Here is a 230,895-nt window from a genome sequence, read left to right as displayed (position 1 = left end):
GTTATCGACCACTTAGTCACGTAACTTTGGAACTAACATTTTTCGGGCAACAATATAAAGTTGTCATACCTAACATTACAGAAAATAAATAGTGAAGCTTTAACGCATATGAAAGAGACAAAAAAGTTTATACCCAAAAACTGTAACCTGTAAATAGGTATGCTTTATTAGAGTTATACAGTTAAGAGAAATTCCGTAGTCCCTTACTACAGAGGAAATAAAGTTCATACGAACTTCAACAACTAACATTTATTCGTCATCATCATCATTATTAGTTTTCTACTATGTTAGTAGCAGTGCCAGTTCGAGAACATTTTCCCGCACATACGATATACAATGTGGCGCCCTTCTTCCCCTCACCCCTGGGGCGTGCTTTTACTCATGCCAGTTTTCGCTGCTAATTAAGTTGCACCCCGTACAGAAATTTTTCATGTAGGCGCCTCTGATTCCCTTCTCAGCTTGGCACGCCAAGTGGCTGCCTGTGTTGCTTGAGGCTTAAACTAGCCCTGGTTAGCAGCCTCTTTGATTCTCTCTTTACTGACAGCCCATCACTTCCTTCTTAATGCTGCTATATGTTCTGCCTTCCAGGACATCGTTCAGAATCTGAAATCTCTTCTTTCCCAACCGTCATGCTATATATCCTTCTAAGACTGTTTTTACAAGACACACTCTCTCTCCTTTATTAATAAATACTCTATAGAGTTTATTCTAATTACAATTAATAGTTATCTCTGCTCTACTATTCTTCTCAATACCTCCCTACTATGCAGCCAACTTCTTTTTCTCCATTCTTAAAATAATTACTAACAGTTCTTATTGTTCCCTTTAGAATCTCTTGGTAAACTAAAGAAAAAAATATTTGTTTTCAAAATCGAACACTTTATAAAAGAAAACGAGATTTAGGAAGCTTGCGTAAGGAACCTCATATTACTGCCACTTGTAACAGAGCATGGTGGGACTGTCCTACTTGTTTGCATACCACCTCTGACATCAATATTGGTTTTTCCCTTGTTTGATCTCTTTTTGTTAATAACAAGTCCGCAATAGTTACTTGTAATATCTAATTTCTTGTTCAAATAGTAAGTCACAACACTTGATTATTCACTGTGTAATTTTCCAAATACAAAAGAAAGTAGTAGGCTTATAGATGGTTCACATAGAAATGTTTTACTTAAAGAAATACTCACAGGTTACTACATATGCAAACAAAAAGAATGTGAAATTTTCAATGAGCAAAGAGCTGCATCTTTACAATTTTTCAGACATTCCCAGTGACTCATTGTCATCTCATACAATCGGGTATGCTGTCAGTGGTCCTCATCTTCCCAGTATGATATTTTGACATCGTAACTTGGTGTCTTTCTCAGGTATTCCCAGACACTGATCTCTCTGCTTCTTTTTTTTCATACTCTGTTCTGAGGAGGGGACAGAGTGGGCTGTTGTTTACCCTTTTCAGCCCATGGATTTTTAGAATTTATTTTTATTGCATTTATTTACTTTTTCTTGCAATATAGAGCATAATGCATTTAGAGACTATTATAAATTTACAATATAATTAATTGAGACTATATTATAATTTTTGATGCAATTTATTAAGGGATTACTAGAAAAATTTTACGAATATCACATTTTTATTTTGCACTTTCTTTATTTTCTGAATGTAGTTAACTGAAATATTTTTGATGTACATTACTTACAATATATTGACAGTAGTATAGTGCTTATGGAGAGTGATGTGAGGAGAAAGGAAGAGTTAGGACATTTCAAATGTGTATGGAGTTCAGGTAAAGTGTTTGTACAGAGGTGAGGTGTATGAACTACTACTTACATAGGTCAGAGTTGATTGACTGTGATTGGTCCTTGAGTCGTCCTTGGCAATGTCTTGAGATTGTTGTGGCCATGGTGCTCTGTGTGTACGTGTGTGTGTGTGTTTTTCAGTCACCTGTTCTCTCATGTAGATGTGTGGGAGGGAGAGGGGTGGTGGGTTGTAGTGTTTGCAGTGAGAGGTTCCAGGATGGTGTGGGTACATTGTAGCAGTGTTCTGGGCTAGTGTGAGGGATAGGATGACGTACTTGAATACAGGCTTTTGTTGCGTTCTTTGGTTGGTGGCAATGTGGCCTTCTATGTTGGGCCTTTTGTTTAATATATGTTTTCCATACCTTGTGCTGAATCTGGCCAACCTGACTTGGAGGGGTTCTACACTGTTTTTTGGTAGACCTCAGTGCTGGGTATGATTTGGGAGAGTGTTGCAACGCTGTGAAGGAATCTCCTTTCTGTGCTGTAAGGTCTATTTCCTATTGATGCATGTATGCCTCCCAGGGGGGCTGCAGTATATGCCAGGATTGGGTGCATGAAAGTCTCATAGGCACGCAGTGCGTTTTGTGTGTTGCAGCCACTGAAGTGACCTTACACTTGTCAGAATCTTGCACTTGTTGGAGTCTAGCTTTGTTTAGGAGGCGACTTAGGTGAGTCTTCCATTCCAGGTGTTTGTCAAGATGGATCGCAGACCATCTGGCAGCATCGTTTTGGCTTAAGGGGTTTTCCCATAGTGTTAGGTGAATGTCGTCTTCTTTTTATTGTCTTGTTTTGGTTAGGTGTCTGTGTGTGAAAAGGACTATCCGTGTTTTTGTGAGATTAGGTAGTTTCCTCCATTTGATCATCCACTTGCCTAGGCAGAGAAAGAACAAGTATGTCTTACATTGTATTGTTGTTATCTGTAATTCAGTGCAAGAACAGACTGTATCGCCTGTGTAGAGACCTATTGTTTCGTATTCTGTTTTCATGGTAGGTATGCCAGCAGTGTGTAGGATGTGCTAGACTGGGGACCAGATGCAACTCTGAGGGACACCAGCTTGTGGGGTGAAAGCTTCAGAATTATGGGTGGCGACATGCACCCTGCAGGTCAGTTCTGTGATGTACGCTTTGATTACTCTGATGGCTTTAGCTGGTATACCCATGTTAACACAGGAGCACTGCAAGTGTGCAGTGTCCCTGGTCGAATACTTTGGTTATGCTATCGATCAGTTCGGAAAGTGGGTCGTTAGATGAGTGGTTGTGTCTGAACACCGCTCTTTGCTGAGCGGGTCCCATATTTATACCTGGGAGGTGCTGGTGTTCACTACACCTTCCGGCCCACTGTGGCTGTTACTTGCGGTCGTCAACGTCTTCAGGCGCTCGCTCTTCTGTCTGCATCTGTTACAGCTGTCTTCTACAGTGGTGGCCATCCCATGGAGCTCTGTGTTAGGTTCGCGCCCGTCATGAGCACTGCCGTAGCACTGCAGACGTTCCTTATGCTGCTCGCGACCGCTGCAGCTTTCTCTCTTGGCCATGTGTTCTTCCTGGCATTCTGAATTCAGTACGTGCTTATGTGGCATGAGGCTGGTGTTGGAGCTGCATATTATGTCTGCGAACACTGCAGCAATCCCTTGTGGGAGTAGCTGCTGTGGTGTTCTGTATTATGTCTTTTCCCAGGTTGAACGGTGCCTGAGGTTTCAGATGGCTGATGTTCTCCATCTCCTTCATGACTACTTTAGCTGTCTCTAGAGGAGTCAGTTGCCACCTGGTGCTCTGTACGACGTCAGATCCTGTTAATTACGTCCCTGGTCGTCTGAGATTCTTTACCAGAGAAAGAAAATTTTTGTGTGTTTCTGTAGTAGTTCCAAATCCGGATTCCACGCCATACTGAGCTGATATCCTGTTTCCCAGTTGATCAGGTTCTCTTCCATCTTGATTTCAATAGACTCAGTGATGACACTATCCCAGAATATGTGGGCCTGAGGCAGGATTCTAGTTTTGTCATAATTCGTTGTGCATTCAAGACCAAGGCAATGTTCTGCTACAGCTGTTTCAGTGACCTGTCGTAGCCTCATATGTCTTTGGTGTTCCTTACATCGTATGTCCACTGTTCTGGTGGTTCAACCAGTGTAAGACGTACCATATTCACAAGGTATAAGGTAAATACCACATTTTCTTAATCCAGATTGTCCTTGACCGTTCCAATAAGCGCCCTGATCTTGCTGGGTGGGCAGAACACACTTCTGATTTCATGTTTCTTCAGGGTGCTGCTGATCTTAGCCAAGACAGGCCCTGATGGTAGAAAGGCTACCTTCCTAGTCTCTTCTTCTTGTTCCTCTTCTGTATTAGGTCGTCTGGTGGCATGTAATGCTTTGCAGATATCTCTCATTGAATATCTGTTGTCCATGAGCACACATTGAAGATGTTGTAGCTCTGTTGTGAAGCTGCCTGCTGCCTGTGTCAGACACTGTCTTGGCTCGGTGTACAATCGTTCCGAGCTCCCTGTTCTTCTACGTTGAATGGTTGCAGCAGTCAACCTGTAGATACACGCCATTGTGAGTTGGTTTCCTATACTCATTGTGGCTGAATTTCCCCCATGCGTTCCTCCTCCCAATGACATCCAGGAACAGGAGTTGACCATTATTCGCTATTTCTATGGTGAACATAATGTTGGGATGTCTTGAGTTCAGTCTTTTCCATCCATGTGGTCAGACGACGAATGTATCATTAACACATCTGACGAAACACATCGACTGGTAGTTAGCGATTGTAAGAGCTTCATCCTCGAATTTCTCCATAAAGAGATCAGCCACTACTGGAGATAAGGGCCGACCCATCGCTACTCCTCGAGTCTGCTCATAGATTTAGCCTTCACATAGGAAGTAAGTTAACGTTAAAGTATACTTGGAAAGATCCAGCAGAGCTCCATCAAATCTCTCACTGATCAAATCGTGTGTTCTGAAGTGGTACCCTGGTGAATAGAGACATAACGTCAAAGCTAACCATGATGTCTGTGTTCGAGATTCGTAGGCTTTTGAGACATTCTGAGAAGTCTGAGGAGTTGCGGATGTGGTGGACACTCTTTCCCCACATATGCTACAAACATCTTCTTTACGAAGGGTAGGTGACTGCACCAATATTACTCACAATCGGATGAAGTGGTACACACACGTTATGGATCTTTAATAACTCCCTGCAGGAGACGTCCAGTCTAGGCCGAATGTCACGGATCCTTTCCCTTACCAGAGCATTACTAGCACGATGCTTGATCCTGTTAGCTGCCTTAGATATATGTGATGTTGGCAAATAGAGGCACCATGTCTCCTTCTCTGCATGTGAGTAGGAAATTATGCAAGCTCACCATCCTCTCTTTGCATTGTCATAACTTGTCCAAGAGCTTCATCTTCATGCACATTTCCTCCCCTTAGGGTCTTGCAAAATAATTTCTTAGACTTTTCTCGCAATTCGTTGTCATCTCGTAGGAATGGGTGTACTACCAGTACCCAGCACGCTATTTCGATGTAGTAACTGAGACTGGCCGCTTTGCTATCCTGTATTGATGCCTGGGCAGTGCCTGGTGTTCACTGTGCCGTGAGCGTCCACTATGACTGTTACTTGCGGTCGTATCCATCTCCAGACGTTCGCTCTTGCCTCACCTGGCGTTCCATATTAGATCTGCGCCCTCCATGGGCGTTCCTCACTATCATGAAGCTGTAGGCGTTCCTTGTGCTGTTCGCGACTGCTGCAGCTTTCTCTCTTGGTCATGTCATCCTCCTGGCGTTCTGAATTCTTGTAGCATCAGACTGCTGTTGGGGTTGCATGTTACCCACTGTTTGGTGTTCAGAAATGACAAGTGTGTTCTTCCCACCCAGCGAGATCAGGGCGCTTCTCGCAATGGCCAATTATGATCTCAGATTAAGAAAATCTGGTATTTACAATATACCATGTGAATGAGGTGTGTCTTACATTGATCAAACCACCAGAACTGTGGCTGGAAGATGTAAGGAACAGCAAAGACATATGACACTACGACAGGCTACTAAATCAGCAATAGCAGAACATTGCCTTAATCTTGAATACACCCGGAATTATAACGAAACCAGGACCCTGGCTCAAACCCCCTGACTGGCCGTCCGCAGTGGCCGAGCGGTTCTAGGCGCTTCAGTCTGGAACCGGGCGACCGCTACGGTCGCAGGTTCGAATCCTGCCTCAGGCATGGATGTGTGTCATGTCCTAAGGTTAGTTAGATTTGAGTAGTTCTAAGTTCTAGGGGACTGATGACCTCAGAAGTTAAGACCCATAGTGCTCAGAGCCATTTGAACCAAACCCCCTGATTCTAGGGTACTGTCATCAATGAATCTATTGAAATCGAGATGGTTGAGAACCTGATCAGTTGGAAATCAGAATACTAGATCAGTGCGGAGTGGAATCCGGCTTTGTAATTACTACAGAAACAATGGATGGAAGTTCCCTTCTTTGGTAAGGAATCTCAGGTGAATGGTAGTGTAATTAACAGGATCAAACCTCATATGAAGCACCAGGCAGCAACTACTTCCTTGGGAGACAGCCGCAGTAGCCATGGACGAGATGGGGAACATCAACCACTTGAAACCTCAGGCATCGCACAAACTGGGAGCATGCATAATACGGAACACTAGACTGCGGTTACCCCCAAAAGGGATTGCTACAGCGATAGTTGACATAATATGTAACTCCAACATCAGCCTGATACCGCAGAAAGCGCATTTCGCAGTCGCGTACCAAATTCAGACTGCCAGGAGGATGACATGGCCATGAGAGAAAGCTGCAGTGCTCGCGAAAGCATAAGGAACATCTGCAGAGTCAACGTAGTGCTAGGAATGCGCCTGGCGGGTGTAAACCTGATCCGAAACGCCATGGGACGGTCACCATCGCGGAATACAGCTGCAATGGACACGGACGGAAGAGCGAACGCCTGGAGACGTTGACGACTGAAAGAAACAGCCGCAGGGGTCGCAGATGGCGTAGTGAACGCCAGGCACCACCCAGGAATAAATATGGTTCCAGTCAGCAAAGGGACAATTCAGCCTAAGTCAGCAAGGCATTGTGTCTGCACTGCGCTATGCTAGCAAGGCTGACAAAGAGCTGTGACAGAGTGTTTGTGCTGTGGTGAGCGTGAGGAGCAGATTGTCTGGTGTAGTTTTCACGACACAAAGAAAATCTGTTGTGTTTTGTACCACAGCATTGTCGGACGAGGTGAACAGAATAAAGCTGATTGAGCAGTTGAGCCTTCAGTCGTGCAGCTCATCGAGATTGGCGATCGACAGACAACAGATGACGATATCATACTTGTCCCTCGTCTATACATCAAATGCAATGTGTAGTGTAACGACGTGAGTTTTGTTTAAATGATTTTGTTTTGACATATGACCATGTGCAGACTTCGTCACCTATGTCAGTTACAAAACAGTTCAAAATTATTTAAATTCTTTTAAAGTTGTCTCTGAATGGTTCTTGAACGAAACTGTAATTAAAACATCATCATTTGAGTCATATGTGTAGAATTACGTCACTCAGTCCAATTGGTTTGCGCAAACTTTATTCAATTTAGATGTCGTTTGTTTCTTCTCAGAAATTATATTAATGCAAGTTATCTGCTTTAATAAATATTAAAACCACATTGAATAAACTTTTAAGACTCAAACTCGCGATGAACATTGTCAAAAATTAACAATCTTATCAAATAAATCAGTAATACTTCTTCCTTAATATAATTCTTCATAAATAAATTTTCGGAACATGTATTTAAACTTTTGTAGTATACACTAGTTTATTATCTTCATATATACTACATATAGACGTGAACATGAGCCTTGACAAGATAGGACTGAACATTTACAACATGATTAAACTTTCTATGACGTCATTGTTGTAGAAACATGACAAATTCTTATTTTTTGAGTTTTTAGAAGCACAAAGCAAAAACTCGGTTTCAGGATCTTCTGTTGCTCTTTGGCTGTCGACCCGCGACGTATAGTGGCCAGCAATTTTCTCTCTGGTCCCGGCAGTGAAGATGCTGTCTCCGTTCGTTGCGTCGCCCTCTCCGTACATGAAACATAAAAATAAATACAAAAGTTTAGATAATTCACAAACATTACAAATATTAGAAAATACATAAACAAAACACTAAATTAAACTTATATTCACCTGCAAACTGGGCTGACACTGGTGGATGGGTGACTCTTCGATTTCGCGTCCCACTACAAATTGTGCAATGGACAGAAGTGTACGATGAGGTAGCCATCTGCTGCAAATACGAGGTCAGTATCGGGTCTGTGGACTCTGATGCCACAATCGCGCTGCGAGCGGCGAGCATGGCCGATCACAGTGCACTCAAGAGTGCTATGGGCGCCCACATCTCGAAAGTGCCTGATGAGAAGAAGAAGATGCCATCAAAGACGCGCGAAAAGACGACCAAGATGCTCCTCTGCAGATGGTCCTGGATATGTGACGAGGCGGCAGCCAAGAAATGACTGTTGCGTGCTGGTCTCAAGAATAGCAGTCAAGCTGTACAACCGGAAAAAACTGGCGGAAACCGCCCCTGTTTGTAGTGGCAACACAAATGGCAGAATACATCTTTGCGCTGCAGAAGCTCCTAGACGCCCGGATACAAGTGGAAGCTCCGTCTCCTGGCCTTGACCGTAAGCCCCAGTGCTTCAGGCACCAGGGAGAACGCAATGTGACTAAGTTTTGCTGCAATGCCCTGTGGTGCTTGATGTGTTCGAGAGGGCATGACAGCCGCGCATTGTGACAGAAAAAAAAGAAGAAATGGCGACAAATGATCGCTGTGTCGGGCCACACGTCGCCAAATTCCAGTGCAGCCCAGATTAAACCGGCAGAAGCCGGTCAAACCAAGCGTAAATTCCACCAAAGAGGAAGAAGACTCGGAAAACTCGTTACTTCGCCCCTGGTGGTGAGCTGTGGTGAGCCAGCAGCGGCCTCCCACGTGCACAGCAGCCGCCTCCATCAGAGAGAGAAGAGGAGGAGGAAGCCGACCGCCAAGTGCAGAGTCCAGGCAGTCAGCGTTGGCCTATAGCAAGGGGCAAGACATCGCGGTAGCAGCTGGCAGCACATCAACCATCAGGCAGGAAGACGACCGGCGCAGTAGCGTCGACGCCGACCTAGTAGAGACTGAGTCCAACTTTAGGATGGCGCTCTGTGTAGAGATGTGGGCTGCCTGCCTCCTACTGAGGGAGGCAAACCACCGTTCTCAGCCAACAGAGTCATGAGTGTACCAAACCGGCGCTCATCAACTTCGTCTCATCGTCCTCCCAAATAGGGGGCTACCTTCAACACCGTGAGACACAAACAACATCAGATATCCATGACAAACATCCAGAATGTTGACCACAGCAGTGTACACGTTCGAGGTGCCCAGCAGAGGCAACGTTCTGAGAAGCCCTCAAGAGTTGGAGGAATTCAACCAACAAGACCAGTATCATCGCTGAAAACAAGAGAAATACCATAGGAGTCAATCCCAGCATAACACATAAAGTGTCAACACCAGCAGTTCTAGCTAGGATTTTCAGAGGTTTCTCCTCAGCCGTAAGGCAAACGCTAGAGCTATCCCCCTAATGCCCTCTGCAAAATTCTGCCTAATGACAACAAATCGCCAGGAAAGTCTAAGGAATTGTATTGCAAGACTCTATGGAGAGGAAATGTGCATGAAGATGAAGGTATTGGACAATCTCCTACAGTGCAAAGAGAGGATAGCGAGCTGATTTAACTTCTTGCTCAGATACAGAGAAGGATGTGTGATGCCTGCATTTGACAAAATTAAACATCACATACATCTAAGGCGGCTAACAGGATTGCTCTGGTAAGGGAAAGGATCTGTGAAATGCGCATGCACTGGACGACACCTCTAGAGAGCTACTACATCTACATCTGTGCTCGGGAAACCACTTAGCACCAGAGGACTGGGACAGGATGGACGGTACATCATGGTCACTTGTGGCATGCATCGAACACAGTGCTATAGCTCGATAACTGGCGAAATTTGATTGCTTGAAAAACAATATGCAACAAATACATTAACCCACAAGGTGGTAAATCTGAGTGGTCGCACATTAGACGACGCCACCTTAAAGGTACTTGGAAGGAGTCTCAAGTTTGCAGTCATTTGTAGGGAACTGGTAGATACCTACCGGTTTGTGGCTTCATCACCTCTGTGGAGCAAGTGGTCAACACTCTACCATCAAGTGTTGCACAAGAGATTCGGAGAGAGACACGTGGAGCGCTAACCAGGGCCATGCCACCCAAATCGAAAATCTTAAGAGACAAGAAGATGGTACTTAAGAATTTGTGAGAAGATGAAAACTTAGTGTTGTTACCAGTGGACAAGGGGATTTCTGCCTTCAAACTGCAGACGACCAACTCTGACCTGAAGATCTGTCGACTTCTAGAGAACCCTGCTTACAATCCACAAGAGAACGACCCCATCGAAAGAGTGAACAAGTAGCCAAGGCTGTTCTTAGGAAAACAAGGTGGCCTGAAAAAGTTGTCAAGCAACTGAAAGCTAGGGCACCAGTTTCATCCAGATTACATGGATTATTCAAGATCCATAAAGAGGGTGTACTGCTTCGTCTGATCGTGGGCAATATCGGTGCACCATCTACCCTACAGCCACATACCATAAAAAGATATTTAGCGCCATATGTGGGAAAGTGCGTTCACCACATCCGCAACACGACGGACTTCGTGGAACATCTCAAAGACCTACGAATCTCCAACACAGGCATGACGTTCAGTTTTCACACTGTGTCTCTGTGCACCAGGGTACCACTTCATTCGATCAGTGAGAGATTTGACAGAGCTCTGCTGGACCTTTTCAAGCATATTTTAACATTCCGTTCCATTGTTCCGTTTCCAAAAAAACGAATTTATACTAAAACAACTTGTTACTTCGTTAATTATTCCAATTAAAATATTTCATTTACTCGAAACATTTGTCGGACTTTGGGAATCCCCATGTTCATTTAAATCACCATATATATGTTATCGTAGTGGCCAGAGATAATAATCATGTGTGTCTGAGCTATTCTTACAAGAATGGGTGTGTGTTTTCTGTGTTACAAGTAGGCCTTTTCGCCGAAAGCACGCGTGTGTTGTAGTCTGTTTTTTGTGCCTCTCTGCGATTCAACATCTCCTCTATACGATGAGTAGCAATTTGTCCTTTTGATTATATTGTTATTCCCTCCTGGGTTTTCTATTATTTGATTTTAACTATTATTTTTGCCACTTCATAGTCATACCGACCTCATTTAAACAAATTTATTCCTCTGCTTGTTGTATCCTGTATCCTTTAATTTTGCTGTCTTTAAGTTAATAACTACACTCCTGGAAATTGAAATAAGAACACCGTGAATTCATTGTCCCAGGAAGGGGAAACTTTATTGACACATTCCTGGGGTCAGATACATCACATGATCACACTGACAGAACCACAGGCACATAGACACAGGCAACAGAGCATGCACAATGTCGGCACTAGTACAGTGTATATCCACCTTTCGCAGCAATGCAGGCTGCTATTCTCCCATGGAGACGATCGTAGAGATGCTGGATGTAGTCCTGTGGAACGGCTTGACATGCCATTTCCACCTGGCGCCTCAATTGGACCAGCGTTCGTGCTGGACGTGCAGACCGCGTGAGACGACGCTTCATCCAGTCCCAAACATGCTCAATGGGGGACAGATCCGGAGATCTTGCTGGCCAGGGTAGTTGACTTACACCTTCTAGAGCACGTTGGGTGGCACAGGATACATGCGGACGTGCATTGTCCTGTTGGAACAGCAAGTTCCCTTGCCGGTCTAGGAATGGTAGAACGATGGGTTCGATGACGGTTTGGATGTACCGTGCACTATTCAGTGTCCCCTCGACGATCACCAGTGGTGTATGGCCAGTGAGCGGAAGACGGCCTAACGGTGTGCGGGACCGTAGCCCAGCTTCATGGAGACGGTTGCGAATGGTCCTCGCCGATACCCCAGGAGCAAGTGTCCCTAATTTGCTGGGAAGTGGCGGTGCGATCCCCTACGGCACTGCGTAGGATCCTACAGTCTTGGCGTGCATCCGTGCGTCGCTGCGGTCGGGTCCCAGGTCGACGGGCACGTGCACCTTCCGCCGACCACTGGCGACAACATCGATGTACTGTGGAGACCTCACGCCCCACGTGTTGAGCAATTCGGCGGTACGTCCACCCGGCCTCCCGCATGCCCACTATACGCCCTCGCTCAAAGTCCGTCAACTGCACATACAGTTCACGTCCACGCTGTCGCGGCATGCTACCAGTGTTAAAGACTGCGATGGAGCTCCGTATGCCACGGCAAACTGGCTGACACTGACGGCGGCGGTGCACAAATGCTGCGCAGCTAGCGCCATTCGACGGCCAACACCGCGGTTCCTGGTGTGTCCGCTGTGCCGTGCGTGTGATCATTGCTTGTACAGCCCTCTCGCAGTGTCCGGAGCAAGTATGGTGGGTCTGACACACCGGTGTCAATGTGTTCTTTTTTCCATTTCCAGGAGTGTAAAACAAAGGTCAATTCACACTGGCCATCACACTGCACCTGATTACGTTATATTACATCAAAAAATTACACAGTTTATTTCAAATGGTGACATCCACACAGGCCGTCAACGCACAGTCACGTCATTTTGAGGTTTCTTGGGGAAAAAATTTTGATGACGTCGTCTGCTAACATCAAAAGTTAACCTATTTTTGCGACGCTCACTAATGTTGTAGTAGGTGATCTTGTGCTTTTGTTTCTTCTTCACCTTTATACTATTATTTTGCTTTGTTTCCGTGGCAAATTGCGAATGTTCCATGACGACTTGAATATTGTTTTCATTGAGTTCCCTTTCACAAGCGAAATCAGATATCTGAAAGGGAAAATGATTTAGGCCTTACAATAACAGAACTGAGCTGATGTCTACATGGTATATAAATAAGAACCTAAGTTGACAAAGCGGTTTTGATTAAACAGCATTTTAAGTAAAACAGTCAGCCCTAATGAAGGAGAAAAATACAGTTGTTTATGACTTAACTAATTAGGTAAGAAAAAATGCTAGATAAAGTAAAGAGGCTCTATTTTTTCCTTATAAAGTTTGATTTATGTGTTTGGAACAATAGATTTTCGCTAGTAAACAAATATCGAAGTTCTGTAACGTTTTTTCACTTCTCAGCACTTTCCCATACAAAACTGGTCAAGAACATTGGTTAAAGAAGATCACTATTGAGCTTTAACAGAGTTTTTTGGTAGTTCCTCAATTCAGATACTTTACATTGACTTTTTGTATCACGGATACTAATGCATAACCTCAGTTTCACCTTTCAGTATAGGGCTAAGCAAACTGGTGTGATGTGACGTGACAGACAGTGTGAATAAACCCTGACTTGATGATGTTGTGACGTGACAGCCAGTGTCAATTGGACTTAATAGTCTAGTATCTTGTCAAATTTCGATTTTCCATATTATGTGTGTCTATAAATAGGCATGGTGCACAAAGTCTCAGTCAGCCAATGACCAGTAATGGGAACAGCAACTACTACACTGTCATCGAAAGTATCCGGACATCCCCAAAAACATACTTTTTTCATATTAGGTACATTGTGCTGCCACCTACTGCCAGGCACTCCACATCAGCGATCTCAGTAGTCATTAGACATCGTGAGAGAGCAGAATGTGGCGCTTCGCGGAACTCATGGGCTTTGAACGTGGTCAGGTGATTGGGTGTCACTTGTGTCATATGTCTATACATGAGATTTCCACACTCCTAAACGTCCCTAGGTCCACTGCTTCCGATATGATAGTGATGTGGAAACGTGAAGGGACTTGTACAGCATCAAAGCATACAGGCCGACTACGTCTGCTGACTGACATCTATCCAGACCAACACACAGAAATTCCAAACTGCATCAGGATCTACTGTAAGCACTATGAAAGTTAGGCAGGAGGTGAGAAAACTTGGATTTCATGGTCGAGCGGCTGCTCATAAGCCACACATCACGCCAGTAAATGCCAAAGGATGCCTCACTTGGTGTAAGGAGCATAAACATTGGACGATTGAACAGTGGAAAAACGTTGTGTGGAGTGACGAATCACGGTACACAATATGGCGCTCCGATGGCAGGGTGGGTATGGCGAATGCCTGGTGAACGTCATCTGCCAGCGTGTATAGTGCCAACCGTAAAATTCGGAGACGGTGGTGTTATGGTGTGGTCGTGTTTTTCATGGAGGGGGCTAGTGTCCCTTGTTGTTTTGCGTGGCACTATCGCAGCACAGGCCTACAATGATGTTTTAAGCACCTGTTTGCTTCCCACTGTTGAAGAGCAATTTGGAGATGGCGATTGCATCTTTCAAAACGATCGAGCGTCTGTTCATAATACATGGCCTTTGGCAGAGTGGTTACAAAGCAATAAGACCCCTGTAATGAGCTTCACTGCACCGAGTCCTGACCTGAATCCTGTAGAACACCTTTGAAATGTTTTGGAGCGCCGACTTCGTGCCAGGCCTCATCGAACGACATCGATACCTCCCCTCAATGCTGCACTCTGTGAAGAATGGGCTGCCATTCCCGAAGAAACCATCCAACACCTGATTGAACGTATGCCTGCGAGACTGGAAGCTGCCATCAAGGCTAAGGGTGCACCAACACCATATTGAATTCCAGCATTGACAGTAGCAAATTAGAATCAGATTGGAGCAATCATCATCATGACTTAAGAATTGAATTGTTTCCAAAAATGGATTTATTTCATTACAAAATAGGTAGTAACATAGATTCAGTTTGTTTAGGAAGTTTAGTTAGGAAGCAAAATATGAGATGTAAAAGAAAATTTGTAATCTAAATATTCCAAACTGATATGGTGTACAAGAGGAGAGGAAATCATAAAACAATTTTAAGTAGCAGATGGCCCCAGTTGGTCATTCCTGTCAGAGTAAATCAGAGATGGCGGTAGGACAATCATGTTCTGCTAATAATAATAATGAAATGATGTATCAAACAGAGCAGATAGAGAATGACTGCATAAAGAAAGTGAAAGAATGTGAAGGAACTGTAAATGCAAGTATTGCTACAGACAGATCAACATGTTTCAGATGAACATAAAATTTTCAAAACTGACAATAAAATAAATCAATCACAGCTAGATGAGACATGTAAACAGGGTTGAAAGAGTGTACATGCAGGCAGGGGATTAAGAGGCTGAAAAAGTAGAAGCTGACAAAGTAAATAAAACTGTTACAAAATTTCCTTTAGTAAATGTATACAAAATTTTCGAAATTGACAATAGAGTAACCATTGCGCAAGAGATAGTTTCAGTGTGAATGCAGCATATGGAATGGTATTTGTAAACTGTAAAATGTTCAAAGATCTTGATGTGAACTTTGTTGCATGTACAATTGATTTGGACAATGAAAGTAGGATATCAACCAACATTTACAGACTAGGCTGGGAAGTAGTGTGTCAAATGAATCTTAAGTAAATTGATAAGTAGGGGTTCAATGAAGTGCAATTAGTGCTTCTCCAGCTGGGTGAATCCATTCTTAATTTCCTGCTTCATTTGCTTCTCCCACTGTCCTGCCTGTACATTATAAGAGACTGTAATTATCTTCTGCTGATTTCAGTCACTCTCAGTGTTACAATGTAAATGGATTTTTTGAGTGCCAGTGAGTACTATCATTGCCTTTTTCGGCTTACACTTTGTTTTTTGATAACTCTATGAATCAGATTAAGACTTTTTTCTGAATGGGCCTGTCATTTATTTCCATTATAACAACACTCTTAGAACTATGTGGTACGATACAAAATTGTAACTTACTGCACAACCACGAAATAACAATTAACAAGCAGTAGGCTGTTCAGCTCGAATGGTTTCTGGGCGCTACTTATGAGTAATGACAAGCCACAATACAAAACAAAATACAACAAAACAAACTTTTGCATGTTCACACCCACACAAATTTCGTGCTGTAATCTTGGCTTGTCAGAACTTTCTTTCGATCGCTGGACTTCTACAGTACCTCATAGCAGAATCTGACTGACAGTAGCTCAGGCAGCCATCTACCTTCTCAGATAAACAAAAGTGAAAGTATAAGCAATTTGAAAATAACTAATAAGTAAACATTTCGACTCCAATGTTTTCCTAATGCTCTAAAAGGCAAAAATAGTTCTGAAATTATCAAAAGAATGAAGTATCAAGTATAAAAGTTCTACTGTAGATTCAATTAATTAAACTTTTTGTATATTTTACATTTTTATTTGAAGGTAAAGTAAAACTTACCCCACACAAAAATCGTTTTAAACACTTATCTCTGTTACTAATGGATATGATTTGAATTATTATATCATTATCCTATGAAACTAGACAAGAAACATTTTAAAGTTACCAGAAGGAGTGACATAGCTCACCCAGTGTGAAAAACAAAAAGTTGGTGAGGGATTTAAAGTTGAAAATCTGTACTTGGATATGTGTACATATCATGGAACATGCATGTTTGATGTGGCTAAAATAGACTTAGTTGCTAATTAAAACATTGGTCTCACTTTGATTTAAATTTTTTTATTATACTTCCACCAAAATTTTGTATCTGTTGATTGAAATTAAAAAACGTGTATAATTACTGAGAGACACCTGGTGGATCCCTCCCATTACTTTATGTTACATTTAGTGTACATACTTACTAATTCTGTCAGTTTGAGAATGTACACAAATTTGAGGAAGGGAAAGGTTGTATCTACCCAATTATTTTGTAATGAGGGAAAGTCAGCTTCATTTTCGTTTTGTACTCCTTGTAACCACAGTGTCTGTGGTGTTTGGGATACTTTGCATAGCATAGACATCTCTGGTGGTAGGCTGTAGCACCCCTAAAGCAGGTGTACCAACAATGAGTGGAGCACTCCTCCGAAGAGGCTGGCAGGTGCCACAGGACACAAGCTAATGGTCAAATCATGGTGAATTAGGTTGGCAAGAAAAACAGCACTTTGGAAGGAAGCTGAGTTTGACAGACTTCCACAGTGCACAAAGGAGAGTAATGGTCACCTGTTTTTCCAACATTCTGGAATGGCAGCTAACGGGACTTGGTTGCAATGCACAATACAAAGGTACAGCGTTAGCATTTTAAGTAATAGTGAGATTCAAAACATGCGTGTGTAGAAAAATTATGGATGTTAAATCTTAATTTCGTTTTCGTGAGAAACTATGTTAGATCATGCTCACAATCACGCTGAACACTGGCACAAATGGATTGTAAGTTATGATGTCTCACAAGTGGAGATTGTTAGCTGCAATTGTAATAAAATCCACATGTGAAATAGATAAATATGTTGTTGATTAAGACCGATTTTACATGTGAAGCTTTGTGTGAATGCATGATCTCACTGGTGCCAAGTGAGGTCACAAAAGGTTTGTAAATTATAGTCTCTTTCAGGTGGAAAATATTAAGCTGTACTACTGTAACATGTGTGTGTGTGAAAATATTTTGCATGTGGTAACTTTTGAAAGGCTCTCGTGTAACTTATGATTAAATACAGCAAGGATGAGTTCAAAAAGTGATTTCTAAGCCAAAAAGTGGAGTACTGGATAATGAAAGGTGAATTTCTGTTGTAGGTGGACCACTTTGTAAGAGTTGATATGCCACTTGGTATGTGATAGAAAAGTGTTCTCTTGATGGATCTCCATCTAAATTTGGTGTCATACTGGTGGATTCCCTTAGGAAAATCAAACTGAGATGACATGGTAGAACGTCTGTCAATATTGTGTGGAAGGTGGCACATAGAGAAATACTCGTAGGTTTCAGTGTGGAAAACCATCCAGCACAACAGAGCTCAGCCAGTTAACCAGTTTCTGGTCCAATTTACGTTAACAGTCGTATTCTCTTCTGGAAATTGTGTTTAAACGATGTGTAAAGAAACAAAGTACTGTCCCTTTTCGTGAAATCTGTTCAAATTTAGTATCCATATGCAGATTCTTTGTGCTGGAAGTATTTCTATCTCGTGTTCTTTTCTTGTAAATTAATTCACTGTAGATATATTTCCAACGAAGGGAAGAAAAACTAGGGACTTTGCTGGCACATTCTCCTCTTTATCCACTTCCTGGTTCTTGGTTTTCAGAGAGAATGCCCTGTTAATTTGCCAGGTAGAGAATCCATTGCATCTGGACACCGTCTTTAAATGTGCAATCTCTGTAGGAAAACTATCTGCATCCGATACTGTATAGGCTCTATGTACAGGGTTTTAAGCACACCCATGGTTTAGGATGGATGATGGCAATTTGAAGAGTGCAGGTACAAATCAGTATGAGTGGACTTATCCTTAGTAATTTTCAGGTGAAAGTGATTTTCCGCGCACCATCTAAAATTTCAGACCTTCTGGGACCGGTGAAGGTTAATTTGTTATTGGGGAAGACTGGAATTTACAAAATACCTTGCCTGTGTGGTATGGCCTGTATAGGATAAACAACATGCACAGTGGAAGAATGCTACACACAACATAAACGCTACATTTGCCTTTTGCAACCCAGCAAGTCTGCGATTGTTGAACATTGTATGCCCAACGGACATTCAATGGAGTATGACAAAACATTAATTTTGGCCACAGCAACATCTTTTTGGGACTCCATTATAAATGAATTCGTTGAAGTAAACACCGTGGAAAATCTAATGAACCTTGACAACGGCTACCAGCTGGATAATGCGTGGAATCCCGTCATCTCCGAGATTTGCTTCTGACGAAGGCGCCAGAATACCCCAGTGGCTGCTGTGAGTGGCAATGTCGAAGATAGTTGATCTTTGCAGATCCACCAGAACGGCGCTGCTACCAGGAAGTGTGGTCCATCTGTCATCGTGACTCTGACGCATGTGAGGCATGTCAGCACACTATATAGGGAGAGCGTAGAACGTCTTCATTAGTCGTTGACGGCTCACATAAAGATGACTGGCTGGTGTCCAGTCGAAATACCGTGGAGTGAAGTTTACAACGAAACGTTTCAATCCCGAAATATCTTCGAACATGTACTTCACTGTGAACATTTTAAATTTCACAAGAAATAGATGATTTTACAGGAAGAAGTTAAAAGAGCATCGCTCCTTCATTCATTCTTTGTGGCTTTGCATTCAGACCTTTACAATTTCTGTAAGTTTTGCTGTGTTAAATATAGTCTGTGAACATTTGTCAGATACGTTTATTACCCACTGGTTTTTTACAAATGCGTCATACTTTTCTTTTTATGCATCATTACCTTATCAATTATGAGAATAGAAATTAGAGCACAAAAAGAAGTAGTGATGTAAAATGCTTTAAAGGTCATATACACAAATATCCTCCAATACTGCAGCCAGCTCTTGCATTAGAACATCTATTTTAACATGGGCCACTTCCACTTTATATGTTGCAGTCACAGGATGTCTATATTTGTCTGAAATGAGATTCAACGCTTCCAGGCCGATGTCTTCCAACATTTCTCTTGTCATCACATTATCTTTCCCATACAGGAGAAATGGTAGCTTTGCCTTGACACCATGTCTCACAGTGACGAACTTGGAGAATTTACTACATGGATACTACTTAAATTAACCACACACCTCCATCTTTAACATTACTGACCTTCCTTTTTTAATCACTTCTGACAGTCCACTTGACCACACATTTTAACTAGTGTAATGTTTTTGCAAAACGTTTCTGAGCTAGTGTAAGTTCATTTAAATTCTTCCTGCGATGGATCATATCATTTTCGGTGTAATTTATGCAGCCAATGTTAGTACAACATCGCCCAAGTCATTCAGTAATAATTACAACCAAAGCATTTGTCGGTTGGTCCCGTTTCCTCCCTACTAAGTGAGGGATGTTCATTAATTTGGAGGAATCCATGTTGACACATTTCACTACCACAGAAGACATTGCTTGCAGCTGTAAAAAAACACTCCGACTTCAGGCCACAAGAGGCCCATCAGGACCATTCAACCGCCATGTCATCCTCAGATGAGGATGCAGATAGGATAGGTGTGTGATCAGCATACCGCTCTCCTGGTCGTTAAGATGGTTTTCTTTGACCAGAGACGATACTAGTCGGTCGAGTAGCTCCTCAATTGGCATCACGAGGCTGAGTGCACCCCAAAAAATGGCATCAGTGCATGGCGGCCTGGATGGTGCAGCTGTAAAGCATCATTTTATTTTCTAAACAGCCAAGATGGCGGCACTCTGGCGACTAACACCATGCCGCAGCTGTTCCATACGTTATTTTTTAACTGATACTGCATAGAAGTGAACGGTGCAGAGCACAGTGGAGCGCAATGTAAATATTGATTGTTGGTGTTTAGTATACTTAAACAGTGCTGCAAACGGACAATTACATGATCCATTCTGTTCCCAGCTATAAAATTCTATTGCGGCTAAAACTTGTAGTCATCCATTCACTTGATAAAGTACTACTTCTATACATAGGAATATAGGGAGAAGAAAGATTGCTGACATACACTCCGTCCACCTACCTAGACCTGTTTTCTTACTAGTGCACTATGATTCTAAGATACTCTTTATTTGGGTTCCAAATGCTGTGGAGCGTGAGGTGGCATGAGACGCCTGTATATGTGTGTTGGTCGTGTCGCTGCCTGCTTCAAGAATTACCACATTGTAATTTGTCATTACTGCTTCCACATAATAATGCATGCACAAGTTAAAAGTTAAGCTGGATCTTATTAAAAGTACACCAAGCAAAAAGAAAGGAAGAGTCGTTTCTGTGTACATAAATCTGTATGTAAAATTTAATAAAGACATTGTACAGGAATATTTTTATTGTATTCCCTGCCTTCTTCCTAGCTGACCTCTGGTGCTGCTCCTGCTGATTCTGACAGAGGCGCTTCATACTGGTTACATATAAAAATGGTAAATGACTGCATTCAATCAATCATGCTTTCCCAGAAAATTATTTTGAACAATTAGTTCATGAGCCCACTCGGAGTGCAGATGATTGTGAAAGCATACTTGATCTCTTGGCAACAAATAATCCTGGGCAAATAGTGAGTATCGTGATGCATACGGGGATTAGCGACCACAAGGCAGTAGCTGCTAGGCTGAATACCGTAACTCCTACAACCATCAAAAAGTAATGCAAAGTATATCTATTTAAAAAAGAGACAGTTTTCACTCCTTCCGATCTGATCATGTAAACGTAGAAAAGTTGTGGAATCATTTCAAAGAGATTGTATCGACAGCAATTGAGAGATATACCACATAAATTAATAAGTGATGGTGCTGATCCCCCATGGTACACAAAACGGGTAAGATCGCTGTTGCAGAAGCAACGAAAACAGCATGCCAAATTTAAAATAACGCAAAATCCCCAAGATCAGAAAAGTTCTGCAGAAGTTCGAAATATAGCGCGTACTTTAATTCGAGATGCTTTTAATAATTTCCGCAACGAAACTCTGTCTCAGAATCTGACAGAAGACCCAAAGAGATTCTGGTCATACATAAAGCACACCAGTGGCAAGACGCAATCAGTACCTTCACTGCGCGTTCACAAAGGTGAAGTCACTGATGACAGTGCCACTAAAGCAGAGTTATTAAACACGGTTTTTCGAAACTACTTCACCAAAGAAGATGAAGTAAACATTCCTGAATTCCAATCAATGACAATTGCCCAGACGAGAAACATCGAAGTAGATATCCTCGGTGTAACAAAGCAGTTTAAATCACTTAATAAAGGCAAGGCCTCTGGTCAAGATTGCATACCAGTCAGGTTCCTCTCAGAGTATGCTGATACAATAACTCCATATTTAGCAATTATATACAGCCGCTTGCTCACAGAAAGTTCCGTGTTTAAAGACTAGAAAATTGCTCAAGTCATACCAATACACAAAAATGGAAATAGGAGTAATCCGCTGAATTACAGGCTCACATCACTAACGTCGATTTGCAGTAGCGTTTTGGAACATATACTACTGTATTCGAACGTTATGAAGTAGCTTGAAGAAAACGATTTATTCACACATAGTCAGCACGGTTTCAGAAAATATCGTTCTTGTGAAACACGACTAGCTCTTTATACTCATGAAGTTATAAGTGCTATTGACAGGGGATGTCAAATTGATTCCATATTTTTAGATTTCCAGAAGGCTTTTGACAGCGTTCCTCACAAGCGTCTTTTAACCAAACTGCGTGCCTACGGAGTATCGCCTCAGTTGTGCGACTGGATTCGTGATTTTCTGTCAGAAAGGTCACAGTTCGTAGCAATAGACGGAAAGTCATCGAGTAAAACAGAAGTAATATCTGGCGTTCTCCAATGAAGTGTTATAGATTGTCTATTGCTCTTGACCTATATAAACAACATAGGAGACAATCTGAGTAGCGCTATTAAACTGTTTGCAGATGATGCTGTGATTTACCGTCTTGCAAACCCATCAGATGACCAAAACGAATTGCAAAATGATTTAGATAAGCTATCTGTTGACCCTGAATAAAGAAAAATGTGAAGTTATTCACATGATAAGTCACACAAGTCTTAAGGCTGTAAATCATACGGGGGCTATCCACAAAGTACATAACGTTTTGGAATTAAAAATAAATAAAGTACTGGAATTTTTTTAATTATATACAGATGAAAGCCACACTTAAATACTACTTTTCTACATAGTTGCCATTTAAATTAAGGCACTTATCGTAGCGATGGACGAGCTTGGAAATTCCTTCGTCGTAAAATTCGGCCGCCTGCGCCTTCAACCACGTGGTTACCTCTTCTTGAAGCTGTGCGTCGTCATCAAAACGCTGCATAGCCAACCACTTCTTCATAGCTGGGAATAAGTGGAAGTCGTTCGGTGCCAGGTCGGGACTATAGGGCGGATGAGGAAACAACTCCCACTTAAAAGATTCGAGAACTTCATGAGTGGCATTTGCCGTGTGGGCCCGCGCGTTGTCGTGAATCAGCAAGATCTTTGAGCCCAACTTTCCCCTGTGCTTGTTTTGTATTGCTCTTCTGAGGTTGTGCAGAGTTTGGGAATACCTTTGAGAGTTTATTGTAGTGCCTCTTTCCAGGAAATCCACAAAAATCACACCTTTTCTGCCCCAAAAGAGGTAACCACGTGGTTGAAAGCTCAGGCGGCCGAATTTTATGACGAAGGAATTTCCAAGCTCGTCCATCGCTATGATAAGTGCCTTAATTTAAATGGCAACTATGTAGAAAAGTAGTATTTAAGTGTGTCTTTCATCTGTATATAATAAAAAATTTATCCAATACTTTATTTATTTTTAATTCCAAAACGTAATGTACTTTGTGGATAGCCCTCGTAGTATCAAAATTAAAATTTCTGGAAAGGGGGGGGGGGCGAGCTTGCACGCCATTGGTGCCGAAAGGGCCCATCAGACTAACGCCAATGTCTACAGAGAGAGGGGGAGGGATGATGTGAACACGAATTATTATGAAGATATTTGTAATTGTACCATTGAGAAACATCACTAACATTACTAAGATCAACTGTTTGTTTCGTATAAATGGGTTTACTGACAGTTTAATGCAAGTATCTATAAATTTCATTGGAGTACTAGGTCGCAAAATATTCTGAATTTGCTCATACAATAACGAACTATCAAGAATTACTTTTGTGCCACAGATGTGTAATCAATCATTATGATATGTATAGTGCAACAGATTATTTTACAGAAGAAGTTTCAGAGAATGCAGGTGTGTATTTCTGAGCTTCTGGTACATCATTCGAAACTCTCCTTGCTGCCTCTTAATCATAACATTCAGATGCATTCTGTTTCACTGTGGATGCGGAGTGGTTGCAGTCTATGTACCATCAAACGTTGAATGACTAACATAAACTTTATTATGCTCTGGTTGGCCATTAGTGACTATACAAATGCAGCATAGACATTTTATTTTGTAATGCACCATGTGCAGGTATAGGCAATGTGGTCAAATATAGCAACAAAACAAAGTGCCAATACATGATTAAGTATGAGAGATGATCACAACATGTGCTTACCACATTGCTGTATATCTGATAATGAGGATGATTTACAATTTCTTAGAGAAAATCTTAGAAATGATATATATTGTACAAGTTTTAATTTGAATAAAGACAAAAAAATATACTTTATCTTACCTTGTATCCATCACATAATAGTGTACAGCAAATTAAAAGCCCAGGGAATTTCATTACTTTAGGATCCTGTTAACCCCTGATAAGCCAGAAATTCGAAACAGAACCATGGATTTAAGAGGCAAATCAATATTACTATGGTCTTAAGATAGTTCTGAAAAGCAAATTACTTGTTTGGAAATCGAAACCATACATTTTCAAATAATTAACCGTACCAATTTTAACCTATGAATCCAAAACTTGAATTTTCAGGAGAAAGAAGACATCAAATTAAGGATATTTTCACCAAATATCTTAAGAAAGATATTTAGACCCATATGAACAGTGCTAATAATGAATGCAGAATATTATATAATGATAAAATTTATAACATACAAAGAACCATGTACAATAGCCAATATTAAATCCAAAAGATCCTAATAGATAGAGCACATTATGACAGAACCATCAAATAAAACCACAATGTGACAGAAGAATTTCTAATTGGAAGTTGATCTTTTTAAGATCCATGTACAAGATTCTAGGACAATATTCAAAGTGGCAAAAAAAGTAATTGGGACAAAGTAAATAATGGAAAATTATTGTCAGGAGAAAGCAAAATGGCTCAACATTATTCATGGCAAAGGAACTTCAGGTCTCGTGGAGCTTAATAATAATAATAATAATAATAATAATAATAATAATAACAGACTCCGTGGAGGCCCGGGAAAAGAATAGGCCAACGGTATGTTCTGCCAGTCTTAAAACGCGATTAAAAGAACAAACCACTAATACGGCTAACCCCCATTTTAGTGTGATTAGTTGGTTCAGGGCAGCACTAATGAAGCCTCGGACAAAAGCTGTCATGAACCATATGCCCATCCACAATGGTAACGACACTTCTAGCCACACGGGAAAGATTTAAATCCCAATAGAGGTGTTTTGCAGGATATGCTTCCTGCAACCACTCTAGAAGGAAAACAAAGACAGAGGATGAGATGGTCTGATAAAGTTAACTGACACCTCATGTTCTGTTATTACCAAGCAACAAACTTAGGGACCAACACAAATGGATACAGATCACAAGTATACACAACATTTATTACCAGATACCCAGAATTAAAATTTTTAACAGAACAACGACTAGCTGATCAGTTCTGTGTAATAATAATAAATAACAGAATACCCCAGTGAGAATTAGAAAACATCAAACAACAAGTACAACAAATACTGGAACAAAATAATGTGCAATCAGAAGAAGAAGAAAATACAGTAATGGACTCAAACATCCCAGAGCAAACAAACAAAGAACAACATGCATCAATTAAACAATCAGAGGAAAACGAAGTCTTAAGACAGCCACCAGAACAAGCACAAATAGAACACGAAGTGACACACATGTTAGATATAGAAAAAAAATTTCAGCTGACATATATAGAACAGATAGACACAAATACAGACATTAGACCATTTTTGCATAGTCCACCAAATAACCCACAAGTCGAAACAACAATAACAACTATCAACACAATCATGCACAATAAAATAAATGAAAATACAACTATGGAAGAGTTACAACTACTGGTTTATATAGGAGCACTCATTACACTAAATATACACACTAGGCAGAGATCAGAACCAACCAACACACAGAAGAAACCCACAAAACCAGCATGGCAACACAGGCTACAGATCAGAATAGAAAAACCGAGAAAAGACATCGGACAGCTAACAAAATTTGTAATAAATGGAGTATCAGACAATAAACGAAAAAGGTTAGGTAAAATCTCACAACAAGAAGCGATAGAGCAATTAGAGGAAAAGAAGCAGAAATTACAAGCATTGGCCAAACGACTTAGAAGATACAAAGAAAGTGAAAATAGAAGGAAACAAAACCAAACATTAGACACAAACCAAAAGAAATTTTACCAGACAATAGATAACACACACTTTAAAATAGACAATCCACCAAACACAACAGACATAGAACACTTCTGGAGCAACATATGGTCAAACCCGGTACAACATAACAGACATGCGCGGCGGATTCAAGCAGAAACAGACACATTCAAGAAGGTACCACAAATGCCTGGAGTGATAATTTTACAACATGACGTCACCCGAGCAATTAATTCTACGTACAATTGGAAAGCGCCTGGAAAAGATAAAATAGCAAATTTTTGGCTAAAGAAGTTCACCTCAACACATTCACATCTAACTAAATTATTTAACAGTTACATTGCAGACCCATACACATTCCCTGATACACTTACACATGGAATAACTTATCTGAAACCTAAAGATCAAGCAGACACAGCAAACCCAGCTAAATATCGCCCCATAACCTGCCTACCAACAGTATACAAAATATTAACTTCAGTCATTACACAGAAATTAATGACACATACAACACAGAACAAAATTATAAATGAAGAAAAAAAAGGCTGCTGCAAAATAGCACGAGAATGTAAAGAGCAACTGGTAATAGACGCAGAGGTGACATATCAAGCTAAAACTAAACAAAGGTCAGTACACTATGCATACATTGATTACCAAAAAGCTTTTGATAGTGTACTCCACTCATGGTTACTACAAATATTGGAAATATACAATGTAGATTCCCAAACTGATACAGTTCCTAAACATAGTAATGAAAAATTGGAAAACCACACTTAATATCCAAACAAATTCAAATAATATCATATCACAGCCAATACAGATTAAGTGTGGAATATACCAAGGAGACTCATTAAGTCCTTTCTGGTTTTGCTTTGTTCTGAACCAACATGCTAAATAATACAAATTATAGATATAATATTACTGGAGCATACCAACACAAAATCACACATTTGCTATACATGGATGTTCTAAAACTACTGGCAGCAACAAATTAACAACTCAACCAATTACTAAAGATAACAGAAGTATTCAGCAATGGTATAAATATGGCTTTTGGAACAGACAAATGTAAGAAAAATAGCATAGTCAAGGGAAAAACACACTAAACAAGAAGATTACATATTGGATAACCACAGCGACTGCATAGAAGCGACAGAAAAAACAGATGCCTATAAATATCTACGATACAGACTACAAATAGGAATAGATAATACGAATATCGAAGAAGAACTAAAAGAAAAATATAGACAAAGACTAACAAAAAGAATGAAAACAGAATTGACAGCAAGAAACAAGACAAAAGCTATAAATACTTATGCTATACCAATATTGACATACTCATTTGGAGTAGTGAAATGGAGTAACACAGACCTAGAAGCACTCAACACACTTACACGATCACAATGCCACAAATATAGAATACATCACATACATTCAGCAACAGAAAGATTCACATTAAGCAGAAAGAAAGGAGGAAGGGGATTTATCGACATAAAAAACCAACATTATGGACAGGTAGAGAATTTAAGAGAATTCTTCCTAGAACGAGCAGAAACTAGCAAAATACACAAAGCAATCACTCATATAAATACATCAGCTACACCATTGCAATTTCATAACCACTTCTACAACCCTTTAGATCACATAACATCAACAGAAACAAAGAAAGTAAATTGGAAAAAGAAAACACTACATGGCAAGCGTCCGTATCATCTAACACAGCCAAACATCGATCAAGACGCATCCAACACATGGCTAAGAAAAGGCAATATATACAGTGAGACGGAAGGATTCATGATTGCAATACAGGATCAAACAATAAACCACAGATATTCAGCAAGCACATTATCAAAGATCCCAATACCACAACAGATTAATGCAGACTTTGCAAACAACAAATAGAAACAGTAGATCACATCACAAGCGGATGTACAATACTAGCAAATACAGAATACCGCAGAAGACATGACAATGTAGCAAAAATAATACATCAACAACTTTCCATACAACATAAACTAATAAAACAACACGTTCCCACATACAAGTATGCACCACAAAATGTACTGGAGAATGATGAATACAAATTATACTGGAACAGAACCATTATAACAGATAATACAACACCACATAACAAACCTGACATCATACTCACCAATAAAAAGAAGAAATTAATACAACTAGTCAAAATATCCATACCCAATACAACAAATATACAGAAGAAAACAGGAGAAAAAATTGAAAAATACATCCAACTGGCTGAGGAAGTCAAGGACATGCGGCATCAAGATAAAGTTGACATTATACCAATTATACTATGAACTACAGGACTCATACCACACAATATCCACCAGCACATCAACGCAATACAGCTACACCCAAACGTATATATACAACTACAGAAATCTTGTATTATTGATACACATTCAATTACCAGAAAGTTCCTAAATGCAATGTAACGTATACTGTACAGTTAAAAGGAAGTCATGCTTGATCAAGGTCCGCGTCACTATCCATTTTTGACCAGACATAACGTCTGAGAAAGGAAAAAAATCATGATAGTAATAACAGTAATGAATATCTATGTTCTGTGTTATATATTTAGTGTAGTGTGGTCACATTTGTGTCCTAATTTATTTAAATATTTGCTGTGATGCAACAGAGACAACCATTATATTATTCTGTTTTAATGTGTCCATTACTTCTGTATAACGTGCCTAGTGAATAGACCATTGTAATTTGCTAATGAGACAAGAAATTGTGCTAATAGATTTTAAGGAGTTACATTTCAACATCATTTCCAAATATTAAAAACTCATTTATTAAGTCTGCTGTGAATATACAATATAAGAAATAAAATACATTACTGTCTTCATTGTTGAAGTTGAAGTCAAAACTGCATTGTGGCTACTAAATCCAGTAGGCTTACAAAAGTGAGAAAATAACAACTCATAATGATGTTGGGCTCCTAAGATCTTTGCTGATAAACAAGAATCTGGTGTCCTCAGCCAAAGATGAAGGTTGTCCTATAAGACTCATAGAGATTACTTGAATTTAAAGTTTATGTAATTTCAGTACATGCTAGGGATAGCGTGTATAGGAGACAAATAGGGTGTAGCAAAATTAATTTCTGTTTTCAAGAATGGAAAGAGACATGATCCCAATACTGATAAAAGTATTAACGTAGTTTTTCAAATACTGATTGCAACATGCATTGAAAAAATTACTGAAGAACAAACAAGTTTCTGGAAAGGAGAATTCATAGTGAGAATATTTTTACTGTTGAATTCAGCTCTACTTCTGGCTAATCAACATTTGCTTGATGTGTTTGTAGCGACTAAGTGAATGACGCTTCAACCAATTCTTTGTAACGTTATTAGAAGCGCCCGTCAGACATCCCTCTTAAACGTAGACAGAACAGAAATGCCATAATTCTAACTCTAATTCTTGTCATAAAAAGGAGTTGATTACAGCCTACAACTCGGTATTACGTAACAGAAAGTTGGAAAGGAGCATATACTACCAACAAGTTCACAAAAACAGGAAATAAACACAACACATAGAAAACATATAAAGGCATAAAGAACACAGCATTCCTGGCGGCTGGGCGTAGAACTGCTCAGAGAGCTGCGATTTGCTGGTTAAGAACACTGTACCATGCCATACACTACACATCACTGAACTTTGCGTTGGCGCATGGGAGCTAATGAGCGGGTCACAGCACTATAATAAAACAGATAATTTAAAGAAAAGAGATTTCAACTTGGAGACATACCCAGAACATCAACAGACATGTATGTTCCTTTGGGAATCAAATTAGGAAGCAATGATACACGAATAATTAATGCTGAAGGCCAAGTAATCATTCAAGAATGTGAAGACAAACTAAAGAGGGCCCAATGTAAGCTACATGCCTTAGCCCTACATATAATTAAAAGATTTGAACAACTGAAATTAAGGTTATGGTCTTTGTAGGAAGAAAATCAATGAGATCAAAAACCTGCATCAGTAGGCAGAACATTGGAACATACCTATGATTTCCAGTACTTTGGCTGTGACATAATCTATGAAGAGAAAAATTCAAACATACACCTGTCAGCTAATATGAGGAACAATTGCAAGAATACTCAAGGGGAAAGCAAAGAACGAGACACATGTGAAATCTTTTAAAGTAACAGTAGTTTGCAACCTATATGGAGCAAAATGTTGTGCTCCAAGAAAAAAAGATTTCTTGCAATTGGGAATATCACAAATGACATTCCTCAGATCTGGAGTTGGTTGTAGCACAGAAGGTAAACTATTTACTTATGGGCAGAATTAGATGTCGAATCTACAATAGGGAAAGTTGCACAGCACAAAAACGATGGAAGCGATGTGTTTTGGGTTTGTCGGAGAGTAGGCTTCCAACGAGTTGTATACCATACAGCTTTCGGAAGACGATCAGTGGGTAGGATGCAGATGTATTAGTAATACCAGAACCTAAATCTAAAAAGTTTAAATGCAAGTTTAGTATACTGTGAAAGACACAGATTACCCAAATACCAGTACGTGTAAATACCCTTGACACACTTGTGCTATACAGGGTACAGAACAGTAAAATGTTCTCTACCCGAGCCCACCTAGGCACTTTGGTGCCTTTGCTAGTCAGTTTTCACGGCGTGCGCTACCAATACGCTGAAGTTCCAACGATGCAGGTCTGCTCCACCGGTACCGACCCCACGTTCGACGCTGAGGGTCCCGTTGGCGTAGCAAGCACTAACCATCTCCTGGAGGTAGGTCTCTCGCACTGCTGCAGGCATTCTCACCGTGAACGGGATCACCGCCTTCAAGGAGTCTGTCAACATAAAGAGCATACAGTCATAACACCGAGAACCTCTGTGGCCAAGGCAAATAAGTCGTGCTCAGATGCATATGGGCTAGTATACAGGGCGACTTTCTAACTTGTGCAGAAAATTATATATCATAATGTGACTGTAGGCTTTCTCAGCCTAATAATTGTTGGTAGTCTCGTAAAGTTTTCTGCCGGACCATATATATATATATATATATATATATATATATATATATATATATATATATATATATATATATACTGGCCATTAAAATTGCTACACCAAGAAGAAATGCAGATGATAGACGAGTATTCATTGGACAAATATATTATACTAGAACTGACATGTGATTACATTTTCACGCAATTTGGGTGCATAGATCCTGACAAATCAATACCTAGAACAACCACCTCTGGCGCAATAACTGTCTTGATACGCCTGGGCATTGAGTCAAACAGAGCTTGGATGTCGTGTACAGGTACAGCTGCCCATGCAGCTTCAACACGATACCACAGTTCATCAAGAGTAGTGACTGGCGTATTGTGACGAGCCAGTTGCTCGCCCACCATTGACTAGACGTTTTCAATTGGTGAGAGATCTGGAGAATGTGCTGGCCAGGACAGCAGTCGAACATTTTCAATATCCAGAAAGGCCCGTACAGGACGTACAACATGCGGTCGTGCATTCTCCTGCTGAAATGTAGGGTTTCGCAGGGATCGAATGAAGGGTAGAGCCGCGGGTCGTAACACATCTGAAATGTAACGTCCACTGTTCAAAGTGCCGTGAATGCGAACAAGAGGTAACCGAGACGTGTAACGAATGGCAACCCATACGATCACAACAGGTGATACGCCAGTATGGCGATGACGAGTACACGCTTCCAATGTGCGTTCACCGCGATGTCGCCAAACACGGATGCAAACATCATGATGCTGTAAACAGAACCTGGATTCATCCGAAAAAATGGCGTTTTGCCATTCGTGCACCCAGGTTCGTCGTTGAGTACACCATCGCAGACGCTCCTGTCTGTGGTGCAGCGTCAAGGGTAATTGCAGCCATGGGCTCCGAGCTGATAGTCCATGCTGCTGCAAACGTCGTCGAACTGTTCGTGCAGATGGTGGTTGTTTGCAAACGTCCCTATCTGTTGACTCAGGGATCGAGACGTGGCTGCACGATCCGTTGCAGCAACGCGGATAAGATGCCTGTCATCTCGACTGCTAGTGATACGAGGCCGTTGGGATCCAGCACGGCGTTCTGTATTACCCTCCTGAACCCACCGATTCCATATTCTACTAACAGTCATTGGATCTCGACCAACGCGAGCAGAAATGTCGCAATACGATAAACCGCAATCGCGATAGGCTACAATCCGACCTTTATCAAAGTCGGAAACGTGATGGTACGCATTTCTCCTCCTTACACGAGGCATCACAATAACGTTTCACCAGGCAACGCCGGTCAACTGCTGTTTGTGCATGAGAAATCGGTTGGAAACTTTCCTCATGTTAGCACGTTGTAGGTGTCGCCAACTAAATTACAGGCCCATATCATTAACGTCGATAAGCAGCAGGATTCCGGAACATACATTGTGTTCGAACATTATGAATTACCTCGAAGAAGATGGTCTATTGACACACAGTCAACACGGATTCAGAAAACATCGTCCTTGTGAAAAACAACAAGCTCTTTACTCGCACGAAATGTTGGGTACTACTGACAAGGGATTTTAAATGGATTCCGTATTTCCGGTTTGCGAAAGGATTTTGACACTGTACCACACAAGCGGCTTGTAGTGAAATTACGTGCTTATGGAATATCGTCTCAGTTATGTGACTGGATTCGTGATTTCCTATCAGACAGGTCGCAGTTGGTAGCAACTGACGGAAAGCCATCGAGTAAAACAGAAGTGATTTCTGGCGTTCCACAAGGTAGTGTTATAGGCCGTTTGATGTTCCTTATCTATATAAACGATTTGGAAGACAATCTGAGCAGCCGTCTTAGGCTGTTTGCAGATGACGCTGTCGTTTATCGACTAGTAAAGTCATCAGAAGAGCAAAATAAATTGCAAAACGATTTAAAACAGATATCTGTATGGTGCGAAAATTGGCAATTGACTCTAAATAACGGAAAGTGTGAGGCCATCCACATGGGTGCTAAAAGGAACCCGTTAAACTAAATTTAAAGGAAATAAATTTAACCAAATATCTCGGAACTACAATTACAAAGAACTTAAATTGGAAGGAAGACGTAGGCAATGTCGACCAAAGACTGCGTTTTATTGGCAGGACACTTAGAAAATGTGACAGATCTATTAAAGAGGCTGTCTACATTACGCTTGTTCATTCCTTTTTTAGAACACTGCTTCGCAGTGTGGGGTTCTTACTAGACAGGACTGATGGAGTATATCATTAAAGTTCAAAGAAGGGCAACACGTTTTGTATTATCGCGAAATAGGGGAGAAAGTGTCACTGATATGATACAGGGTTTGTACATCTGCATTATCGTGATTACTCTGCTACTCACAATAAAGTGCCTGGCAGAAGGTTTAATGAACCACATTCAAGCTGTCTCTCTGGCGTTCCACTCTCGAACGGCGCGTGTGAAAAACGAGCACTTAAATTTTTCTGTGCGAGCCCCGATTTCTCTTATTTTATCGTGCTTATTATTTCTCCCTTCGTAGGTGGGTGCCAACAGAATGTTTTCGTAATCGGAGGAGAAAACTGGTGACTGTAATTTCATGAGAAGATCCTATCCCAAAGAAAAACGTCTTTGTTTTAATGATTACCACTCAAGTTCACGTATCATGTCTGTGGCACTATCTCCCACATTTCGCGATAATAGAAAACGAGGACATCATTAAAACAAAGGCGTTTTTCATTGAGGAGGAATCTTCTCACCAAATTTCAGTCACCAACCAACATTTTGTTGACGCTGACCTATATAGGGAGAAACGATCACCATTATAAAATAGGAGAAATCAGTGCTCGCACTGAAGGATATAGATGTTTGTTACTTCCGCGCGCTATACGAGATAGGAATAATAGAGAACTGTGAAGGTGGTTCGATGAACCCTTTGCCAGGCACTTAAATGTGATTTGTAGAGAATCCATGTAGATGCAGATGTAGATATAGATATAGTCTGCACAGTCTATGGTGTGAAAGTTGTTACTGTTTGACGGCTGGGCGCCGCTAGCGCTCCAGGCGATGAGAAAACAGTCATATGCGCCGTAATGATAATGTTTGTTTATAATTATTTTCTACTTTATTAACGAATTAGTTCTCATATTTATGTGTTCCACGCGTTAGTAAATTACGAAGAGACATGGATTATCACGAAATACATTTAAAAACAGCCTAACCACACTGATTCTTGCTGAAAGCAAGAGAATATAAACATGTATTTCTTGCACGAGGAGCATATATTTCTGTTGTTGTCTGTTGTTATTAACATTGACACTTAAATTTTTTTATGGAGTCTAATAATTCGCGCTTTATTACATTTTACTTGACCTTCTAATGCACCAGTATTTTCGCACATGATATTACCTCTGCTTCAAAAGCGAATGTGTTGAAGATTCTTGCTGTTTGTAGTCAGATCAGCAACAATTGTGGAATTGATTTCTTATGTGCTGGGAAACAGTTTTATTCCCTTTGGCAATTTATTATCTCGTCTACGTGATATTTCCTTAAGATACATCTGTGAAGGCTTGTTTGGTACGTTAAATAATGTAGGTCTTACACTCCATATAGGTTTCTCACTTTTCACATTCACTATTTTGGCTGAAAGGGCAGCGAACAAAACTTCGCTTTGTTGGGTAGACATTCGGCACGTTTCTGCAAAAGGTCGGGTCCTCTTGTAATTAATTACTAGAAAGTTTATCTTATTAAAGGAAAACAGCATTATTCAGCAAACGTCTGTACGTTGCAAGAGAATCCCAAGTAAGCTGTCCTCTAAAGTGTCGTTTTATATCTCCCTGGATCCTGAGGAAACTAAATAATGACAAATGTGGTTTCATTTTTTACTTATTTTAGTTTTTCATGGCATTACACACACTGCCTGTTGTAAATACAACGTTACAATTCAGTTTAAATGTTAGTGTTCGCACTCACCCGATATCCTATTCGTAATTGTTATTTTCCGTCATTTTGGGGCACTACTATCGCTGCGTGTAGCAAAGAAGACAGGGAGTACTGGACTGTTGTGGTTTATAAGAACGAAATTAAGAATAATTATTTTGAGTATCCGTCAACCTAGTATGTGACCTTGTTATTTACTTGCTTTCGTTTTTTCGTAAGCAAGTTCTAAAGTAAAGAAATACCTAAAGGAAAAGGCATTGAAAGGTGTGTGGGAAATGCCATCAACTACGTCACAGTCACAAGCTGACATTCCAGACTCATAGATCTATAGATCGTTTACGAATACAAGTGCATTGATTTGTTGCATTTCCCGCAGCTGGTATGAATTTAGAGGAATTCCTTAAGATCGTGGGTACTTGTTGGGAATGTTAGCAGTGGCAGAATCGGATCCGCAGCTCGATCGTCCAAATTTCGTGAGTCCAACCACCACGTTGTAAATTTTCATTTCAGTTACTCTGTATGATCATTTTCCAATATAGCTCTAAGTTTATTTTCTTCCTGTCCTTTCTTGGAACAATTTAAAAAGACTGTTCGGTTTAATGTCAGTCGAACTAAAGTCAATACAAAGATATCTTTTTCAGTTACTTGTTTCAACAAATATACCTTTTGTTATGAGGGTAGTCAAGTGTTTTATAATAAACGCAGTGTGAGTCCGGAGGAAAGGTACATGCTTCGAGGGGTGATGGTATAGGATTAGTGATTGTGAACAAAGAACTTCATATGGACATGTGCCCTATTCCGAATGGTTTTCGAGATAGAACACATTTTATATCACTTTTTTACGTTTTCCTTGAATAACTCTAAAATCACACCCTCCAGTGAAAACTATATTAAATTTCTAACAAAAAAGGTCCTATTCATTTTTTTCTCTAGAATTAATGATTTGTGCAAAGAGAGCTCGAGAATGTTGAAAAACTCGCTCGACGCGCAAATTCTGTAGCTTACATAGTTTTTATAGGCCAATTTGAGGTAGTTTCCCGACTCACGTTTCAAACTGTTCGTCTCAACTTGCTCTACACTACTGTGGCTCATTGTAAACAGTGACAATGCTTGATAGTACAGAAAATAAATAACAATGAATGTTAAGTGAGTTCTATCTCGGAAACCATTCGGAGTAGGGCTTAATTAAGTTCATATGAAGCTTTTATTCAGTATCACTAATACTATCACCCCTCAAAGCATGAACCTTTCCTCCTGACTCACCCTGTATATTTCAGACTATCTTTTCTTTGCTTAATTCATAATCCTATTTCTGTGTTATTGTGTCTATCAACTGAGACACGTTAAAAGTTGTTGTTTAATGTGAGACCAGATCATTACACATCAGTAATATGTACTCAAAATTGCGCCATTGTTAAGGAACATCGCAGAATTATCACATTCAGCCGCGATCTCTTTTTTGTTACCCATTGCGCCAGGAAGTTTATCATTGAGTTCGGCGAGATCTTGTGAAAGCGAAAGCGAATCGTAATTCTTTATATTGTAAGGTGTCAGGCAAATCCAACACCTTCCATGAAAACCCTGACATGATAAGCAAATCCAGTAGTATGTCACATAGCTCCGAATAAATCGTGACATTAAATTAACCAAAGTAATACGAGTAACGAGTGAGCAAATGGAATACCACAGACTAACACAAGAATGCCTAAATGCATGTCATACCTTCCCACCGTGAGACAGACGCAGTTCCGAGGGGAGAAAGGAGAACAGAAGCCGAGAGCAGAACTGTGTTAAGCTAGAAGGCCCTACAGTAAGGGACGGACACCCACGTTGCCAGCTAACCACCAGGACCACCCCCCAGCCCATGTTAAAAGCTAGAGCCCTCCAGAAGAACAGTATAGATCTTATGATAACACTAAAAGGGCCACACCAGCCACAAGTTTTAGCGTGAGACTTTTTCGCGTCTCTGTTACACTGCAAACCTAAAAAACATTGCCCCACCACGAAAAGTAACCGCTAGGACCACCCCCCCCCCCAGCCCATTTTAAAAGCAAGAGCCCTCCAGAAGAACAGCATAGATATTACGATAACACTAAAAGGGCCACACCAGCAGCAAGTTTTAGCGTGAGACTTTCTCGCGTCTCTGTTACGTTGCAAACCTAAAAAACATTGCCCCACCACGAAAAGTAAGCGCCAGGACTATCCCCCAGCCCATGTTAAAAGACAGAGCCCTCCAGAAGAACAGTATAGATCTTACGATAACACTAAATGGGGCCACACCAGCTGCAAGTTTTAGTGTGAGACTTTTTCGCGTCTCTGTTACGTTGCAAACTTTAAAAACATTGCCCCACCACGAAAGGTATAACGTTTCTCATTGGATAGACAGAATTTTTGTAGGCGGAGCTTAAGGTTAACATTGAGACCCTGATTGGTCAGATGAAAACACAGCCAGACAGTTTTTTTTAAAAAACCAACTTCGGTAAATTGTAGTAAGGAGAAGTTAGGAAAGAGTTACTTCCGAGACGGCGAGATGCGTGGAGCTGTGCCGGCCGCCACCCCATGACGAACACCGACAAGGTAATGAACGTACGCGATGCTGCATTTTTCAGCGCATAAGGCTTCACTCACAACTGCAGAAGTCTCATCTGTTACATCCCCTTTTTACGTAATACTAGTGTCGATCGTCAATTAAATCTCATGGTATTCACATTTGCTACGTACGTTAAAATCTGAAACTCGATGATTTCTCTGTTATATAATTATTGAGAAGCCACATCAGCCACTGTAATTTACGACAAATTAGATAAGTAATTAAAGATAATTGAGGGTCACTGTAGACCATTTTGATAGTTTTCTCTTTTGTGAAACTTAATTTAAACCTAGATTATAGATGTGATATGGCATAGGTCATCCTTCGATCCATTGTAGAACTTGGAGACCCATTCAGGGAATATTTGTTCACATTTTTGTTGAACGCAGTTGGTTTTTATCATCCTGTATTAAAACATTTCCTTTTATCAATAGTGCAATTTATAAACAATGTTTTGTGAGTAGAATAAAATTTCCAGTGGTAAACTTAACTGCTTTTTCGACGTTATTTTACCAGCTAACTAAAAATAGGAAAGCCTTGAACCCCTTCCACTAAATTTAGTTAGTATTAAGATTCTTTTACAGGGAGTGCAGTGGAGCTGACGCTGAAATCATTAAGTATTTGGTTATATCATCGCTAGTCTCCCTGAACTCTTCTGAACTCTACATGTCATGTGTGGTCTGGCGTCTCCTTACCAGCAACAGGTCCCAGGTTCAAACTTGTCAATTCCCTAAAAAACATGCTCAGAGCGTTGTTGCGCGAAAGTGGTAGGGAGACACGACATAGAACAACAGACACCATGCAGAATGTTAGAGAATGGCGACCCTGCCAGGATGGTAAAATACAATGATTGAAGGTCGACCACATGCCTAACTAGGTCAGAATAATATCTTGTTGAAAAATTTTTGTAACAAAATGTTTTCCTAAAGTTATAAACAGTCGAAAACAGTAGCTGCAGCGGTAGATAGTAAGAAAGTGTTCAATAGACTGTGAGACATTCTAGCAGAGACAATAGCATAATTAAGTTCTCTCTCCAATGCAAGCGCACAATTGGCGGATACATCGTTGACAAGTTGGTTCTGACCCAACAAGTAAGTGAATGGATTGTTAAGTCGTGTGTGCAAAACGTTTATGAAACGCGTGAGATCGTATGAGCGCATGTTGACGTGAAGTGGGGCGCGTGAATTGCTTTTAAAACAGAAAATAAGGGATTCGGAAAGATTAGCTATGGCAGATCGAGACCTTGACCGAATTGAGGTAGAGACCCAACACGAAGATGGATAGACAATAGAGGACAGTACAACAGATGATGCAGTATCGCGAGAAATAGGACAGATAACGCACCATAACGAGGATAATGTACGCCAAGGCACAGAAAACCTAGGTCAGCATACGACAGAGGAGCAGGAAAGTAGAGAGACAGCCGATGAGGATTCTAACTTGCGTCTTGAATACGTAGAACCCATAGTACAAGTAATCAGAGCTCCCTCACCACAGAGTACAAGAAATTCGAGCAGAAACGTGTCACCGCACAGTTTAATGCAATCGGTTGCAAACCAACACTTGGGCGAAAATACAGAGCGTAGGACGTCGGAAGAAAACGCAATAGGACCCACCAATATGGCAGAATTATTACAATTAATGACGGAACCCATGACAAGACAAAATAAAGAAATTGCGAACCAAATTAAAATTCAGAATGCAGAAACGACGAAACAAATTGCAGAAACCACGAGACAAATGCGTGAGATTAAAGAACAAAACAAAAAAATTTAGTTACACCTAAGTCATATTGAAGGCGAGGCAAAAGAATCTCGAGTAGTGATAGGAAACTTAGTAACAGGTCACAATCAATTGAGAACAGACATTGACAAGGTAGAAGCGTAATGACACTCAGGACGAGATCAAAACATTACGTAACAACAATTACCAGGAACAAGTCAAGAAACTAGAGAAACAGATAAACGTAATTACTAGACAAGCAGCAGGTACAGCGTGTGAAATTGTTGAAAACAGAGTGTTACACAAACGTATCACAAAAGCAGCGCTGAAAAGATATGATAACCGCATAGTCAAAATAGAAGCGCAAACGAAGCAACAATTTCAGAAATTGCGAACAGAGTTGTTGCATTATTATTAAAGGGCGTAGTGAGCAGGATCTAACAAGCACTGAGTCTGCAACCACATCCGTATTTGTAACAGCACCGGAAAAACAAGCAATTAACGAAGATATTACGCATTTGCGATTCCAATCACAGGCGGAAAGTAACATACGTGAAATCAGACAGCCTGCACAGCAACAAACACATTTCGAAATTCTAAGACAGTCTGGATCGTGCAATGAAGCAGCAAGGTTAGCCAGACAAGATACCGAACCAATACCTGATAATGGAAAGCCAGGTCGCGAAGAGTACAGTGCAATGCATTCAGCTACACGTTCACAACCGATGGAAGAAAATTACTGTGTACCACTCCAACGATACTACGCAAGGGTAGGCGAAAGTTACGGTGGACAATATCAAATGGATCTACCACAACCGGAAAGAACGACGGGAGAAATGATCAGAAACAAAAGTGGCGAAGAATCAAAAAAATGGTTCAAATGGCTCTGAGCACTATGGGACTTAACTTCTATGGTCATCAGTCCCCTAGAACTTAGAACTACTTAAACCTAACTAACCTAAGGACAGCACACAACACCCAGCCATCACGAGGCAGAGAAAATCCCTGACCCCGCCGGGAATCGAACCCGGGAACCCGAGCGTGGGAAGCGAGAACGCTACCGCACGACCACGAGATGCGGGCGGCGAAGAATCGCGAATTTCATATGGAACTATGACGAAGTACGACAACAATCATTTCCTCACAGTCAGAAAATTTCAACATTTTCGAGAAGGAAACTCATTACATCCACGAACTTTTATTGATCAATTCCGAGTAGGATTACCAGAACACTGGACGCTAGCACACAAATTAGACTTTATATGTGCACACATGTCAGGAACAGTCGCAGAAACCATGCAGAATGTTGCAGCGACATGCCGATCGTACGAAGATTTCAGAGAGAAGTTTCTCTCACGATATTGGTCCAGCGAAGCACAGAACAGAGTGAAGTACGAATTATTACAGAATCCATATTTTGAAAATTCAGGAGAGAAGAGTCCCGTGAAATTTTTCGAATTAATGGCAAAGAAAAATCAATGTTTATATGTACCATACAGTGACGGAGAGTTGATTAAATTATGCGCGATGAAGTTACCATTGAAATGCCAGCAATCATTAGTAGGTCCCGGAGCAATGACGTCGAAACATTTAAAGGTATTCTAAGGGAACTAGAGTTCATATTTTCGGAAGATGACGCAAGAAAAAGACGAAGCGCACGTGAAAACGAAAGCAAAAGCAGTGGAGTCCACAAGACAGAGTACGAAGAAACAATAATTACGAACAACGTGATAACTTCGCACCAAGAAACGACAATAAATCTCAAAAAAGAACCGGTTATGGATTTAGAAGAGAATATGGCAATAGCTATAATTCACCCAGGAACGGCAACAACTATTACAGAGGGAATAACGACAACCGGAACGGGTATTGGAGCGCCAATAGACCGACAAATTATCAACAAAGAAACCAATATCAACAAGCGGAGCAAGAAAAGAGAATACAGATAGAAGAGGTGGAGGTAAGACCACCAAACCCCGATAAACGTTCGAATTGACAGCTAAGCGCCCATGCCAAAGGGAATGACGCACCGACCCAGGACAATTGCAGCACCTTGAAGAGAGAAGTAAATACTTTATCACAAGAAGAGAAGAAGGAAGAAACAAATCCACAGGGGCCAGATGAAAACGAAGACAGGAAAATAACAATATCGTGTTGGGACGAAATTAATTGGGAGAATACTGACGAGGAACTCTTCTGAACTCTACATGTCATGTGTGGTCTGGCGTCTCCTTACCGGCAACAGGTCCCAGGTTCAAACTAGTCAATTCCCTAAAAAACACGCTCAGAGCGTCGTTGCGTGAAAGTGGTAGGGAGACACGACATAGAACAACAGACACCACGCAGAATGTTAGAATATTGGTCCGTAGAATGGTTTTTACAAACAGGAGTGTCTGTAGCGCAATAACCTGCAGCATCAAGAAGAAGGCACTACATTAGCTTTTTTTAGGTTTTCTAACGACACTAGGATAGTTTATATACTATTTTCTTGTAACCTATACATATTTGCTGGAGAATGTCATGTTCTTTAAGAACAAAAAATGTGTTAATAAACAGGAGAGGACTTGACCTTTTGCAGAAAGGCGTCGTGGATCCACTCAAAAACGTGAAATTTCCTTCGATACGATTCCAGCCAAATCAGTGAATATGGAATGTAGGTAACGTGTATGGAATGCAATACCTATATTATTTAACGTAGCAGACAAGGTACTATAACTGTAGCTGAAGAAAGAAGCCACAGTCGTGATAATAAAAGAACAAAAGCAATAAAACTGTTTCCCAACGCAGAAGAAACCAATTCCCCAATTTTTGGTGCATTTGAGTCACAAACGGCAAGAATCTTCAACACATTCGCTTTTGAAACAAAATTAATAACATTTACAAAAATATTTATCTATTAGAACGTAGAATGAAGTGTAAGACTGTGCGAAACACTAACTCCCTAAAAAGTTATTGCATGTCAAGGAAAATGCCTGTCATAATGAGAACGGACAACAAAAGAAATATATTCCTGTCATGTGTGAAATACGTTTTTTATATTTTTTTGTTGTCAGTGGAGTAAGCTGCAGTTATACACATATTCGAAAGTATTTCTTCATAATTAAGTTGTTGCTAACATCACTGAGTCAGGGATATTAAGCTGTCTTTACATGTATTTCATGATCATTCATGTCTCTTGATAATTTAATAATGCTTGGAACGCAAAAATTTAATAACTATTTCACTTATTAACTAGAAAAATAATTAAAAACGAACTTTAATTTTATGGCTGCTTTCTCGCCGCTTGGGGCGCTAGTGTCCCAGTGATGCAAACAGATGACAATCGGACAGAGCCAACAAGTCTGGAGAACAAGCCGCATGGCTGAGTACTTCCCAATCTAACACCTCGATCGTTTACCTGACCCGTTTTGCTGTGTGTGATGGGTCGTTATCATGGAGCAATATTACTTTGTGTTGCCTTTTTCCATATTCCTATCGTTTTTCTCGAAATGCTCGATCTGAATCGATAGTTTGCTGTTGGTAGGGATAAGTGTTAATGGTTTCACCAAGCTTTAGCAGCTCATAATAGATGACGTCCTTCTGATCCCACCAGACACAGAGCATTGTCTTCTTTCCAAAGTGATTTGGTCTTGCAGTGGATATCGATGGTTTTCATGGATTCACCCATAATTTACCACACTTAGGATCCTCAAAAGATATCCATTTTTGATCACCTGTCGCTATTCGATGGAGAAACGACTTTTTTATGTATCTGGCGAGCAGCATTTCACAAGTGGTCTTTCGATTTGCTTGCTGTCTTTCATTCAGTTCATGCAGAGCCCATTTTCTCACTTTCTGCACCTTTCCCATATCTTTCAATCGAAGAGAAAAGGCTTTCTGCGTCACATTTAATTGTTCCGCGAGTTCCTGTTGAGTTATATCATCTTCATCCAATAAAGACTGCAATTCGTTGTCTTAGAACTTTTTCAGTGGTTTCCCATGCTCGTCGTTTCTCACATCAAAATCACCACTTTAGAATTTTTTGAACCACTCGAAACACTATGTTTTCTCAAGAGCATGTTCGCCGAAAGCTTCGACAAGCATTCGATGGGATTCTGCAGTAGTTTTCTTCAAATGGTAACAGAAAACCAATGCTGTCCGCAAACCGTAGTTCGTAAGCACAAAACCCGACATGTTTACGGGTTTGAAATAGATACCGATGTATGCAACTTGGGTTCCTGTCTGTTGAAATTCATCGTCAGCCGTTACAGGAAGCAGATGGCGCTGCAGACGCGGTCTCACGGGCCCTACACTGACGGCTAGCACTATCTGCAGGGGAATTCCGTTTTCGTACTTTTACACCTGTTATACATAGAATAATAGCACTCCTGACGATACTCTTGTCTCTCATTAATACTTGCCGTCGAGGACAACATATTGGGTTCCATTACTTAAGGAGTCTTCGAGCCAGTCACATATCAGGGAGCCTATTCGGCATGCTCGTACCTTTGTTAACAGTCTGCTATGGGGCACTATGTCAAACGCTTCTCTGAAATCTACGAATATGCTATCTTCTTGTTGCCCTTCATCTAGGCTTCGCAGTATATCCTGCGAGAAAAGGGCAAACTGAGTTTCTCAATGGAAGACATAAAGTCTGCAAATGAGTCCGCAATCATTTTATTGCACTTTATTTGTAAAGGCCCGTCTTGGTCACATAAATTTTATAATTCACAGTTACCGGTTTCGGCTAGTCCTATCTTTAGATCATAAAATATTCTGATATAGGTATCAATGTCAAAATCTATATATGTAGCTACACAGTAAGTGTTTTTACTATGTGCCTACATATACAGATTTTGACGTTCATACCTACATCAGAATATTTTATGATCTGAAGATGGCAATACCTGACACCGGTAATTATGAGCTGTAAAATTTGTGTGATCAAGACAGACCTTTACAAATAAAGCTGAGTTTCACTCGATTGATGCTTTGACAGACTGTGCTCATTTGTGGACAGGAACTTTTCTGTGTCAAGGGTATTTATTACATTCAGACTGAGAATATGTTCAACAATTCTGCAGCAAAACCATGTTAAGGATAATGGTCAGTAATTTTGCGGGTCTATTCTTTTTACATTCTTCTATACAGGAATCACTTGACTTTTCCCCTGTTGCTTGGGACTTGCAATGAGCGAGAGATTCACGATAAAAACACTGTGCACCGCAGTTAAAATATCACTTTTTGTGTCCCGTTGCGACGCATACGTTCCGTATTTGGCTCAAAAGTGACCGTAGCCTTCTTCTGTGATGGTGGACGAGTCACACGATGGGAAGGTCGTCACATTTCCTCCTACCCACATTTCACCCCTTCTTTTGAGGCCTCCGCGATAGAGATCAGAATAGCGACACCCAGGGTTGAAATCAGGCGGTTTTCTTGTGGGTAGACGAGGAAAACATGTCAGACACACTGCCGCTCAGAATCCATACGAAAAGGCCCTAAGAGGTGGCATAAAGGGCATCAGTCAAACACCCCTTCAAAATGGTTCAAATGGCTCTGAGCACTATGGGACTTAACATCTATGGTCATCAGTCCCCTAGAACTTAGAACTACTTAAACCTAACTAACCTAAGGACATCACACAACACCCAGCCATCACGAGGCAGAGAAAATCCCTGCCCCGCCGGGAATCGAACCCGGGAACCCGGGCGTGGGAAGCGAGAACGCTAAACACCCCTTCATTTAGGGCATTGACTCCCTCAGATATCGCAGTCGAAAACGACTGTTTGCAGTGTGATGAGCAACAGGAGGGCGTTCTTGACAAATTCGACATTGCTGACCACCCCCGCCCCCCCCCCCCAAGACGATTCAATCCCAATCTAAGAACATCTTGGGGCTGCAATCCCGTTGAACGTCATCTAACCGCTTTGGAGTGTAGTGCGATTGCAGTTTTTGCTCTGGCATACAGGATGGAACCACTAGGGACCATTCAAAACAATTCGACAAAGTTCGGACGTGATCCGAAGCAGAAAAGTGTGTTTAAGCTGTTTCAGCCCTCATATTTCTAGCCCTCCAGCGGCGTGATCACAGTGGGTTCCAATATTGACTCATGCGTCAATAAAGCAGCAAAGACTCCCTCAAAGACCTCCCCCCCTCCCTCCAGAACGTCAACACCCTCAGTGGCACCCATACGCCTTTGTTAGTGCTTTAAAAATGTACCTGTCAGAGTCTTCGACAACCATTCAGCAGAGTGGTGCTGCATTGCTGTTCTATCGCCTGAGGGCAGACAACCCTTTCGTCACACCTCAGGTGGTTTTGCCTGCCCCCAGGCGCTAGAACAGCAGTGTAGCACCACTCTGCTGAACGGTTGTCGAGCAAGCGAGGTACTCGTATTTGGGAGGACGACAGTTCAAATCTGGGTCCAGCCATCCTGATTTAGGATTTCCATGATTTCCCTAAGTCGCTTCAAGCAAATGGTTCCTTTGAAAGTGCCATTTCGGCCCCTTATCAGTTAGATGCCCCGCACAACAAACAAGCAAGGTGGGCTACTGACCTCCCTTCAAGATGGTTCAAAATGGTTCAAATGGCTCTGAGCACTATGGGACATAACATCTGAGGTCATAAGTCCCTTAGAACTTAGAACTACTTAAAGCTAACTAACCTAAGGACATCACACACATCCATCCCCGAGGCAGGATTCGAACCTGTGACCGTAGCAGTCGCGCGGTCCCGGACTGAAGCGCCTAGAACCGCTCGTCCGCCGCGGCCGGCTCTCTTCAAGAGCTCAGATCAGAATATCGCCAGTGGATGTAAACCTCAACAGACTTTCCGCATAAACACGGCACTACTTCGTGCAAAGGCATGTGACACAGATCAACCAGTTGGATCTAATGTAAATAAGAGTAGCACTCCGCGGAATCAGTGATGTAAGCACGCCAGCATAGTCAGATCGGCAGCGTGTACATTCAGTCAGAACAGTTCCGACCAATACCTTCGCCGGCTCTTGCCCAGTAGACACTCGCCGTAGTGTTCCATGGAAAGTTGTATCTTGTTGGGCGTAACGCCACTTTGTAAATTGTGTAGCGTAGTATTTTGGTTACTATTTCTTTTCATTGTCTTGTACTCTTAGTTGGCTTTTGCCACCACCAGAATTATTGTTTCTTGCTGTTCTAGAGTTTGGAACTTAGTGCTCGCGAAGAAGGCGTTTTAGTTTAATAAAGTGACCTCAAACGTGATCGTTAGTTCCTTCCTGCTGACCGAGGACACTACAGAAAGGGCACAGCTGACTTCCTTCCCCATCCTTCCCTAATCCGAAAGGACCAATTGAGGCGTAGCGCCTTCGCATCGCTCCTGTCACATGTGTCGGACGATATCGTTATAGGCATGAGTCATCGACAGATGTCACCAGCTGACATGGACCTCAGTTACAGAGCTGCACGTAGTTGTACTAATATCGGCGGTAGAGGTCAGCAGTTGACGGACAGTGCTAACAGTCGTAGTCAAAACAATGTTGTAAAGTTATGTTTGATTAATATTTAATGTATTTGCATAATTATAATTGTTTTATATGTGTAGTAATTAGCAGTGTGAGTGTTGTATGAGTGACGAAGAACAGAAGTAAATGAAAATTGTTTTGTTTATTCACGAAGTGCCAGTTAAACTATACTGGGGATTTACTAAAATTGAATGTGCAGTCAGTTTATGGTACTAATAAATCGTGTGTAGAACACAAATTAATCGATAATTTCAGTAGGAGTAATTTTATATTTGATACTTTTCTAAATTTATTTATTTAGCAATTGCCATAAAAAGAAATGTTTTACTATGATTGGTCATTGAAGTAAAGCGCGGTTTAGCGCGGGATAATACTGCAACCTGATTTGCTGTTTGTGATATCAGCCAATCAGAAAAATGCAGGCTCGCGCCAATCTATGATGGGAACAAAGCCTTTGGTGTGATCTAGGGGGGGTCGTGGCTGAGGGTTAGAACTAGTAACATCTCATTCAAAGCAGCTCCGACGAAAGTACTGTAAAATCGCGGGAAAATGCTAATTACGAGTTCGCGAAGTAGTACAAAGTGTATTTAAGTGAATGATATAGTGGAAGTCGTGTGGAATTTCGGATGGAATATCAAAATTATTGCTCTTGACTGTTAGTTAAAGCCGCGTGGCGTGTTGTGCGATCTAAGACTGGAACAGATGTTACGTGTAGAGCAGAGTGCACAACATATGAGCGAGCATTTTCATAACTAAACGATCTGGTGAACTCTATTAACTTCAGTAACGGGTGTAAATACCATAAACTGGCTACGTGTGTGATTGTGGTGTGTGTGTGAACTTTACATTGTGTTGCCACTTAGTACGGACATGGCAGTATTAACTGTGATCTTTATCGTAAAAATACACCTGAAAATTTACATTGCCAAGTTAAAACTTTTATTTCAGTAGCTAGCCAAATCCCGTTTACCGGACAATCCTATGTATGTTGCGACCTACAATAGACAGTAGTGGCCTAGTATTTTCTACTACAGATTTTAGCTAGACAAATGAACATTGCTGGACACTGGCAGGGCGGTAAAAAGTAACATGCCGCACCGCACAATGACCTCGCTGTCTGGTCGCCTCCCCCAGATCAACTAACCAACGAACGGTTGTCGAAGACTGACTGGTAGGTTTTCAAAGCGCTCAGCAAAGATACTAGAGTGATACCGAGGTTGTTGCCAAACTCGCGGGTCTTAGACGGACCCTTTGATGATTTATTCACGCATGTGTCAGTGTTGAACCCCTACAAGATCGGGCCAGAGGAGGGTGCGCGCGATATGGGAGGGCCGAAAAATCATAAACATCCGTTGTCGCTGTGTACATGTTCCAATTTCGTCGAATGCTTTCGAACTGTCTCTAGTGGTTACACCCACTACTGTCGCATGCTCAGATCCTGCCTCGGGCATGGATATGTGTGATGTCCTTAGGTTAGCTAGGTTTAAGTAGTTCTAAGTTCTAGGGGACTGATGACCTCAGATGTTAAGCCCCATAGTGCTCAGAGCCATTTGAAGCATTTGTAGATGAAGACTCGTGCAGTGCGGTTTGTGCGATCTGAATCTAAGTATCGAAGTAAATGAATTTTTAAACCCTAAAAATCATCGATGAAATTACACAGATGGCCGATCTGTAGTCGTTGCTGCCGGCGGAACTACTTTCAGAAACCAGCTGCAACAGCAGTACTTAGCGTGGAGCTGAAAATATTACGTAGAACAAAGCGTAGCGAGTGGCGGTAAAAAAGAGCGCGCATTACGTGAAGCAAATGTAGCAAGAAATCCGTCAAATGGGACAAAGTGTCATGAGTTACTGACTACCGATTCGAGAATAAGCAAAACCACATTGTTTCATGCTCGCACAAAGGGAACCTTAAACATAGTGAGTAGACAAATGCTGACATTTCCTATAAAGACGATCTAATATGCAAGTATTTTGGTCACATGCAAGGCAAGTCTCAATCAATGAGTGCAAACTTCAGAAGTTACTCAAAATCCATCAAGTTCGTAATTTTGCTGCACTAGCAAAGAAATAGTATGAGCAAGATAATGTTGTTATCAACAGCTGAGAGAGAAAGAGGGACTGATTTGCACAAGGGTTCACGTATGTGAGATCCACAACTGGGTATCTTTATCCACGTGGGCCCATTTTTCCGATCCTAAGACAAAGGAATACTGTGGTCCATTGGAATTTATATAAACATGCAAGGCTAGAAATTGCTCCAAGTGAAACATAATTAAAAATTAATATATTCTGCAAGAAATGTAAGCTACGTTTGAGTCGAAAACGTGGTTCAAGCAAGGAGCATGTAGCCATGTCACCTAAATAAGTGAAACACTAGACCAATGTCCGTAAAACACAAAAAGTTAGCTCAGAATGGCGTCCCTTCGACACACTAATCTCTCTCAAACTGTAATCTGCGCTAAGGTCGCTGATTGACTCTGACGAGGCAAAGTCCTCGTCCTCCGAGAGACATACTATGTGCGGCTACACAGAATTAATGTGGCAAAGAGCTGGGCAGAGTCATTTTACAATTACATTTTGAAAGAAAACAGAAGACTGGCGAGTTGAACATTTGCACACTTCTGAAACAAGTTGGCACAGATAACTGATGGGTTGCATTGTCGTGGTACAACGGTAAGTACCATCCAGAATCCACACAAAAGGAAACTGGAATGTAAGATGTGGCTATGACTGTGAGCAACATGCAGTGAGGCGAGTTATGGTAGACAGACCAAGGTTAATCATGCTTAATTGCAAGACCTACAAAAATTCCGATGTGAAAACCTAATGGAAGGCGGATAGATGACATAAGAAAAAATGCAGGAGTGACGTCATGTGCTAGCAGACGAAGATTGTGATGTGTGGGTAACCCTAGAGTAGCCCTCCATTCAGCTGTAGGTCTCAGATGGTTGCTGATAGGAATTCATTTTTAAAAAAATTAGTTGGAAGTAAACTTTTTGGGTGAGAAAAGCAAGGGCAGGCCAGGAAAGAAAATACTTGATGATCAACTAGCGTTAATGCAATGTCACAGCTATCAAGAAATGAAGAGGGAAAAACTATATAGAGAAGAGTGCATGCAGCGTCAAGGAAAAACGTTTATAAATAGACTGATCGACACAAGCAGGTGTAGATGGTACCTGTAATCTCGTGCTGGTGTGGGGAGGAGAAGGCGAAGTCATTCTCCTCACGACACGTCTTCACTGTGAGGCCGCTCTCAATCAGCAAGCTCCTCAGGTGCTGCACGCGGTCGAGCTGGAGATGGTACGGCGACACGAAATTCTTGTAGTCCTGCAAACGTAACGAAACAGGCGTGTTGAAAAAGCGCTGTTTGTAACCGTGCTTTCAGTAAGTGTACGCACTAGTCACGTCTTCGTCGTGAACCTGTCTTACTTACAGCTGGTAGAAGTCACGCATCTTCACATTGTGGCTGGTGGTGGGGGTTTACGAAGGTCAATGAACAATTTAGTTGTCCGTTTTTCTTATGCCCCTCTGAACTGGTGAAATTAAATCTCCCCTGTGATTCTTCTGTTGTCCCGGCCGCGGCCGCCGTCAGGCTCCATCACGTCTGGTTTGGTTTTAGTGATTAACTGATCAAGAAAGAGACAACAGGGGAAGCCACAAACGAAGAAAACAAACAGGCAAATCTGATACGATGTTGCACATAGTATTTGAAGGCAACACGTTAAATGACAGGTAGGCTGTTACACGTGAATAACGGTAACTGCTCGCCGAAAAAGTTAAGAAACTATGTTAAGAAACTGCGAAGACTCGTCTTGCTGCAGATCAAGACACAATAATAATCAAATACACTACTGGCCATTAAAATTGCTACACCAAGAAGAAATGCATATGATAAACGTGTATTCACTAGACAAATATGTTATACTAGAACTGACATGTGATTACATTTACACGCAATTTGGGTGCATAGATCCTGAGAAATCAGTACCCAGAACAACCACCCCTTTGATACGCCTGGGCATTGAGGCAAACAGAGCTTGGATGGCGTGTACAAGTACAGCTGCCCATGCTGCTTCAACACGATACCACAGTTCATCAAGAGTAGTGACTGGCGTATTGTGACGAGCCAGTTGCTCGCCCACCATTGACCACACGTTTTCAATTGGTGAGAGATCTGGAGAATGTGCTGGCCAGTGCAGCAGTCGAACATTTTCTGTAGCCAGAAAGGCCCGTACAGGACCTGCAACATGCGGTCGAGCATTATCCTGCTGAAATGTAGGGTTTCGCAGGGATCGAATGAAGGGTAGAGTCACGGGTCGTAACACATCTGAAATGTAACGTCTACTGTTCAAAGTGCCGTGAATGCGAACAAGAGGTGACCGAGAAGTGTAACCAATGGCACCCCATTCCATCAGGCCAGGTGATACGCCAGTATGGCGATGACGAATACATGCTCCCAATGTGCGTTCACCGCGATGTCGCCAAACACGGATGCGACCATCATGATGCTGTAAACAGAACCTGGATTCATCCGAAAAAATGACCTTTTGCCATTCGTGCACCTGGGTTCGTCGTTAAGTACACCATCGCAGGCGCTCCTGTGTGTGATGCGGCGTCAAGGGTAACCGCAGCCATGGTCTACGAGCTGATAGTGCATGCTGCTGCAAACGTCGTCGAACTGTTCGTGCAGATGGTTGTTGTCTTGCAAACGTCCCCATCTGTTGGCTCAGGGATCGAGACGTGGCTGCACGATCCGTTGCAGCCATGCGGATAAGATGCCTGTCATCTCGACTGCTAGTGATACGAGGCCGTTGGGATCTAGCACGGCGTTCCGTATTACCCTCCTGAACCCACCGATTCCATATTCTGCTAACAGTCATTCGATGTCGACCAACGCGAGCAGCAATGTCGCAATACGATAAACCGCAATCGCGATAGGCTACAATCCGACCTTTATCAAAGTCGGAAACGTGATGGTACGCATTTCTCCTCGTTACACGAGGCTTCACAACAACGTTTCACCAGGTAATGCCGGTCAACTGGTGTTTGTGTTTGAGAAATCTGTTGAAAACTTTCCTCATGTCAGCACGTTACAGGTGCCGCCACCGGCGCCAGCCTTGTGTGAATGTTGTGAAAAGCTAATCATTTGCATATCACAGCATCTTCTTCCCGTCGGTTAAAGTTCGCGTCTGTAGCACGTCATCTTCGTGGTGTAGCAATTGTAATGGCCAGTAGTGTAATACAAATTACAGAGAAAGTATTGAATGTCCCAACTCCTGAATTAAAACAGAGTGGACCGAGAGATGGCTGAATTACTAATAGTCATGAGAATTGATGAGACCAGCCTGCGCTGGGGTCACTGAAATTGCTTTCAAGGAAACATGATATGATTTCTGCAACAGTCGTTTGGTGTACACGTTATCGTGTCGCGTCGAAATTACTACCGATTAGCACGCGGAAACTGTTCACTGACTGTGCTGGACTATGTCGCGCGATCAATGGCGCCTATGGATGTAAGCAACATGTATATTTGTACATGATGTCGGCAATACGCTCGCGGACGATGGTCACGAACTTCCACCTACTAACAAGGTACCGCCTGAGTGCGAGGTTGCAAAAGGCCAACGATGTTTACGGTATTCGACGCCCCACATATTGTCTACCACGCAACAGCAACAATGGTTGATATTGGAAGCAGGGAGCAGGACTGGAGGTACCCAGTGGAGAGCACAGCATGAGACTATGGAGCTTCGTTGAACTGCTTAATCGACAAGTAACTCACAGCAATGCTAACGGTGTTGATACGAAGCAGAGCGATGGAAACGATAAACAAAGAAGAGCAATGGCAACGATAAACAAAGCAAACGTTGCATTATATCTACAACAACGGTTGCCGAAGTTGACATTTCGTCAGAAAGGAAGCTCAGGAATGTTGCAGAACGAGAAAGAAGTGGCACATGAAATATTAGCGTTTCTGCGTGATCAGTCAGTGGAATGTTTGGTATCGTATATACTCGACAGTGCGTACACGTACATGAGGAGTACAATGATGACGACACGTCCTGAGCAGGTGGAAGTGGTACTGAAACAGGTGTCGAGTCATGTAATTCATCATCCTTGTCCGACAGGGATCCACAAATACCGTCCGCAGTGAAACGTAGTAAAGGACAATCGTTGTCCAACGAGCAGGTACTAAACATAATTACACTCCTGGAAATTGAAATAAGAACACCGTGAATTCATTGTCCCAGGAAGGGGAAACTTTATTGACACATTCCTGGCGTCAGATACATCACATGATCACACTGACAGAACCACAGGCACATAGACACAGGCAACAGAGCATGCACAATGTCGGCACTAGTACAGTGTATATCCACCTTTCGCAGCAATGCAGGCTGCTATTCTCCCATGGAGACGATCGTAGAGATGCTGGATGTAGTCCTGTGGAACGGCTTGCCATGCCATTTCCACCTGGCGCCTCAGTTGGACCAGCGTTCGTGCTGGACGTGCAGACCGCGTGAGACGACGCTTCATCCAGTCCCAAACATGCTCAATGGGGGACAGATCCGGAGATCTTGCTGGCCAGGGTAGTTGACTTACACCTTCTAGAGCACGTTGGGTGGCACGGGATACATGTGGACGTGCATTGTCCTGTTGGAACAGCAAGTTCCCTTGCCGGTCTAGGAATGGTAGAACGATGGGTTCGATGACGGTTTGGATGTACCGTGCACTATTCAGTGTCCCCTCGACGATCACCAGTGGTGTACGGCCAGTGTAGGAGATCGCTCCCCACACCATGATGCCGGGTGTTGGCCCTGTGTGCCTCGGTCGTATGCAGTCCTGATTGTGGCGCTCACCTGCACGGCGCCAAACACGCATATGATCATCATTGGCACCAAGGCAGAAGCGACTCTCATCGCTGAAGACGACACGTCTCCATTCGTCCCTCCATTCACGCCTGTCGCGACACCACTGGAGGCGGGCTGCACGATGTTGGGGCGTGAGCGGAAGACGGCCTAACGGTGTGCGGGACCGTAGCCCAGCTTCATGGAGACGGTTGCGAATGGTCCTCGCCGATACCCCAGGAGCAACAGTGTCCCTAATTTGCTGGGAAGTGGCGGTGCGGTCCCCTACGGCACTGCGTAGGATCCTACGGTCTTGGCGTGCATCCGTGCGTCGCTGCGGTCCGGTCCCAGGTCGACGGGCACGTGCACCTTCCGCCGACCACTGGCGACAACATCGATGTACTGTGGAGACGTCACGCCCCACGTGTTGAGCAATTCGGCGGTACGTCCACCCGGCCTCCCGCATGCCCACTATACGCCCTCGCTCAAAGTCCGTCAACTGCACATACGGTTCACGTCCACGCTGTCGCGGCATGCTACCAGTGTTAAAGACTGCGATGGAGCTCCGTATGCCACAGCAAACTGGCTGACACTGACGGCGGCGGTGCACAAATGCTGCGCAGCTAGCGCCATTCGACGGCCAACACCGCGATTCCTGGTGTGTCCGCTGTGCCGTGCGTGTGATCATTGCTTGTACAGCCCTCTCGCAGTGTCCGGAGCAAGTATGGTGGGTCTGACACACCGGTGTCAATGTGTTCTTTTTTCCATTTCCAGGAGTGTATATGCGTGGAAGATCACCCGCAGCATAGTAAAGGAACAATTATGAACAAATTTCGATTAAGTCTGCAGCAACACGATAGTGTAGTGCATAAGAAAAACTACGGGTAGTCAAGAAACGACAAGGCGCACTTGTTACAGAAACTGGTGTTTGTGCGTTTCGAGTGTCCCCTCGACACAATTTACAGGATGTGTACGACAGTGAGCTACTACGTTATACACGTCAAAAAATTGGAAGACATAAGATAACGAAATTCGAAACAAAGCGCCAACTTGACGATGCACAGGAAACTGTGGAATCGGTCCGAAAATTTGTAGATGAGATAAACTTATCGTATCGCCCAGTAACGAATTTGTTTTAAACTCCGATCGATTGGGATTTGAAGAGGAAAGTTGTATCAAAGGAACCCTGGAAATTAGAGGTACCATGAGTTGTATCATGATCAAGTAGCCTCATTGCCTTAACGCATTCGTATACAATTATGCCGACTGTTAATCTGGATGGTAAATTGGCTGGAAAATTATTTACTGTGCTGCGAGAAGTCTGAGGTGCTCTGCTCCCTACTATTCTTTCTCGTGTGCGTGATCTTGCAAGGACAGTAGGGAATATTTACGCCACAGCAAGCAACAGTGGGAAAATGGACGTAAGAGAACTACAACTATAGCATGAGCAGTGCTTTTCGACTATAGCTGTCGACAAACGTTGGTATACATCAACGGGGACGGTTGAAAGTGTGTGCTTCGACCGGGACTCGAACCCGTGATCTCCTGCTTACATGGCAGATGGTCTGTCCATCTGAGCTACCGAGGACACCCCTTGCACGCTCCCCGTGAGACCCACATTCCCAACTTAATGTCCACACACTACATTCGTAGTGCCCCTGCCCATTACACTCATGTCCTAAAGAACAGATACCATTTTCATATAGTTAAGGCTCACTGTTCATTGCCCTTCTTATGTGCTGGATGCACATGCATTGCCCGAACTCTTACGAGACTCGGTAAGATTGTCTGCCGCGAGTAATGAGTGTAATGGGCAGGGGCACTACGAATGTAGTGTGTGAACATTAAGCTGGGAATGGGGACTCACGGGGAGCGTGCAAGGGACAAATCCCTGCAGTGTCGCACTATCCTCTGTGTCCTCCGTGGCTCAGATGGCTATAACGAACAAAATACAAAAAAAAAAAAAAAAAGCCGGCACGGCAGCTCAGCATACTCGGTCAGAGGTTTAGCTACCCTCTGTAATAAAATACTGAGTGAACGGATAAACGAAGAACCTGAACGGGTGTCATCGGACGTCCGCACCGAACAAATTGAACTGACAATATAGAACAAAATGAGATAAAAAAAGGTGGATAGAGCGTCTACCATGTAAGCAGAAGATCCCAGGTTCGAATCCCGGTCGGGACACACATTTTTAGCTGTCCCCGCTGATGTATATCAACGCCTGTCGACAGCTTAGGGTCTTGACTTAATTATCATTTCGATCTTGATCGAGCGAACCTTTGAGATCACTGCGGCGCTACATTGTTTGATCGGTGTTCATGGTGCAAATTAATGGTTTGTTTTGAAGATTTCTTGAATGTCGACGATGTCCATTTTGTGTAGTGTAACACATACATTCCGTGGAAGGTTAACCTATTCGCCTCTCGGACAGTCATTTTGTGTCGCCCTCCTGACGCACGAGGTGAGTCACTAGCAGCTAATATTTTTCCTCGCATGATCATTTACACAACTCTTTCAAATGAGCCTTAGTAAAGATTGAACTAGCGACCTCGCACTTAAGGTTTCCTTGTAAGAACTGGCTTCGACTAGGATGTCGAGAGCGCCTCCCGTCATTTTAGTGTTCCAAGACCTACGGCACCGTCCACCTCCGCCGACAAGGAGAGATGCTCCTTGACCAACCTAATAGGTGTGCCTCTCGCGTATTCGTTCAGACCCGTGAAAGCACTCTTGGCGTCCTCACAGTTGGTGCACCTGGAATAGAAAGTCTTCCGCAAAAACGGCGTGTGGCCCTGCCGGCGGCGAGGAAGACCTGAGATTCGAACTAACGACTACTTTAGCCTCCTAGAAAAATGCCATGTTGTACCAATTTTATATTAATAAAACTAGGGGTCAGAAAATTATAATATATTCACGAGCCCGGAGTCATGTTGTTAGGCAAGGCCACGGAGGTACCTAATTGCTGGGGAAAATTAATTTGATATGATTTAATCGGCAGTTAATTAACTCGACTTGTAATCTACTGGGCCGATCAGCTCGTGACTAATATCAGTCGACTCGTAATCTAAAGACGAAGCTAATGTGGTACCAAAAGTAATAGTTAAATTTTATTAGGGCGCCCTTCCTTCGTCAGAGGGCTGCACTGGTTGCTGCTTTGCCTCCACGTGTTCTGTGGCAGGATATCACAATATATCGGTGCTACAACGTGTCTCATTGATGTGCCTTGGGAGTCTCCACTATGCATCTACACATACATCTACACCTCCGTCTATACCCTGCAAATCACAGTGGAATGCATGGAACAGGGTACCTACCGCTGTGCCACTTATTGGGCTGGCTCTGAGCACTATAGGACTTAACATCTGTGGTCATCAGTCCCCTAGAACTTAGAACTACTTAAACCTAACTAACCTAAGGACATCACACACATCGATGCCCGAGGCAGGATTCGAACCTGCGACCGTAGCGGTCGCGCGGTTCCGGACTGCGCGCCTAGAACCACTAGGCCACCGCGGCCGGCCCCACATATTGGGGCTCCATCCCATTCCGTAATGTATGGAGTGTGTGAAGAGTGACTGCTTAAATTACTCTGTGAGCACCGTAGTTTGCCTGATCTTGTACCCGCAGTCCTTACGGGACCGACACGTGCGGGATTGTAGTATACTCCTATGTTCCTCACTTTATACTGGCTCTTGAAACACCGACTATCGGCTTCCCAAGATTCTTGACATCTACCTTGAAGCGTGTGCCATTCTGTGTTTTTCAGCACCTCCATCTCGCTGCATCGTGTGTAAAACCAACCAGAGACAATACGCGCTGCCCTTATCCGTATACAGTCAGTATACCCTACTAGCCCTATCTGGTATGGGTGCCACACACCTGAGCGATATTCTGTGATTGGTCACTCAGTTGTTTTGTAATCCATCTCTACTGTAGATGCACTGCATATTTTTCTCTATCCTACCAATGATTCCGTAGAAATGTAGGAACACGCGAGGCAATACTGACCCTACGACATCTCATAACAGATAGGTTAAGCAAAGGCAACCTACGTTTCTAGCATTTGTAGATTTAGAGAAAGCTTTGAAAATGTTGACTGGAATACTCTCTTTCAAACTCTAAAGGTGAAGGGGTAAAATAAAGGAAGCGAAAGGCTATTTACAATTTGTGCAGAAACCAGATGGCAATTACTCGTACAAGAGTCGAGGAGTACGAAAGGGAAGCAGTGGTTGAGAAGGGAGTGAGACAGGTTTGTAGCCTATCGCCTGTGTTATTCAATCTGTATATTGAGCAAGCAATAAAGGAAACAAAAGGAAGATTTGGAGCAGGAATTAAACTCCACGGAGAAAAAATAAAAACTCTGACGTTTGCAGATGACATTGTAATTGAGAAGATGAACGGAATGGACAGTGTCTTGAAAGGACGATATGAAATGAACTTCAACAATATCAAAACGAGAATAATGGAACGTAGTCGAATTAAATCTCGTGATTCCAAGGGAATTAGATTAAGAAATGAGACACTTAAACTAACAGATGATTTTTTTTTCTATTTGGAACGCAAAATAACTGACGATGGTCGAAGTAGGGAGGACATAAAATGCAGATTGGCAACGTCAAGGAAAGGGTTTCTGAAGAAGACAAAGTTGTTAACATCGAGTATAAATTTTAGTGTCAGGGAGTCCTTTCTGAAAGTGTTTGTGTGGAGTTGTAGCCATATAAGGAAGAGAAACCTAGACGATAAACGCTTTAGACAAGAGGAGAATAGAGGCTTTTGAAATGTGGTGCTACACAAGAATGCTGAAGATTAGATGGGTAGATCACGTTACTAATAAGGAGGTACTGTATAGCATTGGGGAGGATAGAAAGTTTTGGTACAACCTTACTGAAAGAAGGGATCGGTTGGTAGGACACATTCTGAGGCATCAAGCGATCACCTAGTCAGCAGTGGAAAGAGGCATGGGGGGGGGGGGGGGGTAAAAATCGTAGAGAGAGAGAGCAAAAGATGAATACAGTAAACAGATTCAGAGGGATGTAGGTTGCAGTGGTTTCTCGGAGACGAAGAGGCTTAGCTGCATCAAACCAGTCTTTGGACTGAAGAACACAACAACAGCAACAGCAACACGAATGAACAGAAGTCTGGTACCGGCATTACCTACGAGCGGGAGTCTCTGATCGTTCTATATCATGTCTCCCCGTATTGTTATATTTAGGAGCTTGCATGAATTAAATGATTTTAATTACTACTTACTGGTGTAGTTAGCGTATACATTTTCCTTCCAATTTTGTGAAGTACACAGTTATAGATTGCTCTTGACTACACTTGAAGCAAATTTCCAATCTTTGGACCACTTTGAAATCTCATAGAGATGTAATATTTGTACAGCTCCTTTTAGGTAGTGTTTCATTACAGATAACAACGTAATTTACGAAATATCTGAGGTTACTATTGATATAGTATGCCATGTTACTAACATTAAGCAGATGAAGTGATATCGGACGTTCCCCAAGGAAATGTTGTAGGTCCAACACTATTCCTAATGTTCCTAAATGATTTAGGAGACAATCTGAGCAGCTTTCTTAGATCATTTACTGTCCAGAAAAGTCATCAGGAGAGCAAAAGCAACAAGAAAAGTATTTAGGAAAGATATCTGTAAGGCGCGGAAAGTGGCAATTAACTCTAAGTACTGAAAAGTGTGGGGTCATCCACATGAGTACTGAAAGGCACCAGCCAAAGTTCGGTTACACGATAAATCTCACAAACTTAAAGGCCGTCAATTAAACTATAGATGTCAATTACGAACAACTTAAATTGGAACGATCATTTAGTGGATCACCCCTGTTACCCTTCCTGTAGACAGGCGTGACATGTGTTTCGTTCCAATCACTAAGCGTTGTTTTTTGTTATTGAGATCTACTGTATATCATGACTAAAAGAGAAGCTAACTAGCCGCAAATTCCTTATAGAATTTTTATCAAAATCAGAAGCTTTTTCAGTTGTTTCTCAACGCCACTGAAACATACATCGATATCACTCATTTTTGATTGGAATTAAACTGAAGCATTGCTCCTGGATTTTCCTTTGCAAAGAAATTTTTGAAAGCGGAGTTCAGCCTTCCTGCTCTTGCTTTGTTACACTCAATTTCAGTTCCTGTGTGCCACTGAGAATCTTTACATATGAATGTGACTGGAATTTGTCTTGTTTTCCAAGATATCTTGCGATAATATTCTACTACGTTCGTCATTGAAGGCTTCAGAGATTGCTCTTTTCTAACAGTCGAAAGTGTTGCAACTAACATTTCTGTATCTACAGTTTTACACTTTGTTTTACACCTATTGTGTATTAGTCCGTTTCTTCAGAAGTTTCTTTACAGAGACTGTGTGTGATGGACGGTTCCTCCCATAACGAAGTGTACTGCTAGGTACATGTGTATCCAGTGTTTGGTCAAGTATTCTTCTAAACTTCAGTTGCAGTTCCTCTTTATGGTCCTACCCACAACTAAATGTTTCAAGTTTCTCACTGGGATGTGACACAGCTCCTTTTTTATCTAGTTTACTGAACAGGTGAATCTTCATGTTTGTTTTAGCTGTTTTCTGTACTTTGTAATCTTTATTCTACAGCCGCCTCATGGTCACTGACATCAGTTTCAACATGGACATCCTGAGCCTGGTTAAGTTTATTTCCTGCCGTTAACTCAAGCACATTTTCCCCATGAGAGGGCTCCAGAACTATCTGCTCTAGCTAGTTTTCGAAGAAAGAATACAGTAATTGTTTCACAAAACTGTGATGCCAGATAATTGTCGGACGACTAAAGCCTTCTTTGGTGATGACAGTACGATTGTGGAACGTACGTCTTGACGAAGTGAGTTTTCTCTCAAGTTTTCGGTTACATCTGGGACATATCTTGGCGTTAACTGTGAATCTGTCGATTTGTAGCGCACCTCCTAATTCGCGTCGACAAATGCGATGTGATTCCATGTTTTTACCGCTCTAATAGGCTTTTTAATTGTCCGTGCAGTGTGTAGGCAATCGGGCAACGGCGTTAAAGAGTTAGAATGCAAACGCACATGCAACATCCCAGTCGATCGTAGAAAACCGGTGGGGGACGTCTGCAAGCGCAGTAAAAACTTGAATGTACGGATACACAACGGTGGAAATCTCAGAACGTGTCAAAACAGTAATTTGGAATTCAGTTCTGTTGACAGCCTCGTGTGGCAGGTGGTCCGTACAGAAGTAACGACACAAATCTGCCATTTTTCTCAAGTACGGTAATTGCGACATGAGAGAAATTCCGTCCAGTGCTGTAAATATTCTTTTTTACACTTGGAAGTAGTTGAAACACGGTTAGAAACACACAGAGAAGGTTTAACTAAGATCGAGAAGTACTGTGTGAAAAAAACTCAAACTATTACCTATTAGGCGACTGTGTTTTAAGTGTTCACAAATGCGTATTTACGCACGTAGTATCCTATGACTGCAATATCAAAAAGTCATAATACGGCTAAGTCGACTTATACAAATAGCTAAATGAACAATTTGAAGGGATATGAAATGGAATAATCATGCATGCTCAGTCACAGCTAAACCAGGACACAAAATTCGGTTCATTGGCCCGATACTGGAAAAACGCAGTCAGGCGACAAGGCAGATTGCTTACAAGTAGAGTAGCGCTCTACCAAAACTGCGATTCGATAGTTTTGGTAGAGGACGTAAATGACGTAATTAATGTTAGCATTACCGGTAGTTTGGTAGCACTAGTAGCGTAGAAACGTAAATGTATGTGTAAGAGAGGAACTGGGAGCCGACGATTTCTCTTTGTCTTTTTGTTTGTTGGCTAATTATTTTGCACATAATCAGAACCGCATAAAATCAGTGTTAGTCCATTCTGTATCTTATATCCTCACAGGATATAAATTGCAATTTATAAATAATAAAATGAAATTGATCGCCTAACTTTTGCGTTTTTATGTAACCAAAGCAAATACGTTTGACGCAAATACAGTTTAAATGCACAAACAAACAAAATGTATATAATTATTGTTGTCATTTTGTACTTAATAGAATGTTTTGCATTACGATCAAAGGCAAGAGTTTCCGCTTATTATTGATAAATGCGGAAGTTCATTATGGGTAACAGAAACATGTTTTATATAAACTCGACGAAAAACATTACAAATAAAGCCTCTATTAAACATTGGCAATTTTCATTTTGCTATAAATACTGTTTGTTTGTAAGTAACAGAGGGTAGGATAACTATGTAGAACAAAAATGTTCTCTACGTTATGTAGCCCTTTATATATCCTCAATCAGTTTCTAGCCCCCCCCCCCCCCCTCCTTTAAATTATTGACCTTGCCGTTGGTTGGGAGGCTTGCGTGCCTCAGCGATACAGATAGCTGTACCGTAGGTGCAACCATAACGGAGGGGTATCTGTTGAGAAACCAGACAAACGTGTGGTTCCTGAAGAGGGGCAGTAGCCTTTTCAATAGTTGCAGGGGCAACGGTCTGGATGGTTGACTGATCTGGTCTTGCAACATCAACCAAAACGGCCTTGCTGTGCTGGTACTGCGAACGGCTGAAAGCAAGGGGAAAGAAACTACAGCCGTAATTTTTCCCGAGAGCATGAAACTTAACTGTATGGTTAAATGATGATGGCATCCTCTTGGGTAAAATATTCCTGAAGTAAAATAGTCTCTCATTCGGATCTCCGAGCGGGCGTTCTACGGATCGGAGAGTGGAATGTCGGATCCCTTAATCGTGCAGGTAGATTAGAAAATTTAAAAAGGGGAATACAAAGAAAAGGACGTCTGGTCTGGTGAATACAGTTTTATAAATACAAAATCAAATAGGGGTGATGCAGGAGTGGGTTTAACATTGAATAAGGAACTAGGAACGCCGCTAAGCTACCATGAAGAACATACTGAACGCATTATTGTATCCAAAATAAATACCAAGCCCACGCCTATCACAGTAGTACAAGTTTATATGGCAACTAACTCTGCAGATGATGGAGAGACTGAAGAAATGTATGATGCGATAAAAGAAGTTATTCAGATAGTTGAAGGAGTCGAAAATGTAATTGTGATGGGGGATTGGAATTCGATAGTAGGAAAAGGAAGAGAGGGAAAAATAATAGGTGAATATGGACTCCGGAAAAGGAATGAAAGAAGAAGCCGCCTGGTAGAGTTTTGCACAGAGCATAATTTAATCACTGCTAACGCTTGGTTTAAGAATCATAAAAGAAGACTGAATACGTGGAAGAGGCCAGGATATACCGAAAGATTTCAGATTCATTATACGATGGTGAGACAGAGATTTCGAAATCAGATTTTAAATTGTACGATATTTCCAGGAGCAGACGTGGACTCTGACCACAATTCATTGGTAATGAACTGTAGATTAGAACTGAATAAATTGGAAAACGCAGGAAGTTAGGAGGTTGTACCTGGATAAGTTGAAAGAACGAGAGACTGCTGAGGGTTTCAGAGGGGGCGTTAACAATGGTTGACTAGAACAGGGAAAAAGAATGCAGTAAAGGATGAGCGGCTAGCTTTAAGAGATGAAATAGCGAAGGCAGCAGAAGATCGATAGGTAAAAAAAAAACAAAAACAAGGCCCAGTAGAAACCCTTGGATAGGACAAGAGGTAATGAATTTAACTGATGAAAGAAGAAAATATAAAAATGCAGCAAATGAAGCAGACGAAAGGGAATACAAACGTTTAAAACTGAGATTGACAGGAAGCGCAAAGTGGCTAAGCAGGACTGACTACAGGGCAAATGTAAGGATTTAGAAGTATGTATCTCTAAACGAAAGAGAGATACTGGTTACAGAAAAATTAAAGAGACATTTGCGGAAAAGAGAAGCAGCTGCATGGACATCAAAAGGTCGGATGGGAAACCGGTCCAAAGCAAAGAAGGGAAAGCTGGAAGTTGGAACTATATATAAAGGGTCTGTACAAGGGAGATGAACTTGATGGTAATATTATAGAAAGGAAAGTGGACGTGGATGAAGATGAGATGAGAGACGACACTGTGAGAAGAACTTGACAAAGCACTGAAAGACCGAAGTCGAAACAAGGCCCCGGGAGTAGACAATTTTCCGTCAGTACTATCGATAGTCTTGTGAGATCCAGCCGTGACAAAACTCTTCCAGGTGAAATGAAAGATGTAAGATGCAGGCGAAATACCCTCAGGCTTTAAGAATAGCTAATAATTCCAATTCGGAGGAAAGCAGTTGCTGACAAGTCTGAAAATTACCGAACTATCAGTTCGATAAGACACGGCTGCAAAATACTGACAGGAAGTTTTTACAGAAGAAATCTGGTAGAAGCCGACCTCTGTGAAGAACAGTTTGGATTCCGAGAAAGATAGGGACACATGAGGCAATACTGACCCTACTACTTATCTTAGAAGACAGGTTAAGGAAAGACAAACCTATGTTTACAGTATTTGTAGACTTAGATAAAGCTTTTGACAATGTTGACTGGAATACTCGCTTTCAAATTCTGAAGGTAGCAGGAGTAAAATACAGGGAGCGAAAGGCTATTTACAACTTGTACAGAAATCAGACGGCAGTTATAAGAGTCGAGGGGCATGAAAGAGAAGCAGTGGTTGGGGAGGGAGTGAGACAGGGTTGTCGCCTATCCACGATGTTATTCAATCTGTATATTGAGCAAGCACTAAAGGAAACGAAAGCAAAATTCGGAGTAGGAATTAAAGTTCAGTGAAAAGAAATAAAAAGTTTCAGATTTCCCGATGACGTAATTTTATCAGGGACAGCAAAGGACTTGGAAAAGCAGTTAAACGGAATGGACAGTGTCTTGAAAGAAAGATATAAGATGAACATCAACAAAAGCAAAACAAGGATAATGAAATGTAGCCGAATTAAATCAGATGATGCTAAGGGAATCAGATTAGGAAACGAGACACTTAAAGTGTTAGATGAGTTTTGTTATTTGAGCAGCAAAATAACTGATGATGGCTGAAGTAGAGAGGATATAAATGTAGATTGGCAATGGAGAGAAAAACATTTCTGATGAACAGAAGTCTGTTAAGATCGAGTATGGATTTAAGTTTTAGGAAGTCTTTCCTGAAGGTATTTGTCTGGAGTGTAGCTATGAATGGAGGTAAAATATGGACGATAAACAGTTTAGGCAAGAAGAGAATAGAAGCTTTCGAAATGTGGTGCTACAGAAGAATGTTGAAGATTACGTGGGTAATCACATAACTAAGGAGGAGGCAAGAAATTTGTGGCAACTCGGCTCTTGCAGCATCCGGAATTGTCTGGATGATGCTTTTTCGAAAGTCCGATTTCACCAGTCTCATACATTCTACACACCAACGTGAATAATCATTTTGTTGCCACTTCCGCCAATGATTTTAGATATTCTTATGGAATGTTATCTATCCTTCTGCCTCATTTGATTTTAAGGCTTCCAGAGCTCTTTTTAAATTCTGATTCTAATATTGGATCCACTATCTTTTTCCTATCGGCTCCTTTTTCTTCTTGTATCACGCCACCCCTCACAAAGGTCTTCAATGTACTCTCTCAACCTATCTGCTCTATCTTCTGAAAACTGTAGAATTCCCAGTGCACTCTGAATGTTACCGACCTTGCTTTTAATTGCACCAGTGGTTGTTTCGACTTTTCTGTATGTTGAGTCAGTCCTTTCGACAGTCATTTCCTTCTAGATTTCTTCAAGCTATAGGGGACATTGACCTGGGCTTCCATTGAAGCTGTGGTGCAGTAATCGGAGGAACAGTGACCGGTATGTACTACGTGAACATCATTAGAGACCACCTGAACCGCTTCATGCTTTATTGTTCCCGTTGCCGATGGCATCTTCCAGCAGGATAATTATCCATATCAAAAAGATAAATTGTGTTACAGTGGTTTGAGGAAACCGTTAGTGAATGTGTTTCGTCTAATACGAGGCTGGGGGAAAATGTTTACTGCTGCTACGTACTGACGGAGTCACCGGCTAGAAGGTAATTATTAAAATCGGGGAAAGTATCGAAACCGTTCTAGCCAATAAACAGTATTCATTAGACAATTGACGGGTAGTGTGCTCTACGCCGACATCATGGCAAATATGAACAAATATGCAGGGGAATAGGGAAGAGAAAGACTCATGTGGGTTCGGGAAGAGCAGTAGTAAGAAAAACAATGGTCTGTCCTTACAAAGATAGCAACCCTGGCCTTGCTGTGATGGAACTGCAAGCGACTGAAAGCAAGCGAAAGATACAGCTCTTATTCCTCTCGAAGGCAAGCCGGTCATTCGTACGCTCATTCGTAGGGTTATGTAACCGGACTATCAGCTTAATAAGTCATGGTTGTCTAACACAGACCCGTAGTATTTGCAGAAGAATGGAAAAGCTGTTAGAAGCCGACTTCGGAGAAGGTCAGTTTTGGTTCCGCAGAAATGTAGGAACAAGCGAGGCAATACTGAAGTTACATCTTATCTTAGAAGACAGACTAAAGAAGGGCAAACTTACATTTATAGCATTTGTAGATTTAGAGAGAGAGCATTTGAAATGTTCCTTGGACTACCCTGTTTGCAATGTTGAAGGTAACACGGATAAAATATAGGAAGACAGCCAGATGGCAGTTACAAGAGTCAAGGGAAATGAAAGAAAAGCAGCAATTTAGAAGGGAACGAGGTAGGGTTGTAGCCTATCCACGGTGTTAGGCAATCTGTACGTTCACCAAGCAGTAAAGGAAACCATAGAATTTTTTTTTAGAACGAATTAGAGTATAGGGAGAAGCAGTAAAAGCTTCCAGGTTTGCCGACCGCATTGTAATACTGGCAGAGACAGTAAAGGACTTGGAAGAGGAGTTGAATGGAATGGCAAATGTCTTGAATGGAGGATATAACATGTGCATCAACAAAAGTAAAATAAGAGTAATGAAATGTAGTTGAACTAAATCTGATCATAATGTGGGGATCAGACTAGGTTATGAGACACTAAAAGAAATAGATGAGTACACTAAAAGAAATAGATGAGTTTTGGTATTTGGACGATATAGAGAGGATAAAAAATGTAAACTGTCTACAGCAAGAGAAGTATTTCTGAAAAAAGAGCCATTTGTTAACATCACGTATAAATTTAAGTTTCAGGAAGTCTTTTCTGAAAGTACGAGGGTGATTTGATAAGTCTAGTAAAAAAAACTGTTTGTTTCGTAAACAGCTCATATTAGTTCTCGACATACTCTCCTTTCAGGGATATACACTTACTCTGTTGACCCTCCACATTTTTCATCCCATCGGAAAAAAAGGTTGTGTCAAATTCTGTAAAATGCTTTTTGACTACAACTATCGCTTCCTCATTTGATGACAACTTCTTCCCAGTAAGCCAAAGTTTCATGGTAGGGAACAGGAAGAAGTCATTTTAGGCTAAGTCAGCAGAGTAGGGTGGATGAGTAACATATTCGAAGCCAATTTCATGCACTTTCGCCATTGTTATCGCTGATGTGTGAGATGGTGCATTATCCTGGCGAAATAGTATTTTTTTGCGTGCCAAACTTGATCTTCTTTTCAGCTAATGCAAATTTCAAACGTTCCAACAATGAAGCACAACAGGGTCAAGTCACGGTTCTGCCTTTTTGCAAGTAATCCATGAGGATTAGTCCTTGGGAATCCCAAAAAACATTGGCCATCACCTTACCAGCTTACGAAATGGTCTTTTCCTTCTTCGGCATCCTTTCACCAGGCTTGTCCATTCTTTTGACTGCCGTTTTGACTCTGGTGTGTAATGATGGATCCATGTATCATCAACAGTCACACATCGACGCAGAATATCTTGCACATTGCGACCAAACATCGAAAGACATTGTGTTGAAATGTTGTGGCTAATGCGCTTTTGGTCGACTGCCAGTAATCGCGGAATCCACCTCTCACGCAGCTTCTTCGTAGCCAGTTTTCCGTGCAGGATGTTACGCACTAGCTCATTTGAGATGCCTACAGTCTCAGCAGTCTCACGAATTTATATTCGGCCGTCTTGCATTACCATCTCATGCATTTTGTCAACGGCTTCCCTTGTGGTGACCTGGATTAGACTTCCGGACCGCGCTCCTTCTTCGGTGCTTGTCCGACCACGTTTAAATCCATTAATCCAAAAGTAAATGGCCTTCAATGAACTTCATCTAGTTGTGTTTTGATTCTTTCTGTAGTCGAACCCTACAAATTAAAATGTTTCATAACAGCATGAAACTCGATTTTCTCCATTTTCAATTGCAGTCGACTCACTGACAAAGCCAGATGGCTGTCTGTACATTGTTGTAATTCTTTACACGACCCTTGGAATAATCAAGCTTACCAGCCATGAAAGCGAAACAGAAATATTCCATTCCTTCATGGAAACGTAACAGACTTATCAAACCAACCTCTTATTTTTTGTACGTCCGTCCTCGTGATTGGAGGTTTTGTGGACTTTGGCCGTTCACTTATGTAATAAAGTGGAACACTTACAGCCGTACTTACGATGTTATTTATTGTATGGTTACCAGTTCCGGTGTTTCAGTGCATCATCTTCAGGCCGTAACTGACACTGAGGGGGTTAGCTCCAAGTGCGAGAATTATCGCACAATCATCTTAACAGCTCATGCACCCAAGATGCTGACAGGAATAACATAACACAAGAATGGAAAAGAAAATTGAGGCTCTGTTAGATGACCATCAGTTTGAGTTTAGGAAAGGTAAAGGCACCAGAGAGGCAGTTCTGACGTTGCAGCTGATAATGGAAACAAGAATGAAGGTAACTCAAGACATGTTTATAGGATTTCTCACCTGGAAAGAGCGTCTGGCAATGTAAGATGGTACAAGATGGTAGAAATTCTGAGAAAAATAGGGACAAGCAATAGGGAAAGGCGGATAAATACAATATTTGTAAGAACCAGGAGGCAACAATAAGACTGGAAGACCACTATCTGATCCCTCCAACCCTGTTCCAGTTGCGAATAGTGCGTACGAAGAATGATTGTCGGTAAGCCTCTGTATTGGCTCTAATTTCCCGAATTTTCTCCTGGTGGTCAATACACGAGATGTATGTGGGGGGAAGTAATAAGTTGTCCGACTCCTCCTGAAAAGTGTTGTCCCGAAATTTTAATAGTAAATCTCTATGTGACGCACAACACCTCTCTTGTCTGCCAGTGGAATTTGTTTAGCATCTCCGTAACGCTCTCTCGTCAGCTAAACGATCCCATGATGAAACGCACCACTCTTCGTTGGATCTTCTCTATCTCCTCTGTCAGTCCTACCTGATAGGGATCCCAGATAGATGAACAATACTCAAAATCGGGCGAACAAGTGCCTTGTAAGCCACTTCTTCCGTGGATGAGTTACATTTCCTTAAGAGTCTTCCTATGAATCTGAATCTGGCACCTGCTTTTCCCACTGCATGTTTGATGTGGTCATTCCACATAAGGGCGCTCTGGATAGTCACGCCTGGATATTTTAGGGCAGACGCTGTCTCCAGCAGTTTGTCACGAACAGTGTAGCTGTATAGAAGTGGATTTCTTTTCCTATGTATGCGCAATATGTTACATTTATTTACGTTCAGGGTCAACTGCCAGAGCCTGCACCAGCCATCAGTTCTCTGCAGGTCATTCTGCAAATTCTTACTATATTCTGGCGTTGCTACTTCGGTATAGACAACTGCGTCATCTGCGAATAGCCTTAAAGAGCATCCGACGATTTCTACTAGATCATTTATAAATACTGTAAACAGCAATGATCTTATCATACTTCCCTGTGGTACTCCGGATATTACCTTTACATTTGTCCATTTAGTTGAGTGCTATCTGCAAGAAAGTCTTGAATCCAATCGCATGTCTGCTCCGATACTCCGTGGTAAGGTCGTATTTTATGTTTTTCATTAAACAGCAATGCGGGACGGTGTCAAATGCCTCACTAAAATCAAGGAACAGGGCATCAACCTGAGCGCCGTTGTCCACTGCGCTGTGGACCTCATGGAGGAACAGAGCGAGCTGAGTTTCGCAGGATCTCTGTTTGCGGAATCCATGTTGATTTTTACATAGGAGATGTTCATTTTCCTAAAACGTCATAATTCTTGACCATAACACATGTTCATAAATTTTACAACAGATTGACGTCAATTGTAATTGTATGGATCTGTCTTACGGCCTTTCTTAAAAACGGGAATGACCTGCGCTTTTTTCCAGTCGTTAGGTGACCTTTCCGAAAAAGAAACTGAACTAAACTAACAGAGCCCGCATGTCCTGTCTATAGAGACTGTTTCAATAAAGATTCTGGAGAGACTGATTGGTAAGCTGGTATTGTTACCTGTAACTATAACGTGTTCTAAAGGTTGCAAATTAGAAAAATGTCTTGATGTAAAATGAAGTAATTGAAACTTGTCGTTACTTAGCAATTATATCTTATGACAAGCCAGAAAACTGTTTCCTGTTTAAGCTCAGAAGACCTATATAGAATATCCCAAGTACAGTCTCACCACGAAAGATAGCCGGTAGATGTGATGTATGTGTACAGACAAACAAGTGATAACAATTTCAGAAACATTCGACTGAGCAAGTCAATAACGCCCTTAAGCAAGCAGTTAATCTGCTTTGCTCTTACTGATGTATTTACTGGATGTTCTCCTGAGGGATATCGTGAAAAATTCAACCCAACTGGCGCGTTAGATCGTCAAATTCCCAAGCTGGTTTGAGAGCTCTGCTCATAATACTCAAATGGTTCTCAGTTGGGGAGAGATCTGGTGATCTCGCTGTCTGAGATAGGGTTTGGCAATCACGAAGACAACCAGCTGAAACTCCCGTCATTATCTTACTGAAATTTAAGCCCGAGATGGCTTGCTGTGATGGGCAACAAAACGGGGCGAAGAATATCGTCGGCGTACCGCTGTGCTGTAAGGGTGCTGTAAGGGTGTCGCGGATGACAACTAAATGGGTCCTGCTGTGGAATGAAATGACACCCCAGACCATCACTGCTGGATGTTGGGCACTGGGCCGTATGATGGACGACACTCAGATTGGCATGCCACTGCTGTTTGGGATGTCTTCATACACATCTTCCCTGGTTATTGGGACTCAGTTCGATGTGGAACTTATCACTGGAGATAATTCTGCTCCAGTCAATGAGATTGCGCTCCGCCCCCTACATGTGAGCCACATGCTAATGGCCCTTCTGGTCACTCGAGCACCAGTTGTACATCGGATCGATGATAATGATGAACCCAGGGCTCTGAGTGCCTCTCTGATGATATCTCGGACCTCACATTCTTCCGTCTCCGTAGGGTGACTGCTTCCTTCCTGACGATGTGTTTGGCTATGATTCACTCATTCCGCCAACACCATTAAATAGTCACATCGCTCCTATTCAAATGTCGACTGATTTTCCGATTACTTAAAATGACTTCCTTGAGCCAAATTACACGTCTCTCTCAGATGCTGACATCTGCTTATATTTTCAAGCATATGTCTGTCAGGCATAGTTACTGTCAAACTGTGTACACAGAATGACGTTCGCTAAGATTTTATGCCGTGGTATGCCAACACCGGCGACGATAGTTCAGGTTCAAATGGTTCAAATGGCTCTGAGCACTATGGGACTTAACAGCTGCGGTCATCAGTCCCATAGAACTTAGAACTACTTAAACCTAACTAACCTAAGGACATCACACACATCCATGCCCGAGGCAGGATTCGAACCTGCGACCGTAGCAGTCGCGCGGTTCCGGACTGCGCGCTTAGAACCGCGAGACCACCGCGGCCGGCGATAGTTCAGGTATGCATGCCGACGTCGCAAGATGAAGATGAAGAGAGAGGGAAAGTGTATGGGGATATTGAAAGGATAATACAGTATGTAAAGGGGGATGAAAATCTAATAGTCATTCGCGACTGGAATGCAGATGTAGGGGAAGGAGTAGAAGAAAATGTTATAGGACAATATGGGCTTGGGACAAGGAATGAGGGAGAAGAAAGACTAATTGAGTTCTATAATAAATTTCAGCTAGTAATAGCGAATATTCTGTTCAAGGAGCACAAGAGGAGGAGGTATACTTGGAAAAGACCGAGTGATACGGGAAGATTTCAGTTAGATTACGTCGTGGTCAGACAGAGATTCTGAAATCAGATACTGGTTTGTTAGGCGTACCCAGGAGCAGACATAGACTCAGATCACAATATAGTAGTGATGAAGAGTATGCTGAAGTTCAAGACATTAGTCAGGAAGAATCAATACGCAAAGAAGTGGGATACGGAAGCACTGAGGAATGACGAGATACGGTTGAAGTTCTCTAATGCTATAGATACAGCAATAAGGAATATATCAGTAGGCAGTACAGTTGAAGAGGAATGGAGATCTCTAAAAAGAGCCATCACAGAAGTTGGGAAGGAAAACATAGGCACAAAGGAGGTGACTGCGAAGAAACCATGGGTAACAGAAGAAATACTTAAATTGATCGATGAAAGGAGGAAGTAAAAAAATGTTCCGTTAAACTCAGGAATACAGAAATAAAAATCGCTGAGGAATGAAATAAATAGGAAGTGCAGGGAAGCTAAGACAAAATGGCTGCAGGAAAAATGTGAAGACACCGAAAAAGAAATGATTGGCGGAAGGACAAAACAACATTCGGTGACATTAAAAGTTAGGGTGATAACATTAAAAGTGCAACGGAAATTAGACTTGTCTGATGCGATAGAAGAAGAAACAGGAGTCGATTTAGAAGAGATAGGGGATCTAGTATTAGACTCAGAATTTAAAAGAGATTTGGGGGACTTAAGATCAAATAAGGCAGAAGCGAAAGACAACATTCTATCAGAATTTCTAAAATCATTGGGAGAAGTGGCAACAAAACGACTATTGACGTTGATGTGTAGAATGTATGACTCTGGCGACATTCCATCTGACTTTCGGAAAAGCATCACCCACGCAGTTCCAAAGAAGGCTAGAGCTGACAAGTGCGAGAATTATTACACAATCAGCTTAACAGCTCATGCATCCAAGTTGCTTACAAGAATAATAAATAGAAGAACGGAAAAGAAAATTGAGGATGCGCTAGATGACGATCAGTCTGGATTTAGGAAAGATAAAGGCACGAGAGAGGCAATTCTGACGTTGCGGGTAATAATGGAAGCAAGACTAAAGAAAAATCAAGACACCTTCATAGGAAGAAAGCATTCGACAATGTAAAATAGTGCAAGATGTTCGAAATTCTGAAAAAAGTAGGAGTAAGCTGTAGGGAGAGATGGGTCATATACAATATGTACAACGGTCAAGAGGGAATAATAAGATTGGACGACCAAGAACCAAGTGCTCGTACTAAAAAGGGTGTAAGCTAGGGATGTAGTCTTTCGCCCGTACTGCTCAATCTACACATCGAAGAAGCAATGACGGAAATAATAGAAAGTTTCAAGAGTGGGGTTAAAATTCAAGCTGAAAGGGATAAGAATCGCTGATGACATTACTATCCTGAGTGAAAGTAAACAAGATTTAGAGGACAGAGTAAATCGAAAAAAGGCGAAAGTGATGAGAAGTAGCAGAAATGACAACAGTGAGAAGCTTAACATCATAATTAGTGATCACGACGTTGTTGAAGTTAACGAATTCTGCTACCTAGGCAGCAAAATAATGCATGACGGGGTAAGGAGGATATAAAAAAGCAGACTAGCACAGGCAAAAAGGGCGTTCCTGGCCAAGAGACGTCTACTAATATCAAACATGGGCCTTAATTAGAGGAAGTAATTTCTGAGAATGCATGTCCGGAGCACAGCATTGTATGGTAGTGAAACATGGACTGTGGGAATGCCGGAACAGAGGAGAAACGAAGTGCTTGAGATGTGGTGCTACAGGCGAATGTTGAAAGTTAGGTGGACTGATAAGGTAAGGAATGAGGAGGTTCTGAGTAGAATCGGCGAAGAAAGGAATGTGTGCAAAACATGACAAGGAGAAGGGAAAGGGTGATAGCACACGCTTTAAAACATCAGGGAGTGACTTCCATGGTATTGGAGGGAGCCGTAGAGGGCAAAAACTGTAGTGAACGACAGAGATTGAAACACATCCAGAAAATAAGTGAGGACGAAGGTTGCAAGTGCTACTCTGAGATGAAGAGGCTGCCACAGTGGCGGGAAGCATAAACCCAGTCAGAACACTGACGACTCAAAAAAAAAAAAAAAAAAAATAAAAATAAAAAAAATAAAATAAATAAATAAATAAATAAATAAAATAAAAAATGGGCATCAACATTCGTCACATGACGTAAAAAGTACAGTACTGCCTCCACCAAGGCTGGTGGCACGACGCATGTTTGGAGCTGCCGTTCGCTTCAATTACAGAGTATCCAGACACTACCATGAACCATGGGCAAGAAACGTGATTCATTCGATCGCGCGGCGCGATTCCTTCAATCCACGGTCCAGTCTCGATGATCCCGTGCCCTCAGGACTCGTAATTGACGCTGTAGCTCGGTCAATGTGACAACACGCAAGATTCGTCTGCTGCTGAGCCCCGTTTTCAACAGTGCGTGCTCCGAATAACTTGTGCCTGCCCCAGCACGGTATTCTGTCATCAGGTCTGCCACAGACCGCCGCCTATCCTGCTTCACAGAGCAGCCAAGCCTACGACCTCCACATTCCCTACCGTATAAGGGTGTAGAAGTGAAAGATACTGTACAAGACAGATCAATTGCTGGCCTTATACACAAATTGAAATCATTGCAAACAAGGGAAACTCCAGCATTGGTTGTATAAATTTGAAACCTATTTATTTTATTGTTGGATATAGATTTCAATCACACAGTGATCATTTTCAGTACACGACTATGCCCAATGGATTCACGTAATCATCCACAAAATATGACTTCAGACATAGCTGCTCAAAGTGAGGAACATGCCAACTAGCTTAATTGCTGGGTATTTCCAATAGAAGAATTATCCATTCTTTGCAATACTTGTTGTGTGGTCGTGGTGCTCAAACTTCCCAATGGAATACAATCTCAAAAGATATATTTATTATTTTATGGCATGTATCGTATTACGTATTTTACTGCTGGGTCGATTATCTGGTTGTGTGTGAGCCGCGGCGCCATTGAGTTAGTACACTGTTCTGTCTGGTGGCACTGGCTCAAAGGTAGTATCGACTATCCCTCCTGCAGCCCCATTGCGAACACCTACGAGGAAGATTTGGTAGCTGTGGGTTGTGCCCTTAGAACGTCTCTGCTTGCCGATATATACAGGATGGTCCATTGATCGGGACCGGGTCAAATATCTCACGAAATAAGCGTCAAACGAAAAAACCACAAAGTACGAAACTTGTCTAGCTTGAAGGGGGAAACCAGACGCCGCTGTGGTTGGCCCGCTAGATGGCGCTGCCATAGGCCAAACTGATATCAACTGCGTTTTTTTAAGGAGGAAACCTAATTTCTTATTACATATTCGTGTAGTACGTAAAGAAATACGAATGTTTTAGTTGGACCAATTTTTCGCTTTCTGATAGATGGCGCTGTAACAGTCACAAACATATGGCTCACAATTTTAGACGAACAGTTGGTAACAGGTAGGTTTTTAAAATTAAAATACGGAACGTAGGTACGTTTGAACATTTTATTTCGGTTGGTCCAATGTGATACATGTACCTTTGTGAACTTATCGTTTCTGAGAACGCATGCTGTTGCAGCGTGATTACCTGTAAATACCACATTAATGCAATAAATGCTCAAAATGATGTCCGTCAACCTCAATGCATTTGGCAATACGTGTAACGACATTCCTCTCAACAGCGAGTAGTTCGGCTTCCGTAATGTTCGCACATGCATTGACAATGCGGTGAGGCATGTTGTCGGGCGTTGTCGGTGGATCACAATAGCAAATATCTTTCAACTTTCCCCACACAAAGAAATCCGGGGACGTCAGATCCGGTGAAAGTACGAACCATGGTATGGTGCTTAGACGACCAATCCACATGTCATGAGCCGGCCGGAGTGGCCGAGCGGTTAAAGGCGCTACAGTCTGGAACCGCACGACCGCTACGGTCGCAGGTTCGAATCCTGCCTCGGTGATGTCCTTAGGTTAGTTAGGTTTAAGTAGTTCTGAGTTCTAGGGGACTTATGACCACAGCAGTTGAGTCCCATAGTGCTCAGAGCCATTTGAACCACATGTCATGAAAAATAATATTCAATACCGCTTTAACCGCACGCGAGCTATGTGCCGGACATCCATCATGTTGGAAGTACATCGCCATTCTGTCATGCAGTGAAACATCTTGTAGTAACATCGGTAGAACATTACGTACGAAATCAGCATACATTGGACCATTTAGATTGCCATCGATAAAATGGGGGCCAATTATCCTTCCTCCCATAATACCGCACCATACATTAACCCGCGAAGGCCGCTGATGTTCCACTTGTCGCAGCCATCGTGGATTTTCCGTTGCCCAATAGTCCATATTATGCCGGTTTACGTCACCGCTGTTGGTCGAATGACGCTTCGTCGCTAAATAGAACGCGCGCAAAAAATCTGTCATCGTCCCGTTATTTCTCTTGTGCCCAGTGACAGAACTGTACACGACGTTCAGAGTCGTCGCCATGCAATTCCTGGTGCATAGCAATATCGTACGGGTGGAATCGATGTTGATGTAGCATTCTCAACACCGACGATTTTGAGATTCTCGATTCTCGCGCAATTTGTCTGCTACTAATGTGCGGATTAGCCGCGACAGCAGCTAAAACACCTACTTGGGCATCATCATGCGTTGCAGGTCGTGGTTGACGTTTCACATGTGGCTGAACACTTCCCGCTTCCTTGAATAACGAAACTATCCGGCGAACGGTCCGGACACTTGGATGATGACGTCCAGGATACCGAACATCATACATAGCACACGCCCTTTGGGCATTTTGATCACAATAGCCATACATCAACACGATATCGACCTTATCCGCAATTGGTAAACGGTCCATTTTAACACGGGTAGTGTATCACGAACCAAATATCGTCCGCACTGGCGGGATGCTACGTGATACCACGTACTTATACGTTTGTGACTATTACATCGCCATCTACCACATAGCGAGAAAAGTGGTCCAACTGAAACATTCATATTTCCTGACGTACTACACGAATATTTAATAAAAATGAGGGTTCCTCCTTAAAAAACGCAGTTGATATCCGTTTGACCTATGGCAGCGACATCTAGCGGGCCAACCATAGCGCCATCTGGTTTCCCCCATCAAGCAAGACGAGTTTCGTTCTTTGTAGTTTTTTCGTTTGATGCTTATTTCGTGAGATATTTGGCCCGGTCACGATCAATGGACCACCCTGTATATACGGGTTCTCTGACCCGAGAGTGAGGCACGAGTTTGCGGATTGGCGGTAGCATCGCTGCAAGAGGTGGTCACGAGGTCCGAGCGGCCGAAGCCACGAGCTGTGCAAGAAGGGCCAGCGCACAGCGAAGATAACGGAGTACTTCCGTCGGTCAGCGTCGACTACAAGCAGCAGGCCGTCATCCCGTCGGCTGGTTGGCAGCATTCGTGTCGGACGATCGCTCGTGGCCTGTCGGGCCTCTTCTACCTGGCTTTCATCGGCACCACTCAGTAACCGCTGCGACGCACCGTGGATCCATGGAGCTGCTTGCTGATAAAGGGGAGTAACATTCTGTAATCCTCGTGGTGATTTGTTTCATTTTCAACCTGCCCTCCTTATTATTTTCTCGTTTGTACCCAACCCTCATGGTTCTACTCGGTCGGCTCTTTGGGCATAAATATAGGCAGTAGTATTATACTAAGACAATAGCTGTCGTTTGAAAATTTGCCCCGCTTTTGCATAGTCTTTCCTTTCTAGTTTTTATCCGATCATTATTGCCCTAATTAACCAGCTCTTGGTCGTAAATAAAGCCGGAGCAATTGTACTAACGCAGAACTGGGGAGCAAAGAAATTTGTTGTACAACTTGACTAACAAAAGGGATTGGAAGATAGAAGACATTCTGAGACATCAAGATATCATCGATTTAGAACTGGACAGAAGTGTGGGAGGTGAAAACTGTAGAGGGAGACGGAGAGCCGAGTACAGCAAGCAGGTTCAAACACTAGCAGATTGTAGCGGTTAATTAGAGATGAAGAGGCTCACACAGGATATGTTAATATGGAGAATGGCACATTACCAATCTTCAGACTGAGGATCACAACAACAAAAAAGTCTGTAGATGGAAGCTCCATTTGTAGTTGGGTTCATCGGTAAGAGTGTTGCCCATGAGAAGCAAGAGTATGAAGAGATTTCTGGAATGCAGCCGGTCGACGTAAACTTCACTCCACGATATTTCAACTGGACACCTGCCAATCATCTTCAGGTGAGCCATCGAAGACTGATGGCTCACCTGCAGATGACTGTTAGGTGTCCAGATGAAATATTGAAGACTAATGGCTCACCTGAAGATGACTGTCAGGTGTCTGGTTGAAATATCGAAGACTGATGGCTCACCTGAAGATGACTGTCAGGTGTCCAGTTGAAATATCGAAGACTGATGGCTCACCTGAAGATGACTGTCAGGTGTCCAGTTGAAATATCGAAGACTGATGGCTCACCTGAAGATGACTGTCAGGTGTCCAGATGAAATATTGAAGACTAATGGCTCACCTGAAGATGACTGTCAGGTGTCCAGTTGAAATATCGAAGACTGATGGCTCACCTGAAGATGACTGTCAGGTGTCCAGTTGAAATGTCGAAGACTGATGGCTCACTTGAAGATGCCTGTCAGGTGTCCAGTTGAAATAACGAAGACTGATGGTTCACCTGAAGATGACTGTCAGGTGTCCAGTTGAAATATCGAAGACTGATGGCTCACCTGAAGATGATTGTCAGGTGTCCAGTTGAAATATCGAAGACTGATGGCTCACCTGAAGATGATTGTCAGGTGTCCAGTTGAAATATCGAAGACTGATGGCTCACCTGCAGATGACTGTCAGGTGTCCAGATGAAATATTGAAGACTAATGGCTCACCTGAAGATGACTGTCAGGTGTCCGGTTGAAATATCGAAGACTGATGGCTCACCTGAAGATGACTGTCAGGTGTCCAATTGAAATATCGAAGACTGATGGCTCACCTGAAGATGACTGTCAGGTGTCCAGTTGAAATGTCGAAGACTGATGGCTCACCTGAAGATGACTGTCAGGTGTCCAGTTGAAATATCGAAGACTGATGGCTCACCTGAAGATGACCGTCAGGTGTCCAGTTGAAATATCGAAGACTGATGGCTCATCTGCAGATGACTGGCAGGTGTCCAGTTGAAATATCGAAGACTGATGGCTCACCTGAAGATGACTGGCAGGTGTCCAGTTAAATATCGAAGACTGATGGCTCACCTGGAGATGACTGTTTGGTGTCCGGCTGAAATATCGAAGACTGATGGCTCACCTGAAGATGACTGGCAGGTGTCCACTCGAAAAATCGTGTAGTGAAGTTTACGACGATCGATTGCAATCCTGAAATCTCTTCGAACATTTGATTCGCCGGGAGAATTTTAAATTTCACAGAAGCAACAGTTTTGGTCTGGGACTGTGTGAGGCACACAGTTCCAGTTCAGCAGACGGGTGAGTACCCTAACAGAGAGAGTAATGCTCAGTGTCGTTAACGGCTCACCTGCATGTATTCGGCCCACTGCGGCATTTTGGAGAACTGCTCGTACGCGTCGAAGATCTGGCAACGGCCGACCATGACCAGCACGGCGTCACCTCCAGGGGCAAGCAGGTCGCAAATGTTGGACAGCGCAGTCCTGCGGAGAGATTAGAAACTACACCAGCAGGCGACGAGGGTTGCAGAGCAGAAGCTCCACGTTAGTAGCACGCACTTCTCACTTACCCCCACTACAGAAGGTGTTTTTAAACAGTAGTTCTGCTTAAGAGCCAATGGAAATGGAAATGAGCGTTTGGCGTCATTGGCCGGGAGGCCCCTCGCGGGGCAGGTCCGGCCGCCATATCGCAGGTCTTATTACATTCGGCGCCACATTGGGCGACCTGCACGCCGGATGGGGATGAAATGATGATGAACACAACACAACACCCAGTCCCTGAGCGGAGAAAATCTCCGACCCAGCCGGGAATCGAACCCGGGCCCAGAGGACGGCAATCCGTCACGCTGACCACTCAGCTACTGGGGCGGACATAAGAGCCAATATTAATACTGAAGGGCGACACCTCTGGCCGCTTACGATAGGGGTAGGGGTGGTAAAGCGATCACTCAAAGAAAGAAATTCAATTTCCGCCAACCCATGGCTACTGATAGACACTTACCGCTTACACGCTTTGATTCAACATATTATAAAGTATCACATGAAATATTTTTAAGTGAAAAAGAAAAGAATATACTGGAACTACATGCATTTTCATGAAGGCTTACGAAGTGACTCATTTTCGGTGCCTAGGCGGGTACTGTGGCCAGCGCCATCACAACAGGATCCCATATTCGGTTTTCTGGCTTCGGGGCACACTTTCTAGTTATCTTCACGCCCTACTGTCTGAAAGAATACCAAGAGCCTGCAGCAGACCGTTTACAATCGGCCGTTTGTACTGGGCCAAATATGACAGAGATGGTAAAAATAATTGAACTTAATTAATTCAAATTTGTCACAAAGGGGACAGAGAGGTGGATGCTAGCTTTGTATATAAAAAGGTTTAGATGTCAGTTTTATATGTTGTAAAGCATGTGTTTTTCGGAGGTAAATCTTATTGGGGTAAACACTTTGGCCACTTGTCCCGATCGGACGACATGTCCGCATTACTGAGCCAACTATATTCGTAGGCCAAAGGACATTGTTTGAACATTGCATGGTAAAAAACTAACGGACCACACCTCGTCTGCCTGTCTCACTAATGACGATGGCGACGTACACTCAAACGCCAAAGAAACTGGTATAGACGTGAGTATTCAAATACAGAGATATGTAAACAGGCAGAATACGGCTCTGTTGTCGGCAACGCCTACTGTATATAAGACAAAAAGTGAGTGGCGCAGTTGTTTGATCGGTTACTGCTCCTACAATGACAAGTTATCAAGGATTAAATGAGTTTGAACGTGATGTTATAGTCGGCGCACGAGCGATGAGACACAGCATTTCCGAGGTAGCGATGAAGTGGGGATTTTCCCGTACGACCATTTCACGAGTGTAGTGTGAATATCAGGAATCCGGTAAAACATCAAATCTCTGACATCGCTGCTGCCGGAAAAAGATCCTGCAAGAAAGAGACCAACGACGACTGTAGAGAATCGTTCGACGTGACGAAAGTACAACCCTTCCGCAAATTGCTGCAGATTTCAATGTTGGGCCATCAATAAGTGTCAGCGTGTGAACCATTCAACGAAACACCATCGGCATGGGCATTTGGAGCCGAAGGTCCAGTCATGTACCCTTGATGACTGCACGACGCGAAGCTTTACGCCTCGTCTGGGCTCGTCAACACTGACATTGGACTGTTGATGACTGGAAACATGTTTGCTGATCGGTCGAGTCTCGTTTCAAATTGTACCGACCGGATGGATGTGTACGTGTACAGAGACGATCTCACGAATCCAAGGACCTTGCATATCAGCAAGGGACTGTTCAAGGTGGTGGAGGCTCTGTAATCTTGTAGGGCGTGTGGAGTTCAAGCGATATGGGACTCGTTATACGTCTAGATACGACTATGACAGGTGGCACGTACGTGAGCATCCTGTCTGATCACCTGCATCCATTCGTGTCCACTGTACTTTTCGACGGTCTTGGGCAATTCCAGCAGGACAACGCCACACCCCACACGTACAGAATTGGTACAGAGTGGCTCCAGAAACAGTGTTCTCAGTTTAAACACTTCCGCTGACCGCCAAACTCGCCAGGCACGAACATTATTGACATGTGAGGGATGCCTTGCAACATACTGTTCAGAAGGGATCTCCAGTCCCTCGTAGTCTCACGGATTTATGGTCAGCCCTGCAGGATTCGTGGCGTCAGTTCCCTTCAGTACAGACATTAGTCGAGTCGATGCCACGTCGTGTTGCGGCACTTCTGCGAGCTCGCGGTGGCCCTACACGATGTTAGGCAGGTGTACAGTTTCTTTGGCTCTTCAGTGCATATATCAAAATTTTATAAGCACTAATGAGGTTGACCAAGTTGGCATGAAGGGATGGAATTCTCTGCATGACGCTTTCCCTTTTCTTTAGCACCAACGTTAATGCTGTATGATTGGTTCCACATTGAGTAACAGCAAGTGCAAAGCACTAAACTGTAAGAGTACGGTACATAAATTAAACAAATGGCTACTGCTGCTGTAGATCGAAAGAACCAGCTTTGGAGAGTGATGCAAAATCTGGAAACTTCCTCGCGTGCGAGGCAACATAGATGATCACCATATACTACTGTCTCCCGTGAACAGTTCCGTGGTCGCCACCCCAAATCTGAAACCGTGAGACTACTGTGGCATTGGGTGGTCTCGAACGATGGACTCCGCCGCGAACTCTGCTATTTCCATCCTCTCTCCCATCTCCGAAACGAACTCCCCTCAAAATTATCCCGGAAAAGCTACTCACCCAAAATACGCTCCACGAGTAAGTACCACAGAAAATGCTCACTACCGACTGACGTGCGACAGGCACACTCTTCGCTAATCGGATAAACATATTCCAACACGCAGGCTGCCTCCGTGAGGAGGAGAAAGCATTTCCCTCAAGAGAGAGGCTTGCCGCCTAAAGTTACAGTCGCCCACGGTACGTCTACTGACGTCATCGCCTCATTTCCTATCACGATGCTTTTTTTTTTTTTGCGCACAGAGGAAACCGCTTGGCGTGGGAAAAACTAAAGAGCTCTCAAAAACACTCCGAGTGTGCTGGCGGCACTGCGTCTGGCACCCAGAAGTGCGGTGCTATTTCAGACTCTGAGGAGATACATTGTACAAGGCGATCAGGTACACTTGTCTCAAAGAAAGTTGATTATAAGGCCGTCCCGGAAACACGTGGAAATTCTTATGACATTTTTTCTGCTCACAGAAATCAATTTCATGGTCGCCGGCTCGTCGTGCACCATGGCCTGAAAGACGTAAAAAAACAAAAGGCGTGCGGCAATGGGAAAAATGCGCCATGGTGGGGTATCGTGTTAGCCGCCCCGTGATGCGAAAACAGCGACCGGTTCCCGCACTGCCCCCTCTCCCCCCCTCCTACTCTGCAGCTGTACCAGCGTCTCCTCGTCCTCGTTTCCGCCTGCCCAGAACTGCAGCCTGCTAACACAGGCACTCTCCGAGCAGCGTGTTTGTCCCCGCACGGTGCCAATACAAACAGTTCTCAAAATTGCTCGACAGAGAGAAAGAGCCGTCACTTCTAATGACCCAGGAAAACTAAGCGCTTTACTACCACCTTTGACCACTTTATTAAATATCATACTGTCCTTCTGCCTTCATATTTCGATAATCCTGCATTAGACTCGTATGTACTGATGACTGATTTAATTAAAAATGATAGGACGCAAGCATCCTTGAGTTTCAGTCTTTCAAGAAGCATAATGTCGTACGGGCGCACTGACCTACGAATCTTTAAACACGGCAAGAAATCAACGTTATTGTCACACTGTACTCCTTCCTCATGCGCGTTTTGGGGGGGGGGGGGTGCATTCCGCCATGACTTTATTTTTATGGATGGCAGTGCGCTACCGGCTCCAACAGAGCACGTCAAGGAGCTCTCGAAAAAGATATTTGGCGAATGAACTGGCCCGCCCGTTCCACCGACTGAAATCCCATCGAGCACGTGTCGAATGAGTTGGAGAGACGGGTTGCAGCACGTCCACAGGCACCAAAGACCACCCAGCAGTTGTGGGAATGGATCGCCCTACCACAGGAACTGCTAACCAACCTCCTGACCAGCATGGGAGCACGCTGCAGTTGCCATCTGTGACGATCACACAGCCTCTTAAAAATTGTGTCCCGCCTTTTGTAAAGTCCAGGGGATCGTAACAAATCACGGTGACTTCAGTGTGTAACTCCCTCTCGCGTGAAAGGTAAATTGTTATAATTTTACTGAGATGAAATGATTCATGAGAGGAGTAACCCAGTTATTGTATGAAGATCTGTGTTGAAAATTTCCTTTCAAAGACAAAAAGTAACCTCGGTGAACTGCTATTATTATTATTATTATTATTAATTACTGCTTTCATTTTATTATTATTATTATTATTATTATTCTTTCTTCTCTCAGACGTTATGTCTGGTTAAAAATGGAAATTGACGCGGACTTTGATCAAGCGTGACTTCCTTTTAACTGTACGGTATATGTTACATTGCATTTAGGAACTTTCGGGTAATTGAACATGTATCAATAATTACGGATTTCTGTAATTGTATATATAAGTTTGGATGTAGCTGTGTTGCATTGATGTACTGGTGGATATTGTGTGGTAAGACTCCTGTAGTTGATAGTATAATTGGTATAATGACAACTTCATCCTGACGCTACATGTCCTTGACTTCCTCAGCCAGTTGGATGTATTTTTCAATTTTTTCTCCTGTTTTCTTTTGTATATTTGTTGTATTGGGTATGGATGTTTCGATTAGTTGTGTTAATTTCTTCTATTTATTGGTGAGTTTGATGTCAGGTTTGTTATGTGGTGTTGTTTTATCTGTTATAATGGTTCTTTTCCAGTATAATTTGTATTCATCATTCTCCAGTACATTTTGTGGTGCATACTTGTATGTGGGAACGTGTTGTTTTAAAAGTTTATGTTGTAAGGCAAGCTGTTGATGTATTATTTTTGCTACATCGTCATGTCTTCTGGGGTATTCTGTATTTGCTAGTGTTGTACATCCGCTTGTGATGTGATCTACTGTTTCTATTTGTTGTTTGCAAAGTCTGCATTTATCTGTTGTGGTATTGGGATCTTTAATAATATGCTTGCTGTAATATCTGGTGTTTATTATTTGATCCTGTATTGCAATCATGAATCCTTCCGTCTCACTGTATATATTGCCTTTTCTTAGCCATGTGTTGGATGCGTCTTGATCGATGTGTGGCTGTGTTAGATGATACGGATGCTTGCCATGTAGTGTTTTCTTTTTCCAATTTACTTTCTTCGTATCTGTTGATGTTATGTGATCTAGAGGGTTGTGAAATGGTTATGAAATTGCAATGGTGTAGCCGATGTATTTATATGAGTGATTGCTTTGTGTATTTTGCTAGTTTCTGCTCGTTCTAGAAAGAATTTTCTTAAATTGTCTACCTGTCCATAATGTAGGTTTTTTTATGTCGATAAATCCCCTTCCTCCTTCCTTTCTGCTTAATGTGAATCTTTCTGTTGCTGAATGTATGTGATGTATTCTATATTTGTGGCATTGTGATCGTGTAAGTGTATTGAGTGCTTCTAGGTCTGTGTTACTCCATTTCACTATTCCAAATGAGTAGGTCAGTGTTGGTATAGCATAAGTATTTATAGCTTTTGTCTTGTTTCTTGCTGTCAACTCTGTTTTCAGTATTTTTGTTAGTCTTTGTCTATATTTTTCTTTTAGTTCTTCTTTAATATTTGTATTATCTATTCCTATTTTTTGTCTGTATCCTAGATATTTATAGGCATCTGTTTTTTCCATCGCTTCTATGCAGTCGCTGTGGTTATCCAATATGTAATCTTCTTGTTTAGTGTGTTTTCCCTTGACTATGCTATTTTTCTTACATTTGTCTGTTCCAAAAGCCATATTTATATCATTGCTGAATACTTCCGTTATATTTAGTAATTGGTTGAGTTGTTGATTTGTTGCTGCCAGTAGTTTTAGATCATCCATGTATAGCAAATGTGTGATTTTGTGTTGGTATGTTCCAGTAATATTGTATCCATAATTTGTATTATTTAGCATGTTGGATAGTGGGTTCAGAGCAAGGCAGAACCAGAAAGGACTTAATGAATTATTATTATTAATGATTCAAGGAATTAGGTCTTTAGTATTCAGTCTCTCTAAGAAAAGAGTTTAGGTCCTTGCAATGAATAAATAACCCAACAGATCTCACTAGACGACGTTCATGTTCAGGGGATTGTCCACAGTAGATTAGAGATCTGGCACTGCACGCCGACTGTAAGCGGTACTCGATGTCTCTGCCAGTAGTCGAACTGTGTGCTGAATCTGTAGGAATCTTTGTCTACGTTAACTACGGTCCAATTTTCCTTTCTATGGAAGCCTGTCCGTCGAAGTGGATTTGTTTAAGAGTCTTTACATGTAGAATTTGCAGGTTAGAGCTTCCACAGTCCAAAGAAATGTTTCGTAGGCATGCACAAATATTTGAAAATGTGAAATCATAAGATGGAGAATAATTTACGCAATACACACCTTGTTTATGCTGCCGACAAATTGTTTTATTGGTTTATTATTCTCGCACAAAATTAGAAAATGCCTTCCAATTAAAGATGGCGGTCTCGCTTCTCTCTTAAGCCGTAATAAATTCGTCCATACTCATTAAGATCAGAAGCTAGGCTATATCTTTTCACAATAGTTAACATCGAAGCAAAGCTCTCCTAGTTCAAGGAATAGAGGGAGCGCCAGCGATAATGCTGCTTTCTCGCAGTCACTTTCGCGCAAGTACGCTTTAAATACTGTCTTGTGACAACCTTGTGCCTCTTCTCAGCGAGATAGTGGCGGGTGTCGCCCACCGAACCGCTGAGAGAACTGACGAATCGACCCCGAGTCCGTCAGGGAAGGCGAAACCGGCACCTAGTGCATCTGTTGACAGCCCTATTGAGATTGTCCCGGACCAGACGCCCGCAGTGGCAGCACCGCCGGCGGCGACCAGTGCGCCCGCTGTGGCCAGTGATGCTGCTACTGTAGAACAGATGGAGGTAGTTCCTCCTACCCCACCCCCACCGGCAGATGACGCTAAGTCCCCCCGGCGTCGTCATAGGCGCAAGAAGGCGAGCCAAGAACAGCAGCCGGAGGAGGAGGGTGTCATACGTCCCCCTCCTGAGAGCAGCAGTGAGGCTGAATCTCAGGCCTCATCAGTTACACGCTGTGTTTCCGCTGACCGCTCGGACGGTATGCGGAAAACTGCTCGCCAATTAGAAGCACTCATTAGTTCATCACGAGATCGGGGAGCAGTCCCCGCAAAACGTAAAAATGAACAGGGTAACGAACAGCCGCTGCAGCGCACTCGCACCCTCTCACACACCGCTGCGACTAAGCCCTCTGCGCCGCCTGGTTCGGACTATCCCGCCGATGGGGGAAGACTGAACTGGGCTGACGACGAAATGCGAGATTGAGTGGGCTCGTTCCCACATGAGCTGTCTGGTAATTGTGTTTAACATCCGGGGTGAAGTAGCAGGGTTACAGTTTCGATATTTACGCACCTGCTTACATACGACCATGACCTCATCTGACGTTACTTTCTCTGTGTTGCTTTCTTATGCCTGCAATTGACCGTCAGCTGGGAGCCCTCTCCCTTTTAACAGTAAATATCAACTCCATCTCCAACCCAGTAAAACTACGCTCTCTGAAGGACTTTCTGCGCCTTGGTGCATTTGATGTGGTTTTTCTCCAGGAGGTTTGTGCCCCCTTTCTGTCTGACCTGGTTGGTTATGAGGCACTATATAACATCGACCCTGACGCCAGGCGGGGCACTGCTTTGCTATACAGATCAGAGTTAACTCCATCCGATGTTACAAAACTACCCAATGGTCGCGTTCTTGCATGTATCATTCGAGATGTATTTTTTGTTAATGTCTATGCTCCTTCAGGAGCTAATCACAGGCATGACAGAACAACACTTTTTACGTCAGATATCACCCCTTTCTTGACAGCTCGTCGTCCTATCGTACTTGGCGGAGATTTCAACTGTGTGGTAGCCGATGGTGATCAGGTCCCAACGCCTATGCGGTGTGAAGCGCTCGCTTCACTCCTTCGGGCGGCTGACCTTAATGATACGTGGCGCCACTTTCATCCCGCCTACACACAATTTACTCACATATATCCCACTGGGGCAAGCCGTATTGACCGTGTTTATGTCTCTGCTGATCTGATTCCTGCCCTCTGTGCCGTCCAAGTCATTCCCGTGGCCTTTAGTGACCACTGTGCATACTCTTGCTCCTTGCATATCACGGGTCCAACCCCGGTTCCTCGGGGCACCTATTGGAAGATGAATACACTTCATCTCCCAACGCCCGAACTTCGCACTCTTGTCACGAAAACATGGCGGGATTGCATCGCTACTGCTTCGAAGTACCCTACCACTGTGGTTTGGTGGCTCCGCTGTGCGAAGTCACGGCTGCGTCGTGTTGTCCAGCAACATAGTCGCGAAGTCGCACACTGGACGCGTAGCACATTAGACTTCTATCAACAATGTCTAAATGACGCACTAACCCTTCCTGCTGACAGATATGATCAGCTACGCATGCGCCTCAACAAAATTAAAACGACAATCCTTCGCTTCTCTCGGGAGAAGGCCGAGGGGATGGTGGTGAGGTGCCGCTCCGCACCCCTGATTGAGGGCGAGAGGCAATCCATCTATCACCTTGCCTCTGAAAGGAATCATGCAAAGAACACCATTCTACGCCTTAAAACAGGCGATGATACGTGCCTCACAGACCATCGCGAAGTCCTCAAACACCTAACAGACCATTATACGCACCTCTTCCAAGACGTTGCGGTAGACGTCGCCGCCCAACGAGCACTTATCGGTGGGGTCCCAACTTCATTGGATCGTCGAGACCGCGACTGTTTAACCGAGCCACTCACACTCGCTGACCTCACATCTGTCCTCCGTGCCTGTCCGGGACAAAAATCACCTGGCCCCGACGGTCTCCCTTATGAATTCTACCAACAATTTTGGGACCTGATCGGAGACCGCTTCTGCAAAATGTGCGAGGAGATTTTTGCTGGTTGCGAACTACCAGCCGAATTTCTAGCTGGACGTATTGCCCTTATTCCAAAGGTCACAGGTCACTGTCGAGCTAAAGACCTGCGTCCTATCACCGTTCTTAACACTGATTATAAGTTGGTGGCACGAAGCGTGGCCTCTCGTCTTAAACAGGTAATGAATAAGGTACTTTGCCACACTCAATCATGTGGCGTTTCGAATCGAACCATCTTCACCGCCGCTTCTATATACCCTGATGCTGTCTTACTCACCGCCGACACTCGAACCCCGGCTGCAATTCTTTCCCTAGATTTCTCCCACCCTTACCTGCCGGCCGTTATGTCGCGGATGGGTTTTGGGGAGCGCTTCATAGGAATCATCCGGCACTTCTTGGATGGAGCAAATTCCACAATCGTTGTGAACGGCTGTCGATCACGACCTATTCCCATCAGACGATCAGTTCGACAAGGGTGTCCCTTGTCAATGTATTTGTTCGCTTTAGCGCTGGACCCCACGCTGCGTGACATCGGACGGATGGTCGATGGTGTCGCTCTCCCAGGCGTTACCTTCCGCAGCGCGGCATACGCGGATGATGTCGGTGTGTTCGTCGCAAACGCTAGGGACATCGATTTAGTTCGCCGAGTTCTCAACGTTTATGAACGAGCATCCGGCGCCATGTTAAATTCCAACAAAACGGTGCTGATCCCGCTAGGACCACGATCATTGACCATCGAACGCCCATGGTACCGAGTTGTGGGGGAACAACGTATCTTGGGCCTTGAGGTAACTGTCTGTCCGCAGCGCATGTTAACACTCACGTGGAGGCGGCTTCTCACGCGCATCAGAGGACTTTGCGTGAGTCACGGTGATCGACGACTCGACCTCCATCAACGAATCCAACTGATTAATACTTACATCCTATCACGGGCGTGGTATGTAGCACAACTCCTTACGCTACCGAAACAAACCGGCAGAGCCATCTCACAAACAGTATATTGGCTCTTGTGGCGGCGTGCACTGTTCAAAGTTGATGCACAGACTTGTACACTGCCAAAGGTCGATGGTGGCCTTGGACTCATTGACTTTCCCCGCAAATGTGCGGCCCTCCTGATTCACCGTATCGCACTTTGCTTGAAACTGAACCAGGTGGGACAACAGCGGTTCTTTTCGACCGTTATCGCCCACAATCGGCGCGTGCACCAGTATGTTTGACATATATTCCGTTCCGGATGACGACAGTCAAGGACTATTACCTTAATCAAAGTTACGTCATAACAGTGGCCACTGACAAGGCACGCACGTCGAAGCGCCTTTACCAGGCACTTCGAAGCCAGCCCACACCACATAAATTAGAGGACAGACGACCGTCGGTCATCTGGCACCAAGCTTGGGCTAATATCAACAACCCAGCCCTTCCCACGGAAGTTTCAGCGCTGTGGTATCGTGTCGTAAACAATTTAATACCCACTAATCATCGCCTGGCGGCCATCCGCCTACGGTCCTCGGCTGCTTGCGGCCGATGTGGTAACGTAGACACCAGAGAGCACCGTCTCTTATGCCCTCACGTCACAGAAGTGTGGGACCTTGCACGTGTGCTATTAGCGCTGATCGGTGGGATGACACCAGACAATGTGTCAATCGACTGGTTCCTTACCCCTGATATTCAGACCAACCCCCGAACACGACGTAACGCAATGGTGTGGCTCTTGGGCCACACCATTTTCACGATCTACGACCTTTCCCTCGCCGATGCTGTCTCTTTCATGGACTACCTGTGGAGCCAGCATCGCCTGGCGGAATCTGACCGGAAATATACCATTACCTTTGCAAGATTTCTGAAAGTTGCAATGGTTCATGGTTATCAAAAGGTGTTCCGGGTTGACTAAGGCACCCCGTCCAGGAATTGCCTGAGTTTACCCCTGGATCCTTGTCACTCGGACTTTCAAACTACTCTTGACTTGCCTATACCCAGGATTTGACATTGGCCTTCTGGGCATCACTAGAGTAGACGTTTCTATGATACTGATAATATGGCAATTGGTAACATGGGAATTGTGTGAACCTTGTATGAAAAATTATTGGCAAATTAGAAAACACGTAATATATCTTAGAGGATTATTACTTCGTTAATTCCATGGGCGATGGGATTATCTCGCCAGTTTCTTTTTCATTTGTGTGTGCTGCCGTCCCTGTTTTTAATTTGCCTTCATTTCTGTCTTTATTTATTTCTTCCCTTTTAGTTTCTAAACTCATCACTTGCTTCACACCTGCAGAGAGAGGTGTATTTCTGAGTAGTGCGTCGTCGCCCCCTGAGGCATAGCAGAATATGCCTCCGCTTTTATTTTCGGTTTATGGCAATGAGTCTTGCTACTAACAGCACCATGCTTTACGTGCTGCGTCGACACTAGAGGATGGCGGCAATTTTGGAGAGGAAAGGGTAGGGCTATAGGGGAGGAAGGAGTTTAACTTAAAAAAAAAATGAAGAAATGCTTTTCTGTTTGTCTCGCCGCGTGTTTCTTCCCGGTTCCTTATATCCTGTACAATAATTTCTTTCTATGTGTGCTCCAAGTTTCATCGAGCTGTGTTGGTTGCCAGTGACGCATCATGCGAAGATTATTTTCGTCCTGAAGTTTTGCACAACAGTGTACAAGGGGGGTGAGAGGTGTCGTAATGTTTCTAACCTAACAAATAAAGAATGGCAGAAATTTCACAACACCAGTTTATTTTTCAGTATAATACCCGCGTACACTAATATACTAGCGGGTTCGCTCACTTAACTTCTGGAAACCATTCAGTTAAAAGGTCTTCGATTTTGAGTCCGAAAATGTTTTCACAGCATCACCACTGTCAAATCGTCGTCCTTTGAGGTCTTTTTCTTTAGGTTTGGGAAAAGAAAAAAGTCTGATGGACCCAAGTCTGGAGAATATGGCGGATGACATAACAATTCGAACCCGCAATCACGCAGCTGCGAGGGTTTGTGCGCCGGTGTGTTGTCTTGATGCAAAAGAACTCCGCGCGCCAATTTTCCGCGACTTTTTTTCTTTATCTCTTCTGTCAAACGGGGTAGGAGGGTACAATAGTATGATGCATTGGTAGTTACGCCCTTTTCCAAGTAATCCACCATAATTACCCCTTCTGCAACCCAGAAGACCGGTACCATCACCTTACCGGCTGATTTTTTGCACCCGCAACTTGTTTCGGGTAGGGGATGAAGGATGTTTCCATTGTTGTGATTATTGTTTTGTCGCAGGATCAAAGAGGGGAGCCCAAGTTTCGTCCATTGTCACATACCTTGCAAGAAAGCCGTCTTCATCCGCTTCAAATTGGAGGAGTATTTCTTCACAACACAGCACACGCTCCCGTCTCTGATCTGCTTTCGAGTCTTTCGGAACGTACCGAGATGAAACTTTACACATTCCCAAAATACCAACAACAATGTCATGAGCACGCCCATGGGAGATTCCAAATGTGGTTTCAATGTGATGCAACGTTGTTAGACGATCCTGAAAAATCGTATCGTGAATTACAGTCACTGATACATCAGTGGCAACGGTGACAGGCCTTCCGTTCCTTGGCGCATCTTCCACACTCGTTCTTCCATGTTTGAAGTCGGACACCCAGTTTTTTACTGTTGCATAAGACTTAACACTGTCCTCAAGTGTATTCCGCATGTCCTCCGAAATTTCCTTGCGTGTTATTCCCTTCAAATGAAGATATTCAATTATATCATGGTTCTTGACTCTCTTGATATCCGCCATTTTGCTTACGCTACGGTATACAACGCATCCTAGCGGCAAAAACTACGAGGCTGGAGCCGCGAAATTTGACTTGCATACCCACGAAGGGTCACCGTAAAAGTAGGTGGTGCTGTTTATGCGAGACACTACGGTAACTATCTCGGGCTAGAAACTTTCCGACCGCCCCTCGTATAGAGGAATGTAAGTAATTTGGAAAAAGAAATAAAAGTCTATTCTCGCCTCCACAAGCACATCTATAAACTGTATCGGAATAAGAACTAAGGACCCACTATAGTCCAGCAGCATCTCTCAATAGCTGGCAAAGTTTGTCTATGATGAATGTAGTAAATCGGTATTGAAAGACATTCAGGATCTACAGGGAGTTTCAAAAATGACCGGTATATTTGAAACGGCAATAAAAACTAAACGAGCAGCGATAGAAATACACCGTTTGTTGCAATATGCTTGGGACAACAGTACATTTTCAGGTAGACAAACTTTCGAAATTACAGTAGTTACAATTTTCAACAACAGATGGCGCTGCGGTCTGGGAAACTCTATAGTACGATATTTTCCACATATCCACCATGCGTAGCAATAATATGGCGTAGTCTCTGAATGAAATTACCCGAAACCTTTGACAACGTGTCTGGCGGAATGGCTTCACATGCAGATGAGATGTACTGCTTCAGCTGTTCAATTGTTTCTGGATTCTGGCGGTACACCTGGTCTTTCAAGTGTCCCCACAGAAAGAAGTCACAGGGGTTCATGTCTGGCGAATAGGGAGGCCAAGCCACGCCGCCTCCTGTATGTTTCGGATAGCCCAAAGCAATCAGACGATCATCGAAATATTCATTCAGGAAATTAAAGACGTCGGCCGTGCGATGTGGCCGGGCACCATCTTGCATAAACCACGAGGTGTTCGCAGTGTCGTCTAAGGCAGTTTGTACCGCCACAAATTCACGAAGAATGTCCTGATAGCGTGATGCAGTAATCGTTTCGGATCTGAAAAATGGGCCAATGATTCCTTTGGAAGAAATGGCGGCCCAGACCAGTACTTTTTGAGGATGCAGGGACGATGGGACTGCAACATGGGGCTTTTCGGTTCCCCATATGCGCCAGTTCTGTTTATTGACGAAGCCGTCCAGGTAAAAATAAGCTTCGTCAGTAAACCAAATGCTGCCCACATGCATATCGCCATCATCAATCCTGTGCACTATATCGTTAGCGAATGTCTCTCGTGCAGCAATGGTAACGGCGCTGAGGGGTTGCCGCGTTTGAATTTTGTATGGATAGAGGTGTAAACTCTGGCGCATGAGACGATACGTGGACGTTGGCGTCATTTGGACCGCAGCTGCAACACGGCGAACGGAAACCCGAGGCCGCTGTTGGATCACCTGCTGCACTAGCTGCGCGTTGCCCTCTGTGGTTGCCGTACGCGGTCGCCCTACCTTTCCAGCACGTTCATCCGTCACGTTCCCAGTCCGTTGAAATTTTTCAAACAGATCCTTTATTGTATCGCTTTTCGGTCCTTTGGTTACATTAAACCTCCGTTGAAAACTTCGTCTTGTTGCAACAACACTGTGTTCTAGGCGGTGGAATTCCAACACCAGAAAAATCCTCTGTTCTAAGGAATAAACCATGTTGTCTACAGCACACTTGCACGTTGTGAACAGCACACGCTTACAGCAGAAAGACGACGTACAGAATGGCGCACCCACAGACTGCGTTGTCTTCTATATCTTTCACATCCCTTGCAGCGCCATCTGTCGTTGAAAATTGTAACTACTGTAATTTCGAAAGTTTGTCTGCCTGAAAATGTACTGTTGTCCCAAGCATATTGCAACAAACGGTGTATTTCTATCGCTGCTCGTTTAGTTTTTATTGCCGTTTCAAATATACCGGTCATTTTTGAAACACCCTGTATGTGCATATTCCAGCAACATTCACTTTACTGTGAAAGCCAAAGACGACTCTGCACCGTGTTAGCCTAATGTTCACTTATTTTGTCTAAACCTTGCACTGTTCGCACAAACCACGTCGTCAGAGTGGTGACTGATGGGATCGACAGTAAATATGAAACGCGTTCATTGTCGTTGCCATCGGCTACCGCATCGAGTGCCGACTTGGTTTTCGCGAGAGGTAATTACAACCAGTAAGCCTCAGATTCATCGAAGAATCCAACTACCATGTATAAAACTGGTTTAAATTTCCGATTACTTTACTTTATGAGTTAATGTGTTAAAAATTTGAAGTTACAGGTGTAAGAGAGAAGAAGCTTCGAAAACGTCTGAAATTATTGTATGTTTAAATTTTGTTGGAAGGCACTAAGTGCTCTCATTACCAAACGCTAAGTGAGTCTAGTCTGGATAAATTGCGCTCCGTTTTAAACGACAGCTAGTTTTTAACGCATCTCAGTATTTATGATGTCACATCTGCTGAAGTGTGTGTCATACGATGATTCAGTTTTGTAGGCACATTCAGTAATATATGTGGATACCGTATACAAGATCTTCCCCTAATAGAGTTAAAAGATAAGAACTAATAAATTAAACCATCATGCCTCATGCACAAATTTTACTTCATGAACATCAAAATGTAGTAAGCGATTAACTTACATACTTTCATCATTTTGTATAGGGTAAAGGCGGGTCAAAGAGGAAAAATTTCGTAAATGTTTGAAGTTATGGTAAATTTATATGAAAATAGATAACAGGGAAAGAAAGGGAAGGGATGGGTGGGTATTCGTGACTCCCCGCTGCAGAGCGCATTGTGGTAACTGTCCTACACAATATTTTCAGCATTCGGTATTGCATTACCACAATGCCCTGTCCGGCTGGAAGTCACGAATCCCCATCCACCCCGTCCCTTTCTTTCCGGATTCTGTATTTTCATATAAACTTAACCACAGTTTCAATCAAGAAATACTGTTGACCCCGGAAACTATTAACATGGTTCAAATGGTTTACACACATCCATGCCCGAGGCAGGATTCGAACCTGCGACTGTAGCGGTCGCGCGGTTCCAGACTGTAGCGCCTAGAACCGCTCGGCCATCCCTGCCTGCAAACTATTAACATCCTGAATCATTAAACGGGTTAGCCACTTAGTAATACAGTGAGGTGATAAATGTCATGGGATAGCTACATGAATGTACACAGATGGCGTTAGCATCGCTTGCACAAGATATACTCTGAAGAGCCAAAGAAACCTGGTACACCCGCCTAATATCGTGTAGGGCCCCCGTGAGCACGCAGAAGCGCCGCAACGCGACGTGACAACAACTCGACTAATAAGTAGTGCTGGAGGGAACTGACACCACGAATCCTGCAGGGCTGTCCATAAACCAATAACTGTACGAGTGGGTGGAGTTCTTTTCTGAACAGCACGTAGAAAGGCATCCCAGATATGCTCAGCAAAGTTCCTGTCTGGGCGGTTTGGTGGAGAGCGGAAGTGTTTAAACTCAAAACAGTGTTCCTGGAGCCACTCTGTAGCAATTCTAGGCGTGTGTGGTGTCGCATTGTCCTGCTGGAATTGCCCAACTCCGTGGGAATGCGCGATGGACACGAATGGATGCAGGTGATTAGACGGGATGCTTACCTACGTGTCACCTGTCAGAGTCTTATCTAGACGTATTAGGGGTCCCATATCACTCCAACTGCACACGCCCCACACCATTACATAGCCTCCACTAGCTTGTATAGTCCCCTGCTGGTATGCAGGGTCCATGGATTCATGAGGTTGTCTCCATACTCGAATACGTCCATCCGCTCGACACAATTTTAAACGAGACTCGTCCGATCAGACAACATGTTTCCAGTCATCAACAGTCTGATGTCGGTGTTGACAGGCCCAGGCGAGGCATAAAGTTTTGTGTCATGCAGTTTTCAAGGGTACGCGAGTGGGCCTTCGGCTGGGAAAGGCGATATCGATGATGTTTCATTGAATGGTGTGGTGAGCGTACTGTAAGACCTTCGGTACACGCACCATCAGATTATTTGACTTGTCGCTCTAACAAAGTAGGTGAGTGTCAGCAATATGTCTTGTGGTCTTATTGTGAGGTGTTTATCTTCTGCCGTTAGGTCAGACGATAGAAATGGCACTTGCATGCTTAGAGTAGCAGATTGACCATGACCAACTTTAAACAGAAATTGATTAATTTTCACACACATTTATTAAAATAATAACAAGCATAAAAATTACTTAACTTGGTTCTGGATGCTATTTACAATTTGCAATCTGGAGTTCCTTTGGTATTGGTACGTTAATCTTATTCTCACATATATCTCTGATACTTGGCAAAAGTGTCTAAGCATTTATCTTCATGGCTATGTACAGGAATATGGTAATCTTATTAGGCGCAGACTGAAACTTGACTACAGACTGGTACAGACAAATGCAGACTGGTACAGACTGGTACAGACAAATGCAGACTGACTAATCAGAGGTCTGTACACTCGTTATAATGCATTGCACGTTCATGTATCACTGCGTGAGTGTGATCTGTGAGGAGAAAAGGTTCTACGTAAGCAGCAATCTCATTGGCTGCGTTACTTATTAATACGCGGATCGGCGGAAGCAGAATTTGGTCCGTCTCTATGGCAGCGCCATCTCGTAGTGTGGAGATGGACGAGCGCTGCGCCTGCGCTGTTGTGCTAAGCGGGGCGCGCTCTAGTGGGAAAGTTGTGTACTCGCTGACTACGCGGAACTATGTACACAACAAATGGTTCACACGCTGATACTTGTTGATGGCCCAGCATTGATACCTGAAGCAATCTACGGAAGGGTTGCACTTCTGTCACGTCGAACGATTCTCTTCAGTCGTCGTTGGTACCGTTCTTGCAGGATCTTTTTCCGGCCCCAGTGATGTAGGAGATTTGATGTTTTACCGGATTCCTGACGTTCGCTGTATATTCGTGAAATGGTCGTACGGGAAAATCCCCACTCCATCGCTTCCTCGGAGACGCTGTGTCCTGTCGCTCGTGTGCCGACTATGACATCACTTTCAAACTCATTTAAATCTTGATAACCTACCATTGTAGTAGCAGCAACCGATCTAAAAACTGCACCAAGCACTTGTTGTCTTATATAGCTGCCATTTATACTCAGATGATTCGTGTGAAAAGGTTTCTCACAAGATTATGGGCGCATGACGGAAATGGTAGTTGGAGCTAGACGCACAGGACATTCCATTCCGGAGATCGTTAGAGAATTCAGTATTCCGAGATCCACAGCTTTAAGTGTGTGCCGAAGATACGAAATTTCAGACATAATTCTCACCACGGACAACGTAGTGGCCGACGACTTTCAGGTAAAGACCGAGAGCCATGGCATCTACGTATACTTGTCAGTCCTAACAGAAAAACAACACATCGTGAAACAGCTGCAGAAAGCAATGTGGGACATAAGACAAGCATATCCGTTAGGACAATGTGGCGAAATTTAGCGTTACTGGGCTATGGCAGCAGTGCCTTTGCTGACAGTACGACATCGCCTGCAATACCTCTCCTGGGCCCGTCACCAGATTGGTTGGAGCCTAGACAAGTAGAAAACCGTGGCCTGGTCAGGTGAGTCCCGATTTCAGTTGATCAGAACAGATGGTAGCGTTCGAGCGTGACGTAGATTCCACGAAACCAAGGACTCAAGTTGTAAACAAGGCACTGTGCAAGTTGGTAGTGGCTGCGTGATGGTGTGGGCTATGTTTACATCAAATGGACAGTGTCCTACGGTCCAACTGAACCGATCATTGACTGGAAACGGTTATGTTCGGCAATTCATGTTCCCAAATAAGGATGTCAAGTCACCAGGTCACGAGTGTTTGCGGTTAGTTTGAAGGACATTCTGGACAATTCGAGCGAACGATTTGTCTTCCACAGATCGTCCAACATTAATCGCATTGAAGATTTACGGAACGCAATCGAGAGGTCAGTTTGTGCATAACCTCCTGCACCGGCAACACTTTCGTAATTACGGACAGCTATGGATGCAGCATGACTCAACATTTCTGAAGGATACTTCCAGAGACTTCTACATCTACATCTACATCCATACTCTGCAAGCCACCAGACGGTGTGTGGCGGAGGGTACCTTGAGTACCTCTATCGGTTCTCCCTTCTATTCCAGTCTCGTATTGTTCGTGGAAAGAAGGATTGTCGGTATGCCTCTGTGTGGGCTCTAATCTCTCTGATTTTATCCTCATGGTCTCTTCGCGAGATATACGTAGGAGGGAGCAATATACTGCTTGACTCCTCGGTGAAGGTATGTTCTCGAAACTTCAACAAAAGCCCGTACCGAGCTACTGAGCATCTCTCCTACAGAGTCTTCCACTTGAGTTTATCTATCATCGCCGTAACACTTTCGCGATTACTAAATGATCCTGTAACGAAGCACGCTGCTCTCCGTTGGATCTTCTCTATCTCTTCTATCAACCCTATCTGGTACGGATCCCACACTGCTGAGCAGTATTCAAGCAGTGGGCGAACAAGCGTACTGTAACCTACTTCCTTTGTTTTCGGATCGCATTGCCTTAGATTCTTCCAATGAATCTCAGTCTGGCATCTGCTTTGCCGACGATCAACTTGATATGATCATTCCATTTTAATTCACTCCTAATGCGTACTCCCAGATAATTTATGGAATTAACTGCTTCCAGTTGCTGACCTGCTATATTGTAGCTAAATGATAAGGAATCTTTCTTTCTATGTATTCGCAGCACATTACACTTGTCTACATTGAGATTCAATTGCCATTCCCTGCACCATGCGTCAATTTGCTGCAGATCCTCCTGCATTTCAGTACAATTTTCCATTGTTACAACCTCTCGATATACCACAGCATCATCCGCAAAAAGCCTCAGTGAACTTCAGATGTCATCCACATGGTCATTTATGTATATCGTGAATAGCAACGGTCCTACGATACTCCCCTGGGGCACACCTGAAGTCACTCTTACTTCGGAAGACTTCTCTCCATTGAGAATGATATGCTGCGTTCTGTTATCTAGGAACTCCTCAATCCAATCACACAACTGGTCTGATAGTCCATATGCTCTTACTTTGTTCATTAAACGACTGTGGGGAACTGTATCGAATGCCTTGCGGAAGTCAAGAAACACAGCAACTACCTGGGAACTCGTGTCTATGGCCCTCGGAGTCTCGTGAACGAATAGCGTGAGCTTTTTAGACGTCATGTCACGTGGAATTGCTGCACTACGCCAGGGAAAAGGAGGTCCGGCACGATATTAAGAGGTATCCGATGACACCTGTCACCTCAGTGTGTAGATGCGTACCTCTGATCTGGCACCCAGTGCAGGCAGAAGAATGAGAAGACCTTGGAGTAGGGCCCCAGTCGCCACACCTCGGACTCCCGGAGGTACGGCGTGCCGATGTCGAGAAGCTGGAAGTCGACTGCTGACTCGGGGAACTTCGAAGCGGCTTTGCGCAGCATGTCAGGGGAAGAGTCCGCGGCGACGACGCGGACGCCGAAGGGCAGGCGTGGCAGCAGTTCCAGCACCGTGGCGTCTCCAGGGCCGCAGCCCACGTCCAGCACAGGGAGACCGCTGGACTCTGGACGCTCCAGCCGGTGGGACCAGTCCAGGCTGGAGCAGAGCTGGTCCAGCACCTGGGCTGCGAACTGGCGCTGCCCGGCGCTCGCCGACACGTACTGCTCCGCGTCGGTCATGTCAGAGGGTTACCTGGAGAAGGAAGAAACAGACTTGGGTGTTATTCTGGATGAGCGCACAGCACTAGTTCCGTTCATACTGACACGATCGCCAGCTGGCATCTGGAGTGCGCCATGTATGAGAAACAGAATACAGTGGGGTACTGCCGAAGCTCTTAAGACTTGCGGAATATGGTGCCTCAGTTCCTTCACAATATTTTTTTAGGCACTGGATCTGGAGCAATTTCTTTTTGAGAATTATGAATCCTTTGCACGTCTACACTTTGTAACCTCCCCACAATGATATCTAACGACAACGTTTAAATGAGAATACACATAGTGCTAAGTGTAACCTCCCCACAGAAATTATTAAATAACAAAGTTAATAAAAAATGGAGCCAAGTGTAACCTTCCCACAATGAAATCTACTGACAATGACAATTAAATGTAAGAATCGCAATCTGACCCAAGTATAAGCTCCCCACAAAATAATGAAAGACAAATTAATGATAATGAAATCTCAGTGACAATGAAAACGCAAATAGACCGAAAAGTCGATCTTTGGCCCTGTGAAAAATTAGAATTGATTTCTTACCTCACTAAAACTGCATCTGCTCTTATTTTTCGCCATAGCTTGGAGGAAATGCATCGCAAATATTCTTTGAATTTAAGTAAGTTTTTTCTTTAAGGAAATGCATGGGAAATATTCTTTCAATTAAATGGTTCTTTTGTTAGAATGCTTTAAAAAATAAATTATTATTGGGGCACTTGTTGAAAATTAATTACAATAAATATACATTACATTATCTGATGTGCGCAATGCTGCTTCATTACCTTATTTAAAAATATACCTCATCCCGAATCTTGACCAGAGACCCATGTCAACGCCCGCCGACTCCTCACACACAACTCCGACTGTCTCGTGCCCGCTACTAGCACGAACGAACCACATGCTCTCGCGACTCGCTACGTACAACAACTAGACTACTACTGCCGACTCCCTACATGCAACTGCATTCTCGCGCCGTCAAGCGCAGACTAGCAACGATAACTAACTCTCTGGTCAGAGATTCTGTCATGCCTCGCCATCGCTGTACTAAATACACACGCGTTTCATAACCCTCTACTGGGGGGGCAAAAATTTGGCAGCGATGGTGAGTCATTTGGACTTGCCATGAGCAACAAATTTTTTCTTAACTAATTAACTTTTACAATTCATAGAATATTCAGATGTAGAACATAAATTAAATGTGGTGCACATGCACCGAGTACAAAACATCAGACAGTGACAAAAAATATATACAATGAGTACAGAACGTATCAGCAAATCAGAAAAATGTATATACAGATCATACTGATAAATGACAAAAGTGCACACTTACTGACGTTCAGCACAAAACATATGAACACTCGACATAAGTGCACATGCACTGAAAAATTCTTCAACGTTTTCACAACAAATAAATGTAATGGCAAAAAAATCATCAAATCACAAAATGTATATACAATATAAATGACAAGAGTGCACATAAACTGTACTTCAGAATATATCAACAAATCGAAAAAAATGTCTTTAGCATTTTCACAACAAATAAACATAATGGCAAAAAAATCATGTTGACAAGTGACATAAGTGCATATGCACTGCAGTTGAGAATATATCAGCAAATCACAAAAGGTATATAAATAGAAATTATGTTAGCAAAAGAAATGATTTTTACCATGTTACAAGAATTAGGATAGGAAAGGGAAGGATTGCATCATGGTTCTAGCACTTTAGGTTGCACGCAGCTGCACTGAAAGTCCATATCTTTCCACAGAAGTACAACACCAAGTGAGACAATTTGAAGTTCTTTTCCCATAAGTATTTATCAGCGTACCCAAGACGCTGAAATGTCGTAGTAATATTCCATGTAGTACATTAGGTACACCAAACAGTGGGACCATAATAACGTTTCCATCGCTCACGGTGGTGGACAGCATGTCGTGTCAACACCACGCTTTTACGAGGCACACCAACGTAGAATTAGTGCAAAAACCAAATATAGTGCTCCATGATCAAGATGATATACAGGACAAATGGATATTGCAGTAATTCAGGGTAGTTAGCTCAGAAGGTGAAGGACATTAAGTCACATAGTAGTCTTCATTGAGAATTACAGTAGTAGTTCGCGGCATTCATAGCCCAGTTATTGAACATTTCTGTACCATGTATTTAGTATTACAGAATAATGTTCATAAAATTAACTGATTATAGCAATTATTGGCATCATGGGTAATCGTATTACAATAAACAGTGGCAGTCCTTGGCCAGTTACAAAGCATATTCAGTATGACAGAATAATGTTCATAAAATTAACTGATTATAGTGAACATTGGCACTTATTGGCCAATTATAAACCATCAGAAGTCATCATTGAAAAGGAGCTAATGAATGGCATGGTATTAAAATAATTCATTTAGTTACACTAATTATTGGCACTCATTGGCCAGTTACAAAACATCAAAAGTCATCATTGAAGTGACACATTATTCAGAGCTGATCAGTATTATTCAGAACTCTCTTAAACTAGTAGCATTATTTGGGACTGGTAATTACTTTGTTTGCTTTTGAGTTATTGCTGCAAATGAAGATGTGTAACGTCTTTCGTCATGAGTCAGCTGTAGCAAGGTTATGAAACAAGTAGAGTATATGTAATCACATTCATAAATGACATAGATTTAATGAACAACTACTTATAGCACATTAATTCTCCTGCAAAAATATATAAAAAAATGGATTATTAAGCTGAAAGAAGAAATGCGTTTTGTGCTGAAAAGTAGTGAACTTCGAATTAACAGGTAGTGAAATGTGTATAAAAATGTGTTCCATAGCTGTCCTTTCCAAAACCTTCAATCATTATACTATGCAATATAACACCTGCTGTCAAAGCGAACTGCAACAAATACTTAAATAACTACATAGCATAAATACATAACTTCAATATTATCCTCATCTGCAAAGAAAACTTCATTATCCATATCATCATAACTCCATTATCATCATCACCTGTAAAGAAAAAACTTCATTGTTCATAGTAGCATATTCTTCATCATTATTCATCAGCATTCATTATCATCTGCAAAAATCACTTCATTACTCATTATACAACTATTCTTTATCTCTAGCATATTTCATCACTAAAACTAAGATGTGTAGTTCTGTCTGACAGCCTGCATCAATCACCTTGTATTCTGAAAGAAAAAATTAGTTAAGACTGCTATTTTACTATGTATGCATTATATTCTTGTTAATGCTTGTTAATCCTGATCCATTTACTCTTCCTCATAAAGTTATTGCATCTTCTTTCGTTTACTCCGTAGGTGAAATTCCCATCTCTGTTTAATATATTTCCTTTACACGTTATTTCTTTCTGAAAATGATGAACAAAGATTAATATCGTGCATTTACATCGTATACTCACTAAATAACGACTGGTTTATAGTGACATAATTAAGCATACAGCATAACATGACAGAAAACGTAATATGTCAAAAGCATAGACAGTGTTCAAAGGCAAAAATGTACAGAGAATATCACAATGCAGGAGCAAAAAATGTAAAACAGTCATGATCTTGAGATGTCATAGGGCAAAAAATGTCAAAGTCAACTGGTGTGTGTTATATCTTAACCATTTCATAGTGCATGCAAACAAAACATGAAATAATCGTATATACATAAGAAAGAAAAAAAATGTGACGTTCGTTGTGTGCAGCTCGTATGTAGTGTAGTTAATAGAGGCGAGAATTAAAGACTTTAATGGAGAAAAAATGTAACAAAATTACCATGTCACTAGATAACATTGCATAATTATTCATAAAATACGTAAGCGTCTCTGAAAAAAAAAGTGTGCACAGTCTGATATGTAACGACAAGAAAAGCGACCTGCTAACCTTACCTTGCCGGGCATTTGCCAAGAAAAAATGCGATAATCATCAGTAATTAGTCATGTAATTATAATTGCATAAGTGCTCATAAAATGTGTAAATTCATCTGGAAAATATGCACAGTCTGATGTGTAACGACAAGAAAAGCGACCTGCTAACCTTACCTTGCCGGGCACTTGCCAAGAAAAATACGATAATCATCAGTAATTAGTTACATAATTATAATTGCATAAGTGGTCATAAAGATTAGTAAATGGCATCGTAGCACGTTACATCATAAAGTGGTTTCATTCAATAAAGGGTTTAACATTGTATACATGGTGGTTCCCCTTACTTTTTCTGGTTCTCAAAGTTTCAACGTGTGCAACACTGGGGTGAGGAATACTGCGAATCCGATATGGACCTGCGTACAGAAGTTCAAATTTACTGCACTTACCTTTTATTCTGCTGGATAAATAGTGTGTACGTATTAATATCTTCTGTCCAATGTGAAAGTCACGGCGTGTACAAACCTGTCTTTGCTGTCTTCTCCGGCGCTCTGCGGCACGTTTGATGTTGTTCAGCGCAATGTTAATTATTTCATGGTGTCGTAGTCGACGAGATGTAGGAAATGTTACTAATTCTTTAATTTTGTTAGGTGGTTCAGTATTCTTCAGTATAACAGACGGAGATAGCATAGTCGATTCATTTGGTATGGAATTAATTACATCTTGGAATGAGAATATGTGTGTGTCCCAATCAATATGTCTTTTGTGGCAGTATATTCTACACAGTTTGCCAATTTCTTTCACTAATCGTTCACAGGGGTTCGAAGAAGCATGGTACTTGGATATATAGATCGGAGAAATGTTTCTAGCTCGTAACGCGTGTCCATATAGCAGAACGCAATTGTGATCCATTGTCAGAAATTACTTTCATCACATGCCCTACATGAAATAGAAAATGCTTTACAAATGCTTTCGAAACGGTTTTAGCAGTAGCTTTGCGTAACGGAGTGAAAGTAACAAATTTTGAAGTGAGTTCAACAGCGACAAAGATGTAGCAAAAACCTCTATTAGTTCTGGGAATTGGACCAAAAATGTCTACTGCGGCCATATGTCTTAATTTAACAGGTACAATGGGATATAATGGAGGAATATGTGAAGTCGTGTCTGATTTAGCTTTCTGGCAAATTTTACATGACGCTAAAACTCGTCGTATACGTTTCTCCATGTTGGTAAAATAACAGTTCTGTCTCAGTATAAGAAAACATTTTCTGGCTCCATAATGTGCGTAACTTAAATGAGTATACCATATTAATTTGTTAACCAGTTCGTCAGGAATGCATAGTAACCAATTATTGCTGTCAGGGTGAGAGCGGCGAAACAGAATGTCATTGCGTACAGTGTACTGGTTCCTAATCGTAACATTATTCTTATCTTGCCAAAGGTGTTTAATTTCTTTCCACACGTTGTCTTTATTTTGCTCTTTTGCTATGTCCTGTAATGACGACGAAATAAAATTTTCAAATGCAACTTGCTGAATGTACATAACGCTGAAATTTGCTTTGCAGAAGTTGGTTGCGACGTCTTGCTGATTGTTGCTGAGAGAACGAGAAAGTGCGTCTGCTATAACATTTTGTGTGCCGGGAATGTGAACTATTGTAAAATTAAATTCCTGTAAATAAAGTTTCCATCTGCTTAATCTGTCGTGAGTGAATTTAGCCGAAAGTAAAAATTGTATCGCTCTGTGATCTGTGTGAACGGTGGTATGTCTGCCATAAAGAAAGTGCCTAAATCTCGTGAAAGCCCAAACAACACATAATGTTTCCAATTCTGTAACGGAATAATTTCGTTCAGCAGGTGACAGAATGCGACTTGCAAATGCGATGTTTTTAATTACTGTAGAGCCGTCTTCTTCAATTTCCTGAAAATGTGTACGCCTAAAGCGGTGTTAGAACTATCTGTGGCAACGGAAAAATTTCTGGTAAGGTCTGGGTTCGATAAAAGTGGTGCATTCAATAAAGCATGTTTCAGGTTCATGAATTCAGAATGCACTTGCTTATCCCAGGACCAAATAGCATTTTTACCTGTTAATTGGCATAATCTAGGTGTGTCTAAAGCAGAGTGATGAATAAATTTACGAAAAAAGTTAACTAAACCCAAAAAGCTGCGTAATTGTTTTTTCGTCGTAGGAACAGTAATGTCACGTAGAGCTTGAAGTTTTTCCGGGTCAGGCGCAATGCCTTCTGCTGAAACTACGTGTCCAAGAAATTTTATAGAAGTTTTGCCAAAGTGCGATTTACTGAGATTAATTGTGAGTCCTTGTGCACGAAAAGTTTGTAACAGATGTTCAAGAATCGTATTGTGTTCAGACCAGCTTCTGCAATAAGAATGTCGTCTACGTACGTCGTGATAATATTTTTCATGCAAACGTGTGCCGGATGGCGTCAAAATTAATAACATTTTTCGTGAACAAGATTCTGCGTGTCAAAATTATTGCTTATGTTACTGGAATATGCAACCTGTACTGTATGTGGTCAAATTCTATCGTACGTGCTGTTATTTATTTTACGGGAGGATGCTGTGGCATATCCACTATTTGAACTGTTCTGTTAACTCTTCCTGACGTATTACGCTATGGATGACACCTATTGTCTGGATCATTCATGATAATGTGTTGTTGCTGATGTTCTTGCTGCTGAAAAGATCGACTGTTATTAAATGTACGCTGAAAATTGTGCTAATTATTTTTACGTTGGTCATGATAGTCACTTCTATACGGTGCATTGCGATAGGAATTGAAATACTGTGTTTTCTATACGTAGTTATTTCCTTGCTGCTGTGCGTTACTATTTGTTGGAGGTGAGACTATACTTGCACGCGGCGAAACATGAAAGTTTGGTTGACCTTGTAGACTGCATTGTTGGTTACGTATACTAAGCGGCTGACTTTCACGCTGTTGTGGTGGAAAACATCTATTGTTACAAAAATATGGTTCCTGTTACTAATAATTTTACACATACTGATGATTACTATTTTATCTGTTATTAAAATCTCATGGTTGTCATTACGGGAGTGCCTAATGAAAATTGTCACATTCGGTAAAAATTTGTCTTATCGGGTTTTCATTACTTATTCTTAATTCTAGATAGAGCAATAGTTAAAGAGCTGTTTTGATAGATATAAAGGATAGTAGAAGAGAAGGCAGCAGTGCAGAAAACTAAAGATGAAACAGCACTATTACAGCTCAGGGCCCTATGCACGCTACGGCACATATTCAATAAAGCGTAATGAATCCCCTGAGGTCAATTACGCACTGCAAATAAATTTTAGCTTTTGCGTTACAGGCAATAGCGGTAAAATTCCAAAGACAAATTGCTGCATACTTGCTAATTCCAATTTCTGCATTACAGGTAATGCTGTTGAAAGTACAATAGCAAATAGTCTTATCGGGTTCAAAGCCAGCTTCCGCATTACAGGCAATAGCGGTGAAAGTACAAAAATAAATTGTCTTATACAGTGCAAATCGTGTATCTGTGCTCTGTTATTATTAAATTCCTTAGATTTTATTACGGATAAAAACTGCTCGTAATCAACGTTCTCGTCACTGAATTTGAGAACACGTTCAGGTTTGTGTGAGAATATATTTGTCTGTGTCCGCTCTGAATCTAAGTTCGGTACTCTTTGTAGATTACCTAAATTATACGCGCTGCGCCAGTCTGACAAATGTTCGCCAAGTGGTGTCTGCTGTGATGTGTTATTAACTGAAATATTTCTTATCTCTGTTACTTCTTGTTGTAAACTTGACAACTTTCTACGCAACGTGTTATTAGACGAATCGATCTCATTAATTGTCTGCTGTAAATTTTGGAATTCAGGTGTTTGGTTAAATGAAACCGGTGAAGTGTCGTCTGATTTGCTGTCATTATTACTTTCAATAACGTCAATACGACTGGCCAGTTCATCACATTTTTCAGTCAGTATTTTTACCTGATCATCGGCTTTAGAATCAGAGGCATTAATCTGTTTTTGCAACTTACGTGTAGTTTCGTTCAGTTTTTTAACGTCGGCTTTGACGACATCGGAATCCTGTGTTAGTTCTAATTGTTCGAGTCTGTCGGTCACTGTTTGAAAATCTGTTGTGTATGTGTCTGTTTTCGATTTAAGATCGGAAATTTCGTCACGTAATTCTGTGTTCGACTGTTTGATGGTATTAATTTCGTCGGACACTGAAGCAATATTGTTGTCTATGTATGTCTTCGCTTTCGCGAACAATTTACGTTTGTCTTCCTGTCTCTGTGCTGTGATTGTTTCCATTACTTGACGTTTTACTTTATTTTGATCCTGAATAAATTTACGGAAACGCGTATCACTGTTTTGTATGTGTAGATTAAAACGTTCGTCAATCTGAGTGTTCTGTTGGTCGAATTTCGCGTCTATCTTAGCATCCATTGTCCGCGAAAGTTCTGCTGTCATTGCTTTAAACTCGTCGCGTAATTGTGTAGCTTTTTCAGAGCATTGTTTAGCGACTTCGCTAATTTCGTCTCTAAGTGTATCTGTTGCAGCTGTTTGCATTTCCCTTAATTCCTGAGCAACAGACCTAATTTCTTCGCTACTTTTTCTTGAACAAGCCTCAATTTCCTCGCGCAACTGTTCCTTAGTATCATGACATTGCGCAGCAACGTCTCTAATTTGTTCACTAAGCTGTCTGGAATTGTTGTCTAATTTTTCATTAAAGTATTGTTTGAGTTTTTCGTTATCTTGTTTGTTATCTTCACTCTGTTGTCTGACCTGTTCACTAAGTTGTTTGAAATGTACTTTAATTTGTTTGGAATTTTCACTCTGTTGTTTGGAATTGTTATCAAATTTTTCATTAAACTGCTTAGTCATTTGTAGCAACAATGCCATAATTGGATTCGACACAAGATTAGCATTTCTATTCTCTGTGCTGTTTAATGGTGGATCTGGAATTGTCTCGCTTTCTGTAACCATTTGGTTATTCTGAGATTTACACAAAGGTTTGCCAGTCGAATTTACATTGTCGGTCACTATTTCGGAATTAAATGGATCCGTCGTACTTTCAGTACACTGTCCATTTTCATTAGAAAAATTTGTCTGTACGTTATTTGAATTTTCCAAACCGGGTGTGTTAAGCTGGGCAGCGCTCATTCCAACTGAACACCCCGCGTCATCAATTGTTGTCAAATTAACAGAGGAGACAATTGAGTTCGTTTGTTCATCAGTAAGATAATAATCATCATTAGAGGTTGGAACGCACTGATTGTCGGTGAAAGCAGGATTGTCATCATTACACCGCGTGTCACAATTACTATCGGTCACGTTGCTTAAGTCGGTAATTTCATTCATAATACCACAAATACAACAGAGCCACGAATTGCCGATGATCTGAGGAAAGAAAGTCATAAAATTAGTAAAAGCGTTGCGCCAAATGCTAATTATATTTAAGCAAATAAGAGCAGATGTCTGACTGTTTCTTAGAAGATTCTCGAAGAAATACGATCCTGGCCGGATGTCGCCAAGTGTAACCTCCCCACAATGATATCTAACGACAATGTTTAAATGAGAATACACATCGTGCTAAGTGTAACCTCCCCACAGAAATTATTAAATAACAAAGTTAATAAAAAATGGAGCCAAGTGTAACCTTCCCACAATGAAATCTACTGACAATGACAATTAAATGTAAGAATCGCAATCTGACCCAAGTATAAGCTCCCCACAAAATAATGAAAGACAAATTAATGATAATGAAATCTCAGTGACAATGAAAACGCAAATAGACCGAAAAGTCGATCTTTGGCCCTGTGCAATATTAGAATTGATTTCTTACCTCACTAAAACTGCATCTGCTCTTATTTTTCGCCATAGCTTGGAGGAAATGCATCGCAAATATTCTTTGAATTTAAGTAAGTTTTTTCTTTAAGGATATGCATGGGAAATATTCTTTCAATTAAATGGTTCTTTTGTTAGAATGCTTTAAAAAATAAATTATTATTGGGGCACTTGTTGAAAATTAATTACAATAAATATACATTACATTATCTGATGTGCGCAATGCTGCTTCATTACCTTATTTAAAAATATACCTCATCCCGAATCTTGACCAGAGACCCATGTCGACGCCCGCCGACTCCTCACACACAACTCCGACTGTCTCGTGCGCGCTACTAGCACGAACGAACCACATGCTCTCGCGACTCGCTACGTACAACAACTAGACTACTACTGCCGACTCCCTACATGCAACTGCATTCTCACGCGGTCAAGCGCAGACTAGCAACGATAAATAACTCTCTGGTCAGAGATTCTGTCATGCCTCGCCATCGCTGTACTAAATACATACGCGTTTCAACTTCCAGAGCGATCATCATAGAAGTTCCACTGTCACCTATGCATACAGAGGTAGCTGTTATCAAGGATTTCATGATGTGGGTCTGTGATGCTGTCCACAAGTCATGTGCGTACACTCGTTGATGTGGTATCAGCTACGAAATAGTAGAGAGAAAGCTTTTAAAGCGCAACGGTTTAGGGCAGAGAAAGGAAAGAACCATGACAAATCGTGGAAAAAGAAAATCTCTGCGAGAGTGTGGATAGGTACAGCGGGAGTGGATTATGCTTGGCAACAGCGCACTGTTTATTGATGTATGCAAGAACTGGTTAGTGTTTGGATAGCTAACGATCTTGAGAATGGCCGACAGCTGTGGACGAGCGGTTCTAGGCGCTTCGGTCCGGAACCGCGCTGCTGCTACGGTCGCAGGTTCGAATCCTGCCTCGAGCTTGGAAGTGTGTGATGTCCTTAGGTTAGTTAGGTTTAAGTAGTTCTAAGTCTAGGGGACTGATGACCTCAGATGTTAAGTCCCATAGTGCTTAGAGCCATTTCCATTCCTTGACAATGTCTCCAGAGCCAACTACAGCGGTCTCGTCCCTGGGCCATCAGAGAGGTCAAAAAAGGATTGGGGTCCAACTCGCTGCAACTATTTTTTGCCTTGCAGGTCCCAACGCGGCTGGAAAATGCAAAAGTATACAGATGAAAGACGAAATGGGAATTACGAGGAGCCGGCTGCGGTGGCCGAGCGGTTCTAGGCGATTCAGTCCGGAACCGTGTGACTGCTACGGTCGCAGGTTCGAAACCTTCCTTGGGCATGGATGTGTGTGATGTCTTTAGGTTAGTTAGGTTTAAGTAGTTCTAAGTTCTAGGGGACTGATGACCTCAGATGTTAAGTCCCATAGTGCTCAGAGCCATTTGAACCAATTACGAGGGTCGTTCAATATGTAATGCCCCACATTTTATTCTCAGAACATATTTACTGCTAAGAATCAGAATTTGGCGAAATATAGATCAACATGTCTTGTTCATATTCCATTTTCCTACGTAGTCTTCATCACGTTCTATGTCCATACGCCAACATTGTGGAAGAGCACTTATTCCCTGCTGGTAAAAGTTCTTGTTTTCGCTGCATGACTGACACTCTCGTCATCTTCAAAGTGTGTTCCCTGTAGAGAATCTTTAAGCGGCCCAAAGAGATGGAAGTCCGAGGGTGCCAGGTCTGGACTGTAGTGTGGATGAGACAATTATGTCCAACCCATTTTGGCGATGTGTTACCGGGTTCTCAGACTTGTGTATGGGCGTGCATTATCATGTTGGAGCAAGATTTCTGCTGGTTCCGATCGAACACGTCAGAAACGATTCTTGAGTTTGAGTCTTCACGTATGCCTCTGAATTGATGGTTGACCCTCTTGACATCACAACCACGAGAATGACGCCATCACAATCCCGGAAGACTGTCACCGCGACTTTTCCGGCAGAGGGGGTTGCCTTGAATTTCTTATTTTGTGGTGAATGAGGATGATGCCATTCCAGGGACTGCCTTTTTTGTTTCGGGCGTAAAGTGGTGCACCCAGTTTCGTCCCCCGTAACGATATGTGACAGTAAATTTGGAAGTTTGTGCTAAGTTCCTATGGGACGAAGCTGCTGAGGTCATTAGTCCCTAGGCTTGCACATTTAAATCTAACTTAAACTACCTTATGCTAAGGACAACACACATACCCATGACGGAGGGAAGACTCGAACCTCCGACGCGGAGAGCAGCGCGATCCGTGGCAAGACGCCCTAGACCGTCCGGCTACCCCGCGCTGCTCCGCGACAGAGAGGTCTCTCCGTTGGTCTCAAAACGCTCCTACAACTCAGATGGAATGTCGTTTGTTTTAATCTTGTGGTCCCCTGCGAGTATTCCTGGAACCCATTGTGAGCACCTCTTTGAATATCCGAGAGTCTCGATCATTGGAGACGCACTTGGGAAAAAATGCGGTCCAGAGGTGGATGAGCAACAATATGGTGAGGAGGCGAGGTTGGAGCTGCAAGAAACTTACAAGCCTGGCGCACCAGCAGGAGCTGCCGCCGGATGGTAAGTGGCGGTTCCCCAGCCTCAGCACAGAGGCTGGGTATGGGACTGGTCCGATAAGCACCCGTGGCCAGTCGAATCCCAGCATGGTGGACAGCGTCAAGGATCTGCAAATAAGACGGCCTCACTGACCCATACACTGTGCACCCGTAGTCCAGCCGTGAACGCACAGAAACCCGATAAAACTGAAGGAGACGCGCCCTGTCCGCTCCCCAAGACCTGTGGCTGAGGCACTTGAGGATGTTCAGTGTCTTCAGGGTTCTAGCTTTCAAGTCTCTTAGGTGTGGCAGCCATGACAACTTGGAGTCAAAAATTAGGCCCAGAAACCGCACTGAGTCTCTAAAATGTAGGACAGTATCCCCTATATGCAAGGCAGGCAAAGTAAAAAGACGACGAGAACGATTAAAATGAACACACATACACTTACCGGCAGAAAACCGAAAACCCGTCTTTGCAGCCCACTCCTCTAACCGCCGCACTGTTAGCTGCAACTGACGGCTCACGATTGCAACACTGGAGGAGAAACAGAAAACAGCAAAGTCGTCCACAAACAAGGAGCACTGTACTGGACTCCTCACTGTAGACATTATACTGTTGATGGCTATGGCAAAGATCGTAACGCTTAAAACACTGCCCTGGGGGACACCGTTCTCTTGCTCGAAGCGATCAGACAATGTGTTACCAACTCGGGTCCGAAAAAACCGCTGAGACAGGAAAGACCGAATGAAAATGGGGAGGCGGCCACGAAAGCCCCATTGATGCAGTTGTGCAAGAATACAGTGTGTGCTATCCCCCTGCACGCACTCACCTCGCTGTTGAGTTCACGAGTAATGCGTCGGTGGGAGGGTGAGTGGCTGGAAGTGACGGACAATAAGCTCCGTATAGTCAAGTCCACAACGCTTTTTTGATGTACTTCCTTTCAGCCTCGTCGACGGGACGAGGTTGTCCTCACTCGGCTTTGGATAGGCCACAGCCTTATGACGCATGGCTTCCTTCTCCGGCGAGAGGAGCCTCCAATGTGTGGTGCTTGTGGCGTCCAGGTCTCTGTGCGTCACGTTTTATTGGATTGCGTTTTATTTTCTGACCAGCGGGCCGCGGCTGACTTGCCAGCGGACCTGCCATCTCTTTTAGCCAACACTTGGACGAATGTGGTTAAAGTTTTAAAGTTCTGTGCCATGTCAAAAGTTTTTACAAAGATTTTAGGGAGAGGATCTTAATTTGCTCACTGTGCGAAAAGCTCGCCCATATTTTATGTAAGTGGCCAGCCAATGACAATTTCCTGTGACATTCTTGTTGCTACGTTTTCCCTTTCCTTACGTTTTACTTTCTTATGTAGCATTTTCCTTCTTTTCCTGCTTTCTTTGCGTGTGTGCTTCAGTTTTATTAGGTCTGTCCACATTCGTTCCTTTTAATGTGTGTCAGGGCGCTGATGACCTCGACGCTGAGCGCCCATAAGCCCCAACACACACACACACACACACACACACACACACACGCACACACACACGCACTTCGAGTGCTGACCGACGGCTCTAGAGCTAATTGTCGAGTTCTGATGCGCCGGTCGGCAGGATAATGGCATCCGCACGATCCAGCATGTCTGGAGCAGTGGCTGTGACAGGACGTCCAGAGCGTTGCTGATCATGGAGCTCTGTTTGTGCATTTCCTGAGGCTGTAACACACACACACACACACACACACACACGCACACACACGCACTTCCAGTGCCAATTGTCGAGTTCTGATGCGCCGGTCGGCAGGATAATGGCAGCCGCACGATCCAGCATGTCTGGAGCAGTGGCTGTGACAGGACGTCCAGAGCGTTGCTGATCATGGAGCTCTGTTTGTGCATCTCCTGAGGCTGTAACTTACTTTGCCAATCGCCCAACTGTACGCCTATCAACTGCAACATCGCCATACACTGCACACATATGTTTATGGATGTTCACTACGCTTTCTTTTTCTGCACGCAAGAACTCAATAGCAGCACGCTTGTAATGTAAGTCGTATTTAGACGCGATATTGACGCTGTACTACGGCTCTGCCATCTGCCAGAACGATTCGAAACTTCACCGGCGCACAGAACAAACATCAAATGTGAAGCATCAACAAGTACGATTGTCTATGTAAATTAATGGATTTTTTTTTTTTTTTTAAGTTGGGGCGTTGCTTATTGAACGCAGAGGAATACGCGAACATTGTGCTTCACATTACTACTACGGTAGTGTGCAGGACATATCTGGTTTCATTGTGGAAAATGGTTATTGCGCGGCAGACATACAGCTGACATGACAAAGCTCGGTCTAAAGGACATCGAAGTGTTCCCCTGGAACATTCACCACACACTGCCAAAGATGTGGGAGGCGCTAAGTACCATCTCCGTCGCCACATGGTGCATCATGTCTGACTTGAGTCATATGTTGTCGGGTAGCACTGGCAATGTTCTCTGGTGTCGTGAACTGCCTACTACGTAGTGGTTCCCTTGCCTCTCGTATGGAATAAACGTCACAGGGCGAATAGTCAGGAGAGTGCTATAGGGGTGCTCTGCGGCCCCAGCGCCGGAGTAGCCGCCGCAAGCATTCTGCTCTGCGTGGTTTTGCGTTTTCGTGTAGTAAGGTTGCGCTAACCACAAGACGCGCACGTTTCTCCCTAACGCCACGAGGTAGCTGTCGCACCAGAACGTCCTTGCAGTAGCCTGCGCTCACCGTTCTGCCGTGTGGCACGAAGTGCACTACTGGCCATTAAAATTGCTACACCAAGAAGAAATGCAGATGATAAACGGGTATTCATTGGACAAATATATTATACCAGAACTGACATGTAATTACATTTTCTAGCAGTTTGGGTGCATAGATCCTGAGAAATCAGTACCCAGAACAACCACCTCTGGCCGTAATAATGGCTTCGATACGCCTGGGCATTGAGTCAAACAGAGCTTGGATGGCGTGTACTGGTACAGCTGCACATGCAGCTTCAACACGATACCACAGTTTATCAAGTGTAGTCACTGGCGTATTGTGACGAGCCAGTTGCTCGACCGCCATTGACCAGACGTTTTCAATTGGCGGGAGATCTGGAGAATGTGCTGGCAGCAGTTGAACATTTTCTGTATCCAGAAAGGCCCGAACAGGACCTGCAACATGCGGTCGTGCATTATCCTGCTGGAATGTAGGGTTTCGCAGGGATCGAATGAAGGGTAGAGCCACAGGTCGTAACACATGTGAAATGTAACGTCCACCGTTGAAAGTGCCGTCAGTGCGAACAAGAGGTGACCGAGACGTGTAACCAATGGCACCCTATAACATCATCACACTATGGCGATGACGAAAACACGCTTCCAATGTGCGTTCACCGCGATGTCGCCAAACACGGATGCGACCATCATGATGCTGTAAACAGAACCTGGATTCATCCGAAAAAATGACGTTTTGCCATTCGTGCACCCAGGTTCGTCGTTGAGTACACCATCGCAGGTGCTCCTGCTTGTGATGCAGCGTCAAGGGTAACCGCACCCATGGTCTCCGAGCTGATAGTCCATGCTGCTGGAAACGGCGTCGAACTGTTCGTGCAGATGGTTGTTGTCTTGCAAACGTCCCTATCTGTTGACTCAGGGATCGAGACGTGGCTGCACGATCCGTTACAGGTATGCGGATAAGATGCCTGTCATTTCGACTGCTAGTGATACGAGGCCGTTGGGATCCAGCATGGCGTTCCGTATTACCCTCCTGAACCCACCGATTCCATATTCTGCTAACAGTCATTGGATCTCGACCAACGCGAGCAGCAATGTCGCGATACGATAAACCGCAATCACGATAGGGTACAATCCGACCTTTATCAAAGTCGGAAACGTGATGGTACGCATTTCTCCTCGTTACACGAGGCATCACAACAACGTTTCACCAGGCAGTGCCGGTCAACTGCTGTTTGTGTATGAGAAGTCGGTTGGAAACTTTCCTCATGTCAGCACGTTGTAGGTGTCGCCAACCTTGTGTGAATGCTCTGAAAAGCTAATCATTTGCATATCACAGCATCTTCTTCCTGTCGGCTAAATTTCGCGTCTGTAGCACGTCATCTTCGAAGTGTAGGAATTTTAATGGCCAGATGTGTAACATCCAAATAGCTACCACAGCCTCCATTATACCACGAAGGTGTTATTGTGCCCATCCCTTTGAACATAGTGATGTCGTAGGGACCTATAGTGTGATTTATAGCGTGAGAAGCTGAATATCAAATCTTACGTAATATCGTTGTGTGAATAGAAACGATTATTTCAAGTCACTCTGATTACGTCGTTGATTGTAGGTAAGGTCTTGTCAGTACAACTTATGTAGTATTCCGAGAGTAATCTACATTGTCTGAGGTTGCTTTTGACTTACATGTGTCAGTATTGTTGGATCCTGTTCATATGGGATATCTCTGACCAGTCAGCGGTATCTAAAGGGTGGCACAGTACAACTGGCTTCCAGTACAAAACATTTTTACGACTTGCCGATCCCACAAGTCAAATTTCGCTTTCGTAATCCAGCTAGAAGCCCCAAGGCTGCAATAATTGCAAGACTGCATCACTGCACCACGATGAACAGAGATGGGGATTAATTATGCTTGCAGTTCACGTGCACCGTTAGAGATTTGACTTGAGTTACCAGACGGATATGTACACTATGTGATCAAAAGTATCCGGACACCTGGCTGAAAATTTCTTACAACTTCGTGGCGACCTCCATCGGTAATGCTGGAATTCAATATGGTGTTGGCCCACCATTAGCCTTGATGACAGCTTCCACTCTCGTAGGCATAAGTTCAGTCAGGTGCTGGAATTTTTCTTGGGGAACGGCAGCCATTTCCTCACGAAGAGCTTCAGTCGTGGGTGGTATAGATGTCGGTCAGTGTGGCCTGGCAGGAAGTCGGCATTCCAGAACATCCCAAAGGTGTTCTATAGGATTCAGGTCAGCACTCTGTGCAGGCTAGTCCATTACTGGGATGTTACTGTCGTGTAACCACAGGTGCTCGATCGTGTTGAAACATGCAATCGCCATCCCCGAATTGCTCTTCAGCAGAAGGAAGCAAGAAGGTGCTTAAAACATCAATGTAGGTCTGTGCTGTGATAGTGCCACGCAAAACAAACCACAGCTGCACCATAACACCAGAGCCTCCGAATTGTACTGTTGGCACTACACACGCTGGCAGATGACTTTCACCGGGCATTCGCCATACCCACACCCCGTCATCGGATCGCCACATTGTGTAGCGTGATTCGTCACTCAACACAACATTGTTTTCACTGTTCAATCGTCCAATGTTTACGCTTCTTCCACCAAGCGAAGCGTCGTTTGGCATTTACCGGCGTGATGTGTGGCTTATGAGCAACCGCTCGACCATGAAATCCAAGTTTTGTCATCTCCTGCCTAACTGTCATAGTTTATTTATTTTATTTATTTATTTATTTATTTATTTATTTATTTATTGTTCCGTGGGACCTCATTTAGGAGAAGTCTCCATGGTCATGGAACGAGTCAATACATGAAATTATAACACGATTGTAGAAACAGATAAAATGAAATATAAGAAACATATTCAGGCGACAAGTCGTTAGTTTAAATAAAGAAAATCAAGAATGTAACACTGGAATTTGCTTAATTTTTTAGCTCTTCCAGGAGCTCCTCGACAGAATAGAAGGAGTGAGCCATGAGGAAACTCTTCAGTTTAGACTTAAAAGTGTTTGGGCTACTGCTAAGATTTTTGAGTTCTTGTGGTAGCTTATTGAAAATGGATGCAGCAGAATACTGCACTCCTTTCTGCACAAGAGTCAAGGAAGTGCATTCCACATGCAGATTTGATTTCTGCCTAGTATTAACTGAGTGAAAGCTGCTAACTCTTGGGAATAAGCTAATATTGCTAACAACAAACGACATTAAAGAAAATACATACTGTGAGGGCAATGTCAAAATTCCCAGACTATTGAATAGGGGTCGACAAGAGGTTTTCGAACTTACACCATACATAGCTCGAACAGCCCGTTTTTGAGCCAAAAATACCCTTTTTGAATCAGAAGAATTACCCCAAAAAATAATACCATATGACATAAGTGTATGAAAATATGCGAAGTATACTACTTTTCGTGTTGAAATGTCACTTATTTCAGATACTGTTCTAATGGTAAATAAAGCGGCATTTAGTTTCTGAACAAGATCCTGAACATGGGCTTTCCACAACAGCTTACTATCTATTTGTACGCCTAGGAACTTGAACTGTTCCGTCTCGCTTATAACATGCCCATTCTGTCTGATTAAAATGTCAGTTCTTGTTGAATTGTGGGTTAGAAACTGTAAAAACTGAGTCTTACTGTGATTTAGCATCAGATTATTTTCCACAAGCCACGAACTTATATCATGAACTACATTATTTGATAATGTTTCAATATTACACACAAGATCCTTCACTACCAAGGTGGTGTCATCAGCAAACAGAAATATTTTTGAATCACCTATAATACTAGAAGGCATATCATTTACATAAATAAGAAACAGCAGTAAATAAACAACAGTACAGTAAACAATAGTACTTGCAACTGTCCCTTCACGTTTCCACTTCACTATCACATCGGAAACAGTGGACCTAGGGATGTTTAGAAGTGTGGAAATCTCGCGTACAGACGTATGACACAAGTGACACCCAATCATCTGACCACGTTCGAAGTCCGTGAGTTCCGCGGAGCGCCCCATTCTGCTCTCTCGCGATGTCTAATGACTACTGAGGTCGCTGATATGGAGTACCTGGCAGTAGATGGCAGCACAATGCACCTAATATGAAAAACGTATGTTTTTTGGGAGTTTCCAGATACTTTTGATCACATAGTGTATGTAGGATTGATAAACACGTTACACGACAGTTTTTTGAAAAAAGCTGCCATGTAACAATTTTAGAGCACTGTGTGCTGTGCACAGTAGAGGAACAGTTGAGGTAGGATGACTGTTTGTATCAGCATGACAATGCACCCTGTCACGAAGCAGCATCTATGATGCAATGGTTCCTGAATAACAACGTTCCTGAATTGGACTGATCTGCCCAGAGTCCCGGCGTGAACGCGATGGAACAGAAAGTCGACTTCGCTCCGAACCCCAGTGTCGATCAGCAGTACATTGTCCGGTTTCGGCTCTTGAAGAAGAGTGGACTGCCTGTTCCTCCACACACATTCAGAGACGTAATTGAAAATGTCCCCAGCAGAGGTCAAGCCGTCATAGAGGCCAAGTGTGAACACGACCCATATTAAAACTATGCCGTCCGGCGACACCGGAGTGGTGTCGTGAGCATGGTATCGCGCAGTGGCCGGCGACAGCACTTCAGCATCTTTTGCATTCTGTTGGTGTTTTGTTTAGGTAACAATAAGTTAGCCGGCTGAAGTGGCCGTGCGGTTAAAGGCGCTGCAGTCTGGAACCGCAAGACCGCTACGGTCGCAGGTTCGAATCCTGCCTCGGGCATGGATGTTTGTGATGTCCCTAGGTTAGTTAGGTTTAACTAGTTCTAAGTTCCAGGGGACTAATGACCTCAGCAGTTGAGTCCCATAGTGCTCAGAGCCATTTGAACCATTTGAACAATAAGTTACACAAGTCAACAAGTGTTTTGTTTTCACAAGTACCTGTGCCCTTTCATCATGGCGGACGAAAGAGACAATAGGATTATTTACGATGAATGCGCGGACGTCTTGTCTGACGTTCCGGACGACGTGGCTGTTTGGGAAGAAGGCACTGGATATCAAAAAAATAAAAGTGAAGGAGAATCATAGGAAGATAGTGAAATACGTCCAAGAAGAATTCGGCGAACGCTACGATTGCTAACTCATTCGGCTGAATCAGACGAAGAAGACAGTACACAGTGGCCAGACTCTGATTTATTGAGGACCAATAATAATTTGAAGGATCCCCGGGTCCAAACATATTTCCCAAATATACACAGAGCGTCGAGGACATCGTACAATAATAGATTGGGACGGTCTATTTGAATGGATTAGCAACGACACCACGAAGTATTACGGTCAAATTTGCAGTAGAAGGAAACTGGATTGAAAAAAATGCCAAATTTGTCGACGTTACGGGACCCGAACTTAGAAAATGGTTTGCGCTTGCTATCGTTATGGGAATTGTAAGAAAAACAAGGATCGATGATTATTGGTCAACGAATCCGTTGATAGACACACCGATATTTCGCAAAACGATGTCCCGCAACCGATTCAGACAAATATTATCATTTTTACATTTTTCCGACAGCAATAATAAACTGGATAGTGCCGACCGGCTTGTCAAAGTGCAATTCGTAATTGATTATTTTTCCAAAAAGTTAAAGAAACGTTTAATCCAAGTCAAAACATCTCAATTGATGAAGGAATGTTACCGTGGCGTGGACGGTTAAATTTTAATGTTCACAATCCGTCGAAAATTGCGAAATACGGCATACTCATTCGGATGCTGTGTGATTCGAGTACGGAATACATTTCCTCATTCAAGATATATTCCGGCGCTGGACAGCCTTTAGCAAAAACAGTGACGGAACTATTGACACCTTCTGATGGAAAGTGGCATCACCTCTGCATGGATAATTATTATAACAGTGTAGAACTTGCAGAGAAGTTACTTGAAAAGAAAATTCGAGTTTGTGGAACGATACGGCAAAATAGAGGATTTTCGGAAAATTAAAGCGCGCAAAACTCCATGTGTTTGAAGCTTGTCATCAACGGAAAGGTGAAAAGCGGCCAGCGACAAGCCAAGTAATCCGACTTGGCGCTGCCGGCGCCAAGCGAATAAATTTGTACGAGACGTGCGGACGGCAGAGTGTTAACGTGCAGTAATAGGTGTCTGCATTCTTTTGATCAGATAGTGTGTGAGAACCTACGCACAGTTGTTCTACACCTATGTGTGCTGAACTGCACAGATCAAGGTCCATATCATTAGGTGCAGTATTCAGAACACTTGGGCACTAACTACACTCTAACCGAATGTTAGCTACAATAATAAACTCGTGCAAGTACCTGAGATGTGGCCCCAAGCAGGCCCGATCGCCAAAGGCTCCTGTGCTGTGCAAAATTCTACGACTGCCTGTTTTCAAGAGGTTTCATGACATCTTCGACTTATTCTGGGTTCGCAAAATGCCACCGATAGTTCTGTAAAATACCAGTGTCTTGGTAATTACGAGGACGTGCTTAAAAAGTAAAATCTCTACATTTTTTTATTTTGTTCTCCTTACCGTTTGAGGTATTACATGTCATGCTTATTACTCGGTGGATTTTCCTGGCCCGTTGTAAGTGTGTGGGTTTTATTTTGTCAAGTTGCGCAATGGATTGATCCAACAAGTACCCTTTGGCTCCTGCAAGAAACAATTTCCACCTCACACTACTACAGAAGTCAGACAGACGCTCCTAATGTACCAACAAGAACTGCTTGAAAAACATTCAGCAACAAATATCTTGTAGAGTCATCCGCTGTAAGGAAAAGACACAAAAATATTCTATATTCTTACGTAACTAGTGGAATACTTGGGTACTGGGGTATTGCTAGTTAGTGTAAGAAAAACATTAAACAAACGAAAAATATTATTTATTGCAAAAAATTCTAAGAAATCAAGTGAAACTTTTTCTTATAAAATAATAAATTTCCGGATTCTTTTCGGAACAGTAGATTGCCTCTTATGGATAGGAATGCTATTATTTTACAAAGTATGGAAAGGTTCTTTTCTTCCTTTCCTTTAAGAATGTTATTTACTCGGCTGAAGGCTTAGAGCCGTGCCTACACAATTTGAATAATTTTTCTAGGTACGGTCAAGGCTGTCACATGAGAAATGTAATAGAGTGTACTGTTATGGAGGACAGATGGGGCTCACATATGCTACAGCGCACAATACTGTGAGCTGCGACGACTGCTGCCTGCGTCGCTCGCTGCTGACAAATAACACAACTATCTCTTTCTATCTGGATTGACCTTCGCCAATCAAACTCTCCCTACGCCTTGATGAAGTCAAGGACTCCTATCCGCCCCTAGACTTATTATTGGCGTGGTAGACCGGTCAGATAACCAGTCCACTGCGATGCCACTCAATATTCCCTTCAGGCATTTACCTAGTACTCTGTCCATGTTCACACACCGCACAATAAGTGTGCCAGCCAACACAGTGAACAACGCTTAATCCGAGCGACTGAATATAGAGTATCACTCCGATTCGCTAACGACATAGGTGCTCTCTCAGGAGAGACTTTGTTCCTTGCTCTTTGCGTACACGTACGAGCGCACTCACTCTCGTTACGTGTTCCTGCTCCAAGAGTGACAATGGAATGGCCCCTTTTTCTGGAAAAATTGCAAGGGTATATCATTCGCTGTCTTCCCTCACTCCTCTGGCTCTTTGTGTCAGAAATATTCTGCCAATCAGGGTTGCTCTTTTAAACGGGAGAATGACGTATTGTTTTAGTCGACCAATGCGGAAATATGTAGCATCTCCGTTAGGGATATACTGTCCTCCTGTGAGAACGTAACTACGCTCTCAGTCTGTCAAAAAATGCATCTTCTGGGTGCTCCCACACAATGTAGCGGAATTTGCTTTTAAGTCGAACACAGGGGTCGTTATCCCTTTGCTCTGGCAAAAGCTGTCCTCTCTCTGGGCGGTCGCTCCAGAACGAAGTAGGTATGATGTTGACCCAGCCCTCTGAAGGGACGGGCCTCCCAGTGGGCTGGTTGCCTCTTTAGAATGAAAAGTCCTGTGGCCGTCATGTTGTTTACGCCAGCCTCGACGTTCTCAACGTCGGTGCGCACTTGCGATTTACTTATTAGATTTGCATATCACTTACATGAATTCATACCAAATTGACTCTACCTTATCGAGTTTGGGTTCGAATGAAGCGTCTTGATGTGCAGAATACGATTGTGAGGACGGAATATGTAAGAAATGAAGGTCAGGAGACCAGGCCACCTTGCACCATGACACAAGCTGTGATCGACCTTCAACCGTCCACACACGGAGCACCCTCTCCTTCAGCATGACAATGCGAGGCCAGACACGAGCGCTGCGACATCTACAACAATCCGACGTCCTGGATTCATTGTCACCGACCATCCTCCATACAGTCCCAGTTTTCCCTAGCTGATTTTCATCTATTTCACAAACTTAAAGAATACCTTCGAGGACTTCACTTTCATAGTGACAAAGCGGTGCAAGCAGAGGTGAGGTTGTGGCTCCGTCAACAATGTCAAACATTCTACAGTGACGGCATCAACAAACTGGTCTCTCAGTGGGAGAAAAGTGTTCGTCGTTAAAGTGACTGTACTGAGAAGTAAATATGTAGACATGAATGCTAAAGATATAGCATGTTAATAAATTTTGATGTATTTAAAAATTCTAATAGTTTCCACATAGAGAATCCAGAGGCATTACTTTTCAGCACGTCCCCGTAGAATTAGTGGTAATATACCCAAGTACAGGGTGTATCAAAAGAAATCATCCGATTAAAAAAAATCATAACTATTATGTTATTTCAGATATGTGCGTGAACAACGTACTGTTCGAAACAGCAAACTCTCGAGTTTTACATGGTGCATCAAAAAGAATCATCCAACTTTTAAAAAAAAAATCTTAACTATTAAGTTATTTGAGTTAAGGTGTATGGTCCATTTTTCTTTGCCGTGAACACTGTTACAGGAAGCAGATATCTCGACATTCTTGGCAACTTTCTTTTCCTACAGTTGGAGACTGATTCGAATGACTTCATTTTCAAACAGGGTGGGGCACCGGCACACTGGCATCTGGAAGTCCGGGAATTTTTAAATCAAAGGATAACTGAACGATGGATCGGTCGCCCTCGACCAAATGACTTTACATTACTGGCCTCTGAGGTCACCGGACCTGATTGTATGTGATTATTTCTTGTGGGGGTTTATAAAACACTCTGTTAATGTGCTTCTGTTACCAGCAACAATGAATGAACTGAGACATCGCATAACAGCAGCTGTGGAAGCTGTAACTCAAGACATGCTCGCTGGAGTGTGGGAACAATTTGAATACCGCATTGAAATATCTGTCTCGTGGGCCCCTACCACCACGGCACAGCGCGTCCCCAGGTTGTGGATAGGGGATATGGGCTTCAGATATGAAGGGTAGTTGCGAATACAAAAAATAAACAGTCGCGGACAGCCGGTGGGGAGCAGGCGATGGCGTGATGAACCATCCCTGTTTCTTCTTCTCTTACTATCAAATCTATTCATCAGGAATCAGTAACATTAATGGGCATGGGTCCATTTGAAGTAAAATATTCCGGAGGTAAACTAGGTTCCCATTCGGATCTCCGGGCAGAACCTACTTCGAAGAGATTCAGGTCGAAAAGAAATTTCAGGTTGGGAACATGGAACGTTAAAAGTTTGAACAGGCCAGGAACGTTCCAGACATTTTTAGACGAATTAGATACATACCATGTAGACATTATAGCTATTCAAGAAACTCGGTGGCAGGGGGAGGGTAGCATAAAAAGGGTAACTATACATTTTTCTATGGAGATGCGGAAGCTCACAGTTTCGGAACAGGTTTCGCAGTACAGAGAAAAGTACCTCACGCAATCAGAGATATAAGGTTCATTAGTGACCGACTATCAGTTATAGTGTTGTCCGGAAGGTGGAATAGACTAGTAGTAATTAATGTACACGCACCAACTGAGGACACCGAAGAGGTTATTAAAGACAGCTTTTATGAAGAACTAGATCAACTGCGGGATGAGTTCTCCTCGTACGATACAAAATTAATCATAGGTGATTTTAATGTGAAGATAAGGAAGGAGGAAGCATTGCGGCCTAAAATTGGGAAAGAAAGTTTGCATAACATTTCGAATGATAATGGCACAAGGGCGGTTCATTTTGCTGTTTCAAAAGACATGATTGTTGAGAGCACATATTTCAAAAGGAAGGGCATTCATAAAGCAACTTGGGTCTCTCCGGATGGACACACCCGAAACCAAATTGATCATGTTCTTGTAGACTGGAGATGGCACATTAGCATAGAGTATGTTAGGACTTTCAGGGGAGCAGACTGCGATTCTGATCATTTTCTTGTAGTTGCCAAAGTTCACCAACGGCTACCTATAGCAACGTCAAGGTGTCACAATGCAGAACTTGTTAGGTTCCACACTGACAAGCTAAATGATGAAAACTTTAGAAGAAGGTACATGATAAAAATTTCAAATAGGTTTGATGCTCTCAGGACACACGAAGATCAAGACGAGGATGTAAATAAACAGTGGATCACTGTGAGGAATAATATCAAAGAGGCAGCGAAGGTCACAATAGGTACACTTAAGAAGAACAGGAGAAAACCGTGGTTTGATGAGGAATGCTAGAAATTGGTAGAGGAAAGGAAAAAAGCGCGATTAGATTGGGATAGAGTGGGAGACAGAAAACGAGAGGAGTTCTTGAACATGAGAAGGGAAGTTGGTCGTAGGCTACGGGCAAAGAAGAGGGATTATTTGAACAATCAAATTAAAAAATGAAACAAACAGTAAAACAAAAAAAAACATTAGGGAACTTTACCTAGACATAAATGGGTATAGGAAGGGGTTCAAGGCTAGGACAAATGCACTTCGAGGGGATGACGGGGGAATACTGAGAGACCCCAGTGCTATGTTAAGTAAATGGAGGGCGTATTTTGAGCATCTATTAAATGTACACCAGGAAGCAGGAAATGAGCAGGCGTACGAAATACATACAGCAGAACCCCAGATACCTGAGCCAACGTTAAAGGAAGTAAGAGATGCAATCAACAAATTGAAAAACCATAAACCACCAGGATCAGATTGCATAACTGCAGAATTAGTTGAATATGGGGGACAGAAATCGGTGGAAGTAGTTCACAAAGTGATAACTAAAGTATGGAACTCAAAGATGACACCTGAAGAGTGGCAGGAGTCGATTCTGATCCCAATTTTTTAGAAGGGTGACAAAATGGATTGTAGTAATTATAGAGGGATATCGCTATTACCAGTACGTTCCAAATTTTCTCGAATATTCTGCTAAGCAGGCTTACACCATATGCAGATGAAATTGTGGGGGATTACCAAGCTGGCTTTCAGAGGAACAGATCAACTATAGACCAAATATTCACCCTGCGTCAAATTTTGGAAAAGAAATGGGAATACAATAAACCAGTTCATAAACTTTTCATAGATTTTACAAAAGCATATGATTTAGTATTGCAATCAAAATTGTACAGAATTCTTTTGGAACTTGGAATACCAAAGAAGTATGTTAGACTTATAGAAGCGAGTTTGAAAAACACAAAAGGTAGAGTACGCGTGGGGAAACTGGAGTCAGCAGAATTTGTACTAAAGAACGGACTTAAGCAGGGAGATGCCCTGTCTCCGCTACTTTTTAATTTAGTCCTAGAATATATTGTACGAATGGCAGCAGCTAATTCAGAAGGTGTGGAGTTAAATGGAAATATTAAGATATTAGGGTATACAGATATCTAAACATCATTAGCGATAGGAAAGAATCTGTAACAGGAAATGCGAATGCGTTAATCAAGGCTAGTGAAGATGTCTAAGGATAAGTGAAGACAAAACTAAATACCTGGTTACTACTAGAATGCCAACAACAGTAGATCAGGAAATGTTAAGAGTTGGAGACATGCAGTTTGAAAAAGTGAACACATTTAAGTATCTAGGCGTGGACATCACTTCGAGAAATGAGACTGAATCCGAACTGAAGAAGAGATTACAGGCGGGAAATGCGTGCTACTTCTCACTGAATAGATTACTTTCTTCACGGATATTGTCTAAGTATTTAAAGATTAGAATATACAAAACTAGCGGGTCACGTAGCTCGAATGGATGAGGACACGGCAGCGCGCAGAGTACTGGTAGGGCACATAGAGGGAAAACGTCCTGTGGGGAGACCGAGGCGTAGATGGGAGGACAATGTGAAGGCTGATTTGAGGAGCCTAGGTATTGAAGGTGAATGGAAGGAAATAGCCCAAGACAGGGACAGATGGCGAAAATACGTTGCTGTGGTAATGGACTCTCGAGTCCGGTATGACCAGTGTGTGTGTGTGTGTGTGTGTGTGTGTGTGTGTGTGTGTGCACTGAAATATGCTGTGCATCTCAACGGGGTCATATTGAACACCTATGAAAAGATATGAAAAAAAAACGTTTTGAGTTTCCCGTTCATCAAAAAACAAAATTCATTGCATATGATTATTATTTTCAGAAATACAGATGTGCCAAATCAGATGATTCTTTTTGATAAACCCTGTATTATGATATAGAAATCTCAGTCTTTGCACGCGGCCGTTGTCCGGTGCGATGGTCATTTGTTTTCAAAATATGACAGTTCGCCGCCTATATGGAAAGCATTTCCCGCCACCTACCGAGCCAACCTTACGGGCTTTCCTACGAACTGTTTATTCAGTCATCCCACGACCGCCTGTAGCAGAGTATGACGCACGTTTTCTTCTGTACCAGTACTGCCTGTCGACTGAAGCCCAGCGCAACGAGAAATCCTGAGAAAACACGCCGCCTGAAATAAAATGTGCAAAATGAATAAAATATCCAACGCAATGTGAATGGAAACAAACTGTCGTTTTCCTTTTACTTGCTTATAAAGACACACACACACTATTTATTTCCCTGCCTCTCTCTCGCTCTTTTGCTCTCTCCCTCACTTTCTCTCATTTCCCTCTGTTTGATTTTCAAAGTATCTGCGCAACGAAATATAAATTAATTTTAGTTTGGTTTTAGAAACATTCCTGTTGCTATCTTTCAAATTAGTTCAAATTTTGGCAGTTGCGGATTAGACTCACATCCGACCAGAATAAATTAATCGTGAAAAAATAACACAATTGTCTTGTGAAGAACAGTATTTCAGAACGTCAGTCTCATTTTCGAAGTAGAGTGAGTTGTTAGGGACTAATCTCACAAAAAATACTCTTGAGGAACAGTGCTTAAATCTCTTTTGTAAATAAAATCGAAATGTTAACATGTTCAAATACATGCGGTGAAAATATAAATGATAGATTCGTGTACGTCATAACACTATAGGCGCATGTGCACATTCCTTGTAACGTTCACCCGACACTTCAAAAAAATTACTTGTATACTGATAGTGCTCGTTCTTTTATCTAACTTAAAATATGAGCTTGCTTACCTAGCATGAGGAATATTCCTGCAGTTGTTAGTATTCCTCATTGGCTGCAGTAATTGAGTACGAAGTGTGATGTGATACATGTTTGTACAGTAGCTCTTTTCTAAAATGTATATCACGTTTTGTACAATATACAATACAAAATATGTACTGTGATTTCCTGCATACAGTTCAAGTCTACATAACATAAGAAAGTGTAAATTACAGGACAGCGCCATACGAATGAACGACAAATATAGGGAACTCGTTGCTTGTTCAACCATAACAAAAATTTTACAATCTTAACCTCTTAAACAAATCTTCGGAGTTCTAGTAAAATTATAAAGAAAACTTTTGGTCATTAGTCCACATTTGTAGTAGCTAATTTACAATTAGGAAGAGACAAAATCTCAGAATTCTATAAAAATCGCAAAATCTATGTTATAAAAAGTAAAAACAGATTCACACATTGCTTTCTGAACTATTGTTGTTAAACAATACAAGATATGAATGAATTTTTATACTGTTTTAAAATCCGTAAAACACAAATGAAATACGACAGTACAGTGTAATATACACTGAAGAGCGAAAGAAACTGGTACACCTGCCTCATATCGTGTAGGGCCCCCGCGAACACGCAGAAGTGTCGCAACACATCGTCGCATGGACTCGACTAACGTCTGAAGTAGTGCTGGAGGGAATTGACACCATGAATCCTGGAATCCTGCAGGGCTGTCAATAAATCCGTAAGAGTGCGAGAGGCTGGAGATCTCCTCTGAACAGCACGTTGCAAGACATCCCAGATATGCTCAGTAATGTTCATGTCCGGGGAGTTTGGTGGCCAGCGGTAGTGTTTAAACTCAGAAGAGTGTTCCTGGAGCCACTCTGTAGTAATTCTGGACGTATTGGGTGTCGCGTTGTCCTGCTGGAATTGCCCAAATTCGTCGGAATGCACAATGGACACGAATAGATGCAGTTGATCAGACAGGATGCTTACGTACGTGTCACCTGTCTTATCTTGACGTATCTGGGGTCCCACATCACTCCAAGTGCAAACACCCCACACTATTACAGAGCCTCCACCAGCCTGAACATTCCCCTGCCCACATGCAGGTTCCATGGATTCATGAGGTTGTCTTCGTATCCGTACACGTCCATCCACTTGATAAAAATTGAAACAAGACTCGTACGACCAGGAAACATGTTTCTACTCATCAACAGTCCATTGTCGGTGTTGACGGGCTGAGGCGCGGCGTAAAGCTTTGTGTCGTGCAGTCATCAAGGGAACACCAGTGGGCCTTCGGCCCCGAAAGGTCCTATCGATGGTGTTTCGTTGAGTGATTCCCACGTTCACACTTGTTGGTGGCCCAGCATTGAAATCTGCAGCAGTTTGCGGAAGGATCGCACTACTCTCATGTTGAACGACTCTCTTTAGTCGTCGTTGGTCCTGTTCTTGCTAAATCTTTTTCCGTCTGCAGCGATATCGGAGATTTGATGTTTTACCGGATTCCTGATACTCACGGTGCAATCGTGAAATGTTCATACGGGAAAATCACTGCTTCATCGCTACCTCGGAGATGCTGTATCCCATCGCTCGTGCGTGGAGTAATACGCCACGTTCGAACTCATTTAAATCTTGATAACCTGCCATTGTAGCAACAGTAACCGATCAAAGAACTGTCTTATACAGGGTGGTCCATTGATAGTGACCGGGCCAAATATGTCACGAAATAAGCAACAAACGAAAAAACTACAAAGAACGAAACTCGTCTAGTTTGAAGGGGGAAACCAGATGGCGCTATGGTTGGCCCGCTAGATGGAGCTGCCATAGGTCAAACGGCTATCAACTGCGTTTTTCAAAAGTGGGAACCCCCATTTTTATTGTAGTACGTAAAGAAATATGAATGTTTTAGTTAGACCACTTTTTTCGCTTTGTGATAGATGGCGCTGTAATAGTCACAAACGTATAAGTACATGGTATCACGTAACATTCCGCCAGTGCGGACGGTATTTGCTTCGTGATACATTACCCGTGTTAAAATGGACCGTTTACCAATTGTGGAAAAGGTCAGTATCGTGTTGATGTACGGCTATTGTGATCAAAATGCCCAACGGGCGTGTGCTATGTATGCTGCTCGGTATCCTGGACGACATCATCCAAGTGTCTGGACCGTTCGCCGGATAGTTACGTTATTTAAGGAAGCAGCTAGTGTTCAGCCACCTGTGAAATGTCAACCACGACCTGCAACAAATGATGATGCCCAAGTAGGTGTTTTAGCTGCTGTCGCGGCTAATCCGCAGATCAGCAGGAGACAAACTGCGCGAGAATCGGGAATCTCAAAAACGTCGGTGTTGAGAATGCTACATCAACATAGATTCCACCCGTTACATATTTCTATGCACCAGGAATTGCATGGCGACGACTTAGAACGTCGTGTACAGTTCTGCCACTGGGCGCAAGAGAAATAACGGGACGACGACAGATTTTTTGCTCGAGTTCTATTTAGCGACGAAGCGTCATTCACCAACAGCGGTAACGTAAAGCGGCATAATAAGCACTATTGGGCAACGGAAAATCTACGAGGGCTGCGACAAGTGAAACATCAACGCCCTTGGCGGTTAATGTATGGTGCGGCATTATGGGAGGAAGGATAATTGGCCCCCATTTTATCGATGGCAATCTAAATGGTTCGCTGTATGCTGATTTCGTAGGTAATGTTATACCGATGTTACTACAAGATGTTTCACTGCATGACAGAATGGCGATGTACTTCCAACATGATGGATGTCCGGCACATGGCTCGCGAGCGGTTGAAGCGGTACTGAATAGCATATTTCAAGACATGTGGATTGGTCGTCGAAGCACCATGGCCCGCACGTTCACCGGATCTAACGTCCCGAATTTCTTTTGTGGGGAAAGTTGAAGGATATTTGCTATCGTGATCCGCTGACAACATGCGTCAGCGCATTGCCAATGCATGTGCGAACATTACGGAAGGCGAACTACTCGCTGTTGAGAAGAATGTCGTTACACGTATCGCCAAATGCACTGAGGTTGACGGATATCATTTTGAGCATTTATTGCATTAATGTGGTATTTACAGGTAATAACGCTGTAACAGCATGCGTTCTCAGAAATGATAAGTTCACAAAGGTACATGTATCACATTGGAACAACCGAAATAAAATGTTCAAACGTACCTACGTTCCGTATTTTAATTTAAAAAACCTACCTGTTACCAACTGTTCGTCTAAAATTGTGAGCCGTATGTTTGTGTCTATTACAGCCCCATCTATCACAAAGCGATAAAAGTGGCCCAACTAAAACATTCATATTTCTTTACGGACTACACGAATATGTAATAAAAATGGAGGTTCCTATTTTTAAAAAACGCAGTTGATATCCGTTTGGCCTATGGCAACGCCATCTAGCGGGCCAATCATAGCGCCATCTGATTTCCCCCTTCAAGCTAGAAAAGTTTCGTTCTTTGTAGTTTTTTCGTTTGACACTTATTTCGTGAGATATTTGGCCCGGCCACGATCAATGGACCACCCTGTATAGGCGTTGCCGACCGCAGCGACGCTTTCTGCATGTTTCCATATCTCTGTATCTGAATACGAATGCCTATACCAGTTTCATTATCAAATATCTGTCACACCGTCACTGAATTAACCTTCCGTTTCATAAGTTTATGACCTGTTTCTCCACTTCGGGCAATACTGATCATCTGCTTTATTGCTGGTTATCTAAAACTACGTTTCTACTCCGCAAGCCATCTTAAGGTGTGTGGTCGAGGGTACGTCATTCATCGTTGTCACTTCCTCCCCTGTTCCAGTCGGGAAAGGTTCGCGGGAAGAATGACCGTTGGTAAACGTCATTGTGGGCTCGACTCTGTCTAATTTTACCTTCGTGGTCTTTCCGCGAGATATATGCGAGAGGAAGCAATATATTGGTCGAATTTCAGTTTCTTCTATCAATCTCACCTCATACGGATCCCTGACTGATGAACGGGATTAATGAATAGGACGAACGAGGGTTTTGTAAGGTACTTCCTTTGTGGGTGAACTACACTTCCAATGAATCTCAGTTTGGCACCTGACATACCTGCGATTAGTTTTATGTGGCCGTTCCAGTTTAAACCGCCCCGTATGCATACTCCCAAATGTTTAATGGATGTATCTGCTTCCTGTGGTGGTTCGGCAATCGTGTAATCATACAATAATGGGTCTTGGAAGTCTATGTATTCGCAGTACGTTACATTTGTTTACGGTGAGGGCCAATATTGTCACTTCCTACCCAAAGCGTCTGTCCTCTGCAGGTCTTTCTGCATTTCGCTACAATTTCCTAGCGCCGCGACTTCACTGTATACAACGGCATCATCCGCGACACCCTTATGGTTCAAAATGGTTCAAATGGCTCTGAGCACTATGGGACTTAACTTCTGAGGGTATCAGTCCCCTAGAACTTAGAACTACTTAAACCTAACTAACCTAAGGACATCACACACACCCAAGCCCGAGGCAGGATTCGAACCTGCGACCGTAGCGGACACGCGGTTCCAAACTGAAGCGCTTAGAACCGCACGGCCACACCGGCCGGCCACCCTTATGAAACCACCGGCATTTTTCACGATTTCGTTTGTGTATACTGCCAAAAGTAATGGTCCAACAATATTTCATTGGGGTCGCCCGATATTTGTTTTACGTCTGGATACTTTTCTCCATTGAGAATGATGTGGCGAGTTCCGTTTGCTAGAAACTCCTCAGTCCAGTCGTATAGTTCGTCTGATATTCTGCACGCTCGTACTCTGTCCACTAGGCGCCTGTGATGAACTGTACCAAATGCCTTACAGAAGTCAACGAACACGGCATCTACCTGGGTGCCTCTGTCTACTGCTTTGTGGTTCTCCTGGACGAACAGAGCACGCTGGGTTTCACACAATCGTTTTTTCCGGTACCCATATTGATTCCTACAGTCCTACAGATTAGTTCTCCGGCCTTCTTACAAATGCCATGATAAGCAAGCATATAACATGTTCCAAAATTCTACACCAAATCACATCAGAGATATGGGTCTACAGTTTTGTGCGTATGTTCGACCAACTTTCTCGAAAACAAGAATGACCTGCGCTTTTTTGCAAGCTTATCTTTATCGGTTTACAAGAGTTTATGTTCTGTTTCAGATTTTTAATTCTCAGTATCTACTTAACATTATTGGCATATCAATAAATATATCTTTGGCAAATGTTATCTAGTTTTATTTCTTAACTCGTTGTATACGCTGGATGTAGTGACATCAGATTTCAATTTCAAATTTTTTTACAAGAAAGGTGAAATCAGTATGTACATGTGCGTCAGTGAAAAAGACCAATAAAAATGTGTTAGCATGTGGACGTAATGTGCTGTTCCAGTATCTTCTGTACCTAAGGTCCATCACCGTTCCCTTTGGATCCTTACGTAATTCGGTGCTCTCCGATACACACGATCGAACAGCGGAGGAGTGGTACTCAAGCGTCAACTTTAGGTTACAATATCTCCGGATGTAATTAACATTTTACAATGCAACAAACGGCACTGATTACGTATTTTTTTATATGTTCAGATGTGCTAACAAAACTGACGGGGTTCCATTTAAAAAAACATAGGTTTGTGTTAAAAAACATACTTCCGTGCATTTTTGCATGGTTTGTATTAAACAATTACACTAGCCTCTCTCCTCACGTTCGGTCTGTGGAATCGGTTCGTCAGTATTTGATGTGGTTTACGAAATATATCCAGCGGTAACGTTGGGTGACTCACCCTGTATATATTTAAGGCCCACCGGCCACTTGACCATCTTCTTCTTCTGTGCGAATGCACAAACAGTGCCCGAACTCTTACGGGAATCGACAACGCGCCTCGAGTAATGAGTATAATGGGCGGGGGCACTACGAATGTAGTGCGGGACAATACGTTGAGAATGTGGGTTTCGCGGGAGGCGTGCCAGAGATAAATCCCTGCAGTCGCGATATGCTCTATGTCCTCGGTGACTCAGATGGATAGAGCGTCTGCCATGTAAGCAGGAGATCCCGGGTTCGAGTCCCGGTCGGGACACACATTTTCATTGTCCCTGTTGTCATATGTCAACGTCTGTAAGCAGCTAAGGGTGTTCATTTCATTGTAAATTAGGTCAGAAAAACTGAGCCACAATACGTTCATACTTATCGATTCGATACATTTTATGTCAGCGAATTAAATTCAACTGACAAAGTAACTTTGAAAATTTTTTTCTCGCTGTGAAATAATTATTTAGCTTTTTTTAAAATTTTAGTCCATGTACTCAGTTGTAGGGGCCAAATATGCACTCTATTTGCAAAAATTGATGGTAGTAGGCATTCATCATTAAATTTTCCTGTCTGATACCACTGAGTCTTGCAAGTAGACCACACAACCGGTGTTTCTCAGTGAATACATAGCCCTAGATAAACACGTCGTGGTCGAGACGACGAAACAATTGTTTCTTAGGCGGTACAACAATTGAAGACACAGAAGTTAACACAGGTGATGGAAAAAACTGTAGGAAACTTACAAACATAATACAAGACAATGCCTAATGCCATGTAGGAAACCCGTTGGAGTCCAGAACAGCTTCCAATCTTCGTGGAAGGGAAAATACAGATCCTGTATAGTGTTACTCTCTTTCAAATTCTGCAGGTGGCAGGGGTAAAATACAGAAATCAGATGGCAGTTATCGCTCTGAGCACTATGGGACTTAACATCTATGGTTATCAGTCCCCTAGAACTTAGAACTACTTAAACCTAATTAACCTAAGGACATCACACAACACCCAGTCATCACGAGGCAGAGAAAATCCCTGACCCCGCCGGGAATCGAACCCGGGAACCAGAGCGCGGGAAGCGAGAACGCTACTGCACGACCACGAGCTGCGGACAGGTTGCAGTTATAAGAGCCGAGGGACATGAAAGGGAAGCAGTGGTTGGGAAGGGAGCGAGACAGGGTTGTAGCCTCTACCCGTTGCTAATCAATCTGTATATTGAGCAAGCAGTAAAGGAAACGAAATAAAAGTTCGGAGTAGGTATTAAAATCCATGGAGAAGAAATAAAAACTTTGAGGTTCGCCGATGACATTGTAATTCTGTCAGAGAGAGCAAAGGACTTGGAAGAGCAGTTGAACGGAATGGACAGTGTCTTCAAAGGAGGGTATAAGATGAACAACAACAAAAGCAAAACGAGGGTAATGGAATGTAGTCCAATTAAGTCGGGTGATACTAAGGGAATTAGATTAGGAAATGAAACACTTACAGTAGTAAAGGAGTTTTGATATATGGGGAGCAAAATAACTGATGATGGTCGAAGTAGAGAGGATATAAAATGTAGACTGGCAATAGCAAGGAAAGCTTTTCCGAAGAAGAGAAATTTGTTAACATCCAGTATTGATTTAAGTGAGGAAGTCGTTTCTGAAAGTATTTGTATGGAGTGTAGCCATGTATGGAAGTGAAACATGGACGATAAATAGTTTAGACAAGAAGAGAATAGAAGCTTTCGAAATGTGGTGCTACAGAAGAATGCTGAAGATTATATGGGTAGATCACATAACTAATGAGGATGTATTGAATAGAATTGGGGAGAAGAGGAGTTTGTGGCACAACTTGACTAGAAGAAGGGACCGGTTGGTAGGACATGTTCTGAGGCATCAAGGGATCACCAATTTAGTACTGGAGAGCAGCGTGGAGGGTAAAAATCGTAAAGGGAGACCAAGAAATGAATACACTAAGCAGATTCAGAAGGATGTAGGCTGCAGTAGGTACTGGGAGATGAAGAAGCTTGCATAGGATAGAGAAGCATCAAACCATTGTCAGGACTGAAGACGACAACAACAACATGGTGTTCATGGTAATCACGTAACGTTCTTCCTGCAAAATAGTGATGGAGGTGGATGGAGGTGGATAGCGATCATGCACCTTTCTGTGCAAAATAGAGGATAAGGGCTGAATAATATTGAGATACGGTGAGTGTGTGGCCAGGGGAAATGCGACAGGCCATCCTCGTGTTCATAAAACCAGCCTGGACACAGGGGGCCCTGTGGTCTGGGAATACAGTGTCACCATTGGAAAACAAAAATTGTACCACGGGATGGATGTGATCCACCAAAATGGTCACACACTCCTTGACTGTAACACAACCTTGCAGAGTAGGAAAGCAACTGAAATCACTCAACAGAGGAACGTCCACTGGACCTGGCGGGGCACCAATTCGATTCTACACAGAGTACGCGAAAGAACTTGCCCCCTTCTAACAGCCGTGTACTGCTAAGTCTCTAGGGGAACGGAAGGTTCCAAATAATTGGAAAAGAGCACAGGTAGTTCCAGTTTTCAAGAAGGGTCGTCGAGCAGATGTGCAAAACTATAGGCCTATATTTCTGACATCGATCTGTTGTAGAATTTTAGAACATGTTTTTTGCTCGCGTATCATGGCGTTTCTGGAAACCCAGAATCTACTCTGTAGGAATCCACATGGATTCAGGAAACAGCGATCGTGTGAGACCCAACTCGTTTTTTTGTTGATGAGACCCAGAAAATATTAGATACAGGCTCCCAGGTAGATGCCATTTTCCTTGACTTCCGGAAGGCGCTCGATACAGTTCCGCACTATCGCCTGATAAACAAAGTAAGAGCCTACGAAATATCAGACCAGTTGTGTGGCTGGATTGAAGAGTTTTTAGCAAACAGAACACAGTATGTTGTTCTCAATGGAGAGACGTATACAGACGTTAAAGTAACCTCTGGCGTGCCACAGGGGAGTGTTATGGGACCATTGCTTTTCACAATATATATAAATGACCTAGTAGATAGTGTCGGAAGTTCCATGCGGCTTTTCGCGGATGATGCTGTAGTATACAGAGAAGTTGCAGCTTTAGAAAATTGCAGCGAAATGCAGGAAGATCTGCAGCGGATAGGCACTTGGTGCAGGGAGTGGCAACTGACCCTTAACATAGACAAATGTAATGTATTGCGAATACACAGAAAGAAGGATCATTTACTGTATGATTATATGATAGCGGAACAAACACTGGTAGCAGTTACTTCTAGAAAATATCTGAGAACGATTTGAAGTGGAAAGATCATATAAAATTAATTGTTGGTAAAGCGGGTGCCAGGTTGAGATTCATTGGGAGAGTCCTTAGAAAATGTAGTCCATCAAAAAAGGATGTGGTTTACAAAACACTCGTTCGACCTATACTTGAGTATAGCTCATCAGTGTGGGATGCGTACCAGGTCGGGTTGTCAGAGGAGATAGAGAAGATCCAAAGGAGAACGGCGCGTTTCGTCAGAGGGTTATTTGGTAAGCGTGATAGCGTTATGGAGATGTTTAGCAAACTCAAGTGGCAGACTCTGCAAGAGAGGCGCTCTGCATCGCGGTGTAGCTTGCTGTCCAGACTTCGGGAGGGTGCGTTTCTGGATGAGGTACCGAATATATTGCTTCCCCCTGCTTATACCTCCCGAGGAGATAACGAATGTAAAATTAGAGAGATTCGAGCGCGCACCGATGCTTACCGGCAGTCGTTCTTCCTGCGAACCATACGCGACTGGAACAGGAAAGGAAGGTAATGACAGTGGCACGTAAAGTGCCCTCCGCCACACACCGTTGGGTGGCTTGCGGAGTATAAATGCAGATGTAGATGTAGATGGGGCCCATGGAATACCACTAAATGGCCGCCCATGTCATCACTGTACCTCCGCAATGTTTCACTCTTGGGACGTAAACTCGGCCAGAAGTTGGAAACAGTGTGAGACAAGACGAGTCCGACCAAATGACTTCCTTCCACTGCTCCATAGTCCAGATTTGATAGCTTCGGCACCACGTCTTACCGACATTTTCATCACCGATGAGTGGTTTTGGAATTCCTGCTCGCGCCGGATCCCCAGCTTCTGGAGCTCCCTTCATGTTGTTTTGGTGGTGATAGGGTTCACGAGTGCGACGTTCGGTTCTGCAGTGACTTTTGTACCTGTCGTTCTCTTATTTCCCACGACAATCCTTTTCAATGACCGTCTGTTACGATCATTCAACGCAGACTTTCGTCCACATTCTGAGTTAGCGGAACACGTTTTTCCGCTTTCTCTCTATGCGGTATAAATCTTCAATATGGTGCCCCTTGAACACAAAACAGTTCAGCTACGTCGGTTACGGAAACACCCACCACATGAGCACCAAAAATTTGTCCACGTTCCGACGTAGTGGTGGTGGTGGTGGTTAATGTTTAACGTCCCGTCGACAACGAGGTCATTAGAGACGGAGCGCAAGCTCGGGTTAGGGAAGGATTGGGAAGGAAATCGGCCGTGCCATTTCAAGGGTACCATCCCGGCATTTGCCTGAAACGATTTAGGGAAATCACGGAAAACCTAAATCAGGATGGCCGGAGACGGGATTGAACCGTCGTCCTCCCGAATGCGAGTCCAGTGTGCTAACCACTGCGCCACCTCGCTCGGTTCCGACGTAGTGTATTCACAAGTACAGATAATACTGTTCCCACAACGACTGACGCTTGCAATGTAACGAGAAAGTAGCACAGGTACCGTTTGTAGTGAAATACAACAGCGCTATAAGCAATCTTGGCTAGCATCTGCATTTGCGTTGAAACGTTCATTTTGTGAACCATAACTCTAGTGCTGTACTGATTTATTTTGTTATTGTTTTATTTGATGTTACATCGTTAAGCTTCTGTAATTGTTGTTAGATTGAATCGATAACAAAAAACTGTATACTCCTTTCTTTGTAAAAACTTCGATGTCATGATTTGATTCTATGTAATGTGGTATATCTGTCATTTAAATTCTTTGTCCCATTTGGAGGGAACAAAATTTACTGTATATAATTGTAATTTCTGTGTGAATAATTTTTTGTAGAAATGTCAGTATGAGCAAATGTTCTGTTTTATTTAATGTATTTGGTTGCTGTTATGTAAACTGCTGATCCTCAGTTAGGGTTCTTAGTTATTCTGTCTGTAAAAGTTGTTGTGGTTTCCCCAGGGAACGGAACTGTGTAGCGCGCGCAAATTGTGGTTGGCCTAGGTACAAAAGGTGGAAACAAGAGTCAGTCGGGGACGAGCTACTAAACTGTGAACTGCCGTTTAAAAGTTGCATATTGTGCTGGTTCCGAGAGAGGCTTTTTCTGCCACTTTCCAATGCCTCGGATGGATGAATAAATAGCTGGAACGATTCTGGAATTGTTATCCATCACCGCCACCAAGAAGGGACAGAGTCCAGCAATTCTGCCTGCAAATCCACCTACCAATATGCAGTTGCAACCACATTGCGCAATCACTGTAACGGAATACTATAATGATGTACAGTGAAGGATCAGCTTATTGGATGTGTTAATGTACTCAAATATAAGGTAACTTATAACTGAATTTATGTACCTACCTTGATTTTTTCCCTATCACAACACCTTTCAGGTTCCTCTCCATTCAAACCATGATTACCGAGTGTCCTAGTTTATGGAAAAACGAAGGCCTCAAAACATTAAATAATGTTATTTGACCTTTGGTAAGAAGGGAGTGTTCAGATTTATTGTGGATTTAGTGAAATTGTGGGAGGTAGTAAGTGTAGTCTTGTGAAAGCCTCCCAGGGATGGAAACAGTCTAATTTAAAGTTTTGTGGAGTTTCAAAGTCTCCTATTTAATCATTTACTTGAAAGTAGAAGATTGTGGTAATAAAGACAATTTGCAGTTTATTTTAATGATTAAAAGCTCTTAAATTGAGGCTTATAAAGTGTTGCTTAGTTGGTTCAAATGGCTCTGAGCACTATGGGACTCAACTGCTGTGGTCATAAGTCGCCTAGAACTTAGAACTACTTAAACCTAACTAACCTAAGGACATCATACACATCCATGCCCGAGGCAGGATTCGAACCTGCGACCGTAGTGGTCGTGCGGTTCCAGACTGTAGCGCCTTTAACCGCTCGGCCACTCCGGCTGGCGTTGCTTAGTTAATGATCATAGTGCTGCCTGTAGTAAATTTTAAAAGGTGAGTCAGTTTCTTGTAAATTTGTCAACATTGTGTCTCACTGTAGTAAAAGTCGTGAACTGCATTTATGGAAAGTTATACACTTATGTTTGCTAAGAAGCACTTGTTTCTTTTGAGTATTGAAAGTGCATATTAATAGTGTAATAAAATCCACTATTTATAAAAACAATAATTTCTTTATTCAAAAGACATTGAGAAGTAACTTGTTAGTGAATTCCATTTAACTTTCATTCTAAACAGAATAGTATTTAATTGAGAGATACTTAACCTGTGACCAGTTCATAATTTTGCAGTGAACTACATTTATAATTTCATGCCAGCTAGGAAAATGTTTGAACCTATGTCCAATTAATGATTCTGCAGTGAATGTTAATAGTAATGTCATAAAGATCATTCAGTTTGAACAAGCCCTGAAAGTAATAGTATGTTTCGGTATCTGTTATATTTTTGCAAATAGTTTGTGCTGCTCTAGCTGTTAGCTTCAATCTTACCGTAAACATATGTATGTGTCAGAGTTCATTGCACTCGCGTGTGGCCAAGTATAGGTTGTGTTTGTCCGTTAAAGTTACTCATACCTACTTTCTTAAACGAGAACGTTAATCTTTCTCTTGCCTAATTAGGCTGGCGACCGTTTACCTTATTCTTTAAACAGTATAGCTAGGCAAAAATATTGTTTGTTACTGTTCGAATAATTACGTAATTCTGATTTTCATTTCCGATAAGCCATTTCCGTTAGGTACAACACGGTCAACCTGGCAAAATTCCTCTCAGAGGGTAACACTGTTCTGTTGCGTTATACCATAATTGCTTTAATAAGATAGTTTTATTTCACAACCTGCCTCCAGCTTCGAGGTTATGGTATAGCTGTAGCAGAAAGGAGTGTTACAGTTTCTCATTGTTTTTTTCCATAATTTTGTCCGATTCCTGTATGTCATTGTCGATGTCTGAAGCTCGACATGTAAGCCTGGAAATGGTTATGGCTCGAATACAGACATAAAAATTACATTGTGGCAACTGTCAGTTAGTTTCCTGCCATTGTAAGGTGTGACCAAAGCATATTAAGTATGTGCTCCAGACAGTGCACCTTTTATAAAGTCGCCAGCTGCGTCAGACGTACCTGGGGTGAAGTCGTGTGCGCCGGGTGTTGAGCGACGACTGAGTTACTCGATCAGCCGCGACAGCAGACCTCTAATGGGGTCTCGTTAAAGCTGCTGGCGGTGTGAGGTCACCTCAGATGGTGCAGAGTAACAAGGCGAGCAGCGTTCAGCTAATCTTATCGCTGCGCTCCTTTCTTCAGATGTGTACGTCTGGATCTCCTCTCTTTTGTTCCCGATTCTTTGTTGACTCTTGGAGATATTTTTGATCGGTACCAGCAAACGGAAAACATCCACACAAACTCTGCTGTTATCACTGTAGGATCTTCCGCATGTATCTGACACTTCTGTTTCCCTGCTGTAGGCTGTAGAATTTGTTTATTCCCTTCATTTTTCTCGTTTGTCGTGGGACCATGTGAGTGCAACATACTCGTTCAGGGATCGAGTTGTAAGGGAACAGTATCCTTACATGATAGTGTGTAATATCGCCGACGCCAACAATGCGCAGTGACGCGCTCAGTCAACAACGAGTAGTTGTGCGTTAGCTGTGGTAGGAATCAGAGTTGGTGTATGGTGTCATGGGCGGCCACTTCGTAACGCGATTCTTGTCAATGGCGCACAGCACAGCGAATTAAGATGTAATGTATAGGTTAGGTTAGGTTAGCTTCACTGCTGTGGGCGGAGCTTTTGTAGTACGCATTTTTGCCGCTGGGCATGTATAGCGCATCTCATTGCCAGTTCAGTGCCGCCTGCGTTGTCGACTAGTCTTGTTCTCTTCATCTGCACTGCGTGTTTTTGCTAGCGCTCTTTTGTTCTTGTGTCGTTTGGTATGATGGCAAGTTTAAGTGAACAATGTGCAGCTACGAAATTTTGTTTTACTCGGTAAAAATGCCGCTGAAACTGTTTTAATATTGAAAAGAGCTTACCAAGATCAGGCTGTGAAAATAAGTCTACGAGTGGTTTGCTACATTAAAAAATGTCGACAGATGACAAACCTCGTTCTGGACGTCCATCAACTGCTCGAATCGACGAAAATATTGAAAAAATTCGAGAGCTTGTGCTCACATATCGCCGACAGACAACTGATCAACTATCAGAGAATAGTGGGTTATCTTGGAGCTCGGTTCAGCGAATTTTGACAGAAGATTTGGGAATGAATAAAAGTTGCCACCAAGTTTGTTTTTCGGGTTCTCACTGACAATCAAAAGGAACGTCGAGTTGAAACATGTTGTGTAGAAACAACACCTTGAAACTGATCCACAGTTTCTATCAATGGTCATCACTGGTGATGGGTCATGGTGCTATGAGTACGCGCCAGCGCCAGAAACAAAGCAACAGTCAAGCCAATGCAAGACGTCAGCGCAAAAAAAAAAAAAAAAAAAAAAAAAAAAAAAAAAAAAAAAAAAAAAAAAAAAAGCTGCTGTTTTTTTTTTTTTTTTTTTTTTTTTTTTTTTTTTTTTTTTTTTTTTATGCCAAGGGCGTAGTTCATCCAGAGTTTGTTCGCCCAGGTCAGACCATCAGTCGAACCTTACCTTTCGAAGCTTTAAGAAGATTGCGAAACGGTGTTCGTCAAAAAAGACCCTATTTGTGGCAGACAGTGGACCGGTTGTTCCACCTCGACAACGCAACTGCACACACAGCCACCTCGTTAGACAGTTTTTGGCTGAAAATGCCATGGTTCTAGTATTCCGCCTGACCTGGCTGCATGCGAGTTTTTTTTTCCATGCATGAAAGAGGACATGAAAGGTCTCCGATTTGACAACATTCAAGAAGTCAAGAAAAAAACGAGGGAGGAACTGTCAGCCATTTCCAAAGATAACAACAAAAAATGTTTCGAACAGTAGAAGCACCGTTGGGACAATTGTATTAGTTGTAATGGAGAATATTTTGACGGGGATAAGGTTGTTTTATAAACAATTTTAAAATGTAAAGCTTTTAAAAAGTAATCACAACTGGCAGAAATAAAATCGCATCATCTTATACATAACATCGTCCATATCGTGCACGAAGGATTGCCGCTGCATCGTGGACAATATAGTTACAGCGTCACCACTAAATGCTGATGTAGATTTTAAAAGCCAATAACATTTGAAACGCAAGGAAACAAAAGACTTGAGACTGTATTCACAGCGTCTACAACAGGGTTGGCGATTGTTGCTGAACAATCGGTTTTAGGTTATATCGGTTCTTTTCGAGGCCTGTTTAACCAGAGTGTTAGAACCACTCAAAATATGCGGTTTCTAACATAACTGAGTTTCAGTTTTTTATTCCTGTTATTTCCTTAATAAATGTAGAAAGCGGGCAAAATATGGAGAAATTTGGCTCCTTCAGTTTAAAGATACATAGAATCGAAATTTTTAGTGAAATACACAAATAAAAGAAAACTTAATCTGTTTACCGTTCGCTGCTTTTCTCGAAAAGTGATAACTGGTTGAATGCTACAAAAAATCATCAGTTTTCCTTCTGTTGATTCTAATTTTTGAAGCTCTTCTCAAAAATCGTGTTGTAACCATTCGGGCATTACGAATAATCAATTCTAAAGATTGAAAAGTGAGATTGGAGTAGAATACTTTTTGTGTTAATATGTCCCTTTTCAAGGACTACCAGCAGATAAAGGCATAAAATGTAGACATAACCTACTACCTCCCACAACTGGTTGCTGTTTTTATTGAATATATTCCACAAGCCTCCAAAACTCGATGTTTGAGTTAGACCATATCGTTAAATTTAAGGTTATTTCTTATTGGCTGGGTATAAGCTTACATAAATTTAATGTGGTATCGATTGTTGTAATCCATTTTTGATTTCATAAAACTGCCGAGGGGCTACATTGCACGCAATCTGGGTAGTTCAAACTCGCAGATCCTTGATCAAACCATCATACGGGCGCCATGTTTTTGTATCGAAAACCTAAAATAAAGTTCCAAGTATAATCATTCATAGCCTCCAAATAGATCCTTTGTATGTCTTTTTACTGTCTCAAAGAAAATTTCCAAACTTCGCCTATTTTTTGCTCATTTGAATGAGAAGTTGGCCTTAAGGGATCTAGCATTTCACGCGACTTTGTTTTTGTCGACAGTGATATCCTCCTGAGAAAGCCTCACCTGGACATCCAAATACTTTACATCTGAAATATTTTACCCAGGACGTTGCCATCATCAGAAAGCCATACTGTAGCGCAGTATGTTCTCGTGAAATACGTATAACAGCTGTACTTTCCCTTTGCTTTCAGTTGATGCAGTAGCAAGATAACAGGGCCATATTCTCTAGTGTTCAATCCCAAATCAGCCAGACTCCAGAATGTTGCCCCTCTGCAAGAACCATACCTTAATTTTGTCTCTGAGCAGACAACCCTCTGATGTCGCTGGGCTCATGGTACGGTTATCTGAATCACTGAGATACGCAAGCCACGACGCGTACTACGACATGTAATGTATCTTAATTTCAAAAGGACTATAACAAATCACTTTAAAATGACTGTAAAGCCGAAACTGCGATTGTGCCTCTCTTGTGGCATGATCTCTACTACTGTTGAGCCTTGTCGCTATTATGTTGTCACTTTTTACTGAGTGTGCCACAGCCGAGCTCTTTACTGTTTTTGGCTTATATTAACGACTGTGCAGCTCAGTGTTCTGAAACTGCTACACAAATAAATTGGCCCAAGTATAACAAAAAAATGATTCAAATGGCTCTGAGCACTATGGGACTCAACTGCTGAGGTCATTAGTCCCCTACAACTTAGATCTAGTTAAACCTAACTAACCTAAGGACATCACAAACATCCATGCCCGAGGCAGGATTCGAACCTGCGACCGTAGCGGTCTTGCGGTTCCAGACTGCAGCGCCTTTAACCGCACGGCCACTTCGGCCGGCCTAAGTATAACAGCTCTTGTGTATTTATTATCACTCACGAGATGCCTTACATGAACACTGATGCACAAGAATGCAATACAGACGCATCTTAGACCATGACAAATTATCAGTTCCAGTAGTATATATCCTCCAGACACTAGGTCCGTTTTTGCGACGCAGCACTCTAGCTGTGCTGGTTTCAATGACGTCTCTGTTTACCAATACAGTGGCGCTTCCCAGTATTCCTCGGCACTTGCCGGTAACTTTGTAATAGCGATGTAACTCGATCCGGAACACAACTCTAACAGTCCCGGTAACCCTCTCTTCGCAGGTTACAACTCTTCATGGACTACTACACTGGTTCTACACGATTGGCTGTCGCTGTCGTAGACAATGATGAGCTTCTCACTCGCTGGCTCTCCTAGCCGCATGACGCCATGGTAGTCTCCAGTTGGCGTCCCTGAGCGCTGTGGACAAGTAGCCCACTCACCGAAGGCGGTCTCTGTGAAAAGCTGCCGAGACTTGTGCGGAAGCTCACGCCGTCGCCTTCAAGGATGCAACCTGGAACACAAATGTGCTGGGACAGGTAGCCGGAGGACTCAACGTTATCAGTGTTATTGTTGAGGTCTTCAGTCCGAAGGCTTTGTTTGATGCAGCTCTCTGTGCAGCTCTATCCTGTGCAAACCTCCTCATCTCCGAATAACTAGTGCAACCTGAATCCGGGCACTGTATTTATCTCTTGGTCTCCATGCACAATTTTTTCCCCACACACTTTTCTCTAATACTAAACTGGTGATCCCTTTACGTCTCTGAATGTGTCCTACCAACCGATCGCTTCTTCTAGTCAAGTTGTGCCACAAATTCCTCCTCAATTCTATTCAGTACCTCCTCATTAGTTACGTGATCTACGCATCTAATCTTCAGCATTCTTCTGTAGCACCACATTTCAAAAGCTTCTATTCTCCTCTTGTCTAAAGTGTTTATCGTCTACGTTTCAATTCCATACATGGCTACACTCCATATAAAAACTTTGAGAAAAAAACTTCTTAAGACTTAAATCCATATTCGACGTCAACAAATTTCTCTTCTTCAGAATCGTTTCCATGCCATAGCCAGTCCACATTTTATGCCCTCTCTACTTCGGCCATCGTCAGTTATTATGCTGCCCAAATAACAAAATTCATTTACTGTCCTGTTTCCTAATCTAAGTACCACAACATCACCTGATTTAATTCGACTACATTCCATTATCGTTGTTTTCCTTACAGAAAAGAACTGGGCAGGAATACTGGGGAGACGTAGCCTGTTTGTAAACTGAAAACCGAGCAGCACTCGTGGTGGGGGTCATTGTCTTTCCCAGAGGAACACTACAACTGCCGTACAAGATGACTAAGAATCAGTTCGCTACTAGCAGAGTAGAACAATGTGCAGAGATTTACATAGTTTCTTTTCATATGCGTTCCTCATGTTAGTATTTTTAGTAATTCATGTCTGTATTCCATGTGGTGTCAACAGACTTAGTGGAAAATAAACAGCGCTGGACATGTCTGCGCACTGCATCACCAGACATTCATAAGCCGGGCTACGGATGGTCGGTATAACTTTGTGAAATACCCTGTAGTAGCTTTTTCTGACCTAGAGCGATGGAGAGAATCGGGAATCACCTGCTCGCTCTTCAGTTTGCAGACCTATGAAGGAGGGGACTGCATGATCATGACCCTGCGACCTACCTTACGTCATGCTACTAACCTCTGCTCCTACCTTCCCACCGTGTTACAACCCCAGGGTACAATTTATCCCGCAATACGGCTCTGCTGCACTTTAGTACACACATTTAAAATTTGTTCTCATCCCACTTTATTTTAACAGTAAAAATTAATTTTATACCGTTAAACCACAATTTTTAGAAATCTACGATTCTTCAATTCCCTACGACACGGAAACTATTGGTCCTGGAGAAAAAATGAGTGAGACATTTTTGTAGGAAATTAAATTTATGCCTGGAAACATTTTCACTAAGTCCAGCAAGTTTCGAGATACTTAAGAAAAACCTAAAAATTGACACAGCCTCCTCCCCCTCGCCCCCCACCCCCGTCCCAACCCATATGTTCACACGTCACCCATAAGAATTTTTAATGTATCGTTCATGGTATTACCCCCTACCAATATAAAAAAAATTGTGACTACACGAATTTCTTCCTCCAGACAACATTCTTCTGTCCTTCGTTGACTGGGCTGTAATAGCACTTACAGAAGTGGGTATGAGAAATTTGAAATAGAGCAGATTATAAACATCGAAACCCTCGGAATAATGTCCTTCCACGTCAGCAGGATCCTAAACTCGTAGGACGTAATGAACGACATAGGGGTACAACAGTCTGTCTTGTACTGCCATCTCTGGGCAGAGATATTCGACCATCGCAGCCAAAGAGTTTGCTGTGCTACAGCAAAGCGATACAGAGGCCCTGCAGAACTAAGATGCATGACTTCAACTCCAGGCTGGTTTATGACTCTACTAAGAGGACGGTACTTTTAAGTCCCGCCGGGCAGGAAAGGGGTTGAAGGCGGAAGGAATATATATAAGGGGCGATCAAGAAGCTTCCGTTTGAGAGCGTCGCTTCAGCGTACACGCAACGTGGCGCGACACCGATGCGGGTATATAAGTACCGACGTACAGGGAAGGTATTAGCATGCATTCATTTCATTCTTACATACGAGCGTTAAATGTGGAAACGTGAACTGTGGAGATGTTATTACCAGCTGCTTCCAAACAGCACCAACGTGGCGTTGTTATTTTCTTGACTCTCGAAGGACAAACACCGTTAGACATCCATCGGAGAACAGAGAATGTGTATGGGGCAGCATGTCTGTCGAAAACTACCTTCGTGGAACGCTGTGACAAGAGATGCTGGAGTTTCATGATCTTGCAAGTCCCCATATCGCAAATATCGTAAGGCAGAAGGTACGACCAGCTCGTGGAAGACACTCGAACACCTGCCCTATAGTCCTGATCTCTCCCCATGCAGTTATCACGCCTTCGGCTAGTTAAAAAAAGGGGGGGGGGGCTCTGAAAGGTCGACGATTCCTGTCGGACGAATATGTGCAGCAGACAGTTACAGACTTCTTCACGCACAGGACCCGGCGTTTTACCAAACGGGTATCTTCAACTTCGTGCGTGGGTCAGGTGATTGCCTCAACACTCACATTGATTTAGCCTGAAGTAAATGACATTCCACTAGAACTACTGAGATCCTGATGTATAAAATACATGAGACAGGAAAAATATCGCCACAAGAAAAATGCAGTCATTGCAAATCCAAAGACGGCAAGATGCCGATAGATATAAATATCATCGAAACATCAGTTAAAAAAGTCTTGGCTGCAAAATACTAACACGAATTACAAGATGCATTCCATAAGTAATGCGACCAAATTCATAAAAAAACCATTTATTGAATATATTCGTACAAATAACCAAAAAAATTTGAAAATAGCACCCTTTTGCGTCGATACATTTCTGGAGGCGGTGTTTCCATGTCTGGAAGGTATCCTGGGATGCCTTTTCCGCAATGTCCTTTAGAGCTGATGTAACACGCGCCTGGATACATTCAATCGTGTCCCAATGTTTTTCTTTCATGACTCCTTTTAACCGACGAAACAAAAAAAAGTCAGCGGGAGCTAGGTCAGGACTGTAGGGAGGCTGGGGAACCAATGGGGTCTTGGTCCTGGCCAGGAAGTCGTTGACAATGAAGGCGCTGTGACTCGGCGCGGGTGGTTAACTTTCCACGTGTCCTTGATGTTGCTTCGGCAGCGCGAGACCCTTCTTTTCAGACTTTTGAGCACTTCTAAGTGGAAAGCTGAGTTCACTGTAGTCCCAGTAGGTACGAATTCGTGGTGGAGAATGCCTCTGACGTCAAATAACACAATGAGCATGGTTTTGATGCTGGACTTGCTCATGCGTGCCTTCTTAGGACAGGGCGACGATGGGGTGTGCCACTCTGAACTCTGCCTTTATGTCTCAGGGTCGTACTCAGAAATCCACGACTCATCGCCAGTGATAACTGAGTTTAAAAAATGAGGATCATTTTCATACATTTCCAACATTTCTCTGCACCGAAGCACTCGCATGTGCTTGTGTCGGTTGGTCAACACTTTTGGGACGAGTTTGGCACACACCTTTATCATGTTCAAATCTCCGGTCGCAATGCGGAAAACGCTTGTTTTTGACGTGTTTAGAGTTTGTGCTATTAATTGAAGGCTCAGCCGTCTGTCAGAGTTCAAACAATCGATCACACGCGACACATTTTCGTCGACTCGGGCGGTTGATGGCCGTCCACTGCGAGGTTCGTCGGTGATCTCCGCTCGGCCCTCCATGAACGACTTGTGCCATCCGAAAACTTGTGATTTGGACAAGCAATCAGCCCAAAACGCATGCTGAAGTAATGGAAACGTTCCGGTGGCGGACTTCCCAAGTTTAACACAAAATATGACAGCGTAACGTTGCTCTACAGAATGTATCATTGTGCCGTGTTACATAAACTCAAAAAGGGGTTGACGGAAACGCGCGTTCTGAGTCTCCAGCAGCTCGCAGCCGAATGAGACAAAGAGCGTTTTGAAGCTGACACCCCCCTCCACTTAGCCCAGCCGGTTACAACAAACTGTGGTGTACCATTGCACCAGAAAAAAATTGTTCGCGTAACTTATGGAAGGCACTCTGTGTTTAGAGAAGAAAGGAGAAATTAGTGTAAGATGACATCGGGGGAGATCAGTTGGAGTTGTGGTGAAATGAAGGAACACTTGATACAGTACTCGTCCTGCGACTTATCGCAGAAGACAGGCTGAAGGAAGACCAACCAACGTTGATAGCATTTATACACTACTGGCCATTAAAATTGCTACACCATGAAGATGACGTGCTACAGACGCGAAATTTAACCGACAGGAAGAAGATGCTGTGATATGCAAATGATTAGCTTTTCAGAGCATTCACACAAGGTTAGCTCCGCTGGCGCCACCTACAACGTGCTGACATGAGGAAAGTTTCCAACCGATTTCTCATACACAAACAGCAGTTGACCGGCGTTGCTGGTGAAACGTTGTTGTGATGCCTCGTGTAAGGAGGAGAAATGCGTACCATCACGTTTCCGACTTTGATAAAGGTCGGATTGTAGCCTATCGCGATTGCGGTTTATCGTATCGCGGCATTGCTGCTCGCGTTGGTCGAGATCCAATGACTGTTAGAAGAATATGGAATCGGTGGGTTCAGGAGGGTAATGCGGAACGCCGTGCTGGATCCCAACGGCCTCGTATCACTAGCAGTCGAGATGAGAGGCATCTTATCCGCATGGCTGTAACGGATCGTGTAGCCACGTCTCGATCTCTGAGTCAACAGATGGGGACGTTTACAAGACAACAACCATCTGCACGAACAGTTCGACGACGTTTGCAGCAGCATGGACTATCAGCTCGGAGACCATGGCTGCGTTTACCCTTGACGCTGCATCACAGACAGGAGCGCATGCGATGGTGTACTCAACGACGAACCTGGGTGCACGAATGGCAAAACGTCATTTTTTCGGATGAATCCAGGTTCTGTTTACAGCATGATGACGATCGCATCCGAGTTTGGTGACATCTCGGTAAACGTACATTGAAAGCGTGTATTCGTCATCGCCATACTGGCGTATCACCCGGCGTGATGGTATAGTGTGCCATTGGTTACACGTATCGGTCACCTCTTGTCCGCATTGAGGGCACTTTGAACAGTGGAAGTTACATTTCAGATGCGTTACGACCCGTGGCTCTACCCTTCATTCGATCCCTGCGAAACCCTACATTTCAGCAGGATAATGCACGATCGCATGTTGCAGGTCGTGTACGGGCCTTTCTGGATACAGAAAATGTTCGACTGTTGCCCTGGCCAGCACATTCTCCAGATCTCTCACCAATTGAAAACATCTGGTCAATGGTGGCCGAGCAACTGTCTCTTCACAATACGCCAGTCACTACTCTTGATGAACTGTGGTATCGTGTTGAAGCTGCATGAGCAGCTGTACCTGTACACGCCAATCAAGCTCTGTTTGATTCAATGCCCAGGCGTATCAAGGCCGTTATTACGGCCAGAGATGGTTGTTCAGGGTACTGATTTCTCAGGATCTATGCACCCAAATTGCGTGAAAATGTAATCACATGTCCGTTCTAGTATAATATATTTGTCCAGTGAATACTCGTTTATCATCTGCATTTCTTCTTGGTTAGCAATTTTAATGGCCAGTAGTGTAGATTCTGAGCAGTCCGTTCCAAGGTCTGGAAAGCCCATAAAGGGCGGGAGAGCGCTGTGCTAACTCCGTACGCCTCAATACCGCGTCCGAATAACGTCATCTGGGAGAGGGTGAAACGATGGCGTGTCAGCATCGCTTGGTTCTCCGGCGTAGATAGTGGACTTTAATTTTTATTAGATTTAGGGAACTCCTGAAAATGTTGATTGGAATACATTCTTAGAAATTCTGAAAGTAGCAGGGATTAAAGGCGGGGAACGAAAGGTTTTCTACAACTTCTACGGAAAATAGACCGTAGTTGTAAGAATGGAATAAGAAGAAGAAGAAGAAAAGGAAGCAGTAGTCGAGAAGGGAGTGTGGCAGCGTTGTAGACTACGCCCGATGTTACTGAATTTGCATCTTGAGTAAGCGATAAGGAAAATGAATTAAAATGAAGGGAGAAGCAATTAAAACTTTGAGATTCGTCGATGACATTCTGCCTGAGATGGCAGAGGATCTAGAACATTGGTTGAGCGTTGTAGATAGTGACTCGAAACGAGAATGTAAGATTGATATCAAAAATGCAAAGAATTCGTAACAGAACGTAGTCGAATTAAACGAGGCGATTCTGTGAGAAATAAAGTAGAAAATTAGTCTCAGTAAGTAGTAGAGTTTTCTTTTTTGTGGGCTATTAAATAATTAAAGTAGAGAGGACATAAAATGCAACATGGCAGTAGCAAGAAAATCCCTGCCACGTTATTAAAAAAGAGAAATTTGCTAACATCTAACAAGTTTGTGTGGTCATGATCTGCAGCAAGCATAGAAATATTCGTTTTGTAAATACAAACCTCCTTTTCTTGTTGCAATGTATTTTATTTCTTTCCGACACTTTTCGCCTTTTACTTTAAGTCCTCGTCAGTTGAATCTAGAATGACACAGTTTTCTTTTAATATGCGATATTTGTAGATTGTAAAACAGTTCACGTCTTGTTTTTTTACGTAAATAAGTGATTACTTACAGTTATTCACAGTTTTGGTTGGCATCTGCGTTTCCTCTCATCTGGTCGTATGCTGGAGGTTGCACTATAACCTCAATTGCGAAACATAAGCATGTTTTCATGTTACGATCTTTTTTCTTCATAATTTTCATATTGTTTGCCCTAATTGCTGTTGAGCACTATTAGTCTTCTGTCATTAGTTGTAGATGTTTTTTTGCAGAAACTGTCCCTTACAGTCCTAACTACTGTGTTCAGTTTGTCTCATCCGGTTTGGTTTGCCCTTCGTACATGTTGCCAACCTAACGAAGTATATCCTGAAAACTAACGTCTATTCATTTCTTTTCGGTTTATATCTTTGTATGTGTGTAAGAGAGAAAGGGTGTGTTTACGTATGTACTATAATTTTTGTGTGTAATAGAGATAAAGAATGTATATTTACGTTTTTTAATGTGTGTTGGTTTTTGGTTTGTTTGTGTATGTGTGTGTGTGTCTGTGTCTGTTGTTGTTGTTGTTCAGGACAAGTTGTAGAAATTTGGAATGTGAGTGTAATAGCTAATCAGTGAGTGGTTGAAAGTTTTGGTGTCCAGCTGATTTGAGTTTTGGTTTAAATGTTTCGTGGAGGGGTTCATGGACATGTGAGTGGAAAAGGGTTGAGTGATATTATAATTATGATACTAATCTTTTGTTGGATGGTTATTCCATTATTTTATCTATTAGTGAAAACAATGAATTGTTTGTCATGTGTACTTTATTATTCAACAGGATTTTTTTTCTGCTTTTGTTTTCTGCATGTGGTAATTTTCTTGCAGCGTTAAGAGATGTTTTTATTGTTGATTTTAATTATTTTCATGTTTTCTTCAAGTGGTTCAAATGGCTCTGAGCACTATGGGACTCAACTGCTGAGGTCATTAGTCCCCTAGCACTTAGAACTAGTTAAACCCAACTAACCTAAGGACATCACAAACATCCATGCCCGAGGCAGGATTCGAACCTGCGACCGTAGCGATCTTGCGGTACCAGACTGCAGCGCCTTTAACCGCACGGCCACTTCGGCCGGCTCATGTTTTCTTCTCTAGTGGTTGGTTTGTGGTTATGTTCTCTTAGGTGTTCTGCAAATGTGGAGTGGTTTGTCCCATATTTTCAGTCTGTCATATGTTCTTTGCATCTGACACCAAATGTTCTACCTGTTTGTCCTATGTATCTGCCTTTACAAGTGTTACACTGTAGTTGATGTATACCTCCTTTCTAGTATATGTCTATGTCTTCTGTCAGTTTTCGGGTGTATTTTTGATAGAATTGTCTGTTGTGTATACTATGTTTATGCCGTGTCTTTTGAGAATGTTGTTGATTTTATTTGTGAGTTTTGTGTCTGTATACCATTGTGTACCATCTTGTGGCTTCTCTTGTATTTTCCTTTATTTTCCTGATTATTACATATAGTCGTTATAGTACCGAATGTTAGTGATTGTGGTTCATTCTGTTTTGTTGTTGTCCATGGTTTTGTGATTTCTGCTTTTACTTTACTTTTAATTTTGTTGTTTACCTCTGTGATCGTATTACCATTGTAACCATAGCTTTTGACTATCTGCACAACCAGCATTTGAGGCTCACTGCAGAACGATTCTTCTGCCGCCAGCATACATTTCGAGTAAGGACCACGAAGATAAGATAAGAGAAATTAGGGGTCATACGAGGTGTACAGACAATCGTTTTTCCCTCGCTCTATTTGTGAGTGGAACAGGAAAGGAAATGACAAGTAGTGGTACAAGGTACACTCCGTCACGCACCGTACGGTGGCTTGCGGAGTATGGTTGTAGATTTAGATATTATGTCAAGTTCTTTTTGGTAGTTTTCTTTGTAGAGTAACACTGTGTTGAATCTATAGAGCATGTGTCGAAGTGCTGCTTGCTTTTGTGAGTGCGGGTGGTTTGAGGATTGGAAACGATAATGTCAGTTGTTGGGGGTTTACGGTAAATTTCAGACACATGCTTATTATTTTGTTTTTTGAGTTTAGTATCCAGAAAGCTAATTTGGTCATTCTGTTCCCTTTCAATTGTGAATTTTATATTTTTATATACTTCGTTGGCCAACGGCCTTGCCGCAGAGGTAACACCGGTTTCCGCCAGATCACCGAAGTTAAGTGCTGCCGGGCTTGGCTAGCACTTGGATGGGTGACCATCCAGTCTGCCGAGCGCTGCTGGCAGTCGGAATGCCTTCAGCCCTTGTGAGGCCAACTGAGAAGCTACTTGATTGACAAGTAATGGCTCCCGTCTAGTAAACTCACATACGGCTAGCAGAGCGTTGTGCTGACACATGCCCCTCCATATCCGCATACTTGTGGGTTGAGGAAGACACGGCGGTCGGTCAGTACTATTAGGGTGCCACGAGACCTGCACGGACGGAGTTTTATTTACCTTGTTGATGTCTCTCTCCCCCCCCCCCCCCCACACACACACACACTCACACAGATATTAACAGAACATAAATGATGAGACGTTAGTTTTCAGCATACACTTCGTTAGGTTGGCATTTTGTACGTAAAGAAACTAAACCAGATCAGACAAACTGAACACACTAGTTACTACTGTAAACTACAGTTTCCGGAAAAATATCTACGACTAGTGACAGAAGAGTAACAGTGTTCCACAAGAATTAGGGCAAACAATATGAAAATTATGAAGAAAAAAGTTCATAACATGAAAACATGCTTTTGTGCTGTAAGTGAAGTGGTAGTGGGCCCTCCACCATGTGACCAGATGAAAGGAATCGCAGATGCCACCCAAAAACGCGAAGAACTGTAATTAATCACTTATCTACATAAAAAACCGAGATGTGAAGTGTTTTATAATCTAAAAATATTGCATATTAAAAGAAAGTTGTATCATTCTAGATTCCACTAACGATGCCTTAAAGGTTTTTCTGAAGGTATGCATCTGGAGTAAAGTATTGCACGAAGCTGAAACGTGGACGATAAACAGTTCAGACAAGAAGAGAGTAGAAGCTTTCGAAATGTGGTGGCACAAGAGAATGCTGAAGATTAGGTGGATAAATCGCATAATTAATGACGAAGGTTTGATCAGAACTGGGGAGAAAAGAGATTTCTGGCACAATTTGATTAAAGGAAGGGATCAGTTGATAGGAGACATCCTGGGGCATCAAGGGATCACCAATTTGGTACTGGAAGGAATTGCAGGGGGTAAAAATTATAAATTGGGAGACCAAGTGATGAATACATTAAGCAGGTTCAAATGGATGTATTTGGTTTTTGCACTAGTTATTGGGTGACGAAGAGGCTTCTGCAGGACGTAGTAGCCTGGAGAGCCACGTGAAACCAGTCTTCGTACTGAAGACAGCAGTAGCAGCAGCGGAAATAACACCACCACCACCAACAACAGCAAAGAATCGCAGCTCTCATGTCACAGATTTTCTGAAAACCTTGAACTGGCAGACGTTTCAAGATAGATGCGAACTACCCCATACAATAAAACTTAGGAAGCTTCAATAACGAGTGTTAAGTGTTGGTGTGACGAATGGCAGCTAGCTCTAAATGTGGAAAAATGTAAGTTATGCGGATGAGTAGGAAGATCAAATCTATAATGTTCCGACCGTACTAGTGTTCTGCTTGACAAAGTCGAGTCGCTTAAATATCTGGGCGTAACGTTACAACGCGATATGAGATGGAACTAGCATGTGAGAACTGTGGTAGGGAAGGTGAATGATCACCCACGGTTTATTGAGAGAATTTTAGGGAAGAGTGGTTCACCTGTAAAGGAGACCGCACATAGGACGCTGGTGCGAGCTATTCTTGACTACTGCTCGAGTGTTTGGAATCCATACCAGGTCGGACTGAAGGAAGACATCGAAGCAACTCGGAGGCAGGCTGCTAGATTTGTTGCCCGTAAGTTCGAACAACACATAAGTACAAACAATCTTGTTGGAAGAACATCCGCAACTGAGCATTGTACCAGAAGCCTCTGGCAACACACAAGTGTTATGGAGATGCTTCGGGAACTGAAATGGGAATCCCTGGAGGGAATGCGACTTTCGTTTCGAGAAACGCTGTTGAGAAAATTTAGAGAGCCAGCATTTGAAGCTGAGTGCCGAACGATTCTACCGCCGCCAAGAAACATAACGCGTAAGGACCACGAAGATAAGACACGAGAAATTAGGGCTCCTACAGAGGCATACAGACAGTCGTTTTTCCATCGCTCTATTAGCGAATGGAACAGGGAAGGAAATGAGAAGTAGTCTTGCAGAGTGCCGTCCACCACGCACCGTACGGTGGCCTGCGGGGTATGTGTGCAGCTGTAGTTGTAGACCTAGGAGGAATATACTACAACCCCATACGTGTAGCTCCTGAAATGACCGCGAAGGCAACATAAGACTAATTACAGGTCACACGGAGTCATTTAAGTAGTTTTTCTTCTCTTGCTGCATACATCAATGGAACGGAAAGAAACCCTGAACGTAGTATCGTCTGGCATTTACTTCACAGTGGTCTGCATAGTATACAGGGTGTAGCGAAATTCGCGCCCTCGGACTTCGCAGCGCAACTCCTCACATGACAGTGATAAAAAAATAAGTCTGTCACAAAATTTCGTACGGCGAGTACATCAGGCAGAAAAAGGATGTCAAAGAGTGACAATCTGGCAACACTGTAATCACATGTAACGTAACTACCTCTGTCAGCACACAGTCCTTGTGCTGTGCATTTGGTGCACTGGATAGAGTTTTGGGTTAGCACACAGCATGTCGATGGTTCGATCCTGGGTTGAGGCCTATGTTTTTTATTTGGTAAATATAGTGCAGGTGGCACGGTATCTGGCATCTTAATCGTCAACAGCGATTGCAGCGGGTCCTCTAGAAAACACCTACACTTACATACTACAATCGTAGAAATGGAAGATTGGTCAGCTTTGAAAGAAGCCATTTTCATGTCATGGAATTTCACAGTTACCTCATCCACTAGATGCGAAACTTGTTTTCTTTGTATCCTCCTCCATTGGTCCAACAGATTAGTAGCAATTATTATTCTTGCCTCGTTCAGGTCCATACATGTCGTTAAGGCCATACGTTACCAATAGGACTACCAATGAGCTTTGCGAATAATGTCCAGACTCGGTTACTATTTGTATATGTTATCACCATGATCCCATGCCTTTCGGCGCTGAGTCTGGTAACTGCATGCTGTATAGTACGTATTTCAATGCATTATTATTATTATTATTATTATTATTATTCTATCAATGGGACTGTGGAAACATATACCCGCCGCGGGCGGAGGGTATTTAAATCGGCCGCCGCCGCGACCGAACCCAGTTCCCTCTGAGCAGCCATAGCGTACGGATCTCCGTGCCGGCACGTTCACAGGAGCTCAGTCCGTCAGTTCACCTGATGATGGCGACATGTTTGATCGCCGAAATATTGTGCCCGTTGGACACTATAGACCGGCAGCATACCCGTGGATATTTTGATTATCACGTCTATTGCCGTTAGGGACACAGTGTAATTCGAAACAGAATGTTTCACAATTAACGATGTTGGTATGAATCATGCAGAACAATATCTGTCACAGGGGTAATGTGCATTACATGGAACAGATGAATCTTCAGCATTTCGAAATTGATATTGTTTTTGTAGTTATTCTGTCCTATGACAGGTCATTTTCTTCAACTGTCTTTTTTCTTATTTGTCTAACCACTTATTTGTTACCTTCAGAATTACAAAATGTTGTAAATTTAGGTTATATGTGACCTAAGAAACGGCGGATATTACAGTATGAAATATCAGAATGAAATTAGCAAATAAAAACAAAAGCGCCTTGACCCAGGATCGAACCCACAACCTCCTACATGCTAACATAAAACTCTGTCTACTGCACCAACTGTGCAACGTAAGAAATTCGTGTTTACATAGGTTATTACCGTACTTGTGGTTACAGTGTTGCCAGATTGCCACTCTTTAACGTCTGTTTTCTGTCGGATGCACTCGGCGGACGAAATTTTGCGAGAGAGATTTTTTTATTGTTTGCATGTGAGGAGTCGCGCTGCGAAGGCCGAGTGCGCGAATTTCGCTTCATCCTGAGTCAAGTGTTTAACATGCGGAAGGTAAATGCTTTCAGGAGTGATAGTGATTCTGAACACTAACGGTGATGTGACAGTATGTCCTGTTCTTAACAGTTTCAGAGGAAACTAATGAAAACAACGGGGAGCAGGACAAATGCCGATAATAGTAAACGAATCACTGTGACATAATATTTTGTTTAATTGTGAACGTTTCCTAACAAAAGATGTTCAAAAAGTACACCGTCAACTGATTGCATTTTGCAGCTCTTGTAGAGAATTCTGTGTTGCTGATCTCAGCTCATTCGCATGGCCCTTCACTTCAGCACATGGGCGTCAGTCACATATCCTCCTTCACCAGCACTCAGATGCAACCAAAGCTACATCAGGCTGCCTACTGTTGTCTGTACTGATCATTTCAATGTTTGCGCATGGAGGACGAACGCATGTAAAACAGAACGACAAGTTCTCCCTGTGTGTCCATTCTCCATGTGTACATTTCGTTCTTAAGCCAACTCCACAAAGAGTAATGTAACGGAGTAACATCGTGTGACTTCGGTGGCCCAAGAAGTGACTCCACAGAGACCGATCCCACTACCAGGACAAGCTTCACTGAGGTTCTGTGTCACTGGTCGTACGGATTTTCAAACAGCTGTATGTCAGATACGGCGAAGAAAAGGGCATACTTTCATTTGAAGTTTTTTGTTCAGCGACACCATCACGGTTCGAAGTATGTACCTGTCGTCATGACTTATCTTGTGGTTGTACATGTCGGCGAGAAGAGGAAGGGGAGAAATTACGTTCGTTCAGGACGGGAGCTGGGGAGTTGGTGAGGTGTTAGAGGATTTCGCTGAAGCGGTAAAAATTTTGGTGGAGTGGAAATGACGCGACTATGGAGTGAGAGAGAGGTAGAGAGGCAGAGTTTGTACGACAGCTTTCCATGTTGGGTTACGGTCGAGGGTTAGTCAGACATTTTTAGTGTGTTGATTAATTAAATGGAACTATTGTTGACAGCGATTCAGAATTCATAAATCGCGAGTGGTTGGTTCCGTAATTATTCCATGCTTTTTTAAATGATTCATCTTCAGGGACCAATGGACGATGCGGTGGCTTAGGGAGATTTACATGCGACATAACTTCCAGAAGCCATTTCTCGCTCTCGTGTTTGCATGTTAACACCTGAAGCGGTTTTGCTAGACCTGTCAAATACCGGTTTTCTTATAGTCACTTGTTTTACACGAATGGCATCTGGAAATCAGCTGATTTGTAGTCGAGACGCCGTTAAGAAGGTCCCTGAAAACTCACACCACTGTTGCCATCTTTCAACTGCGAAACCCTAATTGCTGCAAGAGAATGCAGTAGCCCCATACAGGGCTGTGACAACACTAAGGCGTTGCCATACAGACGTTAACAAAATCACATTACGATACTGGTTGAGGCAGATGCGCGGACTACCGCTGGCAGCCCACCCCTACTGTCGGGGGTCAACTTAACGCCGACTGAGCTACAATCAGTACAGCAGCTGTTTGTCTCAACCTAATAACCCAATAGATAATTTAACGCTCACTCTAATATTTGTACTTCTCCTTCACTGCACAAAAAACGTCCAGATTAGCCGGAAATTTTTGAAAACCGACAACTATGGCCCATTTTCAAAACGGTTATGTGTCTACAATGGAGGGAAAATCGATTGTAGAAGTGGACATCCGGCAGCTATAACCGCATTTCTAGAATCGATATTGGCGTGTTTACATATCCAATCATAAGCGATATTGGGATACTGATTTACGAAATCCTGTTTTGGGAGCCCCATGTAAACACTGTGACTAAGAGATAGCACCCTGCTATCTGGAAAGCCGCTGAAACACTTTATAATTATTATGAATTCTTCTTCATTGACCATAAGTGTGATGGCAACATTTCATTCGTATTTTTCTTCTCCTCACAGCCGCTGTTTAGAGAAGTGTGATAACGATGCGGAACAAGTGTTCAGGACCCTACACCGCACCAATTTATCGGACAACCGACCGATCGATGAATTTCGTTGCAGTATACATACATCCCTACCGATATCACTCAGCCATTACGTTCAATAACATTTATATTCTACGCGGTGCAGCGTGTTACACAGACACAGAAATCGGGCTTTGTCTTTTCTGTTTTAGACCTAACAAGGCCATAAAACGCCAAGAGTCCGCAGCTCGCTTCCCACGCCCGGGTTCCCGGGTCCGATTCCCGGCGGGGTCAGGGATTTTCTCTGCCTCGTGATGACTGGGTGTTGTGTGCTGTCCTTAGGTTAGTTAGGTTTAAGTAGTTCTAAGTTCTAGGGGACTGATGACCATAGATGTTAAGTCCCATAGTGCTCAGAGCCAAAACGCCAAGAGAAAGCTTTGGGCAAAGAAATCACTAATGCAGAAAAAGAAATTCACCCACGCTCTGTTACGTAAGGAGCTGGGAACAGTCTTATTTAAGAATGGTTGAAATATGTTTTTTTCTTTCGGAGTTGCAGAATATCGTCAAACTATATTTGACGAAGAAGAATGCACTTATGAGACAAACTGTAAACTGCGAGGAGAGGCTGTTAGCCAGATTACAATTGCCAGACATTGCTGGAAGTTACGAGTATCTCAAATTCAGTGCAGTTACATCACCACAGTTATTGTCTAGAGTGATTCCAGAAACCTTCAACGTGATTTATAGTTGTCTGAGGCAATTGTCACATTAAAGCAAAATAAATAAAGCAAACGATGTTCATGTAAACTTAATTAAACAATTTGTCTATGTACGAGTAGCATAAATGTCGTGCCCTATAAGTATAAGAAATTTCAAATTAGAAGAAGAAAGATGGTGGCGCACATCATCTAATAAATACAGCAACAGATATGTAAGAAATCAAGCATTTACCAACTAACAGAACTGTAAAAAAAGTCCTGCGTTTTGCGCTTCAAAGCAGAAAGCACGACGACTTTTTCTAATGCGTCTAATAATAAAGCAAGTATATTTTATGAATAAAAGTCCGCCGACAGTCTGTATTTTCAGGGTTCCGGTTATGTTTCCAATACGCATCTGCCGGCCGGTGTGGCCGAGCGGTACTAGGCGCTTCAGTGTGGAAGCGCGCGACCGCTACGGTCGCAGGTTCGAATCCTGCCTCGGGCATGGATGTGTGTGATGTCCTTAGGTTAGTTAGATTGAAGTAGTTCTAAGTTCCAGGGGACTGATGACCTCAGAGCCATTTGAACCAATGTGTATCGCAAATTTAATCTAAAATCTTATCTGTCTGTACTTTGGTTTTTAGATTTCATTTCGAGTAAATCTAAAAAGTAATCTATTTCGGTTTTTAGATTTCGTAATAAAACCTAAAAATCGAAATACAGAAAGTCGACGGAAATTTAGTCATAAAATATGTATCTTTTACTGTCTGTGTGCCACATGGAAGCATTATGGATTCGTTAAGAAATGAAACAAGTGCTTCATTTCTTGCGTCTCTATTGCTATACTCCACGAAGGACATATTCCGCCAAACTCTGTAGTCTTTAAAGTTCTCCAGAAACTCTTGTCATCAGAGTTGCGTCCACCTCGCATTCTGTCGTGTTGACCATATTTGAACAGGATTTAGTCCCGCCCGCACTGCGGGCACGTTTGTTTGTCGGGCGGCTGACAAGGCACAGTTTGTGGGGGGAAGTGGCGGTGGAGGGGGGGGGGGGGTGTTGGCTGTCGAGCTGTCATACTCAGCCGACTGCCCAACAAGAAAAGTTGGTCGGTCGGTTGGCCAAAGCGCCTACAAACGTCTGGTTTGTCGGGCGGTCGGTCTGTCGGTTGGTGCCTTCTGGCTCGCAGGGTAGCTTTGTGCTAGACCTGTCCGCCAGAAGGCGCTGTGTGGATATTGTTTACCTCGGAGCGTGTGTGCATTTGGCGGCGACAGTCTGTGAGCGGCTTAAGTGCGGAGAGCTTCCATGGAGGGGGAAGATGGTGAGTAAAGCTAAGTGTTCGCTCGTTATCGATATCCTCGAAATTGTTCTCTCTGAGGTGGCGCTGATGTTTTTTTGTTGGGAACGCCAATAACATGGCTAATCAACCGAAAATACGCGAGTAATTTATACGCTATTCTCGGCCTGTGTGATGGTTCTTTTATGTCAGAGAAATGATAAACGATAAGGGAGCAGAGGCTAGAGCGAACCGTGGCCGTTACAGTCTATGTTATGCATGTGGCAGAGTTTTCGCAGCAGCCTGAACCTGAGTTCTAAGCGGTCTAGTTAACTCTGACAGTAGCAAGGATTGATTTCCAAGATTAAACAAATACCTAAAGCGTTACTCTGAAAGTGTGGCCGACCATATTGTTATGCGTACTTATAATAACTGACAAAGAGGGAATTTTTGACGTCACACATGCGTAAACAGAACGAGAACAGAAGACTGACAATATTTCTTTTCCGTCTATATTTGTTTTCGGAATGTGTGTTGTATTGGCTGTAGTGTAGCCTGAGGTCTCGTTTAGTCACATAGGTGACAGTTTGCTTGTGAGTTTGCGAAGCGGTGTCGGACGCTTCAGTTAGCCCTATTTACCTGTTATTCTCAATTTAAGGCGGCTCATTCCAAAATTTGTATAGAACGAACATGTGGTGGTGGTTTACGTCTTTCTGATGCGACAGGGGAGGCCAGACATGTATTTTTCTTATGTCTTTCGACAGATATCTCGATACTAGCGAATAAAATTCAAGCAGATATCGATGCTATTATCACTGCTCAGTCACTAAGGAGGAGGCCAGAGATCTTACCCTAAAACATTAGTAGACCTACGAGCAGGAGGTAGCGTCCTCGGAAAAAGGATAAAATAAATTTCGTGTACCGCCACTTGTAATGAAGGGATAACTAAGTGGACAATGGCCCAGACTAGGACGTAGATGGTGCAGGCTCGACACCGATCCAAAACGGACTTCTCTTCCGTCTTTCTTCATTCTTAAACTTTCACTTTTTGATAACAAACGATTGCCATTTTCATACGTTGATTACAAAATAGATGACAATCGATTTCATATTTAATAGGTTGTAGACCCATACAAATTTGACAATTAAAATATCTGACTCGTAGTCATCACTGAAACATTGCTAACGTCGAGGTTCTTAGGCAAGTAGCACCTTACAAAAGTGCTACTTTTTCAGTGAATCTAAGGCAAAATGTTTCGTTGAAATTACGAAATATTGTTTCTTCATCTTTTCATTTTTATCCATGCCATGCACAGTCAGTGATGTGGTGTGCGAGTTTAAAATACAATGAGGTAGTGGATGGATTTTAATTGTATCCTTGCATTTAGAAATCACGCGCTTATTCTGAAACACTTTATGTGCATACCGAGCTACGTTCCTGCATCAGTCGTCGAACCTTCGGCAAATTCAGTACAATTAGCGAGTAATCATGTTAAGCCCGTGGAGAATGTGGCCCTCTAAGAACAGATCTCTTAGTTAAATGTTCCATGGATCATTTTACACGATAGATCGTAATGATGTGGAAGGAGTCATTCTACATTCACGTCGTAGATTTGTAAATACGATTACACGCTAAAAATTTCTTTTTTTATCCTAACAAAAAGAACGCAAATACTAATGTGAGTTAGTAATTGCTACCCATTACACATTACAATAATAGAAATTCTTCCACGGAATAGTGGGAGATGTCAAGGAGAAATTTTCTCAGTTTGTTTTCAAATTTTACTTTCCTGTCCGTCTTATATTTTACATCACGGGGTGAGTGACCAAAAATTTTTGCTGCTAAAGACAACCTTAATGTGAAGTAATAAATATTTTTCCCTTGTGGTACGTCACTGTTACTTTTGAAGTGTAGTGGATTATTTACAACAAACTTCACGAGGTAATAAATATACTGTGAAACATGGTCAGAATGCCCTACCCTTTACAGAGATGTTTAAAAGATAATTGTGGGTGAGCACCACATTTTATTCTTACAGCAAGTTTTTGCGCGAGAAGACTTTCTTTCTTAAAGATGAGTTACTCCAGAACATTATTCCATATGACGTTATTGAATGAAAATATGCAAAATGTCAATTTACTGATTTGTCTCCCAAGACTTGCAATGACTCTAGGCGCAATGGTGGGTCAACAAAATTGTTGGGAGTTCCAAAATAATTTTTTTTCCTCAATTTAAATTCTCATCGATATGGAGGCCTAAGAACTTTAAAGTTTCCACCCTATTTATTATTTCGTCGTCATGTGTGACATATCATGGGTGCAATACCTCTAGATGTGCAGAACTGAATATTTTGTCTCTTTTTAAAATTGAGGTTGAAGCCATTCGCAAAAAACCAGTCAATGATATTTTTAAGATATTCGTTTACCATTTCTTCTGTTTCAGTACGTTTGCAAGGATAGATTACAATACTAGTGTCATGTTCAAAAAGAACTAATTCTTCTTGTTCTATGCTAGACAGAACCTCGTTTAGATGTATGAGGAACAGTAGTGGACCTAAGAATGAATCTTGGGAATTCCATACGTGATTTATGCCCACTCCACTGCTTGGCTATACCATCAATCCCATAAAACCTACATTTGTCCAGGAGAATACTGTGATTCACACAGTCAAACGCAGTGATCGCAGAAACTACCAATGCTTGTAAAATCTGGTGAGTGAACATGTAAATGGCATTCTCAGTAGAGTAACCCTTCTGAAACCCAAACTGCGATTTGTTAAGGTGAGATACTGTTCTAGAATATATCTCCTAAATAATTTTGGAGAATGTCAGCAGTGAATAAGGTCAGTAGTTACTGACATCTCTTCTCATCTTTCTTAAAGAGGGATTTAACAATGGCATACTGCAGCCTCTCGGGGAAATATGCCTTGAGTTAGCGATGCATTATACAAGGTGAGCACAAAGTCTTGCCCTGATTATAAATATTTATAAAAGGATAATCATTTGACGTAATAAGTTACATTTGATGCCGTTACGTAGGTTAGTGTTACTATTTTTTTTTTTAAAGAAAGATCACTTACGTTAGTAAAGCTCAACGTGTGCTCCCTTGGTAGCTCGGAGAATGTCGACGCGGTATCCCAGTTCCCGCCAGGTGTTTCGATACATGTGTTCTGTCACAGTACCCACAGCAGCTTTTATCCTATCCTTCAGTTCGTCAACGTCAGCAACTGGTGTGACGAAGATTCTGTCCTTGATATAGCCCCAGGAAAGAAGTCACCACACCAGTTGCTGACGTCGACGAACTGGAGGCTAGGATGCAAGCTGCTGTGGGTACTGTGACAGAACACATGTTACGAAACACCTCGCCTCGACATTCTCCGAGCTACCAAGGGAGCATATTTTGAGGTTTACTAACGTAAGTAGTCTTAAAAGAAACTAGTAACACTAACATATGTAACGACATCAAATGTGACTTATTATTATGTCAAACGATTATATTGTTATAAACTGTTATAATCAGAGAAAGACTTTGTGCTCACCCTGTATATTTCAGATAAGACTGCGCTTGTTACATGGGAACAAATTTTTAGTACTCTACTGGAAACACCATCAGTTTCAGTAGTAGTAGTTTGTGATACATTCATATGATTGAATTTCATGAAAGTTACATTTTCAACATACTACTGTGATTTTGCCCTTTAACTGTTTTCTCCTGTTCTTTCTACTATGTTTAAGAAATGATTATTAAATGCGTTTGCTATCTGTGCTTCTCGACTGTTTGTGAGTAAAAAAAGGAAGGAAGAAAAAAAGAACAATAAAGGCAAGCTGTCGCTTTAAAAAGGCAAAACTATTGGACGTTTGCAGATATACGACAGCATCTGATCGGTATTCTGAAATATTCTCTTACTTTTTCTATTATTGCAACGCATTCCAATACCGGCAAAAATAGAAAAATGAAAATATTTGAAGACGTGTATCGAACCCAAACACCCGACCGCACCAGACTAGCCTATACGCACTTGGCTTTCTCACCACTACAAAAACTGATTATATTTTAATGAACGGTAAAACCATCTCGTTCGCTTTCCGAACACGATATCTCCTGAGTAAAGCTTCACCAGGCTTCAAACGGCAGTTGAGATATATAGATCAAGGGAAGTGTCCGATTCCAGAGGATATTGTGTTCAGTGGAATTTGGGGAGTTTTTTGTTGTCGGTTTTTTTTCGTCGTTTTGTGCCGTTTGGTATGGTGCTGTGTGTCTACATTTGTTTATATTTACTTTGTCCCCAACCTCCAATTTCCCACGCTTGTCCCGTTAGATCGATTACGTTTTTTGTGGATGGTGTGTGTTTGTTGTCATGTTTACGTCATAGGTGCCGTATTGGAGCCATAGATGATGGTAGTTTCTGCCATATTTGTGACGTCATGAGTCAAAGCAGACAGGTGGAATCGAACGCTTCCGTATTTCCAAGTGCACAGTAGTGTCGGACTTGTCTGGTACATTACAGGAATAATATATACATACATAAAACAGTAAACGTTTCTAAATGCTGTTTACACTTTTCACTGGTGTTGGTACCGTTTCCCTTATTTACAAGTCGAACGTTAGTGTCCACTATCTCCCTCGTGCATCTCTGTTGATTACAAGCCCTGTTGGTATGTAATTCCTCGTGTGTAGTATTTTTTAATGCAAGACAAATAGAGCGTAGTTTCAAGAAGTGCTCACTTCCTGTGAGAATACAGAATGGGAAATGTCGGCTCTACAAAAACTCGAAACGTAAACACGAGAGCGGAAAAGATATTGTTAAAAACAAGACATGAGCCTGTAGTAGCTGCAGCCTCTGCCATTTCGGACATTTACTTCATTAACCGCAAAGTTCTACACGAAGGAGCAAACGAAAACAAACAGCAGCTAACGTCGTAAGTTCGTGGAGTTTTCTCGGAAAGACTTTTCACTTCTATTTCGCCGGAACCCATAGCTAGTTAGTGTTCCATAGGTCATTCGAACGAGTATTTTATCCAAATGACGTGGCACACATTTGTTTACAGAATATATTCACATGGTTGGTGTTAAAAGGGAAGAAAAAGAAATGAACACATTACTTTAGTCCTAGTCATGCAGCTACACTTACAGACGAGGGTTTTTGGCTTTTTTACTGGTTGCCAGCTGTTGCGATGGAATGCGCTGTCAGTAGCTTCAATCTTCGCTGTATAGGCTAAGTAAACAAAAACATCCAGCATGTAACTACATGTTTATTTTGCGTGCCGTTTTCAGAACCATATAACTACAATTTGAATCCAAACCATTCATTTGCGGTACACAGATAGTGAGTATACTGGTGCCATATCAAAGCACTGTTCTATCGGTAATCATTGAAAAAGAATTGGCCGTCTGTGATTTAGGTATTTTCTTGCTGGTGTGTGTTTGGATAATTCTGTGCCATTTTTAATGGCGCATGTACTGGTTTTGATGATTGACTATGGGACTATGCTCTGACATTGCTTTTATTTATTTATTCGTCCACTGTGGCTTCCGATAGGGACGGTCTCCGATCGATCATTTATTTCGCTTGGAATCCGCGGTTCGGCAGGCTCTTTCCCAGCGCCGCCATTTGGTTGCAGTATTTTTCGACCTTCGCAAGGACTATGACACGGCTTAGCGCCATCAGATCTTACTTACACTTCATGAGTGGGGCCTTCAGGGCCCACTCCCGATTTTTATCCGCCAATTCCTGTTCCGGCGGTCGTTCAGGGTTCGGGTTGGTACTGTTTTTAGTTCTCCACGGAACCAGGAGAATGGCATCCCGCAGGGTTCCGTATTGGGTGTACTTCTTTTCCTCATTGCTATAGGTGGACTTGTGGCCTGTGTCGGTCCTCTGGTCGCCCCTGCCCTGTATGTGGATGATTTCTGCATTTGCCTCTTCGATGGCCTCTGCAGAGCGGCAACTCCAGGGAGCTATACGGCGTGCCTCTGCATGGACCCTCTCACACGAGTTTCAATTCTCTCCTCTAAAATCGCGGATGGTCCACTTCTGTGGCCGTACTACGATCCACCCCGATCCGGAGTTCTATCTCGATGTGGTGGTCTCACAGTTTCGTTTCCTGGGTCTTCTTTTCGACAACAAGCTCACTTGGCTGCTTCATATCAGACTTCTGAAGGTAGGATGTTTCTGTAAACTCAATGTCCTTCGCTTCCTTGCCCACACCTCTTGGGATGCGGACCGCTCCGTCCTGCTCCGCCTTTATCGGGCTTTAGTGCTGTCTCGCTTGGACTACGGTTTCAAGTTTATGTGGTTCGGCTGCTCCTTCCACGCTGCACCTCCTGGATCTGGTCCACCATCGTGGTATCCGTTTGGCCACCTATGCGTTTCCTACTAGCCCTGTTGACAGTCTCCTGGTTGAAGCTGCCCCCCCCCCCCCGCCCTTTTCTGTTCGGCGGTCCCAGCTTATGGTTTCTTATGCAATCGCCGTCCGTTCCTCTGCCACTCATCCTTCCTATTCTATCCTGTTCCCAGACCATGGACGTCACCCACCTGATTCCCGCCCTCTGGCGGGTTTACCAGTTGGACTCCGCCTTGCGTCTCTTCGCCGTGATTTCAGCTCCCCCCCCCCCCCCTCCCCGCCCCCTGGTTAGTAGTTCCTCGGCCCCGAATTTGGATGGATCTCCGCCGAGGTCCGAAATATTCCATTCCCTCGATGGTGTTCCGTTGTTTTCTCTGCAGAATTTTATGGGCGTTTGATACTGTTGTTTTTTTACACCAGTGGCTCTAAATCTTCTGATAGTCTGGGACATGACTTCACATCCTCTGTTGTCACGGAAAATAATCTCCTGCCACCTACATGTGGGGTGTTTACTGCGGAATTGATGGCTATTTCCCAGGTCCTTACCTTCATGAAACAGTCCCAACTCAACTGCGTTTTGTTATGTACGGAATCAACGAGTGGCCTTCTGACTATTGACCGGTTTTTTTCCCGCCATACCTTGGTCTCGGCCATCCATGACCATCTCGCTGATCTTCACCGTGCTGCTTGTTCCGTTGACTTTCTTTGGGTCCCTAGCCATGTGGGTATCTCCGGTAATGAGCTTGCTGATCGTTTGTCTGGGGGAGCAGTCACTTACCCCCTTCTCTGTAACCCCTCCTGCAGCAGATTTACGGCTTCACATCAAATCGCCCTTCGCACAATCAATGCGCCAACACTTGGGAGGCTACCTCCCTGTCTAATAAACTTCGTGTGATTAAGGTGACACCTGTCCCGTGGCGTTCTTCCTTCCACCTCTCCCGAAAGACCTCAACCACCCTGTGTCGTCTCCACATCGGCCATGCCAGGCTGACCCATGGTTTTCTTTTGAGTAATGAGCTACCTCCCATTTCGTGGTTGTGTAGCCTTCCAGTCTCTTCAACAGTGGGAAGGAAGGAGGTGCTTAAAACATCAATGTGGGCGTGTACTGTGATAGTGCCACGCGAAACAACGAAGGGTGGAACCCCCTCCATGAAAAGCACGACCACACCATAATACCAGCGCCTCCGAATTTTACTGTTGGCACTACACACACTGATTTCTTGGACGACAAGAGAGAGTGAGGTGTTGGGTTGCACGACTCAAATGACTTCCAGTTAACTTATACGTTGTGCGTGCAGCCGTTCCTCTTCTTTGGGCCACCAGCTACGTCGCTCTCAACGTTTAATTCTTCTTCGAAGACTGTATGAGGTTAAAGGGGAATAATATTAACCAACTCTCTGTTCTTGAAATAAATCTTGTACTCGTAGAATCTTGTCAGTTAAGCAACAATATATTTTCAGATCTCATCCCAAAGTAACAATTATTCTGTCCAAACTTCAGCAAGTCGACTGGTTCCAAGATAAACGTCAGAATCGACTAAACACTCATACAATTACATACGTTGCAGAGCCAAGACATGAAGTAAGACTCTCTATACAATACACCCTTCGTCTGTCTCTGTAACAATCCTCATGACACCGCAAACCACTAAATATTATACAAACACAGAAGGTTCGCAGGAGAGCTTCTGTAAAGCTTGGAAGGTAGGAGTCGAGGTACTGGCAGAAGTAAGGCTGTGAGGACAGTGCGTGAGTCGTGCTTGGGTAGCTCAGTTGGTAGAGCACTTGCCCGCGACAGGCAAAGGTCCCGAGTTCGAGTCTCGGACCGACACACAGTTTTAATCTGCCAGGAAGTTTCAAAAGTGTCGATGTCATATTCTAGGTGACTGGCTAACCGTTGTAAGCATCTTGTAATATGGATACCTATTCCGCATGTGGATATCTATAGTCGCCTGTCTAGCTATGTAGTCTGCAATAAGTTGCTGCAGTAGTTAATTAATATTCATGATACTGAGCTTGTGCATTTCACATCAGTGTTGATAGTCTGCTACTGGAGGTTTACTTCAGGATGAAGAGTCCAAAAAGTCCAAAATCGTGTGTCATGTCGGAAGAATGACAATTAAGTGCTTCAGGTCGGTCATGGGACAAGTAACGTGTATTGAGCAATTATCTGCATGATTATAGAAAGAGAGAGAGAGAGAGAGAGAGAGAGAGAGAGATAAACGTAAACATAATCGGATTTATGAAATATCACGAGCATAAATAGTTTTTTCGTTCTTGTACCGTCAAAATGTCTAATAACGACATGAGAATGGATTAATACTAAACGCAAAAATTGTGTCACTCTTCTACATGTATAACAGCCTGTTTGAACAGTGAATCTGCGTGATTGTGCTGGAAAAAATTCAATTGAGTGATGAATGTTTCGATAATAGACTTCGTTACGTATCAATGGGCGATGTCGCTGAAGCGTCAATGGACGATTACACCGATGCTTGATATACTATTTGTGAACAGTGTAGTAAACCAAAATTTAAGATGACTGATTATCAGAATATATTTTGATGTTTCCAGTTAAACTTGGATCTCGTTGTGTGAGCGTCACCCCAACCATCCACAGCTAATTAACATCACAGGACGGAATCTGTAACTGGCAGTCGGAGTAGCAAGAAGACAGCCAAAGGGAAACCAATTACGTAGGGTTTAGGCACGTGGTCGAAAAACATATCTAATCCTCGTCCCAGCATTTGTGTGATTTGTGCGGTATTGAGAGGTAGCTGTATCTTAGCTGTTTTATCCCCGGGAGTCTTACGCCTTGTGACTGGTTTTGTGTTGACACATCCCTGCAGCTGAAGCATTGCCAGGCTGTGGGGCTAAGTTGCCTTTAAACGTTCACACCTCGGCGGTAGGGATTTTTAGTATGTTGATCATGGAACTCCCTTCTGCTACTGCACACCCCCTGTTAGACGTTTTCTGGACAATCCTATTAGGAACGATGTGAACGATATGTATTATCTAGCACAGAAAAACGGATACACATCAGCGTTGGCGCACTGGTTACATTCCGAACGCAAAATGGCAAACCGGGGCCACTCCCCCCCGCCACCCCCACCCTCACCAACTTCTGAAGCATGTGAGGTTACACGAGCTGCGATACTGTTTTTAGGCCATCTTCATTATAATTTAGCAAAATTATTTAAGCAGACATACGTCCAAATTGTTTTTTCTTGGGGTAGTTCGATTCAGTATGCTATCCCTCAAAATGAAAACCCACTTATCATTTATTTTTGAAATCGAGCGTTTATAAAATTAGGTGCCCAAAATGTTCGGTCGAATGTATGAGACAGATGTGGAAGCCACTATTAGATTCAACGAACACTTGCTAACGAAAATAGGGCAAATTAAAAATAGTGCCCCTTCTCTGAACATCTAATTTCTTCAGGCCATCAGTCACCAAGTTTGGGAAATCTTTCCTATAAGTGGAAAATAAAGGGCGAAAATTAAATTTGCTTGAAGAATTCGAAATTTCGAAACATATTCGTTTCAAATCTACGAAGCTTTTAAACGGACAGCTATTGTCGAAAAACCACGCGTTTTTCGATGCTGCGATGCGCATCTTGAAATGAGTTTATGATCTTATATTAGTTCAGACATGTTCTTCTTGATTATTTGCACACAGCCTTCCACAGTTAGAAACTGTGGCGTCGCGACCTGGCGAACTGTCCGGCACTACGACGCCGTGGGCGTTAGTTTTCGTCTAGTCAGACCAGTGCTACCAAGTAAGTATGTGCATTTGTGACAGATGTAAACAGATTCTATTTTGTGTTTAAGGGGAGTCATCTGTATCTTAGCTCTTTTGACATGCAGCCAGCTTGCTTCCTCCTGTTGTATGAAGTCTTGGTTTCTGTATTTTGAGGATGCTGTCTTCCTTCTCCAGATGATTTTTTTTATGCCATTGACAGAAGCCGTATTTTCGAAAGTCATATTTGATCTTACCTTATTAGAGCACTCTTTCATTCACATTATTGGCTTGTGGTGTATTTCCACATTACTGTCATCTATCAGAGATCATTGGAACGGCGGAAAGTTCCACGGGACTGGAAGAAGGCCCAGGTCATAGCAATCTATAAAAAGGGTTAAAAATCGGATGCACATAATTACCGACCACTTTCACTGACATCGATTTGTTGTGGAATCATGGAACATATTTTGAGTTCAGACAGAATGACCTCTCTAGACTCAGAGAAGCTCATCTCCAGAAACCAGCACGGTTTTAGGAAACACAGAGGTCATGCGAGACAGTTGGCCCTCTTTGTGCATGATATACAATAGGCTCTAGATACCGGCTCCCAGGTTGATGCCATATTTCTCGACTTTCGAAAGACGCTCGACTCGGTTCCGCACTGTCGCTTGCTCCAAAAAGTGCGCGCTTACGGTTTATCCGATGGACACATACGGTTGGATAGAAAGTTTTCTAATACACAGGGAGCAGTATGTCATCCTGAACGGGGTAACTTCAACAGAAACAAGAGTAACTTCAGGTGTGCCACAGGGCAGCGTAATAGGACCCCTGCTTTTTACGATTTAATAAGCAATCTGGTTGATGGTATTGACAGCGGCACTAGATAGTTTGCCGATAATGCTGTAGTCTGCAGGAAAGTAGTATCACACGAAAGTTGTGAACAAATCAGTGAGGATTTGCAGAAAATAATGCGTGGTGTAATGACTCGCAGTTATCTCTCAATATTAGCAAGTGTAACCTACTGCGTATGACAAGGCGAAAATCCTCATTAATGTATGAGCACAAAATAAATGATCAGTCTTTGGAAGCGGTAACATCCGTCAAGTATCTGGGTGTGATTATTCGAAATGATTTCAAGTGGAATGATCAAGTAACGGGTAAGGCGAACTTTAGATTACAATTTGTTGGTAGAATCCTGAAGCGATGCAGTCCTTCAACAAGGGAAATAGCTTACAGTACGTTAGTTCGTCCAGTCTTGGAGTATTGTTCGTCTGTGTGGGACTCTTACCAGTTGTGTCTGATTCAAGAGATTGAGAAGGTCCAAAGAAGAGCGGCAAGATCGTTACTGGTACATAGCCATCGCGAGAGCGTTACAAATCTCATAGAAAGTTTGAAGTGGGACACACTTGCAGATAGACGACGAGCTAAACAGAAGGGGCTGCTCACTAAATTCCGAAATCCGATCTTCACCGAGGATGTAGAGCATATATTATTATCACCAACTTTCAAATCGCGCAATGATCATCATTCAAAGATAAGGGAAATAAGAGCTCGTACTAAGGCGTTCAGAAAGTCGTTTTTCCCTCGCGCGACCCGCGAGTGGAAAGTTGGTGCCTAGCGGAGTATATATGTAGATGTAGAAACCCTCGAAATGTAGCCTCTTGCATGTTTCTTTTTTATGGCTATTGGTGATAATCTTGTGTATGACCTAATGTCGTTCTTGTGTCAGGTACAAATTGCAACCCATCGGCATTGTTACGCATTTTAGTGTTGTACATGCACTTAGCCAATTCTTTCCTGGGTGTAATTTTGTGCGTTTGACTCCTCATTTCACGAGATTATTATTATATACACGTAGTTCGGCAATCATTAAATTTTACACGAGAGAAAGTAGCACCACAGCTGTACTCTGAGAATGTCTTTATTGTCTCACACGACTAGTTTAGGAGCCACATTACCGCCATCCTCAGGTCCCACCACTGGCAGAAGAGTATTTGATTCCCTCGGCGCATTAACTGTGGGATCCTTGTTACTAGCACGCATGGGCTATCTTTCATTAGGAGTCTATACTCGACTCCGTGTTGTCTCCAACGCAGTGCTTCTCAAGATACAGCTGTGGTGGTACTTTTTCTCACGTATATCATCAGATGGGGTACCTCGTCCATGCAGTAGTTAAATTTAATTATATATGACGGTAGTATCTGTTACCGAAGGAACAGTTACCGTAGATGACCATACAGCTTTGCTAGAAATGAAATGAAATGATAATTAAATGAACACCCTAGCTGCAAACAGGCGTTGATGTACTTCATTGGAGACATGTTGAAAATGTGTGCCCCGACCGGAACTCGAACCCGGGATCTCCTGCTTACATGGCAGACGCTCTATCCATCTGAGCCACCGAGAGCACAGAGGATAGTGCACCTGCAGGGACTTATCTCTTGCACGCTCCCCTTGAGACCACATTCCCAACATGTCCACACCACTACATTCGTGGTGTGCCTAATAGATGTTTTCCCATCATACTCATTACTCGTGGCAGATTAATCTACCAAGTCCCGTACGAGTTCGGGCATAGCGTGTGCGTTCGCACAAGGAGGTCAATGGCCGGCAAGCCATATTTTAACTGTATATGACGCTAGTATTTGTTCCCGAAAGAACAGTTACCGTAGATGACCATGCAGCGTTGCTAGAAATGAAATGATAATTAAATGAATGCATCTATCAGGCGCACTACGCATGTAGTGGTGTCGACATGTTGGGAATGTGGGTCTCACGGGGAGCATGCAAGGGATAAGTCCCTGCAGTCGCACTATCCTCTGTGCCCCCGGTGTCTCAGATGGATAGAGCGTCGGCCATGTAAGCAGGAGATCCAGGGTTCGAAGTCCCGGTCGGGGCACACATTTTCAACGTCTCTAATCAAGTGCATCAACGCCTGTTTGCAGCTAGGGTGTTCATTTAATTATCATTTCGTAGTTAAATTTTATATTTCGTGCTATGGGAGCTAGTACACTCTTTAGTTGCCATTTCCCTCCCTGCCCTCCTCCCAAACGCAGTTTAGGACCTATAACTTTAATGTTGTAGTGTTAAGGAATTTTTACGTGTTTTGTTGTTTCCGAATTTTCGTATATGTCCATTATATTTGTGCTGGGTTATGTAAATTTTCCTAGATTGCCTGAGGATGCCTTTCAGTACTGGCGAAACACGTCACAAATGAAGAACTGACAAATCCATCTTCATTGGAACCAAGAATTCTGTCTACATTTTCTGGACCTAGCTGACTGGACTATTAAACTTCCTGCAGAGTTCAGACGAACAAGCGGCGCTAATGGGACATGCCGCGACTGTGTTTGTGTGTGTGTGTACAGAGGGGCGGGAGGAGCTGCTTCTCCGAATGTCGCAGCTGCACCGTGTGCTCGAGCAGACGTACGAACAGCTGGACCTGCTGGAGGAGGAGCAGCAGCAGGGGAGCTACAACCCGCTGGAGCCTCCAGGCGTCCAGTGTGGGGACGGGGCGTCCAGTGGCGGCAGCAGGTTCCAGACGATGTCCATCATGGCGCGCCACTCCCTTCGCGGCCTCCTGCACCTCTCCAGACGCGTCTCCCTGATGCGGCTACGCCTCCTCAAGAGGGACATCTTACTCGAGATGGCCGCCACCGCAGAGGTAAACAACCACTGACCAGGGGGCGGTCAACCAGAATTTAAGTAGTGCAAGTGACCGCCACACAATCTCAATATACAGGATAGTCCTAAAGTCCGGAAACACCCTCATCAAATTCAAATGGATTAGTAAACAAGGAAACAGGGTCCCTACACACGAGGAACGGGAAGGGGGAAACTTTATAGGCTATGCCACCAAAATGGCGGCCATCTTGAAAGCCGCCATCTTGGATTCAACTCCAAAATTTCAAATGGGAATGTGGTCATGTGACATATCAAACAGATAGAGAATTTCACCAGAAAAACAATGCCGTTGTTATTTTAAACATAGCTTTATTCATTCTCGGGTTATAGGCAATTACTTGCTGCAGCAGTGGGACGCTCGGCAGCATGTGTGTTATGTGCCGAAGAGACATTATGCCGATGTTACACAGTCCCGAGAGACCACCAACAGTCATAGGAATGGCTCTACATGTTGTCCATTATGTTGGATTGTTAATGCTATCCTCCGAACCCAGTCCTGATGAACTTTGACCAACACATCTAGCTGAATTTGACCACACGCATCAACAATGCGCTGCTTTAGATGATGCAAATCCCGTATTTTCACAGAATAAACAAGTGCTTTGACATGACCCCAAAGGCGTTCCCGGACTTTTGGACCACCCTATACTATAGTGAATAAACTTAAAGTGTATCAGTCGAGAGTGAACAACTCCACTTGCTGAAGTGAAAATCATTAAATTGTATGTACTGTACATGAGTATTAAAATAAATCAGCTAAATTTCGATTACGCGATAAGTCACACAAATCTGAAGGCTGTAAATTCAACTAAATACTTAGGGATAACAATTACAAATAACCTAAATTGGAACGATTACGTAGATAATATTGTGGGTAGAGCAAACCAAAGACTGTGATTCATTGGCAGAACACTTAGAAGGTGCAACAGGTCTACTAAAGAGACTGCTTACACCACGCTTGTCCGCCCTATTCTGGAGTATTGCTGTGCGGTGTGGGGTCCTCATCAGGTGAGACTGACGGATGACATCGAAAAAGTACAAAGACGGGCGGCGCGTTTTGTATTATAGCGAAATAGGGGAGATAGTGTCACAGACATGATACGTGAATTGGAGTGGCAATCACTAAAACAAAGGCGTTTTTCGTTGCGACGGGATCTTCTCACGAAAATTCAATCAACAGTTTTCTGCTCCGATTGCGAAAACATTCTGTTGGTACTCACCTACATAGGGAGAAAGATCATCACTATAAAATAAGAGAAATCAGGGCTCGCACGGAAAAATTTAAGTGCTCGTTTTTCCCTCGTGCCGTTCGAGAGTGGAACGATAGAGAGACAGCTTGAAGGTGGTTCACTGAACCCCCTGCCAGGCACTTTATCGTGAATCACAGAGTAATCACGTAGATGTAGATGTAAACCTAATATACTTTGACCGATTTTCAGATTCACCAAAGGCTGTTAGTGCCACCAAAGTTAGTGTCCAGCCCCTCGCGAATGAGACCAGAACTGAGATTGAGGGTAGGAAAACAAAAGCTGAAACGCTTAACTTCGTTTTCAAATGTTCCTTTACAAAGGAAAACCCAGGAGAATTGCCACAATTTAATCCTCGTACCACTGAAAACACGAATGAAATAAGTGCGAGTGTCAGCGGTATTGAGAAACAGCTGAAATCGTTTACATTGAACAAAGTTCCTGGCCCCGATAGAATCCATGTCAGATTCTACACTGAATTTTCGGCTGAGTTAGCCCCCTCTTCTGACTATAATCTATCGTAGGCCCCTCGAACAAAATACCGTGCCCACTACGTGGAGAAAGGCACACATACGTCAACAAGAATAGTACCGTCTAACATCCTTGATATCGATTTGTTGTAGAATTTTAGAACATATTCTGAGCTCAAACCTAATGAGGTATCTTAAACAGAGTGACTTCGTCAACGCCAACCAGCACGGATTTCGAAAACATCGATCATGTAAAACCCAACTCACACTTTTCTCACATGACATACTGAAAGCTTTGGATCAAAGCAACCAGGTAGATGCTGTGTTTCTTTATTTCCGAAAAATATTTGAGTCAGTACCGCACCTACGCTGGTTGTCAAAAGTACGATCATATGGCGTATCAAGTGAAATTTGTGACCGGACTGAGGACTTTTGGTAGGGAAGACAGAACATGTTATTTGGATGGAGAGTCATAATCAGATGCAGAAGTAACTTCTGGAGAGGGAAGCGTGTTGGGAACTTTGTTGTTCATGTTGCATATTAATAACCTTCCAGACAACATGACTGGTTTGATGCATTTCTTAATGTTACTCTATCCAGTGCAAGCTTCATCTCTTAATAACTATTGCAACCTACATCCTTCTTAATTTTCTTAATGTATTCATCTCTTGATATCCCTCTACGATTTTGACCCTCTACGCTTCCCTCCAGTACTAGATTAGTGATCCCTTGATGCCTCAGAATGTGTCCTTTCAACCGATCCCTACTTTTTATAAAGTTGTGCTACATGTTCCTCTTCTCCCCAATTCTGTTCGTATTCAGTACCTCCTCATTAGTTTTACATGCTCTATCAACTAAAATGGCTTTGCTGTGCTGGTACTTCGACGGCTGAACGAAGGGGCAAACTACAGTCGTAATTTTTCCCAAGGGCATGCAGCAGTTGCAGACTATATTAACAGTGAAGTCACCCTTTTTACAGATGATGCAGTTATCTGTAATGTACTATCTGAGAGAAGCTGCATTAACATTCAGTGAGATCTTGATAAGATTTCAACATGGTGCAGAGACTGGCAACTTGCTCCAAATTTTCAGAAATCTAAAATTGTGCACTTTGCAAAACGAAGAAACCTAGTATACTATAACATCAATGAGTCACTGTTGGTGTCGCCCAACTCATACAAATACGTCGATGTGACAGTTTGTAGGAATATGAAATGGAATGATCACATAGGTTCAGTCGTGGGTAAAGCAGGTGTAGACTTCGGTTTGTTGGTAGAATACTGGGGAAGTGCAACCAGTCAACTGAAGACTTTGCACAAAAATCACTTGGGTGACCAATCCTAGAATACTGCTCGAGTGTGTGGGACCCTTACCAAATAGGACCAGCAGGGGATGTAGAACGTATACAGAGAAGGGCAGTATGAATGGTCACAGGTTTGTTTAATCTATGGGAGAGTGTAGAGATACTGAAGGAACTGAACTGCCAGACTCGTGAAGACAGACGTAAACTATCCCGAGAAAATCTGTCAACAAAGTTTCAAGAACCAACTTTAAATGATTACTCTAGTGATGTGCTACAACCCCTGACGTATCGCTCACACAGAGACCGTGAGAATAAGATTAGAATAATTACTGCAGGCACAGAAGCATTCAAACAATTATTCTTTCGGCGCTTCACACATGAATGTAACAGGAAGAAACTCTAGTAACTGGTACAATGAGACGTATCCTCTGCCATGTACCTCATAATGGTTTGCAGATTATAGATCTAGATTCAAAAGCGATCATCATGGCTGTATCTTAGCTTCTGTGATATGTATGGTAGTGCACATACTGGGTTGTATGAAACGGTTACATTCTAATTAGAACAACACATTTTATAAAACACAGAGAAAATATAGGAAAAAATTGTAGGCGGTCAAATATAGCATGGATTTGGGGATACATTGCCCGGCCTATACTTCCACTAACACTGTCCACTAACATTCCATTTGTAGTTAATATTTGAAAAACGCAATGAAACTTCGACCACCCAGAAATAAATACAGTGATATAAAGTTTCCTTAAGTGCTTTATTAAACACCATAAAAGATTAAAACCTAGTCCAGAACATAATCAAAGAGTGTGCTTCTACATCAAAATCATGAATACATTGAAAGGTACTCGGATGGATTACCACACACACAGCTCCAAATTTAGTTGAGCATAATACCTTAAGTTTCATCCATCTTAGTCCTAAATCCTCGTCTTAAAACATCCAGTGCAATTGTAAGCAAGCTTATATGTTGCTCGTTTTCTCGAATCAATATCTGGCACTTGTGTCCAAACTAACTTCATTCCTTGTTTCCCGAGATATTTGACATACGTTATACCCGAATCACTGCCTGAACCACAGTAGCTTACAATTTCACCAATATATGATTGACTTTTGTTTTTCTTAGTTGTAGGCACATTAACAATTACAAATAAGCATTGGTCCATATACCGATGATTGTCTGTATTCCGTATCTCCACACTTTCATTGGCATCAACAGTGTTCAGTAAAATATGTATCTGTAATCCTGGGGTAACAATGACTAGTGACCAATGTAGCTGCGAAACAGAGAAATCATGCACATGACCTCAGAATCCGTAATGCAGTGGCACTTATAACCATGTGAACAAAAAACTAATCAGTGATCTGTTCTGAAAATGTAGTAACACACAAGATACAGTTGAACACCGATGGCTTTCCAGGTAAATGTTATCTGTGGATTTTGTACAACCAGATTTTAACACATTTTTTCGTATACGTCGCCGCAAAAGATTCGTAAACCACTGGGAAACAAAATCAGCATTACATGGCGCCATCAAGCATATATTGATGGGACTTTACCACCAAACAGTATATGCTAAACACACAACCGACAGCCAGCCGAGCCGAGCCGTAAAACATTTGCTGTATGGGCGGTCAAAGTACACTACTGGCCAGTTAAATTTCTACACCACGAAGATGACATGCTACAGACGCGAAATTTAACCGACAGGAAGAAGATGCTGTGATATGCAAATGATTAGCTTTTCAGAGCATTCACATAAGGTTGGCGCCGGTGGCGACACCTACAACGTGCTGACATGAGGAAAGTTTCCAACCGATTTCTCATACACAAACAGCAGTTGACCGGCGTTGCCTGGTGAAACGTTGTTGTGATGCCTCGTGTGAGGAGGAGAAATGCGTACCATCACGTTTCCGACTTTGATAAAGGTCGGATTTAGCCTATCGCGATTGCGGTTTATCGTATCGCGACATTGCTGCTCGCGTTGGTCGAGATCCAATAACTGTTAGTACAATATGGAATCGGTGGGTTCAGGAGGGTAATACAGAACGCCGTGCTGGATCCCAACGCCCTCGTATCACTAACAGTCGAGATGAGAGGCATCTTATCCGCATGGCTGTAACGGATCGTACAGCCACGTCTCGATCCCTGAGTCAACAGATGGAGACGTTTGCAGGACAACGACCATCTGCACAAACAGTTCGACGACGTTTGCAGCAGTATGGACTACCAGCTCGGAGACCATGGCTGTGGTTACCCTTGACGCTGCGTCACAGCCAGGAGCGCCTGCGATGGTGTACTCAACGACGAACCTGGGTGCATGAATGGCAAAACGTCATTTTTTAGGATGAATCAAGGTTCTGTTTACAGCATCATGATGGTCGCACCCGTGTTTGGCTACATCGCGGTGAACGCACATTGTAAGCGTGTATTCGTCATCTCCATACGGGCGTATCACCTGGCGTGATGGTATGGGGTGGCATTGTTTACACGTCTGGGTCACCTGTTGTTCGTATTGACGGCACTTTGAACAGTGGGCGTTACATTTCAGATGTGTTAGGACCCGTGGCTCTACCCTTCATTCGACACCTGCGAAACCCTACATTTCAGCAGGATAATGCACGGCCGCATGTTGCAGGTCCTGTATGGGCCTTTCTGGATACAGAAAATGTTCGACTGCTACCCTGGCTAGCACATTCCCCAGATATCTCAGCAATTGAAAACGTCTGGTCAATGGTGGCCGAATAACTGGCTCGTCACAATACGCTAGTCACTACTTTTGATGAACTGTGGTATCGTGTTGAAGCTGCATGGGCCGCTGTACCTGTACACGCCATCGAAGCTCTGTTTGACTCAATGCCCAGGCGTATGAAGGCCGTTATTACGGCCAGAGGTGGTTGTTCTGGGTACTGATTTCTCAGGATCTATGCACCCAAATTTCCTGAAAACGTAATCACATGTCCGTTCTAGTAGAATATATTTGTCCAATGAGTACCCGTTTATCATCTGCATTTCTTCTTGGTGTAGCAATGTTAATGGCCAGTAGTGTATATCCGGTTTACGGTGCTGCACAACTCAGAATCAATAAAACTGTACTCATATATTTGATATGTAGCTGCACTTAGATGAAAAAAGCGATATCAAGTGAGCTAGAGATTTCATTATCTGCCATTATCATTATAAATGATAACTGTTTACAGCAAGTAACAGTGGTATAGAGGACGTCGAGACGAACAAATTGGTACGGGAGACTTAGGTATACCAAGCCGGGAATCAGCCTCAAATTGGCCTACGAACCCCCTACCCCACCCCTCCCCCCTTCCCCCTCCCTTCCCCCTCCCCCGCCCCCGCCCTCCTCCCTCCCTTCGAGGTTTCCACTATCCATTCGCTCTCTTACGCCACTCACTTAGCTATTTCGTTGACATTACTAATGTAAGCTTTTCCGTGAGGATAATGAAGAAACGCTACTTATATTTACAGTTCGATCTAAACTTAACAGTTTTACAGTCTGTAAGTCCATGACTAAGCCGGTGGCGTAATAGCGTAGTCAATGGAGAAGAAAAGGGTCAAATGAGGAAAATTGTTCGTGCAGTCGCCAATTTTTGTACTGTGCTCGGATGGACAACATACTAAACATCCAGGAGGGGGAGGGGGGAGGGTAGAGTGAACGGTGGTGGAGTTTCGTTTGAAGGTCGCTTTTGTAGGTTTTTCTTGAACAGCTCGAGAATAGCGAAAACATATCTTAGTATAAAATTAAAATACAAAAAGGCCCTATTCATTTTTCGTCTGGGACTAATAACCTACGCGAAGAAATCAAGAAAATTTTGACAACCTCGTGCGACACGTATGCACTGTGGCTTACGTGGTTTTTGTATGCCGATTTTAAGATAGTTCGCGACTTCATACACCACAAGTGTTTGATATCAAACTGTTGGTCTCGGCTTTCTCTACACAACTATTACATGTTGTAAACAGTTATCGTTTACAACCTGTATGCTTCTAGTGCTGTTGAATAAGTGTGCATTCACCCGGAAATGCACTCAGTTATTCGAAACACACTGACGGTACCAGTACGCGCGACTCCTTTTAATACTGTAAACAAACCAGACCCCAATACGTCTTGTAAAACAGCTGTCACGTTCGAATACTGTATGGGTTGCGGTTTTTAATCAATCAGAACAAATCGCACGTAAGATAGATAACCAGTGTGTTCATTTCGCAAAGTTACTTATATGTTATGTGAGAAATCAGAATCAGCAAAGCATGGCAAGTGCACTGAATGAAAGGCAGCAGGAGTGACTATTATTTTATTAAATAGTAGAAAAAATTGGGGAAGGGGGGGGGGGTAGAGAGAGAGAGATGTCGAGGAAACACTACATTCATATTCTGGTTCCATTGCGATGACAGTATCGTCGTAGGTCGACAAATTATATCATCACGACAAAGAGAAAACAGCTACTACAGAGCTTGCTCAATTCATAGCCTGATTTTCAATTATCTTTGCACTGGATTGGTCACGCCTCGTTGCCGACTTCCGAAATAATGTGGTGACAATGAGGCGCGACGCTGGTATTTGGCGATTGTGCTTTGAAAAGTCCCCAGATTCGTTATACTTATATTTATATGGTACAATGACATGACGTTCAGATATCTGACTGCTAATAATTTTTTCTACATCAACGTTCAGTTGCCGCACAGGGTAGCCGCGCGGTCTGAGGCGCCTTGTCACCATCGCGCAGCTACCCCCCCCACCCCCCCCCCCCACCCCCCACCCCCCACCCCCGTCGGACGTTCGAGTTCTCCCTTGGGCATGGGTGTGTGTGTTGTCCTTAGCGTCAGTTAGTTTAAGTTAGATTAAGTAGTGTGTAAGCCTAGGACCCGATGACCTCAGCAGTTTGGTCTCACAGGAAATAACACACAATTTACAAATTTTCAACGTTCAGTCTAAGAAAGTGATGTACCATTGTCAGATTTTCAGCAAATTTTATGGTTGCTCGCTCATGTTGGTGTAGTTCAGGAACTTTCGCACGTCAGAAAACCAGTAACAGACGTAATTAAGTGGAGCAGTTGAGCTGTGATTCCCTTGGAGATACCGTCTGTCTGCTGATAACAGGTCACAGAACAAATGTGAAGTTGCATTTTCATTAAATTTCATGTCATAATTTATAAAGCTTATCTTAAAGTACATCTTTAATACGGGGTGCTCAAAAAGTCTCTCCGCAGTGCCGTATGATTGTTAGCCGCGCGTGCCGTATGCCGCAGTGTATACACGGAAATGAAACTCAGTGAAATACAAGTTATTAATTGATTGAATATTCATTTTTACTCACAAATTTTCACATTAAATGTTGAAAGTGTCCTGTTGTTGAATACACAATTCAATTCATTTACCCCTAAGGGGGCTCAGCATTTAGTTGCTGGGTACGGGCTTGGCGACCCCGGGGTCCCTGACCTGGGGACTGGGAAGCGCCACCAGTCGTCAATACCGTAAGGTCTGAGCGTGCTTCAACGACTACCGTAAGGCGCGACAGTGGAACTTTGTACGGTACAGAGCCCGCAGATCTTGGCTTAACTGCCTGGATAGCGAGGATGGTATAAACCTCTATAAAAAAAAACCTCAATGTGTGCTGCGCGCTGAGGAGACGCATGTTTGTTCTGTTGAGGTAGAACAGTTGCTAGCGGGCGACCTCTGGGGAACCTGCTGCCCTCCTGTTGTATTAGGCTTACCCAGGCAAGCAGGGCTCTATCTGGATGGACATTCCTTTCCCTAGCTGCTCGTGGGACCGCCATGAAACTAAATACAAATAGTGTGCAAGCACGAGTCTCTAGAAAAGGAAAGTTCAATGCTGTACAGTATGACCCCCAATCGTTCCCTTCCCTGCCTACACCAGGGGAGGAACGGCAGTCTAAATTACCTGGTGAGACGAATTCTCCTCGATTTCTGGTTTGCAGCCGAACAGATGGGGACTCATTTCTGACCACAAAGCCTCAGTTTTTTGTGGAAAATTTAGAGGACAAGTTCGGAGAAGTTGAGGGCATGTCTAAAGTGAGGTCTGGAGCAATCCTCTTACAGACAGCATCCCCAGCACAGTCACGGGCATTGCTTGCCTGTGACAAGCTCGGTGATGTTGCAGTCTCCATTACGCCTCATAAGAGCCTCAATATGGTTCAGGAACTTATTTTTCATCGTGACCTGTTGTTGCAGTCTGACGAAGAGCTCCGTGCAAATCTGGAATGTCCACTTTGTACGACGTGACTTCAGGGGACCTATAGATAGTAGGGTCGCCACCGGCGCCTTCATCTTGGCTTTTGAGGGAGACACCCTGCCCGAGAAGGTCAAGGCGGTGATATATCGATGTGATGTTCAGCCTTACGTCCCTCCTCCCATGCGCTGTGGAACTTCAAGAAACAGTAACAAGGCTACACGGAGGCGTGCTGAGTTCGAGTCTGCAGAAACCAGCTGGGGAGGGGACTGACGGCGGCCACGGCAACTTGGGCTACCGTGGAGGTTTGGGCATATGTCATCGAGATGTGACGCCAACCCCACATGTCGGGATTGTGGACGTGACTCCCACCCTAATGTCCCGTGTTCGGCGCCCCCTGTTTGTATCAACTGCGGACAGAAACATTCACCTTGCTCGTCAGATTGCGCGGTTCATCAAAAAGAACAGAAGATTATGAAGTATAAGACATTGGACAGGCTCACTTACACAGAGGCTAAACGCAAGTACGACCGACTTCACCCTGTGCACATTTCATCAACGTTTGGTGCAGCAGCTTCGATGTCGCCGTCCCTGTATAAGAGCCCCCAAGCTCAGCCGCTTTTTGTGGGCCCTCCATCCTGGCTGTTTGTTCCTGCCCCCCAGGTAGTTGGGAACACCCTCTTCGGTTGGTCCCCGGTTATCAACACGGGAGTAACAACCCCTTCTTCTTTGGGGACTTCAGTCCCCACCTCTGTGCCGGAGAAGTGCCCACCTCCTCCGGCTCCCCTCGCGTGGAAGGGATCGCTTGGTGCCCTCCCTTCCACGGTTACTGCCCCTCCAGATGTCAGCCAATGGCTGATAAAGCCACCACCTGATGGCCATAGGGCTTCCAGGTCTTCCTCAGTCCATGAGACTGGGTCGGAAAAGCCCATCCAGCCTGATAAACCGAGGGACAAACGGGACCCTACCAAAAAGAAGAAAAAGCAATAGGAGAATGACATAGAGACAGAAAAGGAGTTCACCACTGCACCTGAAGATGTGGAGCATCTAGCGTCCCCTCAGGAGCTAGCTGTTGCTCGACCCACAGCTCCTACAGAAGTTGATCTGACTACTTCTAAGGCATAACCTATCACCCCCCCCCCCCCCCCACCCCAGGTTCTTTCATGTCTTCACAGGTGGATACCATTATCCTTCAATGGAATTGCCATGGTTTTTTCCACCACCTTGCTGATTTGAAACAAGTTTTGTGCCGCTTCCCTGCCACTTGTCTGGCCCTACAGGAAACCTGGTTTCCTGTTTGGCAGACCCCCTCCCTCTGTGGCTACTGGGGTTACTATAAGAACCGCGTAGAATACGACAGTGTGTCTGGCAGTGTCTGTGTTTATGTTCTTGCCACTGATCCTAGTGTCCCAGCGCCACTTCACATGTCTCTCGAGGGTGTGGCTGTTAGAATCCGGGCAGGAATGGAGCTTACCATCTGTTCCCTCTACCTTACCCCAGATGAGGTTGCTCCTCTTGGCGACCTAGCTACCTTGTTTGCCCAGCTCCCCCCGCCATTCCTCCTTTTGGGGGACTTAAATGCCCACCACCCTTTATGGGGTGGGGCCCAGATCTCGGGTCAGGGTAGGAAGGTTGAGGCTCTCTTGGTACAGCAGGACATTTGCCTCCTTAACACTGGTGCTCCGGCATATTTTAGCTTGACTCATGGCACATACTCGGCCATTGACCCCTCTCTTAGTAGCCCAGGTCTTCTTCCATACCTCAGTTGGGGGGTCCTCGACAACCTCTGTGGTAGTGACTACTTTCCTATCCTGGTTTCTCTTCTTCAATCCCAACCCTCTGACCAGCTGCCATGATGGTCTCTTCGTGGAGCTGATTGGGCAGCCTACACCTCAGCTACTATGGCCATTGCTCCACTTCTTGGTGACATTGATTTGGCAGTGGACAAGGTCACTACGGCCATTCTTTCTGCTGCCGAGGCAACTGTCTCTTGCTCTTCAAGTACCCTAAGGTGTAAGTCAGTCCCTTGATGGATACCAGAGTTTGCAGGAGCTATCCGGGACCACCGGCGAGTCCTGCGACGACACTGGCGTCATCCTTCCCTAGAGAATCTGGCTGCCTTTAAACGGCTGCGGGCCCAGGCTCAGCAGTTAATCTGGCGGAGCAAACAGGACTGCTGGGAACAATACGTTGCCACCATAGGTTCTTGCACCTCCCCATCTTAGGTGTGGTCGTGGGTGTGGCGCATTTTTGGCTTTCGCCCTCTTGCGTCTTTCCCTTGCCTTTCTCTTCGAGGTACACTTTGTACTGACCCAATAGCCATCGCTCAACGTCTGGCAGAGTACTTCGCTCGTATTTCCGCGGCAGCAGGCTACAGCGCAGAATTCCGCGCCATTAAAGAGCAGGCTGAGCATATGCAGTTGTCGTTTCGCACGCACCGTTGGGAACGATACAACGCCCAATTTAGTGAATGGGAGTTCCAAGGTCTCCTCACAGCTTCTCCTGATACCAGGTCCAGACCGAATTCACAACCAGTTTCTTCGCCATCTCTCTGCATACTGTCAGGATGATTTACTCGCCCTGTTTAACCGAATCTGGATGGAGGGCATTTTCCCAACTCGTTGGCAGGATAGCGTTATCATCCCGGTGCTGAAACTGGTGCAGATCCGCTGGTGGTTGATAGCTATTGCCCTATCAGCCTTACCAACATTATGTACAACCTCCTGGATCGGATGGTGAGTCGGCGGCTCATGTGGATCCTTGAAGCTCGAGGCCTCCTAGCCCAGCAACAGGGGGCTTCCGTCAGGACCGCTCAGCGATCGACAATTTAGTCTCGCTCGAGTCGGCTATTTGTACAGCTTTTACTCGGCAAGAACATCTAGTTGCTGTTTTCTTTGATCTTCAGAAGGCGTATGATACCACCTGGCGCCATCATATACTTGCTGTGCTGTACGAATGAGGCTTACAGGGTCCACTTCAGATTTTTCTACGCAATTTCATCTCCAATCGCTCCTTTCGGGTTCGATTTGCCGCATATTTTAGCTCATATTTCCTATAGCTCATATTTCTCATATACAGGAGAACGGTGTCCCGCAGGGCTCAGTTCTCAGTGTTCCCTTCTTTTTGGTGGTGATTAATGGTCTTGGGGCTGCGGTGGGCTCATTGGTCTGTTCCTCTCTATATGCCGATGACTTTTGTCTTTATTACAATTCCCCAAGCATCAGTGTCACTGAACGGCGGCTGCAGGGAGCTATCTGTAAGGCACATTTTTGGGCATCCAACCATGGTTTTCAGTTCTCAGCCTCTAAGACCCGAGTGATGCATTTCTGTCGTCGTCGAATGGTCCACCTCCATCCAGAACTCTACCTTGCCAATGAACTCATTCGTATTGAGGAGACGCATCACTTGCTTGGCATGCTGTTTGATGCTCAGCTCACTTGGACACCTCATCTTCGCGACAACGGTGCTGGTGGCATCTCAACATCCTCCGCTGCCTCAGCCACACCTTTTGGGGGCCTGGACGAACAACCCTCCTACAGATCTATAAGGCCTTAGTCCAGTCCCGTCTCGATTACGGGAGCATAGTGTACGACTTGGCAGCTCCTTCAACGTTGCAGATCCTCGAACCGATTCTCCATTGTGGCGTCAGATTGGCGACAGGTGCCTTCCGCACTAGTCCGGTGACTAGCCTTCTTGTAGAAGCTGGATTCCTTCCCCTACGATTCTGCCGACAACAGCTGCTTGCGTCACACATCGCCCGCGTCCATGCCTCGCCCGACCATCCAAACCGCAGGCTCCTTTTTCCATCTTCTGCACTCCCCTCCCCAGGACGGCGGCCTAGGTCGGGTCTCCCGATCGCGGTCCGCGTTCGTTCCCTTCTCTCGTCACTTGAGTCCTTTCCCCTTCCTCCATCCTTCCAGCTCTCTTCTTCTACCCCTCCTTGGTCCCTCCCTCGCTTGCGGCTTTGCTTGGATTTGTCCTCTGACTCTAAGTCCTCCGTTACACCTGCCAGTCTTCATCAACAATTCCTGGCTCTTCTTGCCTCGTTTCGCGATGCAGATGTAGTCTACACCGATGGTTCTGTGGTCGATGGAGGCACTGGGTTTGCTTTCATCCACAGCGACTACGTTGAGCAGCATTCCCTGGCTTGTGGGAGCAGTGTTTTCACTGCAGAGCTCGTTGCTCTTTATCGTGCAGTCGCTCACCTTTCCTCCTGCCCTGGGAGTCATTTGTCATATGCAGTGACTCCCTGAGTGGATTGCAAGCACTCGACCACTGTTTTTCTCGGGACCCTTTGGCGCACGGTATTCAAGATGGTGTTTTTGCTCTCGCCGAGTGTGGTCGTTCAGCGATGTTTGTGTGGATCCCAGCCCACATCAGCATTCCAGGAAATGAACGTGTAGATCGGTTGGCCAAGCAGGCCACCAATTCGCCACCCCTGGAGCTTGGTCTCGTGGAAAGAGACCTCCGGTCAGCCCTACATCGCAAGGTCCACGATGTCTGGAGCTCTGAATGGTCTGTCTTGAACGTGCCAAATAAGCTCCACATGGTCAAGTCGTCCACGGCCGTATGGAACTCATCCTTGCGGGGCACACGTAGGGACTCATTGTTCTCTGTCGTCTCCGAATTAGACGCACGCGGTTGACCCACAGTTATTTCCTTCGTCGTGAGAACCTGCCCAAGTGTCGCTGTGATGCAGGGCTGACAGTGGTCCATCTTCTGATGGACTGCCCCCTTTTAGCCCCCTTGCCGCAGTCCTTTAATTTACCAGCTGCACTTCCTGTAATTGTCAGTGGCGATGCCTCTATAGCTGACTCAGTTTTACGTTTTATCCGTGCAGCTGGGTTTTATCACTCGCTCTAGCGTGGGCGCTCTCGCATGATTTCTCACGCTACACCCACTCCAGTGACTTTTAACTGTGACGTGGATACCAAAATAGTGTCTTTTACGGTAACAAGTTGTGTTGGTACCTCTATCAACACTTTCCAGCTGGAGGTTCTTCATTTGTAGTTGAGAGGTTGACCTTTTACCTGATCCATCAACCACTGTAGTCTGTTTTGCTTTAGTCAACTATTTGCTCTGCTCCTTTTAAGTGTCCTCTATTTTGTGTTACTGCGGTGTTCATTTTAGCTCTGTACCCATTGGTGTTCCCTCCCTCTGGGTGCAGAGGTTACGCTTTCACTGTATAGGCCTTTTAGAAGTATGTCTATTTGGAACTGGGGACTGATGACCTCGATGCTTAGCCCCCATCAAACCCCAAAACCAACCAATCAATTCATTTAATCATGTTTCCAAACATAAGCTCTGACATTTCTTCTGTAACAGAAACACTGAGAGTGGACATTGCAGTTCTCAATTCATCGATGGATTTTGGACGGTTTTTATAGACAGTTGCTGTCGCTGCACCCCAGAAGAAAGTCAGGTTGTGTTAGGTAAGGCGATCGTGGAGGCCAAAGTCCCTGTGAAATTATGCAATCACCAAAAACATTAGCAAGCAGTGACATTGAAACGCGAGCTTTATGCGCGGTTGCACCATCTTGTTGATAATAAACGTTCAGTATTTCACTTAACACAAGTTCTTCTATGAATCGGTACAGAATATCACTTCTGTGTTGTTGTGCGTTTATTGTTTCGTTGAAAAATATGGAACACACAATCCACCGTCTAGAAATTGCAATTCAAACTCCTATTTTCACAGAACGAAGTGGTTCCTCATGAATACACAATGGATTTGCGGTACTCCACATACGAGAATTTTGCGAGTTCATGTACCCAGATAAATGAAACCAACCTCATAAGTGAAAAACGTTTCATTAAGGATACCCCTTCAATTTTGTTGAACGAAAATTTTGAACCATTGACAATAATGCAGTCTCTTGCCGTGATCAGTATCTTTCAGTTCTTGCACGACTGGCACTTTGTATGGGAAAAGTTCTAATTTTTCCTTACACCTGTGTGGCCCGTTCCGACACTGACATCGATTTCCTGGGCGAGTTTTCTTACTGACTTGTTCGGACTGATGGATATTTTATCGGAAATACCGAGTAGTTATTCTCAGACAAAACGCTAGGACGACCACTTCTCGATGTATCTGTCACTTAACCCGTACTTCGAAATTTGTTAATCAAATCTGGTACACTATCGCGATGTGGGAGTGTTGTCTCCCGGAAAACTGAATTAAATGTTTGACGAACTGAAACTATGTATTTACCGCCAGCTCTGAACACTTGTTCGACTAAAAGCACACGTTCTTCAGTGATTAGCATTTTAACAGTGACAAAAACGAAACAAACAAACAAAGGAACTAAACTTAAACGTTCACGTCAACACGTAACGCGAGACACCAACGATACTACTGACGCTGGCTGGGATAAACGAAACAGTGGAATGTTGGGAGAGTCCACTTGAAGGGAAGTAACCCAGGCAGGCAAACAATCAATACGGCACGCGCGGCTAACAGTCATAGGGCACTGTGGAGAGACTTTTTGAACATCCCATACAACCTGGATGTGAACTCCAACAAAATTTTGCAGGTTTAGTAAAATGTTCCGAGTGCTTTAATACATCGAGCTTATGGCCTCTGGTGGCTCATTATATAAGTGCATTTCGTTTGATTTTTTTCACATTATGCAACAGTATTGTATTAAAATATTTGTAAAATAGACACTCTTCCACAAAATTGTTATTCTTACGTAACTATGGTGTAGGAAAGATAATGTGTATCTGTATGTGAAACCCTGATGTGATGTGAGAGTGGGCTGGATGGCCGTAGTCAGTTAAGGATAAATAGGTAGATCAATAAATAAGTAAATAAATATCGACAGTACTAGCTGTGTGTCTGGCTGGGAAACACTTGTCCCACTCACTAAAATTGCTGTAGACAACAGCAATGCCCTCTTCACTTTTCGGCTTCAAGCACACATTCAGTACTGCTCCATTCTGTCTCCACAACGTTTTCCCGACATTATATCAGTTATTCGGTAACAGTGATAAACAGCGGTATGGGTAAGTACGAGGAGCGTTTGAAAAGTCCGTGCAAAGTCCGTGAGATGGCACCACCGGCGCGTATCGAGGTCATGTTTAGTTAGTAACATCTTTGGAAATAACACACACCAAGTTTCAGCCATATTGGTCAGCTTCTTTGTGTTTGGAATTCGTGTGAATCAAGGAAATCGAGTGATTGTCAAAAGATGGACGAAAAAAATATCGTGTGGTGATTAAACATTATTTTATGAAAGGCGAAACCCCTCCGGAGACTAAAGAGAACCTTGATAAACATTACGGTGACTCTGCACCTTCGATGAGAACAGTTTATAAGTGGTTTCAAAATTTTCTGTGTGTCCATCAGGGCACAAGTGATACTGAACGTTCGGGACGCTCCGTAGAGGTTACGACTCCAGAAGTCGTTGATAAAATTTATGATATGGTGATGGATGACAGAAGAGTTAAGGTGCGTGAGATTGCTAGTGCTGTGGGCATCTCGAATGAAAGGGTACATAATATTTTGCATAAACATTTTGGCATAAGAAAGCTATCCGCACGATGGGTTCCGCAATTGCTCATGCTTGACCAAAAACGGAATCGTGTGAATTGTTGGAAGGATGGTTTGGAGCTGTTCAGGAAGAATCCGCAGGACATTAAGCGTCGTCTCGTCACTGCTGATGAAACATGGATACCGTACTATACTCCTGAAACCAAAGAACAATCTAAACAATGGGTTACCAAGGGAGAATCTGCACCAAAAAAAGGCGAAGACCATTCCTCCGTCCGGAAAGGTTATGGCGACTGTCTTTTGGGATTCGCGAGGGATAATCCTCATCGACTATTTGGAAGAGGGTAAAACTATTACAGATGCATATTATTCATCATTATTGGACCATTTGAAAACCGAGCTGCAAGAAAAACGCCCGTTTCCATCACCACAATGCACCCGCACACACCTCAGCAGTTGTGGTCGCAAAATTTACATCTACATCTACATTTATACTCCGCAAGCCATCCAACGGTGTGTGGCGGAGGGCACTTTACGTGCCACTGTCATTACCTCCCTTTCCTGTTCCAGTCGCGTATGGTTCGCGGGAAGAACGACTGCCGGTAAGCATCGGTGCGCGCTCGAATCTCTCTAATTTTACATTCGTTATCTCCTCGGGAGGTATAAGTAGGGGGAAGCAATATATTCGATACCTCACCAGAAACGCACCCTCTCGAAACCTGGCGAGCAATCTACACCGCGATGCAGAGCGCCTCTCTTGCAGAGTCTGCCACATGAGTTTATTAAACATCTCCGTAACGCTATCACGGTTCCCAAATAACCCTGTGACGAAACGCGCCGCTCTTCTTTGGATCTTCTCTGTCTCCTCCGTCAAACCGATCTGGTACGGATCCCACACTGATGAGCAATACTCAAGTATAGGTCGAACGAGTGTTTTGTAAGCCACCTCCTTTGTTGATGGACTACATTTTCTAAGCACTCTCCCAATGAATCTCAACCTGGTACCCGCCTTACCAACAATTAATTTTATATGATCATTCCACTTCAAATCGTTCCGCACGCATACTCCCAGATATTTTACAGAAGTTACTACTACCAGTGTTTGTTCCGCTATCATATAATCATACAATAAAGGATCCTTCTTTCTATGTATTCGTAATACATTACATTTGTCTATGTTAAGGGACAGTTTCCACTCCCTGCACTAAGTGCCTATACCCTGCAGATCCTCCTGCATTTCGCTACAGTTTTCTAATGCTGCAACTTCTCTGTATACTACAGCATCATCCGCGAAAAGCCGCATGGAACTTCCGACACTATCTACAAGGTCATTTATATATATTGTGAAAATCAATGGTCCCATAACACTCCCCTGTGGCACGCCAGAGGTTACTTTAACGTCTGTAGACGTCTCTCCATTGATAACAACATGCTGTGTTCTGTTTGCTAAAAACTCTTCAATCCAGCCACACAGCTGGTCTGATATTCCATAGGCTCTTACTTTATCAGGCGACAGTGCGGAACTGTATCGAACGCCTTCCGGAAGTCAAGAAAAATAGCATCTACCTGGGAGCCTGTATCTAATATTTTCTGGGTCTCATGAACAAATAAAGCGAGTTGGGTCTCACACGATCGCTGTTTCCGGAATCCATGTTGATTCCTACATAGTAGATTCTGGGTTTCTAAAAACGACATGATACTCGAGCAAAAAACATGTTCTAAAATTCTACAACAGATCGACGTCAGAGATATAGGTCTATAGTTTTGCGCATCTGCTCGACGACCCTTCTTGAAGACTGGGACTACCTGTGCTCTTTTCCAATCATTTGGAACCCTCCGTTCCTCTAGAGACTTGCGGTGCACGGCTGTTAGAAGGGGGCAAGTTCTTTCACGTACTCTGTGTAGAATCGAATTAGTATCCCGTCAGGTCCAGTGGACTTTCCTCTATTGAGTGATTCCAGTTGCTTTTCTATTCCTTGGACACTTATTTCGATGTCAGCCATTTTTTCGTTTGTGCGAGGATTTAGACAAGGAACTGCAGTGCGGTCTTCCTCTGTGAAACAGCTTTGGAAAAAGGTGTTTAGTATTTCAGCTTTACGCGTGTCATCCTCTGTTTGAATGCCATCATCATCATCCCGGAGTGTCTGGATATGCTGTTTCGAGCCACTTACTGATTTAACGTAAGACCAGAACTTCCTAGGGTTTTCTGTCAAGTCGGTGCATAGAATTTTACTTTCGAATTCACTGGACGCTTCACGCATAGCCCTCCTTACGCTGACTTTGACATCGTTTAGCTTCTGTTTGTATGAGAGGTTTTGGCTGCGTTTAAACTTGGAGTGAAGCTCTCTTTGCTTTCGCAGTAGCTTCCTAACTTTGTTGTTGTACCATGGTGGGTTTTTCCCGTCCCTCACGGTTTTACTCGGCACGTGCCTGTCTAAAACGCATTTTACGATTGCCTTGAACTTTTTCCATAAACACTCAACATTGTCAGTGTCGGAACAGAAATTTTCGTTTTGATCTGTTAGGTAGTCTGAAATCTGCCTTCTATTACTCTTGCTAAACAGATAAACCTTCCTCCCCTTTTTTTATATTCGTATTAACTTCCATATTCAGGGATGCTGCAACGGCCTTATGATCACTGATTCCCTGTTCTGCATTAAAGAGTCGAAAAGTTCGGGTCTGTTTGTTATCAGTAGGTCCAAGATGTTATCTCCACGAGTCGGTTCTCTGTTTAATTGCTCGAGGTAATTTTCGGATAGTGCACTCAGTATAATGTCTCTCGATGCTCTGTCCCTACCACCCGTCCTAAACATCTGAGTGTCACAGTCTATATCTGGTAAATTGAAATCTCCACCTAAGACTATAACATGCTGAGAAAATTTATGTGAAATGTATTCCAAATTTTCTCTCAGTTGTTCTGCCACTAATGCTGCTGAGTCGGGAGGTCGGTAAAAGAAGCCAATTATTAACCTAGCTCGGTTGTTGAGTGTAACCTCCACCCATAATAATTCACAGGAACTATCCACCTCTACTTCACTACAGGATAAACTACTACTAACAGCGACGAACACTCCACCACCGGTTGCACGCAATCTATCCTTTCTAAACACCGTCTGTAACTTTGTAAAAATTTCGGCAGAATTTATCTCTGGCTTAAGCCAGCTTTCTGTACCTATAACGATTTCAGCTTCGGTGCTTTCTATCAGCGCTTGAAGTTCTGGTACTTTACCAACGCAGCTTCGACAGTGGACAATTACAATACCGATTGCTGCTTGGTCCCCGCATGTCCTGACTTTGCCCCGCACCCGTTGAGGCTGTTGCCCTTTCTGTACTTGCCCAAGGCCATCTAACCTAAAAAGCCGCCCAGCCCACGCCACACAACCCCTGCTACCCGTGTAGTGGACTCCTGACCTATCCAGCGGAACCCGAAAGCCCACCACCCTATGGCGCAAGTCGAGGAATCTGCAGCCCACACGGTCGCAGAACCGTCTCAGCCTCTGATTCAGACCCTCCACTCGGCTCTGTACCAAAGGTCCGCAGTCAGTCCTGTCGACGATGCTGCAGATGGTGAGCTCTGCTTTCATCCCGCTAGCAAGACTGGCAGTCTTCACCAAATCAGATAGCCGCCGGAAGCTAGAGAGGATTTCCTCCGATCCATAGCGACACACATCATTGGTGCCGACATGAGCGACCACCTGCAGATGGGTGCACCCTGTACCCTTCATGGCATCCGGAAGGACCCTTTCCACATCTGGAATGACTCCCCCCGGTATGCACACGGAGTGCACATTGGTTTTCTTCCCCTCTCTTGCTGCCATTTCCCTAAGGGGCCCCATTGCGCGCCTGACGTTGGAGCTCCCAACTACCAGTAAGCCCACCCTCTGCGACCGCCCGGATTGGATTCCAACTCTTTTCACATCCCCCTTATTATCCTAACTTGGCTCCCTCGGACTATTTGCTCCCAAATTTGAAGACGTGACTGGTGGGACAAAGATTTTATTCAAACTAGATGATGATTGCAGCAATTAATAGCTATTTTGCAGACTTGGACAATTCCTATTATTCGGAAGGGATCAACAAATTAGAACAGCGTTGGACGAAGTGTATAAGTATAAAAGGAGACTGTTTAAAAATAAAAAAGGTTTACCCCTAACACGTAAGTAGTTTTTATTTTGCACGGACTTTTCGAACGCCGTTAGTATGCTGATGAAGAGTTTGTCGATATGCACCTCGTGTGTGAGCTCACTGAATGCAATGCCAGAGCAGCTCTACGACTCTATACCGGACTGCTGACTCAGTGACGGCATCCACATCGCGTTTCTTTTTCGTCTGTGTCTGGTGTGCTGCGTTATTCTATTCTGTTTTATAAGTTTTTGCTGATTGTATTTCACAGTATTTCCTATTTTGTGAAGGTGTTTTTATAGAAACAAAGATAATTTGGGTAAAAATCAGAATAAATCATAATTATCATATTACCATGTACCGTCACAATCAGAAAATATGGCATAACAACCTAAGTTTTTGTCGGAGACTGAATTAACTGCAGGGTTATACAATGGTATACATATAGAGAGTATATTCTGGAATTATACTACACCATTTTTCTGTATTAGTTAGCCTTGTTTGCCATAGCCACTACACGGCAGACTTTATATTTAATGGTAAATAAATACACGATCATATCAAATGGAAGTTTTCAACACCAGGATCCGTCCAAATAGCGCTCATTCACCATTTTGGTGCCATGAAAAATGTGACAGGGCAATTGCAGAGAGACAAGAAACATTGAAGGTTCATAGGCAACATCTTAGAATCGAAGACTGCCCTCAGTTCAATCTTCTACAAGCGACAGTGAAGCGTATATTCAAACGGAAGAAAACGGCCGGTTCCAAAAGCATTGTGTTAGTATCACCAGAACCACTGCAATGGGCTCATTCTGGAACAAGGTAAATCGTATTTGACAAACAGGTCTGATGTGTTCTTCATGTACTCGTCACACATCCTGACTGCAGTTTTATCTTCCACCACCCGGGATTCAGTGGAACACGATCTCGAAGACGTTCAACCAGACAATGACCTATATCATATTCTCAGTGAACCACCCTTTGAAAAGGAACTGTAGGAATATCGCTCCAGGACTAGAAAATACTTCTCTCACTTGACAGAGCTCATACATTGAAGCGCCAATGGAACTGGTACAGCCATGTGTATTGAATACAGAGGTATGTAAACAGGCAGAATACGGCGCTGCGGTCGGCAGAGTCTATATGAGACAAGTGTCAGGCGCAGCTGTTAGATGGGCTACTGCTGCCACAATAGCGGCTTTTCAAGATTTAAGTGAGCTTGAACATGGTGTTATAGTCGGCGCTCAGGCGATGGGACACAGCATCTCCGAGGTAGCGGTGAAGTGGGGATTTTCCCGTACGATAATTTCACGCTTGTACCGTGAATATCAGGAATCTGGTAAAACATCAAATCTCCGACCTTGCTGAGGCCGGAAAAAGATCCTTCAAGAACGGGACCAACGACGATTGAAGAGAATCGTTCAACGTGACCGAAGTGCACCCCTTCGGCAGATTGCAGCAGATTTCAGTGCTGGGCCAACACCAAGTCTCAGCGAGCGAACCATTCAACGAAACATCATCGATATGGGCTTTCGGAGCCGAAGGCCCACTCGTTTACCCTTGATGACTGCACGACACAAAGCTTTACGCCTCGCCTGGGCCCGTGTCAACACCGACCATGCACTTTTGATGACCGGAAACATGTTGCCTGGTCGGACAAGTCCCGTTTCAAATTGTATCGAGTGGATGAGCCTCGTTTCAAATTATATCGATTGGATAGACGTATACGGGGGTGGAGACAAGCTAATGAATTCATGTCCCCTGCATGTCAGCAGGGGAATATTCAAGCTGGTGGAGGTTCTGCAATGGTGCGGGACGTGCGCAGTTGGAGTGATATGGAATCACTGATACGCCTAGATACGACTTTGGCATATGACAGGTACGTAAGCATCCTGTCTGATCACCTGCATCCATTCATGTCCACTGTGCATTCCGACGCACTAGGGCAATTACAGCAGGACAATGTGACACCCCACACGTCCATAATTGCTACAGAGAGGCTTCCAGGAACACTCTTCTGACTTTGAACCAGTCCGGTGGTCATCAAACTCCCCAGACATGAATTTTATTGAGCATATCTGTGATGCCTTGCAACGTGCTGTTCAGAAGAGATTTCCAACCCCTCGTACTCTTACAGATTTATTGACAGCCCTGCAGGATTCATGGTATCAGTTCCCTCCAGCACTACTTCAGATATTAGTCGAGTCCATGCGAAGTCGGGTTGCGACACTTCTGCGAGTTCGCGGGGACCTGTATGATATTAGGCAGGTGCACCAGTTTATTTGGCTGTTCAGTGTAGATTCAATGAGCAGTCTATGAATAAACAAGCGAAAATCTCTACACAAAGCCATTAGATACAGAAATTGATAAGATTGCAAAAGGTTACTACTGCGAACTGTATCTCGTATTACAGATCAGATCGTCGAACAGGCAGTAGGAACGAACAACCAGTTCCGCGGTTGTCATGGAATCATAAACGCGGTAGTAACAGTAGCTTGCTTATTCAGCAGAAGTAATACAGTCTATGCAGTGTTCCAGGGATGTATAAGGGCCTGGCATGTGATAACATTGCTCACGATAGTGCCAGAGCGTGGAGGCTTCAACGACGTCGGCTCAGCGTTTCTCTGTCCTACTCATCACAGCAACGCAGGCAGCAAACTATATTGGCCCATCTGCCCACTAACTGCGAAGCCTGCTACGAAAGGTATTGGCGTAACGCACCACATCTCTTCAAAAGATCGAGTTCATTGGACCGTGGACTGTTTACCTCGGCGAATCACTTACATATTAAATTTTACGTTTATGTACACTTCTCGATCGTACACCAACCCAGTCCAGTTCACCTCATCAGATTGCTGGTGTGCTTAATGACTAGTTACTTTCTAAGGGTGACACTATCGGTCAGTATACTGTGGATGGGAACTTCAGGATGGTGGGTGGTATTGCACTGTAGATGGGTTGCACAAACCAGAATCAGAAGCAAGATGGTACTTGAAATGGGGAAACCTATGGCCTTGATTTTGTGCTGGTACCTGCTATGATACTACTGTATGTGCAGAAACATTTCCTCCATACTAAAACATCCCTCCTTTGCTGCTATGAACTTGTCCAGACAACTGAGTATTTTAGGATCCATGATGTTGTTCAGAAAGGTGAGGTTTTAGCAAGAAGTATCTTCAAAGATTTGTCAGACAAGACTCGTAGTGTACGAGGGTTATTCCAAAAGTAAGGTCCGATCGGTCGCGAAATGGAAACGACTATGAAAATCCGATAAAGCTTTGCACAGATGTGTTGGATAGTGTCTCTAGTATAACCCCAGTTAGCATCACGTCGCTCTTCTCATTTCTGAGCTCGCAGTGAGTGCGTAAAGATGTCTAGAAAATAGTGTCTGCCGCCAAGTACGAGGGCCTGGTGAGAAATTTCGCCTGAAGCTATGCAGCCAACATTACATAACTGTCGTGCTGTTTCGTCTTCACGACAATTCTCAGCCGCATTCTGCAGGGGCAATGAAGATGCTCCTGCATCGTTTTCAAATGGAAATGTTAGATTACCCACAATACAGTCCGCAATTGTCTCCCCCTGAGTTTCATCTCTGGTCACATGAACCGCTGTCTTTGACGACAACATTTTGACACAGACAACGAGGTGTAGGCCAGCGTGGAGAATTGGCGGAAAGCACTGGCGGCTGCCTTCTATGATGAGGCTATTGAAAAGTTGGTACAACGCTATGACAAAAGTCTAAGTCAGAACGGCGACTACGTAGAGAAGTAGCTGAAAGGTGTAGCTAATTGTTACAAGTAAAACATTTCTGATGTTCACTGTGGTTTCAATTTGGCAATCAATCGGACCTTACTTTTGGAATAACCCTCGTATATACCAGATTTAGAATGGTAGCCCCTGTTAGGGTTACCAGTAACCAAAATCTTAGCCCCAATATATCACACATCCTAGCATTTATTAATATGCCATTACCTTACACGTCTAACCATTCTGCTGCCCTAGGTCGCCCCCTCTCATAACAATTCGTGATAAACACCAGTAGGTTGTATACGGAATATATTAGGTGTGGACCTGCCTTCTGGAAATAGGATTGCGGTACAAAGACCTCCTGCAGGCACCCTTCTGCTAATGTACCCTATAAAAATAATTCGTTTTCACTCATCCCTGTGGCAGTCTGGATCAGGAGGGAATTACACAAACCATTCATCTACTACAATCACTCTGATATTGCACGGATTGCGATCTGGCCTTCATAAAACCCCACACAATTCTTTTCAGCGAAACAAATTTTATCTCAGGTATACGAAGTGTGATCAAAAACTACGATGAATAATTTTGTTACGAACACAGCAATAAGCTTACATGGAATTTACTGTACCTTCAAGTACTGTCCTTGGCTAGCAACACACTTATTCTAACGTTGAATACATGACTGGAAGTATTTGTGGAAGACTTGTTTTGGAAGGGGGTTCAGTTGCTCTGTGTCGGGAATGTTGTCAAAACGTTTTCTTATAAGCACAGTTTTAATTTTTGTAAAGAGAACTCGCATGGTGCTAAATCTGGTGAGCCAGACAGGAACACTTTTCCCGGCCCAAAACTAGCGAATCGAAAGCGAGGTGTGGCAGAGAACGTTGTCGCGATGACGAAGGAAGTCATTGGTCCATTTTTTGGGTATCTTTCTTCGTACATTGTTCCGAAAACGTTGCAGTACGCGCTTTAAAAGTTATTCATTCACCCGGGAATGAACACTGATCGCGTTGTGCTCTCAATAACGAAAAAACCGACTAGCACGACTTAGAAATTCGATTTTGGCTGACATGCTTTTTGTTAGGGCGAGGAGATTCACTGGGTTTCCATTGGAAACTATGAATTTTCAACTCAGGGTCACACCTTTAGACCCAAATTTCACCTCTAGTTACAATTTTGGACGTGAAGTCCGTATCTAAACGAAGACGCACTTCAACTCCGTGCAAACTGTCACACGATTTTCCTTCTATTCATCACTTAAAAGTCTGGGAACAAATTTTGTAATCGTCTCATTTGAAAATTATCGGGTACAGTGCTTTACAAGGACCCGTGAGAGATGCTAAGTTCTTCGGTACGCTGTAGTCATTCGCACCGAACAATTTTTGCCACTTTTTGCACGTTTTGTCCTTGACGTTAATGAACGTCCCGGACATTACTCGTCTTCTAACGATTCATTTCTGCTTTTAGCTCGCCTATACCACTTGCAAAAACTTCAGTGTTACAGAATTATTTACATATACCAATTTCATCATTTCATGTGTTTCTTTGACACTTTTTGAAACTTGAAACACAACTTACTGTTTTCGTGTTGTTCGAAATCCATGATGAGCGATAGACACAATAAATACCAGGTCGCTCTAGCGTCTCTGGACTCTGACAAATTAGCGTGTTCCAGCTTGACACTGCCTGTCTCAGTGAATCAGGCTATTGGAAAAATTACATCAAATGGTTATAGCGGCAGAGGTTCCTGGTAAAAATATTAATTCACCGTATTTTTTGATCTCACCTCATACCGCGAAATATAGCAGACCCTCAGCTCGCTACAATACTCGGATAAATCACTAATATTCCAGCAGAAAAATACACAAAAACAACTGTTCCCAGATACTGAATACGTCATTCATTAGTCTGCAAGGGTTCCCATTAACCCTACTATAATGATTGTTTAGAACAATAGTTCCTAATCCCTTTTGTGGATGATGCGTGGTCCTACAGAACAGATGCGCAGGTGGGCAAAGAATAATAATGGAACTTTATTACACAGCTCTTCATACAAGTACAACAGAAAACAACTTCCGAATAAATACAAGTAAAAGATCGTCCTGATCTTACAAGAGTTTGACACCAATCACAGCAAAGGTTTCTTGATGTACGAGCTGCAGTGCTAACCTAACACAGTCTCTAAGCACACTATCCATTCCAGTAAGGTATCTATGACGTAGATGAAGTCCATGTTGATGCACTCGCGAACTGTGAATTCCCACCATCGACTAGCTGTAAAGTGGCCTGATGGCGTCCCATATAGCCGTTCGGCAGAGGAATACCTGGAAATGGTGGGGGTAGCACATGACTCGTAGAGGCGAGCTAATGCCGTTCATAGCAGGGCTGTATCCGACGAATGCAGTCCCACCACCTACCGTAGCAGCTGCTGCAGCCGCTAATAGCCCCAGTTACGTAGCAGGCGCCTCGAAATTGCGGCAAACGATAGTACCCCGCTAGGTGTTTGGTAGCTATACCATAGATGCCACCCTAGGCTACAGCAAATAGCTCCCTTACCAACATGAATATTCCACTTAAACCAAGGATGAAGGAATCCACCATCCTCAATACTTAAAGCAGTAGCTAGGAAATAATATCCAACCCGTGGTATCGCTGAAAGGCTTTAAAAACAAGCCAAAGCAGCACTGAATTCCCAAGAAACATTTCTAAGGCACACAAATCTAATTCAGTCCTCTTCAGTATAACTCCGTAAATGCATTCCAGTAATCTAGAATTTCTTATAAACATAACCACAGACCACAGACCTCTATCTAGCCTACGTGAGGTTACGCGTGCCTTTCGGCTACTTCAGTGTGGCGTAGCTGTCTTGTTACGCCACAACAGATTCCATCTTACTACTTCATGAATCATTAAAGAGGAGACGGATTGTAATACATATAGCAATAGTTCTCTTTCTGAACATTTGTTCCGAAATATACAGTGTTCAAGAAAGTGAGATAAGCTTCAAACACAGTGAGATGCCAAAAGTCATATGATAGCGATATTCACATTTACAGATGGCGCTAGTATCGCGTACACAAGATGCAAAAGGAATGATAGTTGGAGGTAGACTCGTAGGACATACCATTTCGGAAATCGTTACGGAAAGCTAGTCCAGTGGCAATAGTTTTTTTAAACCTTGTTAAGGAACAAGAGTGGCAGAATGGTTATAGTGCTGATAACATAGATGACAAAGATGTTTTCCTTAAAAAAATTTTCATGCTCTTTGAGAGTTGCTTTCCATTAGAACGTTCTAAACGGGGTACTAGCAGTAAAAGACAGCCTGGGTGTCCGACTAGTGGGACAAGGATATAATGTAGAGCAAAGCGGGAATTATATCAAAATGTTAGAAGTAGTCACAAAAAATCAAATGGCTCCGAACACTATGGGACTTAACTTCTGAGGTCATCAGTCCCCTATAACTCAGAACTACTTAAACCTAACTAACCTAAGGACATCACACACATCCATGCCCGAGGAGGATTCGAACCTGCGACCGTAATGGTCGCGCGCTTCCAGACAGTAGCGCCTAGAACCGCTCGGCCACCCCGACCGGCGAAGTAGTCACAATCAAGCAACAGTAGCCCATTAGAAACAGTATTTAAGGTGCTTAAAAATGTTATTAGGAAGGCAAAGAGTATGTGGTACGTAAATAGAACAGCTAATTCAATGATAAAATCAAAACCATATGGTCAGTTGTGAAGGAAGTGTCGGGTCAGCAGCTAAAGGTCGACAATATAAAGTCAGTTCGTATTAAAAATATAGCTGTTACTGATAACTCAGATATATGTACAGAATTTAACAATCATTTTCTGAGCATAGCTTAGTTTCTGCAGGGAATCATAAAAATATCTTGGAACATGCCTTTCCGAGATTGATATCTGAAATACTCCTCTGTGATACTGACAAGGAGGAAATTGAGTCAATAATTAAATCACTGATGACTAAGGACTCCAGTGAATATGATGGAGCGCCTAGTAGAATATTAAAGTACTGATCTGCACATGTTAGTCCTGTACTTAGCCATATTTGTAATTTTTCATTTAGGAAGGGTCAGTTTCTTGAACGATTAAAGTGCTCAGTAGCAAATCCGCTTAATAAAAATGGAGAAAGGGGTAGTGTAGACAATTGTAGACCTATTTCTGTGACATCAGTGTTTGCCAAAGTTATTGAAAAGCCTTTGTTTGTAAGGATAATTGATCATTTCATTTCGCATAATTTGCTATCAATTGTACAGTTCGGCTTTAGAGGTCGTTTGACAAGTGAAAATGCTATATCCTCTTTTCTCTGTGTGGTACAGGATGGGCTAAACAAAAGGTTTCAAACGATTGGTATATTTTTTGATTTAACTAAGGCAGATGATGAAGAAATTGATGAAATGTATAATGAGATAAAAGAAATTTTTCAGGCAGTGAAGGGAGACGAAAATTTAATAGTCATGTGTGACTGGAATTCGAGAGTAGGAAAAGGGAGAGAAGGAAACATAGTAGGTGAATATGGATTGGGGCTAAGAAATGAAAGAGCAAGCCGCCTCGTAGAATTTTGTGCAGAGCATAACTTAATCATAGCTAACACTTGGTTCAAGAATCATGAAAGAAGGTTGTATACATGGAAGAACCCTGGAGATACTAAAAGGGATCAGATATATTATATAATGGTAAGACAGAGATTTAGGAACCAGATTTTAAATTGTAAGACATTTACAGGGGCAGATGTGGACTCTGACCACAATCTATTGGTTATGAACTGTAGATTAAAACTGAAGAAACTGCAAAAAGGCTGGAATTGAAGGAGATGGGGCCTGGATAAACTGAAAGAACCAGAGGTTGTACAGAGTTTCAGGGAGAGTATAAGGGAACAATTGACAGGAATGGGGGAAAGAAATACAGAACAAGAAGAATGGGTAGCTTTGAGGAACGAAGTGGTGAAGGCAGCAGAAGAGCAAGTAGGTAAAAAGACGAGGGCTAGTAGAAACCCTTGGGTAGCAGAAGAAATATTGAATTTAATTGATGAAAGGAGAAAATATAAAAATGCAATAAATGAAGCAGGCAGAAAGGAATACAAACGTCTCAAAAATGATATCGACAGGAAGTGCAAAATGGCTAAGCTGGGATTGCTAGAGGACAAATGTAAGGATGTAGAGGCTTATCTCACTAGGGGTAAGATAGAAACTGCCTACAGGAAAATTAAAGAGACTTTTGGAGAAAGGAGAACCACTTGCATGAATATCAAGAGCTTAGATGGAAACCCAGTTCTAAGCAAAGAAGGGAAAGCAGAAAGGTGGAAGGAGTACATAGAAGGTCTATACAAGAGCGATGTACTTGAGGACAATATTATGGAAATGGAAGAGGATGTAGATGAAGATTAAATGGGGGATATGATACTGCGTGAAGAGTTTGACAGAGTACTGAAAGACCTGAGTCGAAACAAGGCCCCAGGAGTAGACAACATTCCATTAGAACTACTGGCAGCCTTGGGAGAGCCAGTCCTGACAAAACTCTACCATCTGGTGAGCAAGATGTATGAGACAGGCGAAATACCCTCAGGCTTCAAGAAGAATATAATAATTCAAATTCCAAAGAAAGCAGGAGTTCACAGATGTGAAAATTACCGAACTATCAGTTTAATAAGTCACAGCTGCAAAATACTAACGCGAATTATTTACAGACGAATGGAAAAACTGGTAGAATCTGACCTCGGGGAAGATCAGTTTGGATTCCGTAGAAGTGTTGGAACACGTGAGGCAATACTGACCCTTCGACTTATCTTAGAAGAAAGATTAAGGAAAGGCAAACCTACGTTTCTAGCATTTGTAGACTTAGAGAAAGCTTTTAACAATGTTGACTGGAATACTCCCTTTCAAATTCTGAAGGTGGCAGGGGTAAAATACAGGGAGCGAAAGGCTATTTACAATTTGTACAGAAAACAGATGGCAGTTATAAGAGTCGAGGGGTATGAAAAGGAAGCAGTGGTTGGGAAGGGAGTGAGACACGGTTGTAGCCTATCCCCGATGTTATTCAATCTGTATATTGAGCAAGCAGTAAAGGAAACAAAAGAAAAATTCGAAGTAGGTATTAAAATCCATGGAGAAGAAATAAAAACTTTGAGGTTCGCCGATGACATTGTAATTCTGTCAGACAGCAAAGGACTTGAAGAGCAGTTGAACGGAATGGACAGTGTCTTGAAAGGAGGGTATAAGATGAACATCAACAAAAGCAAAACGAGGATAATGGAATGTAGTCGAATTAAGTCGGCTGATGCTGATGGAATTAGATTCGGAAATGAGACATTAAAGTAGTGAAGGAGTTTTGCTATTTGGGGAGCCAAATAACTGATGATGGTCGAAGTAGAGAGGATATAACATGTAGACTGGCAATGGCAAGGAAAGTGTTTCTGAAGAAAAAAAATTTGTTAACATCGAGTATAGATTTAAATGTCAGGAATTCGTTTCTGAAAGTATTTGTATGGAGTGTAACCATGTATGGAAGTGAAACGTGGACGATAAATACTTTAGACAAGAAGAGAATAGAAGCTTTAAAATGTGGTGCTACAGAAGAATGCTGAAGATTAGATGGGTAGAGCACGTAACTAATGAGGAGGTATTGAATAGAACTGGGGAGAAGAGGAGCTTGTGGCACAACTTGACTAGAAGAAGGGATCGTTTGGCAGGACATGTTCTGAGACATCGAGGGATCACCAATTTAGTATTGGAGGGCAACGTGGAGGGTAAAAATCGTAGAGGGAGACCAAGAGATGAATACACTAAGCAGATTCAGAAGATAGGTACTGGGAGATGAAGAAGCTTGCACAGGATAGAGTAGCATGGAGAGCTGCATCAAACCAGTCTCAGGACTGAAGACCACAACAACAACAAGGCATTTGATTGTGTTGTTCACAAAATATTGCTCCAGAAGTTGGACCATTATGGAAAATGGAGAGTAGCTCACAACTGGTTCACGTCTTTCTTTAGCAACAGACAGCAAAAGGTCATTATTCACAGTGTTGAGAATGGCTGTGTTGTGAGGTCTGACTGGGGTACGGTCAAGTGTAGGGTGCCCCAGTAATCAGTGTTGGGGCCACTCCTGTTCCTTATTTATAAAAACTATATGCCCTCTGGTATTAGGAGTAACTCTAAAATATATCTGTTTGCTGATGAAGCTAGGTGTGTAGTAAAGGATGTAGTGTGCAACATTGGCTCGGTTTCAAATAGCGCAGTTCATGACCTAAATTCGTGGCTTGTAGAAAATAAACGAACGCTAAATCACAGTAAGACTCAGTTTTTACAGTTTCTAACACACAATTCAACAAAACATGATGTTTGAATTTCACACAATGAGCATGCGATTAGTGAAACTGAACAGTTCAAATTTATAGGTGTTCAGGTAGACAGTAAACGGTCATGGAAAGCCCACGTTCAGGATCTTGTTCAAAGTCTTAATGCTGCCAGTTTTACTATTCGAATGGTATCTGAAGTGAGTGATCGTTCGACACGAAAATTAGTCTACTTTGATTATTTTCATTCGGTTTTATATTTTGTGGTAGCTCCTTCCATTCTAAAAGGATATTTTTGGCTCAGAAACGGGCGGTTCGGGCAATAAGTGGTGTAAGTTCACGAATCTCTTGTCGACCACTGTTCACGAGTCTGGGTATTTTGACATTGGCCTCTCAGTATATACATTCTTTACTGTCGTTTCGTATTGACAATATTAGCGTATTCCCAAGGGTAAGCAGCTTTCCCTCAGTTAATACTCGGCAGAAATCAAACCTGCATTTGGACTGGACTTCCTTAACTCTCCGGCAGAAAGGTGTGCAGAATACTGCTGCATCCATTTTCAGTAAGCTGCCACTCGAATTGAAAAATCTTAGCAGTAATCCACGCGCTTTCAATTTGAAACTGAAGAGTTTCCTCATGGGTCACTTCTTCTATTCTGTAGAGGAGTTCCTTGAAAAATTATTAACTGATTCCTGGGTTATATTGTTGACTGCGTTTATATAACCGCAACACTGCGTGAAATAACCGCAAACATTAATGTAGGACGTACTACGGACGTATGCGTTAGGGTCATGAGGCGAGATTTGGCATTAATAGGCTCTAACAGCAGACGACTGAAGCGAGTGCCTTTGCTAACAGCACATCTGATCACTTTCAGCGCCTCTCCAGTGCCCGTGACCATATCGATTCGATCCTAGACGACTGAAAAACCATGGCCTGATCAGTCGAGTCCCGATTTCAGTTGATAAGAGATGATAGCAGTGTTAGAGAGTCGCGCAAACCTCACACGTTGTCATCAAGGTATTGTGCAAGATGGTGGTAGCTCTATGATGATGTGGGATGTGTTCACTTGGATCGGACTGGGTCTTCTGGTACAAGTGAACCGATCATTGGCGGGAAATGACAATGATTGGCTACCTGAAGACCATTTGAAGCCATTCATGGACTTTATGTTCGGAAACAAAGTTGGGATTATGGATGACAATGCGCCATTTCACCGGGCCACAGTTGTTGGCGACTGGTTTGAAGAACTTTCTGGACAATTCCAGCGAATGGTTTGGCCCCACAGATCGCCCGACATGAATCCCATCGAATATTTATGGGACATAATCGAGAGATCAGTTTGTGCACCAAATCCTGCACACTTTTCGCGATTATGGAGGACTGTAGAGACAGTATGGCTGAATATGTCCACAGAGTGCTTACGACGACATCTTGAGTCCATGCCAGGTCGAGCTGCTGCACTAAGGCAGGCAAACGGAAGTCCGTCACGATATCACGAGGTATTGTAACGATTCATGTTGAATGTTACTGAAGTTTCTTCTGCCTGGTCCATTGATGAATGACTGCGAAATTTTCATGCTTCACAAAATTTATTCACATTGACATCCGAACTGCACACTCGTCATGTAAACAAAACACGGACAGACTTCACTGATCTCTTTGACTTCCAAAAGTAACTTCAAAACTGACTCCTCACAGCATCGATGCATCGATATAACTTCCAAAATAAAGCATTATTAATTTTGTACAATTTTGATGTTACAATTAAAATTTACAAAACATAAGGACAATGATGTTACAGCCGAATAAGCGAGAAAATACAATATTCAATGACAGTCTTTTATAGTACACTGCTGGCCATTAATATTGCTACACCACGAAGATGACGTAATACAGACGCGAAATTTAACCGACAGGAAGAAGATGCTGTGAAATGCAAATGATTAGCTTTTCAGAGCATTCACACAAGGTTGGTGCCGGTGGCGACACCTACAACGGGCTGACATGAGGAAAGTTTCCAACCGATTTCTCATACACAAACAGCAGTTGACCGGCGTTGCTGGTGAAACGTTGTTGTGATGCCTCGTGTAAGGAGGAGACATGCGTACCAACACGTTTCCGACTTTGATAAAGGTCGGATTGTAGCCTATCGCGAATGCGGTTTATCGTATCGCGCCATTGCTGCTCGCGTTGGTCGAGATCCAATGACTGTTAGCAGAATATGGAATCGGTGGGTTCAGGAGGGTAATACGGAACGCCGTGCAGGATCCCAACGGCCTCGTATCACTCGCTGTCGAGATGAGAGGCATCTTATCCGCATGGCTATAACGGATCGTACAGCCACGTCTCGATCCCTGAGTCAAGAGATGGGGACGTTTGCAAGACAACAACCATCTGCACGAACAGTTCGATGACGTTTGCAGCAGCATGGACTATCAGCTCGGAGACAATGGCTGCGGTTACAATTGACGCTGCATAACAGACAGGAGCGCCTGCGGTGGTGTACTCAGCGACGAACCTGAGTGCACGAAAGGCAAAACGTAATTTTTTTGGATGAATCGAGGTTCTGTTCACAGCATAATGATGGTCGCATCCGTGTTTGGTGACATTGCGGCGAACGTCCATTGGAAGCGTGTATTCGTCATCGCCATACTGGCGTATGTCCCGGCTTGATGGTATGGGGTGCCATTGGTTACACGTCTCGGTCACTTCTTGTTCGCGTTGACGGCACTTTGAACAGTGCGCGTAGCATTTCAGATGCGTTACGACCCGTGGCTCTACCCTTCATTCGATCCCTGCGAAACCTTACATTTCAGCAGGATAATGCACGACCGCATGTTGCAGGTCCAGTACGGGCCTTTGTGGATACAGAAAATGTTCGACTGCTGCCCTGGCCAGCACATTTTCCAGATCTCTCACCAACTGAAAACGTCTAGTGAATGTTGGCCGAGCAACTGGCTCGTCACAATATGCCAGTCACTACTCTTGAAGAACTGTGGTATCGTGTTGAAGCTGCATGGGCACCTGTACCTGTACACGCCATCCAAGCTCTCTTTGACTCAATGCCCAGGCGTATGAAGACCGTTATTACGGCCAGAGGTGGTTGTTATGGGTACTGATTTGTCAGGATCTATGCACCCAAATTGCGTGAAAATGTTATCACATGTCAGTTCTAGTATAATATATTTGTCCAATGAATACCCGTTTATCATCTGCATTTCTTCTTGGTGTAGCAATTTTAATGGCCAGTAATGTAGCATCTTTAGTTTTCCTTAAGAAAATCATTCTTAACTTTAATTTTAATTATGTCTTTCGTATTATTTTAGTTACGTAATTAATTACAGTTTGGATTTGGTTACTAATATTCAATGGTAGTACAGAGCTGGTGCGTTATCCGATTACATACATGAAATGCACAAATAAGACCCCAAATTCTGGAAATTGGAAAACTGTTAGATGTAAACAATTGGAGAGTTCATTAGAAATGTAATTACAAAGAATATTAATTACAGAGGAAGACATAAAAATAAATAACAAATGAAAATACACCACTTGGTAATAACTTTTAAGCTGTTTCTCAAGATAGTAAGGTCTTCTGTTACTGGATTTCTAAATTACAATTTTGTTAACTAGAAGCATTGATTTTTTATGCTAACATCTCTGCAGTGTCTAGTTATTTATTGCTAACGACGTATTACTTCAATTTCTTAATTAGTTACTTAATTTAGTATATGTTCATAATTTTATCAATGACAACAATCCAACGATAATTATGACAACGCACGACTTTCCAGAACAATCCATATGCTTTCACAGTGAATATCAAGTTTTTTATCAAATAGGACAGAATATACATCCTCATAATTATCGGACAAGTGCTTCCTAAGTCCTTGTATGTGTATATCCGGATGTATATTAAAAAAAGTGGTATCGGAGATTCCATTTGAATTTTTGGGAAGGCTGTATCGTTATAGTATCCCATGACTCTTGTCAGTATATACACAGTGAGGGTATACCCATCAAAATACTACAAAGGCGTGGTCTTTACTTCATAGGAAAATTAGATTTATGTGCATGCTGACACTGAGTAACGGTAGGGGTGAACCAGGATGTGTCCACAGCAGGACAAGTGATTTAAGCATGACACTAGACCGTGAAGATCCCAGTGAAATGGCTTTTTGTAGTCGGCAGGTGGATATTTTATCAATTTTAATGCTTCTCAAGCGCCCACTAAGATCTTTGGCATTCCTTCCAGTATGCTGAGAACCTCTAAAACTGATTTACTACAGAGCCACTGTAGTTCGATTTTCAATTCTTCGTATCTGGTAAGTTTTACAAGTTGATCCTTGTCGATTATGCTGTCGACTGGGATAGCAATGTAAATGATTCACACATTCTTTCTCCACAATTGTGGTGTCCGGTATATTGTGTTTTAGCATTTGATTTGTTTGAAGCCCAAGGACCCGGTCGATGAGGCCGAGCGGTTCTAGGCGCTTCAGTCTGGGACCGCGCGACCGCTACGATCGCAGGTTCGAATCCTGCCTCGGGCATGGATGTGTGTGATTTCCTTAGGTTAGTTAGGTTTACGTAGTTCTAAGTTCTAGGGGTTTAATGACCTCAGGTGTTAAGTCCCATAGTGCTCAGAGCCATTTGAACCATTTGGAGCCCAAGGTCCCACAGTAATTTGGTATCCGATCTATCCATGTAATTTTCAGCATTTTTCTGTGACCTGCTGTCACCCACTGCTCTACTGTTCGGATTCCACCAGTCAGCGGGCCAAATTAAAAAAAAAAGTCGTCAAACCGGGAATCGCTCACCCACACGTTGGCAGGTTAAAATTTTTATTTACATGGCAAGATATAGTCTCAAGAAATAAAGATTCAATTCCATAGGAATATAATATGTTATTAAATCTGCACATAGACCAAGCAGTAAAGGGAACCAAAGAAAAATTTGGAGAAGGAAGTAATTGTGTAAGAGACAGTAAAGGAGGAACAGCTGAACGGAATCACAGTGTCTTGAAAGGAGGATAGAAGACGAACATCAACAACAACAAAACGAGGATAATGGAAGACAATTAGAATAAATCAGGCGATGCTGAGAGAATTAGATGAGGAAGTGAGAACCTAAAATAAGTAAATAATTTTTGCTGTCTGGGCAGTAAAAAAGCTGATGGCCGTAGTGGAGAGGATATGAAGGGTAGACTGAAAATGGCAAGAAAAGCGTTGCTGTAGAACAGAAATTTGTTAACAACGAGCACAGATGTGTCAGGAAGTCTTTTCTGACAGTATTTGTATGGAGTGTAGTCATGTATAGAAATGAAACATGGACGATAAACAGTGTAGGCAAGAAGAGAATAGAAACTTTTGAAATGTGGTGCTACAGAAGAATGCTCAATATTAGTAGGCTAGATCACGTCTCTAAATAGGAGATACTGAGTAGAATTGGTAACAACGAAACTTTTTGGTGTAATGTCAGCAAAATAAGGGATCGGTTGACAGGACATATTCTGAGACCTCAACGAATCGTCAGTTCAGTATAGGAGAAAGTATGGGGCGTAAAAATTGTAAAGGTAGATCGAGAGATGAATGCAGGAAGCAGGTTCAAATGTATGTGCATTTCGGAAGTTATTCGGAGACGAAGAGGCTTGCGCAGGACAGAGTAGCGTGGAGAGCTGTAGCAAAGCAGTATTTCTCGCTGAAGACGATGACAACGATGTGAATATGATTTTAATTAACTGAAATGCTTGTCTTTTCGACTTAGCCTTGCATCAACGTTACTGTATGCGACCCGAAACGTGGTAAGGCTGGCTTTCGTCAAAATTTTGCTGTCGAATCTTCGTTTCTTGAGAATATGTTCCAACGTCAACAAACATTTTCGGCCATGAAGCAAGGTTCGTGACTTTTTTTGGTTACTGGGAATCCGGGTTTGAAGACTGCATTTTGGAGTTTGGGTTGCTGACTGGTGGAACGGTAAAGTCGAGCATTTCACTCAAAATGTGTATCAGCTTTGATCACTGTATGTATTAATATCAAACTGTCTTACGCATTTCGCTATTCTCAAAGGCTGTACGAGAGAAACACGTGAAAGAGCATCAGCGGGAAGAGGTAGAACTCGTCACAATATCTATAAGACATTCTTAGGTGTAGATATTTTGGGGAATCCATTTCGTGTATTTTATCAATGTTTTTCCACTGAGTGCTTGCCCCTTCCGTTTTTACGATGTACTTTTATGCAATTATAGCAATGCTTTTTTCGCTGATACGCTCTCACGCATTTCTCTCGCACACCATTTGTGAATGGCGCAAGGCCGAAATGCGTAAGGCAGCATAATATTAACACGTAGAGTGACAAAGACTGATACCAGTTTTTGAGTGAATTAAAAATGGCCGCTGCATCTCACAAAGCATTTACGCCTTCTGCGGCCGAACATCACGCGACTTAGATTTATCAGTTCTGGACAATGAACTCAGCAGTGTGCGTATGTTAATGCTCTGACATCGTCCATATTTGGACTCTGAATGCTATGTTTCAGCGATGCGTGTTTGAAACCTCTTAAATGTTTTACCCTTTCGACGTCTCAGAGGTGTCCAAACAAGCATCACCATTCGTCAAATGCTCCATTCCTTATTGTAGCTTCAAAGGCTGATTCATGAAACTGAAACGTATCCCCTCTGTGATTCTATTCTTCCTTAATTTCTCGCCGTTATCGTTGTATGATTGCAGAATGCTCTTTGACCCAGAAGAGTTGTACCCATTATTGCTGTTCAGTGCACTGATGAATTGTTGTTCATCAAACAGGCAATAGCTCGTTTCAAAATTTCAGGACCGAAGGGTACTCCGTTAATCCGCTATAATTCAGATATCAGTTATCTGCATCCTACAACCATTTGAATCTGCTTACTAAAATCAAACCTTAGTCTCCCTCTACTGCTTTTACCACCCACACTTCAGTCCGGTAACAAACTGATGAATTTTTGATGGCTCAGGATTTGTTGTGTCAACCGATTCCTTCATTTAGTCCAATTGTGGCATATTTGTCCTCCTCCCCCCCCCCCCCCTAATTGAGGTTCAGTACGTCTCTTGTTATCAAATGTACCCATCTAATTTTCAGCTCGTTAAGTGGCCAACTATCCCCTGTAATTTCTTTTCATAATATTCTCACATAATCAAGACACGTCATATCTGAAGAGCACTCTTACTTGTTTGTCGCAGATTTTTTACTTGACCCCTCTCTTTTCGCAGCACTTGGCAGACTTGTTCGAAGCTGACTCATCAGAAGGTGAAGCTTCATCTTCAGCAGAGCAGAACAAAAGTGACGAGGGATTCTCCACCGAATCTCTGAAACAACTTGCCCACCCTTCAACTAGCGGCTCTGCCTCCTCATTGGGACCTCCAGCAAGAGAGATAGGCGTGAAGAACGCAGATCACTCGCCAGAAGAATCGAGAAACATCGTCAGAACATCACCAATCAGGGTGACAGACTCACCGTCTACTGTTCCGTCCTTAAACATGGCTGGGACATCATCCGGCATCCAGTCAGGAGCCAACAACAACCAAGCAGACAGTCGAGAAGATCAGATGCATTCCTCCACAGCAACAAATTCAGCAGCTGATGGAGACAGAAAGGACAGCTCCCATTCAATGCCTCCTTCGGAAATGGTCGTTCCTTCGACAGGTTTTCTTGCCTCAGTTGACACCACTCAAATACAGATGCTGACCCCAACGTACAATGTTCACTTGGATGATGACAAAACATCAGCGGAAGAGGTGGCCAGTGGAGCGAGCGAGGCAATGGCAGGTGGAGACAGCTCAGCAGGTGCTTCATCAGACCCACAGAAAATTACAGATTCTGAGTTGGCGGATGTTCGTACAGACGCTGAAGGCATTTACAAAAGAGTGACAGTTAAGACACACATTTTCTCTACAGACAAGTCATTGAATTTTAGCAGTTCACCAGCAACTGGTAATTGCCGAGTAGGTTCTCTGGTCAGTGAAGATAACCACACGAGAGAACCTTCTGCTACGCAAATCTCATCCAACTGTCAGAATGAAATTATTTCGTCAACAGTGGGATTCAACTCTGAAGCAGATGAAACCTCTGTAATTTCTCACACAGAAAGAGGCAGCTCCAACAAGCAAGACAGTCCCTTCTCAACTGGCAAAGTTTTGGACAGTTCCCATCAAGTGGAGGTTACTGTATCACCCAGTAACTCGTCTGCCGAAGCTCAGATTAAGGAAGGTACCAGCAGTAAGACAGAGCTTCCTCCATGTGCGCACATTTCCCCAGGCTGTCAGGGTGAAACTGCGGACTCCTCGTTAGCGGACATTCGTTGCGAAACCCCAACTGAAAATTCCCCTGGACTTGGTCTGACACAAGCGAGTAGCATGAAGAACCACAGCCGTGGAACAGATGGTTCATCAAGCTGTCAATACGAAACAGAAGGTTCCGTTACAGTAGATACCCAATCACAAGCAACCGTTGAAAGCAAGAAAGAGAGCCAGTCTGAAGGAGACACTTCATCAGAATCAGTGAGAGCAGGGTATAATTATCAATCGACGAATACCGATACTAATGCGCAAAGATTCTCGTTGAGTGTTACGAAGGAAGCTGGCGCTGGTGAAGGCACTGGGGAACTCCAGAACTCCTCATCGGAAGGCTCAGCTGAAAGATCACCCCGAAACGGTCAATCCCCATCAGCTGAGAGACGCTTGCAGTCAGTCTATTTCTCAGCTAGCCCACATGTCACGAGGGAGAGTGAAGTTTCTTCAGCCAAGTTACCAGACGCCCAGTGTTATTCAGGAGGTTCACTGTCAGTGAGAACGGATTCTGAAGTAAGCCCCCAATTGGGAAGCCCCCAATCAATGAGCCAAGAGATTTCTTCAACAACCAAAACATCACACAGTCCGCAGAAAACGGAGGAATCGCCAAAAACTGGGACACAAGTGAAAATATGCCGCTTCTCAGCAAGCCAAAAGATGATAGAGAAACTGGGAAGTCCTCCAACAACGAAATTGTCAGATTCTCATCCTGCTGGGCTTCATTATGAATTATTCCACATCTCAACGAGTTCTCAGGCTAAAAAGAAACGGCGGAGTCCTCCTTCAACCACATCAAACCACCAGCCAGAAACTGAGGGTTCTTCAAGGCCTAGGACACGGTTGAAGACACTTCACTTCTCGACAAGCCCCCAAGGATTGACGAAGCAGAAGGTATCAACAGCTTGTCAGAAAGGTGAGGATAATCCACCCTCAGCTGGTACGCGTTCAAAAGCACTTCGTCTTTCAGCGAGTCCCCAGCGAATGGTAAAACAGGAAATCCCATCTCCAACCACATCACTGAATTGTCAAAATGAGGAGGGCCCTCCATCCAGGACTCGTTCAAAAGCCGTCCGCCTCACGAGAAGTCCCAAATTTCCAGAAGGAAGTAAGCGCGAAGGTGAAGCTATGCCACAACATCGCTACCCACGATTTCAAAGCATTGTTTCAACACCAGTGACAACACGCTCAAGAAGTTTTCTTAAATTTCAGCAAAGTTTGCCTGTTGGAAACACGGTCTCGTCAAGCAGTTCATCAGGGCGTCAGAGTGAAGTGGAAATTTCTCCATCGGTGGTCACTCGTTCTAAAGCAGGCCAATTATCCGCTGGACATAATCGAACGAAATGTGTCAGCCAGTCACCCTCTAAGGTCTGTTTATCTGGCTACAGGCGCAAAATTAAAATTTATCCCTCAGCCGGCACACAACAAAAAGTTGATCGACCGTCGACTGGCGTTAAGAGCAAAATAAGTAGCTCCTCTAGAGCACACAGTCTCTCATCTCAAAATAGTCCACCAGACTTTCAGAGCAAGAAGAATGGTTCTCTATCAGCACGCATATGGCAAAAGGGAAGCAGTATCTTTACTAGAGCTCACACTGAAAGAAACAGAAAGACGAAAAAGCCCAAGCTTACTTCAACAGACAATGTACACGAAACGTCTTCCGTTTCGTCTTCTGTTCAGGCAGAAGCCACCAAAATTTCTGGAGATGTTCCTGTGAAAATCAGCAGTCAATCCAATACCGACAAGATATCAGCAGCAAGTACCTGTCACCGTGGCCCTGAAATCGATTCCCCAGCAGCCCACACACGTTTCAAGTTTTTGAACTTTTCGTGGAGAGCACGGAACGCAGAAATAAAGGCTGCCTCAGAACAGCAGGCAAGTACTTAAGCGAAATTAGCAACTCTGACGACAACAAATTAGCAGGCACATAAATCAAATGTTACGTCAGAACCAAAGGAGATAATCCTCGCTCAAAGGAAAAATTATTAGGTCGTAATTACTTCGTATTTCTAGTTAATTCCCGAAAAAGAGGTCGCCGCTCATTTAGATCTCTGACCAAAGATAATGGAACCAAAATGTACCACGTTACATCCCCTTACTTCATCAAACATCTGTGTTATATTAGAAGATTCTCTGACAATGGAAGTGGCCCAAAAAATGTCATCTGTTCTTCATTTGGCAGTTCTGAAAGACCACTATGTAACGAGGACGATACTTTCCACTGTGCACGCGTTTCTAATGGAGGAGCCTATGACTTTGTCAGCACGTGGCAATAGGAACTAGTATGTAGAACACTGGTTGTCTCAGGTTAGGTTGAAATAGTAACCTAGTATATGAGACTTCAACATTTTTTTTACTATTTAACATTTATTTTAAACTAGATTTTGTATGATGTTTTTTTATTTGAAAGCAATATTATTCAGTGATGCGCCAGATCTTGGACACCAATTTACTTCTGCAACTTATTACTTTTTTATATCCGTTTGAGATTAGCAACAAACTTAATATCAAAATTGGAGACAACGAAGTAGATGTGTAAAGCAATTCTGCTACCTTGGAAGCAAAGTAACAGGCATGAAGCGAGGAGGCTATGAGAGGCAGACTAAGGCAGATGCAGAGAGCATTCATGACCGAGAGAAGTCTACTAGTATCAAACGCCAAGAAATTTCTAAGAAGGTAGATCCGGAGCACAGCACCGTATGGCAGCGAATCGTGAACTCTGGGAAGACCAGAGAAGAGGAGAATCGAATTGTTTTAGGTATGCTGCTGTGGAATGATGATAAAGTAGACTAATAATTAATCTATCTTGAGAATCGGGGAGCATAGGAGTATTTATATAACATAATCACTGGTGAAGGGACATGATGTTAGGAAGTGTGCTAAAAAATCAGGAAGCAATAATTTCAGTTCTACAGCAGAGCAAAACCAGTGGGGAAAGACTGAGACTGGATTATATCAATCCGGTAATTGATGACTTTGAGTATAAGTATTACACCGCCATTGGAAAAGACTTACTCGAATTAATAAACGTGATTGCAAAACATAAAATGTTACTAATATAATACTTTTGACAGACGTGTGCAGCCAACACCAGGACATGGCTTACATACTTCCAAACTCCAGTGACTCTGAAAGACATCCTACTCTCATACCCCCAGGTGATATTACTTTAGATCGAGCAAAGACACTTTCCCAAAATTATGGACAGCAAACAACTGAGAAATGTATTTGTGTGGGAATAATCGATCCAGTAATCCACTGTAATGTGTCTTGCCGTTAGTTCGTTGGTACAAAGTTTATCTCCGAAGTTACTTTGTGTCAAGTTTTGCTATGCGCTTTTCGAACGTGTGTCCAGGTAGTTAGAAGTAAAAAGCAGTTGTGTACACTTAAATCTTGTGTGCCTTATTTTGTATGGCGTATAGAAGCCTTATCCATATAACTGATGACCCCGACAAAGAAGAAACGAGTGAAAGTGTACAGTTGATTTTGTGGACTGTTACATACGACACCACGACAACGGAAGACACTGACCAATCAGTTGCGTGGCATCAACAACAGGATTCAAGAAATTCGCCGTGGAACCCATGTTCTGGAACACAGCGCAATGCAAAGAACCAGACGCTAAAACAGTGTAAAACCTGGCATCGATTAAACAAACACAATGATGCCGACTACACACCATAGTGTGGTTGATCGTTTCACTACGCCAGGTGGTGACGTCAGAGCAAGACTTTGAAAACTTCGACTGCTCCGGGGATTTGTAGCGCGTGACGACCGCACTCAGGAATTATGAACTGCCATCCGCCCATCCATCGGCTGAAGCTGCTGTTCTGCGCCACGTTTGCAGTTACGGGCACCGCCGTTTATGTTCGATCAACCGCAAATTTTGTTCGCGCTCATGGAAAATTTTCTCGCACACCAATTTACCGATGCTCATGATAAATGACGCTCTTGATCAGGAGTGTAGAACAGCGAGTTGGTGATGGCCACTGTTCTGCATGCGCCTCGTCGTTAAGCTTACCCTGTTTTAGAAACTGAATTGAATGTTCGCTGCACTAAATTGGAAGACCAAAGTGTCACGCAAGTGCTTTATTACGGTTTCCGGCAGTTTATTGTTACATATTTTCAATTGATCGACGACAAAAGGAAGCACAAAGACAGGAATACAGTAACATACGTCCCTTGCGAATGAAATAAATGGGAAGTGCAGAGCAAATGGTTGCAGGAGAGATGTGAAGAAATGGAAAAAGAAATGATTGTCGGGAGGGCTGACTGAGTGTATAGAAAAAATAAGCACTTTCGGTTAAATTAAAGGCAAGGGAGGTAACACTAAGAGTGAAATGGGAATTCCACTGTTAAATGCAGAGGAGAGAGTCGATAGGTGGAAAGAATAAATTGAGGGCTCCTTTGAGGACGAGGATTTGCCTAATGAAATGATAGAAGACGACATTGGAGTCGTTATGAAAGACACAGAGGCTGTAGTATTAGACTCAGAATTTAAACGAGCTTTGGAAAACTTGAGATCAAATAAGGCAGGAGGCATGGATAACATTCCATGAGAATTTCTAAAGTCAATACAGAAGTGTCAACCAAAAATAATTCCAGCTGTTATCTAGAATCTATGAGACTGGCACTGTACCATTACGCTTTCGGAAAAATATCATCCACACAGTTCCGAAGATAGCAAAAGGCAGATAATTGTGAGGACTATCCCACAATTAGCTTAACAGCTCCTTACGCATTCAAACTGCTGACAAGAGTAATATACACAGGAATGGAAAAGAAAGTTAAGGATGTCTTAAATGACGATCAGCTTGACTTTAGGAAGGGTAAAGGCGCCAGAGAGGCAGTTCTGACGTTGCGGTTGACCATTGAAGCAAGACTAAAGAAAAATCAAGATCGTACATAGGTTTTGTCAAACTGGAAAAGCGTTCGACAATGTAAAATGGTGCAAGATTTTCGAAATTCTGAGAGAAATGGGGGAAAGTTACAGGAAAAGACGGGTAGTGTACTATATGTACAACAGTCAATAGGGAACAATAAGATTAGAAGAATAAGAACAAAGTGCTCGGATTAAAAACGGAACAAGATATGAATGAATTCTTCCACCTGTCCTATTCAATTAAGACATCGAAGAAACAATGACGGAAATAAAAGAAAGGTTCAATTCTGGATTAAAGTTGACAGTGAAAGGAAATCAATAAGAAGATTCACTGATGACCCTGCTATCCTCAAAGTGAAGAATAGTTACAGGACTTGTTGACTGGAATGAACAGTCTAATGAATACAGAATGTGGATTGAGAGTAAGTCGAAGAAAGACGAAAGTAATTAGAAGTAGCAGAAGTGAGAACGGCGAGTAGCTCAACATGAAAATTGGTGATCACGAAGGAATTCTGCTACCTTGGGAGCAAGATAACCCATGACGGACGAAGCAGGGAGGATATAAAAAACAGGCCAGCACAGGCAAAGAAGGCGTTCCTACTCAAGAGAAGTCTACAAGTATGAAAGATTGGCGTTAATTTGATGTAGAAATTTCTGAGAATATACGTTTGAAGTACAGCATTGTACGGTAGTTAATCTTTGACAGTGGGATAACCAGACCAGAAGAAAATCGAAGCGTTTGAGTTCTGATGCTACAGCAGAATGTTGAAAATTAGGTGGATTGATAAGGTTAGGAATGAGGAAGATCTACATCTACATTTATTCACAGCAAGCCACCCAACGGTGTGTGGCAGAGGGCACTTTACGTATCACTGTCATTACCTCCCTTTCCTGTTCCAGTCGCGTATGGTTCGCGGGAAGAACGACTGCCGGAAAGCCTCCGTGCTCGCTCGAATCTCTCTACATCTACATCCACATTTACACTCCGCAAGCCACCCAACGGTGGGTGGTGGAGGGCACTTTACGATCTGCGCAGAATCGGCGTGTAAAGGAACATGTGGGAAACACTGTCAATGAGGGGGAACGTGATTATAGGACATCTGTTAATAGATTAGGGAATAACTTTAATGGTACTAGAGGGAGCTGTAGAGGACACACACTGTAGAGATTGGAACGCATCCAGCATAAACTTGAGGTTGTAGAGTACAAGAGTCAGACGGAGAGGTTAGCGCAGCAGAATAATTCGCGGCAGGCCGCATCAAAACGGTCACAAGACTGATGACTCAAATTTTGGCATCAGCTGCTGCTGTCTCAAGTGCACGTAGATCAACCAGCAAATAAGTTGCTCTCTGAGGCCCATCTGCTTCGCAACACGACGAACAGCCCGCTTTTGTCCACAGAGCTTTCGACGACTGCAGTCTCGTCGGAACCACCGCTCCAACTATCGTTCACTGGATCGTCCTTTTCCGGTGCTGCAGCGAGGAGACAACACCATGGAAATCTTGCAAAACGACAAATCCAAAATCGTCTCCTGGAGACAGTCGAGCCAGCTTGGGGGTCCTACCTCCATTCTCGCCAGACATGGCGCGAGCCGAGACACTCGCACAGACCTCGTCTGCTGTTGCCAAACCCCTCCACTTCATCGGCCCGATGCTGTTTGGTTTGTGGGTCGCTCAACTACGCAGTTATCAGCGCCCTTGCAAATTCCCAATCGTTGCTCAGTCCAATCTCGCCACTTTCATGAATGATGCATCATGATGGCAACTCAAACACCCAATCCCCGGGTGGAGAAAATACCGAACTCGGCCGGATATCGAACCTAGGACCCCGTGATCTAGAGCAGCATCGCTAGCCACTAGACCACGAGCTGCGGACTTATCAAACCACAGATGCACCGACGCCGTGGCCAGCGGTCCGCACATTAGCCGGCCCTTGCAATTGAAGTTTAACTTTTCTTGCATTCCAGACTCTCCACAACGTAGGGGAGGATTTGTGGGCATGCTGTGTGGGAATGGTCAGTTCAGCAGTCGACTTTAGTGTGTTTCATTTGGTACAAAGTTTATCTTTGAAGTTGCTCTCTGTGTCGAATTATCCGATGTCGTTTACAGACATGTATTTGTATGGTAAGAAGTAAAAATTAATTCAGTACACTTAGATGCTGTGTGCGTTATTTTATCTGGAGTTTAAGCCTTACCCACACCTGATTCTGATACGCGATCAGGAAAGGAATATAACTTAGACGGCAAAGCCACCAGTGAGATGGAACAGTGTGTGGCGAAACGGCGAAACATCCACAGCAGTTACGTCGACACACAAAGAATAATGCGACACAATAAAGTTTACTAAATATGTGCACCCGAGGAACGACAACGGAAAACAAAGAACGCAGTGGCAATGGGGATATTGGGTCCACACAGCAGCTTACATAACAAATATTGAAAATTTTATTCAGGAATAATTCATGTGCGTGCATTGAAACGGAGCTGAGCCAAGAAATTCAGCCGGCCACCTCCCCACGAGTGGGAAGTGGGACATGGATCAAACGACGTTGCAGTGCATTAAAAAAAGGAACAAGAAATAATGTACCAAATCTACAATGGAGTTTTAAATTGCCTTGCGTCTTATGTTTATCATTTTTATCTTCTTATATATTTTAAAAACGTTACTGTGTCTCTTGTAATAATAATAATAATAATAATAATAATAATAATAATCCCCATGGAAGCCCAGGAAAAGAATAGGCCTCCGGTATGTTCTGCCAGTCGTAAAAGGCAACGAAAAGAACAAACCACTAATAGGGCTAACCCCCCTTTTAGTGTGATTAGTTGGTTCAGGACAGAACTAAAGCAGCCTCGGACAAGCGCTGTCATGGTCGGGGACGACGTTTGAACCCTATGCCCGCCCACAATGGTAACGACACTGCTAGCCAACTGGAAAATGATTTAATTCCAAATAGAGGTGTTTTGCAGGATATGCTTCCTGCAACCACCCTAGAAGGAAAACAAAGACAGAGGATGAGAGGGTCAGATGAAGTTAATCGACACCTCATGTTCTGTTATTACCAAGCAACAAACCTAGGAACCAACACAACTGGATACAGATCACAAGTATACACAACATTTATTATCAGATACCCAGAATTGAAATTTTTAACAGAAGAACGACTAGCTGATCAGATCCGTGTAATAATAAAAAATAACAGGATACCACAGTCAGAATTAGAAAACATCAAACAACAAGTACAACAAATACTGGAACAAAATAATGTGCAATCAGAAGAAGAAGAAGAAGAAAATACAGTAATGGACTCAAACATCTCAGAGCAAACAAACAAAGAACAACAAGCATCAACTAAACAATCAGAGGAAAACGAAATCTTAAGACAGCCACCAGAACAAGCACAAATAGAACTCGAAGTAACACACGTTAGATATAGAAGAAAAATTTCAGCTGACATATATAGAATACAAAGACACAAATACAGACATTAGACCATTCGTGCATAGGCCGCCAAATAACCCACAAGTCGAAACAACAATAAAAACTATCAACACAATCATACACAACAAAATAAATGAAAACACAACTATGGAAGAGTTACAACTACTGGTTTATATAGGAGCACTCACTACACTAAATATACACACTAGGCAGAGATCAGAACCAACCAACACACAGAAGAAACCCACAAACCCACAAAACCAGCATGGCAACACAGACTACAGATCAGAATAGAAAAAACTGAGAAACGACATCGGACAGCTAACACAATTTATAGGAAATGAAATGTCAGAAAAAAAACCGAAAAAGGTTAGGTAAAATCTCACAACAAGAAGCGATAGAGGAATTAGATGAAAAGAAGCAGAAATTACAGGCATTGGCCAAACGACTTAGAAGATACAAAAAAAAACATCCAAAACAAACCAAATGAAATTTTACCAGACAGTAGATAACACACACATTAAAATAGACAATCCACCAAACATAACAGACATGGGACACTTCTGGAGCAACATATGGTCAAAAGTGGTACAACATAACAGGCATGCACGGTGGATACAAGCAGAAACAGATACATGCAAGATGATACCACAAATGCCTGAAGAGATAATTTCGCAACATAAAGTCACCCAAGCAATTAAGTCTACTCACAATTGGAAAGCCCCTGGAAAAGATAAAATAGCAAATTTCTGGCTAAAGTAGTTCACCTCAACACATTCACATCTAACTAAATTATTTAACAGTTACATTGCAGACCCATACACATTCCCTGATACACTTACACATGGAATAACTTATCTGAAACCTAAAGATCAAGCAGACACAGCAAACCCAGCTGAATATCGCACCATAACCTGCCTACCAACAGTATACAAAATATTAACTTCAGTCATTACACAGAAATTAATGACACATACAACCCAGAACAAAATTATAAATGAAGAACAAAAAGGCTGTTGCAAAGGAGCATGAGGATGTAAAGAGCAACTGATAATAGATGCAGAGGTGATATATCAAGCTAAAACTAAACAAAGGTCGCTACACTACACATACATTAATTACCAAAAAGCTTTTGATAGTGTACCCCACTCATGGTTACTACAAATATTGGAAATATACAAAGTAGATCCTAAATTGATACAGTTCCTAAACATAGTAATGAAAAATTTGAAAACCACACTTAATATTCAAACAAATTCAAATAATATCATATCACAGCCAATACAGATTAAGCGTGGAATATACCAAGGAGACTCATTAAGTCCTTTCTGGTTCTGCCTTGCTCTGAACCCACTATCCAACATGCTAAATAATACAAATTATGGATACAATATTACTGGAACATACCCGCACAAAATCACACATTTGCTATACATGGATGATCTAAAACTACTGGCAGCAACAAATCAGCAACTCAACCAATTACTACAGGTAACAGAAGTATTCAGCAATGATATAAATATGGCTTTTGGAACAGACAAATGTAAGAAAACTAGCATAGTCAAGGGAAAACACACTAAACAGGAAGATTACATATTGGATATCCACAACGACTGCATAGAAGCGATGGAAAAACCAGATGCCTATAAATATCTAGGATACAGACAAAAAATAGGAATAGATAATACAAATATTAAAGAAGAACTAAAAGAAAAATATAGACAAATACTGAAAACAGAATTGACAGCAAGAAACAAGACAAAAGCTATAAATACTTATGATATACCAATATTGACCTACTCATTTGGAGTAGTGAAATGGAGTAACACAGACTTAGAAGCACTCAATACACTTACACGATCACAGTGCCACAAATATAGAATACATCACATACATTCAGCAACTGAAAGATTCACATTAAGCAGAAAGGAAGGAGGAAGGGCATTTATCGACATAAAAAACCTACATTATGGACAGGTAGACAATTTAAGAAAATTCTTTATAGAAAGAGCAGAAACTAGCAAAATACACAAAGCAATCACTCATATAAATACATCGGCTACACCACTGCAATTACATAACCACTTCTACAACCCTTTAGGTCACATAACATCAACAGATATGAAGAAAATAAATTGGAGAAAGAAAACACTACATGGCACACACCCGTATCATCTAACACAGCCACACATCGATCAAGACGCATCCAACACATAGCTAAGAAAAGGCAATATATACAGTGAGACGGAAGGATTCATGATTGCAATACAGGATCAAACAATAAACACCAGATATTACAGCAAGCATATTATTAAAGATCCCAATACCACAACAGATAAATGCAGACTTTGCAAACAACAAATAGAAACAGTAGATCACATCACAAGCGGATGTACAATACTAGCAAATACAGAATACCCCAGAAGACATGACAATGTAGCAAAAATATACATCAACAGCTTGCCTTACAACATAAACTTATAAAACATGTTCTCACGTACAAGTATGCACCACAAAATGTACTGGAGAATGATGAATACAAATTATACTGGAACAGAACCATTATAACAGATAAAACAACACCACATAACAAACCTGACATCATACTCACCAATAAAAAGAAGAAATTAACACAACTAATCGAAATATCCATACCCAATACAACAAATATACGAAAGGAAACGGGAGAAAAAATTGAAAAATACATCCAACTGGCTGAGGAAGTCAAGGACATTTGGCATCAGGATAAAGTTGACATTATACCAATTATACTATCAACTACAGGAGTCTTACCACACAATATCCACCAGTACATCAATGCAATACAGCTACATCCAAACTTATATATACAACTACAGAAATCCGTAATTATTGATACATGTTCAATTACCCGAAAGTTCCTAAATGCAATTATAACATATACCGTACAGTTAAAAGGAAGTGACGCTTGATCGAGGTCCGAGTCACTTTCCATTTTTGACCAGACATAACGTCTGAGAAAAGAAAGAATAATAATAATAATAATACTGTAATCACTATTTCCAGCCAAAGGTATTTTAGTTAGAAAGAAACAAAAAACATGCAGCGCCCAGTGTTGCCTCTGGGCACGCCACTATCGTCGCAATTTCCTCTGCTGCCGCAACAATGGTAGATTAAAGGGTGTTGTTGCTGGAAATGTAAATGTTTCACTAAAATCTTTGTACGGTTGTTGTTGGTAATAGATCTCAACTTTTGTATGTACAAAGAAAAAAGCTGTACATTCATGGAGAAATCTAGTAAAACCCAGAATTAGTGTTTCACCACCACGAATATTAATTTTTAAATGTATTGCATTCTTATGTAAAGCCATAACTCGTAATACTACAACCAACTTTAAAATTTTATTCTCTGGCCCTAAGAGGTTTACAAGATTACTGAACTAAAATTATTTATTTATGTTTGAAATGTTACTTACTAAGCTTCGAATTTTCCACAATAAAATCGAAGTAGTTTTTTGCTAACATGCGAACCTATAAACTAGAATTTTAAAGTTCCACAGAGATCGATACATGTTTTGAACACCACCTGAAAATTGCATAGCATTTCTATTAAAACGATTCTAATAATTGAAAATATGTAAAACAGAAACAATGCAATTTTAAGATTTAGTTAATATATTTCAACATGTAATAGTCTCATCTGTATTTATTCTCTATCTTCCCATGATAAGACGTCCTCTGTAAATAGTCGTTTGCGAGGAAAACGAACATAATCTCAACTGCATTTGTTATAGATTCTGGCACTGAATGCTTATGTGAATACCTTCCATTTTTTGTGATGTGAATTTCTGGCACGGATTATACGTTGGTGTTAGGCCAGTGGACAGTTTGTGAAAATAAATTTCCAACACGGGATGTGTCATTGCCTCTAGATGGTATTTTCCGTAATAGCTCGCCCATCAAAAATTAAAGATAATCAATTTATTTCAGGATAAGCCTGCCTTTTCGTACTAGTTGTTTTCCACCCTGAAACGCTTCGCCTTTCTTCTCCATTAGCAAGTGGCAATGCCTGCCACCAGGCCTGACTTGGAGATGGGCAACACGTTCCAACTTTTCTGCTAGAGTATTGTATGTTTTACTATCCATTCACGTTTGAAAGAAAGCCAGTCGCCATCAATATTTCCCAAATGTCTGCCCAAGTGGGTGTGGGTACGAGTGCAGAGCTAAACGTTTTAACGTTTAAAAGGCATTTCTAATGCTGTTATCAAGATAAAATTTGTACAAAACATAATCTCTCTAGTTTGAGGCAGTATTTTTGAAAAATTGATTTTCTAACTCAAATCCGGGACATCCCTCCTTAAGACGAGCAGCGCACAACTGACAACCTTTCATTCATATGATGGAAGAAACGCCATAACAGCATTAGGCAAAATTTCTGTTGCAGTTCTAAGTGTTAATTTTTGGTTGTAATACTGTGATAAGGAAAAAGAGGAACTTTTGAACGTCTAATTTAAGTATTAGGAACTCCTTTGTGAATGTGTTTGTCTACAGTGTAGTCTTGTAAGTAAGTGGAACATGGACGATACATAGTTTAGACAAGAAGAGAATAAAAGCTTTCGAAATGTGGTGCTACAGAAGAATGCTGACGAAGGTGGGTAGATCACGTAACTAATGAAGTATTGAATAGAATTGTGGAGAAGAGGAGTTTGTGGTACAGTTTGAGTTGATAGGACACATTCTGTGATCTTAAGAGATCACCAATTTAGAATTGGAGCAAAGTGCGAGAGAGGTAAAAATCGTAGAAGGAGACCAAGAGATGAATACAGTCAGCAGATTCAGTAGCTGTAGGTTGCAGCAGTTACTCGGAGATGTAGAGTCTTGTTCAGGATATAGCAGCATGGAGGGCTGCAGCAAACAAATCAATTGACAAAAAGCTCATGTAAAGCAAGAAAACGCAACTAAAATGAAAATATGTATGAGATGAACGTACAAAATCACGGCATATTCCGATAAAGTAAGATGGAACGACCAAGCGTTCATAGTTAGCAATTTTTCGTTAAGTAGCGGACGTCAAATATAAAATAGCATAGAACAGCGTAGAAGGCTCCCGTCATAAGCTCATGATACATAGAAAGAACTAAAACTAAAAATAACAAATTTCTAATAAAAAACTACCAGGTAGGTAAAAATACCAGGTAGGTAAAAATACCAATAAATTCCACTAAAGATGAATAAAAAACAGTACCTGGTGCGCCACCGGGTCCCAATCTCCAGATCCTGGCTTTTCTTTAAATTATCGTTGTATGTCATAGTTTAGAAGTTGTAATATCTACCCCTCTAACCATTTTACAACCATTAACGTACTGCTTTTCCATGGACAACAATGGCACTGATAATAGCTTTTAAGAATTTACGTCGGTTTTAACGCATTCGGGCATGGATGTGTGTGATGTCCTTAAGTTGGTTAGGTTTAAGTAGGTCTAAGTTCTAGGGGACTGATGACCTCAGACGGTAAGTCCCATAGTGCTCAGAGCCATTTGAGCCCATTTAACGCATTATGGTGGATCACCCAGATTTCCCATCAGCCAATTCATTATCTACATGCCCGGTTACCAGCGGTGCTCATGCGCGCTCCGCATGGACTTTTCTCTCGATGTCGTTGTGTGGCACTCCCGCTTTCTTTAACGCACCTCCTATTATTACACATGCAGTGCGCGCGCTAGCTGCGTTAAGTACGGCCTCTTGCCATCTGGCTTTGCAGTGCACTGCTTTCTGCTGACTGAGCTGTTTAAGTAAGACACGATATTCAGTCTTGTTTCACTCCATGTCAGTTTCGTGCTAAGTCTGAAAATTGTTTCATATTGGAGTTTTCTTGAGATGAACCACAGTTTAAGACTGAATAAGTAGGGTTTTTACGTTTTTTCAATCCTTTTACGTCAGTGATGGAACGTGAGCTGCTTAATTTCACACAGTCTCGTGGGTGATGTTACACAGTCGGTTTTTGACCACTTTTTCGGTACATGGGGACCTGCTAGCTCACCAGGTACCGCGTCTCACCGTGATTGGAATTTACACTCCTGGAAATGGAAAACAGAACACATTGACACCGGTGTGTCAGACCCACCATACTTGCTCCGGACACTGCGAGAGGGCTGTACAAGCAATGATCACACGTACGGCACAGCGGACACACCAGGAACCGCGGTGTTGGCCGTCGAATGGCGCTAGCTGCGCAGCATTTGTGCACCGCCGCCGTCAGTGTCAGCCAGTTTGCCGTGGCATACGGAGCTCCATCGCAGTCTTTAACACTGGTAGCATGCCGCGACAGCGTGGACGTGAACCGTATGTGCAGTTGAC

General features: G+C 42.9%; 1 protein-coding gene across 1 annotated transcript; it reads right to left on the bottom strand.

Annotated features, from left to right (window-relative positions):
* Positions 1-29,056: 29,056 nt before the first annotated feature.
* On the bottom strand, positions 29,057-165,377 carry LOC126474052 (juvenile hormone acid O-methyltransferase-like). The gene is made up of 5 exons (XM_050101464.1): positions 165,318-165,377; positions 99,185-99,589; positions 78,960-79,092; positions 49,677-49,827; positions 29,057-30,639 (listed from the first exon to the last, which is right to left on the bottom strand). The coding sequence occupies exons 2-5, from the start codon at positions 99,574-99,576 to the stop codon at positions 30,446-30,448; spliced, it is 870 nt and encodes a 289-aa protein (XP_049957421.1). The 5' UTR covers positions 99,577-99,589; positions 165,318-165,377; the 3' UTR covers positions 29,057-30,445.
* Between the last annotated feature and the right edge of the window lie 65,518 nt (positions 165,378-230,895).

Source organism: Schistocerca serialis, chromosome 4, assembly GCF_023864345.2.
Source record: "Schistocerca serialis cubense isolate TAMUIC-IGC-003099 chromosome 4, iqSchSeri2.2, whole genome shotgun sequence".
Taxonomy (NCBI): Eukaryota; Metazoa; Arthropoda; class Insecta; order Orthoptera; family Acrididae; genus Schistocerca; species Schistocerca serialis.
This window is presented reverse-complemented; position numbering and strand designations above follow the sequence as displayed.

What these genes read in the sequence shown, in the direction of transcription:
- LOC126474052 (XM_050101464.1), bottom strand. Translation starts at nt 99,576, where the DNA reads ATGACCGACGCGGAGCAGTACGTGTCGGCGAGCGCCGGGCAGCGCCAG. An exon ending in CACTGGGTGCCAGATCAGAG is followed by an intron (nt 79,093 to 99,184) that starts GTACGCATCTAC and finishes ATCTCTCCGCAG; the next exon opens with GACTGCGCTGTCCAACATTT. An exon ending in AGTGGGCCGAATACATGCAG is followed by an intron (nt 49,828 to 78,959) that starts GTGAGCCGTTAA and finishes TTACGTTTGCAG; the next exon opens with GACTACAAGAATTTCGTGTC.